Source organism: Salmo trutta, chromosome 4, assembly GCF_901001165.1.
Source record: "Salmo trutta chromosome 4, fSalTru1.1, whole genome shotgun sequence".
NCBI classification, from domain to species: Eukaryota; Metazoa; Chordata; class Actinopteri; order Salmoniformes; family Salmonidae; genus Salmo; species Salmo trutta.
Genome location: NC_042960.1, coordinates 72,027,903 through 72,316,260, shown reverse-complemented (window position 1 = coordinate 72,316,260; position 288,358 = coordinate 72,027,903). Strand labels below are relative to the sequence as shown.

At 44.6% G+C, this 288,358-nt stretch overlaps 4 protein-coding genes, 3 long non-coding RNA genes and 1 other non-coding gene across 24 annotated transcripts in view; 7 read left to right on the top strand and 1 right to left on the bottom strand.

Moving 5' to 3' along the window:
- LOC115193090 (uncharacterized) overlaps positions 1 to 31,571 on the top strand; it is a 61,339-nt gene extending 29,768 nt beyond the window's left edge. The window contains 8 exon segments of the mRNA XM_075074279.1: positions 2,992 to 3,171; positions 5,019 to 5,146; positions 5,148 to 5,162; positions 23,252 to 23,347; positions 24,165 to 24,228; positions 26,313 to 26,470; positions 26,980 to 27,106; positions 30,631 to 31,571. Of these exon segments, the coding sequence (XP_074930380.1) occupies positions 2,992 to 3,171; positions 5,019 to 5,146; positions 5,148 to 5,162; positions 23,252 to 23,347; positions 24,165 to 24,228; positions 26,313 to 26,470; positions 26,980 to 27,106; positions 30,631 to 31,571 (1,709 nt within the window).
- A 42,658-nt stretch (positions 31,572 to 74,229) lies between these two features.
- man2c1 (mannosidase, alpha, class 2C, member 1) lies at positions 74,230 to 140,120 on the top strand. 2 transcript variants are annotated; one of them, XM_029751987.1, is made up of 26 exons: positions 74,230 to 74,444; positions 74,939 to 75,064; positions 75,724 to 75,847; positions 78,119 to 78,189; positions 78,601 to 78,778; positions 79,953 to 80,142; positions 80,953 to 81,059; positions 94,594 to 94,704; positions 98,707 to 98,799; positions 98,942 to 99,058; positions 99,837 to 99,932; positions 101,049 to 101,194; positions 107,053 to 107,176; positions 107,380 to 107,501; positions 108,043 to 108,128; positions 109,458 to 109,649; positions 110,070 to 110,158; positions 110,296 to 110,390; positions 113,039 to 113,143; positions 113,606 to 113,762; positions 114,558 to 114,701; positions 129,673 to 129,782; positions 129,989 to 130,068; positions 139,020 to 139,168; positions 139,495 to 139,598; positions 139,774 to 140,120. In XM_029751987.1, the coding sequence occupies exons 1-26, from the start codon at positions 74,344 to 74,346 to the stop codon at positions 139,886 to 139,888; spliced, it is 3,132 nt and encodes a 1,043-aa protein (XP_029607847.1). In that variant the 5' UTR covers positions 74,230 to 74,343; the 3' UTR covers positions 139,889 to 140,120. The 2 variants fall into 2 exon arrangements, with proteins under 2 accessions (XP_029607847.1, XP_029607846.1); XM_029751986.1 differs by having other exon boundaries at positions 129,959 to 130,068.
- LOC115192987 (uncharacterized) lies at positions 108,135 to 109,072 on the top strand. Its single transcript, XR_003878050.1, has 2 exons — positions 108,135 to 108,324; positions 108,964 to 109,072. It is a non-coding gene; the product is annotated as an uncharacterized LOC115192987 (long non-coding RNA).
- Positions 109,076 to 109,315, top strand: LOC115192988 (uncharacterized). Its single transcript, XR_003878051.1, has 2 exons — positions 109,076 to 109,176; positions 109,284 to 109,315. It is a non-coding gene; the product is annotated as an uncharacterized LOC115192988 (long non-coding RNA).
- Positions 109,809 to 109,883, top strand: trnaa-ugc (transfer RNA alanine (anticodon UGC)). Its single transcript has one exon. It is a non-coding gene; the product is annotated as a tRNA-Ala (tRNA).
- Positions 140,121 to 145,360: 5,240 nt separating the features above from the next.
- neil1 (nei-like DNA glycosylase 1) lies at positions 145,361 to 155,378 on the bottom strand. 16 transcript variants are annotated; one of them, XM_029751985.1, is made up of 10 exons: positions 155,267 to 155,373; positions 153,671 to 153,906; positions 153,274 to 153,522; positions 149,388 to 149,507; positions 148,930 to 149,104; positions 148,208 to 148,301; positions 146,190 to 146,311; positions 146,089 to 146,116; positions 145,892 to 145,962; positions 145,361 to 145,815 (listed from the first exon to the last, which is right to left on the bottom strand). In XM_029751985.1, exons 1-10 carry the CDS (start codon positions 155,303 to 155,305, stop codon positions 145,714 to 145,716), a joined length of 1,236 nt encoding a protein of 411 aa, XP_029607845.1. In that variant the 5' UTR covers positions 155,306 to 155,373; the 3' UTR covers positions 145,361 to 145,713. The 16 variants fall into 16 exon arrangements, 10 of the variants coding, with proteins under 10 accessions (XP_029607845.1, XP_029607838.1, XP_029607841.1 ...); XR_003878045.1 differs by lacking the exons at positions 145,361 to 145,815; positions 145,892 to 145,962; positions 146,089 to 146,116; positions 146,190 to 146,311; positions 148,208 to 148,301 and adding exons at positions 149,668 to 149,802; positions 150,489 to 150,627; positions 150,702 to 152,287 and having other exon boundaries at positions 148,982 to 149,104; positions 149,388 to 149,586; positions 155,267 to 155,374; XR_003878046.1 differs by lacking the exons at positions 145,361 to 145,815; positions 145,892 to 145,962; positions 146,089 to 146,116; positions 146,190 to 146,311; positions 148,208 to 148,301 and adding exons at positions 149,695 to 149,802; positions 150,489 to 150,627; positions 150,702 to 152,287 and having other exon boundaries at positions 148,982 to 149,104; positions 149,388 to 149,586; positions 155,267 to 155,374.
- Positions 155,379 to 156,475: 1,097 nt separating this feature from the next.
- On the top strand, positions 156,476 to 247,744 carry sema7a (semaphorin 7A (JohnMiltonHagen blood group)). The gene is made up of 14 exons (XM_029751974.1): positions 156,476 to 157,733; positions 166,596 to 166,735; positions 169,629 to 169,670; positions 181,539 to 181,634; positions 183,078 to 183,180; positions 187,416 to 187,526; positions 190,187 to 190,329; positions 200,226 to 200,404; positions 215,122 to 215,230; positions 220,718 to 220,913; positions 237,912 to 238,027; positions 245,274 to 245,419; positions 246,983 to 247,056; positions 247,233 to 247,744. The coding sequence occupies exons 1-14, from the start codon at positions 157,649 to 157,651 to the stop codon at positions 247,715 to 247,717; spliced, it is 2,025 nt and encodes a 674-aa protein (XP_029607834.1). The 5' UTR covers positions 156,476 to 157,648; the 3' UTR covers positions 247,718 to 247,744.
- Positions 247,745 to 256,351: 8,607 nt separating this feature from the next.
- LOC115191566 (uncharacterized) lies at positions 256,352 to 256,975 on the top strand. The gene is made up of 2 exons (XR_003877739.1): positions 256,352 to 256,472; positions 256,845 to 256,975. It is a non-coding gene; the product is annotated as an uncharacterized LOC115191566 (long non-coding RNA).
- The last annotated feature ends 31,383 nt before the right edge of the window (positions 256,976 to 288,358 follow it).

Genomic DNA, 288,358 nt, shown 5'->3' with positions numbered 1-288,358 from the left:
CCCTGTAGAGGCCCTAACAGCTTTATGTAGTGGCCCTAACAGCTTTATGGCCCTAACAGCTTTATGTAGAGGCCCTAACAGCTTTATGTAGAGGCCCTAACAGCTTTATGTAGAGGCTCTAACAGCTTTATGTAGAGGCCCTAACAGCTTTATGTAGAGGCCCTAACAGCTTTATGTAGAGGCCCTAACAGCTTTATGTGGAGGCCCTAACAGCTTTATGTAGAGGCCCTGTAGAGGCCCTAACAGCTTTATGTAGAGGCCCTAACAGCTTTATGTAGAGGCCCTAACAGCTTTATGTAGAGGCTCTAACAGCTTTATGTAGAGGCTCTAACAGCTTTATGTAGAGGCCCTAACAGCTTTATGTAGAGGCTCTAACAGCTTTATGTAGAGGCCCTGTAGAGGCCCTAACAGCTTTATGTAGAGGCCCTAACAGCTTTATGTAGAGGCCCTGTAGAGGCCCTAACAGCTTATGTAGAGGCCCTAACAGCTTTATGTGGAGGCCCTAACAGCTTTATGTAGAGGCCCTGTAGAGGCCCTAACAGCTTTATGTAGAGGCCCTGTAGAGGCCCTAACAGCTTTATGTAGAGGCCCTAACAGCTTTAGTGGAGGCCCTAACAGCTTTATGTAGAGGCCCTGTAGAGGCCCTAACAGCTTTATGTAGAGGCCCTAAAAGCTTTATGTAGAGGCCCTAACAGCTTTATGTAGAGGCCCTAACAGCTTTATGTAGAGGCCCTAACAGCTTTATGTGGAGGCCCTAACAGTTTGTGGGCACCGTTTGTTAACGTTATAGTCCAATGAATGTATTGTTTAGTGTTGCATTGGGTAGTGGCTTTGCTGGCATGCATCCACCCCCCAAAAAATGTTTTTGTTTGTTTGGCTGCTTCTTTTTAGTGATTAAATAGCCTTCCATAGCATAGCTGGATCGCTACGAGGGTCAGACATGGAATTAATGAAATGGTTAGACTTAGCCCTTTTTATCGAAGTAGTACATTTGTTTCTAATTTGTCTGAAGGTGAGTCAGTCAGCAGAACTACCAGTCTGTCTGACTTCAAATCAAGCTTTCGTTCCTTAGCTGAAATATCTCAGGAAGTTCAGTCGGGGACCATGGGTTGGCTCTGTCTTTCATTCGTCATCTCTTCATTGGAGCTTGTTTATCAGGTTTATTTGTCAGTATGAGATAAAGCCGAGTTGATTTAGCAGGATTCTTTACGTTCAAACGAGTGGCCTCAGAAATCAGTTGGACAAAGTTCAGAGCAATGCATGCTGATTAAGACAATCAGATGAGGGTGTCAGGCGTGTGCGTACTGGTGGTGAAGTCAGGTGCAGGAGAGCAGAGAATTGTGGTTAGGTGTCAGGCGTGTGCGTACTGGTGGTGAAGTCAGGTGCAGGAGAGCAGAGAATTGTGGTTAGGTATCAGGCGTGTGCGTACTCGTGGTGAAGTCAGGTGCAGGAGGGCAGAGAATTGTGGTTAGGTATCAGGCGTGTGCGTACTCGTGGTGAAGTCAGGTGCAGGAGAGCAGAGAATTGTGGTTAGGTGTCAGGCGTGTGCGTACTCGCGGTGAAGTCAGGTGCAGAAGAGCAGAGAATTGTGGTTAGGTATCAGGCGTGTGCGTACTCGTGGTGAAGTCAGGTGCAAGAGAGCAGAGAATTGTGGTTAGGTATCAGGCGTGTGCGTACTCGTGGTGAAGTCAGGTGCAGGAGAGCAGAGAATTGTGGTTAGGTATCAGGCGTGTGCGTACTCGTGGTGAAGTCAGGTGCAGAAGAGCAGAGAATTGTGGTTAGGTGTCAGGCGTGTGCGTACTGGTGGTGAAGTCAGGCGCAGGAGAGCAGAGAATTGTGAACAGGCGCACTCTTTATTTTGGCAGGAGAGAGATTACAGACGGACGCAGCCGTGTCAAAAAAAAATCCACCCAACAAGGCAAAGTGTAAAGCGCGCAAAAACAGTCACAAAACATCAAATGTATAACAATACCAACAGGCTTCATGAAATAACACGGAAAAAACGTGCGTACAAAACACGTAACACACAAACAATTTCACACAAAGACGTGATGGGGAACAGAGGAATAAATACATGCAGTGTGATTGGGGGAATGAAAACCAGGTGTGCATGGAACAAGACAAAATAAATGGAAACATAAAAATGGAGCGGCGATGGCTAGAAAGCCGGTGACGTCGACCGCCGAACGAACAAGGGGAGGAGCCGACTTCCTGGCGGAGGTCGTGACAGAGGGAGTAAACCAATGGAGATTCAGATCCTCCAGAATCACGAGTTGATGTTATGAGTGGAGCTAAGTAGATCAGAGGACAGTATTGATTTCTCCTGATGTGGTGGAGGGAGGGAGATCCTGCAACATAGAAATTAACATTCTGGGAAATCACATTTATAACTACTAGTAGCTCAATTGCTTGGGAAGTGAGACATTGAGAGATTGGGCCGCCTTTAAAGTTGTTTTTCACATAAATATCTACACCACATTCTTTGGCCTATCAACATATGTAAACATTGTAATCATGAAGTGCAATGGAATTATCGTCAACAGAGCTTTTAACCATGTTTCAGAGCACACTGAAATGTTGGGATTAGAATCACGGATCCAAATGTCCAACATGCCCATCTTGGGCCCCTGTCCCAGGCCCGTCCCCAGAGATACCTCCTGGGCTGTGATGTCACCTGAGATACCTCCTGGGCTGTGATGTCACCTGAGATACCTCCTGGGCTGTGATGTCACCTGAGATACCTCCTGGGCTGTGATGTCACCTGATGAAACAGTTTGCATCATGTAGGGAGGGAATTGCCTTATTAAGGGACAAATAAAGTTGTATTGATTTAAATTGGTCAAATTTAAATTGATTAAACTATTCTCTTCTCTAGGACGAGATGGAGAGCACCACTGGTCCAAGCACTACCCATTCTGAGGTGTTCTGTTTTATACTGCTTCACTGTGTTATATTGTATTATATACTGTAATATTGTTCTATGTTATTTAGGTCCCGACGGTGAGCATCATTGGTCCAAGCACTACCCATTCTGTGGCGGAACATTCCAGTCACCCATAGACATCCAGACCCAGCTGATGAGGTTTGACCCCACGCTACGGCCAATCGAGCTCCAGAACTACAACCCTCTCAGCCAATGAGCAGCTGACCCTCGGGACAATGGACACTCGAGTGAGTAAAGCAATCCCTTCAGGGTGGTAGGATGCTGTCTTCTTTAGATGGCTTTAGATGGCTTGCATGTTGTGGGTCCTGCTGCGAGCCGAGAGGCTGATCCTGGTGCCAGAACCATGTCGTTATGTGTGCCGTACCCCGATGGTGCACACGTATGACATCGGTAGTGTACTTAAACGCTCTCTTCTTCTTAGTGACCTAATTTCTGGGTCGGTTTGAGGAAAATTACGGATTGTCCTCTGACTGGATCGACCACAGCCATCTTCCATAATCACATTATCACGAAACAATCCCAGTGTTATTTTTTTTTAAATCTTTGTAAACCATCCTCTTCGATAGAATAACTCTTAAACAACCTTCTGAAAATATACACAACGCTTCCACCACACGGATAAAATTCTTCATTTTACAGATGCAACTTGCGCTGTCCTGTATGTTCGTTTAAATCCAACGGCTGTTTAGCGATGACGTAGACACCTGCCACTGTCAGGACCTGTATCATTATGGGATGTAGGGACGGTGAGAGCAGTGTCAAGACAAGTCTCAAACATACTGACCACTCACACTGACTACGCGTTTAGCCAACAGCATAGAAACCCCTTTTAGACATGCTAACATAATCCCCCTCTCTGGTCCGGGCACCTTCTGGTCGTATGATAGGTGTGAAACAGTGGCCTAAGGCTGGTCCGGCGTTCTGCAGCCGAATGATGATGAGTGCAGAATAGAGCTGTATCTTAATGACACCCTATCTCCTACATAGTGCAGTTCCATACCTACTAGTGCCGTTCCATGCCCTACATAGTGCCGTTACATGCATACATAGTGCCGTTCCATGCCTTACATAGTGCCGTTCCATGCCTACATAGTGCCGTTCCCATGCCTACATAGTTGCCGTTCCCATGCCTACATAGTGCCGTTCCATGCCTACATAGTGCCGTTCCATGCCTACATAGTGGCCGTTCCAGCCTACATAGTGCCGTCCATGCACTACATAGTGCCGTTCCATGCCTACATAGTGCCGTTTCCATGCCTACATAGTGCCGTTACATGCCTACATAGTGCCGTTCCATACCTACAGTAGTGCCGTTCCATGCCTACATAGTGCCGTTTCCATGCCTACATAGTGCCGTTACATGCCTACATAGTGCCGTTCCATGCCTACATAGTGCCGTTTCCATACCTACATAGTGCCGTTCCATGCCTACATAGTGCCGTTAATGCCTACATAGTGCCGTTCCGTGCCTACATAGTGCCGTTCCGTGCCTAAATAGTGCCGTTACGTGCCTACATAGTGCCGTTCCGTGCCTACATAGTGCCGTTCCATGCCTACATAGTGCCGTTCCATGCCTACATAGTTCCGTTACATGCCTACATAGTGCCGTTACATGCCTACATAGTGTCGTTCCATGCCTACATAGTGCCGTTACATGCCTACATAGTGCCGTTCTCCATGCCCCTACATAGTGCCGTTCCATGCCTACATAGTGCCGTTACATGCCTACATAGTGCCGTTACCTGCCTACATAGTGCCGTTACATGCCTACATAGTGCCGTTCCATGCCTACATATTGCCGTTCCATGCTACATAGTAGGTCTCTACTAAAGTGACCAACACAGGCAAGCACAGCCGGAGACATTGTCATCATCATCATCATCCTCATCATCCTCCTCCTCCTTCCACCAGGTAATTATCAGAAGAACGTTTGACAGCAGAGATCAGTTTGCTCTGGTTCTCAAAAGCTCCCTGTAAAAGGAAAAAAAAGGTTTGGATTGAATGGTCTAAAGGCATGTATTGATAGCTGAGTACATCTCTCTAAAGACGGTTCATTTCTATTCTCTCTCTCCAGTTCAGCTGTCCCTGCCCAGGAGGATGTATGTCTCCAGCCTGACTCATCGATACACTGCTGCTCAGCTCCACTTCCACTGGGGCTCAGAACACCTGCCCGTCGGCTCAGAACACACCATCAATGGAAGGACAGTTCGCTGCCGAGGTAACCTAACACACTGTTACACCCTGTTACACCCTGTTACACCCTGTTACACCCTAACACACTGTTACACACTGTTACACACTGTTACACCCTGTTACACCCTAACACACCTGTTACACCCTGTTACACCCTGTTACACACTGTTACACCCTAACACACCCTGTTACACCCTGGTTACACCCTGTTACACACTGTTACACACTGTTTACACACTGTTACACCCTAACACACTGTTACACACTGTTACAACCCTAACACACTGTTACACACTGTTACACACTGTTACACCCTAACACCCTGTTACACACTGTTACACACTGTTACACCCTAACACACTGTTGCACACTAACACACTGTTACACACTAACACACTGTTACACCCTACACCCTGTTACAACACTGTTACACACTGTTACAACCTAACACACTGTTACACCCTAACCACACTGTTACACACTAACACACTGTTACACCCTACACACTGTTACACACTGTTACACACTGTTACACACTAACACAACTGTTACACACTAACACACTGTCTACACCCTAACACATGTTATACCCTAAACACCTGTTACACACTGTTACACCCTAACACACTGTTACACACGTTACACACTGTTATACCCTGTTACACACTAACCACTGTTACACAGAGACCTACAGCTGGGGGTAGTGACCTACAGCTGGTTAGAGACCTACAGCTGGGGATAGAGACCTACAGCTGGGGTAGAGACCTACAGCTGGGGTAGTGACCTACAGCTGGGGTAGAGACCTACAGCTGGGGTAGAGACCTACAGCTGGGGGTAGAGACCTACAGCTGGGGTAGTGACCTACAGCTGGGGTAGAGACCTACAGCTGGGGTAGTGACCTACAGCTGGGGTAGTGACCTACAGCTGGGGTAGAGACCTACAGCTCAGCTGGGTAGAGACCACAGCTGGGGTAGAGACCTACAGCTGGTGTAGTGACCTACAGCTTGGTAGAGACCTACAGCTGGGGTAGAGACCTACAGCTGGGGTAGTGACCTACAGCTGGGGTAGAGACCTACAGCTGGGGTAGAGACCTACAGCTGGGGTAGAGACCTACAGCTGGGGTAGTGACCTACAGCTGGGACAGACCTACAGCTGGGGTAGAGACCTACAGCTGGGGGTAGAGACCTACAGCTGGGGTAGAGACCTACAGCTGGGGTAGAGACCTACAGCTGGGGTAGAGACCTACAGCTGGGACAGACCTACAGCTGGGGTAGTGACCTACAGCTGGGGTAGGGATAGAGACCTACAGCTGGGACAGACCTACAGCTGGGGTAGAGACCTACAGCTGGGGTAGAGACCTACAGCTGGGTAGAGACCTACAGCTGGGGTAGACACCTACAGCTGGGGTAGTGACCTACAGCTGTGGTAGGACACCTACAGCTGGGGTAGAGAACCTACAGCGGGGTAGGAGGACCTACAGCTGGGGTAGAGACCTACAGCTGGGGTAGAGACCTACAGCTGGGGTAGAGACCTACAGCTGGGGTACAGACCTACAGCTGGGGTAGATGACCTACAGCTGGGGTAGACACCTACAGCTGGGGTAGTGGACCTACAGCTGGGGGTAGAGACCTACAGCTGGGGTAGACCTACAGCTGGGGTAGTGACCTACAGCTGGGGTAGTGGACCTACAGCTGGGGTAGTGACCTACAGCTGGGGTAGAGACCTACAGCTGGGGTAGAGACCTACAGCTGGGGGTAGTGACCCTACAGCTGGGGTAGGAGACCTACAGCTGGGGTAGAGACCTACAGCTGGGGTAGAGACCTACAGCTGGGGGGTAGTGACCTACAGCTGGGGTAGAGACCTACAGCTGGGGTAGTGACCTACAGCTGGGGTAGTGACCTACAGCTGGAGTAGAGACCTACAGCTGGGGTAGAAACACGGACACACACACACACACACACACACACCACACACACACACACACACACACACACACACACACACACACACACACACACACACACCACACACAACCCTGGTCGGCCCTTTGAAGTCTTCCCATAATATACTTAACACAGGGGTCAACACACACACACACACACACACACACACACACACACACACACACACACACACACACACACACACACACACACACACACACACACACACACACACGCTCACACACACACACACACACACACACACACACACACACACACACACACACACACACACACACACACACACACACACCACACACACACACACACACGCTCACACTGGTCTTCTGTCCAGACTACAGCCGAGGGAGTTCCAGAGAGCTGACTGCCTGTCTGCATATCTCTGTCCTATTTCTCTCAACATCAAGTGGCCCAAGTGGTAGTCAGCTGTGCATTTTGAGGAACACACCCTTTTCCCAGCTTATTGTGCATCTTCTGTTTTATAGTATAATTGAACACTCAGTTAGAGTCTGGTCTGTGTGGTTTGGATGACGTCATCGCTATCTATATCTCGATTCCAGTGAAGGAATCTATGTTCCATTGTGGTTTTTAGACTCAAATCAAATCAAATCAGATTTATTTATATAGCCCTTCTTACATAAGCTGATATCTCAAAGTGCTGTACAGAAACCCAGCCTAAAACCCCAAACAGCAAGCAATGCAGGTGTAGAAGCACGGTGGCTAGGAAAAACTCCCTAGAAAGGCCAAAACCTAGGAAAAACCTAGAGAGGAACCAGGCTATGAGGGGTGGCCAGTCCTCTTCTGGCTGTGCCGGGTGGAGATTATAACAGAACACGGCCAAGATGTTCAAATGTTCATAAATGATCAGCAGGGTCAAATAATAATAATCACAGTAGTTGTCGAGGGTGCAACAGGTCAGCACCTCAGGAGTAAATGTCAGTTGGCTTTTCATAGCCGATCATTCAGAGTATCTCTACCGCTCCTGCTGTCTCTAGAGAGTTGAAAACAGCAGGTCTGGGACAGGTAGCACGTCCAGTGAACAGGTCAGGGTTCCATAGCCGCAGACAGAACAGTTGAAAACTGGAGCAGCAGCACGGCCAGGTGGACTGGAGACAGCAAGGAGTCATCATGTCAGGTAGTCCTGAGGCATGTTCCTAGGGCTCAGGTCCTCTGAGAGAGAGAAAGAAAGAGAGAAAGGGAGAGAAAGAGAGAATTAGAGAGAGCATACTTAAATTCACACAGGACACTGGAGAAATACTCCAGATATAACAGACTGACCCTAGCCCCCTGACACATAAACTACTGCAGCATAAGTACTGGAGGCTGAGACAGGAGGGGTCAAGAGAACTGTGGCCCCATCCGATGATACCCCCGGACAGGGCCAAAACAGGCAGGATATAACCCCATCCACTTTGTCAACGCCACAGCCCCCACACCACTAGAGGGATATCTTCCACCAACTTACCATCCTGAGACAAGGCCGAGTATAGCCCACAAAGATCTCCGCCACGGCACAACCCAAGGGGGGCGCCAACCCAGACAGGAAGACCACGTCAGTGCTCAACCCACTCAAGTGACGCACCCCTCCTAGGGACGGCATGGAAGAACACCAGTAAGCCAGTGACTCAGCCCCTGTATAGGGTCAGAGGCAGAGAATCCCAGTGTTGAGAGGAGGAACGGCCAGGCAGAGACAGCAAGGGTGGTTCGTTGCTCCAGTGCCTTTCCGTTCACCTTCACAGTCCTGGGCCAGACTACACTCAATCATAGGACCTACTGAAGAGATGAGTCTTCAATAAAGACATAAAGGTTGAGACCGAGTCTGCGTCTCTCTCACATGGATAGGCAGACATTCCATAAAAATGGATACTCTATAGGAGAAAGCCCTGCCTCCAGCTGTTTGCTTAGAAATTCTAGGGACAGTAAGGAGGCCTGCGTCTTGTGACCGTGTCGTACGTGTAGGTATGTACGGCAGGACCAAATCGGAAAGATAGGTAGGAGCAAGCCCATGTAATGCTTTGTAGGTTAGCAGTAAAACCTTGAAATCAGCCCTTGCCTTAACAGGAAGCCAGTGTAGAGAGGCTAGCACTGGAGTAATATGATCACATTTTCTGGTCTAGTCAAGATTCTAGCAGCCGTGTTTGGCACTAACTGAAGTTTATTAGTGCTTTATCCAGGGTAGCCAGAAAGTAGGGCATTGCAGTAGTCTAACCTAGAAGTAACAAAAGCATGGATTCATTTTTCTGCATCAATTTTTGGACAGAAATTTCTGATCTTTGCAATGTTATGCAGATGGAAAAAAGCTGTCCTTGAAACCAATCTTGATATGTTCGTCAAAAGAGAGATCAGGGTCCAGAGTAACGCTGAGGTCCTTCACAGTTTTATTGAGACGACTGTACAACCATCAAGATTAATTGTCAGATTCAACAGAAGATCTCTTGTTTCTTGGGACCTAGAACAAGCATCTCTGTTTTGTCTGAGTTTTTAAAGTAGAAAGTATGCAGCCATCCACTTCCTTATGTCTAAGACACAGGCTTCTAGTGAGGGCAATTTTTGGGGCTTCACCATGTTTCATTGAAATGTACAGCTGTGCGTCATCCGCATAGCAGTTGAAAGTTAACATTATGTTTCCGAATGACATCACCAAGAGGTAAAATATATAGTGAAAAACAATAGTGGTCCTAAAACGGAACCTTGAGGAACACCGAAATTTACAGTTGATTTGTCAGAGGACAAACCATTCACAGAGACAAGAGAGAACTTGTCCGTGTAGACCAATTTGGGTTTACCAATCTCTCCAAAAGAATGTGGTGATCGATGGTATCAAAAGCAGCACTAAGGTCTAGGAGCACGAGGACAGATGCAGAGCCCTCGGTCTGATGCCATTAAAAGGTAATTTACACACCTTCACAAGTGCAGTCTCAGTGCTATGATGGGGTCTAAAACCAGACCTGAAGCATTTCGTATACATTGTTTGTCTCAGGAAGGCAGTGAGTTGCTGCGCATCAGATTTTTCAATTTTTTTGAGAGGATTTGGAGATTCGATATAGGCCGATAGTTTTTTATATTTTCTGGGTCAAGGTTTGGCTTTTTTCAAGAGAGGCTTTATTACTGCCACTTTTAGTGAGCTTGGTACACATCCGGTGGATAGAGAGCCGTTTATTATGTTCAACATAGGAGGGTCAAGCACAGGAAGCAGCTCTTTCAGTAGTTTAGTTGGAATAGGGTCCAGTATGCAGCTTGAAGGTTTAGAGGCCATGATTATTTTCATAATTGTGTCAAGAGATATAGTACTAAAACACTTGAGTGTCTCCCTTGATCCTAGGTCCTGGCAGAGTTGTGCAGACTCAGGACAACTGAGCTTTGGAGGAATACCCAGATTTAAAGAGGAGTCCATAATTTGCCTTCTAATGATCATGATCTTTTCCTCAAAGAAGTTCATAAATGTATTACTGCTGAGTGAAAGCCATCCTCTCTTGGGGAATGCTGCTTTTTAGTTAGCTTTGAGACAGTATCAAAAATAAATTTCGGATTGTTCTTATTTTCCTCAATTAGGTTGGAAAAATAGGATGATCGAGCAGCAGTGAGGGCTCTTCGATACTGCACGGTACTGTCTTTCCAAGCTAGTCGGAAGACTTCCAGTTTGGTGTGGCGCCATTTCCGTTCCAATTTTCTGGAAGCATGCCTCAGTGCTTGGGTATTTTCTGTACACCAGGGAGCTAGTTTCTTATGACAAAATGTTTTTCATTTTTAGGGTGTGCAACTGCATCTAGGGTATTGCGCAAGGTTAAATTGAGTTCCTCAGTTAGGTGGTTAACAGATTTTTGTCCTCTGATGTCCTTGGGTAGGCAGAGGGAGTCTGGAAGGGCATCAATGAATCTTGGGTTGTCTGAGAATTTATAGCACGACTTTTGATGCTCCTTGGTTGGGGGTCTGAGCAGATTATTTGTTGCGATTGCAAACGTAATAAAATGGTGGTCTGATAGTCCAAGATTATGAGGAACAACATTAAGATCCACAACATTTATTCCATGGGACAAAACTAGGTCTAGAGTATGACTGTGGCAGTGAGTAGGTCCAGAGACATGTTGGACAAACCCACTGAGTCGCTGATGGCTCCGAAAGCCTTTTGGGTGGGTCTGTGGACTTTTCCATGTGAATATTAAAGTCACCAAAAAATTTGAAATTATCTGCGATGTGACTACAAGGTCTGATAGGAAATCAGTTAACTCAGTGGAGGAACGCTGTATATGGCCCAGGAGGCCTGTAAACAGTAGCTATAAAAAGTGAGATGAGTGGGCTGCATAGATTTCATGACTAGAAGCTCAAAAGACGAAAACGTCATTGTTTTTTTTTTTTTTTGTAAATTTAAATTTCGTGTCATTAGATGTCGGTAACACCTCCGCCTTTGCGGGATGCGCGGGGGATATGGTCACTAGTGTAACCAGGAGGTGATGGCCTCATTTAACACAGTAAATTCATCAGGCTTAAAGCCATGTTTCAGTCAGGCCACTCACATCAAGATTATGATCAGTGATTAGTTAATTGACTATTAACTGCCTTGGAAGTGAGAGATTAAGTAGACCTATTTTGAGATGTGAGGTATCACAATCTCTTTCAGTAATGGCCAGGAATGGAGGAGGTCTTTACTCCAGTGAGATTGCTAAAGCGAACACCACCATGTTTAGTTTTGCCCAACCTAGATCGAGGCACAGACACGGTCTCAATGGGGAAAGCTGAGCTGACTACACTGACTGTGCTAATGGCAGACTCCACTAAGCTGGCAGGCTGGCCAACAGCCTGCTGCTTGGCCTGCCACCCCTATTTCATTGTGGAGCTAGAGAGTTAGAGCCCTGTCTATGTTCATAGATGAGATGAGAGCACCCCTCCAGCTAGGATGGAGTCTGTCACTCCTCAACAGGCCAGGCTTGGTCCTGTTTATGGGTGAGTCCCAGAAAGAGGGCCAATTATCTACAAATTCTATCTTTTGGGAGGGGCAGAAAACCGTTTTCAACCAGCGATTGAGTTGTGAGCCTCTGCTGTAGAGCTCATCACTCCCCCCTAACTGGGAGGGGGCCAGAGACTCTCTGCTGTAGAGCTCATCACTCCCCCTAACTGGGAGGGGGCCAGAGACCTCTCTGCTGTAGAGCTCATCACTACCCCTAACTGGGAGGGGGCCAGAGACTCTCTGCTGTAGAGCTCATCACTCCCCCTAACTGGGAGGGGACCAGAGACTCTGCTGTAGAGCTCATCACTCCCCCTAACTGGGAGGGGGCCAGAGACTCTCTGCTGTAGAGCTCATCACTCCCCCTAACTGGGAGGGGGCCAGAGACTCTCTGCTGTAGAGCTCATCACTCCCCCTAACTGGGAGGGGGCCAGAGACTCTCTGCTGTAGAGCTCATCACTCCCCCTAACTGGGAGGGGGGCCAGAGACTCTCTGCTGTAGAGCTCATCACTCCCCCTAACTGGGAGGGGGCCAGAGACTCTCTGCTGTAGAGCTCATCACTCCCCCTAACTGGGAGGGGGCCAGAGACAATTACTCGATGCCCACACATCTTTCTAGCTGATTTAAACGCTGAAGCTTTGTGTGGCTCAGTTGGTTAGAGCATGGTGTTTGCAACGCCAGGGTTGTGGGTTCGATTCCCACGGGGGCCAGCACGGAAAAAAATAAAAATAAAGAAATAAAAAATGTATGAAATGTATGCATTCACTACTGTAAGTCGCTCTGGATAAGAGAGGTCTGCTAAATGACTAAATTTTAAATGTAAATGACTGTTTCATCCTAAACATCGTTGGTGCCGACGTGGATAAACAATATCCCCAGACCATTACAATTTAAATAAACAGTAAACAGGAAGATACACTATGCACCAGAAGATGTATCGTCTAGCTCAGTGGTTCAAGGCAAAGAACCTTCATCAAGACTTTCATTGAAAGTGGCGACAGAATGTCTGAAGATGAGAACCATGAATGACCAGAATGTCTGTAGATGAGAACCATGAATGTCTGAGATGAGAACCATGAATAGAATGTCTGTAGATGAGAACCATGAATGACAGAATGACAGATGTCTGTAGATGAGAACCATGAATGACAGAATGTCTGTAGATGAGAACCATGAATGACAGAATGTCTGTAGATGAGAACCATGAATGACAGAATGTCTGAAGATGAGAACCATGAATGACAGAATGTCTGAAGATGAGAACCATGAATGACAGAATGTCTGTAGATGAGAACCATGAATGACAGAATGTCTGAAGATGAGAACCATGAACGACAGAATGTCTGTAGATGAGAACCATGAACGACAGAATGTCTGTAGATGAGAACCATGAACGACAGAATGTCTGTAGATGAGAACCATGAACGACAGAATGTCTGTAGATGAGAACCATGAACGACAGAATGTCTGAAGATAAGAACCATGAACGACAGAATGTCTGTAGATGAGAACCATGAATGACAGAATGTCTGTAGATGAGAACCATGAATGACAGAATGTCTGAAGATGAGAACCATGAATGACAGAATGTCTGAAGGTGAGAACCATGAATGACAGAATGTCTGTAGATGAGAACCATGAAAGACAGAATGTCTGAAGATGAGAACCATGAATGACAGAATGTCTGAAAGATGAGAACATGAATGACAGAATGTCTGAAGATGAGAACCATGAATGACAGAATGTCTGAAGATGAGAACCATGAATGACCGAATGTCTGAAGATGAGAACCATGAACAACAGAATGTCTGTAGATGAGAACCATGAATGACAGAATGTCTATAGATGAGAACCATGAATGACAGAATGTCTGAAGATGAGAACCATGAATGACAGAATGTCTGAAGGTGAGAACCATGAATGACAGAATGTCTGTAGATGAGAACCATGAATGACAGAATGTCTGAAGATGAGAAACCATGAATGACGAATGTCTGTAGATGAGAACCATGAATGACAGAATGTCTAGATGAGAACCATGAATGACAGAATGTCTGAAGATGAGAACCATGAATGACAGAAGTCTGTAGATGAGAACCATGAATGACAGAATGTCTGTAGATGAGAACCATGAATGACAGAATGTCTGAAGATGAGAACCATGAATGACAGAATGTCTGTAGATGAGAACCATGAATGACAGAATGTCTGTAGATGAGAACCATGCATGACAGAATGTCTGAAGATGAAAACCATGAATGACAGAATGTCTGTAGATGAGAACCATGAATGACAGAATGTCTGTAGATGAGAACCATGAATGACAGAATGTCTGTAGATGAGAACCATGAATGACAGAATGTCTGTAGATGAGAACCATGAATGACCAGAATGTTCTGAAGATGAGAACCATGAATGACAGAATGTCTGTAGATGAGAACATGAATGACAGAATGTCTGTAGATGAGAACCATGAATGACAGAATGTCTGTAGATGAGAACCATGAATGACAGAATGTCTGTAGATGAGAACCATGAATGACAGAATGTCTGTAGATGAGAACCATGAATGACAGAATGTCTGTAGATGAGAACCATGAATCTTAGAATGTCTGTAGATGGAACCATGAATGACAGAATGTCTGTAGATGAGAACCATGAATGACAGAATGTCTGTAGATGAGAACCTATGAATGACAGAATGTCTGTAGATGAGAACCATGAATGACAGAATGTCTGTAGATGAGAACATGAATGACAGAATGTCTGTAGATGAGACCATGAATGACAGAATGTCTGTAGATGAGAACCATGAATGACAGAATGTCTGTAGATGAGAACCATGAATGATAGAATGTCTGTAGATGAGAACCATGAATGATAGAATGTCTGTAGATGAGAACCATGAACGACAGAATGTCTGTAGATGAGAACCATGAACGACAGAATGTCTGAAGATGAGAACCATGAACGACAGAATGTCTGAAGATGAGAACCATGAACGACAGAATGTCTGTAGATGAGAACCATGAACGACAGAATGTCTGAAGATGAGAACCATGAAACGACAGAATGTCTGTAGATGAGAACCATGAATGACAGAATGTCTGTAGATGAGAACCAATGAATGACAGAATTGTCTGTAGATGAGAACCATGAATGACAGAATGTCTGTAGATGAGAACCATGAATGACAGAATGTCTGTAGATGAGAACCATGAATGACAGAATGTCTGTAGAATGAGAACCATGAATGACAGATGTCTGTAGATGAGAACCATGAATGACAGAATGTCTGTAGATGAGAACCATGAATGACAGAATGTCTGTAGATGAGAACCAAAAAGGGCAGAATGTCTGTAGATGAGAACCATGAATGACAGAATGTCTGTAGATGAGAACCATGAATGACAGAATGTCTGTAGATGAGAACCATGAATGACAGAATGTCTGTAGATGAGAACCATGAATGATAGAATGTTCTGAAGATGAGAACCATGAATGACAGAATGTCTGTAGATGAGAACCATGAATGACAGAATGTCTGTAGATGAGAACCATGAATGATAGAATGTCTGTAGATGAGAACCATGAATGACAGACTGTCTGTAGATGAGAACCATGAATGACAGAATGTCTGTAGATGAGAACCATGAATGACAGAATGTCTGAAGATGAGAACCATGAATGACAGAATGTCTGTAGATGAGAACCATGAATGACAGAAGATGTCTGTAGATGAGAACCATGAATGACCAGAATGTCTGTAGATGAGAACCATGAATGACAGACTGGTTGTAGATGAGAACCATGAATGACAGAATGTCTGTAGATGAGAACCATGAATGACAGAATGTCTGAAGATGAGAACCATGAACGACAGAATGTCTGTAGATGAGAACCATGAATGACAGAATGTCTGAAGATGAGAACCATGAATGACAGAATGTCTGTAGATGAGAACCATGAATGACAGAATGTCTGTAGATGAGAACCATGAATGACAGAATGTCTGTAGATGAGAACCATGAATGACAGAATGTCTGAAGATGAGAACCATGAATGACAGAATGTCTGTAGATGAGAACCATGAATGACAGAATGTCTGTAGATGAGAACCATGAATGACAGAATGTCTGTAGATGAGAACCATGAATGACAGAATGTCTGTAGATGAGAACCATGAATGACAGAATGTCTGTAGATGAGAACCATGAATGACAGAATGTCTGTAGATGAGAACCATGAATGACAGAATGTCTGAAGATGAGAACCATGAACGACAGAATGTCTGTAGATGAGAACCATGAACGACAGAATGTCTGAAGATGAGAACCATGAACGACAGAATGTCTGTAGATGAGAACCATGAATGACAGAATGTCTGTAGATGAGAACCATGAATGACAGAATGTCTGTAGATGAGAACCATGAATGAAAGAATGTCTGTAGATGAGAACCATGAATGACAGAATGTCTGTAGATGAGAACCCATGAATGACAGAATGTCTGTAGATGAGAACCATGAATGACAGAATGTCTGTAGATGAGAACCATGAATGACAGAATGTCTGTAGATGAGAACCATGAATGACAGAATGTCTGTAGATGAGTCTGTAGATGAGACCATGAATGACAGAATGTCTGTAGATGAGAACCATGAATGACAGAATGTCTGTAGATGAGAACCATGAATGACAGAATGTCTGTAGATGAGAACCATGAATGACAGAATGTCTGTAGATGAGAACCATGAATGACAGAATGTCTGTAGATGAGAACCATGAATGATAGAATGTCTGAAGATGAGAACCATGAATGACAGAATGTCTGTAGATGAGAACCATGAATGACAGAATGTCTGTAGATGAGAACCATGAATGATAGAATGTCTGTAGATGAGAACCATGAATGACAGAATGTCTGTAGATGAGAACCAATGAATGACAGAATGTCTGTAGATGAGAACCATGAATGACAGAATGTCTGAAGATGAGAACCATGAATGACAGAATGTCTGTAGATGAGAACCATGAATGACAGAATGTCTGTAGATGAGAACCCATGAATGACAGAATGTCTGTAGATGAGAACCATGAATGACAGAATGTCTGTAGATGAGAACCATGAATGACAGAATGTCTGTAGATGAGAACCATGAATGACAGAATGTCTGAAGATGAGAACCATGAACGACAGAATGTCTGTAGATGAGAACCATGAATGACAGAATGTCTGAAGATGAGAACCATGAATGACAGAATGTCTGTAGATGAGAACCATGAATGACAGAATGTCTGTAGATGAGAACCATGAATGACAGAATGTCTGTAGATGAGAACCATGAATGACAGAATGTCTGAAGATGAGAACCATGAATGACAGAATGTCTGTAGATGAGAACCATGAATGACAGAATGTCTGTAGATGAGAACCATGAATGACAGAATGTCTGTAGATGAGAACCATGAATGACAGAATGTCTGTAGATGAGAACCATGAATGATAGAATGTCTGTAGATGAGAACCATGAATGACAGAATGTCTGTAGATGAGAACCATGAATGACAGAATGTCTGTAGATGAGAACCATGAATGAACAGAATGGTCTGAAGCATGAGAACCATGAATGACAGAATGTCTGTAGATGTGAACCATGAACGACAGAATGTCGTAGATGAGAACCCATGAAAGACCAGAATGTCTGAAGATGAGAACAATGAATGACAGAATGTCTGTAGATGAGAACCATGAATGACAGAATGTCTGTAGATGAGAACCATGAATGACAGAATGTCTGTAGATGAGAACCATGAATGACAGAATGTCTGTAGATGAGAACCATGAATGATAGAATGTCTGTAGATGAGAACCCTATGAATGACAGAATGTCTGTAGATGAGAACCATGAATGACAGATGTCTGTAGATGAGAACCATGAATGACAGAATGTCTGTAGATGAGAACCATGAATGACAGATGTCTGTAGATGAGAACCATGACTGACAGAATGTCTGTAGATGAGAAACCATGAATGACAGAATGTCTGTAGATGAGAACCATGAATGACAGAATGTCTGTAGATGAGAACCCATGAACGACAGAATGTCTGTAGATGAGAACCATGAATGACAGAATGTCTGTAGATGAGAACCATGAATGACAGAATGTCTGTAGATGAGAACCATGAACGACAGAATGTCTGTAGATGAGAACCATGAATGACAGAATGTCTGTAGATGAGAACCATGAATGATAGAATGTCTGTAGATGAGAACCATGAATGATAGAATGTCTGTAGATGAGAACCATGAATGACAGAATGTCTGTAGATGAGAACCATGAATGACAGAATGTCTGTAGATGAGAACCATGAATGACAGAATGTCTGTAGATGAGAACCATGAATGACAGAATGTCTGTAGATGAGAACCATGAATGATAGAATGTCTGTAGATGAGAACCATGAATGACAGAATGTCTGTAGATGAGAACCATGAATGACAGAATGTCTGGAGATGAGAACCATGAATGACAGAATGTCTGTAGATGAGAACCATGAATGACAGAATGTCTGAAGGCGAGAACCATGAACGACAGAATGTCTGTAGATGAGAACCATGAATGACAGAATGTCTGTAGATGAGAACCATGAATGACAGAATGTCTGAAGATGAGAACCATGAATGACAGAATGTCTGTAGATGAGAACCTCTGAATGACAGAATGTCTGTAGATGAGAACCATGCATGACAGAATGTCTGTAGATGAGAACCATGAATGACAGAATGTCTGTAGATGAGAACCATGAATGACAGAATGTCTGTAGATGAGAACCATGAATGACAGAATGTCTGTAGATGAGAACCATGAATGACAGAATGTCTGTAGATGAGAACCATGAATGACAGAATGTCTGTAGATGAGAACCATGAATGACAGAATGTCTGTAGATGAGAACCATGAATCTTAGAATGTCTGTAGATGAGAACCATGAATGACAGAATGTCTGTAGATGAGAACCATGAATGACAGAATGTCTGTAGATGAGAACCATGAATGACAGAATGTCTGTAGATGAGAACCATGAAATGTCTGAATGAACCATGAATGTCTGTAGATGAGAACCATGAATGACAGAATGTCTGTAGATGAGAACCATGAATGACAGAATGTCTGTAGATGAGAACCATGAATGACAGAATGTCTGTAGATGAGAACCATGAATGACAGAATGTCTGTAGATGAGAACCATGAATGACAGAATGTCTGTAGATGAGAACCATGAATGACAGAATGTCTGAAGATGAGAACCATGAATGACAGAATGTCTGTAGATGAGAACCATGAATGACAGAATGTCTGTAGATGAGAACCATGAATGACAGAATGTCTGTAGATGAGAACCATGAATGACAGAATGTCTGTAGATGAGAAACAGGAATGACCAGAATGTCTGTAGATGAGAACCATGAATGACAGAATGTCTGTAGATGAGAACCCATGAATGACAGAATGTCTGTAGATGAGAACCATGAATGACAGAATGTCTGACGGTGAGAACCATGAATGACAGAATGTCTGTAGATGAGAACCATATGAATGACATAGAGAGAACCTGCATGACAGAATGTCTGTAGATGAGAACCATGCATGACAGAATGTCTGTAGATGAGAACCATGAATGACAGAATGTCTGTAGATGAGAACCCATGAATGACAGAATGTCTGTAGATGAGAACCATGAATGACAGAATGTCTGTAGATGAGAACCATGAATGACAGAATGTCTGTAGATGAGAACCATGATTGACAGAATGTCTGTAGATGAGAACCATGAATGACAGAATGTCTGTAGATGAGAACCATGAATCTTAGAATGTCTGTAGATGAGAACCATGAATGACAGAATGTCTGTAGATGAGAACCATGAATGACAGAATGTCTGTAGATGAGAACCATGAATGACAGAATGTCTGTAGATGAGAACCATGAATGACAGAATGTCTGTAGATGAGAACCATGAATGACAGAATGTCTGTAGATGAGAACCATGAATGACAGAATGTCTGTAGATGAGAACCATGAATGACAGAATGTCTGTAGATGAGAACCATGAATGACTAGAATGTCTGTAGATGAGAACCATGAATGACTAGAATGTCTGTAGATGAGAACCATGAATGACTAGAATGTCTGTAGATGAGAACCATGAATGACAGAATGTCTGTAGATGAGAACCTATGAACGACAGAATGTCTGAGATGAGAACCATGAACGACAGAATGTCTGAAGATGAGAACCATGAACGACAGAATGTCTGAAGATGAGAACCATGAACGACAGAATGTCTGTAGATGAGAACCATGAATGACAGAATGTCTGTAGATGAGAACCATGAATGACAGAATGTCTGTAGATGAGAACCATGAATGACAGAATGTCTGTAGATGAGAACCATAATGACAGAATGTCTGTAGATGAGAAACCATGAATGATAGAATGTCTGTAGATGAGAACCATGATGAACATGTAATGAACCAGGAATGTCTGTAGTGAGAACCATGAATGACATGAATGACAGAATGTCTGTAGATGAGAACCATGAATGACAGAATGTCTGTAAGATGAGAACCATGAATGACAGAATGTCTGTAGATGAGAACCATGAATGACAGAATGTCTGTAGATGAGAACATGAATGACAGAATGTCTGTAGATGAGAACCATGAATGACAGAATGTCTGTAGATGAGAACCTATGAATGACAGACTGTCTGTAGATGAGAACCATGAATGACAGAATGTCTGTAAGATGAGAACCATGAACTGACAGAATGTCTGTAGATGAGAACCATGAATGACAGAATGTCTGTAAGATGAGAACCATGAATGACAGAATGTCTGTAGATGAGAACCATGAATGACAGAATGTCTGTAGATGAGAACCATGAATGACAGAAGTCTGTAGTATGAGAACCATGAAAGACAGAATGTCTGAAGATGAGAACCATGAGACAGAATGTCTGTAGCTGAGAACCATGAATGACAGAATGTCTGTAGATGAGAACCATTGAATGACCAGAATGTCTGTAGATGAGAACCATGAATGACAGAATGTCTGTAGATGAGAACCATGAATGACAGAATGTCTGTAGATGAGAACCATGAATGACAGAATGTCTGTAGATGAGAACCATGAATGACAGAATGTCTGTAGATGAGAACCATGAATGACAGAATGTCTGAAGATGAGAACCATGAATGACAGAATGTCTGTAGATGAGAACCATGAACGACAGAATGTCTGTAGATGAGAACCATGAATGACAGAATGTCTGTAGATGAGAACCATGAATGACAGAATGTCTGTAGATGAGAACATGAATGACAGAATGTCTGTAGATGAGAACCATGAATGACAGAATGTCTGTAGAGAGAACCATGAATGACAGAATGTCTGTAGATGAGAACCATGAATGACAGAATGTCTGTAGATGAGAACATGAATGACAGAATGTCTGTAGATGAGAACCATGAATGACAGAATGTCTGTAGATGAGAAACCATGAACGACAGAATGTCTGTAGATGAGAACCATGAATGACAGAATGTCTGTAGATGAGAACCATGAACGACAGAATGTCTGTAGATGAGAACCATGAATGACAGAATGTCTGTAGATGAGAACCATGAATGACAGAATGTCTGTAGATGAGAACCATGAACGACAGAATGTCTGTAGATGAGAACCATGAATGACAGAATGTCTGTAGATGAGAACCATGAATGATAGAATGTCTGTAGATGAGAACCATGAATGAAGAATGTCTGTAGATGAGAACCAATGAATGACCAGAATGTCTGTAGATGAGAACCATGAATGACAGAATGTCTGTAGATGAGAACCATGAATGACAGAATGTCTGTAGATGAGAACCATGAATGACAGAATGTCTGTAGATGAGAACCATGAATGATAGAATGTCTGTAGATGAGAACCATGACTGACAGAATGTCTGTAGATGAGAACCATGAATGACAGAATGTCTGTAGATGAGAACCATGAATGACAGAATGTCTGTAGATGAGAACCATGAATGACAGAATGTCTGAAGGTGAGAACCATGAATGACAGAATGTCTGTAGATGAGAACCATGAATGACAGAATGTCTGTAGATGAGAACCATGAATGACAGAATGTCTGTAGATGAGAACCATGAATGACAGAATGTCTGAAGATGAGAACCATGAATGACAGAATGTCTGTAGATGAGAACCATGAATGACAGAATGTCTGTAGATGAGAACCATGCATGACAGAATGTCTGTAGATGAGAACCATGAATGACAGAATGTCTGTAGATGAGAACCATGAATGACAGAATGTCTGTAGATGAGAACCATGAATGACAGAATGTCTGTAGATGAGAACCATGAATGACAGAATGTCTGTAGATGAGAACCATGAATGACAGAATGTCTGTAGATGAGAACCATGAATGACAGAATGTCTGTAGATGAGAACCATGAATGACAGAATGTCTGTAGATGAGAACCATGAATGACAGAATGTCTGTAGATGAGAACCATGAATCTTAGAATGTAGAACTCTTTTATGATTCTGTTAATCTTTGGTGGAAAATGAGAGACTGCAATGGGCGGGTTCACTGTGAAGTATTTTTAAAATGTTTGCTTTTCATTGTCATGTCTAAATGCAATGTAATTAGGAATAAGGGAATGGAGGTAAGGCCTCCACATGTGAATCAGATGGGTAACGATCTGGTGGCTTCTCATGACATCTCGTTAACTTCTGTTCATCAACTTAGTGGATGTAAACTTCTGACCCACTGGAATTGTGATACAGTGAATTATAAGTGAAATAATCTGTCTGTAAAACAATTGTTGAAAAAATGACTTGTGTCATGCACAAAGTAGATGTCCTTACCGACTTGCCAAAACTATAGTTTGTTAACAAGAAATTTGTGGAGTGGTTGAAAAACTAGTTTTAATTGACTCCAACCTAAGTGTATGTAAACGTCCAACTTCAACTGTAGTTAGGGTTATATACCTACTGACATTACCCTGATAAACTAGACAATATATAGTTTGGGTTATATATTATTACATTAACCTGTGACTGATGGTAACATGAGTGTTTGTAGCTACAGGGGATCCTGACTTATCTCTCCCAATGTCTCTCCTCAGATGCATATGGTGCTCTTCAACTCAGACAAGTACCCCAACATCTCCGTGGCAGCAGACAAGTCAGACGGCCTGGCTGTCCTGGGAGTTCTGATAGAGGTGAGGAGGGTAGGGGTTGAGGTAGGGGCATCAAGGACAGGGGAGGTTAAGTAGAGGAGAGGAGGGACGAGAGGAGAAGAGGTGGGGAGGGAAGAAGAGAGGAGATGGTGAGGAGATGGAGAGGAGAGGATAGGAGAGGAGAGGAGAGGAGAGGAGAGGGGAGGAGAGGAGAGGAGAGGAGAGGAGATGGAGAGGAGATGGAGAGGGGAGGGGAGGGGAGGGGAGGGGAGGGGAGGAGAGGAGAGGAGATGGAGAGGAGAGGAGAGGAGAGGAGATGAGAGGAGAGGAGATGAGATGGAGATGAGATGGAGAGGGGAGGGGAGGGGAGGGGAGGGGAGGGGAGGAGAGGAGATGGAGAGGAGATGGAGAGGAGATGAGATGGAGATGAGATGGAGAGGGGAGGGGAGGGGAGGGGAGGGGAGGGGAGGGGAGGGGAGGGAGGGGAGGGGAGGAGAGGAGATGGAGAGGAGAGGAGAGGAGAGGAGAGGAGAGGAGAGGAGATGAGAGGAGAGGAGAGGAGAGGAGATGGAGAGGAGAGGAGAGGAGAGGAGATGGAGATGAGATGGAGATGAGATGGAGAGGGGAGGGGAGGGGAGGGGAGGGGAGGGGAGGGGAGGAGAGGAGAGGAGAGGAGATACTCACTACAGACTTTCAGAAAGTCCCAAAATTGCTCCTTACCGTTTCCCCTCTGTCATCTTGGATTCTTACACCTTACAAATCTGCAAACATCAAAGGGATAGTGCCAGGTGGAGGGATAGGGAGTGATTTGGGACTGTCTGTCAGTGAGCATCACTAACTAACTGTGCCTCTGCTGCAGGTCGGGGAATTCAACCCAGCGTTCAATCAGTTCCTCAAGTACATCAATGGTATTAAATACAGAGGTGCGTTTTAGGCTACATTGGTTTATATGGTAATGGTTAGTGAAAACAACTGTTGTGTGTTTGACTGGTAGATCAGAGGGTGATGATTATTCCATTCCATTCCATTCTATTCTATTCCATTAATTCCATTCTATTCCATCCTATTCCATTCCATTCTATCCTATTCCATTCCATTAATTCTATACTGTTCTATTCCATTCTATTCCATTCCATTCATTATTTTCCATTCTATTCCATTAATTCCATTCTATTCCATCCTGTTCCATTCTATTCCATTCCATTCTATTCCATTCTATCCTATTCTATTCCATTAATTCTATACTATTCTATTCCATTCCATTCTATTCTATTCCATTAATTCTATACTATTCTGTTCCATTCTATTCCATTCCATTCATTCTATTCCATTCTATTCCATTAATTCCATTCTATTCCATTCTATTCCATTCCATTCTATTCCATTCCATTCATTCTATTCCATTCTATTCCATTAATTCCATTCTATTCCATTCTATTCCATTCATTCTATTCCATTTACCTTTCCTTCCATTCCTTTCTATTCCATTCATTCTATTCCATTCCATTAATTCTATACTATTCCATTCATTCTATTCCATCCTATTCCATTTTATTCCATCCTATTCCATTCTATTCCATTCCATTCATTCTATCCCATTCCATTCTATTCCATTCCATTAATTCTATAATATTCCATTAATTCTATTCCATCCTATTCCATTCTATTCCATTCTATTCTATTCCATTATATTCTATTCCATTCTGTTCTATTCCATTCAATTATATTAAATTCCATCTTTTCCATTCCATTCTATTGCATTCCATTATATTCTATTCCATCCCATTCCATTCTATTCAATTCCATTAATTCTATACTATTCCATTCCATTCTATTCCATTCCATTCATTCTATTCCATTCTATTCCATTCCATTCATTCTATTCCATTCTATTCCATTCCATTCTATTCCATTCTATTCCATTCTATTCCATTCCATTCTATTCCATTCTATTCCATTCTATTCCATTCCATTCATTCTATTCCATTCTATTCCATTCTATTCCATTCCATTCTATTCCATTCTATTCCATTCTATTCCATTCCATTCATTCTATTCCATTCTATTCCATTCCATTCTATTCCATTCTATTCCATTCCATTCTATTCTATTCTATTCCATTATATTCTATTCCATTCTATTCCATTCTATTCCATTCCATTCAATTACATTATATTCCATATTTTCCATTCCATTCTATTCCATTCTATTCCATTCTATTCCATTCCATTCATTCTATTCCATTCTATTCCATTCTATTCTATTCCATTCTATTCCATTCTATTCCATTCTATTCCATTCCATTCTATTCCATTCTATTCCATTCTATTCCATTCCATTCATTCTATTCCATTCTATTCCATTCCATTCTATTCCATTCTATTCCATTCCATTCTATTCTATTCTATTCCATTATATTCTATTCCATTCTATTCCATTCTATTCCATTCCATTCAATTACATTATATTCCATATTTTCCATTCCATTCTATTCTATTCTATTCCATTATATTCTATTCCATTCTGTTCTATTCCATTCAATTACATTATATTCCATATTTTCCATTCCATTCTATTGCATTCCATTCCATCCTATTCCATTCCATTCTATTGCATTCCATTCCATTCTATTCTATTCCATTCTATTCTATTCCATCCTTTTCCATTCCATTCCATTCTATTCTATTCCATCCTAATCCATTCCATTATATTCCATTCTATTATATTCCATTCTATTCCATTCCATTATATTCATTCCATCCTATTCAATTCTATTCCATCCTATTCCATTCCATTATATTCTATTCCATCCTATTCAATTCTATTCCATCCTATTCCATTCCATTATATTCTATTCTATTCCATCCTAATCCATTCCATTATATTCTATTCCATCCTAATCCATTCCATTATATTCTATTCCATCCTAATCCATTCTATTCTATTATATTCCATCCTATTCCATTCCATTCTATTCCATTTAATTATATTCTATTGGAACATGTAGATCAGAGGGTGCAGGTCCCAGCCTTCAACATCCGCAATCTGCTGCCTGTTCTCCTGGATGAGTACTACCGTTATGATGGCTCGCTGACCACTCCCCCCTGCTATCCCAGCGTACTTTGGACTGTGTTCAAAAACCCTGTCACCATCTCACTCAAACAGGTTAGTCCATCTCACTCAAACAGGTTAGTCCATCTCACTCAGACAGGTTAGTCCATCTCACTCAAACAGGTTAGTCCATCTCACTCAGACAGGTTAGTCCATCTCACTCAGACAGGTTAGTCCATCTCACTCAGATAGGTTAGTCCATCTCACTCAGACAGGTTAGTCCATCTCAATCAAACAGGTTAGTCCATCTCACTCAAACAGGTTAGTCCATCTCACTCAAACAGGTTTAGTTTCACGCTGGAGCAGGCCTATCTAGTCTCCTCCAATGAGGGTTTTAACATCAGGGTCAGAATTACGTCACATGCAGTTTAATGGTGAAGACGTCTGCCAGTGAGGCCCTTGGTTTGATGTCAGTCACGCTCGTCCGTTTTATAGACATCCCTGCAACATAAAACATTTACATATATGGATTTATAAGTGTATCTGAAACCACACTAAACCAAAGGTCTCTGTGTGAAACATCGCTGTGTGACTGAGATGTTTTGTTTTTGTTCTACCCTTAGTTTCTGGCCCTAGCAACGGCCATCTACTCCTCCCACCAACAGGAGTCGGCCCCGGTGGCCATGAACAGCAACTACAGGAAACCACAGTTCACGGACAACAGAGTTGTTCTCTGCTCTTTCCAGGGGGGTGAGTATGGTGCTACCCTCCTACCACATTACTACCACAGTACTACTACAGTACTACTACAGTACTACCACAGTACTACTACAGTACTACCACAGTACTACCACAGTACTACCACAGTACTACTACAGTACTACCCCACAGTACTACTACAGTACTACTACAGTACTACTACAGTACTACCACAGTACTACCCCACAGTACTACCACAGTACTACCACAGCACTACCACAGTACTAATACAGTACTAGAACAGTACTACTACAGTACTACCACATTACTACCACATTACTAGTACAGTACTACCACAGTACTACCACAGTACTACCACAGTACTGCTACAGTGCTAGAACAGTACTACCACAGTACTGCTACAGCACTAGAATATTACTACTACAGTACTACCACAGTCCTACCACAGTACTACTACCGTACTACCACAGTACTACTAAAGTACTACCACAGTGATACTATAGTACTACCACATTACCACCACAGTACTACCACAGTACTACCACAGTACTACCACAGTACTACTACAGTACTAGAACAGTACTACCACAGTACTGCTACAGCACTAGAATATTACTACTACAGTTCTACCACAGTACTAGTACCGTACTACTACAGTACTACCACAGTACTACCACAGTACTACCACAGTGATACTATAGTACTACCACATTACCACTACAGTACTATCACAGTACTACCACAGTGATACTATAGTACTACCACATTACCACTACAGTACTACTACAGTACTACCGCAGTACTATTAATAATCTATGGGCTGGTTTCCAGGACACAGATTAAGCCTAGTCCTGGACTAAAAACCATTCTCAATGGACTAGAGAATCTCTATCGAAAAGGCTTTTTGGTCCAGGGCTTGGCTTAATCTGTGTCCGAGAAACTGGCCCAATGGGTTAGATCTGTTATTGGAGCATGATGATTAAGGTCAGCCTGAATGATGAATGGCAAAGCTTTTTACTTTTTCTACAGCACTTTAAAATGCAGCTTTAAATGGGTTGGCTGGGGTCGACTGGGGTGGGCCCTGTGGCTGGGGGGCTTGAGATTGGGGTGGGCCCTGTGGCTGGGGTCGACTGGGGTGGGCCCTGTGGCTGGGGGGCTTGAGATTGGGGTGGGCCCTGTGGCTGGGGGGCTTGAGATTGGGGTGGGCCCTGTGGCTGGGGTCGACTGGGGTGGGCCCTGTGGCTGGGGGGGCTTGAGATTGGGGTGGGCCCTGTGGCTGGGGGGCTTGAGATTGGGGTGGGCCCTGTGGCTGGGGTCGACTGGGGTGGGCCCTTTGGCTGGGGGGGCTTGAGATTGGGGTGGGCCCTGTGGCTGGGGGGCTTGAGATTGGGGTGGGCCCTGTGGCTGGGGGGCTTGAGACTGGGGTGGGGCCTGTGGCTGGGGGGCTTGAGATTGGGGTGGGGCCTGTGTCTGGGGGGCTTGAGATTGGGGTGGGCCCTGTGGCTGGGGGATGATTTCTGTGGGGTCGAGGACTGCCAAGGTCATCTGGTATCAACTGCTTATTGTTTTTGCTTTAATGGATGAACTGGGGTTGGTGTTGGATTAGGGTGGGATTAACTGGGGTTGGTGCTGGATTAGGGTGGGATTAACTGGGGTTGGTGCTGGATTAGGGTGGGATGACCTGGGGTTAGTGCTGGATTAGGGTGGGATTAACTGGGGTTTGTGCTGGATTAGGGTGGGATGAACTGGGGTTAGTGCTGGATTAGGGTGGGATTAACTGGGGTTTGTGCTGGATTAGGGTGGGATGAACTGGGGTTAGTGTTGGATTAGGGTGGGATGAACTGGGGTTAGTGTTGGATTAGGGTGGGGTGAACTGGGGTTAGTGCTGGATTAGGGTGGGATGAACTGGGGTTGGTGCTGGATTAGGGTGGGATGAACTGGGGTTGGTGTTGGATTAGGGTGGGATGAACTGGGGTTGGTGTTGGATTAGGGATGGATGAACTGGGGTTAGTGTTGGATTAGGGTGGGATAAACTGGGGTTAGTGCTGGATTAGGGTGGGATGAACTGGGGTTAGTGCTGGATTAGGGTAGGATGAACTGGGGTTGGTGCTGGATTAGGGTGGGGTGAACTGGGGTTAGTGCTGGATTAGGGTGGGATGAACTGGGGTTGGTGCTGGATTAGGGTGGGATGAACTGGGGTTGGTGTTGGATTAGGGTGGGATGAACTGGGGTTAGTGTTGGATTAGGGTGGGATGAACTGGGGTTGGTGCTGGATTAGGGTGGGATGAACTGGGGTTGGTGTTGGATTAGGGTGGGATGATCTGGGGTTGGTGCTGGATTAGGGTGGGATGAACTGGGATTAGGGTGGGATGACCTGGGGTTAGTGTTGGATTAGGGTGGGATGAACTGGGGTTGGTGCTGGATTAGGGTGGGCTGAACTGGGGTTAGTGCTGGATTAGGGTGGGATGAACTGGGGTTAGTGTTGGATTAGGGTGGGATGAACTGGGGTTAGTGTTGGATTAGGGTGGGATGAACTGGGGTTAGTGTTGAATTAGGGTGGGTTGGTTTTGGATTAGGGATGGATGAACTGGGGTTAGTGTTGGATTAGGGTGGGATGAACTGGGGTTGGTGTTGGATTAGGGTGGGATGAACTGGGGTTGGTGCTGGATTAGGGTGGGATGAACTGGGGTTGGTGTTGGATTAGGGTGGGATGAACTGGGGTTAGTGTTGGATTAGGGTGGGATGAACTGGGGTTGGTGTTGGATTAGGGTGGGATGAACTGGGGTTGGTGCTGAATTAGGGTGGGATGAACTGGGGTTAGTGTTGGATTAGGGTCGGTGTGGGTGGATGGGATCTGTGGGGGTGAGACCAGGGCTGTCAAACTGTCTGAGGCTCGTCTGCTGTCTGCTGGTTATGGTGCCTCCTTAGCGCTTTCCGTAACTGCGCTTCTCTGTCCTCTTTTGATGCTTTTCCCGATACCTTCTCTTTTCAAATTCATGTTTTCTTATTCTCCACTTTATTCCCGACTTTCTCTCTGCCTCGACCGACGGGGTCGTGCTTCATGTCTCTAGAAATTAAACGTTACCGCTTCAGAATGGGATGAAATGAGATGCTCTCCCTTTGCTCATGATTGTGACTTGCCAGCCCTCTCTTCAGTGGCGGTTCACCACACACTATAGATCCACATACCATAATACAGTCTGTATGACATACCATGCTCTGCTCTGTGGTCTGTGACAGTATGACAGGAATCTGCATGTCGTTCTCATCTCCTCAAATTCACTTTCCATTTCCGAGGGCTGTACGCTTCTTTATAATAGCAGGACTCTCTGAGTATGGCTCTTCTTTGGCATGGCAGTGCTGTAATCTCCTCTTCGTCTAGCTTGCCTGCGGGGGGACCCGTCTACCTTCAGAATGGGAATCTGAATCTTACTTTCAATGTCTCCCAATTGGCCGTGACGCTGCATGCACCAGGCCAACGCCACACCATATAGGACATGTCCCTTGCCTCTGGGACTTAAACTCTATTGTACTTGGCTCTGTATCTGATTCAGGCAGAGGACTGCAGGGTGCTACTCAGACAGTCACCTCTCCGTTTCTGAGGAGGCAGGTCATCAACCAGCTGTTAGATGGAGACCTGGCAGACCTGGCAGATCAGGATGGGCTCAACCAGCTGTTAGATGGAGACCTGGCAGACCTGGCAGACCAGGATGGGCTCAACCAGCTGTTAGATGGAGACCTGGCAGACCTGGCAGACCAGGATGGGCTCAACCAGCTGTTAGATGGAGACCTGGCAGACCTGGCAGACCAGGATGAGCTCAACAAGCTGCTGCCCAAGAAGCCCAGAGCACCGGGAAAGAAGTGGAATGACCTCAAAAACCACCAGAAAGGCTGGACCCAGAGCCATATTGGGTCCAAGCACCACCAGAACACCTGGTCTCAGATCCAGAACAGCCTCAAGCAGCAGTGGCTGAAGTCCAATAAGGTGCCATCTGTGGGGGTAGGAGCTGCCAGACTAGTCCCCTCTTCCTGGAAGAACCAGCAGAACAGGCAACCTGTGTGGAAGTCAGGTCTGAGCGAGGACATGCTGTGTTACATCTCCTTGGAGCAGAATGTGTCTCGCCGGCTGAGCAGAGGGAGATCACCTCCCCATACAGACACCCAGCTGGTCCAGGCTCTCAGAGAAACTCTGTTCCCAGAGCTCAACCTGCGCAGCTACCTGGGCTGTAAATCTGACCTGGCTCCGCTCACCATCAGACAGCTCCTCCGTGGGAGATCAGCCACAGATGAGGCCCTGGAGCTGGACCAGGCCATTGTCAAGGCCTTAGGGGGGAGGACAGGGCAGACCATAGTGGGACAGAGAGGGTCAACAAAGAAGCAACAGACCAACACCTTCTCCATGCACCGAACAGGCTTCGCTTCTGCCCCTGCTGCCGTGCCTAGGAAACCCAATCAGCCGATCCCATGGCTCCAGCCTATGGAGTGGGAGGACTAGAGTCCAACCAGGCAAGACGTATAACCTTTAGACCCTAAATCTATAACCAGTGCAACCACCATCAGCCTCACCCTCAGCTCAATCTACAGTCGCGAGTGAAAATGTACACAAAAGTTTGTGCTGTCTTCACATTTTGCTGCCTTAAAATGATATCTAAAATGGGATTCAAGTGATTCCCCCCCCCCCCGTCGATCTACACAACCTACTCCACATTTTCAAAGTCAAATAAAAATGATTAAAAAAATGTTCAGAAATAACAAAGAAATACAAAATGAGGATGTATTGATTGTGTATGTCTTCACACACCATACTTGGTGGAAACACATTTGGCAGAAATCACAGCGGTGAATCATTTTGAATATGATTATACCAACCTTGCCAAACTGTTTGGACAGAATATATCCATTTATATCCATTGTTTTTGGTCAAACCTTCAGAAAATATTCACACCCTTTAGTTTTTCCACATTTTGTTGTTGTGTTACAGCCTGAATTTTAAAATGTTGAGATTTTGTTTTACTGATCTACACACAACACCACATAACGTCAAAGTGGAATTTTGTTTGTAATTATCATTTTTGGATCCCCCCCAAAAAAGCTGCAATGTCTTCGAGTGAATAAGTATTCAACCCTTTTGTTATGGCCTAAATCAGTTCAGGAGTCTTAGATGTGCTTAACAAATTGCATAATTTACAGCAACGACCTGGGGAATAGTTACAGGGATAAATGAGCCAATTGTATGCTGGGGATGATTAGGTGACCATGATGGTCAGATTGGGAATTTAGCCAGGACACCAGGGTTAGCACCCCTACTCTTACAATAAGTGCCATGGGATCTTTAGTGAACTCAGAGAGTCAGGATACCTGTTTAACATCCCATCTGAAAGACAGCACCCTACACAGGGCAATGTCCCTAATCACTACCCTGGGTAATTAGGATATTTATTTAGACCAGAGGAAAGAGTGCCTCCTACTGGCCCTCCAACACCACTTCCAGCAGCATCTGGTCTCCCATCCAGAGACTGACCAACCCTGCTTAGCTTCAGAAGCAAGCCAGCAGTGGGATGCAGGGTGGTATGCTGCTGGCAAGTGATTGGGATATAAGTTGCATGGACTCACTCTGTGTTCAATAATAGTGTTTAACATGATTTATGAATGACTACCTCATCTCTGTATCCCCACACATACAATTTTCTGTAAGGTCCCTCAATCGAGTAGAGAATTTCAAGAAAAGATTCAACTACAAAGACCAGGGAGGTTTTTCAATTCCTCACAAAGAAGGGCACCAATTGGTAGATGTGAAGGGAAAAAAAGCCGTTGTTTTCTTTGCAGCAATTTGACCATTGAGGCCTTATTCACGCAGTCTCCTCTGAACAGTTGATGTTGCAATGTGTCTGTTACTTGAACACTGTGAAGCATTTATTTGGGCTGCAATCTGAGGTGCAGTTAACTCTAAGGAACTTATCCTCTGCAGAAAAGGTAACTCTCTTGAAGAAACTTTCAAAGTTCTTGAAATGTTCCTTATTGACTGACCTTCATGTCTTAAAGTAATGATGGACTGTTGTTTCTCTTTGCTTATTTGAGCTGTTCTTGCCATAATATGGACTTGGTCTTTTACCAAATAGGGCTATCTTCTGTATACCTTCCCTACCTTGTCACAACACAACTGATTGGCTCGAACGCATTAAGAAGGAAAGAAGTTCCACAATTTAACTTTTACAAGGAACACCAGTTAATTGAAATGCATTCCAGGTGACTACCTCATGAAGCTGGTTGAGAGGATGCCAAGAGTGTGCAAAGCTGTCAACAAGACAAAGGGTGGCTACTTTGAAGAATCTAAAATTATTCTTTGTGTTATTTCATAGTTTTGTTGTCTTCACTATTATTCTACAATGTAGAAAATGTTTAAAAAAAAGAAAAACCCTTGAATGAGTAGGTGTGTCTAAACTTTTGACTGGTACTGTATATATTAGCCATAGTCACTTTGCCCCTACCTATATGTACAATTTACCTCGACTAACCTCGCACACTGACTTGGTACCGTTATCCCCTCGTTATTTTATTTTATTGTGTTACTTTTAATTTTTTTTTAACTTTAGTTTATTTAGTAAATATTTTCTTAACTCTATTTCTTTAACTGCATTGTTGGTTAAGAGCTTGTAATTAAGCATTTCACTGTAATGTCTACACCTGTTGTGTTTGGCGCATGTGACAAATAAAGATTTAATTTAACTCAGTTGCCGGAGCTGAAGTAAACTGCTCAGGGACTTCACAATGAGACCAATGTTGATTTTAAAACAGGTATGCAGTTTAATGGCAGTGATAGGAGAAAACAGAGGATGGATCAACAACATTGTAGTTACTCCATAATACTAACCTAAATGACAAGGTGAAAAGAAGGAAGCCTGTACAGAATAAAAATATTCCAAGACATGCATCCTGTTTCAATTCAAATCAAATGTTATTAGTCATATGCGCCGAATACAACAGGTGTGAACCTTACAGTGAAATGCTGAAAACAACAGGTGTAGTAGACCTCACAGTGAAATGCTTACTTACAAGCCCTTAACCAACAATGCTTTAAGAAGTTTTAAGATGAAAAAAGTGTTAAGTAAAAAATAGAAAATAAAAGTAACAAATAATTAAACAGCAGCAGTAAAATAACAATAGCGAGGCTATATGCAGGGGGTACTGGTACAGAGTCAATGTGCGGGGGTACCGGTTAGTTGAGGTAATTGAGGTAATATGTACATGGAGGTAGAGTTACTATGCAACAAGGCACTTAAGTAATACAGCTAAAAATGTGACAAAGAAATTCGCTTTTTGTCCTGAATACAACGCGTTATGTTTGGGGCAAATCCAGCACATTACTGAGTACCACTCTTCATCTTTTCAAGATGGTGGTGGCTGCATCATGTTATGGGTATGCTTGTCATCAGCAAGGACTAGAGCTTTTCTTAGGATACAAATAAATGGAATACAGCTATAAGCACAGGCAAAATCCTAGAGGAAAACCTGGTTCAGTCTGCTTTCCAACAGACACGGAGATAAATTCACCTTTCAGCAGGACAATTACCTAAAACACAAGGCAAAATCTACACTGGTTGCTTACCAAGAAAACATTGAATGTTCCTGAGTGACCTAGTTACAGTTTTGATTTAAATCGGCTTGAAAATCTATGGCAAGACTTGAAAATGGTTGTCAAGCGATGATCAACAATCAACTTGACAGAGCTTGAAGAATTTTTAAAAGAATAATGGACAAATATTGTACAATCCAGGTGTGCAAAGCTCTTAGAGACTTACCCAGAAAGACTCACTGCTGTAATCACTCTTAGAGACTTACCCAGAAAGACTCACTGCTGTAATCACTCTTAGAGACTTACCCAGAAAGACTCACTGCTGTAATCACTCTTGGAGACTTACCCAGAAAGACTCACTGCTGTAATCCTCTTGGAGACTTACCCAGAAAGACTCACAGCTGTAATCACTCTTAGAGACTTACCCAGAAAGACTCACAGCTGTAATCACTCTTAGAGACTTACCCAGGAAGACTCACAGCTGTAATCACTCTTAGAGACTTACCCAGAAAGACTCACAGCTGTAATCACTCTTAGAGACTTACCCAGAAAGACTCACTGCTGTAATCACTCTTAGAGACTTACCCAGAAAGACTCACAGCTGTAATCACTCTTAGAGACTTACCCAGAAAGACTCACAGCTGTAATCACTCTTGGAGACTTACCCAGAAAGACTCACAGCTGTAATCACTCTTAGAGACTTACCCAGAAAGACTCACAGCTGTAATCACTCTTAGAGACTTACCCAGAAAGACTCACTGCTGTAATCACTCTTGGAGACTTACCCAGAAAGACTCACAGCTGTAATCACTCTTGGAGACTTACCCAGAAAGACTCACAGCTGTTAATCACTCTTAGAGACTTACCCAGAAAGCCTCACTGCTGTAATCACTCTTAGAGACTTACCCAGAAAGACTCACAGCTGTAATCACTCTTAGAGACTTACCCAGAAAGACTCACAGCTGTAATCACTCTTAGAGACTTACCCAGAAAGACTCACTGCTGTAATCACTCTTGGAGACTTACCCAGAAAGACTCACAGCTGTAATCACCACTAAAGGTGCTTCTACAAAGTATTGACTCAGTGGTGTGAGTACTTATGTAAATTAGATATTTCTGTATTTCATTTTCAATCAATTTGAGAGCAAAAAATCTATATAATACGTTTTGAATTCAGGCTGTAACACAACAACATGTGGAATAATTCAAGGGGTGTGAGTACTCTCTGAAGGCTCTGTATGTTTCCTTGAGCTGTGCAAAGTTGGTAGAATATTATTCCAAATGATTCCCGGTACAAAAAATAAATAAAAATAAAAATAAAATGAATGAAATAAAATGTATGCATTCACTACTGTAAGTCGCTCTGGATAAGAGCGTCTGCTAAATGACTCAAATGTAAAATGTAAATGTAAAAAATTCCCATCTGTAATGGCTGCCAATGCTTATACCACGTATTAACTCTGGATGTGAAGACATATGCAATCAAGACATTTAATTTATTATTTTATTTTTTAATTTGGAAAATGTTCTAGAACTTTCTTTCACTTTGAAAATATGGAGAAGGTTGTGTAGATTTGTAGGGGGGGGAAATCAAATGTAATCCGTTTTTAGATGTCATTTTAAGGCAGCAAAATGTGAACATAAGAGAACCTTAAAGGGTTCTTTGGCCGTCCCTGTAGGAAAACAGAGGGTTCTACATGGAACTCAAAAGAGTTCTATGTGGAACCGAAAACGGTTCTACCTGGAACCGAAAACAGTTCTACATGGAACTCAAAAGAGTTCTATCTGGAACCAAAAACGGTTCTACCTGGAACCAAAAACTGTTCTACCTGGAACCAAAAACGGTTCTACCTGGAACCAAAAACGGTTCTACCTGAAACCAAAAACGGTTTTCCTTAGGAGACAGTCGAAGAACCCTTTTGGAACCCTTTTTTCTGAGAGTGCTGATAGCTAACCTCGGATACCAGACTTAGAGGCTATACAGAAGCAACAGAGTGGAATCTCAACGCAATAAACCAGAGACATTTCCTGAGGTTTAGGGTTCTTTGAGTGGCGCAGCGGTCTAAGGCACAGCATTACAGTGCTAGAGGCGTCACTACAGACCTGAGTTCAATCCTGGGAGGTATCACAACTGGCCATGATCAGGAATCCCACAGGACGGTGCACAATTGGTTTGGCCGGGGTAGGTTGGCATCGTAAATAAGAATTTGTTCTTAACTGACTTGCCTAGTTACTAAATAAAGGTTAAATAAAATACAAATATTTTCAGAGTTTAATTTTTATTATGACGATGACACTGTTCTATGAGGGGGGAAGTTATGATTGGTTGGAGATCTTGTCACATCTCTCTTTAGGGGAAGTTAATGGAGTACACAGTAAGTTTTGAAGAAGTTGTAAGGATGAGTTTTAAGTCAACGAGGGTCAGTGGTAAGGATACGTTTTAAGTCAACGAGGGTCAGTGGTAAGGATAAGTTTTAAGTCAATGAGGGTCAGTGGTAAGGACTGTTTGGGGGATGCAACTTTAGACAAGCCAGTTGTAGGAATTAGAAATATAAAGAATTAGAAATACTAGAACAGAAAATCCTTGATGTAGAAAGAAAACACAGTTTAGATAGAAATGTTGACACCCTGACTGGCAACCTAACCCAGCAGAGATTGCTGCCATGAAATCCAAACAACAATATATTGAGCAGGGTTAAGGAGCAGTGAAAACGCTTGCTTAGAAAGAGGAAGAGGAACATACCATACACAATATTAAAACGCCAGATGGTAGCATGACAATGGAAATTCACTCAATCTTTAAATCAATTTATCACAAACTGTATAAATCCGAAAACAACAATTCAAAGGAGGATATAGACAATTTACATAATCAATTGTTGGAGTCCGTCAATAATCTACAAATTGGGAAATCTCCTGGTAATGATGGATTCCCAGTGGAATGTTCTAGACCAATGGTTCCCCAACTTGTTATAGTCCCGTACCCCTTCAAACATTCAACCTCCAGCCGTACCCCTTCAAACATTCAACCTCCAGACGTACCCCTTCAAACATTCAACCTCCAGCCGTACCCCTTCAAACATTCACCCTCCAGCTGTACCCCCTCTAGCACCAGGGTCAGCACACCCCCTCTAGCACCAGGGTCAGCACACCCCCTCTAGCACCAGGGTCATTGTACCCCCTCTAGCACCAGGGTCAGCGTACCCCCTCTAGCACCAGGGTCAGCGTACCCCCTCTAGCACCAGGGTCAGCATACCCCCTCTAGCACCAGGGTCAGCGTACCCCCTCTAGCACCAGGGTCAGCGTACCCCCTCTAGCACCAGGGTCAGCATACCCCCTCTAGCACCAGGGTCAGCGTACCCCCTCTAGCACCAGGGCCAGCATACCACCTCTAGCACCAGGGTCAGCATACCCCCTCTAGCACCAGGGTCAGCGTACCCCCTCTAGCACCAGGGTCAGCGTACCCCCCTTAGCACCAGGGTCAGCGGAACCCCTCTAGCACCAGGGCCAGCATACCCCCTCTAGCACCAGGGCCAGCATACCCCCTCTAGCACCAGGGTCAGCATACCCCCTCTAGCACCAGGGTCAGCATACCCCCTCTAGCACCAGGGCCAGCATACCCCCTCTAGCACCAGGGTCAGCATACCCCCTCTAGCACCAGGGTCAGCATACCCCCTCTAGCACCAGGGTCAGCGTACCCCCTCTAGCACCAGGGTCAGCATACCCCCTCTAGCACCAGGGTCAGCATACCCCCTCTAGCACCAGGGTCAGCATATCCCCTCTGTACCAGGGCCAGCATACCCCCTCTAGCACCAGGGTCAGCGTACCCCCTCTAGCACCAGGGTCAGCATACCCCCTCTAGCACCAGGGTCAGCATACCCCCTCTGTACCAGGGCCAGCATACCCCCTCTAGCACCAGGGTCAGCATACCCCCTCTAGCACCAGGGTCAGCATACCCCCTCTAGCACCAGGGTCAGCATACCCCCTCTAGCACCAGGGTCAGCATACCCCCTCTAGCACCAGGGTCAGCATACCCCCCTCTAGCACCAGGGTCAGCATACCCCCTCTAGCACCAGGGTCAGCATACCCCCTCTGTACCAGGGCCAGCATACCCCCTCTAGCACCAGGGTCAGCATACCCCCTCTAGCACCAGGGTCAGCGTACCCCCTCTAGCACCAGGGTCAGCATACCCCCTCTGTACCAGGGTCAGCATACCCCCTCTTGCACCAGGGTCAGCATACCCCCTCTAGCACCAGGGTCAGCGTACCCCCTCTAGCACCAGGGTCAGCATACCCCCTCTAGCACCAGGGTCAGCATACCCCCTCTAGCACCAGGGTCAGCATACCCCCTCTAGCACCAGGGTCAGCATACCCCCTCTAGCACCAGGGTTAGCATACCCCCTCTGTACCAGGGCCAGCATACCCCCTCTAGCACCAGGGTCAGCATACCCCCTCTAGCACCAGGGTCAGCATACCCCCTCTGTACCAGGGCCAGCATACCCCCTCTAGCACCAGGGTCAGCGTACCCCCTCTAGCAACAGGGTCAGCATACCCCCTCTAGCACCAGGGTCAGCGTACCCCCTCTATTTGTTCATCGAAAATTGTGAATAACTCACCACAGGTTAATGGGAAGTTTGGCTACAGTCACTCTACTTCAAAAAGAAAGACAAGGATCCTTCCTCCCAATATCACTGTTGAATGTGGATTACAAAATCATTGCTAAGGTATTGGCTTTTCACATAGAAACAGTAATACAAAAGTTGATCCATTCAGATCAAACAGGGTTTATACGTAACAGGATGTCTTCAGACAATCTCCGCCGATTGTTTTTAAATAATCCATCATACCAGGAACTGGAACATTCCAAAAGTGGCAGTATCATTAGATATTGAAAACGTTTTCCATATGGTGGAATGGGCATATTTGGTGGCTGTTTTAAAAAGGTTTGGTTTTGGTCTTGTATTTATTTCCTGGATTGAGCTATTGTATAAATCCCCCAAAGTGGCTATAAAACCAAATGAACAAATCTGATCTATTTAGTTTAACAGGAGGGACCAGACATGGATGCCCTCTGTCCAGTTATTTATTTGCTTTAGAACCCCTAGTATCAATAATCAGAATTCATGGCTCAATCTGGGGAATAGAGATTGGTGGAGAACAACATGTGGTATTGTATTCAGAACCACTAGCGTCAATAATCATTTATCTGAACCAAAACATTCTCTGTCATTTATTTTGCAACTGTTAGACACATATGGTGCTATATCAGGATTCACAGTGAATTAGGAGAATGGAATTTTCAAGCTTGGATAGCAGATTTCAGTGGAAATGGACAAAGACATATGAAATACCTGGGTATATTGATACCATGCGATTTGGTGAGGGCCTATAAAATCAACTACTCTCCTGTAATAGATAGGAATTAATCTGATGTTCAGAGACAGAAAACTCTCCCTATTTCAATGTTAGGTAGGGTCAACGTGATCAAAATTAATATATTACCAAGGTTGATGTATTTACTGTATACCAAGCCAGTTTCAATTACATTCAACCTTTTTATCAAATAAATGGCCTCCAACTTTATTTGGAATGGAAAGACCTCAGGAGTCAAATTGACTGTTTTCCACTTCCCCTATAAAGCTGACTGTTTTCCACTTCCCCTATAAAGCTGACTGTTTTCCACTTCCCCTATAAAGCTGACTGTTTTCCACTTCCCCTATAAAGCTGAGTGTTTTCCACTTCCCCTATAAAGCTGACTGTTATCCACTTCCCCTATAAAGCTGACTGTTTTCCACTTCCCCTATAAAGCTGACTGTTTTCCACTTCCCCTATAAAGCTGACTGTTTTCCACTTCCCCTATAAAGCTGGAGGTCTTGGACTACCTCATATGAAAATGTAATACTGAGCTGCACAAATGCATTCACTTAAACAATGGACAGTAGACTATCCTTTTGCGTGGAGGAGTATTGAAACCATAAATGTAATACCCTAGGATTTAAAATATATTCACTACTTCGGGTCCAAGGCATTGAAGAAAAAAAACAGACAATCCAATGACTTTCTATTATATTTGTATTTGGGAAAATGTACATAAATTCATGAAATGGAAGAAACCCATATCGCCAGACACCCCTATTTAGAACAACCCCAATTTACCTCCAGTGTTTAATGACATCACCTTTAAGTCTTGGTTCCAACGTGGCATCACGAATGTTCAGCACATACATTATGATGGCTCACTACTGTTATCCAATACCAATTTCTTTACATTCTAAGAAATCTTATTAAATCGCTTCAACAGAATCTGGATGAACCTAAAGCATCTAGTACTGAAAAAATACTGAAAGTAGCTGCAATGCCAAATAAGTTGATTGCTAAATTATATCAAGGGTTAATTTAAACTCGGGTGGCAGCGTAGCCTAGTGGTTAGAGTGTTGGACTAGTAACCGAAAGGTTGCAAGATCAAATCCCTGAGCCGACAAGGTACAAATCTGTCGTTCTGCCCCTGAACAAGGCAGTTAACCCACTGTGGCCATCATTTAAAATAAGAATTTGTTCTTAACTGACTTGCCTAGTAAATTTAAAAACTCAACTTGATAGTTCCTAGAAGGAAAGATAGTTCCAATAAGGAAAAATGGCAAACAAATCTAAAGGAAGAAATTGAGGAGAACCACTGTAGACATGTTCATACCTGCTCCTATAACTTTAAACATAAACTACTGCAATTCAAAAATAATCCATAGGATTTGCTACAGTCCTGCCAGAATGTATGTAATACAGTCAGATATGTGTCATCTCTGTTTGAGATACAAAAAAAATGCAAAGGAACCCTATTACATATGCGGTGGTCATGTGACAAACTGACACCATGTTGGGATAATAGCAGACGCAATGTTGTTTCATTGTGTCTAGGAATTTATATCCATCCATCTCCACGATTATGTCTGAGTCTTCTTGGGTATGACGACGCTACAAGCTTGGCACACCTGTATTTGGGGAGTTTATCCCATTCTTCTCTGCAGATCCTCTCAAGCTCTGTCAGCTTGGATGGGGAGCGTCGCTGCACAGCTATTTTCAGGTCTCTCCAGAGATATTAGATTGATTTCAAGTCCGGGCTCTGGCTGGGCCACTCAAGGACATTCAGAGACTTGTCCTGAAGCCACTCCTGCGTTGTCTTGGCTGTGTGCTTAGGGTTGTTGTCTTGTTGGAAGGTGAACCTTCACCCCAGTCTGAGGTTCTGAGCGCTCTGGAGCAGGTTCAGGTTTTCATCAAGTTTTTCATCAAGGATTTCTCCCAGTCCCTACCACTGAAAAACATCCCCACAGCATGATGCTGCCACCCCCATGCTTCACAGTAGGGACGGTGCCAGGTTTCCTCCAGACGTGACACTTGGCATTCAGGCCAAAGGGTTCAATCTTGGTTTCATCAGACCAGAGAATCTTGTTTCTCATTGTCTAAGAGTCTAAGAGGTGCCTTTTGGCAAACTCCAAGCGGGCTGCCATGTGCCTTTTACTGAGGAGTGGCTTCCGTCTGGAGTGCTGCAGAGATGGTTCCTATCTACACAGAGGAACTCTGGAGCTCTGTCAGAGTGATCATCGGGTTCTTGGTCACCTCCCTGACCAAGGCCCTTCTCCCCCGATTGCTCTGTTTGGCCAGGCGGCCAGCTCTAGGAAGAGTCTTGGTGGTTCAAAACTTCTTCCATTTAAGAATGATGGAGGCCTTCAATGCTGCAGGCGGCATCCCTACCTATAGGTACAGTGCATTCGGAAAGTTTTCAGACCCCTTTACTTTTTCCAGATTTTGTTACGTAACAGATTTTTAGACACTTTTGCAAATTGATGAAAAATATAAAATTTAAATATAACATTTACATAAGTATTCAGACACTTTACTCAGTACTTTGTTGAAGCACTTTTGGCTGCGATTACAGCCTTGAGTCTTCTTGGGTATGACGCTACAAGCTTGGCACATCTGTATTTGGGGAGTTTCTCCCATTCTTTTCTGCAGATCCTCTCAAGCTCTGTCAGGATGAATGGGGAGTGTCGCTGCACAGCTATTTTCAGTTCTCTCCAGAGATAGTTGATCAATTTCAAGTCCTGGGTCTGTCTGGGCCACTCAAGGACATTCAAAGATTTGTCCTGAAGCCACTCCTGCATTGTCTTGGATGTGTGCTTAGGGTCATTGTCCTGTCGGAAGGTGAACCTTCGCCCCAGTCTGAGGTCCTGAGCGCTCTGGAACAGGTTTTCATCAAGGATCTCTCTGTACTTTGCTCCGTTCAGCTTTCTCTTGATCCTGACTAGCCTCCCAGTCCCTGCCACTACAAAACATCCCCACAGCATGATGCTGCCACCACCATGCTTCACCGTAGGGATGGTGCCAGGTTTCCTCCAGATGTGACGCTTGGCATTCAGACAGGCCAAAGAGCTAAATCTTGGTTTCATCGGACCAAAGAATCTTGTTTCTCATGGTCTGAGAGTCCTTTAGGTGACTTTGGCCTGATTGGTGGAGTGCTGAAGAGATGGTTGTCCTTCTGGAAGGTTCTCCTATCTCCACAGTGGAACTCTGAAGCTCTGTCAGAGTGACCATCGGGTTCTTGGTCACCTCCCTGACCAATGCCCTTCTCTCCCGATTGCTCAGTTTTGCCGGGCGGCCAGCTCTAGGAAGAGTCTTAGTGGTTCCAAACTTCTTCCATTTAAGAACGATGCAAGCCACTGTGTTCTTGGTGACCTTCAATGCTGCAGAAATGTTTTGGTGCCCTTCCCCAGATTCGTGCCTCAACACAATCCTGTCTCGGAGCTCTACAGACAATTCCTTCGACCTCATGGCTTGGTTTTTACTCTGACATGGACTGTCAACTGTGGACCTTATATAGACAGGTTCTTTCTGCCTGTTTTCAATCTGTTCTTCTAAGTCTAAAAGTTCTTTCTGCCTGTTTTCAATCTGTTCTTCTGAGTCTAAAGGTTCTTTCTGCCTGTTTTCAATCTGTTCTTTTGAGTCTAAAGGTTATTTCTGCCTGTTTTCAATCTGTTCTGAGTCTAAAGGTTCTTTCTGCCTGTTTTCAATCTGTTCTGAGTCTAAAGGTTCTTTCTGCCTGTTTTCAATCTGTTCTTTTGAGTCTAAAGGTTCTTTCTGCCTGTTTTCAATCTGTTCTTTTGAGTCTAAAGGTTCTTTCTGCCTGTTTTCAATCTGTTCTTCTGGGTCTAAAGGTTCTTTCTGCCTGTTTTCAATCTGTTCTTCTGAGTCTAAAGGTTCTTTCTGCCTGTTTTCAATCTGTTCTTCTGAGTCTAAAGGTTCTTTCTGCCTGTTTTCAATCTGTTCTTTTGAGTCTAAAGGTTCTTTCTGCCTGTTTTCAATCTGTTCTGAGTCTAAAGGTTCTTTCTGCCTGTTTTCAATCTGTTCTTCTGAGTCTAAAGGTTCTTTCTGCCTGTTTTCAATCTGTTCTGAGTCTAAAGGTTCTTTCTGCCTGTTTTCAATCTGTTCTGAGTCTAAAGGTTCTTTCTGCCTGTTTTCAATCTGTTCTTTTGAGTCTAAAGGTTCTTTCTGCCTGTTTTCAATCTGTTCTTTTGAGTCTAAAGGTTCTTTCTGCCTGTTTTCAATCTGTTCTGAGTCTAAAGGTTCTTTCTGCCTGTTTTCAATCTGTTCTTTTGAGTCTAAAGGTTCTTTCTGCCTGTTTTCAATCTGTTCTTTTGAGTCTAAAGGTTCTTTCTGCCTGTTTTCAATCTGTTCTGAGTCTAAAAGTTCTTTCTGTTCTTCTCTTTATTTCTCCACCATTACCTGGAAGATGACCTCGCTTGGATGAGCCTCGGTATGTTATTTGTGTGTGTGTGTGTGTGTGTGTGTGCATGAGTGAGTGTGTATGTTTCTCTCTATTGTGTGTTTTCTCACGCTGACATCTGACGTTCTCATTCTAACTAATGAGTAACTGACACATAGATGATGCATGAGAGAGGCCCGTCTCTCAGGCCAAGTCACGATGTCATTAAGACATAGCCTGGTCCCAGATCTGTATGACTTGACAATGACCATAGGAGTTGACAAAACAGCACAAACAGATCTGGAACTAGGCTACGTTAAACAACATCGTGTTGTGTTTTATGTGATGAAAGCTCTGTACTCAGAGATGTCATTATTTTGGCACAAGCTAAATTAAAATATATATATTTCTCCTTTATTTAACCAGGTAGACCAGTTGAGAACAAGTTCTCATTTACAACTGCGACCTGGCCAAGATAAATTAAAGCAGTTCGACACATACAACAACACAGAGTTACACATGGAGTAAAACAAATATACAGTCAATAATACAGTAGAAAAATAAGTATATATACAGTGAGTGCAAATGAGGGAAGATTAGGGAGGTAAGGCAATAAATAGGCCGTAGTGGCGAAGTAATTACAATATAGCAATTAAACACTGGAATGGTAGATGTGCAGAAGATGAATGTGCTAATAGAGATACTGGGGCGCAAAAGAGCAAGATAAATAAATAAATAACAGTATGGGGATGAGGTAGTTAGATGGGCTGTTTACAGATGGGCTATGTACAGGTACAGTGATCTGTGAGCTGTAATGATGTAATGATGTCATCATCAACCATAATGATACATTCTACATGCCATACATCTATGTATTATCTATGAATTTCTATATTTCTTAAATCCCGTTTTTTTTACTTTTAGATGTGTGTGTATTGTTGTGTATTGTTAGATATTACTGCACTGTTGATGCTAGGAACACAAGCATTTCACTACCACAGCAATAACATCCGCTAAACATGCGACCAATAACATTTGCTAAACATGCGACCAATAACATCTGCTAAACATGCGACCAATAACATCTGCTAAACATGCGACCAATGACATCTGCTAAACATGCGACCAATAACATCTGCTAAACATGCGACCAATAACATCTGCTAAACATGCGACCAATAGCATCTGCTAAACATGTGACCAATAACATCTGCTAACCATGTGTACGGACCAATAACATCTGCTAAACATGCGACCAATAACATCTGCTAAACATGCGACCAATAACATCTGCTAAACATGCGACCAATAACATCTGCTAAACATGCGACCAATAACATCTGCTAAACATGCAACCAATAACATCTGCTAAACATGTGACCAATAACATCTGCTAAACATGCGACCAATAACATTTGATTTGATTTAATATGATATTCTATTATCTATATGAACCCTCATTGAGCATTTTCACCACATTGCTCTCAGTTAAGAATGAATGGGCACACACACACAGACACAGACACACACACACACACACACAGACACACACACACACACAGACACACACACACACACACACACACACACACACACAGACACACACACACACACACAGACACAGACACAGACACACACACACACACAGACACACACACACAGACACACAGACACACACACACAGACACACACACACAGACACACACACACAGACACACACACACACACAGAGAGGAGTGAGTTATGAGTTCACATCGTTAGTTGTTATCATGAAGTAGAGCAGAAAGTTTTCTATTTTAGCAGGTTTTCTTCATACTCTATATGACATCACTTTAATCAAAACTAAAACTGACACATTTGTTATTTCTGATGGAACAAAGTTATTTTCCACAGATATTTTTAAAACCATTTTTTTTAAGTATCCATTGCCATATGCTTCTGTTTAGCTAACTGGTGTGTTGTCAAGCACCCTCTCTCCAATGTAATGGTGTGTGTGTTGTAGTGTAGCGGTGCTGGTGTTTTCTCCCTGCAGGTGTGCTGCTGTCCATCCTGGCAGCGTCAGCACTGGGGCTGCTTGCCATCCTGTCTCTGTTCTGCTGTCTGTTGTTAAGATGTAAAAGGTGAGTTGAGGAAATAGACATAACATTTAAAAATTGTTTTATTTCATTTCCTACTGACTTTACTGATAATCCTCTTTATTGAGGAGGACGAATCTTCTTACTATATAACTGTGATATGTGGTTGTCTCACCTACTATTTTAAAGAGGCAGTCTGGGATCTTAAGCACAATAAATTTGTAACATATTAGACGAATTGCATTCATAACATATCATACAAAATGGATGGCTTAGTACACAATCTGATGGCTTAGTACACTATCAGATGGCTTAGTACACTATCAGATGGCTTAGTACACTATCAGATGGCTTAGTACACAATCAGATGGCTTAGTACACTATCAGATGGCTTAGTACACTATCAGATGGCTTAGTACACTATCAGATGGCTTAGTACACTATCAGATGGCTTAGTACACTATCGGGTGGCTTAGTACACTATCAGATGGCTTAGTACACTATCAGATGGCTTAGCACACTATCAGATGGCTTAGTACACTATCGGGTGGCTTAGTACACTATCAGATGGCTTAGTACACTATCAGATGGATTCTGAGCACCACTTTCAAAACTGACATTTCACAACAGTTCCAGAGTATCACTATCAGATTGGTGCACTAAGTCGCTTTGGATAAGAGCATCTTACTAAACGACTAAAATATACATGTAAAATGTAGGCTAATTATGTATGTTACTAATTAGTAATTGAAGGAAAAGGTGAGTTGAGGAAGATGGCTAAGTGGTTATTTGTTATTGTGGTACACAATGGGGTTGGACACCCCTAGTCTACACAATGGGGTTAGACACCCCCATCATACACAATGGGGTTAGACACCCCCATCATACACAATGGGGTTAGACACCCCTAGTCTACACAATGGGGTTAGACACCCCCATCATACACAATGGGGTTAGACACCCCCATCATACACAATGGGGTTGGACACCCCTAGTCTACACAATGGGGTTAGACACCCCTAGTCTACACAATGGGGTTAGACACCCCTAGTCTACACAATGGGGTTAGACACCCCTAGTCTACACAATGGGGTTAGACACCCCTAGTCTACACAATGGGGTTAGACACCCCCATCATACACAATGGGGTTAGACACCCCTAGTCTACACAATGGGGTTGGACACCCCTATCATACACAATGGGGTTAGACACCCCTAGTCTACACAATGGGGTTAGACACCCCTAGTCTACACAATGGGGTTAGACACCCCCATTATACACAATGGGGTTAGACACCCCTAGTCTACACAATGGGGTTAGACACCCCTAACCTACACAATGGGGTTAGACACCCCTAGTCTACACAATGGGGTTAGACACCCCTAGTCTACACAATGGGGTTAGACACCCCCATCATACACAATGGGGTTAGACACCCCTAGTCTACACAATGGGGTTAGACCCCCCCTAGTCTACACAATGGGGTTAGACACCCCTAGTCTACACAATGGGGTGGACACCCCCATCATACACAATGGGGTTAGACACCCCTAGTCTACACAATGGGGTTGGACACCCCCATCATACACAATGGGGTTAGACACCCCTAGTCTACACAATGGGGTTGGACACCCCCATCATACACAATGGGGTTAGACAACCCTAGTCTACACAATGGGGTTAGACACCCCTAGTCTACACAATGGGGTTAGACACCCCTCGTCTACACAATGGGGTTAGACACCCCTAGTCTACACAATGGGGTTAGACACCCCCATCATACACAATGGGGTTAGACACCCCTAGTCTACACAATGGGGTTAGACACACCTAGTCTACACAATGGGGTTAGACACCCCTAGTCTACACAATGGGGTTAGACACCCCCATCATACACAATGGGGTTAGACACCCCTAGTCTACACAATGGGGTTAGACACCTCCATCATACACAATGGGGTTAGACACCCCTAGTCTACACAATGGGGTTAGACACCCCTAGTCTACACAATGGGGTTAGACTCCCCTAGTCTACACAATGGGGTTAGACTCCCCTAGTCTGCACAATGGGGTTAGACACCCCCATCATACACAATGGGGTTAGACACCCCCAGTCTACACAATGGGGTTAGACACCCCTAGTCTACACAATGGGGTTAGACACCCCTAGTCTACACAATGGGGTTAGACTCCCCTAGTCTACACAATGGGGTTAGACACCCCCATCATACACAATGGGGTTAGACTCCCCTAGTCTACACAATGGGGTTAGACTCCCCTAGTCTATACAATGGGGTTAGACACCCCCATAATACACAATGGGGTTAAACACCAATAGTCTACACAATGGGGCTAGACACCCCATCATACACAATGGGGTTAGACACCCCCATCATACACATTGGGGTTAGACACCCCTAGTCTACACAATGGGGTTAGACACCCCTAGTCTACACAATGGGGTTAGACACCCCCATCATACACATTGGGGTTAGACACCCCTAGTCTACACAATGGGGTTAGACACCCCTAGTCTACACAATGGGGTTAGACTCCCCTAGTCTACACAATGGGGTTAGACACCCCTAGTCTACACAATGGGGTTAGACTCCCCTAGTCTACACAATGGGGTTAGACTCCCCTAGTCTACACAATGGGGTTAGACACCCCCATCATACACAATGAGGTTAGACACCCCTAGTCTACACAATGGGGTTAGACACCCCTAGTCTACACAATGGGGTTAGACACCCCTAGTCTACACAATGGGGTTAGACACCCCTAGTCTACACAATGGGGTTGGCAGACCCTTGTCAGCTTTTGAAACTTCCCTGGTGGCGTGTTCCGGGTTCCCTCTAAGGCCCAGCGGTACAAAAGTTAATCTCACTGAGATTCACAACAACGGACAACCCCACCAAAAGTCCAAACTAGAAGGGCTCTCCGCTTCCGGCACACTAGAGTTCAGTGACTCATTTTAGGATGGTTATGTAACAAGGACATCTTCTGTTCTTTAGTGGACTAGATTATTGGATACAATCGTATTGGGCAGTGTTGTTAAACTAGATAAATATTTTAATTGTTATCACCACCCACTGATGCATCTCTAAATACCCCTCTGGGATTAAAACAATTTTATTGAATTGAATTGAAAAAATATATATTTTTAACAAAACCAGAATCACTAATACAGTAAATATAGTATTCTGACTTTTGAAGCACGAAAGGGGATATAGAGATGGCTTCCTTAGTTTGTGGTGCTCAGTTATGCTGCTGTAAACTGGGAGCTGTAAACTGGGAGCTTTAGTTTGTGGTGCTCAGTTATGCTGCTGTAAACTGGGAGCTTTAGTTTGTGATGCTCAGTTATGCTGCTGTAAACTGGGAGCTTTAGTTTGTGATGCTCAGTTATGCTGCTGTAAACTGGGAGCTTTAGTTTGTGGTGCTCAGTTACGCTGCTGTAAACTGGGAGCTGTAAACTGGGAGCTTTAGTTTGTGGTGCTCAGTTATGCTGCTGTAAACTGGGAGCTTTAGTTTGTGATGCTCAGTTACGCTGCTGTAAACTGGGAGCTGTAAACTGGGAGCTTTAGTTTGTGGTGCTCAGTTATGCTGCTGTAAACTGGGAGCTTTAGTTTGTGATGCTCAGTTACGCTGCTGTAAACTGGGAGCTTTAGTTTGTGATGCTCAGTTATGCTGCTGTAAACTGGGAGCTGTAAACTGGGAGCTTTAGTTTGTGGTGCTCAGTTATGCTGCTGTAAACTGGGAGCTGTAAACTGGGAGCTTTAGTTTGTGGTGCTCAGTTATGCTGCTGTAAACTGGGAGCTGTAAACTGGGAGCTTTAGTTTGTGATGGTCAGTTATGCTGCTGTAAACTGGGAGCTTTAGTTTGTGATGCTCAGTTATGCTGCTGTAAACTGAGAGCTGTAAACTGGGAGCTTTAGTTTGTGGTGCTCAGTTACGCTGCTGTAAACTGGGAGCTTTAGTGTGTGGTGCTCAGTTATGCTGCTGTAAACTGGGAGCTGTAAACTGGGAGCTTTAGTTTGTGGTGCTCAGTTATGCTGCTGTAAACTGGGAGCTTTAGTGTGCGATGCTCAGTTATGCTGCTGTAAACTGGGAGCTGTAAACTGGGAGCTTTAGTTTGTGATGCTCAGTTACGCTGCTGTAAACTGGGAGCTGTAAACTGGGAGCTTTAGTGTGTGATGCTCAGTTATGCTGCTGTAAACTGGGAGCTGTAAACTGGGAGCTTTAGTTTATGATGCTCAGTTACGCTGCTGTAAACTGAGAGCTTTATTTAGGGCTTGGTGATGTCTAACTAGAGTGTGTGGTGAGACTGTATTGCCAGGAGCAGATGTCATATTAAAAGAGGTTCACAGAAACAGTAATTACTCCAGAACAGATTGCAGTCATCCTGGGGTTTGGATTAGTCTAGTTTGACCTGTAGCAATGCTGTGTTTACTGAGGAACAGTTGAAGCACACTCAGGTCAGTGATATCATACAGGATACCTTTAGGACACTGACTACCCAAACCCCTACCCAAACCACTACCCAAACCACTACCCAAACCACTACCCAAACCCCTACCCAAACACTACCCAAACCACTACCCAAACCACTACCCAAACCACTACCCAAACCCCTACCCAAACACTACCCAAACACTACCCAAACCACTACCCAAACCACTACCCAAACACTGCCCAAACACTACCCAACCACTACCCAAACCACTACCCAAACCACTACCCAAACCACTACCCAACCTTACCAAACCACTACCCAAACCCTACCCAAACCACTACCCAAACACTACCCAAACCACTACCCAAACCACTACCCAAACCACTGCCCAAACACTACCCAACCACTACCCAAACCACTACCCAAACCACTACCCAAACCACTACCCAAACCTTACCAAACCACTACCCAAACGACTACCCAAACCACTACCCAAACCACTACCCAAACATTACCCAAACACTACCAAACCACTACCCAAACCACTACCCAAACACTACCCAAACACTACCCAAACCACTACCCAAACACTACCCAAACACTACCCAAACACTACCCAAACCACTACCCAAACCACTACCCAAACCACTACCCAACCACTACCCAAACCACTACCCAAACACTACCCAAACACTACCCAAACCACTGCCCAAACACTACCCAAACACTACCCAAACACTATCCAAACCACTACCCAAACACTACTCAAACCACTGCCTAAACACTACCCAAACACTACCCAAACACTACCCAAACCACTACCCAAACCACTACCCAAACCACTGCCCAAACACTACCCAAACACTACCCAAACACTGCCCAAACACTACCCAAACACTACCCAAACAACTACCCAAACCACTACCCAAACACTACCCAAACACTACCCAAACCACTACCAAACCACTACCCAAACCACTACCCAACCACTACCCAAACCACTACCCAAACACTACCCAAACACTACCCAAACCACTACCAAACCACTACCCAAACCACTACCCAACCACTACCCAAACACTACCCAAACACTACCCAAACACTACCCAAACCACTACCAAACCACTACCCAAACACTACCCAAACCACTACCAAACCACTACCCAACCACTACCCAAACACTACCCAAACACTACCCAAACACTACCCAAACACTACCCAAACACTGCCCAAACACTACCCAAACCACGACCAAACTACTACCCAAACACTACCCAAACCACTACCCAAACACTACCCAAACCCCTACCCAAACCCCTACCCAAACACTACCCAAACCACTACCCAAACACTACCCAAACCACTACCCAACCACTACCCAAACCACTACCCAAACACTACCCAAACCCCTACCCAAACCCCTACCCAAACACTACCCAAACACTACCCAAACCACTACCCAACCACTACCCAAACACTACCCAAACACTACCCAAACACTACCCAAACCACTACCCAACCACTACCCAACCACTACCCAAACCACTACCCAAACACTACCCAACCCTACCCAAACACTACCCAAACACTACCCAAACCACTACCCAAACACTACCCAAACACTACCCAAACCCTACCCAAACACTACCCAAACACTACCCAACTACTACCCAAACACTACCCAAACACTACCCAAACACTACCCAAACCACTACCCCAACCACTACCCAAACACTACCCAACACTACCCAAACCACTACCCAAACCACTACCCAAACACTACCCAAACACTACCCAAACCACTACCCAAACACTAACCCAAACCACTACCCAAACACTACCCAAAACCACTACCCAAACACTAGCCCAAACCACAACCCAAACCACTACCCAAACACTACCCAAACCACTACCCAAACACCTACCCAAACACTACCCAAACACTACCCAAACACTACCCCAACACTACCCAAACCACTACCCCAAACACTACCCAACACTACCCAAACCCTACCCAAACACTACCCAAACCACTACCCAAACCACTACCCAAACACTACCCAAACCACTACCCAAACCACTACCCAAACACTACCCAAACACTACCCAAACCACTACCCAAACCACTACCCAAACACTACCCAAACCACTACCCAAACCACTACCCAAACACTACCCAAACCACTACCCAAACCACTACCCAAACACTACCCAAACCACTACCCAAACCCCTACCCAAACACTACCCAAACACTACCCAAACCACTACCCAAACCACTACCCAAACACTACCCAAACACTACCCAAACACTACCCAAACCACTACCCAAACCACTACCCAACCACTACCCAAACCACTACCCAAACACTACCCAAACACTACCCAAACCCTACCCAAACACTACCCAAACACTACCCAACCACTACCCAACACTACCCAAACACTACCCAAACCCTACCCAAACACTACCCAAACACTAACCAAACCACTACCCAAACACTACCCAAACCACTACCCAAACCACTACCCAAACCACTACCCAAACACTACCCAAACCACTACCCAAACCACTACCCAAAAACTACCCAAACACTACCAAACACTACCCAAACCACTACCCAAACACTACCCAAACCATTACCCAAACACTACCCAAACCACTACCCAAACACTACCCAAACACTATTCAAACACTGCCCAAACCACAACCCAAACCACTACCCAACCACTACCCAAACCACTACCCAAACACTACCCAAACACTACCCATACCCTACCCAAACCCTACCCAAACACTACCCAAACACTACCCAAACACCCACACTACCCAACCACTACCCAACACTACCCAACACTACCCAAACACGACCCAAACCTACCCAAACCACTACCCCCAAACACTACCCAAACACTACCCAAACACTACCCAAACCACTACCCAACTACCCAAACACTACCCAAACACTACCCAAACCACTACCCAAACACTACCCAAACCCTACCCAAACACTACCCAAACACTACCCAAACCACTACCCAAACACTACCCAAACACTACCCAAACCCTACCCAAACCCTACCCAAACACTACCCAAACACTACCCAAACACTACCCAAACCACTACCCAAACCACTACCCAAACCACTACCCAAACCACTACCCAAACCACTACCCAAACCACTACCCAAACCACTACCCAAACCACTACCCAAACACTACCAACACTACCCCAACCACTACCCAAACCACTACCCAAACACTACCCAAACCACTACCCAAACACTACCCAAACCACTACCCAAACACTACCCAAACACTACCCAAACCACTGCCCAAACCACAACCCAAACCACTACCCAACCACTACCCAAACCACTACCCAAACACTACCCAAACACTACCCAAACACTACCCAAACCACTACCCAAACCTACCCAAACACTACCCAAACCACTACCCAAACACTACCCAAACACTACCCAAACCACTACCCAAACACTACCCAAACCACTACCCAAACCACTACCCAACCACTACCCAAACCACTACCCAAACCACTACCCAACCACTACCAAACCACTACCCAAACACTACCCAAACCACTACCCAAACCACTACCCAAACACTACCCAAACACTACCCAAACACTACCCAAACACTACCCAAACACCTACCCAAACACTACCCAAACACTACCCAAACCACTACCCAAACCACTACCCAAACACTACCCAAACCACTACCCAAACACTACCCAAACCCTACCCAAACCACTACCCAAACACTACCCAAACACTACCCAAACCACTACCCAAACCACTACCCAAACACTACCCAAACCACTACCCAAACACTACCCAAACCACTACCCAAACCACTACCCAAACACTACCCAAACCACTACCCAAACCACTACCCAAACACTACCCAAACCACTACCCAAACCACTACCCAAACCACTACCCAAAACACTACCCAAACCACTACCCCCAACCACTACCCAAACACTACCCAACCACTACCCCAAACCACTACCCAAACCACTACCCAAACACTACCCAAACACTACCCAAACCACTACCCAAACCACTACCCAAACCCTACCCAAACCACTACCCAAACACTACCCAAACCACTACCCAAACCACTACCCAAACCACTACCCAAACACTACCCAAACCACTACCCAAACCACTACCCAAACCACTACCCAAACACTACCCAAACCACTACCAAACCCTACCCAAACACTACCCAAACACTACCCAAACCACTACCAAACACTACCCAAACACTACCCAAACCACTACCCAACCACTACCCAACACTACCCAACCACTACCCAAACCACTACCAAACCACTACCCAAACCACTACCCAACCACTACCCAAACACTACCCAAACCACTACCCAAACCACTACCCAAACCACTACCCAAACACTACCCAAACACTACCCAAACACTACCCAAACCACTACCCAAACCACTACCCAAACCACTACCCAAACACTACCCAAACACTACCCAAACCACTACCCAAACCACTACCCAACCACTACCCAAACCACTACCCAAACCACTACCCAAACCACTACCCAAACCACTACCCAAACCACTACCCAAACCACTACCCAAACCACTACCAAACCACTACCCAAACCACTCCCCAAACACTACCCAAACCACTACCCAACCCACTACCCAACCACTACCCAACCACTACCCAAACCACTACCCAAACACTACCCAAACACTACCCAAACACTAACCCCAAACCACTACCCCAAACCACTACCCAAACCACTACCCAACCACTACCCAAACCACTACCCAAACACTACCCAAACACTACCCAAACACTACCCAAACCACTACCCAAACCACTACCCAACTACCCCAAACACTACCCAAACACTACCCAAACCACTACCCAAACCACTACCCAAACCACTACCCAACCACTACCCAAACACTACCCAAACCACTACCCAAACCACTACCCAAACACTACCCAAACCACTACCCAAACCTCTACCCAAACACTACCCAAACCACTACCCAAACCACTACCCAAACACTACCCAAACCACTACCCAAACACTACCCAACCACTACCCAAACCACTACCCAAACACTACCCAAACCACTACCCAAACACTACCCAAACACTACCCAAACCACTACCCAAACCACTACCCAAACACTACCCAAACACTACCCAAACACTACCCAAACCACTACCCAAACCACTACCCAAACCACTACCCAAACCACTACCCAAACCACTACCCAAACACTACCCAAACCCTACCCAAACCACTACCCAAACACTACCCAAACCACTACCCAAACCACTACCCAACCACTACCCAAACCATTTGAAGTCAGTGGGAAAGCAGAGAAAGGCTGGCTGATCTTCACAGCTCTGGCTCTTTCCCAGATCTCTTAGTTTGTACATTATAACATTTGCGAGAACAGCATAACTATAAATGGTAGGTGTACATTATAACATTTTGCCATTTGTCTTCAGATCTGGATCGGACCAGGACAAGAGGAACGAAGCTGCTGTGTACAACTATGGAGAGAAAGAGGGTCAAAAAGTGTCCAGAGTATAGCTGATGCTCATCATACCACATCGTACAGACCTGCTGTCCTCACATCGTACAGACCTGCTGTCCTCACATCGTACAGACCTGCTGTCCTCACATCGTACAGACCTGCTGTCCTCACATCGTACAGACCTGCTGTCCTCACATCGACCGTCCTCAGACCTGCTGTCCTCACATCGTACAGACCTGCTGTCCTCACGTCGTACAGACCTGCTGTCCTCACATCGTACAGACCTGCTGTCCTCACATCGTACAGACCTGCTGTCCTCACATCGTACAGACCGTCCTCACATCGACCGTCCTCAGACCTGCTGTCCTCACATCGTACAGACCTGCTGTCCTCACATCGTACAGACCTGCTGTCCTCACATCGTACAGACCGTCCTCACATCGACCGTCCTCAGACCTGCTGTCCTCAACATGTGAAGAAACCTGAGGAACCAGCACACACATTCACAGTGTAAATCATTCACTTCCTGGTTTTGACCCTCTGACATATAATATATTACTGGTTGTGTGAAAGGGAACATTATAAACACATTGCATGATGGGTATATTTAGATCAGAGGATGAAGAAGTGTGTGTCTCAAATAGCACCCCGTTCCCTATATAGTGCACTTATTTTAACCAGGGCCCATAGGAGATAGGGTGTCATTTGGGATGTCGAGAAGGGCGCATGCAGCAGCTGTCACGCTTTGGACATCCGCCTTCAGTATTTCTCTCCGGCCAGTTAAACTTCCTTTTTCATTTGTTGTTGACAGACCAAGGCTGACAGAACTTCGGAACTTGAGAATCCTTTGAGTTATGAGTTCTGAGTTCTGAGGGGACAGGAAAGGCATGGGGTGTTTTATTACACTGGCCAGGCAGAGAGGGTACAGCTGTCCTTGAAAGTCCCCATCATAGTTCACCACCAGGACACATGGCATGTTTAAGATTCTGAGACAGTGACAGTGCCATGTGAAAATGTCTAGTTCTAGGGCTACAGGTTCTCAGCAGACAGAGGCCAAGCTAGGCTAGCTGTGGAGGCCAGGGTGTTGAGCTGAGAGCTGAGATTCTAAGGTCAACTAACCAGACCATGGCTCTGAGATTCTCTCACACAGTAACAATGCCATGTGAAGCTTATTGGCAGCCAGTGCTTCCTATAAAACAATAGGGGAGAGTGGGGTAAGTTGAGCCAAAGGGGTAAGTTGAACCAAAGGGGTAGTTGAACCAATGGGTTAAGTTGAGCCAAAGGGGCAAGTTGAGCCAAAGGGGTAAGTTGAGCCAAAGGGGTAAGTTGAGCCAAAGGGGTAAGTTGAACCAAAGGGGCCAGTTGAGCCAAAGGGGTAAGTTGAGCCAAAGGGGTAAGTTGAACCAAAGGGGCCAGTTGAGCCAAAGGGGTAAGTTGAGCCAAAGGGGTAGTTGAGCCAAAGGGGCAAGTTGAGCCACCCTTGTTTGTATGATATCATACACAAAATGTATAATTTGAATATTTAGGAAGATGTCATCATTTCATGGAGTCTGTGAAGGAAGAAACCACATGGAGTCTGTGAAGGAAGAAACCACATGGAGTCTGTGAAGGAAGAAACCACATGGAGTCTGTGAAGGAAGAAACCACATGGAGTCTGTGAAGGAAGAAACCACATGGAGTCTGTGAAGGAAGAAACCACATGGAGTCTGTGAAGGAAGAAACCACATGGAGTCTGGGAAGGAAGAAACCGCATGGAGTCTGTGAAGGAAGAAACCACATGGAGTCTGTGAAGGAAGAAACCACATGGAGTCTGTGAAGGAAGAAACCGCATGGACTCTGTGAAGGAAGAAACCACATGGAGTCTGGGAAGGAAGAAACCACATGGAGTCTGTGAAGGAAGAAACCACATGGAGTCTGTGAAGGAAGAAACCACATGGAGTCTGTGAAGGAAGAAACCACATGGAGTCTGTGAAGGAAGAAACCACATGGAGTCTGGGAAGGAAGAAACCACATGGAGTCTGTGAAGGAAGAAACCACATGGAGTCTGTGAAGGATGAAAGCACATGGAGTCTGGGAAGGAAGAAACCACATGGAGTCTGTGAAGGAAGAAACCACATGGAAGAAGTGGTGAGCAACTTAGGTCCCCAAAAAACACTACATGACCAAAAGTATGTGGACAACTCCTCGTCGAACATCTCATTCCAAAATCATGGGCATTAAATTGGAGTTGGTCCCCCCTTTCAATCAAATCTATTTATATAGCCCTTCTTACATCAGCTGATATCTCAAAGTGCTGTACAGAAACCCAACCTAAAACCCCCAAACAGCAAGCAATGCAGGTGTAGAAAGGCCAAAACAATAGGAAGAAACCTAGAGAGGAACCAGGCTATGAGGGGTGGCCAGTCCTCTTCTGGCTGTGCCGGGTGGAGATTATAACAGAACATGGCCTAGATGTTCAAACGTATGTGGACACCTGCTCGTCAAACATCTCATTCCAATTCAAAATCATGGGCATTAATATGGAGTTGGTCCCCCCTTTGCTGTTATAACAGCCTCCACTCTTCTGGGAAGGCTTTCCACTAGATGTTGGAACATTGCTGCTATAACAGCCTCCACTCTTCTGGGAAGGCTTTCCACTAGATGTTGGATCATTGCTGCTATAACAGCCTCCACTCTTCTGGGAAGGCTTTCCACTAGATGTTGGAACATTGCTGCTATAACAGCCTCCTCTCTTCTGGGAAGGCTTTCCACTAGATGTTGGAACATTGCTGCTATAACAGCCTCCACTCTTCTGGGAAGGCTTTCCACTAGATGTTGGAACATTACTGCTATAACAGCCTCCACTCTTCTGGGAAGGCTTTCCACTAGATGTTGGAACATTGCTGCAGGGACTTGCTTCCATTCAGCCACAGAGCATTAGTGACGTTGGGCACAGATGTTGGGCGATTAGGCCTGGCTTGCAGTCGGCGTACAAATTAATCCCAAAGGTGTTCGATGGGGTTGAGGTCAGGGCTCTGTGCAGGCCAGTCAAGTTCTTCCACACCGATCTCGACAAACCATTTCTGTATGGACCTCGCTTTGTGCACGGGGGCATTGTCATGCCGAAAAAGGAAAGGGCCTTCCCCAAACTGTTGCCACAAATTGGTAAGTACAGAATTATCTAGAATGTCATTATATGCTGTAGATTTTCCTTCACTGGAACTAAAGGACCTGAACCATGAAAAACAGCCCCAGACCATTATTCCTCCACCAAACTTTACAGTTTGCACTATACGTTGGGGCAGGTAGCGTTCTCCTGATATCCGCCAAACCCAGATTAGTTCGTCGGACTGCCAGATGGTGAAGTGTGATTCATCACTCCAGAGAACGCGTTTCCACTGCTCCAGAGTCCAATGGCGGCGAGCTTTACACCACTCCAGCCGACGCTTGGCATTGCACATTGTGGTCTTAGGCTTGTGTGTGCCGTTGCTCAGAAATGGAAACCCATTTCATGAAGCTCCTAACAAACAGTTCTTGTGCTGACGTTGCATCCAGAAGCAGTTTGGAACTTGGTAGTGAGTGCTGTATTTTTACACCCTCTGCGCTTCAGCACTCGGCGGTCCCGTTCTGTGAGCTTGTGTGGCCTACCTCTTCACGGCGGAGCTGTTGTTGCTCCTAGACGTTTCCACTTCACAATAACAGCACTTACAGTTGACCAGGGCAGCTCTAGCAAGGCAAACCGACTTGTTGGAAAGGTGGCATTCCTATGACGGTGCCATGTTGAAAGTCACTGAGCTCTTCAGTAAGGCCATTCTACTGCCAATGTTTGATCTATGGAGATTGCATGGCGGTGTGCTCGATTGTATACACCTGTCAGCAATGGGTGTGGCTGAAATAGCCTAATCCACGAATTTGAAGGGGTGTCCACATACTTTTGTATATATAGTATATATTTTCACCAAGTCAAATGAATTGATTGTGTTCAAATCTAATTGTATTGGCCACATACACATATTTAGCAGATGTTATTACGAGTGTAGCGAAATGCTTGTTAGAGGTTTCATGATGCTTGTATCTAAACCAAAGTAGACACTTTTAAGATTGTTCTACACACCAGTTAGGGACTCCATAAGCTTCACTATGAGGTCCTAAATCAGTTAGGGACTCCATAAGCTTCACTATGAGGTCCTAAACCAGTTAGGGTCTCCATAAGCTTCACTATGAGGTCCTAAACCAGTTAGGGTCTTCATAAGCTTCACTATGAGGTCCTAAAGCAGTTAGGGACTCCATAAGCTTCACTATGAGGTCCTAAACCAGTTAGGGTCTCCATAAGCTTCACTATGAGGTCCTAAACCTAGCATGAAAGTTCATCCTTGTAGCTGTGTGGGCTAATATCATCAAAATGTGATCTAATATAGTCGAAACGTTCAGAAAATGGCCATGGGGTATGTTGGGCCAACAGTTGCGCCAATGGCAAGTTGAGCAAATTGAAAGGCCTTATCTCTAGGAGATGAGGTAACAACAGAGCCTGGCCTATGTTAAAAATGTTTTAAAAAGTGTTTGTTAAGACTGTGTTAATAGATCCTTATAATAATTAAAAGAAAGACAAAAAGCTGTTATGATTGTGTTTGCAAAATAAAGAAAGATAGTTGGTTTTAGAAAGATAGTGGTAATATTTCATTCAGTACAGAAATGTGTAGGTGGGTTAACTTACCCTGTCCTGTGGCTCAACATACTCCATATCCTTACCCTGTACTCCATATCCTTACCCTGTACTCCATATCCTTACCCTGTACTCCATATCCTTACCCTGTCCTCCATATCCTTACCCTGTCCTCCATATCCTTACCCTGTCCTCCATATCCTTACCCTGTCCTCCATATCCTTACCCTGTCCTCCATATCCTTACCCTGTCCTCCATATCCTTACCCTGTACTCCATATCTATACCCTGTACTCCATATCCTTACCCTGTCCTCCATATCCTTACCCTGTACTCCATATCCTTACCCTGTACTCCATATCTATACCCCGTACTCCATATCCTTACCCTGTCCTCCATATCCTTACCCTGTACTCCATATCCTTACTCAGGGATACACAACATCCTGAAATATATGTAGATATCTTTGTTAGAAAGAAAACTGTATTTCCCTTTGATGGAGTGATGCTGAATAAATAAAATGTCTCAACTTACCCCACTCTCCCCTAATATTAAATAGTAACGTAAATGCATCTCTATGACTCAGCATGCCTAGCAGGCTGAGAAGGCAGGCTGAGAAGGAGCTGAGAGCCGTGATGGACAGATTCTCAGGTCAGATCAGACCAGTGACCATGACATCTGTTTTGTCCCCTTTGGCTGTCCCTCTAACCAGTTTGGCTGTTTCTCTGGTCACAGTCCTTTCCCTCATCCATCCCTCTTAATGATGGTGTCCAGGCTAAGAACGTTATAATTGTGTTCTCTCTGACCATCCACTCCAGACCAAATCTGTTCTCTTTGACCGACCGTTCCAGCCATCCACTCCAGACGTTGGTGGAAAGAAAAAAAAACACAGTCCAAACAATAGGGTGATCAAGAGCGGGCACAGGGCTGAGAACTAGGGGTCAGGATCGGGCTGAGGGCCACTGATGTCCGGGTGGCCTACTGTAGGGAAGTCTGCTGGTCTGGAGAGAGAATGGCATCACCGCATCATAGCCACCCTGTACTTACAGCTGGGCCATAGAGCTCTTAATAAGAGGCTGAGCAGTTGCAGACAGACGGACAGATAGACAGAGCAGCACAGTAACAGTCACTTCCCGTCCCTGTGAATAATAGTTTCCAGGATGAGGACGGCATAACAGTGTCCCTGTCCAGACTGAGAACGATATAGTACTATCCAGACTGAGAACTATATACTACTGTCCTGTCCAGACTGAGAACTATATACTACTGTCCAGACTGAGAACTATATAGTACTGTCCAGACTGAGAACAATATAGTACTGTCCAGACTGAGAACGATATAGTACTGTCCAGACAGAGAACTATATAGTACTGTCCAGACTGAGAACGATATAGTACTGTCCAGACTGAGAAATATATACTACTGTCCTGTCCAGACTGAGAACTATATACTACTGTCCTGTCCAGACTGAGAACGATATAGTACTGTCCAGACTGAGAACTATATACTACTGTCCAGACAGAGAACTATATACTACTGTCCAGCCTGAGAACTATATACTACTGTCCAGACTGAGATCTATATACTACTGTCCAGACTGAGAACTATATAGTACTGTCCAGACTGAGAACTATATAGTACTGTCCAGACTGAGAACTATATAATACTGTCCAGACTGAGAACTATATAGTACTGTCCAGACTGAGATCTATATACTACTGTCCAGACTGAGAACTATATAGTACTGTCCAGACTGAGAACTATATAGTACTGTCCAGACTGAGAACTATATACTATTGTCCAGACTGAGAACTATATAGTACTGTCCAGACTGAGATCTATATAGTACTGTCCAGACTGAGAACTATATAATACTGTCCAGACTGAGAACTATATAGTACTGTCCAGACTGAGATCTATATACTACTGTCCAGACTGAGAACTATATAGTACTGTCCAGACTGAGAACTATATAGTACTGTCCAGACTGAGAACTATATACTACTGTCCAGACTGAGAACTATATAGTACTGTCCAGACTGAGATCTATATACTACTGTCCAGACTGAGAACTATATAGTACTGTCCAGACTGAGATCTATATACTACTGTCCAGACTGAGAACTATATAGTACTGTCCAGACTGAGAACTATATAGTACTGTCCAGACTGAGAACTATATAATACTGTCCAGACTGAGAACTATATAGTACTGTCCAGACTGAGAAATATATAGTACTGTCCAGACTGAAAACGATATAGTACTGTCCAGACAGAGAACTATATAGTACTGTCCAGACTGAGAACTATATACTACTGTCCAGACTGAGAACTATATAGTACTGTCCAGACTGAGAAAAGGCCTTTGTTCCCCAGCATGATGCCGTATGTGGGCTGACCTCTCCCTGATTGTCTCGCTTGGTCATGAGACCCTGGTCAACACCCTCCTTCCCCAGCCTTACTGGAACCTTCTGTCAGACAGACTGTACCTGGTCTACTGTAGACTACTGTACCACTGTAGTCTGCTGTAGCACTGTAATCTACTGTAGTCTGCTGTACCACTGTAATCTACTGTACCACTGTAGTCTACTGTAGCACTGTAATCTACTATAGTCTACTGTACCACTGTAATCTACTGTACCACTGTAATCTACTGTACCACTGTAGTCTACTGTAGCACTGTAGTCTACTGTAGCACTGTAATCTACTGTAATCTACTGTAGTCTACTGTACCACTGACTTCTACTGTAGCACTGAAGTCTTCTGTAGTCTATTGTACCACTGTAATCTACTGTAATCTACTGTAGCACTGTAATCTACTGTAATCTACTGTACCACTGTAATCTACTGTAATCTACTGTAGCACTGAAGTCTATTGTACCACTGTAATCTACTGTACCACTGTAATCTACTGTAATCTACTATACCACTGAAGTCTACTGTAATCTACTTTAGCACTGAAGTCTATTGTACCACTGTAATCTACTGTAGTCTACTGTACCACCGTAATCTACTGTATCACTGTAGTCTACTGTAATCTACTGTACCACTGTAGTCTATTGTACCACTGTAGTCTACTGTAGTCTATTGTACCACTGTAGATTACTGTAGTCTACTGTAGTCTACTGTACCAATGTAGTCTACTGTAGTCTACTGTAGTCTACTGTACCAATGTAGTCTACTGTAGTCTACTGTAGCACTGTAAACTACTGTACCACTGTAAACTACTGTACCACTGTAATCTACTGTAGTCTACTGTACCACTGTAATCTACTGTACCACTGTAATCTACTGTACCACTGTAATCTACTATAATCTACTGTACCACTGTAATCTACTATACCACTATAATCTACTGTAGTCTACTGTACCACTGATCTACTGTACCACTGTAGTCTACTGTAGTCTACTGTACCACTGTAATCTACTGTAGTCTACTGTACCACTATAATCTACTGTAGTCTACTGTACCACTGTAGTCTACTGTACCACTGTAGTCTACTGTACCACTGATCTACTGTACCACTGTAGTCTACTGTAGTCTACTGTACCACTGTAATCTACTGTACCACTGTAATCTACTGTAGTCTACTGTACCACTGTAATCTACTGTACCACTGTAGTCTACTGTAATCTACTGTACCACTGTAGTCTACTGTACCACTGTAATCTACTGTACCACTGTAATCTACTGTACCACTGTAGTCTACTGTAGTCTACTGTACCACTATAATCTACTGTACCACTGTAGTCTACTGTAGTCTACTGTACCACTGTAACCTACTGTACCACTGTAGTCTACTGTAGTCTACTGTACCACTGTAATCTACTGTACCACTGTAGTCTACTGTAATCTACTGTACCACTGTAATCTACTGTACCACTATAGTCTACTGTAGTCTACTGTACCAATGTCATCTACTGTACCACTGTAGTCTACTGTAGTCTACTGTACCACTGTAATCTACTGTACCACTGTAGTCTACTGTACCACTGTAATCTACTGTACCACTGTAGTCTACTGTACCACTGTAAACTACTGTACCACTGTAGTCTACTGTACCACTGTAGTCTACTGTACCACTGTAATCTACTGTAAACTACTGTACCACTGATCTACTGTACCACTGTAATCTACTGTAGTCTACTGTACCAATGTAGTTTACCGTACCACTGTAGTCTACTGTAGTCTACTGTACCACTGTAATCTACTGTACCACTGATCTACTGTAGTCTACTGTACCACTGTAATCTACTGTACCACTGTAATCTACTGTACCACTGTAGTCTACTGTACCACTGTAAACTACTGTACCACTGTAATCTACTGTACCACTGTAAACTACTGTACCACTGTAATCTGCTGTAGTCTACTGTACCACTGTAATCTACTGTACCACTGTAGTCTACTGTAATCTACTGTACCACTATAGTCTACTGTACCACTGTAAACTACTGTACCACTGTAATCTACTGTACCACTGTAGTCTACTGTAGTCTACTGTACCACTGTAATCTACTGTACCACTGATCTACTGTAGTCTACTGTACCACTGTAATCTACTGTACCACTGTAATCTACTGTAGTCTACTGTACCACTGTAAACTACTTTACCACTGTAGTCTACTGTACCACTGTAAACTACTGTACCACTGTAATCTACTGTACCACTGTAAACTACTGTACCACTGTAATCTGCTGTAGTCTACTGTACCACTGTAATCTGCTGTAGTCTACTGTACCACTGTAAACTACTGTACCACTGTAATCTACTGTACCACTGTAAACTACTGTACCACTGATCTACTGTACCACTGTAATCTACTGTACCACTGTAGTCTGCTGTAGTCTACTGTACCACTGTAATCTGCTGTAGTCTACTGTACCACTGTAATCTGCTGTAGTCTACTGTACCACTGTAATCTACTGTAGTCTACTGTACCACTGTAGTCTATTGTACCACTGTAGTCTGCTGTAGTCTACTGTACCACTATAGTCTACTGTATCATAGCAACACTGCGGCAGGTAGCCTAGTGGTTAGAGCGTTGGATTAGTAACTGAAAGGTTGCTAGATCGAATCCCCGAGCTGACAAGGTAAATATCTGTCGTTCTGCCCCTGAACAAGGCAGTTAACCCACTGTTCCCTGGTAGGCGGTCATTATAAATAAGAATTTGTTCTTAACTGACTTTCCTAGTTAAATAAAAACTAAATTATACGCATTCTGTAGGATGGTGAGATGGACTGATGGTCGGCGTTGCTCAGGTCATGGAACCTCCCCTTACTTACTGTGACCTCATGTGACCTAACTGAGGCACCACCGTAGGATGCTATAAATCACTGGGGCACCACTGTAGGATGCTATAAATCACTGGGACACCACTGTAGGATGCTATAAATCACTGGGACACCACTGTAGGATGCTATAAATCACTGAGACACCACTGTAGGATGCTATAAATCACTGAGACACCACTGTAGGATGCTATAAATCACTGGGACACCACTGTAGGATGCTATACATCACTGAGACACCACTGTAGGATGCTATAAATCACTGAGACACCACTGTAGAATGCTATACACTGAGACACCACTGTAGGATGCTATACACTGAGACACCACTGTAGGATACTATACACTGAGACACCACTGTAGGATGCTATAAATCACTGAGACACCACTGTAGGATGCTATACACTGGGACACCACTGTAGGATGCTGTAAATCACTGAGACACCACTGTAGGATGCTATAAATCACTGGGACACCACTGTAGGATGCTATAAATCACTGGGACACCACTGTAGGATGCTATAAATCACTGGGACACCACTGTAGGATGCTATACACTGGGACACCACTGTAGGATGCTATAAATCACTGGGACACCACTGTAGGATGCTATAAATCACTGGGACACCACTGTAGGATGCTATAAATCACTGAGACACCACTGTAGGATGCTATAAATCACTGGGACACCACTGTTGGATGCTATAAATCACTGGGACACCACTGTAGGATGCTATAAATCACTGAGACACCACTGTAGGATGCTATAAATCACTGGGACACCACTGTAGGATGCTATAAATCACTGAGGCACCACTGTAGGATGATATAAATCACTGGGACACCACTGTAGGACGCTATAAATCACTGAGACACCACTGTAGGACACTATAAATCACTGGGACACGACTGTAGGATGCTATAAATCACTGAGACACCACTGTAGGATGATATAAATCACTGAGACACCACTGTAGGATGATATAAATCACTGGGACACCAGTCTACTGTTCCACTGTAGTCTACTGTAGTCTACTGTAATCTATTGTGCCACTGTAGTCCACTGTAGTCTACTGTACTACTGTAGCACTGTAGTCTACTGTAATCTACTGTACCACTGTAGTCTACTGTAATCTACTCTACCACTGTAATCTACTGTACCACTGTAATCTACTGTACTACTGTAATCAACTGTAGTCTACTGTACCACTGTAATCTACTGTACCACTGTAATCAACTGTAGTCTACTGTAGTCTTCTGTAGTCTACTGTACCACTGTATTCTACTGTAATCTACTGTACCACTGTAATCTACTGTACCACTGTAATCAACTGTAGTCTACTGTAGTCTTCTGTAGTCTACTGTACCACTGTATTCTACTGTAATCTACTGTACCACTGTAATCAACTGTAGTCTACTGTAGTCTTCTGTAGTCTACTGTACCACTGTATTCTACTGTAATCTACTGTACCACTGTAATCAACTGTAGTCTACTGTAGTCTTCTGTAGTCTACTGTACCACTGTAGTCTACTGTAATCTACTGTACCACTGTATTCTACTGTAATCTACTGTACCACTGTAATCTACTGTACCACTGTAATCAACTGTAGTCTACTGTAGTCTTCTGTAGTCTACTGTACCACTGTATTCTACTGTAATCTACTGTACCACTGTAATCAACTGTAGTCTACTGTAGTCTTCTGTAGTCTACTGTACCACTGTAGTCTACTGTAATCTACTGTACCACTGTATTCTACTATAATCTACTGTACCACTGTAGTTTGCTTTAGCACTGAAGTATCCTGTACCTGTACTGTACCAGAAAATAAAGTGTCTTTATTCTGGACCCAGTCAGGTCTTTAACTATCCATACCACATGGTGCTGGGTCCAGTCAGGTCTTTAACTATCCATACCACATGGTGCTGGACCCAGTCAGGTCTTTAACTACCCATACCACATGGTGCTGGGTCCAGTCAGGTCTTTAACTATCCATACCACATGGTGCTGGGTCCAGTCAGGTCTTTAACTACCCATACCACATGGTGCTGGGTCCAGTCAGGTCTTTAACTATCCATACCACATGGTGCTGGGTCCAGTCAGGTCTTTAACTATCCATACCACATGGTGCTGGGTCCAGTCAGGTCTTTAACTACCCATACCACATGGTGCTGGGTCCAGTCAGGTCTTTAACTATCCATACCACATGGTGCTGGACCCAGTCAGGTCTGTAACTACCCATACCACATGGTGCTGGGTCCAGTCAGGTCTTTAACTATCCATACCACATGGTGCTGGGTCCAGTCAGGTCTTTAACTACCCATACCACATGGTGCTGGGTCCAGTCAGGTCTTTAACTATCCATACCACATGGTGCTGGGTCCAGTCAGGTCTTTAACTATCCATACCACATGGTGCTGGGTCCAGTCAGGTCTTTAACTATCCATACCACATGGTGCTGGGTCCAGTCAGGTCTTTAACTACCCATACCACATGGTGCTGGGCCCAGTCAGGTCTTTAACTATCCATACCACATGGTGCTGGACCCAGTCAGATCTTTAACACATCCACTCCCTGCTGAAAGATCAGTCACTAAATGTTGGCACCATTGTAACAGGATGTAATCAAGCCCTGGTCTCCATGGGAACACACAAACACACACACACAAGCAAGATTTGCAGGTCCATCAACCCATGTAAATACCTCTCTTCAGTAACCTGTGGATCATCAGAGAACCTTCATAAATCAGCAGAACGTTAATAACCTATTCATTATATCTGGCTCACTAACTTTAAGCATCAGGTGTCAGAGCAGCTTACCGATCATTGCAGCTGTACATAGCCCATCTGTAAATAGCCCACCCAACTACCTCATCCCCATATTGTTATTTATTTTCTCCTTTGCACCCCAGTATCTCTACCTACAGATTCATCTTCTGCACATCTATCACTCCAGTGTTTAATTGCTAAATTATAATTATTTAGCCTCTATGGCCTATTTATTACCTTTCCTCCCTAATCTGACTTCATTTGCACACACTGTATATACTTTTTTTATTGTGTTATTAACTGTACGTTTGTTTATTCCATGTGTAACTTTGTGTTGTTTGTGTCGCACTGCTTTGCTTTATCTTGGCCAGGTCGCAGTTGTAAATGAGAACTTGTTCTCAACTGGCCTACCTGGTTAAATAAAGGTGAAATAAATACAAATAAATTGCCCATACCATAATCACACCGCCACCATGGGGCAGTCTGTTCACAACGTCAACATCTAACCACTTGCCCACGTGATGAAATACACGTGGTCTACGATTGTGAGGCCGGTTGAATGTACTGCCAAATTCTCTAAAACAACATTGGAGGCGGCTTATGGTAGAGAATTTAACATTCAATTATCTGGCAGCAGCTCTGGTTGACATTCCTGCAGTCAGCATGCTAATTACACCCTCCCTCAAAACTTGAGACATCTGTGGCATTGTGTTGTGAGACAAAACTGCACATTGTAGAGTGGCCTTTTATTATCCCCAGCACAAGGTGCACCTGTGTATTGATCATGCTGTTTAATCAGCTTCTTGATATGCCACACCTGTCAGGTGGATGGATTGTCTTGTCAAAGGAGAAATGCTCACTAACAGGGATATAAACAAATTTGTGTACAAGATTTTAGAGAAATAACTTTTCTGTGCCTATGGAACAATTCCGGGATCATTTATTTCAGCTCATGAAAAATGGGACCAACACTTTACATCAGTGGTCACCATCGTGATCACCTGGTCAATCTCCAAGGCATTCCCAGTCGATCACCAAACATTTCTGGAAAAAAAAATTAACTATAAATCCTTTTGTTCCTTTTTTTAAATTCGTTTCGTGCTGTTGGCGAAATGTGCACTTGATTCAGCAGCCCTAACTTCCATTTGAACCATTTCCTGTGTCTGAAGGTTAAACTCCGCCTACACCGCAGGCCCAGAGGGAAAATCAAGTGCAGCTATAGGCCCACTGCTGGCCAATCAGATAATTCAGATCATCATTTTCTCATGCCGTAGAAAGAAGCCTCCAACGCACAGGAATATTTCACTTTCTCTGGTCATAGGAGTAACAACATGAATTGGTGCATGAGGCAGAAATAATGCAGTGTGACTTGAGTTTCGCCATCAGCTTGAAGACCGTGTCCCCTTTTCTCAGCGGAGGGAAGGAGGGAGGGCGAATCGAGTGAGAGGCAGCCTGACCGCTGCTCCCTCCCTCTTTCCCCTCAGACTGACCATCAGACGCAGGCCATCAGTCCAGTAAAACAAATATAAAAAAAAAAATAATGAATTGTTATGCTCACTTAGCTGTGCTTCACAAGTAATACAACAAAATATCTATTATCCGTGTGATCATATAGCAAATGTCTTTAAATATAATTTAAAAATGGTCTGAGAAGAACAACATTGGCAGGCAATTCAAGCGTAGCTAATATGCAGTGATAATGTATTGGGCCTAGAGCCTACTGCACAAACCTCATCGCTACAGAACTCGATTTAATTGGTTAATGTTGTATAGGTTTACATTTTTTAAATTATGTTATTTTTTTAAAATCTGAGCTGTAGATCTCGACTTGCATTTTGACTCAGAAAGTGATCTGGACTCATGGTGAGTTTATGTTTTGTTAAGTGTATGTTGTTCTTTAAAACATCAACTACAGATTATAACATGTACCAGCTACAGATTATAACATGTACCAACTACAGATTATAACATGTACCAACAAGAGATTATAACATGTACCAACTACAGATTATAACATGTACCAACTACAGATTATAACATGTACCAGCTACAGATTATAACATGTACCAACTACAGATTATAACATGTACCAACTACAGATTATAACATGTACCAGCTACAGATTATAACATGTAACAGCTACAGATTATAACATGTACCAGCTACATATTATAACATGTACCAACTACAGATTATAACATGTACCAGCTATAGATTATAACATGTACCAGCTACAGATTATAACATGTACCAACTACAGATTATAACATGTACCAGCTACAGATTATAACATGTACCAGCTACAGATTATAACATGTACCAACTACAGATTATAACATGTACCAACTACAGATTATAACATGTACCAGCTACAGATTATAACATGTACCAACTACAGATTATAACATGTACCAACTACAGATTATAACATGTACCAACTACAGATTATAACATGTACCAACTACAGATTATAACATGTACCAACTACAGATTATAACATGTACCAACTACAGATTATAACATGTACCAACTACAGATTATAACATGTACCAACTACAGATTATAACATGTACCAACTACAGATTATAACATGTACCAGCTACAGATTATAACATGTACCAACTACAGATTATAACATGTACCAACTACAGATTATAACATGTACCAGCTACAGATTATAACATGTAACAGCTACAGATTATAACATGTACCAGCTACATATTATAACATGTACCAACTACAGATTATAACATGTACCAGCTATAGATTATAACATGTACCAGCTACAGATTATAACATGTACCAACTACAGATTATAACATGTACCAGCTACAGATTATAACATGTACCAGCTACAGATTATAACATGTAACAGCTACAGATTATAACATGTACCAGCTACAGATTATAACAGGTACCAACTACAGATTATAACATGTAACAGCTACAGATTATAACATGTACCAACTACAGATTATAACATGTACCAGCTACAGATATAACATGTACCAGCTACAGATTATAACATGTACCAGCTACAGATTATAACATGTACCAACTACAGATTATAACATGTACCAACTACAGATTATAACATGTACCAGCTACAGATTATAACAATTACCAGCTACAGATTATAACATGTACCAGCTACAGATTATAACATGTACCAACTACAGATTATAACATGTACCAACTACAGATTATAACATGTACCAACTACAGATTATAACATGTACCAACTACAGATTATAACATGTACCAACTACAGATTATAACATGTACCAACTACAGATTATAACATGTACCAACTACAGATTATAACATGTACCAACTACAGATTATAACATGTACCAGCTACAGATTATAACATGTACCAACTACAGATTATAACATGTACCAACTACAGATTATAACAGGTACCAGCTACATATTATAACATGTACCAACTATAGATTATAACATGTACCAGCTACAGATTATAACATGTACCAGCTACAGATTATAACATGTACCAGCTACAGATTATAACATGTACCAGCTACAGATTATAACATGTACCAACTACAGATTATAACATGTACCAGCTACAGATTATAACATGTACCAACTACAGATTATAACATGTACCAACTACAGATTATAACATGTACCAGCTATAGATTATAACATGTACCAGCTACAGATTATAACATGTACCAACTACAGATTATAACATGTACCAGCTACAGATTATAACATGTACCAGCTACAGATTATAACATGTAACAGCTACAGATTATAACATGTACCAGCTACAGATTATAACAGGTACCAACTACAGATTATAACATGTAACAGCTACAGATTATAACATGTACCAACTACAGATTATAACATGTACCAGCTACAGATATAACATGTACCAGCTACAGATTATAACATGTACCAGCTACAGATTATAACATGTACCAACTACAGATTATAACATGTACCAACTACAGATTATAACATGTACCAGCTACAGATTATAACAATTACCAGCTACAGATTATAACATGTACCAGCTACAGATTATAACATGTACCAACTACAGATTATAACATGTACCAACTACAGATTATAACATGTACCAACTACAGATTATAACATGTACCAACTACAGATTATAACATGTACCAACTACAGATTATAACATGTACCAACTACAGATTATAACATGTACCAGCTACAGATTATAACATGTACCAACTACAGATTATAACATGTACCAGCTACAGATTATAACATGTACCAACTACAGATTATAACATGTACCAACTACAGATTATAACAGGTACCAGCTACATATTATAACATGTACCAACTATAGATTATAACATGTACCAGCTACAGATTATAACATGTACCAGCTACAGATTATAACATGTACCAGCTACAGATTATAACATGTACCAGCTACAGATTATAACATGTACCAACTACAGATTATAACATGTACCAGCTACAGATTATAACATGTACCAACTACAGATTATAACATGTACCAGCTACAGATTATAACATGTACCAACTACAGATTATAACATGTACCAGCTACAGATTATAACATGTAACAGCTACAGATTATAACATGTACCAACTACAGATTATAACATGTACCAGTTACAGATTATAACATGTACCAGCTACAGATTATAACATGTACCAGCTACAGATTATAACATGTACCAGCTACAGATTATAACATGTACCAGCTACAGATTATAACATGTACCAACTACATGGGCACTTTCATTTTGGAAGGACCATACATGTCATGGAAAATGGTGTATTCAGCATTTCGGTGCTAGTTGTCACATTTTACATTAAATAAATGTTGACATTTAATATTCTTTCTCATATCATACAATTATTAATGCACTATGCAGTAAGATTACTTATCCCGCTAAGTAGTATGGTAATGTATGGCTCATCATAGGGTCTTGAACGTCAGTGACATGTTACCAACAGCGACATCTAGCGACGGATCGACGTAAGGACAATAATATTTCTATTGTACTTCCGGGTCCGTAATGGTTCCTTCCTTGTTGTTTCTCTAAACTTCACGAAACAGTGGATAATTAAATTGATTCTTCAAACATTGACCAGAGAGATATTTTATTAGCGATGTATCATCAACCGGTACTGAAGAACCGACGGACTCTTCTGGAACGAGCTGAGAAATTCATATCTGAGATTTATTTCACCGACTGCAACCTTAGAGGAAGGTAAATGGCATTTTCTTAGCTAGCGGTCAAATGCAGCAAAATGCATGCCCATTACCCACTCAATTAGCCCGCTAAGTAACTATGTTTTGTCGGGTAGATAGAAGTTCTGTTTATTGTGTAAAATATATGAATGCACCAAGACAAAGAGAGCAACAGCTCTGCTCCTTGAAATAGCTATTGTTTACTGGGTCATGAATCCCCCTTCTGGATCTAGTTATGATCTGATCTGATCTGATCTGGTTAATGAATCCCCTTCTGGATCTAGTTATGATCTGATCTGATCTGGGTCATGAATCCCCTTCTGGATCTAGTTATGATCTGATCTGATCTGTGTCATGAATCCCCCTTCTGGATCTAGTTATGATCTGATCTGATCTGGGTCATGAATCCCCTTCTGGATCTAGTTATGATCTGATCTGGGTAATGAATCCCCTTCTGGATCTAGTTATGATCTGATCTGATCTGGGTCATGTAATAACATATCTTCTTTCCAGACTATATGGAGACACATGTCCCCTGGAGTCCATCTCTTCCTCTCTGTCACAGCAAAGGATCCCCTTCCTGGAGGCTGTCAAACAGAACTTTGAGCCATATCAAGTTGGCGATACCTTCGGACCTACGTAAGTACTGGAGTATTTTGGTAGCCCTCTTCAAACATCATGTTTTGTTTAAACACCATGAATGAATGAGTGAGTGAGTGAGTGAGTGAGTGAGTGAGTGAGTGAGTGAGTCGGTGAATCAGTGAGTGAGTGAGTGAGTGAGTCGGTGAATCAGTGAGTGAGTGAGTGAGTGAGTGAGTGAGTGAGTGAGTGAGTCGGTGAATCAGTGAGTGAGTGAGTGAGTGAGTGAGTGAGTGAGTCGGTGAATCAGTGAGTGAGTGAGTGAGTGAATGTGTGAGTGAGTGAGTGAGTGAGTCGGTGAATCAGTGAGTGAGTGAGTGAGTGAGTGAGTGAGTGAGTGAGTGAGTCGGTGAATCAGTGAGTGAGTGAGTGAGTGAGTCGGTGAATCAGTGAGTGAGTGAGTGAGTGAGTGAGTGAGTGAGTGAGTGAGTGAGTCGGTGAATCAGTGAGTGAGTGAGTGAGTGAGTTGGTGAGTGAGTCGGTGAATCAGTGAGTTGGTGAGTGAGTCGGTGAATCAGTGAGTTGGTGAGTGAGTGAGTGAGCGAGTTGGTGAGTGAGTGAGTGAGTGAGTGAGTGAGTGAGTGAATCAGTGAATGAGCATGCAAAAGAACGAACAAACCAGTGAACCGACATGAGTAATGAGTAATGTTTTATTACAGATGGTGGACATGCTGGTTTAAAGTATCTCTGAGGATACCAGACTCCTGGAGAGGGAAGCAGGTCCATCTGAGATGGGAGAGTGACGGAGAGGCCATGGTCTGGAGGGATGAGCAACCTGTACAGGTTCGACCTCAACCCCCATAACGCTACCTCAACCCCCATAACACTACCTCAACCCCCATAACACTACAGTACCTCAACCCCCATAACACTACCTCAACCCCCATAACACTACCTCAACCCCCATAACACTACCTCAACCCCCATAACACTACCTCAACCCCATAACACTACCTCAACCCCATAACACTACCTCAACCCCCATAACACTACCTCAACCCCCATAACACTACAGTACCTCAACCCCCATAACACTACAGTACCTCAACCCCCATAACACTACCTCAACCCCCATAACACTACCTCAACCCCCATAACACTACCTCAACCCCATAACACTACCTCAACCCCCATAACACTACCTCAACCCCCATAACACTACAGTACCTCAACCCCCATAACACTACACTACCTCAACCCCCATAACACTACCTCAACCCCCATAACACTACAGTACCTCAACCCCCATAACACTACAGTACCTCAACCCCCATAACGCTACAGTACCTCAACCCCCATAACACTACAGTACCTCAACCCCCATAACACTACCTCAACCCCCATAACACTACAGTACCTCAACCCCCATAACGCTACAGTACCTCAACCCCCATAACACTACAGTACCTCAACCCCCATAACGCTACAGTACCTCAACCCGATAACGCTACAGTACCTCAATCCCCATAACACTACCTCAACCCCCATAACGCTACAGTACCTCAACCCCATAACGCTACAGTACCTCAACCCCCATAACACTACAGTACCTCAACCCCCATAACACTACAGTACCTCAACCCCCATAACGCTACCTCAACCCCATAACGCTACACTACCTCAACCCCCATAACACTACTTCAACCCCCATAACGCTACAGTACCTCAACCCCCATAACACTACCTCAACCCCCATAACACTACAGTACCTCAACCCCCATAACGCTACAGTACCTCAACCCTCATAACGCTACAGTACCTCAACCCCCATAACACTACCTCAACCCCATAACGCTACAGTACCTCAACCCCCATAACGCTACAGTACCTCAACCCCCATAACACTACAGGACCTCAACCCCCATAACACTACCTCAACCCCCATAACGCTACAGTACCTCAACCCCCATAACACTACCTCAACCCCCATAACGCTACAGTACCTCAACCCCCATAACGCTACAGTACCTCAACCCCCATAACGCTACAGTACCTCAACCCCCATAACGCTACAGTACCTCAACCCCATAACACTACAGTACCTCAACCCCCATAACACTACCTCAACCCCCATAACGCTACAGTACCTCAACCCCCATAACGCTACAGTACCTCAACCCCCATAACACTACAGTACCTCAACCCCCATAACGCTACAGTACCTCAACCCCCATAACGCTACAGTACCTCAACCCCATAACACTACCTCAACCCCCATAACGCTACAGTACCTCAACCCCCATAACACTACACTACCTCAATCCCCATAACACTACACTACCTCAACCCCCATAACGCTACACTACCTCAACCCCCATAACACTACAGTACCTCAACCCCCATAACACTACAGTACCTCAACCCCCATAACGTTTGACCTTGATATTGGTATTTGGTTGACCTTGATGTTGTTATTTGGTTGACCTTGATGTTGTTATTTGGTTGACCTTGACGTTGTTATTTGGTTGACAGGGGTTGACCTTGACGTTGTTATTTGGTTGACCTTGATGGTGTTATTTGGTTGACCTTGATGGTGTTATTTGGTTGAACTTGATGTTGTTATTTGGTTGACCTTGATGTTGTTATTTGGTTGACCTTGATGTTGTTATTTGGTTGACCTTGATGTTGTTATTTGGTTGACCTTGACGTTGTTATTTGGTTGACCTTGATGTTGTTATTTGGTTGACCTTGACGTTGTTATTTGGTTGACAGGGGTTGACCTTGACGTTGTTATTTGGTTGACCTTGATGTTGTTATTTGGTTGACCTTGATGTTGTTGTTTTGTTGACAGGGGTTGACCTTGATGGTGTTATTTGGTTGACCTTGATGGTGTTATTTGGTTGACCTTGATGTTGTTATTTGGTTGACCTTGATGTTGTTATTTGGTTGACCTTGATGTTGTTATTTGGTTGACCTTGATGTTGTTATTTGGTTGACCTTGATGTTGTTATTTGGTTGACCTTGACGTTGTTATTTGGTTGACCTTGACGTTGTTATTTGGTTGACCTTGACGTTTTTATTTGGTTGATCTTGATGTTGTTGTTTTGTTGACAGGGGTTGACCAAAGAAGGGGAGAAGACCAGCTACGTCTTGACTGAGTGTCTGGAGGATGAGGAACCACACAGGTTAGTGTGTTCAATTCATTTTACATTTGACGTTTTAGTCATTTATTAACAGACGCTCTTCAGGGATTTTTCTGCCATTGAAATCCTTGTGTGGTCTGCAATGGGTGGCTATTTTTTTTAACAATCTCAAATATAAAATATATCTCAGTGAATATAGTTGATTTGATTAAAACACATAGGATGTGTCAAGATATGGAAAAAAATATATACGTTTAAACATTTCAACCAATCGATTGGTTGAAAGAAAAGGCGACTCTCGGTCGACTAAAGATTTGTTTTAGTCGGAGGGGGACGTCCCTGCTCTACATTGAGTCGGCGCGTAACGGGCTGTTTGCAGCGAGTCAGGAATCTATGATGTGTTCTCGTTCTGGGTTGTAAACTGTAGTCTCTCCTGTCTTCTGTCTCTTTTAGCATCTCCCTGTATGTAGAGTTGGCTTGTAACGGTCTTTTCGGAGCGGGACAGGGATCCATGATTGCGACACCTGACCCAGACAGGAAGTACTCTGTCCAGAAAGCTGAGCTTGTGGTTTTTAAACAGGAAGTCAGAGAGCTGCTGACTGACTTGGAGATGCTGGTTGACGTGGTCAAGGTACCTTGGGATATCAGTATTCTATCATGTGAAGGTACTACCTAACAGGATGTGAAGTAGGTCAAGAGGTCATGTCTGGAGTAAGGTGGGGTCAATTCCAGAAGTAGTAGGTCAAGAGGTCATGTCTGGAGCAGGGCGGGGTCAATTCCAGGAGTAGTAAGTCAAGAGGTCATGTCTGGAGTAAGGTGGGGTCAATTCCAGGAGTAGTAGGTCAAGAGGTCATGTCTGGAGGAGGGCGGGGTCAATTCCAGGAGTAGTAGGTCAAGAGGTCATGTCTGGAGGAGGGCGGGGTCAATTCCAGGAGTAGTAGGTCAAGAGGTCATGTCTGGAGTAAGGTGGGGTCAATTCCAGGAGTAGTAGGTCAAGAGGTCATGTCTGGAGGAGGGCGGGGTCAATTCCAGGAGTAGTAGGTCAAGAGGTCATGTCTGGAGCAAGGCGGGGTCAATTCCAGGAGTAGTAGGTCAAGAGGTCATGTCTGGAGTAAGGCGGGGTCAATTCCAGGAGTAGTAGGTCAAGAGGTCATGTCTGGAGCAAGGTGGGGTCAATTCCAGGAGTAGTAGGTCAAGAGGTCATGTCTGGAGCAAGGTGGGGTCAATTCCAGGAGTAGTAGGTCAAGAGGTCATGTCTGGAGTAAGGTGGGGTCAATTCCAGGAGTAGTAGGTCAAGAGGTCATGTCTGGAGCAGGGCGGGGTCAATTCCAGGAGTAGTAGGTCAAGAGGTCATGTCTGGAGCAGGGCGGGGTCAATTCCAGGAGTAGTAGGTCAAGAGGTCATGTCTGGAGCAAGGCGGGGTCAATTCCAGGAGTAGTAGGTCAAGAGGTCATGTCTGGAGTAAGGTGGGGTCAATTTCAGGAGTAATAAACTGAATTGAAATGGAATTGACTCCAAACCCTAACCTGAAGATGGAATAGTGACATTTAACACTGAGTGAAGTGTAACTGTGAATGAAGTGTAACTGTGAGTGAAGTGTAACTGAGTGAAGTGTAACTGTGACTGAGTGAAGTGTAACTGTGACTGAATGAAGTGTAACTGAATGAAGTGTAACTGTGAATGAAGTGTAACTGTGAATGAAGTGTAACTGTGAATGAAGTGTAACTGTGAATTTTTGTCAGTGTGTTTTCTGCTGTTCTCTTCCTGCTTTCTCATTGGCCTGTTGATCTTCTGCCTCCTCTCAGTTGCTGGGCGAGGGGGAACAGCGCGGCTACCAGGCTCTGTTCACAGCCAATGAGATGGTGAACCTGTGTGAGCCGACCAATCCCAGCTCATTTCCTGCGGCCCGGAGTCTGGCTCAGAAGTTCTTCAGCCAGAGGAACGGAGAGAGCCAGCACACTGTCCACGCTATGGGACACTGCCACATTGACTCAGGTGAACATCTCTTACTTTCAAGTTGACTGCTTTTGTTTAGTCTATGTCCATGTACTGAGTTCTCCTGTACTGCTGCTCCACTGTGTACTGCTGCTCCACTGTGTACTGCTGCTCCACTGTGTACTGCTGCTCCACTGTGTACTGCTGCTCCACTGTGTACTGCTGCTCCACTGTGTATTGCTGCTCCGCTGTGTACTGCTGCTCCGCTGTCTTCTGCTGCTCCACTGTGTACTGCTGTGTGTACTGCTGCTCCACTGTGTACTGCTGCTCCACTGTGTACTGCTGCTCCACTGTGTACTGCTGCTCCACTGTCTACTGCTGCTCCACTGTCTTCTGCTGCTCCACTGTGTACTGCTGCTCCACTGTCTACTGCTGCTCCACTGTGTACTGCTGCCCCACTGTGTACTGCTGCCCCACTGTGTACTGCTGTGTGTACTGCTGCTCCACTGTGTACTGCTGCTCCACTGTGTACTGCTGCTCCACTGTCTACTGCTGCTCCGCTGTCTTCTGCTGCCCCGCTGTGTACTGCTGCTCCGCTGTGTACTGCTGCTCCACTGTGTACTGCTGCCCCACTGTGTACTGCTGCCCCACTGTGTACTGCTGCCCCACTGTGTACTGCTGCTCCACTGTGTACATGCTGCTCCACTGTGTACATGCTGCTCCACTGTGTACATGCTGCTCCACTGTGTACTGCTGCTCCACTGTGTACTGCTGCTCCACTGTGTACTGCTGCCCCACTGTGTACTACTGCCCCACTGTGTACTGTTGCTCCTCTGTCTAATACCCTGCGCTGTCCCTGTCTCTATCTAGCCTGGCTGTGGCCCTATGAGGAGACCATCAGGAAGTGTGCCAGGAGCTGGGTGACTGTGATCAGACTGATGGAGAAGAACCCTCACATGGTCTTCACCTGTTCACAGGTACTGCACCTTTTAATACACACTCACCTGTTCACAGGTACTGCACCTTTTAATACACACTCACCTGTTCACAGGTACTGCACCTTTAATACAAACTCACCTGTTCACATGTACTGTACCTTTAATACACACTCACCTGTTCACAGGTACTGCACCTTTAATACACACTCACCTGTTCACATGTACTGTACCTTTAATACACACTCACCTGTTCACAGGTACTGCCCCTTTAATACACACTCACCTGTTCACAGGTACTGTACCTTTAATACACACTCACCTGTTCACAGGTACTGCACCTTTTAATACACACTCACCTGTTCACAGGTACTGCCCCTTTAATACACACTCACCTGTTCACAGGTACTGTACCTTTAATACACACTCACCTGTTCACAGGTACTGTACCTTTAATACACATTCACCTGTTCACAGGTACTGCCCCTTTAATACACACTCACCTGTTCACAGGTACTGCACCTTTAATACAAACTCACCTGTTCACATGTACTGTACCTTTAATACACACTCACCTGTTCACAGGTACTGCCCCTTTAATACACACTCACCTGTTCACAGGTACTGCCCCTTTAATACACACTCACCTGTTCACAGGTACTGTACCTTTAATACACACTCACCTGTTCACAGGTACTGTACCTTTAATACACACTCACCTGTTCACAGGTACTGCACCTTTTAATACACACTCACCTGTTCACAGGTACTGCACCTTTAATACACACTCACCTGTTCACAGGTACTGCACCTTTAATACACACTCACCTGTTCACAGGTACTGCCCCTTTAATACACACTCACCTGTTCACAGGTACTGTACCTTTAATACACACTCACCTGTTCACAGGTACTGCACCTTTAATACAAACTCACCTGTTCACATGTACTGTACCTTTAATACACACTCACCTGTTCACAGGTACTGCACCTTTAATACACACTCACCTGTTCACAGGTACTGCCCCTTTAATACACACTCACCTGTTCACAGGTACTGTACCTTTAATACACACTCACCTGTTCACAGGTACTGTACCTTTAATACACACTCACCTGTTCACAGGTACTGTCCCTTTAATACACACTCACCTGTTCACAGGTACTGTACCTTTAATACACACTCACCTGTTCACAGGTACTGCACCTTTAATACACACTCGCCTGTTCACAGGTACTGCCCCTTTAATACACACTCACCTGTTCACAGGTACTGTACCTTTAATACACACTCACATGTTCACAGGTACTGTACCTTTTAATACACACTCACCTGTTCACAGGTACTGTACCTTTTAATACACACTCACCTGTTCACAGGTACTGTACCTTTAATACACACTCACCTGTTCACAGGTACTGTACCTTTAATACACACTCACCTGTTCACAGGTACTGTACCTTTAATACACACTCACCTGTTCACAGGTACTGTACCTTTAATACACACTCACCTGTTCACAGGTACTGTACCTTTTAATACACACTCACCTGTTCACAGGTACTGTACCTTTAATACACACTCACCTGTTCACAGGTACTGTACCTTTAATACACACTCACCTGTTCACAGGTACTGCACCTTTTAATACACACTCACCTGTTCACAGGTACTGCACCTTTTAATACACACTCACCTGTTCACAGGTACTGCACCTTTAATACACACTCACCTGTTCACAGGTACTGTACCTTTAATACACACTCACCTGTTCACAGGTACTGCACCTTTTAATACACACTCACCTGTTCACAGGTACTGCACCTTTTAATACACACTCACCTGTTCACAGGTACTGTACCTTTAATACACACTCACCTGTTCACAGGTACTGCACCTTTAATACACACTCACCTGTTCACAGGTACTGTACCTTTAATACACACTCACCTGTTCACAGGTACTGTACCTTTAATACACACTCACCTGTTCACAGGTACTGTACCTTTTAATACACACTCACCTGTTCACAGGTACTGTACCTTTAATACACACTCACCTGTTCACAGGTACTGCACCTTTAATACACACTCACCTGTTCACAGGTACTGTACCTTTAATACACACTCACCTGTTCACAGGTACTGTACCTTTTAATACACACTCACCTGTTCACAGGTTGTAGTGGCTTCCTTTCCTCTTTACCATAGCCACTGCCCAAGCCTGAAGCAGGGGTTGTTTGGTACGCATACAGTCCACACTCAAGGTTTCCAAAAAGCCAAACATTCAATTTGATCCAGGGATATGGTGCAAAAAAAATGTTTATTCTTCTTATATCTAACAGGAAAATGAATATCCAATCAACTTAAAACATAGGTTACTTGATATGGAAAATACACAATATGACCTGTCTGTATGTATGTCTGTATGGTCAAAAAACTATACCGCTCCCGCGTCTAGCAAGGACTCCTCCCCCCAAAGGCCCAACTTCAAGTTACAAACTAAGTTACACTAACAACAAATGAATACATCTCAATCAGGTAAATATAAATCATAAAGGTACGTACCTAATATTTCATCATATACATTCATATTTACACAAATATACATGGAGCTCTATATGTTCTGTCTTTTATACAAATATGTCCAAATCGGCTCTAACATACCGGCCCCTAATTGTTGACTGCACTGAATGGACAACAATTACTTAATATTCAAACGTAGAGCCAATATACAAAACATTCTATACCAGAGCACCATTACAGTTCATAGCTATATACAAATTTACAAGGTGCCATATAGGAAAATAGTCCGTAGATCTCAGTCTGAGTTGAAGTGTTCAGTTGTTCAACTTCCAAAAATGTCAAGAGTATGACGTCCAAAAAATGTATGACTACGACATCAAAGAATGTAAGAGTACAACATCAACGAATCAGAGGTGCACGTGATTCAAAGATGGAGCACTGTGTATGTGTGTGTGTGTGTGTGTGTGTGTGTGTGTCTCTCTCCGCCGCCTCCAGGAGCAGGCAGAGTTTATTGATAGGTCTCTGTAAGATATTGGTCTTGGTCTTAACCATGACGCTCCGGACAAGACCTTTGGCCCCTGGCAAAGCCTCCACCACATGCCCCATTATCCAAGAGTTCCTAGGGGCGGTGTCGTCGACGATGACCACAAGGTCACCAGGACTGAAGTTTCTCTTAGTTTTGTTCCACTTGTTCCGCTCCTGCATAAGTGGAAGATACTCCCTGATCCATCTCTTCCAGAAGAGGTCAGTAATATATTGTACTTGCTTCCATCTCCTTCGTGAGTATAGGTCGCTTCTCTGGAATAGTCCTGGTGGCAGGACTGGCTTTGCTTTCAGATGAAGCAGATGGTTCGGAGTCAGGGGTTCTAGATCATTAGGGTCATTTGTTACAGTTGTGATTGGTCTGTCGTTCATGATCGCCTCAACTTCACACAAGGCTGTCTGCAAAGCCTCATCATCCAGTACTTGCTCTTTAAGGACTGAATAGAGGATCTTTTTCACTAGTCGGATCAACCTCTCCCATACCCCCCCATGGTGGGCTCCAGAAGGAGGATTGAATGACCATGTCACTCCTTCCTTCAGTAATTCATTTTGAATCTTGTTGTGATCCAGCTCTTTCAGAGCTTCTCCTAGCTCTCTGTGTGTTCCAACAAAGTTGGTGCCATTGTCTGTTCTGATACTTGTGACTGGGCCCCTTCGACAGATGAACCTGCGCAGGGCATTGATGCAGGAATCAGTATCCAGATAACTAGCAACTTCTAGATGGACAGCTCGACTCACAAGGCAAGTAAAGATCACACCATACCGCTTCACATGAACGCGGCCTCGCTTCACCTCTATGGGGCCGAAGTAATCTATGCCCACATGGGTGAAAGGCGGCAAATCAGGCGACACTCGATCTTGTGGAAGGTCGGCCATCTTCTGTTCTCCAGCTCTAGCTTGCATCCGCCTGCAGAAGACACAGCTCTTAAGGATCTTCCTTGCTAAGGAGTTGGCACAGGGTATCCAATATCGCTGGCGAAGTCTAGAAAGCATGTGACCTCTCCCAGAGTGGCCAACCTGCTCATGGATGTGGAGTAAGATCAGTCTGGAGATGTAGGAGTCTTTGGGTAGGATCATAGGATTCTTTAGTTCTGTAGGCATAGCAGCTTTGCTTAACCTTCCTCCCACTCTCAGAATGCCATTGTCAACAATTGGATCAAGCTTACAGATTGAGCCATTTCTCTTGGCACATTGTTTTCCTTTCACAACTAGTGCAATTTCTTGTTTAAAGTGCTGTTGTTGCTCAAATCGAATGATGGCCTTTTCTGCTTCATCTAGGTCATCCACAGACAGACTTTCTTTTCCAAATGTCAGTTTGAACTTGTCAATTTGTTCCTTCAGTGAGTTTGTCAGACTCTGATCTGAACCTGGATCAGTTTGTGTGAGAACTTTCCTTTTCTGGCTTAACTGTAGAAGAAGTCTCTTCAGTTTCAGCATCCAGGCAACTGCTTTCTTCAAGCTGTTCCATGTTGAATAGTACTCAATCAGTTTGCTGGTCGGACTTTTTTCTTCCACACATGTACTGTTTACGATGACGTCTTTTCTCACCTCTGGATCATCTGAAGGGATGGGGCCAAGCTCCTCGGGGACTTTTGGCCATTGTGTTTCTGTTTTCTCCAGGAATTCTGGTCCTTTGCGCCATCTCTTTGAGTTCAGGAAAATTTCAACATGTAATCCTCTTGAAGCATCATCGGCTGGGTTGTGTTTGGAGTTCAAATACCTCCACTGTTTTGCTTTCGATAGGTCATGGATCATAGTAACCCTATTAGCCACAAAGGTATGGAATCTCTTGGTATCGTTGCGGATGTATTTTAGCACAGACTGGCTGTCTGTCCAGAAAGTTGACTCCTCAAGTTCAATCTGGAGCTCCAACCTTAACATCCTGTCCACTCTCACTGCCAATGTTGCTGCAGCAAGTTCCAGTCTGGGGATCGTCATCTGCTTGAGTGGAGTGACCCTTGATTTCCCCAGTATGAATGCAATGTGGACCTTTCCCATACCGTTTGTGAACCTAAGGTAGCTTGCCGTGCCATAACCTTGCTCACTTGCGTCACCGAAGTGATGCAGCTGTGCGGTCTTGACTTGACCAAAGTTCTCAGGCATCATACACCGGTCTATCTGGAATCTGGAAAGCTGGTCTAGCTCTGAGAGCCATCTCTTCCATGAAATAGAGTGTTCTTCGGGGATGACTTCGTCCCATCCACACTTTAGCTTGCAGAGCACTTGAAGAATTTGCTTTGCCTTTAATACGAATGGGGCGAGGAAACCTAATGGATCATAAACAGAGCTGACAGTAGAGAGAATACCTCTTCTTGTAAGGGGTCTGTTCTTGACAATGACTCGGAAGGTAAACGCATCTCTTTCAATGTTCCATCGGATTCCAAGTGCTCTTTCAACAGGCAGCTTTTCTCTGTCCAGGTCCAGTTCTTTTATCTGCTTGGCTTTGTGTTCATCAGGGATAGAAGCCAGCACAGCACGGCTGTTGCCGACCCACTTGGTCAATTTGAACCCACCCTGAGAGCACACATCCATGAGGTTTTTTGTGAGAGCTATGGCTTGTTCTTCTGTGGCCACTGACTTGAGGCAGTCATCAACGTAGAAGTTGGACTTGACTGTTTGAATCACTTCTTCATTGTACCTCTCACAGTTGTCTTCTGCAGTCTTTCGTAGTGCAAAATTTGCACAACTTGGAGAGGATATAGCACCGAAAAGATGAACTGTCATTCTGTACTCCTCCAATCTTTTGTTAGTGTCACCATCCGGCCACCATAGGAATCGCAGGAAGTCTAAGTCATCTTCATGGACACGTACTTGATGGAACATTCCTTCGATATCTGCCATCATGGCAATGTGCTCTTGCCGAAATCTTAGCAAGACTCCTATAAGCGTGTTTGCCAGGTCAGGGCCTTGAAGGAGTTCACTGTTAAGAGATGTACCTTTATAGGATGATGAACAGTCAAACACCACTCGTATTGTTCCTTTGCGCTTATGGTGAACGCCATGGTGTGGTATGTACCATACCTTGCCTTTCTCTCTGAGAAGCTGTTCTTGTGGTACCTTCTCGGCATAACCTTTTGTTATCATCTCTTCCATGAAGCCTTTGTACTCTGCAGCATAACCTTCATCCTTCTTAAACTTCCTGATGATATTTAGAGCCCGCTGCTTTGCCATGTCACGATTGTTCGGCAGGACTACCTGTTTGTTGCGAAAGGGCAACGGTAAGTAGTAGTGACGGTCTTTGAGGGTTATGGAGCTTGATACTATCTCCATAAACTTACGATCCTCAGCTGACATCTCACTTTTCTCTTCATACTCTCTCTCAGGGAAGTCATGGTTGTATTGATTTACAAGAAGAACCCCCAGGTCGGCCATTGAGATACGATTGGCCATCACCGTAGGACATCCAGATTCTTCTGCCATGGTACAATTGTTAAGAGGACCGTTCATCACCCATCCAAAGATGGTTTTCACTGCATACGGTCCGTTGCCTTGGCTATTTATGATTTGCCAGGGTTCCATTGCCTTTGGAGCATTTACGCCAATCAGGAGTTCGACGTCGGCATCAATTTCCTTCAACTGAACCTCTTTCAGGTATGGCCACCTTTTGAGATCTTTCTGAGTGGGAATGTTCTCTCTTGTCACTGGGATCTTATTTTGGGTGTAGACCTTTGGTAATGCAAGAAATGTGTTGCCTTCCACGTTGCCAATCTCTAATCCAGATATCTCAAAGCTCTTGGTAGGACTCTCCTGCCCCATTGTGCGTAGCAGAATTTCAGTCTCACTGCATTTAGCATTCAGCTGCCTCATGAGTCTCTCCGTACAAAATGTTGCCGAGCTACCAGAATCAAGAAACGCATAGGTTAACACAGACTTGCTTCCATTTGCCACCTTTACTTGAACTGGCACAATTGCAAGTGCACAATCTGTACCGGCCCCGGTATCTTCACCAGCTTCCAGTGAAACAAGAGCACTGCTGACAGTCTCCTCCCGCTTTACTGCTACACCACTCATATCTGCCTTTTGAGATCTAAATCTCTCTCTTCCTTCAATGTGCAGGATAGTGGGGTGCTTTCTTTGACAGCTCTGACAGGTCATCCTTCTTTTACATTCTTTGCTTAAGTGTCCTCTCATCAAACAGCCAAAACAAAGGCCTTTTGATCTCAGAAACTCAACCTTGGATTCGTGTGGCTGTGCCTTCACCTGTTGGCAGTCGACCAATAAATGCTCTCCAGCACAAAATACGCATGAGGTACTGGGAGCGTCAGAAGGGTAGGTGCCTGGTCTCTTTACTTTTAATGTTTTTTCTTTTAGAGGTTTTTCAGAGTCACAATCTGCCACTACAGCTACTGCAGTGGCAAAGCTGCTTCCCCTACTCTTGGACTTGAACTGCTGTTTAAAGTCAGCTTCTGTTCTGGTTTTTAAAAACTTTTTGTTAGACAGGGGATCTTGAATATCTCCATACAACGGATCCTGCAGTATTTTGGCCTGTTTTTCCATGAACGTCACAAGGTCACTGAACTGGGCCCTCAGGTGTCTTCTCTCTAAAATATCACATGCCGTAGACCTCCATTTTTCCCTTAGTTTGTAGGGAAGTTTTGACATGATCAACTTTATGTTGGAGGGAAGATTAAGCTCTTCCATGTTCTGTAGGTCTTGCATGGCATTACAGCAACCTCTAAGATAGAGTGCATAGCCACCCAGTCCCTTTCCATCATCTGGTTTGATGTTTGTCCAGTTCCAAGCTTTTTCCATGTAAGCAGTGGTGACTTTGATTTCATTGCCAAAGTGTTCCTTTAACAACCTCTTAGCCTCTGCATAGCCTCTTCTGGCTTCCATATGCAGACAACTACGTACCAGATCCTTGGGCTGACCAGTGGTGTACTGTTCCAGGTAATAGAGCCTATCCTGGTGACTGCTCATCTTATCTTCTATACCATGTTCAAATGCACGCATGAATGGCCTAAAGTTCAGAGGATCACCGTCAAACATAGGTATCTCCCTAACAGGGAGTGTGGCCTGTTTGTGCTGTAGTACAAGGAGGTCGGCAATTTCATTCTGCCTTTGCATGACAGTAGAGAGGTTATCATGGCTGGTATTATCGCTGATACCCGCAGTGTTGATTCTGTGTTGATTGCTAGACCTTGCTGTTGGCTGCTGAAGGGTGTGGTTCATGACTGTCCTCTGAATAGGTTTTGATGGCTTTGTTGTCGGTTGTTGTAAAACCCTTTGTAGTGGGGTCTTTGGAACTGCACCTAATGCAGCAAACTCAACAGGTGATGGTTCAGGTTCCACATAGACCTCGGGTTCCTGGTTCTCAAAATAAGAGTTCATTCCATCTTCTTGGCTTAGTAAATGGGCTGCCACAGCATGGGATTGAGAAGTTGACTCAACACTCTCCAGGACCTTCAGTTTGGCATTATATGCTGCTATGTCCGTTTCCAGTGCCATTTTCTCCATCCTAACATTCAGTTGAGCTCTCTGTTGTTCCAGTTGAGCTTTCTGTTGTTCCAGTTGAGCTTTCTGTTGTTCCAGTTGAGCTTTCTCCAGTTCCAGTGCATGCTTGTCCTGTAATGATGCTTGGCGAGCTAGTAGAGCTGCTCGTTCTGCCTCAGCTTTTAGGCGTGCAGAGGACACTGAGGAAGCCGTCTTAGAACACTTTGTTTTACTTGATGTTTTTGACACATTGGAAATGCTGTCATGTGGTTCAATGAGCGTTTGTGGCTCAACTTCAGCTTTTTTCCATATTTCCACCTCTTTCAGGAAATGTTCATAAGTTCTCATTCTTGGTTGATAATAGTTCATGCTCTCCTGTTCCTGTTCCTCCTCTGTGACCAGCTCTAGCACAGATTCATGAGCATTCTTAAAGTCATTGAGAACAGCATCAAACGCTTCAAGACTCTCATTCGCAGTTTCAATGTTTCCTCCATCAACAAGAAGGACTTTTATTTCATTCATTTTGCGTGTACACACTCCAAGTTTGCCTCTCCGGGCTGCATAAAGTGAATTTAGATGCTCCTCTGCCCTCTCCAGTGGAGTCTTATTTGGGATTTCATCCTCCATCATTCACTTTTAGTTCACTAAATTTACGATGACACAGTTGTTGGTTTGATTGTTAAACATAATGCCCCTTTAGACCTCCTTTAATGCTTTAAAACACAGTCATCCATTTCAGCATATTGACCCATTTTGAATTGAACATGTGCAAGTTCGGCATTTTAGTTGCGTTTTAAACATTTCATCCATTTATACGTTTTGTCCCTTTAATGAAGTTTGAACACGCAGTATCATTCGTTGCGTGGATGCATTGCATTTCCACTTTAGGCCAAATATTAGACATATGATTAGGTTACATTGTGCATAGGATCTCAGTGTTACCCAAACTTAAACTTCTTAATTGTTTTCACAGCGCTGTGTTTTGAATTCCATTCCCAAGTTTATCAAACATTCCATTTATAAGCACATTTGCGCTTCCATAATATGCATGATCAATCGAACGCATTGAACAGGGCAGCTCATTCATTCGCAGTGGTTACTCACGGCTGGCGAATTCTAGGAGTTCAAGTCCTTCCAAGCGAGCTGTCCTTATGGTATGAATGCAATTACAAATAGAACAATATCCAGCGTGTGTCCAAAACCGGAGATTTCCTTCCGATAGCAATCCTTCACGGAGTTTTTTGACTTGAATGTAGTGGCTTCCTTTCCTCTTTACCATAGCCACTGCCCAAGCCTGAAGCGGGGTTGTTTGGTACGCATACAGTCCACACTCAAGGTTTCCAAAAAGCCAAACATTCAATGTGATCCAGGGATATGGTGCAAAAAAAATGTTTATTCTTCTTATATCTAACAGGAAAATGAATATCCAATCAACTTAAAACATAGGTTACTTGATATGGAAAATACACAATATGACCTGTCTGTATGTCTGTATGTCTGTATGTCTGTATGGTCAAAAAACTATACCGCTCCCGCGTCTAGCAAGGACTCCTCCCCCCAAAGGCCCAACTTCAAGTTACAAACTAAGTTACACTAACAACAAATGAATACATCTCAATCAGGTAAATATAAATCATAAAGGTACGTACCTAATATTTCATCATATACATTCATATTTACACAAATATACATGGAGCTCTATATGTTCTGTCTTTTATACAAATATGTCCAAATCGGCTCTAACACAGGTACTGTACCTTTAATACACACTCACCTGTTCACAGGTACTGCCCCTTTTTAATACACACTCACCTGTTCACAGGTACTGTACCTTTAATACACACTCACCTGTTCACAGGTACTGCACCTTTTAATACACACTCACCTGTTCACAGGTACTGCACCTTTAATACACACTCACCTGTTCACAGGTACTGTACCTTTAATACACACTCACCTGTTCACAGGTACTGCCCCTTTAATACACACTCACCTGTTCACAGGTACTGTACCTTTAATACACACTCACCTGTTCACAGGTACTGTACCTTTAATACACACTCACCTGTTCACAGGTACTGTACCTTTAATACACACTCACCTGTTCACAGGTACTGCCCCTTTAATACACACTCACCTGTTCACAGGTACTGTACCTTTAATACACACTCACCTGTTCACATGTACTGTACCTTTAATACACACTCACCTGTTCACAGGTACTGCCCCTTTAATACACACTCACCTGTTCACAGGTACTGCCCCTTTAATACACACTCACCTGTTCACAGGTACTGCCCCTTTAATACACACTCACCTGTTCACAGGTACTGTACCTTTAATACACACTCACCTGTTCACAGGTACTGTACCTTTAATACACACTCACCTGTTCACAGGTACTGCCCCTTTAATACACACTCACCTGTTCACAGGTACTGCCCCTTTAATACACACTCACCTGTTCACAGGTACTGCCCCTTTAATACACACTCACCTGTTCACAGGTACTGTACCTTTAATACACACTCACCTGTTCTTAGGTACTGCACCTTTAATACACACTCACCTGTTCACAGGTACTGCACCTTTAATACACACTCACCTGTTCACAGGTACTGCACCTTTAATACACACTCACCTGTTCACAGGTACTGTACCTTTAATACACACTCACCTGTTCACAGGTACTGTACCTTTAATACACACTCCCCTGTTCACAGGTACTGCCCCTTTAATACACACTCACCTGTTCACATGTACTGTACCTTTAATACACACTCACCTGTTCACAGGTACTGTACCTTTAATACACACTCACCTGTTCACAGGTACTGCCCCTTTAATACACACTCACCTGTTCACAGGTACTGTACCTTTAATACACACTCACCTGTTCACAGGTACTGCCCCTTTAATACACACTCACTTGTTCACAGGTACTGTACCTTTAATACACACTCACCTGTTCACAGGTACTGTACCTTTAATACACATTCACCTGTTCACAGGTACTGTACCTTTAATACACACTCACCTGTTCACAGGTACTGTACCTTTTAATACACACTCACCTGTTCACAGGTACTGTACCTTTAATACACACTCACCTGTTCACAGGTACTGTACCTTTAATACACACTCACCTGTTCACAGGTACTGTACCTTTAATACACACTCACCTGTTCACAGGTACTGCCCCTTTAATACACACTCACCTGTTCACAGGTACTGTACCTTTAATACACACTCACCTGTTCACAGGTACTGTACCTTTAATACACACTCACCTGTTCACAGGTACTGCACCTTTAATACACACTCACCTGTTCACAGGTACTGTACCTTTAATACACACTCACCTGTTCACAGGTACTGTACCTTTAATACACACTCACCTGTTCACAGGTACTGTACCTTTAATACACACTCACCTGTTCACAGGTACTGTACCTTTAATACACACTCACCTGTTCACAGGTACTGTCCCTTTAATACACACTCACCTGTTCACAGGTACTGTACCTTTAATACACACTCACCTGTTCACAGGTACTGTACCTTTAATACACACTCACCTGTTCACAGGTACTGCCCCTTTAATACACACTCACCTGTTCACAGGTACTGTACCTTTAATACACACTCACCTGTTCACAGGTACTGCCCCTTTAATACACACTCACCTGTTCACAGGTACTGTACCTTTAATACACACTCACCTGTTCACAGGTACTGCCCCTTTTTAATACACACTCACCTGTTCACAGGTACTGTACCTTTAATACACACTCACCTGTTCACAGGTACTGCACCTTTTAATACACACTCACCTGTTCACAGGTACTGCACCTTTAATACACACTCACCTGTTCACAGGTACTGTACCTTTAATACACACTCACCTGTTCACAGGTACTGTCCCTTTAATACACACTCACCTGTTCACAGGTACTGCACCTTTAATACACACTCACCTGTTCACAGGTACTGCCCCTTTAATACACACTCACCTGTTCACAGGTACTGTACCTTTTAATACACACTCACCTGTTCACAGGTACTGTCCCTTTAATACACACTCACCTGTTCACAGGTACTGTCCCTTTAATACACACTCACCTGTTCACAGGTACTGTCCCTTTAATACACACTCACCTGTTCACAGGTACTGTCCCTTTAATACACACTCACCTGTTCACAGGTACTGTCCCTTTAATACACACTCACCTGTTCACAGGTACTGTCCCTTTAATACACACTCACCTGTTCACAGGTACTGTCCCTTTAACACACACTCACCTGTTCATTAACTGGGTTAATAGTGGTCTCTCCTCTCTCCAGGCCCAGCAGTTTGACTGGGTTAATAGTGGTCTCTCCTCTCTCCAGGCCCAGCAGTTTGACTGGGTTAATAGTGGTCTCTCCTCTCCTCTCTCCAGGCCCAGCAGTTTGACTGGGTTAATAGTGGTCTCTCCTCTCCTCTCTCCAGGCCCAGCAGTTTGACTGGGTTAATAGTAGTCTCTCCTCTCTCCAGGCCCAGCAGTTTGACTGGGTTAATAGTGGTATCTCCTGTCCTCTCTCCAGGCCCAACAGTTTGACTGGGTTAATAGTGGTCTCTCCTCTCCTCTCTCCAGGCCCAGCAGTTTGACTGGGTTAATAGTGGTCTCTCCTCTCCTCTCTCCAGGCCCAGCAGTTTGACTGGGTTAATAGTGGTCTCTCCTCTCTCCAGGCCCAGCAGTTTGACTGGGTTAATAGTGGTCTCTCCTCTCCTCTCTCCAGGCCCAGCAGTTTGACTGGGTTAATAGTAGTCTCTCCTCTCTCCAGGCCCAGCAGTTTGACTGGGTTAATAGTGGTATCTCCTCTCCTCTCTCCAGGCCCAGCAGTTTGACTGGGTTAATAGTGGTCTCTCCTCTCCTCTCTCCAGGCCCAACAGTTTGACTGGGTTAATAGTGGTATCTCCTCTCCTCTCTCCAGGCCCAGCAGTTTGACTGGGTTAATAGTGGTCTCTCCTCTCCTCTCTCCAGGCTCAGCAGTTTGACTGGTTTAATAGTGGTCTCTCCTCTCCTCTCTTCAGGCCCAGCAGTTTGAATGGGTGAAGAGCTGGTATCCAGGCCTGTTCTCTCAGATCCAACACTTTGTTGAAAAGGGACAGTTCATCCCTGTAGGAGGCACCTGGGTGGAGATGGTAAGACCTGCAGCCATCCATAGAAATCTGAGATATAGTCCTTATTAAAGTCTAGGGCTGTCAAACGATTAAAATAATTAATTTTGATTAATCACATTCAATTCTGTAGTTAATCGATGTTTCAATTTAAAAAAGCAATGTTGAGTTATAGGCATGAATCGACTGAAACATCAAAAATATTCTGTTTCAGAATGTTTTTAATGTCATATTCATCATAAACAAATTAATCAATACTAAAGTCCTGTAACTTACTAATACTAAGTAGACCTACTAATGCTGCCTCATAAATTCTCTCTCACACACACTATAAGAAAAACAAAGAACCAGCTCTATGGATACAAAGAGCATAAACATGTCCAATAATGTCATGAATTCCACAGAGCTCTCGAGGGTAACTCGTTCAATCCTCTCCGAATGATATCCCTAAAGCCTTCTTCCTCCACAATGTGGACTGGCCTGCAAGCAGTAGTTATCCAGTTGGCTATAGCTTTGTGTTAGCTTGCTGCTCGTCGACTTGTCCATCCCTCTCACTCTTCCAGCATACTGAAGATGTCCTCCGTCGTTACGAGTAATGGTGTGTTTCGCTTGTAAATGATAACGAAGACTCGATGTACTTCGGTGAAGATTCAGCCTTGCAGTAGATGCAAATAACTTTGGTTTTATCCAGAGAGCCATCTGGGAGGGATTTTAAAATTGAATTTACCATTTAAAAGCACCTTACTGGTGTTCATCATTCAGTCATACAAGTAGCAAGCTAGTAAAGTGGTTTCATCATTCAGTCATACAACTACAGTGGCTTGCAAAAGTATTCACCCCCCTTGGCGTTTTTTCCTATTTTGTTGCATTACAACCTGTAATTTAAATTGATTTCAAACTTCAAACTCAGTGCCTCTTTGCTTGACATAATAGGAAAATCAAACGAAATCATCCAAGACCTCAGAAAAAACATTGTAGACCTCCACAAGTCTGCTTCATCCTTGGGAGCAGTTTCCAAATGCCTGAAGGTACAACGTTCATCTGTACAAACAATTGTACGCAAGTATAAACACCATGGGACCACACAGCCGTCATACCGCTCAGGAAGGAGACGCGTTCTGTCTCCTAGAGATGAACGTACTTTGGTGTGAAAAGTGCAAATCAATCCCAGAACAACAGCAAAGGACCTTGTGAAGATGCTGGAGGAAACAGGTATAAAAGTATCTATATCCACAGTAAAACGAGTCCTATATCGACATAACCTGAAAGGCCGCTCAGCAAGGAAGAAGCCACTACTCCAAAACTGCCATAAAAAAGCCAGACTACGGTTTGCAACTGCACATGGGGACAAAGATTGTACTTTTTGGAGGAATGTCCTCTGGTCTGATGAACAAAAATAGAACAATTTGGCCATAGTGACCATCATTATGTTTGGAGGAAAAAGGGGGAGACTTGCAAGCCGAAGAACACCATCCCAACCGTGAAGTACGGGGGTGGCAGCATCATGTTGTGGGGGTGCTTTGCTGCAGGAGGGACTGGTGTACTTCACAAAATAGATGGCATCATGAGGGAGGAAAATTATGTGGCTAAATTGAATCAACATCTCAAGACATCAGTCAGGAAGTTAAAGCTTAGTCGCAAATGGGTCTTCCAAATGGACAATGACCCCAAGCATACTTCCAAAGTTGTGGCAAATGGCTTAAGGACAACAAAGTCAAGGTATTGGAGTGGCCACCACAAAGCCCTGACCTCAATTCTATAGAAAATGTGTGGGCAGAACTGAAAAAGCATGTACGAGCAAGGAGGCCTACAAACCTGACTCAGTTACACCAGCTCTGTCAGGAGGAATGGGTCAAAATTCACCCAACTTATTGTGGGAAGCTTGTGGAGGGCTACCCAAAACTTTTGACCCAAGTTAAACAATTTAAAGGCAATGCTACAAAATACCTATTGTGTGTATGTAAACTTCTGACCCACTGGGAATGTGATGATAGAAGTAAAAGCTAAAATAAATCATTCTCTCTACTATTATTCTGACGTTTCACATTCTTAAAATAAAGTGGTGATCCTAACTGACCTAAAACAGGGAATTTCTACTAGGATTAAATGTCAGGAATTGTGAAAAACTGAGTTTAAATGTATTTGGCTAAGGTGTATGTAAACGTCTGACTTCAACTGTATGTATTCACCCCATTTGCTTTGAATCGCCTAAATAAGATCTGGTGCAACCAATTACCTTCAGAAGTAACATAATTAGTTAAATAAAGTCCACCTGTGTGCAATCTAAGTGTCACATGATTTGTCACACATATATATATATACACCTAAACCTACACCTGTTCTGTAAGGCCCCAGAGTCTGCAACACCACTAAGCAAGGGGCACCATAAAGACCAAGGAGCTCTCCATGTGGAGAAGTACAGACCAGGGTTGGGTTATAAAAACATATCAGAAACTTTGAACATCCCACAGAAAAACAGCAGCGTGAGGAATTGACTCTGTTACAAGCCGTGTTTCGTTAAAGCCTATTTATTTTTGTTACAAGCCGTGTTTCGTTAAAGCCTATTTATTTTTGTTACAAGCCGTGTTTCGTTAAAGCCTATTTATTTTTGTTACAAGCCGTGTTTCGTTAAAGCCTGTGTAAAGTTAATTTGTTTCAATGTACCGGTAGGCACCTGCGGCTTATAGACATGTGCGGCTTATTTATGTTCAAAATTTAAAAAAAAAAGTATTCAGTGGGTGCGGTTTATATTCAGGTGCGCTTAATAGTCCGGAAATTACAGTAAATCCATTATTAAAACATGGAAAGAAATGGCACCACAACAAACCTGCCAAGAGAGGGCCGCCCACCAAAACTCACAGACCAGGCAAGGAGGGCATTAATCAGAGAGGCAACAAAGAGACCAAAGATAACCCTGAAGGAGCTGCAAAGCTCCACAGCGGAGATTGGAGTATCTGTCCATAGGACCACTTTTCAGCCATACACTCCACAGAGCTGGGCTTTACAGAAGAGTGGCCAGAAAAAAAGCCATTGCTTAAAGAAAAAAGTAAGCAAACACGTTTGGTGTTCGCCAAAAGGCATGTGGGAGACTCCCCAAACATATGGAAGAAGGTACTCTGGTCAGATGAGACTGAAATTGAGCTTTTTGGCTATCAAGGAAAACGCTATATCTGGCGCAAACCCAACACCTCTCATCACCCCGAGAATAGCATCCCCACAGTTTTTCATCAGCAGGGACTGGGAAACTGGTCAGAATTGAAGGAATGATGGATGGCGCTAAATACAGGGAAATTCTTGAGGGATCCCTGTTTCAGTCTTCGAGAGATTTGAGACTGGGACGGAGGTTCACCTTCCAGCAGGACAATGACCCTAAGCATACTGCTAAAGAAACACTCAAGTGGTTTAAGGGGAAACATTTAAATGTCTTGGAATGGCCTCATCAAAGCCCAGACCTCAATCCAATTGAGAATCTGTGTTATGACTTAAAGATTGCTGTACACCAGCAGGAACCCATCCAACTTGAAGGAGCTGGAGCAGTTTTGGGCAAAAATCCCAGTGGCTAGATGTGCCAAGCTTATAGAGACATGCCCCAAGAGACTTTCAGATGTAATTGCTGCAAAAGGTGGCTCTACAAAGTATTGACTTTGGGGGGATGAATAGTTATGCACGCTCAAGTTTTCAGTTTTTTTTGTCTTATTTCTTGTTTGTTTCACATTCAAAAATATTTTGCATCTTCAAAGTGGTTGGCATGTTGTGTAAATCAAATGATACAAACCCCCCCAAAACATCGATTTTAATTCCAGGTTGTAAGGCAACAAAATGGGGAAAATGCCAAGGGGGGTGAATACTTTTGCAAGCCAATGTAGCTAGCTAGTAAAGTGTTCGTCAAACTAGCGCATCGGCTGCTGAATTTGAACTATGGCTGGTTCAGAGGGTCAAACTAAGAAAATGCGTTTAATGGCATAAAATAAATGAACAGCGTCATATTAAGATTTTAAAGTCATTATCTCCGTCTCTCTGTATCAGGATGGAAACCTGCCGTCAGGTGAGTCCATGGTCAGACAGTTCCTGGAGGGACAGCGATTCTTCAAGCAAGAGTTTGGAAACTACTGCAAAGAGGTAGAACATTAACGCCAGTCATGTATTATCTACATGTTTACCTCTCCATCCATACATCACATGTTCCTATCAGGTGGCTTCAGTATGTATGGCATATCAGATAAAGTGTCTCTAAGGTGGCCTGTTTTTTTTTACCGTCTAGTTCTGGTTGCCTGATACGTTCGGCTACTCAGCCCAGCTCCCTCAATTGATGCAGTGTTCAGGCATCACACGATTCCTGACTCAGAAACTCAGCTGGAACCTCGTTAACACCTTCCCTGTGAGTTCTCTCTTTCTCTCTCTCTCTCTCTCTCTCTCTCTCTCTCTCTCTTTCTCCCTCTGTCTCTCTCTCTCTCTGCCTCTCTCTCTTTCTTCCTCTCCTCTCTCTCTCTCCTCTCTCTCTCTCTCTCTCTCTCCTCTCTCTCTCTCTCTCTCTCTCTCTCTCCCTCTCTGCCTCTCTGCCTCTCTCTGCTTCTCTCTATTTCTCCCTCCTCTCTCTCTCCCTCTCTGCCTCTCTCTCTCTGCCTCTCTCTCTCTGCCTCTCTCTCTGCCTCTCTCTGCCTCTCTCTCTCTCTCCCTGTGAGTTCTCTCTCTCTCTGAATCTCTCTCTCTCTGCCTCTCTCTCTCTCTCTCTCTCTCTCTGCCTCTCTCTCTCTGCCTCTCTCTCTCTGCCTCTCTCTCTCTCTCTCTGCCTCTCTCTCTCTCTGCCTCTCTCTCTGCCTCGCATGTCTGCTCGCTCTCCCTCTCTCTCTGCCTCTCTCTCTGCCTCTCTCTGCCTCTCTCTCTCTCTCCCTGTGAGTTTCTCTCTCTCTGCCTCTCTCTCTGCTTCTCTCTCTTTCTCCCTCTCCTCCTCTCTCTCTCCTTCCTCTCTCTCTCACTCTGTCTCCCTCTCCTCCTCTCCCTCTCCTCCTCTCTCTCTCCTTCCTCTCTCTCTCACTCTGTCTCCCTCTCCTCCTCTCCCTCTCCTCCTCTCCTCTTCTCTCTCTCTCTCTCGCTCTCCCTGCGAGTGTAACCATTAGGTAACTCTGCGTTAAATGAATCCTTCTCTCTCTCTGCAGCACAACACGTTCTTCTGGGAGGGTCTGGATGGGTCTCAGGTTCTGACCCACTTTCCCCCAGGGAACTCTTATGAGATGAAGGGGAAGGTGGAGGATGTGAGTATCAACCCCCTAATCCATAATCCCCTACCCCATATCCCCCTATCCCCCCTAACCCCTACCCCCCCTAACCCCCAACCCCCCTATCCCCCTAATCCCCCTAACCCCTACCCCCCCTAACCCCTACCCCCCTAACCCCTACCCCCCCCTAACCCCTACCCCCCCTAACCCCCAAATCCCCTACCCCCCAACCCCCCTAACCCCTACCCCCCTAACCCCTACCCCCCTAACCCCCAAATCCCCTACCCCCCTAACCCCCTACCCCCCTAACCGGGAGCACTAGGTCTGGTAAACGGACCCTTACAGGAGCACTAGGTCTGGTAAACGGACCCTTACAGGAGCACTAGGTCTGGTAAACGGACCCTTACAGGAGTACTAGGTCTGGTAAACGGACCCTTACAGGAGTACTAGGTCTGGTAAACGGATCCTTACAGGAAGTACTAGGTCTGGTAAACGGACCCTTACAGAAGCACTAGGTCTGGTACAGGAGTACTAGGTCTGGTACAGGGGCACTAGGTCTGGTAAACGGACCCTTACAGGAGCACTAGGTCTGGTAAACGGACCCTTACAGGAGCACTAGGTCTGGTAAACGGACCCTTACAGGAGTACTAGGTCTGGTAAACGGACCCTTACAGGAAGTACTAGGTCTGGTAAACGGACCCTTACAGGAAGTACTAGGTCTGGTACAGGAGCACTAGGTCTGGTAAACAGACCCTTACAGGAGCACTAGGTCTGGTAAACGGACCCTTACAGGAAGTACTAGGTCTGGTACAGGAGCACTAGGTCTGGTAAACGGACCCTTACAGGAGCACTAGGTCTGGTAAACGGATCCTTACAGGAAGTACTAGGTCTGGTAAACGGACCCTTACAGGAGTACTAGGTCTGGTAAACGGACCCTTACAGGAGCACTAGGTCTGGTAAACGGACCCTTACAGGAAGTACTAGGTCTGGTACACGGACCCTTACAGGAGCACTAGGTCTGGTAAACGGATCCTTACAGGAAGTACTAGGTCTGGTAAACGGACCCTTACAGGAGCACTAGGTCTGGTAAACGGACCCTTACAGGAAGTACTAGGTCTGGGTACTGAAGCCCCTTTCCTCATTCCTCCTCAGCTGGTCAACACTGTGAAGAACAACAAGGACAAAGGACGAGCCAATCACAGTGCAGCACTGTTTGGTTTTGGAGACGGAGGAGGAGGGCCCACCCAGCTGATGTTGGACCGGTTGGACAGGGTCCAGGACACAGACGGACTTCCTCGGTCAGGACCACTCGCATCGTAACACACACACACACACACACACACACACACACACACACACACACACACACACACACACACACTCACACACACACCGTACATGGTAGACACACCCAGCGTGACTTAACAGCCACCAATAAAATAGAGCCAGCTGCCCTCTGGTCTAGACATCAGACAGTGAAGTACAGTCATAAAGTCATAAAGGGTGCATTGTATTTATGTTCCCGCTCAGAGGGATTTCTCTCTGATGTGGGTTCAAATGAAATCTAATTTTATTAGTCACATGCGCCGAATACAACAGTGAAATGCTTACTTACCAGCCCTTAACCAACAATGCAGTTTAAAAAATAAATATATATATATATATATATAGTCTCTCAATTGTTATTTTACTGCTGCTCTTTAATTACTTGTTACTTTTATTTGAAATAAATAATTAAAGAGCAGCAGTAAATAACAATAGCGAGACTATAAACAGGAGGTACCGGTACAGAGTCAATGTGGAGGCTATATACAGGGGGTACCGGTACAGAGTCAATGTGGAGGCTATATACAGGGGGTACCGGTACAGAGTCAATGTGGAGGCTATATACAGGGGGTACCGGTACAGAGTCAATGTGGAGGCTATATACAGGGGGTACCGGTACAGAGTCAATGTGGAGGCTATATACAGGGGGGTACCGATACAGAGTCAATGTGGAGGCTATATACAGGGGGTACCGGTACAGAGTCAATGTGGAGGCTATATACAGGGGGTACCGGTACAGAGTCAATGTGGAGGCTATATACAGGGGGTACCGGTACAGAGTCAATGTGGAGGCTATATACAGGGGGGTACCAGTACAGAGTCAATGTGGAGGATATATACAGGGGGTACCGGTACAGAGTCAATATGGAGGCTATATACAGGGGGTACCGGTACAGAGTCAATGTGGAGGATATATACAGGGGGGTACCGGTACAGAGTCAATGTGGAGGCTATATACAGGGGGTACCGGTACAGAGTCAATGTGGAGGATATATACAGGGGGTACCGGTACAGAGTCAATGTGGAGGCTATATACAGGGGGTACCGGTACAGAGTCAATGTGGAGGCTATATACAGGGGGTACCGGTACAGAGTCAATGTGGAGGCTATATACAGGGGGTACCGGTACAGAGTCAATGTGGAGGCTATATACAGGGGGTACCGGTACAGAGTCAATGTGGAGGCTATATACAGGGGTACCGGTACAGAGTCAATGTGGAGGCTATATACAGGGGGTACCGGTACAGAGTCAATGTGGAGGCTATATACAGGGGGTACCGGTACAGAGTCAATGTGGAGGCTATATACAGGGGGTACCGGTACAGAGTCAATGTGGAGGCTATATACAGGGTATTACGGTACAGAGTCAATGTGGAGGCTATATACAGGGGGTACCGGTACAGAGTCAATGTGGAGGCTATATACAGGGGGTACCGGTACAGAGTCAATGTGGAGGCTATATACAGGGGGTACCGGTACAGAGTCAATGTGGAGGCTATATACAGGGGGTACCGGCACAGAGTCAATGTGAAGGCTATATACAGGGAGTACCGGTACAGAGTCAATGTGGAGGCTATATACAGGGGGGTACCGGTACAGAGTCAATGTGGAGGCTATATACAGGGGGTACCGGTACAGAGTCAATGTGGAGACTATATACAGGGGGTACCGGTACAGAGTCAATGTGGAGGCTATATACAGGGGGTACCGGTACAGAGTCAATGTGGAGGCTATATACAGGGGGGTACCGGTACAGAGTCAATGTGGAGGCTATATACAGGGGGGTACCGGTACAGAGTCAATGTGTGGGGGCACCGGTTAGTTGAGGTAATATGTACATGTAGGTAGAGTCATTAAAGTGACTATACATAGATGATAACAACAGAGAGTAGCAGCAGTGTAAAAGAGGGGGGGGGCAATGCAAATAGTCTGGGTAGCCATTTGATTATATATATTTTTTTATTTAACCTTTATTTAACTAGGCAAGTCAGTTAAGATAAAAATGTTATTTACAATGACGGCCTACCGGGGAACAGTGGGTTAACTGCCTTGTTCAGGGGCAGAACCACAGATTTTTACCTTGTCAGCTCAGGGATTCGATCTAGCAACCTTTCGATTACTGGCCCAACACTCTAACCACTAGGCTACGTGCCGCCCCACCACTCTAACCACTAGGCTACCTGCCGCCCCTCCACTCTAACCACTAGGCTACCTCCCGCCCCTCCACTCTAACCACTAGGCTACCTGCCGCCCCACCACTCTAACCACTAGGCTACCTGCCGCCCCTCCACTCTAACCACTAGGCTACCTGCCGCCCCTCCACTCTAACCACTAGGCTACCTGCCGCCCCACCACTCTAACCACTAGGCTACCTGCCGCCCCACCACTCTAACCACTAGGCTACCTGCCGCCCCTCCACTCTAACCACTAGGCTACCTGCCGCCCCTCCACTCTAACCACCAGGCTACCTGCCGCCCCATATGTTCAGCAGTCTTATGGCTTGGGGGTAGAAGCTGTTTAGAAGCCTCTTGGACCTAGACTTGGTGCTCCGGTATCACTTGCCGTGTGGTAGCAGAGAGAACAGTCTATGACTAGGGTGGCTGGAATCTTTGACCATTTTTAGGGCCTTCCTCTGACACCGCCTGGTATAGAGGTCCTGGATGGCAGGAAGCTTGGCCCCAGTGATGTACCGGGCCGAACGCACTACCCTCTGTAGTGCCTTGTGATCGGAGGCCGAGCAGTTGCCATACCAGGCTGTGATGCGACCAGTCAGGATGCTCTCGATGGTGCAGCTGTAGAACCTTTTGAGGATCTGAGGACTCATGCCAAATCCTTTCAGTCTCCTGAGGGGGAATAGGTTTTGTCGTGCCCTCTTCATGACTGTCTTGGTGTGCTTGGACCATGTTAGTTTGTTGGTGATGTGGACACCAAGGAACTTGAAGCTCTCAACCTGCTCCACTGCAGCCCCGTCGATGAGAATGGGGGCGTGCTCGGTCCTCCTTTTCCTGTAGTCCACAATCTCCTTTGTCTTGATCACGTTGAGGGAGAGGTTGTTGTCCTGGCACCACACGGCCAGGTCTCTGACTTCCTCCCTGTAGGCTGTCTCGTCGTTGTTGGTGATCAGGCCTACCACTGTTGTGTCATCGGCAAACTTAATGATGGTGTTGGATTCGTGCCTGGCCGTGCAGTCATGAGTGAACAGGGAGTACAGGAGGGGACTGAGCACACACCCCTGAGGGGCCCATGTGTTGGGGATCAGCGTGGCGTTTGTGTTGTTACCTACCCTCACCACCTGGGGGTGGCCCGTCAGGAAGTCCAGGATCCAGTTGCAGAGGGAGGTGTTTTGTCCCAGGGTCCTTAGCTTAGCTTCTTGGGCACTATAGTGTTGAACGCTGAGCTGTAGTCAATGAATAGCATTCTCACATAGGTGTTCCTTATGTCCAGGTGGGAAAGGGCAGTGTGGAGTGCAATAGAGATTGCATCATCTGTGGATCTGTTGGCGCGGTATGCAAATTGGAGTGGGTCTAGGGTTTCTGGGATGATGTTGTTGATTTGAGCCATGACCAGCCTTTCAAAGCACTTCATGACTGCAGACGTGAGTGCTACGTGTCGGTAGTCATTTTGGCAGGTTACCTTAGTGTTCTTGGGCACAGGGACTATGGTGGTCTGCTTGAAACATGTTGGTATTACAGACTCGGACAGGGAGAGGTTACAAATGTCAGTGAAGTTGCCAGTTGGTCAACACACGCTCACAGCACACGTCCTGGTAATCTGCCCAGCGGCCTTGTGAATGTTGACCTGTTTAAAGGTCTTACTCACATCAGCTGCGGAGAGCGTGATCACACAGTCTTCCAGAACAGCTGGTGCTCTCATGCATGTTTCAGTGTTATTTTCCTCGAAGCAACCATGTAAGTAGTTTAGCTCGTCTGGTAGGCTTGTGTCACTGGGCAGTTCTCGGCTGTGCTTTTCTCTGTAGTCTAATGGTTTTCATGCCCTGCCACATCCAATGAGCATCAGAGCCGGTGTTGTACGACTTGATATTAGTCCTGTGTTGACGCTTTGCCCGTTTGATGGTTCATCAATTTCAATTTCTGTTTGATGTCGGATTTCTTATAAACTTCCGGGTTGGAGTCCCGCTCCTTGAAAGCGGCAGCTCTAGCCTTTAGCTCAGTGCGGATGTTGCCTGTAATCCATGGCTTCTGGTTGGGGTATGTACGTACAGTCACTGTGGGGACGACGTCCTCGATGCACTTATTGATGAAGCCAATGACAGATGTGGTGTACTCCTCAATGCCATCGGAGGAATCCCAGAACATATTCCAGTCTGTGCTAGCAAAACAGTCCTGTAGTTTAGCATCTGCTTCATCTGACCACTTTTTTATTGATCTAGTCACTGGTGCCTCCTGCTTTAATTTTTGCTTGTAAGCAGGAATCAGGAGGATAGAATTATGGTCAGATTTGCCACATGGAGGACGAGGGAGTGCTTTGTACGCGTCTCTGTGTGTGGAGTAAAGGAGGTCTAGATTTTTTTCACTCTGGTTGCACATTTAACATGCTGATAAAAATGAGGTAAAACAGATTCAAGTTTCCCTGCATTAAAGTCCCCGGCCACTAGGAGCGCCACTTCTGGGTGAGCATTTTCCTGTTCGCTTATGGCCTTATACAGCTCATTGAGTGCGTTCTTAGTGCCAGCATCGGTCTGTGGTGGTATGTAGACAGCTATGAAAAATACAGATGAAAACTCTCTAGGTAGATGGTTTGGTCTACAGCTTATCATGAGATACTCTACCTCAGGCAACCAAAACCTCGAGACTTCCTTAGATATCGTGCACCAGCAAGTTACAAACAACTCAAAATCCATTTGATCCACTGTATTTGTAGATTAGTAATAGAGTCATAGTAATTCATGAAGTCCAGTTACAGATGATATATTCCAATTATATAGTAAATATATAATACTAATAATATAACCAGCCAGGTGCACAGGTGAAATGATTTGCTGTACTATTGGAGGACCAAAAAAAGCCGATACCGATTAATCGGCCGTTTTTTATATATATTATTTGTAATAATGACAATTATGCCGATTACCGATTATTCTGAAAACTTGAAATCGGCCCTAATTAATTGGCTATGCCGATTAATCGTCCGACCTCTAGTACCAATGTCCTAGAGCACATTGTCTTAGAAGGTTAAGTCAGGAATAGGTGTGAAAAAAATGATTTTCTGTTCGTGATTTCAAAATTGTGACAAATGAGCACTGTAAAATACAAACATTTAGGAAAAGTCAGGGAAGGAGCAGGACTTTACTTTTTGGCAGATTATTTTTATTTACAAAATCAAATGTCAGTGGCCGTTGGCTTAAAGTGGTTCTATTGTTCAATAGATAGTTTTTTCTTCGCCCATCTACACACAATACCCCATAATGACATCACAATACCCCATAATGACATCACAATACCCCATAATGACAAGGTGAAAACATGGTTTTAGACATTTTTTGCGAATGTATTGAATATTAAATACAGAAATATCTAATTTACATATGTATTCACATCACTGAGTCAATATTTTGCCTGTGCTTATTTATAGCTGTATTCTGTTTATTTTTTATCCCCAAAAACTCCATAGTCCTTTAATGATGACAAGCATACCCATAACATGATGCAGCCACCCCCATGCTTGAAAATATGAAGAGTGGTACTCAGTGATGTGTTGGATTTGCCCCAAACATAACACTTTGTATTCAGGACATAACTTGTTACACTGTAACCATGCATAGATACACGTGTTTATATACATCATTGACTAACGTGTTTTTAACCCCTAGGGTCCAGATGTCCAGTCCTGACCGGCTCTTCTCTGAACTTGAGGCGGACTCCTCTCTTCTGTGTACCTGGACTGGAGAACTATTTCTAGAACTACACAATGGCACCTACACCACACAGGCACAGGTGGGGCCTAATTTGGGCTTCTCAAAGCCTCTCTAGAGCTGTTTGTGCCGTATTGCCAACTCTATGGTAACGTTCATGTCAAACATCTGAGACCAGGATAGGATCTCCGACTCTACGTTGACTTTATTAGTTACTAACTGTTTTTTTACTGGGTTTTTAATGACAAGAGTTTGCCACTTTTTCCAACCCACGTGTGTCTCCAGATCAAGCTAGGGAATCGGCAGTGTGAGACCTTGCTCCATGACGTCGAGGTGGCCAGCAGCTTGGCTCTGTGTCTGGATAAGACTTTCCAGTACCCTTCCCAACAGCTACAAATCCTCTGGAGGTAAAGGCCACAGCACATAAAGATATAGACATTTAGCCTCTGGGGTTGCTTTTGAAGTCAGGTTCTCTAAATGGACAGACACATATTATACAAAAAAAATAGATAAACAATTAGCATCTAGAGTTCGATAGCGTTGAATTAGGTGAAGGAATGACATATGGTTTCAGTATTTAGCTAACGGAGCTCTTTATTGTTCTGCACAGACATCACACTGTGACTAGTTTCCTCTAAAATCCCCGCGTGTGGGCGCATACACACACACACACACACACACACACACACACGAACAATGGCATTCATTATTTCACACATTCCTTAACCTGGTATTACATGTCCCTAGGCCCTCAACACTCTACTAAAACGTTGACATGTCCCTAGGCCCTCAATACTACTAAAACGTTGACATGTCCCTAGGCCCTCAACACTACTAAAACGTTGACATGTCCCTAGGCCCTCAACACTCTACTAAAACGTTGACATGTCCCTAGGCCCTCAACACTACTAAACGACAACAACTCTACAATTGTGTTTTGTTTTTCAGGCAGCTCCTCTTGAACCAGTTCCATGATGTGATTCCTGGCACCTGTATAGAGATGGTGGTAGAGGACGCACTGAGATATTATCAAGGTATATAACAGCACTGAGATATTATCAAGGTATATAACAGCACTGAGATTATCAAGGTATATAACAGCACTGAGATATTATCAAGGTATATAACAGCACTGAGATATTATCAAGGTATATAACAGCACTGAGATATTATCAAGGTATATAACAGCTGTATATTATCAAGGTATATAACAGCACTGAGATTATCAAGGTATATAACAGCACTGAGATATTATCAAGGTATATAACAGCACTGAGATATTATCAAGGTATATAACAGCTGTATATTATCAAGGTATATAACAGCACTGAGATTATCAAGGTATATAACAGCACTGAGATTATCAAGGTATATAACAGCACTGAGATATTATCAAGGTATATAACAGCAGTATATTATCAAGGTATATAACAGCACTGAGATTATCAAGGTATATAACAGCACTGAGATATTATCAAGGTATATAACAGCACTGAGATTATCAAGGTATATAACAGCACTGAGATATTATCAAGGTATATAACAGCACTGAGATATTATCAAGGTATATAACAGCTGTATATTATCAAGGTATATAACAGCACTGAGATTATCAAGGTATATAACAGCACTGAGATTATCAAGGTATATAACAGCACTACGATATTATCAAGGTATATAACAGCACTGAGATTATCAAGGTATATAACAGCACTGAGATATTATCAAGGTATATAACAGCACTGAGATATTATCAAGGTATATAACAGCACTGAGATATTATCAAGGTATATAACAGCACTGAGATATTATCAAGGTATATAACAGCACTGAGATTATCAAGGTATATAACAGCTGTATATTATCAAGGTATATAACAGCTGTATATTATCAAGGTATATAACAGCACTGAGATTATCAAGGTATATAACAGCACTGAGATTATCAAGGTATATAACAGCTGTATATTATCAAGGTATATAACAGCACTGAGATTATCAAGGTATATAACAGCTGTAGATTATCAAGGTATATAACAGCACTGAGATTATCAAGGTATATAACAGCACTGAGATTATCAAGGTATATAACAGCTGTATATTATCAAGGTATATAACAGCACTGAGATTATCAAGGTATATAACAGCACTGAGATTATCAAGGTATATAACAGCACTGAGATTATCAAGGTAAATAACAGCTGTATATTATCAAGGTAAAGGAAAAAAGACCATAATGACAATAGCAGAGAGTTTCTTTGTTTTTTTAGAAAAGATCACAAACTTAAAACCATTCCATGTGGAGTGCGAACCCCAATTCCTGTGTACGTGCCCCCCCCACCCCCCTCCCTCCGTGTCTCTCAGACATCCGCACCACGGGGACCAGACTGCTGCGTGTCTCCTGCGAGGCCCTGGTGTCTAAAGGGGCTACGACCCAGACAGGAAACACTGACAGTACAGACACTTCCGTTGCTGTCCTCAACACTCTGCCCTGGGAACGCACCGAGGTCCTCCCGCTGGCAGGGGGCGCTCCTGAACACCAACAACCATGCCTCGGTAGGGTTACTGACTATTATAGTGTGAATTCTCACAGATCATTGGCACAGTGCAGTTATTCAAAACACAATACAATGGTTTTGTTCTTTCACATTTCAACTCGTAAGTTATTTAGAGGCGATGCGTAGTTGAACTGTTAGTGATGCATAGTTGAACTGAGCCCCCGTGTGGCTCAGTTGGTAGAGCATGGTGTTTGCAACGCCAGGGTTGTGGGTTCGATTCCCACGGGGGGCCAGTACGGGGAAAAAAAAAAAATGTAAGTATGAAATGTATGCATTCACTACTGTAAGTCGTTCTGGATAAGAGCGTCTGCTAAATGACTAAAAATGTAAAATGTTAGACCTGTTTCATGTCCCTGCATGTCCGTATCTCTCCGTCTGCCGTTGTGAAAATAAGTGTTATTCCTGTGTTATTCTGTAGCCCTGGTGACAGTCCCCAGTGTCGCTGTAGTTTCTGTCTGTGATGCCACTGCTACCAAACCTGCCCCTCTGGTCTCTGTCAAGGTTCAGGTAATATACACTACATAGCTAGGACATTTCATTTTGATTCATGGGAATAGTTCTTTATTTCCATTGTTTGATAAAAATGTCACTTTTATTTGACGCTTTCAGTTGATAATCTTAGTTTGAATGTTGTTCTATCGTAGGATGATGGTACTGTCCTCATGGAAAATGGGATTTTACATGCTGTTGTTAATAAGGATGGAGGGCTGGCTTCCTTGTACCTGGTCAAGACTAACAGGTAAAATCCCATCCTCAGAAGGCGCCTTCACACTGCACTTTAGCCCTGTGGCTAAGAGGCTCCTCAGCCCTGTGGCTAAGAGCCTCCTCAGCCCTGTGGCTAAGAACCTCCTCAGCCCTGTGGCTAAGAACCTCCTCAGCCCTGTGGCTAAGAACCTCCTCAGCCCTGTGGCTAAGAGCCTCCTCAGCCCTGTGGCTAAGAGCCTCCTCAGCCCTGTGGCTAAGAACCTCCTCAGCCCTGTGGCTAAGAACCTCCTCAGCCCTGTGGCTAAGAACCTCCTCAGCCCTGTGGCTAAGAGCCTCCTCAGCCCTGTGGCTAAGAGCCTCCTCAGCCCTGTGGCTAAGAGCCTCCTCAGCCCTGTGGCTAAGAGCCTCCTCAGCCCTGTGGCTAAGAACCTCCTCAGCCCTGTGGCTAAGAACCTCCTCAGCCCTGTGGCTAAGAACCTCCTCAGCCCTGTGGCTAAGAGCCTCCTCAGCCCTGTGGCTAAGAGCCTCCTCAGCCCTGTGGCTAAGAGCCTCCTCAGCCCTGTGGCTAAGAACCTCCTCAGCCCTGTGGCTAAGAGCCTCCTCAGCCCTGTGGCTAAGAGCCTCCTCAGCCCTGTGGCTAAGAGCCTCCTCAGCCCTGTGGCTAAGAACCTCCTCAGCCCTGTGGCTAAGAACCTCCTCAGCCCTGTGGCTAAGAGCCTCCTCAGCCCTGTGGCTAAGAGCCTCCTCAGCCCTGTGGCTAAGAACCTCCTCAGCCCTGTGGCTAAGAACCTCCTCAGCCCTGTGGCTAAGAGCCTCCTCAGCCCTGTGGCTAAGAGCCTCCTCAGCCCTGTGGCTAAGAACCTCCTCAGCCCTGTGGCTAAGAACCTCCTCAGCCCTGTGGCTAAGAACCTCCTCAGCCCTGTGGCTAAGAGCCTCCTCAGCCCTGTGGCTAAGAGCCTCCTCAGCCCTGTGGCTAAGAGCCTCCTCAGCCCTGTGGCTAAGAGCCTCCTCAGCCCTGTGGCTAAGAACCTCCTCAGCCCTGTGGCTAAGAACCTCCTCAGCCCTGTGGCTAAGAACCTCCTCAGCCCTGTGGCTAAGAACCTCCTCAGCCCTGTGGCTAAGAGCCTCCTCAGCCCTGTGGCTAAGAGCCTCCTCAGCCCTGTGGCTAAGAGCCTCCTCAGCTAGCGCCCAATTGTCTCCCATTCACTCCTTGAAGGAGAGCTCTCCTTGTCCCAAAATCTCCCAGAATGCTGCATAGCAACCTAGCGGTGCCAAAAGCCCTGGTCTGCTACTGCATAGCAACCTAGCGGTGCCAAAAGCCCTGGTCTGCTACTGCATAGCAACCTAGCGGTGCCAAAAACCCTGGTCTGCCCTGGAAAATCCTATGTAAATGACGATCTGCAGAACGGCCAAACCCCCCTGAAATTTGAAGGCTGCTTTGTGCTCTAAAATGTGTTTACTATGGTCAAGTTCGATCCCCACGTGAATTATTTTAAAGTTCGCTACAAATGTAGATATTTATTTAAAAGTGATCCAGTCTGACCACTACACAGCAGGCAACAAGTAGGCTCTCTCAGTCAGGATGGAAACAACTACATCGACCATGATCCTTTGCTGGTTACGGCCGCTTTCACCATGATCCTTAGCAATTTTTGGGTGCCGTTCAGCTTCAAATTCAAATACTTTCGTTTTACTTACAAAGCCCTTAACCAACAATGCAGTTCAAGAAATAGAGTTAAGAAAATATTTACTAAATAAACTAAAGTAAAACAATTCTATAAAAAGTTACACAATAAAATAACGAGGCTATATATAGGGGGTACCGGTACAGAGTCAATGTGGAGGCTATATACAGGGGGTCCCGGTACAGAGTCAATGTGTGGGGGTACAGGTTAGTCGAGGTAATTTGTACATGTAGGTAGGAGTGAAGTGACAATGCATAGATAATAAACAGCGAGTAGCAGCAGTGTACAAAAGGAATGGGGGGGGGTCAATGTAAATATTCCAGTGGCCATTTGATTAATTGTTCAGGAGTCTTATAGCTTGGGGGTAGAAGATGTTAAGGAGCCTTTTGGACCTAGACTTGGTGCTCTGGTACCGCTTGCCGTGCGGTAGCAGAGAGAACAGTCAATGACTAGGGTGACTGGAGTCTTTGACAATTTTTTTGGGGCCTTCTTCTGACACCGCCTGGTATAGAGGTCCTGGATGGCAGGAAGCTTGGCCCCAGTGATGTACTGGGCCGTACGCACTACCCTCTGTAGCGCCTTGCGGTCGGAGGCCGAGCAGTTGCCATAACAGCGGTGATGCAACCAGTCAGGATGCTCTCGATGGTGCAGCTGTAGAACTTTTTGAGGACTTGGGGACCCATGTTTTCCATAGGAATATGTGGATGACGTCAACTCTATCGCCATCTACTTGTTTTAATGGCTATGGTTTTATAACATCGGTGGCGTGACAAGAGAATGTTGGTCACATGTATGTTTGTCTGTTAGCCCAGGGCTAAAGCTTAGCACAGGGTTACCAAATGCCTGTGTGAACGCAGGCTAAGCTAGCCCACGGCCAGTTTAGCCTGAGGCTAAGAACAATACAGGGTGAAAAGATCAAGAAGGTACCTGCACACACACACACACACACACACACAGCGAGAATGAAACCATTCTCTCTCCTCTGTGTGTGTTCCAGAGAGGCGATATCTCACGGTTGCAGTGGAAACCAGTTTGTTGTGTTTGACGATGTTCCTCTGTACTGGGACGCCTGGGACGTGATGGACTACCACTTACAGACACGGTGAGAGGAGACAAACATCCTGTTTTCCTGTTCTCATCAGGCTGGCTGAATACAACAGGGCTAACTCTTATTGGACAAATTCAGATAATCCCTCCCTTTTCAGGAAGTTTGGAGCCTACTGAACTCAATCCAGTATATGTAGTTCGTTACTCTGTTAGACCAGTCATGATATCATAACTGCACTCGGTGCCAGTGTGTCCTCTATTGGAAGCCTGTGGTGGAAGTGGAGTGTCCGGCCCAGGTGTCATCTCCAGAGGGTCTAATCCTAACCTTAACCTCTGAACTCTGACCTTCCTATAGGAAGCCGGTAGTAGAGGTGGTCCGTCCTGTCCAGGTCTCATCTCCAGGGGGTCTGACCTCTGAACTCTGACCTTCCAATAGGAAGCCGGTAGTAGAGGTGGTGTCTCCTGTCCAGGTCTCATCTCCAGGGTGTCTGACCTCTGAACTCTGACCTTCCTATAGGAAGCCGGTAGTAGAGGTGGTCCGTCCTGTCCAGGTCTCATCTCCAGGAGGACTGAGAGGCAGTGTGACCTTCACTCTCAGGATCAGTGATAAGAGCACCATCACCCAGGAGATCATCCTGGACGCCATGTGTCCTTATGTCAGGTTTAATACTCAGGTACTGTAGACATCATGTGTCCTTATGTCAGGTTTAATACTCAGGTACTGTAGACGTCATGTGTCCTTATGTCAGGTTTAATACTCAGGTACTGTAGACGTCATGTGTCCTTATGTCAGGTTTAATACTCAGGTACTGTAGACGTCATGTGTCCTTATGTCAGGTTTAATACTCAGGTACTGTAGACGTCATGTGTCCTTATGTCAAGTTAAATACTCAGGTACTGTAGACGTCATGTGTCCTTATGTCAGGTTTAATACTCAGGTACTGTAGACGTCATGTGTCCTTATGTCAGGTTTAAATACTCAGGTACTGTAGACGTCATGTGTCCTTATGTCAGGTTTAAATACTCAGGTACTGTAGACGTCATGTGTCCTTATGTCAGGTTTAATACTCAGGTACTGTAGACGTCATGTGTCCTTATGTCAGGTTTAATACTCAGGTACTGTAGACGTCATGTGTCCTTATGTCAAGTTTAATACTCAGGTACTGTAGACGTCATGTGTCCTTATGTCAGGTTTAATACTCAGGTACTGTAGACGTCATGTGTCCTTATGTCAAGTTTAATACTCAGGTACTGTAGACGTCATGTGTCCTTATTCCAGGTGGAGTGGTTTCAGTCTCATACTGTTGTTTATTCCAGGTGGAGTGGTTTCAGGCTCATACTGTTGTTTATTCCAGGTGGAATGGTTTCAGTCTCATACTGTTGTTTATTCCAGGTGGAATGGTTTCAGTCCCATAATGTTGTTTATTCCAGGTGGAGTGGTTTCATTCTCATACTGTTGTTTATTCCAGGTGGAATGGTTAGAGTCCCATAAGTTCCTGAAGGTGGAGTTCCCAGTGAGGGTGAGGAGCCCCAACGCCACCTATGAGATCCAGTTTGGACACCTGCAGAGACCCACACACAGGAACACCAGCTGGGACTGGGCGCGCTTCGAGGTACCGGTAAAATGGATTTTTACCGCCCTACAGTAACCAGCCTAGTCCCCCAAAGAGCCCTACAGTAACCAGCCTAGTCCCCCAAAGAGCTTTACAGTAACCAGCCTAGTCCCCCAAAGAGCTTTACAGTAACCAGCCTAGTCCCCCAAAGAGCCCTACAGTAACCAGCCTAGTCCCCCAAAGAGCCCTACAGTAACCAGCCTAGTCCCCCAAAGAGCTTTACAGTAACCAGCCTAGTCCCCCAAAGAGCCCTACAGTAACCAGCCTAGTCCCCCAAAGAGCTTTACAGTAACCAGCCTAGTCCCCCAAGGAGCCCTAAAGTAACCAGCCTAGTCCCCCAAAGAGCTTTACAGTAACCAGCCTAGTCCCCCAAAGAGCCCTACAGTAACCAGCCTAGTCCCCCAAAGAGCTTTACAGTAACCAGCCTAGTCCCCCTAAGAGCTTTACAGTAACCAGCCTAGTCCCCCCAAAGAGCTTTACAGTAACCAGCCTAGTCCCCCTAAGAGCTTTACAGTAACCAGCCTAGTCCCCCAAAAGAGCTTTAGAGTAACCAGCCTAGTCCCCCAAAGAGCTTTACAGTAGCTAGCCTAGTCCCCCAAAAGAGCTTTACAGTAACCAGCCTAGTCCCCCAAAGAGCTTTACAGTAACCAGCCTAGTCCCCAAAATAGCTTTACAGTAACCAGCCTAGTCCCCCAAAGAGCTTTACAGTAACCAGCCTAGTCCCCCAAAGAGCTTTATGTTATACTGGCGTGGACCCCAAAGAGCTTTACAGTAACCAGCCTAGTCCCCCAAAGAGCTTTATGTTATACTGGCGTGGACCCCAAAGAGCTTTACAGTAACCAGCCTAGTCCCCCAAAGAGCTTTACAGTATACTGGCTTGGGCCCCAAAGAGCTTTACAGTAACCAGCCTAGTCCCCCAAAGAGCTCTACAGTAACCAGCCTAGTCCCCCAAAGAGCTTTACAGTAACCAGCCTAGTCCCCCAAAGAACCCTACAGTAACCAGCCTAGTCCCCCAAAGAGCCCTACAGTAACCAGCCTAGTCCCCCTAAGAGCTCTACAGTAACCAGCCTAGTCCCCCAAAGAGCTTTACAGTAACCAGCCTAGTCCCCCAAAGAGCTTTACAGTAACCAGCCTTGTCCCCCAAAGAGCTTTACAGTAACCAGCCTAGTCCCCCAAAGAGCTTTACAGTAACCAGCCTAGTCCCCCAAAGAGCTTTACAGTAACCAGCCTAGTCCACCAAAGAGCTTTACAGTAACCAGCCTAGTCCCCCAAATTGCTTTACAGTAACCAGCCTAGTCCCCCAAATAGCTTGACAGTATACTGTCTTGGACCCCAAAGAGCTTTACAGTAACCAGCCTAGTCCCCCAAAGAGCTTTACAGTAACCAGCCTAGTCCCCCAAAAGAGCTTTACAGTAACCAGCCTAGTCCCCCTAAGAGCCCTACAGTAACCAGCCTAGTCCCCCAAAGAGCCCTACAGTAACCATCCTAGTCCCCCTAGAGCCCTACAGTAACCAGCCTAGTCCCCCTAAGAGCCCTACAGTAACCAGCCTAGTCCCCAAAGAGCTTTACAGTAACCAGCCTAGCCCCCCAAAGAGCCCTACAGTAACCAGCCTAGTCCCCCAAAGAGCTCTACAGTAACCAGCCTAGTCCCCCAAAAAGCCCTAGAGTAACCAGCATTGTCCCCCAAAGAGCTTTACAGTAACCAGCCTAGTCCCCCAAAGAGCCCTACAGTAACCAGCCTAGTCCCCCAAAGAGCTTTACAGTAACCAACCTAGTCCCCCCAAAGAGCCCTACAGTAACCAGCCTAGTCCCCCAAAGAGCTTTACAGTAACCAGCCTAGTCCCCCAAAGAACCCTACAGTAACCAGCCTAGTCCCCAAAGAGCCCTACAGTAACCAGCCTAGTCCCCCAAAGAGCTCTACAGTAACCAGCCTAGTCCCCCAAAGAGCTTTACAGTAACCAGCCTAGTCCCCCAAAGAGCTTTACAGTAACCAGCCTTGTCCCCCAAAGAGCTTTACAGAACCAGCCTAGTCCCCCAAAGAGCTTTACAGTAACCAGCCTAGTCCCCCAAAGAGCTTTACAGTAACCAGCCTAGTCCCCAAAGAGCTTACAGTAACCAGCCTAGTCCCCCAAATTGCTTTACAGTAACCAGCCTAGTCCCCCAAATAGCCTTGACAGTATACTGTCTTGGACCCCAAAGAGCTTTACAGTAACCAGCCTAGTCCCCCAAAGAGCTTTACAGTAACCAGCCTAGTCCCCCAAAAGAGCTTTACGTAACCAGCCTAGTCCCCCTAAGAGCCCTACAGTAACCAGCCTAGTCCCCCAAAGAGCCCTACAGTAACCATCCTAGTCCCCCTAAGAGCCCTACAGTAACCAGCCTAGTCCCCTAAGAGCCCTACAGTAACCAGCCTAGTCCCCAAAGAGCTTTACAGTAACCAGCCTAGTCCCCCAAAGAGCCCTACAGTAACCAGCCTAGTCCCCCAAAGAGCTTTACAGTAACCAGCCTAGTCCCCCAAAGAGCCCTAGAGTAACCAGCCTAGTCCCCAAAGAGCTCTACAGTAACCAGCCTAGTCCCCCAAGGAGCCCTACAGTAACCAGCCTAGTCCCCCTAAGAGCTTTACAGTAACCAGCCTAGTCCCCCAAAGAGTTCTACAGTAACCAGCCTAGTCCCCAAAGAGCTTTACAGTAACCAGCCTAGTCCCCCAAAGAGCCCTACAGTAACCATCCTAGTCCCCCAAAGAGCTTTACAGTAACCAGCCTAGTCCCCCAAGAGCTTTACAGTAACCAGCCTAGTCCCCCAAAGAACCCTACAGTAACCGCCTAGTCCCCCAAAGAGCCCTACAGTAACCAGCCTAGTCCCCCTAAGAGCTCTACAGTAACCAGCCTAGTCCCCCAAAGAGCTTTACAGTAACCAGCCTTGTCCCCCAAAGAGCTTTGAAGTAACCAGCCTAGTCCCCCAAAGAGCTTTACAGTAACCAGCTAGGCCCCCAAAGAGCCTTACAGTAACCAGCCTAGTCCCCCAAAGAGCTTTACAGTAACCAGCCTAGTCCCCCAAATAGCTTGACAGTATACTGTCTTGGACCCCAAAGAGCTTTACAGTAACCAGCCTAGTCCCCCAAAGAGCTTTACAGTATCCAGCCTAGTCCCCCAAAGAGCTTTACAGTAACCAGCCTAGTCCCCCAAATAGCTTGACAGTATACTGTCTTGGACCCCAAAGAGCTTTACAGTAACCAGCCTAGTCCCCCAAAGAGCTTTACAGTATCCAGCCTAGTCCCCCAAAGAGCTTTACAGTAACCAGCCTAGTCCCCCAAAGAGCCCTACAGTAACCAGCCTAGTCCCCCAAAGAGCTTTACAGTAACCAACCTAGTCCCCCCAAAGAGCCCTACAGTAACCAGCCTAGTCCCCCAAAGAGCTTTACAGTAACCAGCCTAGTCCCCCTAAGAGCCCTACAGTAACCAGCCTAGTCCCCCAAAGAGCCCTACAGTAACCATCCTAGTCCCCCTAAGAGCCCTACAGTAACCAGCCTAGTCCCCCTAAGAGCCCTACAGTAACCAGCCTAGTCCCCCAAAGAGCTTTACAGTAACCAGCCTAGTCCCCCCAAAGAGCCCTACAGTAACCAGCCTAGTCCCCCAAAGAGCTCTACAGTAACCAGCCTAGTCCCCCAAAAAGCCCTAGAGTAACCAGCCTTGTCCCCCAAAGAGCTTTACAGTAACCAGCCTAGTCCCCCAAAGAGCCCTACAGTAACCAGCCTAGTCCCCCAAAGAGCTTTACAGTAACCAACCTAGTCCCCCCAAAGAGCCCTACAGTAACCAGCCTAGTCCCCCAAAGAGCTTTACAGTAACCAGCCTAGTCCCCCAAAGAACCCTACAGTAACCAGCCTAGTCCCCCAAAGAGCCCTACAGTAACCAGCCTAGTCCCCCTAAGAGCTCTACAGTAACCAGCCTAGTCCCCCAAAGAGCTTTACAGTAACCAGCCTAGTCCCCCAAAGAGCTTTACAGTAACCAGCCTGTCCCCCAAAGAGCTTTACAGTAACCAGCCTAGTCCCCCAAAGAGCTTTACAGTAACCAGCCTAGTCCCCCAAAGAGCTTTACAGTAACCAGCCTAGTCCCCCAAAGAGCTTTACAGTAACCAGCCTAGTCCCCCCAAAGAGCTTTACAGTAACCAGCCTAGTCCCCCAAATAGCTTGACAGTATACTGTCTTGGACCCCAAAGAGCTTTACAGTAACCAGCCTAGTCCCCCAAAGAGCTTTACAGTAACCAGCCTAGTCCCCCAAAAGAGCTTTACAGTAACCAGCCTAGTCCCCCTAAGAGCCCTACAGTAACCAGCCTAGTCCCCCAAAGAGCCCTACAGTAACCATCCTAGTCCCCCTAAGAGCCTACAGTAACCAGCCTAGTCCCCCTAAGAGCCCTACAGTAACCAGCCTAGTCCCCCAAAGAGCTTTACAGTAACCAGCCTAGTCCCCCAAAGAGCCCTACAGTAACCAGCCTAGTCCCCCAAAGAGCTTTACAGTAACCAGCCTAGTCCCCCAAAGAGCCCTAGAGTAACCAGCCTAGTCCCCCAAAGAGCTCTACAGTAACCAGCCTAGTCCCCCAAGGAGCCCTACAGTAACCAGCCTAGTCCCCCTAAGAGCTTTACAGTAACCAGCCTAGTCCCCCAAAGAGTTCTACAGTAACCAGCCTAGTCCCCCAAAGAGCTTTACAGTAACCAGCCTAGTCCCCCAAAGAGCCCTACAGTAACCATCCTAGTCCCCCAAAGAGCTTTACAGTAACCAGCCTAGTCCCCCAAAGAGCTTTACAGTAACCAGCCTAGTCCCCCAAAGAACCCTACAGTAACCAGCCTAGTCCCCCAAAGAGCCCTACAGTAACCAGCCTAGTCCCCCTAAGAGCTCTACAGTAACCAGCCTAGTCCCCCAAAGAGCTTTACAGGAACCAGCCTAGTCCCCCAAAGAGCTTTACAGTAACCAGCCTTGTCCCCCAAAGAGCTTTGAAGTAACCAGCCTAGTCCCCCAAAGAGCTTTACAGTAACCAGCCTAGTCCCCCAAAGAGCTTTACAGTAACCAGCCTAGTCCCCCAAAGAGCTTTACAGTAACCAGCCTAGTCCCCCAAATTGCTTTACAGTAACCAGCCTAGTCCCCCAAATAGCTTGACAGTATACTGTCTTGGACCCCAAAGAGCTTTACAGTAACCAGCCTAGTCCCCCAAAGAGCTTTACAGTAACCAGCCTAGTCCCCCAAAGAGCTTTACAGTAACCAGCCTAGTCCCCCAAAGAGCCCTACAGTAACCAGCCTAGTCCCCCAAAGAGCTTTACAGTAACCAACCTAGTCCCCCCAAAGAGCCCTACAGTAACCAGCCTAGTCCCCCAAAGAGCTTTACAGTAACCAGCCTAGTCCCCCAAAGAGCTTTACAGTAACCAGCCTAGTCCCCCAAAAGAGCTTTACAGTAACCAGCCTAGTCCCCCCAAAGAGCTTTACAGTAACCAGCCTAGTCCCCCAAAGAGCCCTACAGTAACCAGCCTAGTCCCCCAAAGAGCTTTACAGTAACCAGCCTAGTCCCCCCAAAGAGCCCTACAGTAACCAGCCTAGTCCCCCAAAGAGCTCTACAGTATCCAGCCTAGTCCCCCAAAGAGCCCTAGAGTAACCAGCCTAGTCCCCCAAAGAGCTTTACAGTAACTAGCCTAGTCCCCCAAAGAGCCCTACAGTAACCAGCCTAGTCCCCCAAAGAGCTTTACAGTAACCAGCCTAGTCCCCCAAAGAGCTTTACAGTAACCAGCCTAGTCCCCCAAAGAACCCTACAGTAACCAGCCTAGTCCCCCAAAGAGCCCTACAGTAACCAGCCTAGTCCCCCTAAGAGCTCTACAGTAACCAGCCTAGTCCCCCAAAGAGCTTTACAGTAACCAGCCTAGTCCCCCAAAGAGCTTTACAGTAACCAGCCTAGTCCCCCAAAGAGCTTTACAGTAACCAGCCTAGTCCCCCAAAGAGCTTACAGTAACCAGCCTAGTCCCCCAAAGAGCTTTACAGTAACCAGCCTAGTCCCCCAAAGAGCTTTACAGTAACCAGCCTAGTCCCCCAAATTGCTTTACAGTAACCAGCCTAGTCCCCCAAATAGCTTGACAGTATACTGTCTTGGACCCCAAAGAGCTTTACAGTAACCAGCCTAGTCCCCCAAAGAGCTTTACAGTAACCAGCCTAGTCCCCCAAAAGAGCTTTACAGTACCAGCCTAGTCCCCCTAAGAGCCCTACAGTAACCAGCCTAGTCCCCCAAAGAGCCCTACAGTAACCATCCTAGTCCCCCTAAGAGCCCTACAGTAACCAGCCTAGTCCCCCAAAGAGCTCTACAGTAACCAGCCTAGTCCCCCAAAGAGCCCTAGAGTAACCAGCCTAGTCCCCCAAAGAGCTTTACAGTAACCAGCCTAGTCCCCCAAAGAGGCCCTACAGTAACCAGCCTAGTCCCCCAAAGAGCTTTACAGTAACCAGCCTAGTCCCCCCAAAGAGCCCTACAGTAACCAGCCTAGTCCCCCAAAGAGCTCTACAGTAACCAGCCTAGTCCCCCAAAGAGCCCTAGAGTAACCAGCCTAGTCCCCAAAGAGCTTTACAGTAACCAGCCTAGTCCCCCAAAGAGCCCTACAGTAACCAGCCTAGTCCCCCAAAGAGCTTTACAGTAACCAGCCTAGTCCCCCAAAGAGCTTTACAGTAACCAGCCTAGTCCCCCAAAGAGCTTTACAGTAACCAGCCTAGTCCCCCAAAGAACCCTACAGTAACCAGCCTAGTCCCCCAAAGAGCCCTACAGTAACCAGCCTAGTCCCCCTAAGAGCTCTACAGTAACCAGCCTAGTCCCCCAAAGAGCTTTACAGTAACCAGCCTAGTCCCCCAAAGAGCTTTACAGTAACCAGCCTTGTCCCCCAAAGAGCTTTACAGTAACCAGCCTTGTCCCCCAAAGAGCTTTACAGTAACCAGCCTAGTCCCCCAAAGAGCTTTACAGTAACCAGCCTAGTCCCCCAAAGAGCTTTACAGTAACCAGCCTAGTCCCCCAAATTGCTTTACAGTAACCAGCCTAGTCCCCCAAATAGCTTGACAGTATACTGTCTTGGACCCCAAAGAGCTTTACAGTAACCAGCCTAGTCCCCCAAAAGAGCTTTACAGTAACCAGCCTAGTCCCCCTAAGAGCCCTACAGTAACCAGCCTAGTCCCCCAAAGAGCCCTACAGTAACCAGCCTAGTCCCCCTAAGAGCCCTACAGTAACCAGCCTAGTCCCCCTAAGAGCCCTACAGTAACCAGCCTAGTCCCCCAAAGAGCTTTACAGTAACCAGCCTAGTCCCCCCAAAGAGCCCTACAGTAACCAGCCTAGTCCCCCAAAGAGCTCTACAGTAACCAGCCTAGTCCCCCAAAAAGCCCTAGAGTAACCAGCCTAGTCCCCAAAGAGCTTTACAGTAACCAGCCTAGTCCCCCAAAGAGCCCTACAGTAACCAGCCTAGTCCCCCAAAGAGCTTTACAGTAACCAGCCTAGTCCCCCAAAGAGCCCTAGAGTAACCAGCCTAGTCCCCCAAAGAGCTCTACAGTAACCAGCCTAGTCCCCCAAGGAGCCCTACAGTAACCAGCCTAGTCCCCCTAAGAGCTTTACAGTAACCAGCCTAGTCCCCCAAAGAGTTCTACAGTAACCAGCCTAGTCCCCCAAAGAGCTTTACAGTAACCAGCCTAGTCCCCCAAAGAGCCCTACAGTAACCAGCCTAGTCCCCCAAAGAGCTTTACAGTAACCAGCCTAGTCCCCCAAAGAGCTTTACAGTAACCAGCCTAGTCCCCCAAAGAACCCTACAGTAACCAGCCTAGTCCCCCAAAGAGCCCTACAGTAACCAGCCTAGTCCCCCTAAGAGCTCTACAGTAACCAGCCTAGTCCCCCAAAGAGCTTTACAGGAACCAGCCTAGTCCCCCAAAGAGCTTTACAGTAACCAGCCTTGTCCCCCAAAGAGCTTTGAAGTAACCAGCCTAGTCCCCCAAAGAGCTTTACAGTAACCAGCCTAGTCCCCCAAAGAGCTTTACAGTAACCAGCCTAGTCCCCCAAAGAGCTTTACAGTAACCAGCCTAGTCCCCCAAATTGCTTTACAGTAACCAGCCTAGTCCCCCAAATAGCTTGACAGTATACTGTCTTGGACCCCAAAGAGCTTTACAGTAACCAGCCTAGTCCCCCAAAGAGCTTTACAGTAACCAGCCTAGTCCCCCAAAGAGCTTTACAGTAACCAGCCTAGTCCCCCAAAGAGCCCTACAGTAACCAGCCTAGTCCCCCAAAGAGCTTTACAGTAACCAACCTAGTCCCCCCAAAGAGCCCTACAGTAACCAGCCTAGTCCCCCAAAGAGCTTTACAGTAACCAGCCTAGTCCCCCAAAGAGCTTTACAGTAACCAGCCTAGTCCCCCAAGGAGCCCTACAGTAACCAGCCTAGTCCCCCTAAGAGCTTTACAGTAACCAGCCTAGTCCCCCAAAGAGTTCTACAGTAACCAGCCTAGTCCCCCAAAGAGCTTTACAGTAACCAGCCTAGTCCCCCAAAGAGCCCTACAGTAACCATCCTAGTCCCCCAAAGAGCTTTACAGTAACCAGCCTAGTCCCCCAAAGAGCTTTACAGTAACCAGCCTAGTCCCCCAAAGAACCCTACAGTAACCAGCCTAGTCCCCCAAAGAGCCTACAGTAACCAGCCTAGTCCCCCTAAGAGCTCTACAGTAACCAGCCTAGTCCCCCAAAGAGCTTTACAGGAACCAGCCTAGTCCCCCAAAGAGCTTTACAGTAACCAGCCTTGTCCCCCAAAGAGCTTTGAAGTAACCAGCCTAGTCCCCCAAAGAGCTTTACAGTAACCAGCCTAGTCCCCCAAAGAGCTTTACAGTAACCAGCCTAGTCCCCCAAAGAGCTTTACAGTAACCAGCCTAGTCCCCCAAATTGCTTTACAGTAACCAGCCTAGTCCCCCAAATAGCTTGACAGTATACTGTCTTGGACCCCAAAGAGCTTTACAGTAACCAGCCTAGTCCCCCAAAGAGCTTTACAGTAACCAGCCTAGTCCCCCAAAGAGCTTTACAGTAACCAGCCTAGTCCCCCAAAGAGCTTTACAGTAACCAGCCTAGTCCCCCAAAGAGCTTTACAGTAACCAACCTAGTCCCCCCAAAGAGCCCTACAGTAACCAGCCTAGTCCCCCAAAGAGCTTTACAGTAACCAGCCTAGTCCCCCAAAGAGCTTTACAGTAACCAGCCTAGTCCCCCAAAAGAGCTTTACAGTAACCAGCCTAGTCCCCCCAAAGAGCTTTACAGTAACCAGCCTAGTCCCCCAAAGAGCCCTACAGTAACCAGCCTAGTCCCCCAAAGAGCTCTACAGTAACCAGCCTAGTCCCCCAAAGAGCCCTAGAGTAACCAGCCTAGTCCCCCAAAGAGCTTTACAGTAACTAGCCTAGTCCCCCAAAGAGCCCTACAGTAACCAGCCTAGTCCCCCAAAGAGCTTTACAGTAACCAGCCTAGTCCCCCCAAAGAGCCCTACAGTAACCAGCCTAGTCCCCCAAAGAGCTTTACAGTAACCAGCCTAGTCCCCCAAAGAGCTTTACAGTAACCAGCCTAGTCCCCCAAAGAACCCTACAGTAACCAGCCTAGTCCCCCAAAGAGCCCTACAGTAACCAGCCTAGTCCCCCTAAGAGCTCTACAGTAACCAGCCTAGTCCCCCAAAGAGCTTTACAGTAACCAGCCTAGTCCCCCAAAGAGCTTTACAGTAACCAGCCTAGTCCCCCAAAGAGCTTTACAGTAACCAGCCTAGTCCCCCAAAGAGCTTTACAGTAACCAGCCTAGTCCCCCAAAGAGCTTTACAGTAACCAGCCTAGTCCCCCAAAGAGCTTTACAGTAACCAGCCTAGTCCCCCAAATTGCTTTACAGTAACCAGCCTAGTCCCCCCAAATAGCTTGACAGTATACTGTCTTGGACCCCAAAGAGCTTTACAGTAACCAGCCTAGTCCCCCAAAGAGCTTTACAGTAACCAGCCTAGTCCCCCAAAAGAGCTTTACAGTAACCAGCCTAGTCCCCCTAAGAGCCCTACAGTAACCAGCCTAGTCCCCCAAAGAGCCCTACAGTAACCATCCTAGTCCCCCTAAGAGCCCTACAGTAACCAGCCTAGTCCCCCAAAGAGCTCTACAGTAACCAGCCTAGTCCCCCAAAGAGCCCTAGAGTAACCAGCCTAGTCCCCCAAAGAGCTTTACAGTAACCAGCCTAGTCCCCCAAAGAGCCCTACAGTAACCAGCCTAGTCCCCCAAAGAGCTTTACAGTAACCAGCCTAGTCCCCCCAAAGAGCCCTACAGTAACCAGCCTAGTCCCCCAAAGAGCTCTACAGTAACCAGCCTAGTCCCCCAAAGAGCCCTAGAGTAACCAGCCTAGTCCCCCAAAGAGCTTTACAGTAACCAGCCTAGTCCCCCAAAGAGCCCTACAGTAACCAGCCTAGTCCCCCAAAGAGCTTTACAGTAACCAGCCTAGTCCCCCAAAGAGCTTTACAGTAACCAGCCTAGTCCCCCAAAGAGCTTTACAGTAACCAGCCTAGTCCCCCAAAGAACCCTACAGTAACCAGCCTAGTCCCCCAAAGAGCCCTACAGTAACCAGCCTAGTCCCCCTAAGAGCTCTACAGTAACCAGCCTAGTCCCCCAAAGAGCTTTACAGTAACCAGCCTAGTCCCCCAAAGAGCTTTACAGTAACCAGCCTTGTCCCCCAAAGAGCTTTACAGTAACCAGCCTAGTCCCCCAAAGAGCTTTACAGTAACCAGCCTAGTCCCCCAAAGAGCTTTACAGTAACCAGCCTAGTCCCCCAAATTGCTTTACAGTAACCAGCCTAGTCCCCCAAATAGCTTGACAGTATACTGTCTTGGACCCCAAAGAGCTTTACAGTAACCAGCCTAGTCCCCCAAAAGAGCTTTACAGTAACCAGCCTAGTCCCCCTAAGAGCCCTACAGTAACCAGCCTAGTCCCCCAAAGAGCCCTACAGTAACCATCCTAGTCCCCCTAAGAGCCCTACAGTAACCAGCCTAGTCCCCCTAAGAGCCCTACAGTAACCAGCCTAGTCCCCCAAAGAGCTTTACAGTAACCAGCCTAGTCCCCCCAAAGAGCCCTACAGTAACCAGCCTAGTCCCCCAAAGAGCTCTACAGTAACCAGCCTAGTCCCCCAAAAAGCCCTAGAGTAACCAGCCTAGTCCCCCAAAGAGCTTTACAGTAACCAGCCTAGTCCCCCAAAGAGCCCTACAGTAACCAGCCTAGTCCCCCAAAGAGCTTTACAGTAACCAGCCTAGTCCCCCCAAAGAGCCCTACAGTAACCAGCCTAGTCCCCCAAAGAGCTTTACAGTAACCAGCCTAGTCCGCCAAAGAGCTTTACAGTAACCAGCCTAGTCCCCCAAAAGAGCTTTACAGTAACCAGCCTAGTCCCCCCAAAGAGCTTTACAGTAACCAGCCTAGTCCCCCAAAGAGCCCTACAGTAACCAGCCTAGTCCCCCAAAGAGCTTTACAGTAACCAGCCTAGTCCCCCAAATAGCTTTACAGTTACCAGCCTAGTCCCCCAAAGAGCTTTACAGTAACCAGCCTAGTCCCCCAAAGAACCCTACAGTAACCAGCCTAGTCCCCCAAAGAGCTTTACAGTAACCAGCCTAGTCCCCCAAAGAGCCCTAGAGTAACCAGCCTAGTCCCCCAAAGAGCTCTACAGTAACCAGCCTAGTCCCCCAAGGAGCCCTACAGTAACCAGCCTAGTCCCCCTAAGAGCTTTACATTAACCAGCCTAGTCCCCCAAAGAGTTCTACAGTAACCAGCCTAGTCCCCCAAAGAGCTTTACAGTAACCAGCCTAGTCCCCCAAAGAGCCCTACAGTAACCATCCTAGTCCCCCAAAAAGCTTTACAGTAACCAGCCTAGTCCCCCAAAGAGCTTTACAGTAACCAGCCTAGTCCCCCAAAGAACCCTACAGTAACCAGCCTAGTCCCCCAAAGAGCCCTACAGTAACCAGCCTAGTCCCCCTAAGAGCTCTACAGTAACCAGCCTAGTCCCCCAAAGAGCTTTACAGTAACCAGCCTAGTCCCCCAAAGAGCTTTACAGTAACCAGCCTTGTCCCCCAAAGAGCTTTGAAGTAACCAGCCTAGTCCCCCAAAGAGCTTTACAGTAACCAGCCTAGTCCCCCAAAGAGCTATACAGTAACCAGCCTAGTCCCCCAAAGAGCTTTACAGTAACCAGCCTAGTCCCCCAAATTGCTTTACAGTAACCAGCCTAGTCCCCCAAATGGCTTGACAGTATACTGTCTTGGACCCCAAAGAGCTTTACAGTAACCAGCCTAGTCCCCCAAAGAGCTTTACAGTAACCAGCCTAGTCCCCCAAAAGAGCTTTACAGTAACCAGCCTAGTCCCCCTAAGAGCCCTACAGTAACCAGCCTAGTCCCCCAAAGAGCCCTACAGTAACCATCCTAGTCCCCCTAAGAGCCCTACAGTAACCAGCCTAGTCCCCCTAAGAGCCCTACAGTAACCAGCCTAGTCCCCCAAAGAGCTTTACAGTAACCAGCCTAGTCCCCCCAAAGAGCCCTACAGTAACCAGCCTAGTCCCCCAAAGAGCTCTACAGTAACCAGCCTAGTCCCCCAAAGAGCCCTAGAGTAACCAGCCTAGTCCCCCAAAGAGCTTTACAGTAACCAGCCTAGTCCCCCAAAGAGCCCTACAGTAACCAGCCTAGTCCCCCAAAGAGCTTTACAGTAACCAGCCTAGTCCCCCCAAAGAGCCCTACAGTAACCAGCCTAGTCCCCCAAAGAGCTTTACAGTAACCAGCCTAGTCCCCCAAAGAGCTTTACAGTAACCAGCCTAGTCCCCCAAAAGAGCTTTACAGTAACCAGCCTAGTCCCCCCAAAGAGCTTTACAGTAACCAGCCTAGTCCCCCAAAGAGCCCTACAGTAACCAGCCTAGTCCCCCAAAGAGCCCTACAGTAACCAGCCTAGTCCCCCAAAGAGCTTTACAGTAACCAGCCTAGTCCCCCAAAGAGCCCTAGAGTAACCAGCCTAGTCCCCCAAAGAGCTCTACAGTAACCAGCCTAGTCCCCCAAAGAGCTTTACAGTAACCAGCCTAGTCCCCCAAAGAGCCCTACAGTAACCAGCCTAGTCCCCCAAAGAGCTCTACAGTAACCAGCCTAGTCCCCCAAAGAGCTTTACAGTAACCAGCCTAGTCCCCGAAGGATCCCTACAGTAACCAGCCTAGTCCCCCAAAGAGCTCTACAGTAACCAGCCTAGTCCCCCAAGGAGCCCTACAGTAACCAGCCTAGTCCCCCTAAGAGCTCTACAGTAACCAGCCTAGTCCCCCAAAGAGCTTTACAGTAACCAGCCTAGTCCCCCAAAGAGCTTTACAGTAACCAGCCTAGTCCCCCAAAGAGCTTTACAGTAACCAGCCTAGTCCCCCAAAGAGCCCTACAGTAACCAGCCTAGTCCCCCAAAGAGCTTTACAGTAACCAGCCTAGTCCCCCAAAGAGCCCTACAGTAACCAGCCTAGTCCCCCAAAGAGCTCTACAGTAACCAGCCTAGTCCCCCCAAAGAGCTCTACAGTAACCAGCCTAGTCCCCCAAAGAGCCCTACAGTAACCAGCCTAGTCCCCCAAAGAGCCCTACAGTAACCAGCCTAGTCCCCCAAAGAGCCCTACAGTAACCAGCCTAGTCCCCCAAAGAGCCCTACAGTAACCAGCCTAGTCCCCCAAAGAGCCCTACAGTAACCAGCTTAGTCCCCCAAAGAGCCCTATAGTAACCAGCCTAGTCCCCCAAAGAGCTCTACAGTAACCAGCCTAGTCCCCCCCAAAGAGCTCTACAGTAACCAGCCTAGTCCCCCAAAGAGCCCTACAGTAACCAGCCTAGTCCCCCAAAGAGCCCTACAGTAACCAGCCTAGTCCCCCAAAGAGCTTTACAGTAACCAGCCTAGTCCCCCCAAATAGCTTTACAGTTACCAGCCTAGTCCCCCAAAGAGCTTAACAGTAACCAGCCTAGTCCCCCAAAGAGCCCTAAATTAACCAGCCTAGTCCCCCAAATAGCTTTACAGTAACCAGCCTAGTCCCCCAAGGAGCCCTACAGTAACCAGCCTAGTCCCCCAAAGAGCTCTACAGTAACCAGCCTAGTCCCCCAAGGAGCCCTACAGTAACCAGCCTAGTCCCCCTAAGAGCTTTACAGTAACCAGCCTAGTCCCCCAAAGAGCTCTACAGTAACCAGCCTAGTCCCCCAAAGAGCTTTACAGTAACCAGCCTAGTCCCCCAAACAGCCCTACAGTAACCATCCTAGTCCCCCAAAGAGCTTTACAGTAACCAGCCTAGTCCGCCAAAGAGCTTTACAGTAACCAGCCTAGTCCCCCAAAGAGCCCTACAGTAACCAGCCTAGTCCCCCCAAAGAGCTCTACAGTAACCAGCCTAGTCCCCCCAAAGAGCTCTACAGTAACCAGCCTAGTCCCCCAAAGAGCCCTACAGTAACCAGCCTAGTCCCCCAAAGAGCCCTACAGTAACCAGCCTAGTCCCCCAAAGAGCCCTACAGTAACCAGCCTAGTCCCCCAAAGAGCCCTACAGTAACCAGCCTAGTCCCCCAAAGAGCCCTATAGTAACCAGCCTAGTCCCCCAAAGAGCTCTACAGTAACCAGCCTAGTCCCCCCAAAGAGCTCTACAGTAACCAGCCTAGTCCCCCAAAGAGCTTTACAGTAACCAGCCTAGTCCCCCAAAGAGCCCTACAGTAACCAGCCTAGTCCCCCAAAGAGCCCTACAGTATCCAGCCTAGTCCCCAAAGAGCTCTACAGTAACCAGCTTAGTCCCCCAAAGAGCTTTACAGTAACCAGCCTAGTCCCCCAAAGAGCAAGCAGAAGCAGTGACAAGAGACAATCCCTTACTGCTACTGACTGACTTAACACTGCCACGAATAACCCATCTATTAACTCCCCTCAGCATTGTTGTTTTGCTGGTCCTTTAACAGTATAATAATACTCCTTCCTAGGTTTGGGGCCACAAATGGGCAGACCTATCAGAGCACGGCTTTGGAGTGTCTCTGCTGAACGACAGTAAATATGGATACTCGGTTTACCAGAACACCTTAACGCTCTCTCTGTGAGTCTGACAAATATTACAGTTTAACAAATTGTAAATGGGTGGCTCAGTAGGCAGAGAATGTTGCTTTCGCCGCCAGGAAAAAGTGTTTTTACTTATTACTAACATAGTTAATGTAACAGCGTTCTTTCTTCTCCTTCCTAAGACTGTTTTTCTATTTTCTTCTCCTTCCTAAGACTGTTTTTCTATTTTCTTCTCCTTAAAAGACTGCGAGCTCCTAAGGCTCCTGATGCCAACGCTGACATGGGAAGTCATCAGTTCACCTACGCTGTCATGCCACACACAGGTGAGGTACTTTTGATCTTTATAACATTTAAAAAAAATAATAATAATAATTAAGTTTAATGTTTATTTGCCATGTGTAATGAAGACATTGTAAATCTTACTCAGCGCCAAGCTCTCATGAAACAATAAAAACACAATACAAAAATCAGCGAACAAGGAAGGAAACTGTACGGTAATTTTCCATTGAGAAAAAAATTGTGTGACTTGATTCAGCTCTTTTGAAAGTAATTTTGTTCCTGTTTGTGGGTTATTTTATGCAAATGTGTATAAAATTTGCATAAAATAAAGTTCAGAAAGTTTTCAAGAATTTGAAGTTAGGATTCCGAACGTTGGTTTGGTGTCTCGAACCATTCAAGCTAAAGAGTTACAAGTATTGTTGGTGGGTATTATATGCTAATTTATGTAGATTTAAGTAGTTATAATTTATAGTGCAGACCAGGGCTAGACAGCTACGCCCAGGGCTAGACAGCTACGCCCAGGGCTAGACAGCTACGCCCAGGGCAGGGCTAGACAGCTACGCCCAGGGCAGGGCTAGACAGCTACGCCCAGGGCAGGGCTAGACAGCTACGCCCAGGACTAGACAGCTACGCCCAGGACTAGACAGCTACGCCCAGGGCAGGGCTAGACAGCTACGCCCAGGGCAGGGCTAGACAGCTACGCCCAGGGCAGGGCTAGACAGCTACGCCCAGGGCTAGACGGCTACGCCCAGGGCTAGACAGCTACGCCCAGGACTAGACAGCTACGCCCAGGACTAGACAGCTACGCCCAGGGCAGGGCTAGACAGCTACGCCCAGGACTAGACAGCTACGCCCAGGGCAGGGCTAGACAGCTACGCCCAGGGCAGGGCTAGACAGCTACGCCCAGGGCTAGACAGCTACGCCCAGGGCTAGACAGCTACGCCCAGGACTAGACAGCTCCGCCCAGGGCAGGGCTAGACAGCTACGCCCAGGACTAGACAGCTACGCCCAGGGCAGGGCTAGACAGCTACGCCCAGGGCAGGGCTAGACAGCTACGCCCAGGGCAGGGCTAGACAGCTACGCCCAGGACTAGACAGCTACGCCCAGGACTAGACAGCTACGCCCAGGACTAGACAGCTACGCCCAGGGCAGGGCTAGACAGCTACGCCCAGGGCAGGGCTAGACAGCTACGCCCAGGGCAGGGCTAGACAGCTACGCCCAGGGCTAGACGGCTACGCCCAGGGCTAGACGGCTACGCCCAGGACTAGACAGCTACGCCCAGGACTAGACAGCTACGCCCAGGGCAGGGCTAGACAGCTACGCCCAGGACTAGACAGCTACGCCCAGGGCAGGGCTAGACAGCTACGCCCAGGGCAGGGCTAGACAGCTACGCCCAGGGCTAGACAGCTACGCCCAGGGCTAGACAGCTACGCCCAGGACTAGACAGCTACGCCCAGGGCAGGGCTAGACAGCTCCGCCCAGGACTAGACAGCTACGCCCAGGGCAGGGCTAGACAGCTACGCCCAGGGCAGGGCTAGACAGCTACGCCCAGGGCAGGGCTAGACAGCTACGCCCAGGACTAGACAGCTACGCCCAGGACTAGACAGCTACGCCCAGGGCAGGGCTAGACAGCTACGCCCAGGGCAGGGCTAGACAGCTACGCCCAGGGCAGGGCTAGACAGCTACGCCCAGGGCAGGGCTAGACAGCTACGCCCAGGGCTAGACGGCTACGCCCAGGGCTAGACAGCTACGCCCAGGACTAGACAGCTACGCCCAGGACTAGACAGCTACGCCCAGGGCAGGGCTAGACAGCTACGCCCAGGACTAGACAGCTACGCCCAGGGCAGGGCTAGACAGCTACGCCCAGGGCAGGGCTAGACAGCTACGCCCAGGGCTAGACAGCTACGCCCAGGGCTAGACAGCTACGCCCAGGACTAGACAGCTACGCCCAGGGCAGGGCTAGACAGCTACGCCCAGGACTAGACAGCTACGCCCAGGGCAGGGCTAGACAGCTACGCCCAGGGCAGGGCTAGACAGCTACGCCCAGGGCTAGACAGCTACGCCCAGGGCTAGACAGCTACGCCCAGGGCTAGACAGCTACGCCCAGGGCAGGGCTAGACAGCTACGCCCAGGGCAGGGCTAGACAGCTACGCCCAGGGCAGGGCTAGACAGCTACGCCCAGGACTAGACAGCTACGCCCAGTACTAGACAGCTACGCCCAGGGCAGGGCTAGACAGCTACGCCCAGGGCTAGACAGCTACGCCCAGGGCAGGGCTAGACAGCTACGCCCAGGGCTAGACAGCTACGCCCAGGGCTAGACAGCTACGCCCAGGGCTAGACAGCTACGCCCAGGGCTAGACAGCTACGCCCAGGGCAGGGCTAGACAGCTACGCCCAGGGCTAGACAGCTACGCCCAGGGCTAGACAGCTACGCCCAGGGCAGGGCTAGACAGCTACGCCCAGGGCTAGACAGCTACGCCCAGGGCTAGACAGCTACGCCCAGGGCAGGGCTAGACAGCTACGCCCAGGGCTAGACGGCTACGCCCAGGGCTAGACAGCTACGCCCAGGACTAGACAGCTACGCCCAGGACTAGACAGCTACGCCCAGGGCAGGGCTAGACAGCTACGCCCAGGACTAGACAGCTACGCCCAGGGCAGGGCTAGACAGCTACGCCCAGGGCAGGGCTAGACAGCTACGCCCAGGGCAGGGCTAGACAGCTACGCCCAGGGCTAGACAGCTACGCCCAGGGCTAGACAGCTACGCCCAGGGCTAGACACCTACGCCCAGGGCAGGGCTAGACAGCTACGCCCAGGGCAGGGCTAGACAGCTACGCCCAGGGCAGGGCTAGACAGCTACGCCCAGGACTAGACAGCTACGCCCAGTACTAGACAGCTACGCCCAGGGCAGGGCTAGACAGCTACGCCCAGGGCTAGACAGCTACGCCCAGGGCAGGGCTAGACAGCTACGCCCAGGGCTAGACAGCTACGCCCAGGGCTAGACAGCTACGCCCAGGGCAGGGCTAGACAGCTACGCCCAGGGCAGGGCTAGACAGCTACGCCCAGGGCTAGACAGCTACGCCCAGGACTAGACAGCTACGCCCAGGACTAGACAGCTACGCCCAGGGCAGGGCTAGACAGCTACGCCCAGGACTAGACAGCTACGCCCAGGGCAGGGCTAGACAGCTACGCCCAGGGCTAGACAGCTACGCCCAGGGCTAGACGGCTACGCCCAGGGCAGGGCTAGACAGCTACGCCCAGGGCTAGACAGCTACGCCCAGGGCTAGACAGCTACGCCCAGGGCTAGACAGCTACGCCCAGTGCTAGACGGCTACGCCCAGGGCAGGGCTAGACAGCTACGCCCAGGACTAGAGTTGGACCAGAGCAGTAGATGTGTTCAGTAGTTGTGTTGTTTCGTTATGGTCAAGAGTTATGTCTCTAGTTATGTTGTTGTTGTTGTTGTCGGTAATTGCACTCTGCTAAGTCGTTGACTATGGCATTCATATCCATGGTACAGACCCTGGTGTTTTCAATGGACAGAACGCCCAACCCACTCAGTCTCTCCTGTCCCATGCTGCTCCTCAGGTAGATTTCATTATCTTCAGTTTGGCAAAAGAGGCGCTGGCTCCCTTTACAGGGCAGAGTCATGAAAACGAGCATCGCTGTAACTGCTTCCCCAAATATAGCAGTGACTGAATTGTAATCCACAATGAGCATCTTGGCTAGATCTCTCACTGTAGTGTGCTTTGCTATTTCCTTCTTAAAACAGGCCCTGAAAGAGAGGTAATTGGCCAGGGAAGCTTGCTGATTATGTCTTTGCTGTAATGTTCAGCCAGCCGACCTGGCGGTCTCATAGAGCGCACCATCATCTGCGTTGGCCAGGGTAGTGGGATGGATGGATGGATGGAGTCAAAACAGACTCGATGTTGCCCGTAGACTTTTAAATCCGTTTGACAGCTGGTGGATAACGATGTCAAGGCTTGCGTTAAAGACGTTAACTCTAAAACTACTCTCCCCATCAGACAGTCGCTCGTCTTCGCGTAGCTCATCGAAAATGACGCCTCGCCTTCCTTCTCCGAGTGTCTTCAAATGCGTTCTGAGCTCCTCGTTTTGTCGGCAAGGGTCTTTGGAGTAACTCTGACCTTCTCAAAATCCTGTGGGAATCCGGACAGGACCTCTATACATTTTAGTCATTTAGCAGACGCTCTTATCCAGAGCGACTTACAGTAGTGAATGCATACATTTCATACATTTTTTTTTTTTCTTCCGTACTGGTCCCCCGTGGGAATCGAACCCACAACCCTAGCGTTTGCAAACACCATGCTCTACCAACTGAGCCACACGGGACTGCCCTGAGTAGACTGACTGCCCTGTGCAGGTCTGCGTCTTTGGCCTGTAGCATTTTGGAGACAATGTTCACATTTTCTAAAACTTTAGTCTGTAGAACGACTTAAAAACATATATATATTTTTTTAAACAACATTTTTCAATTTTCTTTTTCAGTGCCGCTGTATCATACCTCATCTTTCTTATCACTTAAACGTACAATCTTGGTGAGGGCCTTCATTACGTCCACATATCTGTATCTCAGGACGGCAAAGGGACTCCTATCTAGATGACCAGTGGGACACCAGTGGTTTTAGAGTTACAGTTGTATTTTTCTGTTGTAAAATCAAATATACCACTCAACATTGACCATGTTTTTATGCCCGAAGAAGGAGTATAACAGGTCAACACGGTATCATGAAACTGTTTAGTCTCTGGCACATGTTTGACAGAGTCGTTGAGAGCCAGGTTTAAGATTGTGCGCTGCGCAATGCACATAAGTGTTCTTTTTGCGGATATTCTGGCCTGCACACCCGACTAGACCCCGCTCATCATGTTAGCTGCTCCATCATACCCCAGGACATTTAGAAATATCCAGCCCATTATCCTCTATGCTGCCCAGGATTTTATGTTGAAGTTCAGCTGCTGTCTCAGCAGTCTCCTGAAATCCCCAAAACGACTCTGTGATGGTCAGATCTGTGGCGACATTATTTTGCATCCCTTATCGTTCTCACATAGCGATAAACTTGGCTTAACTGGTCTACTTTGGATACATCCTGTGTGGTGTCCATAATAATAGGGAGAGATGTAGGAAGCACCATTTTTTTTTCTGAATGTCACATTTCACTCGCTCGGTTAAAATATAAATCAGCTCGTTTTGGATTTGAGGACTGAGATAGTTAACGGATCCTGCGGGTCGTTCTAAAAGTTCTTTCAGAACTTGGGTCCTAAAATGACAGCAGTTCAGTTATACTGAGAAAATTCCCACTGTTGGCCTGCCTCAGCTTTTCACGGTGTCCCCGCTTTTCACGGTGTCCCAGCTTTTCACCAGCTTTTCACGGTGTCCCAGCTTTTCACAGTGTCCCAGCTTTTCACGGTGTCCCAGCTTTTCACCAGCTTTTCACGGTGTCCCAGCTTTTCACAGTGTCCCAGCTTTTCACGGTGTCCCAGCTTTTCACGGTGTCCCAGCTTTTCACGGTGTCCCAGCTTTTCACCAGCTTTTCACGGTGTCCCAGCTTTTCACGGTGTCCCAGCTTTTCACGGTGTCCCAGCTTTTCACCAGCTTTTCACGGTGTCCCAGCTTTTCACGGTGTCCCAGCTTTTCACGGTGTCCCAGCTTTTCACGGTGTCCCAGCTTTTCACCAGCTTTTCACGGTGTCCCAGCTTTTCACGGTGTCCCAGCTTTTCACGGTGTCCCAGCTTTTCACCAGCTTTTCACGGTTGTCCCAGCTTTTCACGGTGTCCCAGCTTTTCACGGTGTCCCAGCTTTTCACGGTGTCCCAGCTTTTCACGGTGTCCCAGCTTTTCACGGTGTCCCAGCTTTTCACGGTGTCCCAGCTTTTCACGGTGTCCCAGCTTTTCACGGTGTCCCAGCTTTTCACGGTGTCCCAGCTTTTCACGGTGCCCCAGCTTTTCACCAGCTTTTCACGGTGTCCCAGCTTTTCACGGTGTCCCAGCTTTTCATGGTGTCCCAGCTTTTCACGGTGTCCCAGCTTTTCACCAGCTTTTCATGGTGTCCCAGCTTTTCACGGTGTCCCAGCTTTTCACCAGCTTTTCACGGTGTCCCAGCTTTTCACGGTGCCCCAGCTTTTCACCAGCTTTTCACGGTGTCCCAGCTTTTCACGGTGTCCCAGCTTTTCACGGTGTCCCAGCTTTTCACAGTGCCCCAGCTTTTCACGGTGTCCCAGCTTTTCACCAGCTTTTCACAGTGTCCCAGCTTTTCACCAGCTTTTCACGGTGTCCCAGCTTTTCACGGTGTCCCAGCTTTTCACGGTGTCCCAGCTTTTCACGGTGTCCCAGCTTTTCACGGTGTCCCAGCTTTTCACGGTGTCCCAGCTTTTCACGGTGTCCCAGCTTTTCACCAGCTTTTCACGGTGTCCCAGCTTTTCACGGTGTCCCAGCTTTTCATGGTGTCCCAGCTTTTCACGGTGTCCCAGCTTTTCACCAGCTTTTCATGGTGTCCCAGCTTTTCACGGTGTCCCAGCTTTTCACCAGCTTTTCACGGTGCCCCAGCTTTTCACCAGCTTTTCACAGTGTCCCAGCTTTTCACGGTGTCCCAGCTTTTCACGGTGTCCTCTGAACGCCAAATTACATGATGCAAGTGTGAGAGTTACATTAACTATGCGCTCCAACACCTGTCGCCAGGAATGTGCTGCGTTACGCACGCCTCTCTCCATCTCTGCGTCAATAGTGCCACTGAGCTTCCATTTGCTCATATACCAAACAGGCACCCATGTGAATCTGGGATGTCTCATGACATGCTATTTTGGATATTAGATGGTGCCAATCTCTCACCCAATTTCACCCACTCATCAGAGAAGAAAGGATCACTCCGATCTCCGAAACAGCCAGTATGTCACGACTCCCACCGAAGGTGGCTCCCCTTCCTGCTCGGGTGGCGCTTTGTGGTCGTCGTCACCGGCCTACTAGCTGCCACTGATTCCTTATTGTTTTCCTCCCTTTCTGTTATTGTTTGCACCTGTCCGTAGTTGGGTTGATTAGCGGGGCTATATGAGCTAGCTGGCCCGCCTGCTCTTTGTGCGGGATTGTTTCCTCTGTGTGTTGCTTGGGTAAGCGTTGTCTGTATTTTGTCCCCCTGTGTTTGGGGAACTTTCATTTTGTGTACGCTTAAGTTCGCATGTTGGGTTGGCAGGTGTTTTGCTTTTCGAGCATTAAAAGCTATAACCCTTCTCGCTGCTTCCTGCGTCTGTTTCCTCCTCCACTACGCCCCGAGCCTTACGCTCACAATACGCACAATCTAGCATGGCTGAATAACATAGCCATGTACGTGGTCATTTGATTCCAGCCTTGGTTGTAGTGGTATAATATGACTTGGGGGAAAAACACAGCCCTTCGTCATCTCTTGTGAATGGGACAGTGGGCTAACACGAGTCTAATGCAATAACATGCCGTTTAACTTCTGCATCCACTGCCCCCTGTCAGATGGATAGGTAAAAAGGCCATCTGTTCCACTTCCACCTGTTTCCTCAGCCGTCATGATTCTAGCCCCGCCCTGCTCCTCTTCCTCCCCGCCCGGCCCTGGGATAGCTTTTCCGGCCTGGCTTGTGCTCAGGGTCGTATCCGCCGATATCTGACAACCTGTATTCTCCTCTGTCAAAGTTGCTTCTTCTGGTACGATGGAACAGCTCGGCTTTGGCTCACTTGACCCGCTAAATGCTGCTGCTGGCGATGATAAACCTACAATCCTCTTCTGGTCCTGCTACATTGCTTGTTTTAGCAATGGCTGCACTTGGAACTACATTTGAAAAAGGGAATCTAATTTAACTCGTTTTGATAACTCCTTTGCTTTCTCATTTTTGGCCTTGCTCTTTTGGGCTCCACTTTTGTGTTGTTACATTTCTGATTTTTAAATCCGTAATTTTCTATTCTCGACTTTCTCTCTATTTATTTTTTGTCCGTTGTTGCAAGCCACATAATAAACAATATGTCTCACACTGGATAGGTGCAGTGTAATGTGTTGTTGTACAGGGTCAGCCATAGTAGTATGATAGGTGTTGTTGTACAGGGTCAGCCATAGTAGTATGATAGGTGGTGTTGTTTTACAGGGTCAGCCATAGTAGTATGATAGGTATTGTTGTACAGGGTCAGCCATAGTAGTATGATAGGTGTTGTTGTACAGGGTCAGCCATAGTAGTATGATAGGTGTTGTTTTTACAGGGTCAGCCATAGTAGTATGATAGGTGTTGTACAGGGTCAGCCATAGTAGTATGATAGGTGTTGTTGTACAGGGTCAGCCATAGTAGTATGATAGGTGTTGTACAGGGTCAGCCATAGTAGTATGATAGGTGTTGTACAGGGTCAGCCATAGTAGTATGATAGGTGTTGTACAGGGTCAGCCATAGTAGTATGATAGGTGGTGTTGTTTTACAGGGTCAGCCATAGTAGTATGATAGGTATTGTTGTACAGGGTCAGCCATAGTAGTATGATAGGTGTTGTTGTACAGGGTCAGCCATAGTAGTATGATAGGTGTTGTTTTTACAGGGTCAGCCATAGTAGTATGATAGGTGTTGTACAGGGTCAGCCATAGTAGTATGATAGGTGTTGTTGTACAGGGTCAGCCATAGTAGTATGATAGGTGTTGTACAGGGTCAGCCATAGTAGTATGATAGGTGTTGTACAGGGTCAGCCATAGTAGTATGATAGGTGTTGTACAGGGTCAGCCATAGTAGTATGATAGGTGTTGTTTCACAGGGTCAGCCATAGTAGTATGATAGGTGTTGTTGTACAGGGTCAGCCATAGTAGTATGATAGGTGGTGTTGTTGTACAGGGTCAGCCATAGTAGTACAGCACGCTGGAACAAATTAGCATTAAGTGCCTTGCTCAAGGGCGCAGACAGATTGTTCACCTTGTCGGCTTTGGGTATTCAAACCAGCGACCTTTCGGTTACTGGCTTAACTCTCTAACCGCTAGGCTAACTGATACCCCCTACAGGAACCTTCCAGGAAGCGTCAGTCATCCAGTGGGCCTACAACCTCAACAACCCTCTGAGGCTGATCGACCACGCCCCCGGCTTCCATACCGCATCCCGGAGCGCCTTCTCTGTCAGCGCTGCAGCCGTCATCCTAGAGACCATCAAACAGGTGGGCATCCTGCTCAGGAAGTCATCCGGTCTGGTTCTCCACGCCGCCTGTTTCATATATTCTGTGGTGTATCATAGCAGGTGGGGTGAGGTTAGACTAGGGGCCATTTCCTGGGAGGGTATCAACACTGGCTAGCTGACGGCTGAACGGCTGATGATGACAGAATGGGGCACTGCTTTACTGTAATACTTGATGCAACTTTTTTTTGGATTGAATTGCTTGTTCCATTGCTGATTCTTGGATTTCCTGACTATTTCTATCGTGACATTTCCGATGTATTTTAATTCGAAATAAACTCCCAACGGTCCTTTTTCTCTCACCGACAGGCGGAGGACAGGAAGGATGCTCTGGTACTACGTCTGTATGAGTCACATGGCAGCAGTGTCACTGCGTACCTCACTTCCTGCTTCCCCATCACAGAGGCTTGGCAGTGAGTACGACAGTTACCTTCATTCAGTTAGGGGCTTTAGACAGTTGTACTAAACCTCCCCTCTCCGTCACTGAGGCGTCTTCATGTTTGTGTAACTTTAAGTAGCTAAGTCTCTACAACCTGCTGTTGTTTTCAACCACTCAAACCCCCATCTTCTCATTCGTCCTCTCCTCAGCTGTGATCTACTGGAGCGAGTGGATCCCTCTCGCCCTGCACCAATCACAGCTTCCGGAATCTCTATCAGCTTCAATCCCTTCCAGATTGTGTCCCTTCTACTGTACCTGAAGTAAAATGGTTTGGGTGCTGGTCTGAACGTAATTTGTCCCTGTAAATTACGTTCGGCTTATAAAGGCTTCACGATGCCTTCATAAGCACTGCATAAATGTGTTACATAGTTATAGATGCTATGTCATGCTTTATAAATGTGGCATAACTGAAAATCAGCAATGTCAAATGTGTCATCGCCCACTGTGGAATATGATAAAAACGTGCTTTATAAAGGCTGACGTGTTGTTCTCTAAAGTGACGTTATGAGTCTGGTTTTAGCCATAATTACTTTTTGACTGTTAGTAGTGATGATTACAAATACTTTACTCAGTAAGGTCTCTTCCCACTAAGACTAACTCTGATTGGTTGATATCCCAGGCTTATATATGTGATGTGTGTTCAATAGCCTGGAGACGACGTGACACCAAGAAACACCTTGAGGAAAGCCCCCCAACCTAAAGAAACACCTTGAGGAAAGCCCCCCAACCTAAAGAAACACCTTGAGGAAAGCCCCCCAACCTAAAGAAACACCTTGAGGAAAGCCCCCCAACCTAAAGAAACACCTTGATGAAAGCCCCTAACCTACAGAAACACTGACCTTGATGAAAGCCCCTAACCTACGGAAATACTAACCTTGATGAAAGCCCCCCAACCTAAAGAAACACCTTGATGAAAGCCCCCAACCTATAGAAACACTGACCTTGATGAAAGCCCCTCAACCTAAAGAAACACCTTGATGAAAGCCCCCAACCTATAGAAACACTAACCTTGATGAAAGCCCCCCAACCTATAGAAACACTAACCTTGATGAAAGCCCCCCAACCTATAGAAACACTAACCTTGATGAAAGCCCCCCAACCTACAGAAACACTGACCTTGATGAAAGCCCCCAACCTACAGAAACACCTTGATGAAAGCCCCCAACCTACAGAAACACTAACCTTGATGAAAGCCCCCACCCTACAGAAACACCAACCTTGATGAAAGCCCCCAACCTATAGAAACACTGACCTTGATGAAAGCCCCCAACCTAAAGAAACACTAAATTGATGAAAGCCCCCAACCTATAGAAACACTGACCTTGATGAAAGCCCCCCAACCTATAGAAACACTAACCTTGATGAAAGCCCCCCAACCTATAGAAACACTAACCTTGATGAAAGCCCCTAACCTACAGAAACACTAACCTTGATGAAAGCCCCCTAACCTATAGAAACACTAACCTTGATGAAAGCCCCTAACCTACAGAAACACTAACCTTGATGAAAGCCCCTAACCTACAGAAACACTAACCTTGATGAAAGCTCCTAACCTTGATGAAAGCTCCTAACCTTGATGAAAGCCCCTAACCTTGATGAAAGCTCCTAACCTTGATGAAAGCTCCTAACCTTGATGAAAGCCCCTAACCTTGATGAAAGCCCCTAACCTTGATGAAAGCCCCTAACCTTGATGAAAGCCCCTAACCTTGATGAAAGCCCCTAACCTTGATGAAAGCCCCTAACCTTGATGAAAGCCCCTAACCTTGATGAAAGCCCCTAACCTTGATGAAAGCTCCTAACCTTGATGAAAGCTCCTAACCTTGATGAAAGCCCCTAACCTTGATGAAAGCCCCTAACCTTGATGAAAGCCCCTAACCTTGATGAAAGCTCCTAACCTTGATGAAAGCCCCTAACCTTGATGAAAGCTCCTAACCTTGATGAAAGCCCCTAACCTTGATGAAAGCCCCTAACCTTGATGAAAGCCCCTAACCTTGATGAAAGCCCCTAACCTTGATGAAAGCCCCTAACCTTGATGAAAGCCCCTAACCTTGATGAAAGCTCCTAACCTTGATGAAAGCCCCTAACCTTGATGAAAGCCCCTAACCTTGATGAAAGCCCCTAACCTTGATGAAAGCCCCTAACCTTGATGAAAGCTCCTAACCTTGATGAAAGCCCCTAACCTTGATGAAAGCCCCTAACCTTGATGAAAGCCCCTAACCTTGATGAAAGCCCCTAACCTTGATGAAAGCCCCTAACCTTGATGAAAGCTCCTAACCTTGATGAAAGCCCCTAACCTTGATGAAAGCCCCTAACCTTGATGAAAGCCCCTAACCTTGATGAAAGCCCCTAACCTTGATGAAAGCCCCTAACCTTGATGAAAGCCCCTAACCTTGATGAAAGCCCCTAACCTTGATGAAAGCTCCTAACCTTGATGAAAGCCCCTAACCTTGATGAAAGCCCCTAACCTTGATGAAAGCCCCTAACCTTGATGAAAGCCCCTAACCTTGATGAAAGCCCCTAACCTTGATGAAAGCCCCTAACCTTGATGAAAGCCCCTAACCTTAAAACTTCTCTACGTGGGACACTACCGTCCCGTCCCCGGTACACATTATTCAACAGCCAGTGAAAAATCAGAGCGCCAAATTCGAAAACAACAAAATGTCATAATTCAAATTTCTCAAACATACAACTATTTTACACCATTTTAAAGATAAACATCTCATTATTCCAACCACATTGTCCGATTTCAAAAAGGCTTTACGGCGAAAGCATAAAGTTAGATTATGTTAGGACAGCACATAGACAAAAAATTACACATAGCCATTTTCAATGCAAGAACAGGCGTCACCAAAAGCAGAAAACCAGCTAAAATTATGCATTAACCTTTGACAATCTTCATCAGATGACACTCCTAGGACATTATGTTAGACAATACATGCATTTTTTTGTTCTATCAAGTTCATATTTATATCCAAAACCCCCATTTTACATTGGCGCATGACGTTCAGAAAATGTATTTCCCCCAAAACCTGCCGGTGAAAGGGCACATCAATTTACAAAAATACTCATTATAAACGTTGATAAAATATTAAACTGTTATTCAAAGAATTATAGATTAACATCTCCTGAATGCAACCGCTTTGACAGATTTCAAAATAACTTCACGAGGAAAGCACACTGCAATAATCTGAGTACTGCGCTCAGAAAAATACATCAGGCAATTACAGATACCTGCCATTTTGGAGTCATCTAAATGCATAAATAGCATTAGAAATATTCACTTACCTTTGATAATCTTCATCAGAAGGCACTTCCAGGGATCCCAGGTCCACAATAAATGTTGTTTTGTTCGATAAAGTCCATAATTTATGTCGAAATATCTCCTTGTTGTTTGCGCGTTCAGTTAGCTACTCCAAGTGTAGGAAGCGCACGGAAAATGTCACGATGAAAAGTTTAAAAAAAGTTATATTTACGTTCATTCAAACATGTCAAACGTTGTATAGCATCAATCTTTAGGGCCTTTTTCAATTAGAACTTCAATAATATTCCAACCGGACGATTGCAATGTCTTGAAAAACGTTTTGGAATACAGCTACCTCCTCACGTGAACGAGCGTCAGATACCCATGTAATTTTCTGAGTCACCTACTTCCATGTCCTCTTGTTCGCTCTGTGTTCACCGCAAATGCCTCAAACAACTTTCTAAAGACTGTGAACATCTAGTGGAAGCCTTAGGAAGTGCAAAATGAGAGATTCCTTCGGTCATTCATAAGACATCTATAAAGACTATCGCATGATGCTATACATAATTTAAAGTCAGACCTCTTTGGTCATTCATAACACATTCATAAAGGCTTAATGATGTAAACTATCACTAACAGTTAAAACAAATAAACATTTAAAGACATGTTTAAACCATACATTTCCTTTTATTTGTATATTTTTAACATTACAAATACATTAAGTTTCATATAGTCCAGCAATGTAATTACATTGAACATTAGACTGTTCTGTGAATAATAGTGTAGCTTGTCCCTGAGCTGGTGGACCAATGGTTCTTGCCTCTCTTCCTGCTGGAGGCACTGCATGTTGGTTCCAACCTTAAAAGTAACAACAAAGAAAGTTAACAGGTCTGTTAGAAAATGCCTTTGTCCCACCATCTCGATAAGGTCTGTGCTGCACCAGGAACTCTAAATGGGGAGAAGGGAAACTCCTTTCAATTCATATTATTATACTCCTCTTTCGTTTACAAATCTCATGACGTGACTATGAGACGTGGCTGTATCTAGGTGGATGTGTATTTAACTGAGCCTGCTAGCTAGCAATTGTTGTGAAATTACAGACATTGGTTGAGGTAGCTACAGTATGTAATCTAACAAACAAACAAATCTAAATTACAATAAAGGTTAACTTACTTGTTTTTCGCGGTCCAGTGGGCATTTGATTTGTAAACCTATCACATGATCAGCGTCTTTTCAGCAACACTAAAAAAAAGTACTTCCAAAGTCTAAACATTTACATTTGTTCATATTTCAGTGACATTTGCATTAACCTCTACTGGATCGACGGTTAAGCTAACATAGGCTAATTTGATTAGCATGAGGTTATAAGTAACAAGAACATTTCCCAGGACATAGACATATCTGATATTGGCAGAAAGCTTAAATTCTTGTTAATCTAATTGCACTGTCCAATTTACAGTAGCTATTACAGTGAAAGAATACCATGTTATTGTTTGAGGAGAGTGCACAGTTATGAACTTGAAAATGTATTAATAAACCAATTAGGGACATTTGGGCAGTCTTGATACAACATTTAACAGAAATGCAATGGTTCATTGGATCAGTCTTAAACTTTGCACATTCAATGCTGCCATCTAGTGGCCAAAATGAAAATTGCACCTAATTACCACCTATTTGCCTCTAGCATTTCAAAGATGGGAAAAAAAGCATGATTTTTTCTTTGTATTATATTCTCCTACATTAATTTCACATTTCCACAAACTTCAAAGTGTTTCCTTTCAAATGCTATCAAGAATATTCATATCCTTACTTCAGGTCCTGAGCTACAGGCAGTTAGATTTGGGTATGTCATTTTAGGAGAACGTGTGTGATCCTTGAGGGTTTTAATATTTATTTCCTAGGTCATATAAATGCCCCCAATGCAAATCAATGTATATGGAATACATGTCCAAAGAAAACAGAATTTGTGGAAAAAACAGCATTTGTTCAAAATTTAAATCACATTTTAAAAAAAGGCCTACCAATATGTTCTGCACTTTAGTGTCAACCTGAAGCACAGCATTGTGGGGGAAGTTCAGGTCAGGTACAAATTGGCCGTACACCAAAGAGGTTGGGCTTTTCTAGAAACGTTTCAGCTTTTATCCAAAGCGACTTAAGTCATGCATGAATAAAATGTTTACGCATGGGTGGTCCCGGGAATCGATCCCAATATCCTGGTGTTGCAATGCTGTACCAAAATGCATGAACGGCTATAAATCCTTTATGAAGGTTTGTCAGTTATGTCACATTTAAGAACCCTTTATAAAGCATGACAGTTACAGCTGATTTGTAACACGTTTAATGTAGTGTTTAAGCTGCATGTAATTTAAAGCAGGACCCCATGCATTTTTTTTTCTTCATATTTCAAAAGGAAGGACTTTTTTTGGAATGTTGAAATAAGTAAATAAATGATTTATATTCCTTTGCATCACAAAGCACTCAAAGCAAGCAGCCCAAAATTATATCAAACGTTTATTACATGGTACAAAAAAGGGGATTTCTTTTGCATAGGACAGTTTGTTTTTAAAAAAATGGCCCCGTTCAGTAATAGCTCTATGCCTACAGGTACTTTGCTTGTTCTACTTGGCAGCTTCTGAATTGAAAGCAAAGAAAATACACAATATTCTGTCTGGCTCGGTTCCTGGTCCCACTCCACGTTTGTGGGGCTGGAACACGGAGGGATTCATAATCATTACAAAATCACACGATGCAGGCAATGTTGAAGGACAAATTATCAAAAAGCTTTACAGCTTATCAACTCCAGCACTGGTCTCTGTGCTGGTGCTCTTCTGCTGAGGCGTGTTTACTTTCACTTCCTCCTTCCTGCCCGTCTCTGAGGGACTTCCTTTTTCTGCACCGTTTCCTTTCTGTATTTTGGCTTCATCGTGCTCTCCGAGCGGGCCTTCTTTACCTGATGAGGGATGAGATGGGAGGCGTGCTCATGTTTTTTTACCGTACAGTTAAAGTAGCAAACAATCCCAACTCACCTTTTTTCCCCCTGTATAATCACGGTCATCCTCTTTCTTCACGGTCATCTTTGCTTTGGGAGATTTGGCATCTAGAGGATGAGAAGAGGCCATCAACCCAATGAATTTGACTGGTATTACTAATGCATTCTATACCGTGAGACTGTTGGGATTGTGGAAGGGCTTCTCTTCTGTTTTAGGCTCTGCTACTGCCTCACCTTTAGGAGCCATGGGACCTGGGTCTCCCTGAAACCAGACAAAACAATCATTACATGAGCTGTCTAAAAGGCGGACAGTGTGTGTGTGTGTGTGCGCTCACCTTGAACCACATAGTCCTGCCATTGTGATCTCTTATGGACTTCATCCCGTCCACACAGTAACACTGGAGCCACGATTTAAAGCCAGTGTAGTCCATTTTCTCTGGGTCGTAACCTTTACCACCTGATCACAATACATGAATAAAATATAGCCTTATTCTCTCTGGGCCGTAACCATGAATAAAATATAGCCTTATTCTCTCTGGGCCGTAACCGTGAATAAAATATAGCCTTATTCTCTGGGTCGTAACTGTGAATAAAATATAGCCTTATTCTCTGGGTCGTAACCGTTACCACCTAAAACCAGTCATACAGGGAAGGGATCCTAGAAATAGAAGAATAGCCTGAACGGAACAGTTCTATTCAAAAAGACAGGAAATGAGTAAGGCTCTGAAACATTGTATTCTATAGAAAAGAGTTTGTGGTTTATACGCACATCCTTAAAACAAATAGGTGCTAATGAAGAATACTAGTATAGAACAATAAGGCCCCCTGATGTCTGGTGAGGAAGCCCTCAGTCCAGCCTCTCTCAGCCTATTGTACCGATCCTGTGCAGGCCCCCTGATGTCTGGTGAGGACCTGCCTTACAACAGGCCTACAAGCCCTCAGTCAGGCTTCAGGCGTCACCCCCCTCTCAGCCTATTGCGGACAGTCTGAGCACTGATGGAGGGATTGTGTGTTCCTGGTGTAACTCGGCCAGTTGTTGTTGCCATCCTGTACCTGTCCCGCAGGTGTGATGTTCGGATGTACCGATCCTGTGCAGGTGTTGTTACACGTGGTCTGCCACTGCGAGGACGATCAGCTGTCCGTCCTGTCTTGCTGTCTTAGGCGTCTCACAGTACAGACATTGCAATTTATTGCCCTGGCTACATCTGCAGTCCTCATGCCTCCTTGCAGCATGCCTAAGGCACGTTCACGCAGATGACCAGGGACCCTGGGCATCTTTATTTTGGTGTTTTTTCAGAGTCAGTAGAAAGGCCTCTTTAGTGTCCTAAGTTCATCACTGTGACCTTAATTGCCTATCGTCTGTAAGCTGTTAGTTCCACAGGTGTATGTTCATTAATTGTTTATGGTTCATTGAACAAGCATGGGGAAACAGTGTTTAAACCCTTTACAATGAAAATCTGTGAAGTTATTTGGATTTTTACAAATTATCTTTAAAAGACAGGGTCCTGAAAAAGGGACGTTTCTTTTTTTGCTGAGTTTATATATATGCCCATCTCATTGATATCGCCATCCACCATGCGTCATGTGCGTAATGGTCATGTGAGGTGGGATGTGAACACTCGGTGTGTTTGACCTGACGAAGATCCATTTCTGATTAAAACGTTGTCAATAAAGCAGTGAATTGGGAGGCTTCTTGTTCTTTAACTGTATATCACAAACCAACATTAAACAACCTACAAAAACAGCGAGGAAGCGTAAGCTTTACCACCTAATAAAAGTCGTCATACAGAGGGAACGCCAGTCTTTCCTCTGGGATTGTTATTTGCCGTGGCGGTCAGCACTGGTGATTTCTTAAAAGGACATTAAAAACAGCAAACTGTCTGTGAATAACATGACAAACTATAAAACCGCAACAACAACAAAAAAGATCCGGCGGCTGAATTTAGTTGATAATCCCTGCTGTGGGAAGGAAGCATGGAGCTGAAACAATAGATGTCAGAACAGGAAATAAAAACGAAATTACAGTAAACTTGAGGTCACTATGACTTCTACATTACCAATCTCTTTCCTTTGTCCAAGAGCTGTTGATTCATAATGTTACTGGGTTGGTGGTCACGTAAAATGTCTAGTGTGTGTGTCTGTCAGGAAATTGAGACTTGTAAATAGGTGGGTTTAACAAGCCAGTTAAGGTAATTTTTATGAGAGATTATTCCAGTTCAGTTATAACACAGCCAGCAGTGATATTGCACTCAACAGCAAAATTATAATGGAGAAAACAGCAGAGAGCCATAATACAGCGGAGCGATACTGTACACAACTCGATAGTTAAATGGAAAACTGTATATTACTGTACCTAACTTGATGACCTCAAGAGGTACTGTGTGACAGAGACTGAGCAGGTCAATAGTCTCACTCTCATCCTCCTTCACAGCAGCTCTGTCTGAGATCTAATCAACACAGGAAACAGTAGTTAGTTGAATATGAATAACAGAAAGACTACCGCGGAGCAGCGTGCCATCGGCTATACCGCTATCAGCTATACCGCTATCAGCTATACCGCTATCAGCTATACCGCGTAGCAGCGCGCCATCAGCTATACCGCTATCAGCTATACCGCGGAGCAGCATGCTATCAGCTATACCGCCACCGGCTATACCGCGGAGCAGCGCGCCACCGGCCTGTGTGTAGTAGCATGTTATCAGCTATACGTAGCATGTTATCAGCTATACGTAGCATGCTATCAGCTATACGTAGCATGCTATCAGCTATACGTAGCATGCTATCAGCTATACGTAGCCTGCTATCAGCTATACGTAGCCTGCTATCAGCTATACGTAGCATGCTATCAGCTATACGTAGCCTGCTATCAGCTATACGTAGCCTGCTATCAGCTATACGTAGCCTGCTATCAGCTATACGTAGCATGCTATCAGCTAGACTGTGTAGTAAAGGGTTCTTTGCCTTGGGATCTTCTCCTTCAATGAAAAGCGAGGGAAGTATAGAAGACACAATGAATTGGGAAAGAGCCAGGGAGTGAAACATGCAATGGTCAGTGAGCCTGGCCTGCCCTCTCACTTCTCTGTCTGTGACCTCCTCTTTGACCTCCTCTTTGACCTTGTCTGTGACCTTGTCTGTGACCTCAGTGTCTGTGACCTCCACTTTAACAACTGACTTCCGGTCCTCGTCAGACAGATGTGTTTGAAGTCCTTCCAGAACCGTCCGAGCCTTCACAAAGGGAGCGATGTTTAATCTAAAAGAACGAAAGAAAGAGTAAACTCAATTAACGCTCATATCAAAAGAAGGTCTGTTTCTCACAAGACAAGGACGAAGAATTCTAGGGAATTTTCAATTCATCTGAGAAGGAAAGAAATGTCCTAGCTGGAAAATGTGCTTGTATACAACAATGGTGTTGTTAGATTTGTTTTTGACTCACAATAGCTGACAACACATGGTTCTAATAGTAAAACGATATCATAGTCTAAATCCCGTGTTAATAACATAGACGTTGGGGTAGTGTGATTGATGTGGGTCACCTGAAGAGGATCTCTGCTCTCAGGTAGTTGCCAACGCCGTTAAAGTACTTCTGGTTCAAAAGAGCCTCACAGATGGGCCGGTCGAACGCTCTGTCGGACATGTGGGACAGGACATTCTCCCTGGAACAGAAACGATGTACAGCAAACAGTGGTCATATAGTCACATCCTCTACGAAGTGTACCACCTGAACCCTGAAACCTCGGGTCGCCATCTGAACCCTGAAACCTCGGGTCGCCATCTGAACCCTGAAACCTCGGGTCGCCACCTGAACCCTGAAACCTCGGGTCGCCATCTGAACCCTGAAACCTCGGGTCGCCATCTGAACCCTGAAACCTTGGGTCGCCATCTGAACCCTGAAACCTCGGGTCGCCACCTGAACCCTGAAACCTCGGGTCGCCACCTGAACCCTGAAACCTCGGGTCGCCATCTGAACCCTGAAACCTCGGGTCGCCATCTGAACCCTGAAACCTCGGGTCGCCACCTGAACCCTGAAACCTCGGGTCGCCACCTGAACCCTGAAACCTCGGGTCGCCACCTGAACCCTGAAACCTCGGGTCGCCACCTGAACCCTGAAACCTCGGGTCGCCACCTGAACCCTGAGACCTCGGGTCGCCACCTGAACCCTGAGACCTCGGGTCGCCACCTGAACCCTGAGACCTCGGGTCGCCACCTGAACCCTGAGACCTCGGGTCGCCACCTGAACCCTGAGACCTCGGGTCGCCACCTGAACCCTGAAACCTCGGGTCGCCACCTGAACCCTGAAACCTCGGGTCGCCACCTGAACCCTGAAACCTCGGGTCGCCACCTGAACCCTGAAACCTCGGGTCGCCACCTGAACCCTGAAACCTTGGGTCGCCATCTGGTTTCCACCTGAACCCTGAAACCTCGGGTCGCCATCTGAACCCTGAAACCTCGGGTCGCCATCTGAACCCTGAAACCTCGGGTCGCCACCTGAACCCTGAAACCTCGGGTCGCCACCTGAACCCTGAAACCTCGGGTCGCCACCTGAACCCTGAAACCTCGGGTCGCCACCTGAACCCTGAAACCTCGGGTCGCCACCTGAACCCTGAAACCTCGGGTCGCCACCTGAACCCTGAAACCTTGGGTCGCCATCTGGTTTCCACCTGAACCCTGAAACCTTGGGTCGCCATCCGAACCCTGAAATCTCGGGTCGCCATCTGAACCCTGAAACCTCGGGTCGCCATCTGAACCCTGAAACCTCGGGTCGCCACCTGAACCCTGAAATCTCGGGTCGCCACCTGAACCCTGAAACCTCGGGTCGCCACCTGAACCCTGAAACCTCGGGTCGCCACCTGAAACCTCGGGTCGCCACCTGAACCCTGAAACCTCGGGTCGCCACCTGAACCCTGAAACCTCGGGTCGCCACCTGAACCCTGAAACCTCGGGTCGCCACCTGAACCCTGAAACCTCGGGTCGCCACCTGAACCCTGAGACCTCGGGTCGCCACCTGAACCCTGAGACCTCGGGTCGCCACCTGAACCCTGAGACCTCGGGTCGCCACCTGAACCCTGAAACCTCGGGTCGCCACCTGAACCCTGAAACCTCGGGTCGCCACCTGAACCCTGAAACCTCGGGTCGCCACCTGAACCCTGAAACCTCGGGTCGCCACCTGAACCCTGAGACCTTGGGTCGCCATCTGGTTTCCACCTGAACCCTGAAACCTCGGGTCGCCACCTGAACCCTGAAACCTTGGGTCGCCATCTGGTTTCCACCTGAACCCTGAAACCTTGGGTCGCCATCCGAACCCTGAAACCTCGGGTCGCCATCTGAACCCTGAAACCTCGGGTCGCCACCTGAACCCTGAAACCTCGGGTCGCCACCTGAACCCTGAAACCTTGGGTCGCCATCTGGTTTCCACCTGAACCCTGAAACCTCGGGTCGCCATCTGAACCCTGAAACCTCGGGTCGCCATCTGAACCCTGAAACCTCGGGTCGCCATCTGAACCCTGAAACCTCGGGTCGCCACCTGAACCCTGAAACCTCGGGTCGCCACCTGAACCCTGAAACCTCGGGTCGCCACCTGAACCCTGAAACCTCGGGTCGCCACCTGAACCCTGAAACCTTGGGTCGCCATCTGGTTTCCACCTGAACCCTGAAACCTTGGGTCGCCATCCGAACCCTGAAATCTCGGGTCGCCATCTGAACCCTGAAACCTCGGGTCGCCACCTGAACCCTGAAACCTCGGGTCGCCACCTGAACCCTGAAACCTCGGGTCGCCACCTGAAACCTCGGGTCGCCACCTGAACCCTGAAACCTCGGGTCGCCATCTGGTTTCCACCTGAACCCTGAAACCTTGGGTCGCCATCTGGTTTCCACCTGAACCCTGAAACCTTGGGTCGCCATCTGAACCCTGAAACCTCGGGTCGCCATCTCCATCTGAACCCTGAAACCTCGGGTCGCCATCTGAACCCTGAAACCTCGGGTCGCCATCTGAACCCTGAAACCTCGGGTCGCCATCTGAACCCTGAAACCTCGGGTCGCCATCTGAACCCTGAAACCTCGGGTCGCCATCTGAACCCTGAAACCTCGGGTCGCCATCTGGTTTCCACCTGAACCCTGAAACCTCGGGTCGCCATCTGAACCCTGAAACCTCGGGTCGCCATCTGAACCCTGAAACCTCGGGTCGCCATCTGAACCCTGAAACCTCGGGTCGCCGTCTGAACCCTGAAACCTCGGGTCGCCGTCTGAACCCTGAAACCTCGGGTCGCCGTCTGAACCCTGAAACCTCGGGTCGCCGTCTGAACCCTGAAACCTCGGGTCGCCGTCTGAACCCTGAAACCTTGGGTCGCCCTCTGAACCCTGAAACCTCGGGTCGCCGTCTGAACCCTGAAACCTCGGGTCGCCATCTGAACCCTGAAACCTTGGGTCGCCATCTGAACTGATGGTGGGAGGATTAAACAAGAACGGGTGATTTAGAGAAGACGGTTTAATGTTGATGTTTGGCACTATACCCCTGTTATTCTAACATTATCTAATCCCAAGGGATCTGTAGCCACTAGACCCCTGTTGTTATTCTAATATCTAATCCCAAGGGATCTGTAGCCACTAGACCCCTGTTGTTGTTCTAATATCTAATCCCAAGGGATCTGTAGCCACTAGACCCCTGTTGTTATTCTAATATTTAATTCCAAGGGATCTGTAGCCACTAGACCCCTGTTGTTATTCTAATATCTAATCCCAAGGGATCTGTAGCCACGACACCTCTGTTGTTATTCTAATATCTAATCCCAAGGGATCTGTAGCCACTAGACCCCTGTTGTTATTCTAATAGTATCTAATCCCAAGGGATCTGTAGCCACTAGACCCCTGTTGTTATTCTAATAGCATCTAATCCCAAGGGATCTGTAGCCACTAGACCCCTGTTGTTGTTCTAATAGCATCTAATCCCAAGGGATCTGTAGCCACTAGACCCCTGTTGTTATTCTAATAGCATCTAATCCTAAGGGATCTGTAGCCACTAGACCCCCGTAGTTATTCTAATATCTAATCCCAAGGGATCTGTAGCCACTAGACCCCTGTTGTTGTTCTAATATTATCTAATCACAAAGGATCTGTAGCCACTAGACCCCTGTTGTTATTCTAATAGCATCTAATCCCAAGGGATCTGTAGCTACTAGACCCCTGTTGTTATTCTAATATCTAATCCCAAGGGATCTGTAGCCACTAGACCCCTGTTGTTATTCTAATATCTAATCCCAAGGGATCTGTAGCCACTAGACCCCTGTTGTTATTCTAATATCTAATCCCAAGGGATCTGTAGCCACTAGACCCCTGTTGTTATTCTAATATCTAATCCCAAGGGATCTGTAGCCACTAGACCCCTGTTGTTATTCTAATATCTAATCCCAAAGGATCTGTAGCCACCTGAAGCTCAGGTACTCAAACATGATACAGGGCCCTCGGTTGGGTTGCCAGGTCCCGTTGGGTTGCCAGCTGCCAAAACGGCGTGTGTCCACAAAGCTCAGTACCCTACGGGGCTTCTCATTGGTGTAGAACCGCAGGTGGGAATGTTTAGGAAGCTCCGCCTCCGTGGTGAAACGGAAGAATCCAGACATCCCGAAACGGAAGACGATGTCCATGGTCCCGATCTGGATGGTCTGACCTGCCTTCACCCTGACAATATAATACAATTGTACTTAAATTGTCCATCTTTCAAAGTAACTTTGTATTTTTGATCCACCACCACCACCACAAAAAAACAGTAACCTTGAACCAGTAACCTTGTGGCGATTATTCCGCCTCTAACTTCTAGGTTACCTACCGCCTGCATCTCCCCAGGGAAGAGTCACTCTTCTGGGGGGTTAGAGTGAGGCGGACCTCCTTGCCTCTGGAGGTGGCGACGATGGTGTAAGCCGGGCAGGAGAAGGAGACCTCTGGGTTCTTACTGACCTCAGATTTTTTTACTGGGCCGGTGAAGACCACCCCCTCACACATCCTGTTGACAAACAGACTGGCCAAGTGTAACTCTGGACCCTCAGGCATGGCGGTGATGTGGTTCTGAAGAAGGGATAGACAGATGGAGAGGGACAGGGGATAGAGGGGGACAGGGGTAGGAGAGGGAAAGGAGACACAGCGGGACAAAGAGAGACAGGGGCAGAGACAGAAACGGGACAAATCGAGAGGGAAAGGGGGGGATAGAGAGGGGGACATAGGGCCAGATAGAGAAGGACAAGGGGGCCAGATAGAGAAGGACAAGGGGGCCAGATAGAGAAGGACAAGGGGGCCAGATAGAGAAGGACAAGGGGGCCAGATAGAGAAGGACAAGGGGACCAGATAGAGAAGGACAAGGGGGCCAGATAGAGAAGGACAAGGGGGCCAGATAGAGAAGGACAAGGGGACCAGATAGAGAAGGACAAGGGGGCCAGATAGAGAAGGACAAGGGGGCCAGATAGAGAAGGACAAGGGGACCAGATAGAGAAGGACAAGGGGGGGGGGGGGCAGATAGAGAAACACAAGGGGGCCAGATAGAGAAGGACAAGGGGGCCAGATAGAGAAGGACAAGGGGGGGGGGGGGCAGATAGAGAAACACAAGGGGGCCAGATAGAGAAGGACAAGGGGGCCAGATAGAGAAGGACAAGGGGGCCAGATAGAGAAGGACAAGGGGGGGGGCAGATAGAGAACAACAAGGGGACCAGATAGAGAAGGACAAGGGGGGGCCAGATAGAGAAGGACAAGGGGGCCAGATAGAGAAGGACAAGGGGGGGCCAGATAGAGAAGGACAAGGGGGCCAGATAGAGAAGGACAAGGGGGGGCCAGATAGAGAAGGACAAGGGGGCCAGATAGAGAAGGACAAGGGGGGGCCAGATAGAGAAGGACAAGGGGGCCAGATAGAGAAGGACAAGGGGGCCAGATAGAGAAGGACAAGGGGGGGCCAGATAGAGAAGGACAAGGGGACCAGATAGAGAAGGACAAGGGGACCAGATAGAGAACATGAATCAGTCTCTACACGCACTATGGGCGGATCAACTATGTAACCAAAGTCGATGTATCTGTGATGTAACGTTAGTTAGTTAACTAGGTAGCTAACTTTCACAGTTTTTTCAATTAACAGTGTTGACATGTCTTGCAATTTGTAACAGGCGAGAACTAATTTACGGGTAACTTGCATGCAAAGCTATATACAAAAGTTACTGCTAACATGCATGAATGGACATGAGCTAACAGGCACATGGATGTTACCAAACAACAAGTTATATAACGTCGTAGTGCGGTCACTAAATTACATAGCGAGGTACGGTATTTGAAGAACACCACTAACTTACACACGTTGGTGTTGGACATGCTATACAATTATAAAATGATGTTTCCCAGTTTATTATCAATGAACAATGTTTCTAAGGAATATTTCTTGTTTTACCTGTGTGCTGCTCCCAGGAACAGCGAGGGGAATTGACATCAACACACCAACAGAGTGAACATGCTTAGTCGACCAGCAGCAGAATTACATAGCGAGCCCAATGGCACATGGGACTTGTAGTTCTACATCACAACCTTATTAATCAAATTAGGGTCAATTGTAAACGTTTTAGAAAGACATGTTTAAATATACAAAAACATTAGTTCATTTCAAAAATTGTAATTATTTTTTCAAGGAAAAACATAAAACAGATGTAGACATGAGAAATACATGATCATATTATTAACAATCATCCACGTAAAAGCAGCCAAGCCGTAGAGGTACTGAACTAGCAGACCTGGACCCTGTCTCACTGAACGAGGAGCCAAGACGTAGTGGTACTGAACAAGCAGACCTGGACCCTGTCTCACTGAACCAGCAGACCTGGACCCTGTCTCACTGAACCAGCCAAGACCTCCAACAATTGTTTATTTACGGCCTGAATTTCCCCACGACATGGACATTTTGTCTGAGATGGCAAAATCGTGGCATATTAGTGCATTCAACACAACTGGGAACTCAGAAAAATACGTGGTCAAATCATGATCTCTGCAACTGGAAACACTTATCTCCCTCACTAGCTTTAAGCACCAGCTGTCAGAGCAGCTCACAGATCACTGCACCTGTATATAGTCCATCTATAATTTAGCCCAAACAACTACCTCTTCCCCTACTGTATTTAGTTATGTTGCTCCTTTGCACCTCATTATTTCTATTTCTACGTTGCACTTTCTTCCACTACAAATCTACCATTCCAGTGTTTTACTTGCTATATTGTATTTACTTTGCCACGATGGCCTTTTTTGCCTTTACCTCCCTTATCTCACCTCATTTGCTCACATTGTACATAGACTTATTTTTCTACTGTATTATTGACTGTATATGTGTTTTACTCCATGTGTAACTCTGTGTTTTTGTATGTTGTCGAACTGCTTTACTTTATCTTGGCCAGGTAGCAATTGTAAATGAGAACTTGTTCTCAACTTGCCTACCTGGTTAAATAAAGGACTTGTTCTCAACTTGCCTACCTGGTTAAATAAAGGACTTGTTCTCAACTAGCCTACCTGGTTAAATAAAGGTGAAATAAATAAATAAAATGACATCAGTGATCTTCAGGTCGGAAAGTCTGAGCTCTAGAAAGATGCCAGAGTTCCCGAGTTGGAATTCTGAGTTGTTTGACAGTTCAAAATGATTTCCCCAGTCTGAGCTAGTTTTTTACTGAGTTCCCAGTTGTCTTGAACGCACCGAAGTCCGAGATTTCCGAGTTCCCAGTTGTTTTGAACGCGGCATAAGATGGTTAAAATCATACAGTCTATGCATCGTCTCCTCTTGCCCAGATTCTGGTTCAATGTGTAGCTAGTTAGCTAAACCTTACTCTTTTTAGCCAAAGTGCTGTTTTCGGAAAGAACACTTTAATTCAAAGATGGTGGATAAATAAAATGGTTTACTCAGGCCGTTTACCAATGAACAAAAATGTTCAAGGTTCCTGTCTGTATGGGTGGGCATTTCCTCTCTCATGTGAGCATGCTTTCTGTTCCTCCATGATATCTGGCTTCCAGCTGGCTCTGGTCTATTTATACGCTCAGTTATTGGGGCGAAGCTCCCTTCACAAATCAAACAGTAATTCATCTAAGAACTCGTTTTCATTGGGAATGCAGATAAAGCGTTTTTTTTAATCAAAATCAATCAGCCATCTATAGCGTTTCATTTCTTGATTTAAGTCTTATCCAGACGGATCTATCAAACACTCTGCTGTATAGCTAACTAGTAATGGCAGGCAACAACATATGGCTCACCTTGTCGAAATAAAACCAAGATAGAAATATACGTTTTTTTTAATATATTTTAGTAGTAACGTTTAGATTTGTAAAGTGATGGTAGTTATTTTAGAAGTATATATATATTTTTTAAATGTATTTTAGCAGTAACGTTAAGATTTGTAAAGTACTGGTAGTTATTTTAAAAGTGTTTTTATTTTTTATTAGCATTAACGTTTAGATTTGTAAAGTGATGGTAGTTATTTTAGAAGTGTATATATATATTTTTAAATATATTTTAGCAGTAACGTTTAGATTTGTAAAGTGATCGTAGTCGGGACAAAAACGTTGAACCCGGAGTGAAGAGAGGCGGATTACAAGCACCACACACGGAGTTGTGTACACCGTCAGCGCTGAATCCGTTATTTCCCCCCAGTGTATGCGACAAACGCAGAGGAGACCGGACCGGACGGACGGCAACGGATTTTCAAATATCCACGTTCATCAAACGCAGTGAGACGACACCGTCGTCATGGCGACACCGATGAATTGTTCAGAGTAATTTGACCAGCGACTCAAAGCGAACATGAAATTGCTTGTTTTTCTTGCTTTGATCCATTTTCCATTTAGCCGAGGTGTGAGGGATATACCGAGACTCGTCTTGAGACAAGGTAAAAATACATGTATTACTGTGACCTGCTGTACACTGCACTTGCTCTTTAACTGTAACCATTTTTGCGACGAAGGCTACCCAAGTCTGATTCAAAGTGTCAGTAATATAATAATAATAATATTGTATTACCGTTGTAAAGCGATTTTCATTATACAATAAATATCTCTAAGTGCACAAAAAAATCTAAACATTTTTAATTAAAAAAAATATATATATATATCGAACCATATAATAAAAGCAACAATCAAAGTCTAGGAGGAAGGGTAGAAAGATCAAGATGAGTCCTAAGCCAATGTGTCTAACCCCTTTTAAACAATGTGTTTGAGCTACTAAACTTAATTGGGGCTGAGCTCGAGCTTTTATTTGTGAGACAAGAGCAGATCCCTAACTGGCCCAGGTCTTAAATAAAACAAATAAAAAAAAACATCTTTAGATTCAAACTATTACAAGTTATCTATGGAAAGCTGAGACTCACAAACACTTAATATGTTCTGATCTATGACGCGCAGAAAGTCCACACGAGTCTTTAGAAAGTAAGCGGTCCATCTACATAGAAGATCCCAGGAGATAGTGTCTATAATACTGTAAGGGGTCCATTTACATAGAAGACCACAGGAGATAGTGTCTATAATACTGTAAGGGGTCCATCTATATAGAAGACCACAGGAGATCACAGGAGATAGTGTCTATAATACTGTAAGGGGTCCATCTACATAGAAGACCACAGGAGATAGTGTCTATAATACTGTAAGGGGTCCATCTATATAGAAGACCACAGGAGATCACAGGAGATAGTGTCTATAATACTGTAAGGGGTCCATCTACATAGAAGACCACAGGAGATAGTGTCTATAATACTGTAAGGGGTCCATCTACATAGAAGACCACAGGAGATAGTGTCTATAATACTGTAAGGGGTCCATCTACATAGAAGACCACAGGAGATAGTGTCTATAATACTGTAAGGGGTCCATCTATATAGAAGACCACAGGAGATCACAGGAGATAGTGTCTATAATACTGTAAAGGGTTCTTCTACATAGAAGACCATAGGAGATCCCAGGACATAGTGTCTATATTACTGTAATAAGCTCGCATAGTTGCTGTCCCAAACTCCACACAGTTTTCACTGACTAGTTGGATATTATTTTCCCACTGGGAAAACAATTTCTGTACTTACAGTATTCATATACATTAATTTTTATCCGGTTTTTACTCTGGCTGACCTTATTTTTTAACTATTGATATTTGTCAATAAAACTCATGAATGCAACTGTTTATGTCAAATCGTTTTGTGGTCTACATATAGCCCTGGTTATCCTGAAAGAAACTGGTAAAACACTTCATTGTGAGGCGAAATATAAGGGCTGAACAATGCAGATAAATGAAAGTAAGATAAATGAAAAGCAGATTTTTTGCTGGGGTCTTGGGACTGATAGGGTTAAGGTCTACTTTAACCCTCTAGAGTTGATGTCCGCACCACTCCGGAAAATCTAATTAGCATAATAAAAACACCCCATTAAAAATCTGTCATGTTAAGCTAGAGAGAGAGATATCTATCCAGCACATCCGCCGATGTCGCACTTCCTGACAGAGCTAGAGGTGTGTTTGTCAGACCGTGAGACATCCGAAAAATCGGTCTTCTCACAAAATTGTCTGTAGCGTCCGAACGGCTCACACAATATTATGAGGGAGGGGAGGGAGAGAATTAGTGTCACGTCTGTCGTGGAAGAGAGAATGGGACCAAGGCGCAGCGTGCTCAACATATTTATTATAACAATGAGAACACCACGGAAAAACAATAAACAAACTAACGACAGGAAGAGAGCCGCAGGCTCAACAAAAGCAGTGCTCACAAACAACATCCCACAAGTGGCAAACAAAACACACACCTATTTATAGGACTCCCAATCAGAGGCAACTAGAAACACCTGCCTCCAATTGAGAGTCCAGCACCCAACCTACACATAGATAACTATCCTAGAACATACACATAGAAATACAAACATAGACCAGTGACCAAAAAACCCCGTAATACATAAATAAACTACCCCCTGCCACGTCCTGACCAAACTACAATTACAAAATATCCTCTATACTGGTCAGGACGAGACAATTAGAGGGAGAATACTTAAATTCACACAGGACACCGGATAAGACAAGATAAATACTCCAGAAATAACAGACTGACCCTAGCCCCCCAACACATAAACTACTGCAGCATAAATACTGAAGGCTGAGACAGGAGGGTTTGGGAGACACTGTGGCCCTGTCCGACAATACCAGGGCTAACCAGTCAGGATATAACCCCACCCACTTTGCCAAAGTACAGCCCCCACACCACTAGAGGGATATCTTCAAACCACCAATTTACTACCCTGAGACAAGGCTGAGTATAGCCCATGAAGATCTTCCCAACCACAAAAGCGAGAGGGGCACCGACCCAGACCGGAAGATCACATCAGTGACTCAACCCACTCAAGTGACGCACCCCTCCTAGGGACGGCATGGAAGAACACCAGTAAGCCAGTGACTCAGCCCCCGTAATAGGGTCAGAGGCAGAGAATCCCAGTGTTGAGAGGGGAACCGGCTAGGCAGAGACAGCAAGGGTGGTTCGTTGCTCCAGTGCCTTTCCGTTCACCTTCACAGTCCTGGGCCAGACTACACTCAATCATAGGACCTACTGAAGAGATAAGTCTTCAGTAAAGACTTAAAGGTTGAGACTGAGTCTGCGTCTCTCACATGGGTAGGCAGACCATTCCATAAAAATGGAACTCTATAGGAGAAAGCCCTGCCTCCAGCTGTTTGCTTAGAAACTCTAGGGACAATAAGGAGGCCTGCGTCTTGTGACTGTAGCGTACGTGTAGGTATGTACGGCAGGACCAAATCGGAAAGATAGGTAGGAGCAAGCCCATGTAATGCTTTGTAGGTTAGCAGTAAAACCTTGAAATCAGCCCTTGCCTTAACAGGAAGCCAGTGTAGAGAGGCTAGCACTGGAGTAATATGATCACATTTTGGGGATCTAGTCAGGATTCTAGCAGCCGTATTTAGCACTAACTGAAGTTTATTTAGTGCTTTATCTGGGTAGCCGGAAAGTAGAGCATTGCAGTAGTCTAACCTGGAAGTTACAAAAGCATGGATAGATTTTTCAGCATAATTTTTTGGACAGAAAGTTTCAGATTTTTGCAATGTTCCGCAGATGGAAAAAAGCTGTCCTTAAAATATTCTTGATATGTTCGTCAAAAGAGAGATCAGGGTCCAGAGTAACGCCGAGGTCCTTCACAGTTTTATTTGAGACGACTGTACAACCATCAAGATGAATTGTCAGATCCAACAGAAGATCTCTTTGTTTCTTGGGACCTAGAACAAGCATCTCTGTTTTATCCGAGTTTAAAAGTAAAACATTTGCCGCCATCCACTTCCTTATGTCTGAAAACACAGGCTTCCATGGAGGGCAATTTTGGAGCTTCACCATGTTTCATCAAAATGTACAGCTGTGTATCGTCCACATAGCAGTGAAAGTTAACATGTTTCCGATTGACATCACCAAGAAGTAAAATATATACTGAAAACAAAAAAAAAAACGGAACCTTGAGGAACACCAAAACTTACAGCTGATTTGTCAGAGGACAAACCATCCACAGAGACAAACTGATATCTTTCCGACAGATAAGATCTAAACCAGGCCAGAACTTGTCCCTGTAGACCAATTTGGGTTTCTAATCTCTCCAAAAGAATGTGGTGATCGATGGTATCAAAAGCAGCACTACAGCACTACTGTAAAGGTGCCATTCAGAGATTGAATGGGCAAGACAAAAGATTTAAGTTCCTTTAAACAGGGTATGGTAGTAGTTGCTAGGCGAACCGGGTTTGAGTGTTTCAAGAACTGCAATGCTGCTGGGTTTTTCACACTCAACAGTCTCCCATGGGCCCGCATCCCTGTGGAACGCTTTCAACACCTTGTATAGTTCATGACCTGACAAATTGAGGCTGTTCTGAGGACTAAAGGTGTTCCTATTGTTTGGTGCACTCAGTGTAAATATGTAGCCTGTATTTTAAGGAGTTTTTCTAACCGTATCACATAACAGTCAGTGAAGTCTGAAGAGTCTAGTCTGTGTGCTGGTGATACTCAATGAAGAGAGACAGCATTAGAACTACCACCCAGAGAGACAGCATTAGAACTACCACCCCGAGAGACAGCATTAGAACTACCACCCAGAGAGACAGCATTAGAACTACCACCCAGAGAGACAGCATTAGACCTACCTCCTAGAGAGACAGCATTAGAACTACCACCCCGAGAGACAGCATTAGAACTACCACCCTCAGAGAGACAGCATTAGAACTACCACCCAGAGAGACAGCATTAGAACTACCACCCAGAGAGACAGCATTAGAACTACCACCCTCAGAGAGACAGCATTAGACCTACCACCCAGAGAGACAGCATTAGACCTACCACCCAGAGAGACAGCATTAGAACTACCACCCAGAGAGACAGCATTAGAACTACCACCCAGAGAGACAGCATTAGAACTACCACCCAGATAGACAGCATTAGAACTACCACCCAGAGAGACAGCATTAGAACTACCACCCAGAGAGACAGCATTAGAACTACCACCCAGAGAAACAGCATTAGAACTACCACCCTCAGAGAGACAGCATTATAACTACCACCCTCAGAGAGACAGCATTAGACCTACCACCCTCAGAGAGCCGGCATTAGACCTACCACCCTCAGAGAGACAGCATTAGACCTACCACCCAGAGAGACAGCATTAGAACTACCACCCTCAGAGAGACAGCATTAGAACTACCACCCAGAGAGACAGCATTAGAACTACCACCCAGAGAGACAGCATTAGACCTACCACCCTCAGAGAGACAGCATTAGAACTACCACCCAGAGAGACAGCATTAGAACTACCACCCTCAGAGAGACAGCATTAGAACTACCACCCAGAGAGACAGCATTAGAACTACCACCCAGAGAGACAGCATTAGAACTACCACCCTCAGAGAGACAGCATTAGACCTACCACCCTCAGAGAGACAGCATTAGACCTACCACCCAGAGAGACAGCATTAGACCTACCAACCTCAGAGAGACAGCATTAGACCTACCACCCAGAGAGACAGCATTAGAACTACCACCCAGAGAGACAGCATTAGAACTACCACCCTCAGAGAGACAGCATTAGAACTACCACCCTCAGAGAGACAGCATTAGAACTACCACCCAGAGAGACAGCATTAGACCTACCACCCTCAGAGAGACAGCATTAGAACTACCACCCAGAGAGACAGCATTAGAACTACCACCCAGAGAGACAGCATTAGAACTACCACCCAGAGAGACAGCATTAGAACTACCACCCAGAGAGACAGCATTAGAACTACCACCCAGAGAGACAGCATTAGAACTACCACCCTCAGAGAGACAGCATTAGAACTACCACCCTCAGAGAGACAGCATTAGACCTACCACCCTCAGAGAGACAGCATTAGACCTACCACCCTCAGAGAGACAGCATTAGACCTACCACCCAGAGAGACAGCATTAGAACTACCACCCTCAGAGAGACAGCATTAGAACTACCACCCAGAGAGACAGCATTAGAACTACCACCCAGAGAAACAGCATTAGACCTACCACCCTCAGAGAGACAGCATTAGAACTACCACCCAGAGAGACAGCATTAGAACTACCACCCAGAGAGACAGCATTAGAACTACCACCCTCAGAGAGACAGCATTAGACCTACCACCCTCAGAGAGACAGCATTAGACCTACCACCCAGAGAGACAGCATTAGACCTACCACCCTCAGAGAGACAGCATTAGACCTACCACCCAGAGAGACAGCATTAGAACTACCACCCAGAGAGACAGCATTAGAACTACCACCCTCAGAGACAGCATTAGAACTACCACCCTCAGAGAGACAGCATTAGACCTACCACCCTCAGAGAGACAGCATTAGACCTACCACCCAGAGAGACAGCATTAGACCTACCACCCTCAGAGAGACAGCATTAGACCTACCACCCAGAGAGACAGCATTAGAACTACCACCCAGAGAGACAGCATTAGAACTACCACCCTCAGAGAAACAGCATTAGAACTACCACCCAGAGAGACAGCATTAGACCTACCACCCTCAGAGAGACAGCATTAGAACTACCACCCAGAGAGACAGCATTAGAACTACCACCCAGAATGACAGCATTAGAACTACCACCCAGAGAGACAGCATTAGAACTACCACCCAGAGAGACAGCATTAGAACTACCACCCAGAGAGACAGCATTAGAACTACCACCCAGAGAGACAGCATTAGAACTACCACCCAGAGAGACATCATTAGAACTACCTCTCAGAGAGACAGGATTAGAACTACCACCCTCAGAGAGACAGCATTAGAACTACCACCCTCAGAGAGACAGCATTAGAACTACCACCCAGAGAGACAGCATTAGAACTACCACCCAGAGAGACAGCATTAGAACTACCACCCAGAGAGACAGCATTAGACCTACCACCCAGAGAGACAGCATTAGACCTGCCACCCAGAGAGACAGCATTAGAACTACCACCCAGAGAGACAGCATTAGACCTACCACCCTCAGAGAGACAGCATTAGAACTACCACCCAGAGAGACAGCATTAGAACTACCACCCAGAGAGACAGCATTAGACCTACCACTCTCAGAGAGACAGCATTAGAACTACCACCCTCAGAGAGACAGCATTAGAACTACCACCCAGAGAGACAGCATTAGAACTACCACCCAGAGAGACAGCATTAGAACTACCACCCTCAGAGAGACAGCATTAGACCTACCACCCAGAGAGACAGCATTAGACCTACCACCCAGAGAGACAGCATTAGAACTACCACCCAGAGAGACAGCATTAGAACTACCACCCAGAGAGACAGCATTAGAACTACCACCCAGAGAGACAGCATTAGAACTACCACCCAGAGAGACAGCATTAGAACTACCACCCTCAGAGAGACAGCATTAGAACTACCACCCAGAGAGACAGCATTAGAACTACCACCCTCAGAGAGACAGCATTAGAACTACCACCCAGAGAGACAGCATTAGAACTACCACCCAGAGAGACATCATTAGAACTACCACCCAGAGAGACAGCATTAGACCTACCACCCAGAGAGACAGCATTAGAACTACCACCCAGAGAGACAGCATTAGAACTACCACCCAGAGAGACAGCATTAGACCTACCACCCAGAGAGACAGCATTAGAACTACCACCCTCAGAGAGACAGCATTAGAACTACCACCCAGAGAGACAGCATTAGAACTACCACCCTCAGAGAGACAGCATTAGACCTACCACCCAGAGAGACAGCATTAGAACTACCACCCAGAGAGACAGCATTAGAACTACCACCCTCAGAGAGACAGCATTAGAACTACCACCCAGAGAGACAGCATTAGAACTACCACCCAGAGAGACAGCATTAGACCTACCACCCTCAGAGAGACAGCATTAGAACTACCACCCAGAGAGACAGCATTAGAACTACCACCCAGAGAGACAGCATTAGACCTACCACCCAGAGAGACAGCATTAGAACTACCACCCAGAGAGACAGCATTAGAACTACCACCCAGAGAGACAGCATTAGACCTACCACCCAGAGAGACAGCATTAGAACTACCACCCAGAGAGACAGCATTAGAACTACCACCCTCAGAGAGACAGCATTAGAACTACCACCCAGAGAGACAGCATTAGAACTACCACCCAGAGAGACAGCATTAGAACTACCACCCTCAGAGAGACAGCATTAGAACTACCACCCAGAGAGACAGCATTAGAACTACCACCCAGAGAGACAGCATTAGAACTACCACCCTCAGAGAGACAGCATTAGAACTACCACCCAGAGAGACAGCATTAGAACTACCACCCAGAGAGACAGCATTAGAACTACCACCCTCAGAGAGACAGCATTAGAACTACCACCCAGAGAGACAGCATTAGAACTACCACCCAGAGAGACAGCATTAGAACTACCACCCTCAGAGAGACAGCATTAGAACTACCACCCAGAGAGGCTACAGTATGATGACAGAGGACACAGGCTACGGAATGATATAGCCCATGGTAACAGAATGATATAGCCCATGGTAACAGAATGATATAGCCCAGGGATACTTTATTCTACTTGGTGACATGAAATTACAAGAACTCCGCATGAGGACTTTAATCTTACTTCATTCTATGTCCCGTTTCATTCAAATAAAGAATTAGCCCTTTTCTAAATGGAAAGAATTAGCCTAACCCTAAATGGAAAGAATTAGCCCTTCTCTAAATGGAGAGAATTAGCCTAACCCTAAATGGAAAGAATTAGCCTAACCCTAAATGGAAAGAATTAGCCCTTCTCTAAATGGAGAGAATTAGTCTAACCCTAAATGGAGAAAATTAGCCTAACCCTAAATGGAGAGAATTAGCCTAACCCTAAATGGAAATAATTTGCCTAAAGCTAATAAAATATTCAACTGAGTTTCACACTGCATGTAATGACTGAGTAAGGTCTACGTGATGACTTCAATAGTACGCGTGTGAAATGAATAGTGTCGAACTGACGTAGAAACAGTATTACAGTTGTGTGTGTAACGCTACTGTATAAACATCTACCCACAAATATTATGAAAAAAAACTCATCTTCTTTTTCATTTCTTCAAATGTACATTCTTGCTTTGTCACCATTTTGTTTTTCTTGAAGCCTTCTTACTGTACCCAGAGAAATATAATGACTAATTCTATGACTGTACCACCATTCAGCTCCATAAAGCTTCTATTCTATTCCTCCCTCCAGACGGAATAGAAGACAGGCTGGAATATAACATTACTCAGAACCACACAGTCGTCTTCCAGTCAGAGGATGGTGATGAGCTGTACGTTGGAGGCACAGACTTTGTCTTTCAGATTGATGTGGAGTACAGTCGAATCATAGAGGTTGGTAATCTGATCCCTTTCCTTCCTTCCCAAGATCACAATTAGTCCTCACTCCCCCCCCCCCCCCATCTGAGATATCTACTGCAGCCCTCATCCTCCACATACAACACCCGTTCACTCCCCCCTATCTGAGATATCTACTGCAGCCCTCATCCTCCACATACAACACCCGTTCACTCCCCCCTATCTGAGATATCTACTGCAGCCCTCATCCTCCCCAGACAACACCCGTTCACTCCCCCCTATCTGAGATATCTACTGCAGCCCTCATCCTCCCCAGACAACACCCGTTCACTCCCCCCTATCTGAGATATCTACTGCAGCCCTCATCCTCCACATACAACACCCGTTCACTCCCCCCTATCTGAGATATCTACTACAGCCCTCATCCTCCACATACCACACCCATTCACTCCCCCCTATCTGAGATATCTACTGCAGCCCTCATCCTCCACATACCACACCCATTCACTCCCCCCTATCTGAGATATCTACTACAGCCCTCATCCTCCACATACCACACCCATTCACTCCCCCCTATCTGAGATATCTACTGCAGCCCTCATCCTCCACATACAACACCCATTCACTCCCCCCTATCTGAGATATCTACTACAGCCCTCATCCTCCACATACAACACCCGTTCACTCCCCCCTATCTGAGATATCTACTGCAGCCCTCATCCTCCACATACAACACCCGTTCTGCCAGTCACATTCTGTTAAAGGTCCCCAAAGCGCACACATCCCTGGGTCGCTCCTCTTTTTAATTTTTTTAATTTCACCTTTATTTAACCAGGTAGGCCAGATGAGAACAAGTTCTCATTTACAACTGCGACCTGGTCAAGATAAAGCAAAGCAGTTCGACACAAACAACAACACAGAGTTAAACATAAACAAACGTACAGTCAATAATGCAATAGAAAAAATCAATGAACAGTGTGTTCAAATGTAGAAGAGTAGGGAGGTAGTTTTTTTTCTATTGTGTTATTGACTGTACGTTTGTTTATGTTTAACTCTGTGTTGTTGTTTGTGTCGAACTGCTGTCCTTTATCTTGGTCAGGTCGCAGTTGTAAATGAGAACTTGTTCTCAACTGACCTACCTGGTTAAATAAAGGTGAAATAAATAAATAAAATAATGATCTGTTTAATCATAGAAAAATCCCATTTCACTAGTTCTTTTGCTTCACATGTTCTATGCAGTGTTCTTCTTGTAATGCTCATTTTCTATGCAGTGCCCTTCTTGTAATGCTCATTTTCTATGCAGTGTTCTTCTTGTAATGCTCATTTTCTATGCAGTGTTCTTCTTGTAATGCTCATTTTCTATGCAGTGTTCTTCTTGTAATGCTCATTTTCTATGCAGTGTTCTTCTTGTAATGCTCATTTTCTATGCAGTGCCCTTCTTGTAATGCTCATTTTCTATGCAGTGTTCTTCTTGTAATGCTCATTTTCTATGCAGTGTTCTTCTTGTAATGCTCATTTTCTATGCAGTGTTCTTCTTGTAATGCTCATTTTCTATGCAGTGTTCTTCTTGTAATGCTCATTTTCTATGCAGTGTCCTTCTTGTAATGCTCATTTTCTATGCAGTGTTCTTCTTGTAATGCTCATTTTCTATGCAGTGTTCTTCTTGTAATAATTTGTATCATACAGTATGTTGAATGCCATATTCTCCTTTCTAGAACATGTTACTTGTTTGTTGGGTTAATCTCACAGGGCTAGACGTTCTTGTAACGCCCTGGCCATAGAGAGGGGTTTTTGTTCTTTATTTTGGTTAGGCCAGGGTGTTACATTGGGTGGGCGTTCTATGTTCATTTTCTATGTTGGTTTGTTTCATTGATTTTGGCCGTGTGGCTTCCAATCAGGCACAGCTGTAGAGTGTTGTTGCTGATTGGGAGTCACACATAAGGAGCATGTTTTTCCGTTGGGGTTTTGTGGGTAATTGTTTCGTTTCGCACCTGACAGGACTGTTTTGGCTGTCGGTTTCCTTGGTTTTTGTATCGTGTTCTTACGTTAATTAAATAACTATGATGAACACTAACTCCGCTGCGTATTGGTCCACTTTCTCAGACGATGACTTCTCTGTTTCGTCTGACGACGAAGACAGCCGTTACAGTTCTTTGACCCTACACTGTTTTGTAACGACGCTTGGCCCTTTGAGATATATCATAGCCATTGGGTTTGCTACAAAAGCCAGACATTAAAGTATAACGTCAATGCCAACAGCAGGCTACATATCAACAGTAGACATCTCAAAGCTATTAATATCTAAAGGGCGTGGCATTTGGACAATAGGCATGTCGGGCCTCAATGTCAGCACCTGCTGATTAAACAATTCAGTGGACAAAAGACAGAACAGTCAACTCAACATGAATTCAAACAACAAGCTCATAATGTAGTCTATTAAACAGAACACTGTCAGGATAAGCCTATCATCAAATAGGCGGGTTTCAGTTTCAATCCAATTTCACTCAAACGTTATTTTATAAAGCCCTTTTTTTTTTACATCTGCAGTTGTAAGTGCTTTACGAATACCCACTCTACAACTCCAACGAGTAATCCATGCAGAGACATAAGCGCATTTAGTTATATTAACAGTGGTAGGAGGAATGTTTACTTTCAAGCTGAAAAATACTGTGTGTTTTGTGGTATTTAGGGAATAAATGCTGGTATCTCAAATATTTACGCCAGTGGCCAAGTTAGTTTGCGTTCTTAAAATCTGGATGCTGATATGAAAGTCATGCATTCCTCTTGAGTTAAGCAATAACCTGGATATATATGTTGGTTTACAGTATGAAAACCTCCTGATTCAGCCCAATGCAGAGCCATTTACAGCTCTGAGGCAGAGAAGGTAAAACTGGGGAATGTTTACTCAATCATGTCTTTTCTTCTGCAGTTGTTCCCACTCGGCACGACAGGTGGACAGACCTGTGGAGAGGTGAGTAAATCCACATACAGCGCCTTTCGGAAAGTATTCATACCTCTTGACTTATTCCATATATTCTTCTCACCCATATACACACTATACCCCATATTGACAAAGCAAACATTTGTTGAAAATGAAATACAGAAATATCACATTTTTATAAGTATTCACATCCCTGAGTCAGTACTTTGGAGAAGCACCTTTTGGCAGCGATTACAACTGTGAGTCTTTCTGGGGAAGTCTCTAAGAGCTTTGCACACCTGGATTGTACAATATTTGCCCATTTATTCTTTTGAAAATTCTTCAAGCTCTGTCAAATTTGTTGTTGATCATCGCTAGACAACACTTTTCAGGTCTTGCCATAGATTTTCAAGTAGATTTAAGTCAAACTGGAACTCGCCCACTCAGGAACATTCACTGTCTTCTTGGTAAGCAACTCCAGTGTAGATTTGGCCTTGTGTTTTAGGTTGTTGTTCTGCTGAAAGGTGAATTCATCTCCCAGTGTCTGGTGGAAATCAGACTGAACCAGGTTTTCCTCTAGGATTTTGCCTGTGTTTAGCTCCATTCCGTCTCTTTTTTATCCTGAAAAACTCCCCAGTCCTTAACGACTACAAGCATACCCATAACATGATGCAGCCACAGCTATGTTTGAAAATATGGAGTGTGGTACTCAGTAATGTGTTGTATGGATTTGCCCAAAACATAACACTTTGTATTCAGGACATAAAAGTGAATTGCTTTGCCACATTTTTTTCAGTATTAACTTGAGTGCGTTGTTGCAAACCCGAATGCATGTTTTGGAATATTTGTATTATTCTGTATAAACTGACAGGTTATAATCAACATTATAAATCGTATATAAAACTATATTAACTGACAGATTATAATCAACAATTTAAATTGTATATAAAACTGACAGGTTTATATTGAAAGTTGACAACACCCTGATTCATATTAGTGTCTACTAGGAATTTTTAGAGACTTCCTCAGGGTCAGAGGATCACCACTAAGCAGAGAATGGAAATATACACACATAACTCATTTTAATCAGACTGAGAATAGATATGGTTCCATTTCCCCCGGCTGTCTGAATAATATTTAACCTTTGATCTAATTTACCCTTCAACGTTACTAGCCCTGGAACTGAGTGCAAAGCGTGTCGGTGCAATGCAGCTGACTGTTTGTCACAAGCGTCGTTGTAGGTAGACCAAAACGCAGCGGGTATATTTATCATCTTCTTTTATTGAAGGGAAAAATAAAACACTTACACAAAACAAACGACTAAAACAGTCCCGTAAAGTGCTCAGACTAAACAGGAAACAACCACCCACAAACACAAGAGAAAACTAACCCACTTAAATATAGCCTCCAATTAGAGAAAAACGACAACCAGCTGCCTCTAATTGGAGGTCGTTCCAAAATCCCAACAAAGAAATAGAAAAACTAGATAAACACATAGAAATAGAAAACATAGAACATCAACCAAAAACCCCGAAACACACTAAACAAACACCCCCTGCTACGCCCTGACCAAACTACAATAACAAACACCCCCTGCCACGCCCTGACCAAACTACAATAACAAACACCCCCTGCCACGCCCTGACCAAACTACAATAACAAACACCCCCTGCCACGCCCTGACCAAACTACAATAACAAACACCCCCTGCCACGCCCTGACCAAACTACAATAACAAACACCCCCTGCCACGCCCTGACCAAACTACAATAACAAACACCCCCTTTTAGTGGTCACTACGTGACACTGTTGTGTATTTGTAATATGGTAATGTTTGAATTGTATCTGTCCATATTAATATGATTGATTGATTGATTTTATTATAATGTCATGCGCCTGCATGATGCCCAGCCCACATGGGCTTATACGACATTGTGGGTGAGTTGCACCAACATGGATTAACTCTTAAAACTGGTTTAAATCAAGATTTATCTATTAATCTTGTTGCATCAAATTTTAAACCTAGTTTTAAATTAATCCTAGTTCAATTAAATCCTTCCTCTAATCTAAATTTAGTTTTCACTTTAAACCTAGATTAATTTTAAGCCTGTTGCTCAATAAAACATGTTTTAAATATAAACTTAGATTGGAGATTAATTCTAAACTGCCACTTGAGGTGGTTTAACAGATAAAATGGCAGCGTATCTACTGTGGAGAGACCAAAACGACCGAGTCCCTCAGAGAATCATTAGAGACCGGTTGAATCCTGTTGAGTTTTATGATAATCGTGAGTTTTCAAGGAGATACCGCTTCTCCAAGGACTCTGTAATGCAACTGGAAAGAAAGGTTGGACCAAGCATTTACATTTACGTCATTTAGCAGACGCTCTTATCCAGAGCGACTTACAAATTGGTGCATTCACCTTATGATATCCAGTGGAACAACCACTTTACAATAGTACATCTATATCTTTTTGGGGGGGGGGTTAGAAGGATTACTATATCCTATCCCAGGTATTCCTTAAAGTGGTGGGGTTTCCGGTGTCTCCGGAAGGTGGTGATTGACTCCGCTGTCCTGGCGTCGTGAGGGAGCTTGTTCCACCATTGGGGTGCCAGAGCAGCGAACAGTTTTGACTGGGCTGAGCGGGAACTGTGCTTCCGCAGAGGTAAGGGGGCCAGCAGGCCAGAGGTGGATGAACACAGTGCCCTTCTTTGGGTGTAGGGACTGATCAGAGCCTGAAGGTACGGAGGTGCCGTTCCCCCCTCACAGCTCCGTAGGCGAGCACCATGGTCTTGTAGCCAAGCGTGGGAGTGAAAGGATCTCAGCTGTACCCCCACTTCTTCAACTCCCGGTGGTTCTACGGTTCTACGTAACTGGATGGACCCAGATGGTGGATGTGGACCTTTCTGGACTCCACAAGTCAACCCGTCTGCAGGATTGTAGTCAGAGTTTCCAGTGCTATTGCCGGTCTGAAGAATCAGTACATCAGGTTCAGTCCTACAGAGGAAACAGCAGATGGATTTTACAGGAGAGCTAGATTCCCAGGTGTACTATGGGCAATAGACTGTATACACATTCCTATTCCCAACCCTGGTGGTGAGAATGGAGAACTATTCCGTAATCGGAAAGGTTACTGCTTCATTAACGTGTAGGCTGTCTGTGATGTCAAAGGTCAACTCACCAACATCCTACTGCTTCATCAACGTGTAGGCTGTCTGTGATGTCAAAGGTCAACTCACCAACATCCTAGCTAGACGGCCAGGATCCAGCCATGACAGCAGTATCTTTGACAATAGTCGTCTGTGTGCAATGCTGGAAAGGGGGGCATATGAAGGCCCCCTACTAGGTGACAGTGGATATGCCTGTCGTGGGTACCTTATGACTCCCCTTTTAAACCCCCAGACACCTGAAGAGAAAGAGTACAACACCTCTCATATCCTGGCAGGAGGTCTCATAGAGAGAGAATACAACACCTCATATCCTGGCAGGAGGTCTCATAGAGAGAGAATACAACACCTCTCATATCCTGGCAGGAGGTCTCATAGAGAGAGAGTACAACACCTCTCATATCCTGGCAGGAGGTCTCATAGAGAGAGAATACAACACCTCTCATATCCTGGCAGGAGGTCTCATAGAGAGAGAATACAACACCTCTCATATCCTGGCAGGAGGTCTCATAGAGAGAGAATACAACACCTCTCATATCCTGGCAGGAGGTCTCATAGAGAGAGAATACAACACCTCTCATATCCTGGCAGGAGGTCTCATAGAGAGAGAATACAACACCTCTCATATCCTGGCAGGAGGTCTCATAGAGAGAGTTTTTGGAGTGTGGAACAAAAGATCCCCCTGCCTAAAGGAGGGGTTCTGCACGAAGATGGACGCTACACTGACAATCATTATTGCAGTTGCGGTTCTGTATAACTTTGGCAAGAGACAAGGAGACGATCTACCTGAGGAGGACCTACCTGAAGAGGACCTACCTGAAGAGGACCTACCTGAGGAGGCTGAGGAGGATCTACCTGAAGAGGACCTACCTGAGGAGGACCTACCTGAAGAGGACCTACCTGAGGAGGACCTACCTGAGACTGAGGAGGACCTACCTGAGACTGAGGAGGACCTACCTGAGACTGAGGAGGACCTACCTGAAGAGGACCTACCTGAGGAGGACCTACCTGAGACTGAGGAGGACCTACCTGAGACTGAGGAGGACCTACCTGAGACTGAGGAGGACCTACCTGAAGAGGACCTACCTGAGGAGGACCTACCTGAGACTGAGGAGGACCTACCTGAGGAGACTGAGGAGGACCTACCTGAGGAGACTGAGGATGACCTACCTGAGGAGGACCTACCTGAGGAGGACCTACCTGAGGAGGACCTACCTGAGGAGACTGAGGAGGACCTACCTGAGGAGGACCTACCTGAGGAGACTGAGGAGGACCTACCTGAGACTGAGGAGGACCTACCTGAGGAGGACCTACCTGAGGAGGACCTACCTGAGGAGACTGAGGAGGACCTACCTGAGACTGAGGAGGACCTACCTGAGGAGGACCTACCTGAGGAGACTGAGAAGATGGCCAGGTGCAACATGCTGCTGATGCCAATGGGAATGCTGTGAGGAGAACCTTGATTGAGAACCATTTTGCAGCCTAAGGTGTGTATAATGTAACATTGGTATCATGTAAAAAGCTATATTATATTTTGATCGACACGTACAATTCCTAATTAGGCTATCTATATTCAAATATATTTATCTCAGTACCATACAGGGTGGAACTGGAAGCACCACAACACAAGAGTGGGGACAAGACTGGAGGACACCAAACTGCTTGGGAAAGCTGTTGTTTCTGAATTTGTTTTAATAAATAATTGTTTTAATAAATAAAAAGATCAGTATTCATTACACAGTGGGCATTTGTTTCCCTGAAGGAGTTTCTGTTTCTGAATTTGCTGTAGCTCTTTTTGTAAAATTCAGGACCTCAATCTGCAGTAGATTTTTCTCTCTCCCTAGCTCCCAAACATCAATCTGAGCTTGGTTCATGTCAGTTCTGGGCCGTTTGCTTGGCCCGTCTGCTGTTTTTTCTGCTGGTTCAAGGTCCTGGCACTGCTGTTTCTCCACAGAACAGGGTGTCAGCTCAACTAAAAGAAAGGAAAGGAAATTAACTCATTATTAGTAGGCTCTTTACGTGCCCATTTTTGTACAACAATTTAATTGGGGTTTATAATATGCTCTGCCTCGTTACGAATGATGATGCTATGCAACATGCTGTAACAGACCTGATAACGGTAACACCTGATTACGGTAACACCTGATAACGGTAATACCTGATTACGGTAACACCTGATAATGGTAAAACCTGATTACGGTAACACCTGATTACGGTAACACCTGATAACGGTAACACCTGATAACGGTAACACCTGATAATGGTAACACCTGATTATGGTAACACCTGATTATGGTAACACCTGATTACGGTAACACCTGATAACGGTAACACTTGATTACGGTAACACCTGATTACGGTAACACCTGATAACGGTAACGCCTGATAACGGTAACGCCTGATAACGGTAACGCCTGATTACGGTAACACCTGATAACGGTAACACCTGATAACGGTAACACCTGATAACGGTAACACCTGATTACGGTAACACCTGATAACGGTAACTCCTGATAACGGTAACGCCTGATAACGGTAACGCCTGATTACGGTAACACCTGATAACGGTAACACCTGATAACGGTAACACCTGATAACGGTAACGCCTGATAACGCTAACATTGTAGTGATGTAGCATTAACGTTAGTTTTAACGTGCGTTATAGTCGTTGATATTTACCAGTTATTTATGCTTACTAAATATTGGTGGGTCGAGTTGTCCGTCGTCATCATTGGGGTTAAGGAGAGGGGCAAACTGCTGGGGATCAGTTCCCTTGGACGGAGGCCCCCCTCCGGTCTGAAATAGCCCCCGCCTCTCCTCTGCCACATCCTTTTTGGCTTTGGCTTTTAACTTTTTCCAGCACGCCTTCATCAGATTTGGGTCGCTGCACTTCATTCTCCATGTCCCCTAAATAAAAAGTGCACTTCGTTCGTCATGTCCCCTAAATAAAAAGTGCACTTCATTCTCCATGTCCCCTAAATAAAAAGTGCACTTCATTCTCCATGTCCCCTAAATAAAAAGTCCACTTCTATTGCCAGTCAGTATCCTGGTTCTCAACTGGGCACACAAGGATCTTTGATTTCCTGTTAGGTGACATGTGACATGTTTCTGGATCATATGTGTTTTTGATCTGCTTTCAAGTTTTGAGTTTTAGTCATATATCACTCAACCAATTGTCTTTGTATCTTAGGGTTGTGTTTGATCATATAGACATTGTAACTTGTTTTGAAATACATGTAGGTCAGCTTCCTTAAACGTGTCACTGAGTTTCAGTTTGTCTAGGGGTAGTTGTGTGTTTTGTCCCAGTTGAAACATGCCATTGACTAACAGTATATATATATAATGTCTATAAACACTGGCTTTCCTAAAGCCATTCTGTTCATCAGCAAGCTGACCACTGTTCTAGATAGTGGCCTGTTATATAGAACTCAGGAATACAATTTACGTGTATATACCGTGCTAATGAGACTAATCCCCCTCTATAGTTCACTGGGATATTAGGAGACTAATCCCTCTAGTTCACTGGGATATCAGGAGACTAATCCCTCTAGTTCACTGGGATATTAGGAGACTAATCCCTCTAGTTCACTGGGATGTTAGGAGACTAATCCCTCTAGTTCACTGGGATATCAGGAGACTAATCCCCCTCTATAGTTCACTGGGATATTAGGAGACTAATCCCTCTATAGTTCACTGGGATGTTAGGAGACTAATCCCTCTAGTTCACTGGGATATTAGGAGACTAATCCCTCTAGTTCACTGGGATATTAGGAGACTAATCCCTCTAGTTCACTGGGATATTAGGAGACTAATCCCTCTAGTTCACTGGGATATTAGGAGACTAATCCCTCTAGTTCACTGGGATGTTAGGAGACTAATCCCTCTATAGTTCACTGGGATGTTAGGAGACTAATCCCTCTAATTCACTGGGATATTAGGAGACTAATCCCTCTATAGTTCACTGGGATATTAGGAGACTAATCCCTCTAGTTCACTGGGATATTAGGAGACTAATCCCTCTAGTTCACTGGGATATTAGGAGACTAATCCCTCTATAGTTCACTGGGATGTTAGGAGACTAATCCCTCTAGTTCACTGGGATGTTAGGAGACTAATCCCTCTATAGTTCACTGGGATGTTAGGAGACTAATCCCTCTAGTTCACTGGGATGTTAGGAGACTAATCCCTCTATAGCTCACTGGGATGTTAGGAGACTAATCCCTCTATAGTTCACTGGGATGTTAGGAGACTAATCCCTCTATAGTTCACTGGGATATTAGGAGACTAATCCCTCTAGTTCACTGGGATATTAGGAGACTAATCCCCGTAGTTCACTGGGATGTTAGGAGACTAATCCCCCTCTAGTTCACTGGGATATTAGGAGACTAATCCCTCTATAGTTCACTGGGATATTAGGAGACTAATCCCTCTAGTTCACTGGGATGTTAGGAGACTAATCCCTCTATAGTTCACTGGGATATTAGGAGACTAATCCCTCTATATTTCACTGGGATATTAGGAGACTAATCCCTCTATAGATCACTGGGATGTTAGGAGACTAATCCCTCTATAGTTCACTGGGATGTTAGGAGACTAATCCCTCTAGTTCACTGGGATATTAGGAGACTAATCCCCCTCTAGTTCACTGGGATATTAGGAGACAAATCCCTCTAGTTCACTGGGATGTTAGGAGACTAATCCCTCTAGTTCACTGGGATATTAAGAGACTAATCCCTCTAGTTCACTGGGATGTTAGGAGACTAATCCCCCTTTAGTTCACTGGGATATTAGGAGACTAATCCTTCTATAGTTCACTGGGATATTAGGAGACTAATCCCCCTCTAGTTCACTGGGATATTAGGGGACTAATCCCTCTATAGTTCACTGGGATATTAGGAGACTAATCCCCCTCTAGTTCACTGGGATATTAGGAGACTAATCCCTCTATAGTTCACTGGGATATTAGGAGACTAATCCCTCTAGTTCACTGGGATATTAGGAGACTAATCCCTCTATAGTTCACTGGGATATTAGGAGACTAATCCCTCTAGTTCACTGGGATATTAGGAGACTAATCCCCCTCTATAGTTCACTGGGATGTTAGGAGACTAATCCCCCTCTAGTTCACTGGGATATTAGGAGACTAATCCCTCTATAGTTCACTGGGATATTAGGAGACTAATCCCTCTATAGTTCACTGGGATATTAGGAGACTAATCCCTCTAGTTCACTGGGATGTTAGGAGACTAATCCCTCTATAGTTCACTGGGATGTTAGGAGACTAATCCCTCTATAGTTCACTGGGATGTTAGGAGACTAATCCCTCTAGTTCACTGGGATATTAGGAGACTAATCCCTCTATAGTTCACTGGGATGTTAGGAGACTAATCCCTCTATGGTTCACTGGGATGTTAGGAGACTAATCCCTCTATAGTTCACTGGGATATTAGGAGACTAATCCCTCTAGTTCACTGGGATATTAGGAGACTAATCCCTCTAGTTCACTGGGATGTTAGGAGACTAATCCCTCTAGTTCACTGGGATATCAGGAGACTAATCCCCCTCTATAGTTCACTGGGATATTAGGAGACTAATCCCTCTATAGTTCACTGGGATGTTAGGAGACTAATCCCTCTAGTTCACTGGGATATTAGGAGACTAATCCCTCTAGTTCACTGGGATATTAGGAGACTAATCCCTCTAGTTCACTGGGATATTAGGAGACTAATCCCCGTAGTTCACTGGGATGTTAGGAGACTAATCCCCCTCTAGTTCACTGGGATATTAGGAGACTAATCCCTCTATAGTTCACTGGGATATTAGGAGACTAATCCCTCTAGTTCACTGGGATGTTAGGAGACTAATCCCTCTATAGTTCACTGGGATATTAGGAGACTAATCCCTCTATATTTCACTGGGATATTAGGAGACTAATCCCTCTATAGATCACTGGGATGTTAGGAGACTAATCCCTCTATAGTTCACTGGGATGTTAGGAGACTAATCCCTCTAGTTCACTGGGATATTAGGAGACTAATCCCCCTCTAGTTCACTGGGATATTAGGAGACAAATCCCTCTAGTTCACTGGGATGTTAGGAGACTAATCCCTCTAGTTCACTGGGATATTAAGAGACTAATCCCTCTAGTTCACTGGGATGTTAGGAGACTAATCCCCCTTTAGTACACTGGGATATTAGGAGACTAATCCTTCTATAGTTCACTGGGATATTAGGAGACTAATCCCCCTCTAGTTCACTGGGATATTAGGGGACTAATCCCTCTATAGTTCACTGGGATATTAGGAGACTAATCCCCCTCTAGTTCACTGGGATATTAGGAGACTAATCCCTCTAGTTCACTGGGATATTAGGAGACTAATCCCTCTATAGTTCACTGGGATATTAGGAGACTAATCCCTCTATAGTTCACTGGGATATTAGGAGACTAATCCCTCTAGTTCACTGGGATGTTAGGAGACTAATCCCTCTATAGTTCACTGGGATGTTAGGAGACTAATCCCTCTATAGTTCACTGGGATGTTAGGAGACTAATCCCTCTAGTTCACTGGGATATTAGGAGACTAATCCCTCTATAGTTCACTGGGATGTTAGGAGACTAATCCCTCTATGGTTCACTGGGATGTTAGGAGACTAATCCCTCTATAGTTCACTGGGATATTAGGAGACTAATCCCTCTATAGTTCACTGGGATATTAGGAGACTAATCCCTCTAGTTCACTAGGATGTTAGGAGACTAATCCCTCTAGTTCACTGGGATGTTAGGAGACTAATCCCTCTATAGTTCACTGGGATGTTAGGAGACTAATCCCTCTAGTTCACTGGGATATTAGGAGACTAATCCCTCTATAGTTCACTGGGATATTAGGAGACTAATCCCTCATCTGAGTCCATAATGCATGTAGTTCCATTAGTCCAGAAGGGTTTGTTCTGGATGTATTTACAGGTTTCCCCGCAACACATATAACATATTATATAACACATGACAGAATCTGTCATACCAGAGGTCAATCCCATCTAGAGTGTTGTTGTCGGAAGGAGCGGACCAAAGTGCAGCGTGTGTGTAGTTCCACATATTTATTTAGACTGTGAAACGGATGCAATACATAAATACACTGAAAGACAAAACAACAAACCGTGACGCAGAGGAGAAACAAACACTACTCAAAAATAAACACCCACAAAACCCAGGAAGAAAAACCCCTACTTAAGTATGATCTCCAATTAAAGACAACGAGGACCAGCTGCCTTTAATCGGAGATCATCTCAAACAAACCAACATAGAAATACAAAAACTAGAACCTAAGAACATAGAAATAGAACACATAGAATAACCCCCCCCGTCACGCCCTGACCTACTCTACCATAGAAAATAACCTCTTACTATGGTCAGGATGTGACAGTTCTGGTGTATTTCAGGTTGATCAATCTGCTCCACTAGAGCATTACAGTGATCAGCGAGGTTTCTGACTGTTTGATGCATTCCTTAGACTGGCCTTCAGGCATATGAATCCAGACATTCTGACGAGATTGAACCCCGGCCTGAAACGTCAGACTCAACACAGAGTGGTCAGGTATTCTAGAATACAGCATTTAGAATCCTTTAGGAATCCCAGGAATGTTTCGCCATGCTCGTTTAACACAATGTCTAAATTGGACCTAGATAGAACATTTATCAGCGTTATTAATACAGTCTTCCAAACCAGAAATATGACTGATTTATTTAATTCTACACAGAGGTGAATAGCAGCAACCTCAGGTCAAAGTAGCCATTCGAGCCAATAGGTGGCTAAGGAAAGAAAGAGAATCATGTCCCCGTGTAGAGACTTCATGAGGAAGTAACAGGAGAAAATAACACAATAATATTCTGATGCTCAAATCACTGTCCCATTATGCCATCTACACTCCTAGAACCTGAAAGTGTTCTTCGCCTGTCCTCATAGGAGAACCCTTTGAAGAACCCTCATTGGTTCCAGGTAGAACCCCTTTGGGTGTCATTTAGAACCCTTTACAAAGATGGTTCTGATGGACACTTCAGGGTCGTATTTAGTGGATGGGTTTGGGTTTGCGCTGGTCGTTTTGGCTTCCATATTGTCTATTCTCGCTGCTAGGTGCGCTATATCCAAGTCTAAGTTATCTTGGATTTCTTTTGCTTTTCTTTCTTTCTGTCTTAGACTGGTCTCTGTTTACACAGATTGGTTTTTCTAGGGTCACTTACAGCCTACCAACTTCACTGTTCAGCTGTTTCTCAAAGCTTAAAGTCCTACTTACTATTTAGTTGTTAATCAGGTTGAACTCATGCAGTAAGAGAGTCGACTTTCCCTCTGGTGCTCCTTGTGCCTTTCTCACTGGTGTTGTTAACGATGTTGACCTTCAACGGTTGTTTTAGTTGAGTTTTTTGTTGTTGTAGCGATATACTGTCGTTACAAACTTTTTTTGGTTTAATGTTTGACACGATACACAACACACGCTTTTATAAACAATTAGTTCTGATTCTAACGTTCTGATTCTAACGTTCTGATTCTAATGTTCTGATTCTAACGTTCTGATTCTAACGTTCTGATTCTAGCGTTCTGATTCTAACGTTCTGATTCTAACGTTCTGATTCTAACGCTCTGATTCTAACGTTCTGATTCTAACGTTCTGATTCTAACGTTCTGATTCTAACGTTCTGATTCTAACGCTCTGATTCTAACGTTCTGATTCTAACGTTCTGATTCTAACCCTTTCCCAGGGTCCGTGTAAGAATGTCATCACTGTTATCCAGAAGTTTCAGGACAGTCTGTTTGTCTGTGGGACCAACGGGAACAAGCCCCAGTGCTGGAAGCTGGTGAGGATTTGTTTATTTCATGCTTTATTAGACAGTTGTAGAAACTGAGTAGTAGGAAGGTTGGAGACAGGGATTGAACTATATATGGAGACATATACACTATGTGCTGACAGCCGAGAGTGTTAAGGAAAGTGGCAAAGCCGTCCCACCCAGCAGGGCTTTCTCACTATAGTTCATAGGTCCCCCACCCAGCAGGGCTTTCTCACTATAGTTCATAGGTCGTCCTCCCAGCAGGGCTTTCTCACTATAGTTCATAGGTCGTCCTCCAAGCAGGGCTTTCTCACTATAGTTCATAGGTCGTCCTCCAAGCAGGGCTTTCTCACTATAGGTCATAGGTCGTCCTCCAAGCAGGGCTTTCTCACTATAGTTCATAGGTCGTCCACCCAGCAGGGCTTTCTCACTATAGTTCATAGGTCGTCCACCCAGCAGGGCTTTCTCACTATAGTTCATAGGTCGTCCACCCAGCAGGGCTTTCTCACTATAGTTCATAGGTCGTCCTCCAAGCAGGGCTTTCTCACTATAGTTCATAGGTCCCCCACCCAGCAGGGCTTTCTCACTATAGTTCATAGGTCGTCCACCCAGCAGGGCTTTCTCACTATAGTTCATAGGTCGTCCTCCAAGCAGGGCTTTCTCACTATAGTTCATAGGTCGTCCTCCAAGCAGGGCTTTCTCACTATAGTTCATAGGTTGTCCACCCAGCAGGGCTTTCTCACTATAGTTCATAGGTCGTCCTCCAAGCAGGGCTTTCTCACTATAGTTCATAGGTCGTCCACCAAGCAGGGCTTTCTCACTATAGTTCATAGGTCGTCCACCAAGCAGGGCTTTCTCACTATAGTTCATAGGTCGTCCACCCAGCGTGGCGATGATTGATTGCTATGTCGTTTATGATAATTTGTTTTACCTTAGCCTACTTGGTAAATATTTTCTTAACTCTTCTTGAACTGCACTGTTGGTTAAGGCCTTGTAAGTAAGCATTTCACATGTTGTATTCAGCATTTCACGGTAAAGTTTACACTTGCTGTATTCGGCGCATGTGACAAAGTTTGATTTGATATCTTCTATCACATATGTTTTCATGGCATGTGTCCCAAATGGCCCCCTATTCCCTATGGGCCCTGGTTAAAATTATAAAAAATAAAAATAAACAATTTAAATGTAACCTTTATTTAACTAGGCAAGTCAGTGAAGAACAAATTCTTATTTATAATGACGGCCTACCGGGGAACAGTGGGTTAACTGCCTTGTTCAGGGGAAGAACGACAGATTTGTACCTTGTCAGCTCGGGGATTCGATCCAGCAACCTTTCGGTTACTGGCCCAAAGCTCTAACCAAAAGCGGCATGTGGCGGTGTACTACATAGGGAATAGGGTGCTATTTGTAAGTTGCCCATTGTGATCTTTGTTTCCTGTCTTTGATGAGTGTTTTCCTGTGTTTATGCCACAGTATTCTCAGATGCCCAATCACACACTTGAGATAGTCGAGAGTTACGAAGGCACTGGACTCTCTCCTTACGTTTACTCCCAGAATGCACTCTCCCTCACTGTAGGTATGTGGAACACATAGCTGTCGACTGTTGTCTTCACTAGAATACAAACTTAACATTCAGTGGTTCAGTGGCAGAGATACACTATATATACAAAAGTATGTGGAAACCCCTTCAAATGAGTGCATTTAGCTATTTCAGCCACACCCGTTGTTGACAGGTTTATAAAATCAAGCACACCGCCATGCAATTTCCATTGACAAACAATTGGCAGTAGAATGGCCCGTACTGAAGAGCTCAGTGACTTTCAACGTGGCACCGTCATAGGATGCCACTTTTCCAACAAGTCATTTCGTCACATTTCTGCCCTGCTGGAGCTGCCCCAGGTCAACTGTAAGTGCTGTTATTGTGAAGTGAAAACATCTAGGAGCAACAACGGCTCAGCTGCGAAGTGGTAGGCAACACAAGCTCACAGAACGGGACCCATGAGTGCTGAACCGCGTAGCGTGTAAAAATTGTCTGTCCTCGGTTGCAACACTCACTACCGATTTCCAAACTGCCTCTGGAAGAAACGTCAGCACAATAACTATTCGTCTGGAGCTTCATGAAATGGGTTTCCATGGCCGAGCAGCTGCACACAAGCATAAGATCACCATTGGCAATGCCAAGCGTTGGCTGGAGTGGTGTAAAGCTCGCTGCCATTGGACTCTGGAGCAGTGGAAACGTGTTGTCTGGAGTGATGAATCACACTTCATCATCTGGCAGTCCGACGGACTAATCTGGGTTTGGCGGATGCCAGGAGAATGCTACCTGCCCCAATGCATAGTGCCAACTGTAAAGTTTGGTGGAGGAGGAATAATGGTCTGGGGCTGTTTTTCATGGTTCAGGCCCCTTAGTTCCAATGAAGGGAAATCTACAGCATATAATGACATTCTAGATAATTCTGTACTTCCGACTTTGTGGCACAGTTTGGGGAAGGCCCTTTCCTGTTTCAGCAAGACAATGCCCCCGTGCACAAAGCAAGGTCCATACAGAAATAGTTTGTCGAGATCAGTGTAGATGAACTTGACTGGCCTGCACAGAGCCCTGACCTCAACCCCATTGAACACCTTTGGGATGAATTGGAACGCAGACTGCGAGCCAGGCCTAATCGCCCAACATCAGTGCCCCGACCTCACTAATGCTCTTGTGGCTGAATGGAAGCAAGTCCCCACAGCAATGTTCCAACATCTAGTGGAAAGCCTTCCCAGAAGAGAGGAGGCTGTTATAGCAGCAATGTTCCAACATCTAGTGGAAAGCCTTCCCAGAAGAGTGGAGGCTGTTATAACAGCAATGTTCCAACATCTAGTGGAAAGCCTTCCCAGAAGAGAGGAGGCTGTTATAGCAGCAATGTACCAACATCTAGTGGAAAGCCTTCCCAGAAGAGAGGAGGCTGTTATAGCAGCAAAGGGGGGACCAACTCCATATTAATGCCCATGATTTTGGAATGAGATATTGGACGAGCAGGTGTCCACATACTTTTGGTCATGTAGTGTATAACTACCCAATCAGATCCCTTGGCGTAGAATACGTACGTTTTCACTAAAATGCAATGAATTATTGAATGTCTGTGTGTCTCTGTGTGTCTCTGTGTGTCTCTGTGTGTCTCTGTGTGTCTCTGTGTGTGTCTCTGTGTGTCTCTGTGTGTCTGTGTGTCTCTCTGTGTGTCTCTGTGTGTGTCTCTGTGTGTCTCTGTGTGTGTCTCTGTGTGTGTCTGTGTGTCTCTCTGTGTGTCTCTGTGTGTGTCTCTCTGTGTGTGTCTCTGTGTGTCTCTGTGTGTGTCTCTGTGTGTGTCTGTGTGTGCCTGTGTGTGTCTCTGTGTGTCTCTTTGTGTCTCTGTGTCTCTCTGTGTGTCTCTGTGTGTCTCTGTGTGTCTCTGTGTGTCTCTGTGTGTCTCTGTGTGTCTGTGTGTGTCTCTCTGTGTGTGTCTCTGTGTGTCTCTGTGTGTGTCTCTGTGTGTGTCTGTGTGTCTCTCTGTGTGTCTCTGTGTGTGTCTCTCTGTGTGTGTCTCTGTGTGTCTCTGTGTGTGTCTCTGTGTGTGTCTGTGTGTGTCTCTGTGTGTCTCTTTGTGTCTCTGTGTGTCTCTGTGTCTCTCTGTGTGTCTCTGTGTGTCTCTGTGTGTCTCTGTGTGTCTCTGTGTGTCTCTGTGTGTCTGTGTGTGTCTCTCTGTGTGTGTCTCTGTGTGTCTCTGTGTGTGTCTGTGTGTGTCTCTCTGTGTGTGTCTCTGTGTGTCTCTGTGTGTGTCTGTGTGTGTCTGTGTGTGTCTCTGTGTGTCTCTTTGTGTCTCTGTGTGTCTCTGTGTCTCTCTGTGTGTCTCTGTGTGTCTCTGTGTGTCTCTGTGTGTCTCTGTGTGTCTCTGTGTGTCTCTGTGTGTCTCTCTGTGTGTGTCTGTGTGTCTCTCTGTGTGTCTCTGTGTGTGTCTCTGTGTGTGTCTGTGTGTCTCTCTGTGTGTCTCTGTGTGTCTCTGTGTCTCTGTGTGTCTCTGTGTGTCTCTGTGTGTCTGTGTGTGTCTCTGTGTGTCTCTGTGTGTCTCTGTGTGTGTCTGTGTGTGTCTCTCTGTGTGTGTCTGTGTGTGTCTCTCTGTGTGTCTCTGTGTGTCTCTGTGTGTGTCTGTGTGTGTCTCTGTGTGTGTCTGTGTGTGTCTCTGTGTGTGTCTCTGTGTGTGTCTGTGTGTGTCTCTGTGTGTGTCTGTGTGTGTCTCTGTGTGTCTGTGTATGTCTCTGTGTGTCTCTGTGTGTCTGTGTGTGTCTCTGTGTGTCTGTGTGTGTCTCTGTGTGTCTCTGTGTGTCTCTGTGTGTGTCTGTGTGTGTCTCTCTGTGTGTGTCTGTGTGTGTCTCTCTGTGTGTCTCTGTGTGTCTCTGTGTGTGTCTCTGTGTGTGTCTGTGTGTGTCTCTGTGTGTCTCTGTGTGTGTCTCTGTGTGTGTCTCTGTGTGTGTCTCTGTGTGTGTCTGTGTGTGTCTCTGTGTGTGTCTCTGTGTGTGTCTCTGTGTGTCTGTGTGTGTCTGTGTGTGTCTGTGTGTGTCTGTGTGTGTCTCTGTGTGTCTCTGTGTGTCTGTGTGTGTCTCTCTGTGTGTGTCTCTGTGTGTCTCTGTGTGTGTCTCTGTGTGTGTCTGTGTGTCTCTCTGTGTGTCTCTGTGTGTGTCTCTCTGTGTGTGTCTCTGTGTGTCTGTGTGTGTCTCTTTGTGTCTCTGTGTCTCTCTGTGTGTCTCTGTGTGTCTCTGTGTGTCTCTGTGTGTCTCTCTGTGTGTGTCTGTGTGTCTCTCTGTGTGTCTCTGTGTGTGTCTCTGTGTGTGTCTGTGTGTCTCTCTGTGTGTCTCTGTGTGTCTCTGTGTCTCTGTGTGTCTCTGTGTGTCTCTGTGTGTCTGTGTGTGTCTCTGTGTGTCTCTGTGTGTCTCTGTGTGTGTCTGTGTGTGTCTCTCTGTGTGTGTCTGTGTGTGTCTCTCTGTGTGTCTCTGTGTGTCTGTGTGTGTCTGTGTGTGTCTCTGTGTGTGTCTCTGTGTGTGTCTGTGTGTGTCTGTGTCTCTGTGTGTCTGTGTGTGTCTCTGTGTGTCTCTGTGTGTCTGTGTGTGTCTCTGTGTGTCTGTGTGTGTCTCTGTGTGTCTCTGTGTGTCTCTGTGTGTGTCTGTGTGTGTCTCTCTGTGTGTGTCTGTGTGTGTCTCTCTGTGTGTCTCTGTGTGTCTCTGTGTGTGTCTCTGTGTGTGTCTGTGTGTGTGTCTGTGTGTGTCTCTGTGTGTGTCTGTGTGTGTCTCTGTGTGTGTCTCTGTGTGTGTCTGTGTGTGTCTCTGTGTGTGTCTGTGTGTGTCTGTGTGTGTCTCTGTGTGTCTCTGTGTGTCTGTGTGTGTCTCTGTGTGTCTGTGTGTGTCTCTGTGTGTCTCTGTGTGTCTCTGTGTGTGTCTGTGTGTGTCTCTCTGTGTGTGTCTGTGTGTGTCTCTCTGTGTGTCTCTGTGTGTCTCTGTGTGTGTCTCTGTGTGCGTCTCTGTGTGTGTCTCTGTGTGTGTCTCTGTGTGTGTCTCTGTGTGTCTCTGTGTGTCTCTGTGTGTCTCTGTGTGTGTCTGTGTGTGTCTGTGTGTGTGTCTCTGTGTGTGTCTGTGTGTGTCTCTCTGTGTGTGTCTGTGTGTGTCTGTGTGTCTCTGTGTGTGACATGAGATCATACTATATAACCACCTAATCAAATCCAGTAGTAATACCTTATAACATGTATATTTTATTGAATATCTTTGTTTCCTTGTTGTAACGTGAATCTGTTATGTATCTTTTAGAGGGAGACCTGTACTCTGCTGCTCCTTTATACAGCGATGGGAGCTCACTGCAGTTCAGAAGGAAAGCTGGCAGCAGAACCAACGTATGGATGTATGACAAGTGGGTGACCGGTATGTAAAGAGAGATCATTTATTTTTTATTTTTTATCGTTATTTCACCAGGTGAGTTGACTGAGAACACAGTCTCATTTACAGCAACGACCTGGGGAATAGTTACAGGGGAGAGGAGGGGGGATGAATGAGCCAATTGGAAGCTGGGGATAATTAGATGACCTAGAGAGTAACCAGGCTCTGAGGGGTGGGCCAGTCCTCTTCTGGCTGTGCCGGGTGGAGATTATAACAGAACATGGCCATTAAGGCCAGATCGTTCTTCAAGTTGTTCAAACGTTCATAGATGACCAGCAGGGTCAAATAATAATAATCCCAGTGGTTGTCGAGGGTGCAACAGGTCAGCACCTCAGGAGTAAATGTCAGTTGGCTTTTCATAGCCGATCATTGAGAGTATCTCTACCGCTCCTGCTGTCTCTAGAGAGTTGAAAACAGCAGGTCTGGGACAGGTAGCACGTCCGGTGAACAGGTCAGCACCTCAGGAGTAAATGTCAGTTGGCTTTTCATAGCCGAGCAAATGGCACCTTATTCTCAACATGGTTCACTTTTTTTAGACTAGAGCCCAATGGTCCCTGGTCAAAAGTAGTGCGCTGTGTAGGGGAAAAGGTGCCTTTTTGGGACGCTGTCTCATTCTCAGTCTGGCATCAGCGATCACAGTACAGCTTCATTAGTGAAATCCTTATCTTACCGTCTCCTCTTCAGCGTATCAGCATAGCTGCCAAGCCAAGGCTTACTAGCTACGTCATGATTTAAGGTGGCAGACTTGGCTCTGTGGCTGTTAATCATGGAAGAGGGGGGTCACTGTAGTTTGAATGGAACTCTCTCAGGGTTCTTCTGTGGTAGTACTTTGTGTTGTTACACTGATACTCCCATGTGTTCTGTTGATACTCCCATGTGTTCTGTTGATACTCCCATGTGTTCTGTTGATACTCCCATGTGTTCTGTTGATACTCCCATGTGTTCTGTTGTTACACTGATACTCCCATGTGTTCTGTTGATACTCCCATGTGTTCTGTTGATACACTGATACTCCCATGTGTTCTGTTGATACACTGATACTCCCATGTGTTCTGTTGATACTCCCATGTGTTCTGTTGATACTCCCATGTGTTCTGTTGATACACTGATACTCCCATGTGTTCTGTTGATACTCCCATGTGTTCTGTTGATACTCCCATGTGTTCTGTTGTTACACTGATACTCCCATGTGTTCTGTTGATACTCCCATGTGTTCTGTTGATACACTGATACTCCCATGTGTTCTGTTGTTACTCCCATGTGTTCTGTTGATACACTGATACTCCCATGTGTTCTGTTGATACACTGATACTCCCATGTGTTCTGTTGATACTCCCATGTGTTCTGTTGATACTCCCATGTGTTCTGTTGATACACTGATACTCCCATGTGTTCTGTTGTTACTCCCATGTGTTCTGTTGATACACTGATACTCCCATGTGTTCTGTTGATACACTGATACTCCCATGTGTTCTGTTGTTACACTGATACTCCCATGTGTTCTGTTGATACTCCCATGTGTTCTGTTGATACACTGATACTCCCATGTGTTCTGTTGTTACTCCCATGTGTTATGTTGCTACACCCATGTGTTCTGTTGATACTCCCATGTGTTCTGTTGATACTCCCATGTGTTCTGTTGATACTCCCATGTGTTCTGTTGATACTCCCATGTGTTCTGTTGTTACACTGATACACCCATGTGTTCTGTTGATACTCCCATGTGTTCTGTTTATACACCCATGTGTTCTGTTGTTACTCACATGTGTTCTGTTGATACTCCCATGTGTTCTGTTGTTACACTGATACTCCCATGTGTTCTGTTGTTACTCCCATGTGTTCTGTTGTTACTCCCATGTGTTCTGTTGATACACTGATACTCCCATGTGTTCTGTTGATACTCCCATGTGTTCTGTTGTTACACTGATACTCCCATGTGTTCTGTTGTTACTCCCATGTGTTCTGTTGATACACTGATACTCCCATGTGTTCTGTTGATACACCCATGTGTTCTGTTGATACTCCCATGTGTTCTGTTGATACTCCCATGTGTTCTGTTGATACTCCCATGTGTTCTGTTGATACACTGATACTCCCATGTGTTCTGTTGATACTCCCATGTGTTCTGTTGATACACTGATACTCCCATGTGTTCTGTTGATACTCCCATGTGTTCTGTTGATACTCCCATGTGTTCTGTTGATACACTGATACTCCCATGTGTTCTGTTGATACTCCCATGTGTTCTGTTGATACTCCCATGTGTTCTGTTGATACACTGATACTCCCATGTGTTCTGTTGATACTCCCATGTGTTCTGTTGTTACACTGATACTCCCATGTGTTCTGTTGATACTCCCATGTGTTCTGTTGATACACCCATGTGTTCTGTTGATACACCCATGTGTTCTGTTGATACACTGATACTCCCATGTGTTCTGTTGTTACACCCATGTGTTCTGTTATCTTTCTGAAACTTTCTTCAGAGAATACTGTGATGAGATGCCTACAGGTTTTCTTTCTCGTTATTTTTGTTGGCAGAAACGATTGCGTAATCGTTAGATAGGTAGTGGAACACTATAAATGATAACTGGAGCGTTTTATAGAGGAATGGGTTAATTGATTGATATTTCCTGTCCTTCCAGAGCCCACATTTATCTCTGCCTGCTGGGTGAGACGTAAGGAGGAGCCAGACAACGAGAAGATATATGTCTTCTTCAGGGAGAAGAACTCTGACAGCAACCCAGAAGCTGATCACTGGATCTCTAGAGTGGCACAAGTCTGTAAGGTAAGATGGTGGGATAGAGACAGTCTGTTAGATGGTGGGATGGAGACAGTCTGTTAGATGGTGGGATAGAGACAGTCTGTTAGATGGTGGGATGGAGACAGTCTGTTAGATGGTGGGATAGAGACAGTCTGTTAGATGGTGGGATAGAGACAGTCTGTTAGATGGTGGGATAGAGACAGTCTGTTAGATGGTGGGATAGAGACAGTCTGTTAGATGGTGGGATAGAGACAGTCTGTTAGATGGTGGGATAGAGACAGTCTGTTAGATGGTGGGATAGAGACAGTCTGTTAGATGGTGGGATAGAGACAGTCTGTTACATGGTGGGATGGAGACAGTCTGTTAGATGGTGGGATAGAGACAGTCTGTTAGATGGTGGGATGGAGACAGTCTGTTAGATGGTGGGATAGAGACAGTCTGTTAGATGGTGGGATGGAGACAGTCTGTTAGATGGTGGGATAGAGACAGTCTGTTAGATGGTGGGATAGAGACAGTCTGTTAGATGGTGGGATAGAGACAGTCTGTTAGATGGTGGGATAGAGACAGTCTGTTAGATGGTGGGATAGAGACAGTCTGTTAGATGGTGGGATAGAGACAGTCTGTTAGATGGTGGGATAGAGACAGTCTGTTAGATGGTGGGATAGAGACAGTCTGTTAGATGGTGGGATAGAGACAGTCTGTTAGATGGTGGGATAGAGACAGTCTGTTAGATGGTGGGATAGAGACAGTCTGTTAGATGGTGGGATAGAGACAGTCTGTTAGATGGTGGGATAGAGACAGTCTGTTAGATGGTGGGATAGAGACAGTCTGTTAGATGGTGGGATAGAGACAGTCTGTTAGATGGTGGGATAGGAGACAGTCTGTTAGATGGTGGGATAGAGACAGTCTGTTAGATGGTGGGATAGAGACAGTCTGTTAGATGGTGGGATAGAGACAGTCTGTTAGATGGTGGGATAGAGACAGTCTGTTAGATGGTGGGATAGAGACAGTCTGTTAGATGGTGGGATAGAGACAGTCTGTTAGATGGTGGGATGGAGACAGTCTGTTAGATGGTGGGATAGAGACAGTCTGTTAGATGGTGGGATAGAGACAGTCTGTTAGATGGTGGGATAGAGACAGTCTGTTAGATGGTGGGATGGAGACAGTCTGTTAGATGGTGGGATAGGAGACAGTCTGTTAGATGGTGGGATAGAGACAGTCTGTTAGATGGTGGGATAGAGACAGTCTGTTAGATGGTGGGATAGAGACAGTCTGTTAGATGGTGGGATAGGAGACAGTCTGTTAGATGGTGGGATAGAGACAGTCTGTTAGATGGTGGGATAGAGACAGTCTGTTAGATGGTGGGATAGAGACAGTCTGTTAGATGGTGGGATAGAGACAGTCTGTTAGATGGTGGGATGGAGACAGTCTGTTAGATGGTGGGATGGAGACAGTCTGTTAGATGGTGGGATAGAGACAGTCTGTTAGATGGTGGGATAGAGACAGTCTGTTAGATGGTGGGATAGAGACAGTCTGTTAGATGGTGGGATAGAGACAGTCTGTTAGATGGTGGATAGAGACAGTCTGTTAGATGGTGGGATAGAGACAGTCTGTTAGATGGTGGGATAGAGACAGTCTGTTAGATGGTGGGATAGGAGACAGTCTGTTAGATGGTGGGATGGAGACAGTCTGTTAGATGGTGGGATAGAGACAGTCTGTTAGATGGTGGGATAGAGACAGTCTGTTAGATGGTGGGATAGAGACAGTCTGTTAGATGGTGGGATAGAGACAGTCTGTTAGATGGTGGGATAGAGACAGTCTGTTAGATGGTGGGATGGAGACAGTCTGTTAGATGGTGGGATAGAGACAGTCTGTTAGATGGTGGGATAGAGACAGTCTGTTAGATGGTGGGATAGAGACAGTCTGTTAGATGGTGGGATAGAGACAGTCTGTTAGATGGTGGGATAGAGACAGTCTGTTAGATGGTGGGATAGAGACAGTCTGTTAGATGGTGGGATAGAGACAGTCTGTTAGATGGTGGGATAGAGACAGTCTGTTAGATGGTGGGATAGAGACAGTCTGTTAGATGGTGGGATGGAGACAGTCTGTTAGATGGTGGGATAGAGACAGTGTGTTAGATGGTGGGATGGAGACAGTCTGTTAGATGGTGGGATAGAGACAGTCTGTTAGATGGTGGGATAGAGACAGTCTGTAAGGTAAGATGGTGGGATAGAGACAGTCTGAATATATTACAAAAACATTCACAACACATTAAGTGTGTGTCCTCAGGCCCCTAATCTACTACCACATTTTGACAGTTCAAAATCCATGTGTGTGTGTGTGTGTGTGTGTGTCTATGTTTGTGTTGCTTCCCAGTCCATGCTGTTCCATAAGGTGTATTTTTTTTTAATCTGTTTTTTAAATCTAAATTTTACTGCTTCATCAGTTACTTGATGTGGAATAAAGTTCCATGTAGTCATGGCTCTATGTAGTCCTGTGGCTCCTCCCATCGTCTGTTCTGGACTTGTGGACGGTGACGAGACAAAGCGTTGGCAGCTGTTTCCTCATCAGATCAAAACTCCTCTACCCTGCCAAGAGGTCTAGTCTCTACCCCGTTGCTAAGAGATACTTTGCCTTAGAAGGTCAGCTGAAGATACGCTGGGAGAAAACAATACCGTTCCAGACTCAAATACTCTTCTCTGTTACAAATAGGCTAATAAAGTTATTCAATTATTGACAGAAGAAATTGAAAACCTGAAGGCAAAGCTTGCCCTATCATGTCGTCATCAGGGCTGTGCTGTATGAGATAGGTAAACAGTAGCCTTGGTTTCCAGTCTTTGCACACCTGGTTCCTCAATATCGTGAGATTTGGCAAACCGTGTTTTTCTGTTGTTAGTCAACAACAGGGTAGCTGCTGTATGAGATGAGCAAACAGCAATCAGTGACTGGCGTCCACAACCAAATACGGGTCCCCCTTTAAATCACGTTCAGTTTATAAAGGCTTCATAATGCCTTCATAAGCACTACATACATTTTGTTACAAAGCATCTATAAACCGTATGTCATGCTTTTTTAATAAAGGGTTCATAAATGAAGGCATAACTGTGTGACATAATCACTAATGTCAAATGCGTCAACTCACTATGTCGTTATATGATGTAAACATGTGCTTTATAAAGGGTGACGTGTTGCGCTGGTCTCCATGGGAACAGAACAGGAACACCTGGAGCGGCAATCTCATGTTGAACTACTCCACACACACACACACACACACACACACACACACACACACACACACACACACACACACACACACACACACACACACACCCACACACACACACACACACACACACACACACACACACACACACACCCACACACACACACACACATACACAAGATATGCAGGTCCATCAACCCATGTAAATACCTCTCTTCAGTAACCTGTGGATCATCAGAGAACCTTCATAAATCAGCAGAACGTTAATAACCTATTCATTGTCGTGTCCTGTAACACTTAGTTTGAAGAGAGACTCCTTCGGTCATTCATAAAGACATCTATAAAGACTATCACATGGCGATCTACATCATTTAAAGTCAGACACCTTTGGTCATTCATAAAGGCTTAATGATGTAAACACAAATGTATTAACACTAGGGAAATTCTCACTAACAGCCAGGGTTGGGTAAGTTACCTTCTAAATGTAATCCGTTAGTTACTAGTTACCTGCCCAAACCTGTAATCAGTAATGTAACTGTTGGATTACCCCAAACTCAGTAACGTAATCTGATTACATTCAGTTACTTTTAGATGACTTTCCCCTTAAGAGGCATTGGAAGAAGATAAAAATGTATGTTACCAATTGAACAACATCTATTGCAGGATAAATCAATGTTAAAGTTTACATAGCTGGCCATATATGGATGTTAAATTTTACTTTATGGGTTGGTTATGTAGGCTTCTACTAACCCATCGCTTTCTACTACATATAATAATACGATTAAATGATCTTCAAGAATAGGACTTGGAAATATAGAAGTATATATTAGCCAAATTGTTTTTACCTGAGCATGACCCCCAAAACTAAGGACTTATTAGCCAGCCCTACTCTGTTGTTTATGATTGTGTTGTCACGGACGACTGATTGGCCTCATTGATTAGAGTTGAAAAATAAATGCTGCGCTCGTGGAATGGCTTTGAGCACTACTGAAAAGTGCTATTTACATGGGAAGAATAAATGCCATATGCTGCATTTGCTAGTCTATTGTTTACCTTTTTATTGCTGACACTTTGAGAATATCCATCTGTTTAAAGGACAAATCCACAGATGAAACAATAACAAAAACCGTCACCTCGCCTCTGTTTTGGTTAAAAAGTTGAGGAGATGTGCCTGGAGAAGTGTAACCACTCTCAGATTAATAGACAGAGCTATGGATGATATAAAAATTATTGTTTTAACCATGTTATGAGGCTATACTGTTGTCATGACGTGGTCCTTTTCTGGGTGTAGATCCTGGCTTCCCCCTCTCTCACACTTTCCTACACCCAGGTTCTGTTATCTCAGGTCGTAAACTTCTGGCGGGGACTCTCTCCCCCTGGCCATGCAGTAAGGAGAGAATTTACACAGTAGAACAAAGGAACTTCTACTACATCACAGAATTTGAGAACTGAACAATGTCCATATTTTGCAGAATGTGTAAACGGTCTCTATTGCCACTCCACACTGCCCTTTCCCACCTGGACAAAAGGAACACTTATGTGAGAATGCTATTCATTGACTACAGCTCAGCGTTCAACACCATAGTACCCACGAAGCTCATCACTAAGCTAAGGACCCTGGGACTAAACACCTCCCTCTGCAACTGGATCCTGGACCTCCTGACGGGCCGCCCCCCAGGTGGTAAGGGTAGGTAACAACACATCTGCCACGCTGATCCTCAACACTGGAGCCCCTCAGGGGTGCTCAGTCCCCTCCTCTACTCCCTGTTCACCCACGACTGTACGGCCAGGCACGACTCCAACACCATCATTACGTTTGCTGATGACATAACAGTGGTAGGCCTGATCACCGACAACAATGAGACAGCCTATAGGGAGGAGGTCAGAGAACTGGCAGTGTGGTGCCAGGACAACAACCTCTCCCTCAGTGTGAGCAAGACTAAGGAGCTGATTGTGGACTACAGGAAAAGGTGGGCCGAACAAGCCCCCATTAACATCAACGGGGCTGTAGTGGAGCGGGTTGAGAGTTAAGTTCCTTGGTGTCCACATCACCAACAAACTATCATGGTCCAAACACACCAAGACAGTCGTGAAGGGGGCACGACAAAACCTTTTCCCCCTCAGGAGACTGAAAAGATTTGGCATGGGTCCTCAGATCCTCAAAAGATTCTACAGCTGCACCATCGAGAGCATCCTGACTGGTTGCATCACCACCTGGTATGGCAACTGCTCTGCCTCCTACCGCAAGGCACTACAGAGGGTAGTGCGAAAGGCCCAGTACATCACTGGGGCTAAGCTTCCTGCCATCCAGGATCAAAAGGCTCCTCAACTGCTTCTACACCCAAGCCATTAGACTTGGTACCGGTGCCCCCTGTATTTAGCCTCGTTATTCTTATTGTGTTACTTTTTATTATTACTTTTTATTTTAGTCTACTTGCTAAATATTTTCTTCTTCTTGAACTGCACTGTTGGTTAAGGGCTTGTAAGTAAGCATTTCACAGTAAAGTTTACACTTGTTGTGTTCGGCGCATGTGGCAAATAAAGTTTGATGTTGAGATGTGTCTGTTACTTGAACTCTGTGAAGCGTTTATTTAGGCTGCAATTTCTGAGGCTGGTAACTCTAATGAACTTATCCGCTGCAGCAGAGGTAACTCTGGGTCTTCCTTTCCTGTGGCGGTCCTCATGAGAGACAGTTTCATCATAGCTCTGAAATATGAAAACATTTAATTATAATAATAGAATTTGGGGAGAAAAAAACTGAAGTAGACAAAAAATTCAAACGGATTTTAAAATGCCCTACCAACGTTTTTTGTTGTCTATGACCACTTTAGAGTCCTGCAGCACAGCATTTTGGGTGAAGTCAGGTCCAATGTTGACTATGCAAAGAGGGGAAGAAGCTGGACCATCCTATAAATGTTTATATAATATATACAATTTACAGGAACCAATTTAGCAGACACTTTGAGCCAAAGCGACTTACAGTCATGCGTGAATACATTTTTTATGTATGGGTGGTCCTTTGGAATTGAACACCTTATCATGGTGTTGAAATGCTCGACCAAGATGCATGACAGGGTTATGAATGCTTTGTGAAGACTCAATTTAATTTGATTTATAAAGCCTTTATTAAGCCGTGCTTATGCCACCCTTTATAAAGCACAGGTTTATGTCATTTTTTTTTTTTTACATAGTTGTTTATGTCACATTTCACATTGGTGGTTATATCACACAGTTATGCCACATTTATGAACCCTTTATAGAGCATGCCATACAGTTATAGATGATTTGTAACACGTTTATGAAGGCTTTATGAAGCCTTTATAACCTGCATGCCATTTTAAAGTGGGACCCAAATATTGCGTGCACGCTGCTACTGGCCAACTACTTGATGTATTACATTGATGTCAGAAGGTGAACAGTGGTTTTCTCACGGTGCATAATGTTTCCTGTGATCTTGTAATAAATAAAACTAGTGTAGGTGAAGGAAGTTGAACTCACAGAGTTGAGTTAGTCTGAGAACGACGCCTATATTGTTTTCAGTTTGATATTTCCTCCATCCATCTATGGCACGTATTGTTGTTTCTACCTTCTAGATATATCGTGTGACTAGTACACAGTAAGACATCTATTATTGTCTCTGAAATGGGGAAGGAGAGGAGATGGAAAATGTTTACCAGGGCCATTGATACTCACAGGTTATGAGAACCTGAGACCTGGCTAGTGGTTAGTGCTGCCTTCCGTCTCCTATAACACGACGCCGACCGTAAGAGACCATGAGGTGTTTTTCCATCCAGCTCAGATGCAGTTCAGTGGTTGCTGATCTAGACCTACTGGGCAAAAAAAAAAATGGTTGAATCAACATTGTTTCATTTCAACCCCAAAAATTCAATGGGATGATGTTGAATCGTTGTGGAAACTGATTTTGGAATTAAATTTTAGTTTTTGTTGATTTCACGTTGGATTAGATGGATATTAGCAGTGTTTTCCATTCAGTTCAGACCCAGTTCAGACCCAGTTCAGACCCAGTTCAGACCCAGTTCAGATCCAGTTCAGAACCAGTTCAGACCCAGTTCAGAACCAGTTCAGACCCAGTTTAGACCCAGTTTAGACCCAGTTCAGACCCAGTTTAGACCCAGTTTAGACCCAGTTCAGAACCAGTTCAGAACCAGTTCAGACCCAGTTCAGACCCAGTTCAGACCCAGTTCAGAACCAGTTCAAACCCAGTTCAGACCCAGTTCAGAAACCGTTCAGACCCAGTTTAGACCCAGTTCAGACCCAGTTTAGACCCAGTTCAGACCCAGTTCAGACCCAGTTCAGCAGTTTAGTGGTTACTGAACTACAGTGGGTTGATCTTTAACACCTCGGATCCCAGATCTATCTGTAGCCAACTCCTATGATCTTGGGATTGGATAGTTCAGACCCAGTTCAAACCCAGTCCAGACCCAGTTCAGAACCAGTTCAGACCCAGTTTAGACCCAGTTCAGACCCAGTTCAGACCCAGTTTAGTGGTAACTGAGCTACAGTGTGTTTGACCTACCTATCCTGGCTTAACGCCTCCACTAGTCATGACATAAAGAGACCATACCTATTGTACACTACATATTCAGAAGTATGTGGACACCCCTTCAAATGACAAGTTGGATGGAAAATTACTGAGGATAATAGCGGATGATATTGCCACTCCTATTTCTCATATCTTCAATTTAAGCCTACTAGATACGCTGTGTGTTCCCTCAGGCCTGGAGGGAAGCTAAAGTCATTCCGCTACCTAAGAATATTAAAGCCCCCGTAACTGGCTCAAATAGCCGACCAATCAGCCTGTTACCAACCCTTAGTAAACTTTTGTTAAAAATTGTGTTTGACCAGATACAATGCTATTTTACAGTAAACAAATTGACAACAGACTTTCAGCACGCTTATAGAGAAGGACATTCAACAAGCACAGCACTTACACAAATGACTGATGATTGGCTGAGAGAAAATGATTTAAAAAAAGATTGTGGGGGGCTGATTTATTACAGGCTGACTACACCGCTCACGTCGCGTGCGCGAGCGTTGCAAAATTAATTTAGACATACATGTTATTCAATAATTGCACCCACACTGTTCGCGCGCGCCAACGAGCATCTGCGTTGCCAAGGGCTAAAATAGAAGTCAGTTCTATTTGTGACGCAGATCGAGCTGCATGTCCTGCTTCTCCCATCTCCTCATTGGTTTATAGAAGCAGGTACCCACGTGCCATCTCCTCATTGGTTATACCCACGTGGGTGACTGAAAGACGAACGAGGTCATGAAACCTAATTTATGAAAGTTGCCAATCGCAATATAAAGTCAAGAGAAGAAAAAGCCTGGAAGGAGGAGAGATGACTAGAAACGATTCTGTTGACCGTTTTATGTGTGGATTAATTGGCGGAGTAGAGGACCTTGTGCATTTCAGGTAAAATAACAACTCAATGTTTATATCCCAGTACAAATTAGCTAACAACAGCAAGCTAGCTAAATTGGACAAATTAGCTAGCTAAATTGCCATAAATGTTTAATGTTTTTTAACCTGTCCCCAAATTAATATAATTGGTTCATAGTTTGTTTTGATATTTCAACCTGCGTGTCGTGATTGCGTTTAGTGTAGGGGGACAAAATACATTTATGCACGATGGCGCATGATGGTGCACGCACGCAAACGGTTTGGGTTCCGTGTTAGACTTCAGTGGGGCTTTTGACATTATCGATCGTAGTCTGTTGCTGGGAAAAAGGTATAATTTTAGTGATTTTACTGATCTGACTCCAGGATAGATTACAAGCTCTGTTTCATCAAGCTCTGTTTCATCAAGCTCTGTTTCATCAAGCTCTGTTTCATCAAGCTCTGAACCATAGTTCTACCTAGTTCTGTCTGGTTATATCCGCACCAACACTCCCCGTTATCCCACAGATTCCAGTCATTCCTGAGAACAGCTGTAACAGCACCTTGTCTGTTTATTCTACTGCAGTACAAGGCCCTCCCGTCTAGCAGCCCAGCTATTTGTTGGAGAAGACTGTATATACTGTAATGTAGGCTAACCATACCACCAGGGGAATCTTCAAGGCCACTAACATTCTAGCTACTGTATTTTTTTTATTTTTTTGTATGTGAAGAGATTGGATTACTAGGAACAGAACCATCTGTGTAGATAAACACTACATGGCCTTCAAAAGACTAAACTTCCCCTGTGAGACATCTATCTCGGTTCCCATGTTTGTTACTGGTCCGATTTTTAAAGGGGTCACAGTTGTGGAAACATTGAAATGAAGGCCTTTGTTTGGCTTGGTTCTTCTTCAGTGTCTTTGTTCTGATGATGTCATCGTTGTGCAGCGCCATAATGAGGATGGTGATGATGATGGTGGTGGTGAGGATGATGGGGATAATAATGGTGATGAGGATGAGGATGATGGGATAATGTTGGTGATGAGGATGGTGATGAGGATGATGTTTGGTAGAGCATGGTGTTTGCAACGCCAGGGTTGTGGGTTCGATTCCCACGGGGGGCCAGCACAGAAAAAAAATGTATGAAATGTATGAAATGAAATGTATGCATTCACTACTGTAAGTCGCTCTGGATAAGAGCGTCTGCTAAATGACTAAAATGTAAAATGTAAAAAATGTGATGAGGATGATGGTGATGATGATAATGTTGATTATGGTGGCGATGTCATTCTACAGGTGGATGAAGGCGGTTCTAAGCGGTTCTTGCAGAACATGTGGACGTCGTTCCTGAAGGCTCGGCTGGTGTGTGGGATTCCCAACGAGTCGCTCTACTTTAACCGTCTCCAAGACGTCTACGTGCTCCACGCGGAGGAATGGAGGGACTCGCGAGTCTATGCTCTGTTCACTAGCAGCTGGTGAGAAAATGACCCTGTCTCTGTTATCTCCCAGCAGCTACTGTACATATGAGTTCTCCCAATGCCCCAAATTCTAAACTACAATGTCACTGAAGTGGTATTCTGACTTGAGATCTGCACGTTTACCTCAGATTTTCGAGCAGGTCTCCCATTGACATCAATAAATGCTATTTTAACAGAACATAAAGATAACAGTGTTCTGTTTAAACAAAGGTTCTTCCTGATGTGATCGGTGTTGATCGTCTCTGTGTTCTGTTTTGATCCGAGAACAGATGACCAGAGGATCTGGGTTGGTCTGACTAGGTTTTTATTTTCTGATCGTGACAGGAAACAATTCCAGAAACAAATGCTGTGCTGCCTTTTTATACGGCAACTCTGCAAAGAAAAATAAACGACGAAAGGGGACATGAATAGCCATGCTAGCTCAATGACGCCGTGTACAGAGAAAAGTACTGTAACTAGCTAGCGGTCAACATATAAAAGTAAATAAATTACTGAAATCTATACATATCCCAAAATCATGATGGGAGACCATAATCAAACACTGTCAGTGACCCTATTCACTCATTATAAGGATTTTAACATATATAGGTTTGATGATGATTTTCATAATCTTCCTCTTCCACATGGATAGAGTAGACAGGGTAGAGGGAAGGAGGCAGGGGATGTTTATGAGGGGGAATACAGAAGGAGAAGGAAGGAGGACCAGGGGATGTTTATGAGGGGGAATACAGAAGGAGAAGGAAGGAGGACCAGGGGATGTTTATGAGGGGGAATACAGAAGGAGAAGGAAGGAGGGACCAGGGGATGTTTATGAGGGGGAATACAGAAGGAGAAGGAAGGAGGACCAGGGGATGTTTATGAGGGGGAATACAGAAGAAGGAAGGAGGACCAGGGGATGTTTATGAGGGGGAATACAGAAGAAGAAGGAAGGAGGACCAGGGGATGTTTATGAGGGGGAATACAGAAGAAGGAAGGAGGACCAGGGGATGTTTATGAGGGGGAATACAGAAGGAGAAGGAAGGAGGACCAGGGGATGTTTATTAGGGGGAATACAGAAGGAGAAGGAAGGAGGACCAGGGGATGTTTATGAGGGGGAATACAGAAGGAGAGGGAAGGAGGACCAGGGGATGTTTATTAGGGGGAATACAGAAGGAGAAGGAAGGAGGACCAGGGGATGTTTATGAGGGGGAATACAGAAGGAGAAGGAGGAGGACCAGGGGATGTTTATGAGGGGGAATACAGAAGGAGAAGGAAGGAGGACCAGGGGATGTTTATGAGGGGGAATACAGAAGAAGGAAGGAGGACCAGGGGATGTTTATGAGGGGGAATACAGAAGGAGAAGGAAGGAGGACCAGGGGATGTTTATGAGGGGGAATACAGAAGGAGAACGAAGGAGGACCAGAGGATGTTTATGAGGGGGAATACAGAAGGAGAAGGAAGGAGGACCAGGGGATGTTTATGAGGGGGAATACAGAAGGAGAGGGAAGGAGGCAGGGGATGTTTATGAGGGGGAATACAGAAGGAGAAGGAAGGAGGACCAGGGGATGTTTATGAGGGGGGATGCAGAAGGAGAAGGAAGTGTGCAACATTTTAAAAGGCTCTTACAGCAACAAAAGGGAAGTACACTAATATCAAGCATGGGAACTATTACATTTATTTTTTTATAATAGTTATACAACATGAAATTCAACACTTGTTACACCGAGGAAGATAACAGTGTTCTGTTAAACAACCCAGCTAGCAATGAGGAAGATAACCGTGTTCTGTTAAACAACCTAGCTAGCAATGAGGAAGATAACCGTGTTCTGTTAAACAACCCAGCTAGCAATGAGGAAGATAACCGTGTTCTGTTAAACAACCCAGCTAGCAATGAGGAATCGGCCCGGAAACGGCCCTCTTCCGGTGGGCCGGAACTGATTTGAATCGGTCCGGAATCAAAATGAATGACTGCCCAGAATCGGGCCAAGTACATCGGGCCGTTTCCTTCTACTGGAATTCATCCGACTTTGTCGGCATCTTATCAGAATCCCCCCCAGAAGCGACCCAATGCAAATTTAAATAAATGTATACCAAATTACCCGATTTAGTCATTTTAAATATTACTATTATACATACAAATTATACAGTGTCAGAGTGCATGCGTCTTGCCCGCCACAGGAGACACTACAGCATGATGGGACAAGGACATCCTGGCCAGCCAATCCCTCCCCTAACTCGGACGACCCTGGGCCAATTGTCCATCGTCTCATAGATCTCCCGGTCGCAGCCGGCACGTGTCTCAAACCAGCATCTGTAGAAACGCAGTTTGCATTGTGATGTAGTGTCTTAGACCGCTGCGCCACTCGGGAGGTTCCATCTACAAAGTTTTTAATGCATATATCAAATGCCTTGCACAAAGTATCAAAATACTCAAATACTACACAGAACTCTTAAAGAATTTCATTTAAATGTTAATTGTATTTTTTGATCACAGAAACAATGAGGAAAATATGGCAAAATAAATAAATAATGAAATGTTAATTATATAAAGCAGCCTGTGTAATCATCTGCCAGAGAGTCGCCCCAATCGGCCCGAGCCCCAAGTAATACATTTGGGCCAGATATATATATATATATATATATATATATATATATATATATATATATATATATATATATAGCCTCCACATTGACTCTGTACCAGTACCCCCTGTATATAGCCTCCACATTGACTCTGTACCGGTACCCCCCTGAATATTGCCTCCACATTGACTCTGTACCGGTACCCCCTGTATATAGCCTCCACATTGACTCTGTACCGGTACCCCCTGTATATAGCCTCCACATTGACTCTGTACCAGTACCCCTTGTATATAGCCTCCACATTGACTCTGTACCGGTACCCCCTGTATATAGCCTCCATATTGACTCTGTACCGGTACCCCCTGTATATAGCCTCCACATTGACTCTGTACCGGTACCCCCTGTATATAGCCTCCACATTGACTCTGTACCGGTACCCCCTGTATATAGCCTCCACATTGACTCTGTACCGGTACCCCCTGTATATATCCTCCACATTGACTCTGTACCGGTACCCCCTGTATATAGCCTCCACATTGACTCTGTACCGGTACCCCCTGTATATAGCCTCCACATTGACTCTGTACCGGTACCCCCTGTATATAGTCTCCACATTGACTCTGTACCGGTACCCCCCTGTATATAGCCTCCACATTGACTCTGTACCGGTACCCCCTGTATATAGCCTCCACATTGACTCTGTACCGGTACCCCCTGTATATAGCCTCCACATTGACTCTGTACCGGTACCCCCTGTATATAGCCTCCACATTGACTCTGTACCGGTACCCCCTGTATATAGCCTCCACATTGACTCTTACCGGTACCCCCTGTATATAGCCTCCACATTGACTCTGTACCGGTACCCCCTGTATATAGCCTCCACATTGACTCTGTACCGGTACCCCCCTGTATATAGCCTCCACATTGACTCTGTACCGGTACCCCCCTGTATATAGCCTCCACATTGACTCTGCACCGGTACCCCCTGTATATAGCCTCCACATTGACTCTGTACCGGTACCCCCTGTATATAACCTCCACATTGACTCTGTACCGGTACCCCCTGTATATAGCCTCCACATTGACTCTGTACCGGTACCCCCTGTATATAGCCTCCACATTGACTCTGTACCGGTACCCCCTGTATTTAGCCTCCACATTGACTCTGTACCGTAATACCCTGTATATAGCCTCCACAATGACTCTGTACCGTAACACCCTGTATATAGCCTCCACATTGACTCTGTACCGGTACCCCCTGTATATAGCCTCCACATTGACTCTGTACCGGTACCCCCTGTATATAGCCTCCACATTGACTCTGTACCGTAATACCCTGTATATAGCCTCCACATTGACTCTGTACCGGTACCCCCTGTATATAGCCTCCACATTGACTCTGTACCGGTACCCCCCTGTATATAGCCTCCACATTGACTCTGTACCGGTACCCCCTGTATATAGCCTCCACATTGACTCTGTACCGGTACCCCCTGTATATAGCCTCCACATTGACTCTGTACCGGTACCCCCTGTATATAGCCTCCACATTGACTCTGTACCGTAATACCCTGTATATAGCCTCCACATTGACTCTGTACCGGTACCCCCTGTATATAGCCTCCACATTGACTCTGTACCGGTACACCCTGTATATAGCCTCCACATTGACTCTGTACCGTAATACCCTGTATATAGCCTCCACATTGACTCTGTACCGTAATACCCTGTATATAGCCTCCACATTGACTCTGTACCGTAATACCCTGTATAGCCTCCACATTGACTCTGTACCGGTACCCCCCTGTATATAGCCTCCATATTGACTCTGTACCGGTATCCCCTGTATGTAGCCTCCACATTGACTCTGTACCGGTACCCCCTGTATATAGCCTCCAAATTGACTCTGTACCGGTACCCCCTGTATATAGCCTCCACATTGACTCTGTACCGGTACCCCCTGTATATAGCCTCCACATTGACTCTGTACCGGTACCCCCTGTATATAGCCTCCACATTGACTCTGTACCGGTACCCCCTGTATATAGCCTCCACATTGACTCTGTACCGTAATACCCTGTATATAGCCTCCACATTGACTCTGTACCGGTACCCCCTGTATATAGCCTCCACATTGACTCTGTACCGGTACCCCCCTGTATATAGCCTCCACATTGACTCTGCACCGGTACCCCCTGTATATAGCCTCCACATTGACTCTGTACCGGTACCCCCTGTATATAGCCTCCACATTGACTCTGTACCGGTACCCCCTGTATATAGCCTCCACATTGACTCTGTACCGGTACCCCCTGTATATAGCCTCCACATTGACTCTGTACCGGTACCCCCTGTGTATAGCCTCCACATTGACTCTGTACCGTAATACCCTGTATATAGCCTCCACAATGACTCTGTACCGTAACACCCTGTATATAGCCTCCACATTGACTCTGTACCGGTACCCCCTGTATATAGCCTCCACATTGACTCTGTACCGGTACCCCCTGTATATAGCCTCCACATTGACTCTGTACCGTAATACCCTGTATATAGCCTCCACATTGACTCTGTACCGGTACCCCCTGTATATAGCCTCCACATTGACTCTGTACCGGTACCCCCTGCATATAGCCTCCACATTGACTCTGTACCGGTACCCCCTGTATATAGCCTCCACATTGACTCTGTACCGGTACCCCCTGTATATAGCCTCCACATTGACTCTGTACCGGTACCCCCCTGTATATAGCCTCCACATTGACTCTGTACCGGTACCCCCTGTATATAGCCTCCACATTGACTCTGTACCGGTACCCCCTGTATATAGCCTCCACATTGACTCAGTACCGGTACCCCCTGTATATAGCCTCCACATTGACTCAGTACCGGTACCCCCTGTATATAGCCTCCACATTGACTCTGTACCGGTACCCCCTGTATATAGCCTCCACATTGACTCTGTACCGGTACCCCCCTGTATATAGCCTCCACATTGACTCTGTACCGGTACCCCCTGTATATAGCCTCCACATTGACTCTGTACCGGTACCCCCCTGTATATAGCCTCCACATTGACTCTGTACCGGTACACCCTGTATATAGCCTCCACATTGACTCTGTACCGGTACCCCCTGTATATAGCCTCCACATTGACTCTGTACCGGTACCCCCTGTATATAGCCTCCACATTGACTCTGCACCGTAATACCCTGTATATAGCCTCCACATTGACTCTGTACCGGTACCCCCTGTATATAGCCTCCACATTGACTCTGTACCGGTACACCCTGTATATAGCCTCCACATTGACTCTGTACCGTAATACCCTGTATATAGCCTCCACATTGACTCTGTACCGTAATACCCTGTATATAGCCTCCACATTGACTCTGCACCGTAATACCCTGTATATAGCCTCCACATTGACTCTGTACCGTAATACCCTGTATATAGCCTCCACATTGACTCTGTACCGTAATACCCTGTATATAGCCTCCACATTGACTCTGTACCGGTACCCCCCTGTATATAGCCTCCATATTGACTCTGTACCGGTATCCCCTGTATGTAGCCTCCACATTGACTCTGTACCGGTACCCCCTGTATATAGCCTCCAAATTGACTCTGTACCGGTACCCCCTGTATATAGCCTCCACATTGACTCTGTACCGGTACCCCCTGTATATAGCCTCCACATTGACTCTGTACCGGTACCCCCTGTATATAGCCTCCACATTGACTCTGTACCGGTACCCCCCTGTATATAGCCTCCACATTGACTCTGTACCGTAATACCCTGTATATAGCCTCCACATTGACTCTGTACCGGTACCCCCTGTATATAGCCTCCACATTGACTCTGTACCGGTACCCCCCTGTATATAGCCTCCACATTGACTCTGCACCGGTACCCCCTGTATATAGCCTCCACATTGACTCTGTACCGGTACCCCCTGTATATAGCCTCCACATTGACTCTGTACCGGTACCCCCTGTATATAGCCTCCACATTGACTCTGTACCGGTACCCCCTGTATATAGCCTCCACATTGACTCTGTACCGGTACCCCCTGTGTATAGCCTCCACATTGACTCTGTACCGTAATACCCTGTATATAGCCTCCACAATGACTCTGTACCGTAACACCCTGTATATAGCCTCCACATTGACTCTGTACCGGTACCCCCTGTATATAGCCTCCACATTGACTCTGTACCGGTACCCCCTGTATATAGCCTCCACATTGACTCTGTACCGTAATACCCTGTATATAGCCTCCACATTGACTCTGTACCGGTACCCCCTGTATATAGCCTCCACATTGACTCTGTACCGGTACCCCCTGCATATAGCCTCCACATTGACTCTGTACCGGTACCCCCTGTATATAGCCTCCACATTGACTCTGTACCGGTACCCCCTGTATATAGCCTCCACATTGACTCTGTACCGGTACCCCCCTGTATATAGCCTCCACATTGACTCTGTACCGGTACCCCCTGTATATAGCCTCCACATTGACTCTGTACCGGTACCCCCTGTATATAGCCTCCACATTGACTCAGTACCGGTACCCCCTGTATATAGCCTCCACATTGACTCTGTACCGGTACCCCCTGTATATAGCCTCCACATTGACTCTGTACCGGTACCCCCTGTATATAGCCTCCACATTGACTCTGTACCGGTACCCCCTGTATATAGCCTCCACATTGACTCTGTACCGGTACCCCCTGTATATAGCCTCCACATTGACTCTGTACCGGTACCCCCCTGTATATAGCCTCCACATTGACTCAGTACCGGTTCCCCCTGTATATAGCCTCCACATTGACTCTGTACCGGTACCCCCTGTATATAGCCTCCACATTGACTCTGTACCGGTACCCCCTGTATATAGCCTCCACATTGACTCTGTACCGGTACCCCCCTGTATATAGCCTCCACATTGACTCTGTACCGGTACCCCCCTGTATATAGCCTCCACATTGACTCTGTACCGGTACACCCTGTATATAGCCTCCACATTGACTCTGTACCGGTACCCCCTGTATATAGCCTCCACATTGACTCTGTACCGGTACCCCCTGTATATAGCCTCCACATTGACTCTGCACCGTAATACCCTGTATATAGCCTCCACATTGACTCTGTACCGGTACACCCTGTATATAGCCTCCACATTGACTCTGTACCGTAATACCCTGTATATAGCCTCCACATTGACTCTGTACCGTAATACCCTGTATATAGCCTCCACATTGACTCTGTACCGGTACCCCCTGTATATAGCCTCCACATTGACTCTGTACCGGTACCCCCCTGTATATAGCCTCCATATTGACTCTGTACCGGTATCCCCTGTATATAGCCTCCACATTGACTCTGTACCGGTACCCCCTGTATATAGCCTCCACATTGACTCTGTACCGGTACCCCCTGTATATAGCCTCCACATTGACTCTGTACCGGTACCCCCTGTATATAGCCTCCACATTGACTCTGTACCGGTACCCCCTGTATATAGCCTCCACATTGACTCTGTACCGTAATACCCTGTATATAGCCTCCACAATGACTCTGTACCGTAACACCCTGTATATAGCCTCCACATTGACTCTGTACCGGTACCCCCTGTATATAGCCTCCACATTGACTCTGTACCGGTACCCCCTGTATATAGCCTCCACATTGACTCTGTACCGTAATACCCTGTATATAGCCTCCACATTGACTCTGTACCGGTACCCCCTGTATATAGCCTCCACATTGACTCTGTACCGGTACCCCCTGTATATAGCCTCCACATTGACTCAGTACTGGTACCCCCTGTATATAGCCTCCACATTGACTCTGTACCGGTACCCCCTGTATATAGCCTCCACATTGACTCTGTACCGGTACCCCCTGTATATAGCATCCACATTGACTCTGTACCGGTACCCCCTGTATATAGCCTCCACATTGACTCTGTACCGTAATACCCTGTATATAGCCTCCACATTGACTCTGTACCGGTACCCCCTGTATATAGCCTCCACATTGACTCTGTACCGGTACCCCCTGTATATAGCCTCCACATTGACTCTGTACCGGTACCCCCTGTATATAGCCTCCACATTGACTCTGTACCGGTACCCCCTGTATATAGCCTCCACATTGACTCAGTACCGGTAACCCCTGTATATAGCCTCCACATTGACTCTGTACCGGTACCCCCTGTATATAGCCTCCACATTGACTCTGTACCGGTACCCCCTGTATATAGCATCCACATTGACTCTGTACCGGTACCCCCTGTATATAGCCTCCACATTGACTCTGTACCGTAATACCCTGTATATAGCCTCCACATTGACTCTGTACCGTAACACCCTGTATATAGCCTCCACATTGACTCTGTACCGGTACTCCCTGTATATAGCCTCCACATTGACTCTGTACCGGTACCCCCTGTATATAGCCTCCACATTGACTCTGTACCGTAATACCCTGTATATAGCCTCCACATTGACTCTGTACCGGTACCCCCTGTATATAGGCTCCACATTGACTCTGTACCGGTACACCCTGTATATAGCCTCCACATTGACTCTGTACCGTAATACCCTGTATATAGCCTCCACATTGACTCTGTACCGTAATACCCTGTATATAGCCTCCACATTGACTCTGTACCGGTACCCCCTGTATATAGCCTCCACATTGACTCTGTACCGGTACCCCCCTGTATATAGCCTCCATATTGACTCTGTACCGGTACCCCCTGTATATAGCCTCCACATTGACTCTGTACCGGTACCCCCTGTATATAGCCTCCACATTGACTCTGTACCGGTACCCCCTGTATATAGCCTCCACATTGACTCTGTACCGGTACCCCCTGTATATAGCCTCCACATTGACTCTGTACCGGTACCCCCTGTATATAGCCTCCACATTGACTCTGTACCGGTACCCCCTGTATATAGCCTCCACATTGACTCAGTACCGGTACCCCCTGTATATAGCCTCCACATTGACTCTGTACCGGTACCCCCTGTATATAGCCTCCACATTGACTCTGTACCGGTACCCCCTGTATATAGCCTCCACATTGACTCTGTACCGTAATACCCTGTATATAGCCTCCACATTGACTCTGTACCGTAATACCCTGTATATAGCCTCCACATTGACTCTGTACCGTAATACCCTGTATATAGCCTCCACATTGACTCTGTACCGGTACCCCCTGTATATAGCCTCCACATTGACTCTGTACCGTAACACCCTGTATATAGCCTCCACATTGACTGTACCGTAACACCCTGTATATAGCCTCCACATTGACTCTGTACCGGTACCCCCTGTATATAGCCTCCACATTGACTCTGTACCGGTACCCCCTGTATATAGCCTCCACATTGACTCTGTACCGGTACCCCCTGTATATAGCCTCCACATTGACTCTGTACCGGTACCCCCTGTGTATATCCTCCACATTGACTCTGTACCGGTACCCCCCTGTATATAGCCTCCACATTGACTCTGTACCGTAATACCCTGTATATAGCCTCCACATTGACTCTGTACCGGTACCCCCTGTATATAGCCTCCACATTGACTCTGTACCGGTACCCCCTGTATATAGCCTCCACATTGACTCTGTACCGGTACCCCCTGTATATAGCCTCCACATTGACTCTGTACCGGTACCCCCTGTATATAGCCTCCACATTGACTCTGTACCGGTACCCCCTGTATATATCCTCCACATTGACTCTGTACCGGTACCCCCTGTATATAGCCTCCACATTGACTCTGTACCGTAATACCCTGTATAAAGCCTCCACATTGACTCTGTACCGGTACCCCCTGTATATAGCCTCCACATTGACTCTGTACCGGTACCCCCTGTATATAGCCTCCATATTGACTCTGTACCGGTAACCCCTGTATATAGCCTCCACATTGACTCTGTACCGGTACCCCCTGTATATAGCCTCCACATTGACTCTGTACCGGTACCCCCTGTATATAGCCTCCACATTGACTCTGTACCATAATACCCTGTATATAGTCTCCATATTGACTCTGTACCGGTACCCCCTGTATATAGCCTCCACATTGACTCTGTACCGGTACCCCTGTATATAGCCTCCACATTGACTCTGTACCGGTACCCCCTGTATATAGCCTCCACAATGACTCTGTACCGGTACCCCCCTGTATATAGCCTCCACATTGACTCTGTACCGGTACCCCCTGTATATAGCCTCCACATTGACTCTGTACCGGTACCCCCTGTATATAGCCTCCATTTTGACTCTGTACCGGTACCCCCTGTATATAGCCTCCACATTGACTCTGTACCGGTACCCCCTGTATATAGCCTCCACATTGACTCTGTACCGGTACCCCCTGTATATAGCCTCCACATTGACTCTGTACCGGTACCCCCTGTATATAGCCTCCACATTGACTCTGTACCGTAATACCCTGTATATAGCCTCCACATTGACTCTGTACCGGTACCCCCTGTATATAGCCTCCACATTGACTCTGTACCGGTACCCCCTGTATATAGCCTCCACATTGACTCTGTACCGGTACCCCCTGTATATAGCCTCCACATTGACTCAGTACCGGTACCCCCTGTATATAGCCTCCACATTGACTCTGTACCGGTACCCCCTGTATATAGCCTCCACATTGACTCTGTACCATAATACCCTGTATATAGTCTCCATATTGACTCTGTACCGGTACTCCCTGTATATAGCCTCCACATTGACTCTGTACCGGTACCCCCTGTATATAGCCTCCACATTGACTCTGTACCGGTACCCCCTGTATATAGCCTCCACATTGACTCTGTACCGTAATACCCTGTATATAGCCTCCACATTGACTCTGTACCAGTCCCCCTGTATATAGCCTCCACATTGACTCTGTACCGGTACCCCCTGTATATAGCCTCCACATTGACTCTGTACCGGTACCCCCTGTATATAGCCTCCACATTGACTCTGTACCGGTACCCCCTGTATATAGCCTCCACATTGACTCTGTACCGGTACCCCCTGTATATAGCCTCCACATTGACTCTGTGCCGGTACCCCCTGTATATAGCCTCCACATTGACTCTGTACCGGTACCCCCTGTATATAGCCTCCACATTGACTCTGTACCGGTACCCCCTGTATATAGCCTCCACATTGACTCTGTACCGGTACCCCCTGTATATAGCCTCCACATTGACTCTGTACCGGTACCCCCTGTATATAGCCTACACATTGACTCTGTACCGTAATACCCTGTATATAGCCTCCACATTGACTCTGTACCAGTCCCCCTGTATATAGCCTCCACATTGACTCTGTACCGGTACCCCCTGTATATAGCCTCCACATTGACTCTGTACCGGTACCCCCTGTATATAGCCTCCACATTGGCTCTGTACCGGTACCCCCTGTATATAGCCTCCACATTGACTCTGTACCGGTACCCCCTGTATATAGCCTCCACATTGACTCTGTGCCGGTACCCCCTGTATATAGCCTCCACATTGACTCTGTACCGGTACCCCCTGTATATAGCCTCCACATTGACTCTGTACCGGTACCCCCTGTATATAGCCTCCACATTGACTCTGTACCGGTACCCCCTGTATATAGTCTCCACATTGACTCTGTACCGGTACCCCCTGTATATAGTCTCCACATTGACTCTGTACCGGTACCCCCTGTATATAGCCTCCACATTGACTCTGTACCGGTACCCCCTGTATATAGCCTCCACATTGACTCTGTACCGGTACCCCCTGTATATAGTCTCCACATTGACTCTGTACCGGTACCCCCTGTATATAGCCTCCACATTGACTCTGTACCGGTTCCCCCTGTATATAGCCTCCACATTGACTCTGTACCGGTACCACCTGTATATAGCCTCCACATTGACTCTGTACCGGTACCCCCTGTATATAGCCTCCATATTGACTCTGTACCGGTACCCCCTGTATATAGCCTCCACATTGACTCTGTACCGGTACCACCTGTATATAGCCTCCACATTGTTATTTTACTTGTTACTTTTATCTCTGATTCTTATCTGTATTTTTTTTAAACTGCATTGTTGGTTAGGGGCTCATAAGTAAACAACACACACACACACACCTACCTTTTTTTCCCGCACTATTGGTTAGAGCCTGTAAGTATGCATTTCACTGTGAGGTCTACTACACCTGTTGTATTCAGCATTTCACTGTGAGGTCTACTACACCTGTTGTATTCAGCATTTCACTGTGAGGTCTACTACACCTGTTGTATTCAGCATTTCACTGTAAGGTCTACTACACCTGTTGTATTCAGCATTTCACTGTGAGATCTACTACACCTGTTGTTTTCAGCATTTCACTGTGAGGTCTACTACACCTGTTGTATTCAGCATTTCACTGTGAGGTCTACTACACCTGTTGTATTCAGCATTTCACTGTGAGGTCTACACCTGTTGTATTCAGCATTTCACTGTGAGGTCTACCTACACCTGTTGTATTCAGCATTTCACTGTAAGGTCTACTACACCTGTTGTATTCAGCATTTCACTGTGAGGTCTACTACACCTGTTGTATTCAGCATTTCACTGTGAGGTCTACTACACCTGTTGTATTCAGCATTTTACTGTAAGGTCTACTACACCTGTTGTATTCAGCATTTCACTGTGAGGTCTACTACACCTGTTGTATTCAGCATTTCACTGTAAGGTCTACCTACAGCTGTTGTATTCAGCATTTCACTGTGAGGTCTACTACACCTGTTGTATTCAGCATTTCACTGTGAGGTCTACTACACCTGTTGTATTCAGCATTTCACTGTGAGGTCTACACCTGTTGTATTCAGCATTTCACTGTGAGGTCTACCTACACCTGTTTTATTCAGCATTTCACTGTAAGGTCTACTACACCTGTTGTATTCAGCATTTCACTGTGAGGTCTACTACACCTGTTGTATTCAGCATTTCACTGTGAGGTCTACTACACCTGTTGTATTCAGCATTTCACTGTAAGGTCTACTACACCTGTTGTATTCAGCATTTCACTGTGAGGTCTACTACACCTGTTGTATTCAGCATTTCACTGTGAGGTCTACTACACCTGTTGTATTCAGCATTTCACTGTAAGGTCTACTACACCTGTTGTATTCAGCATTTCACTGTGAGGTCTACTACACCTGTTGTATTCAGCATTTCACTGTAAGGTCTACTACACCTGTTGTATTCAGCATTTCACTGTGAGGTCTACTACACCTGTTGTATTCAGCATTTCACTGTGAGGTCTACTACACCTGTTGTATTCAGCATTTCACTGTGAGGTCTACTACACCTGTTGTATTCAGCATTTCACTGTGAGGTCTACTACACCTGTTGTATTCAGCATTTCACTGTGAGGTCTACTACACCTGTTGTAAGTCAGCATTTCACTGTGAGGTCTACTACACCTGTTGTATTCAGCATTTCACTGTAAGGTCTACTACACCTGTTGTATTCAGCATTTCACTGTGAGGTCTACTACACCTGTTGTATTCAGCATTTCACTGTGAGGTCTACTACACCTGTTGTATTCAGCATTTCACTGTAAGGTCTACTACACCTGTTGTATTCAGCATTTCACTGTGAGGTCTACTACACCTGTTGTATTCAGCATTTCACTGTGAGGTCTACTACACCTGTTGTATTCAGCATTTCACTGTAAGGTCTACTACACCTGTTGTATTCAGCATTTCACTGTGAGGTCTACTACACCTGTTGTATTCAGCATTTCACTGTAAGGTCTACTACACCTGTTGTATTCAGCATTTCACTGTGAGGTCTACTACACCTGTTGTATTCAGCATTTCACTGTAAGGTCTACCTACAGCTGTTGTATTCAGCATTTCACTGTGAGGTCTACTACACCTGTTGTATTCAGCATTTCACTGTAAGGTCTACTACACCTGTTGTATTCAGCATTTCACTGTGAGGTCTACTACGCCTGTTGTATTCAGCATTTCACTGTGAGGTCTACACCTGTTGTATTCGGCACATGTGACTAATAACATTTGATTTGATCTGATTTGAACATGAACAATCTAACCTGAGTCTAACCTGTTCTCTCCACCAATAGGAATGGCACAGCTGTCTGCATCTACTCCATGGAAGAGATCGACAGGATATTTCAGGAGTCTCCCTTCAGGGGATACAATAAAGACATTCCCAACCCAAGACCTGGAACAGTAAGGAACTCTGTTTTCCTCTTCCAGGACAATAAACACGTTTTCTATTCTACATAGCTACATACATTTTACATTTTAGTCATTTAGCAGACGCTCTTATCCAGAGCGACTTACAGTAGTAAATACATACATTTCATGAGCCACAGGGAAGGCATGTCTGCTCACGTTAACAAAGAAGTCTGTTGTCTTCTTGTTATTTTAGAGAATCATATTTCAGCCAGCGTCGTGTGGACCGTAAATAACACGTGACTGACTCATTATTCCAGGGTGGATAGGAGGAAAAATGTGTCTTTGTGTACCTTTTTATAGGAACATCAGTATTCCACAGACAAAGGTTAACATGGGTTCTGTGATCCCAAATGGCACCCTATTCCCTATATAGTGCACTACTTTCCAAAGCCCTGGTCAAAAGGTAGTGCACTACATAGGGAATCTGGTGGCATTTGGGAACACAATCCTAAAAATGGATCCTCCCTGTCCTGGCCTGTACAGCTGACTAAAGCATGGAACCATGGGCCTCTTCAGCTCAGAGTTCACATCAGTTTCCACATGCCTTTCTATAGCTGTGGCTGTGGCTGTGGCTGGGGCTGCTGCATCAGTTTCCACATGCCTTTCTATAGCTGTGGCTGTGGCTGGGGCTGTGGCTGCTGCAGTCACGACACATAATATCTCCAACTGTGTGACTCATAGTTGCCTGTATGTGCTGCGCCTGTCGAGTAGATTGTGCCTGACAACAGCATTAGAGCAAACCCATATCCTGAGGCTGCATTTATTGTAGCTGGGGATTTTAACAAAGCAAATTTGAGGAAAACACTACTGAAGTTGTATCAACACATTGACTGTAGTACTCTCGCTGGTAAAACACTGGACCACTGCTACTCAACTTTCTGAAATGCCTACAAGGCAAATCAGACCACAACTCCATTTTGCTCCTCCCTTCCTATAGGCAGAAACTCAAACAGGAAGGACCCGTCCAAATGACTATCCAACACTGGTCTGACCAATCGTAATCCACGCTTCAAGATTGTTTTGATCACGCGGACTGGGATATGTTCTGGGTAGCTTCAGAGAATAATATTGATGAATACACTGATTAAGTGAGTTTATCAGGAAATGTATAGGAGATGTTGTTCCCACTGTGACTATTAAAACCTACCCTAACCAGAAACCGTGGATAGATGGTAGCATTCACACAAAACTGAAAGTGTGAACCACCACATTTAACCAGGGCAAGGTGACTGGGAATATGGCAGAATACAAACAGTGTAGTTATTCCCTCCGTAAGGCAATCAAACAGGCAAAACGTCAGTATAGAGACAAAGTGGAGTCGCAATTCAATGGCTCAGACACGAGAGGTATGTGGCAGGGTCTACAGTCAATCACGGACTACAAAAGGAAAACCAGCCCCGTCGCGGACCACGATGTCTTGCTCCCAGACAAACTAAACTTCTTTGCTCGCTTTGAGGACAACACAGTGCCACTGACACGGCCCGCTACCAAAACCTGCGGGCTCTCCTTCACTGCAGCCAACGTGAGTAAAACATTTAAACGTGTTAACCCTCAAGGCTGCCGGCCCAGACGGCATCCCCAGCCGCGTCCTCAGAGCATGCGCAGACCAGCTGCCTGGTGTGTTTACGGACATTTTCAATCTCTCCCTATCCAAGTCCGATGTCCCCACATGCTTCAAGATGCCCACCATTGTTCCTGTAGCCAAGAAGGCAAAGATGAACTAAATGACTATCACTATCACCACTCACTTCTGTCATCATGAAGTGCTTTGAGAGGCTAGTTAAGGATCATATTACCTCTACCTTACCTGACACCCTAGACCCACTTCAATTTGATTACCGCCCCAATAGATCCACAGACGATACAATCGCCGTCTCACTGATCACTGACCTATCCCATCTGGACTAGAGGAATACGTATGTAAGAATGCTGTTCATTGACTATAGCTCAGCATTCAACACCATAGTACCCTCCAAGCTCATCATTAAGCTCGAGGCCCTGGGTCTGAACCTCGCCCTGTGCAACTGGGTCCTGGACTTCCTGACGGGCCGGCCCCAGATGGTGAAGGTAGAAAACAACACCTCCACTTCGCTGATTCTCAACACTGGGGCCCCACTAGGGTGTGTGCTCAGCCCTCTCCTGTACTCCCTGTTCACCCATGACTGCGTGGCCACGTACGCCTCCAACTCAATCATCAAGTTTGCAGACGACACAAAAGTAGTAGGCTTAATTACCAACAATGACGAGACAGCCTACAGGGAGGAGGTGAGGGCTCTGGGACTGTAGTGCCAGAAAAATAACCTCTCACTTAACGTCAACAAAACAAAGGAGATGATCGTGGACTTCAGGAAACAGCAGAGGGTTCATCCCCCTATCCACATTGATGGGAACGCAGTGGAGAAGGTGGAAAGCTTCAAGTTCCTTGGCGTACACATCACTGACAAACTGAAATAGTCCACCCACACAGACAGTGTGGTGAAGAAGGTGCAACAGCGCCTGAAATTTGGCTTGACACCTTAAACCCTCACAAACTTTTACAGATGCACAATTGAGAGCATCGTATCTGGCTGCACCAGCTAGAAAATATTTACACAAGAAGCAACCTATTATCACACAGTCAAACTCTCATTTCATTTAGTAAGTTCACCATTCTGCCGTTCTCACTGTTAAACATCACAGTGTTCAACACTACGGCAACTGCACCGCCCGCAACCGCAGGGCTCTCCAGAGGGTGGTGCAGTCTGCCCAACACATCACTGGGGGCGGAATACCTGCCCTCCAGGACACATACAGTCGTGGCCAAAAGTTTTGAGAATGACACAAATATTAATTTTCACAAAGTCTGCTGCCTCAGTTTGTATGATTGTAATTTGCATATACTCCAGAATGTTATGAAGAGTGATCAGATGAATTGCAATTAATTGTAAAGTCCCTATTTGCCATGCAAATGAACTGAATCCCCCAAAAACATTTCCACTGCATTTCAGCCCTGCCACAAAAGGACCAGCTGACATCATGTCAGTGATTCTCTCGTTAACACAAGTGTGAGTGTTGACGAGGACAAGGCTGGAGATCACTGTCATGCTGATTGAGTTCGAATAACAGACTGGAAGCTTCAAAAGGAGGGTGGTGCTTGGAATCATTGTTCTTCCTCTGTCAACCATGGTTACCTGCAAGGAAACACGTGCCGTCATCATTGCTTTGCAGAAAAAGGGCTTCACAGGCAAGGATATTGCTGCCAGTAAGATTGCACCTAAATCAACCATTTATCGGATCATCAAGAACTTCAAGGAGAGCGGTTCAATTGTTGTGAAGAAGGCTTCAGGGCGCCCAAGAAAGTCCAGCAAGCGCCAGGACCGTCTCCTAAAGTTGATTCAGCTGCGGGATCGGGGCACCACCAGTACAGAGCTTGCTCAGGAATGGCAGCAGGCAGGTGTGAGTGCATCTGCACGCACAGTGAGGCGAAAACTTTTGGAGGATGGCCTGGTGTCAAGAAAGGCAGCAAAGAAGCCACTTCTCTCCAGGAAAAACATCAGGGACAGACTGATATTCTGCAAAAGGTACAGGGATTGGACTGCTGAGGACTGGGGTAAAGTCATTTTCTCTGATGAATCCCCCTTCCGATTGTTTGGGGAAAAAAGCTTGCCCGGAGAAGACAAGGTGAGCGCTACCATCAGTCCTGTGTCATGCCAACAGTAAAGTATCCTGAGACCATTCATGTGTGGGGTTGCTTCTCAGCCAAGGGAGTGGGCTCACTCACAATTTTGCCTAAGAACACAACCATGAATAAAGAATGGTACCAACACATCCTCCGAGAGCAACTTCTCCCAACCATCCAGAAACAGTTTGGTGACGAACAATGCCTTTTCCAGCATGATGGAGCACTTTGCCATAAGGCAAAAGTGGTAACTAAGTAGCTCGGGGAACAAAGCTGGGACCGAGAGACTGAAAAACAGCTTCTATCTCAAGGCCATCAGACTGTTAAGTAACCATCACTAGCCGGCTTCCACCTGGTTACCCAACCCTGCACCTTAGAGGCTGCTGCTCTATGTACAGAGACATGGAATCACTGGTCACTTTAATACTGTTTACATACTGCTTTACTCATCTCATATGTATATACTGTATTATATTCTACTGTATTTTAGTCAATGCCACTCCGACATTGCTCGTCCTAATATTTATATATTTCTTAATTCCATTATTTTACTTTTAGATGTGTGTGTGGTATTGTGAATGGTTAGATATTACTGCACTGTTGGAGCTAGGAACACAAGCATTTCACTACCACAGCAATAACATCTGCTAAATATGTGTATATGACCAATAAAATGTGATTTCTACCACTACTGAGACCCTGCAGGTTTCTGTTAGGTGGTTTTATTGTCTGAACAACTTCCTCAATCTGTTTTTTCCTCCACCCTGACCCTGATCCTGACAATACAGTCCTCATGCTCTTCCTTTTGGGAAGCGTCAATATGTTCTATTGTTTTGTCTAAGTTCCTGATGTGACTAAGACGTGTTGTATAGGCTACAACAACAAAAAAACAGTCTGACTAAGGCCTTTTGTGCTTCCTGACTCCCTTTACCAGGAAGCAAGTGACTTTTCTTCTTTTATATATGCCATTTATTTTTATATACATATATGTATATATATATATATATATATATATATATATATATATATATATATATATATTAGTATTTATTTTTTTCTCTACTGTACCATTGATTGTATGTTGTTTTACTCCATGTGTAACTCTGTGTTGTAGTTTGTGTCGAACTGCTTTGCTTTATCTTGGTCAGGTCGCAATTGTAAATGAGAACTTGTTCTCAACTTGCCTACCTGGTTAAATAAAGGTGAAATAAATAAATATAAATAAATAAATAAATAAGACATATTTACATACACGGTTTAACATATAAGAGTGTTAACGTTTATACATGTGTTTTAAGAAATGTTAAATGACTTTTAGGATTATAAACAAAAGCATGTTTTATGCCCTTATTAAGTGATTTCCTGTGACCTATTGAGAAACGTAAACACCATCACAACATGGCACGTTATACTGGAATATTTATGTCAGCAGCCCATGTCTTCGGAATCTTTGGTGGACAGACTACATAACATGCATCTGATCAAACTATCTCCTCAGTGTGTCTCTAACAGTAAAGACCTGTTCTCCTGTCTTATCTCCTCAGTGTGTGTCTAACAGTAAAGGCCTGTTCTCCTGTCTTATCTCCTCAGTGTGTGTCTAACAGTAAAGGCCTGTTCTCCTGTCTTATCTCCTCAGTGTGTCTCTAACAGTAAAGACCTGTTCTCCTGTCTTATCTCCTCAGTGTGTGTCTAACAGTAAAGGCCTGTTCTCCTGTCTTATCTCCTCAGTGTGTCTCTAACAGTAAAGACCTGTTCTCCTGTCTTATCTCCTCAGTGTGTCTCTAACAGTAAAGACCTGTTCTCCTGTCTTATCTCCTCAGTGTGTGTCTAACAGTAAAGGCCTGCCATTGGCTACGGTGAACATGATAAAGGATCACCCAGAGATGACAGACTGGATCCATCCCATCCAGCCCTACACCCCATTCTACATCTCTAACTATAACTACACCAAGATAGTTGTGGACAGAGTCCAGGCGGCAGACCACACCATGCACAACGTCCTGCTGCTAGCAACTGGTAGGGGTTTGATGTTGTTGGTTCTCTTGATGTTGTTGGTTCTCTTGATGTTGTTGGTTCTCTTGATGTTGTTGGTTCTCTTGATGTTGTTGGTTCTCTTGATGTTGTTGGTGAACTACAAATGTTGTTGGTGAACTACAAATGTTGTTGGTGAACTACAAATGTTGTTGGTACTCTTGATGTTGTTGGTGAACTACAGATGTTGTTGGTTCTCTTGATGTTGTTGCTACTCTTGATGTTGTTGGTTCTCTTGATGCTGTTGGTTCTCTTGATGCTGTTGGTATTCTTGATGTTGTTGGTATTCTTGATGTTGTTGGTATTCTTGATGTTGTTGGTATTCTTGATGTTGTTGGTGCTCTTGATGTTGTTGGTGAACTACAGATGTTAGATCTTAATTTGAGCCAGTTTCACAAAACAGGAAAATAATCCTGCAGCAACAGGAAATGTGAATTGTTGTGTGGATTATAATTAATGGACATTTTTGGTAGAGGTTGATACATTTTTTTGTATAATCTTCTGAAGTTTTAAAGTGGAAATTACAAACTTTACAAGCCTTTTAAACCTTGAATACACAACACGTTTGCATTTCCTGCCGTGCTGGAATATTCTTCTGACAACAGCATGATGAAATGAAGACACAGCGTGATCATTGTTTTTAATCATGGTTGTTATCAGTATTGTGATATCTTATCACATTCACGTGTTATTCAGAGTCTCAAGTAAACAACAACAATGTCTTTAACAGCCTGTTAGGCCCCGCGATAGACTAGCTGTCTTATGCTACAGAAACCATATGAAGAAACACTATCAAAACAAAGTTTATTGGTCACGTACACAGAATTTCAGATATTATCGCAGGTGCAGCGAAATGCTTCTACAGTAATACCAGGGCAGTAATACCAGATAATTAAAACCAGGGCAGTAATACCAGATAATTAATACCAGGGCAGTAATACCAGATAATTAATACCAGGGCAGTAATACCAGGGCAATAATACCAGATAATTAATACCAGGGCAGTAATACCAGATAATTAATACCAGGGCAGTAATACCAGATAATTAATACCAGGGCAGTAATACCAGGGCAATAATACCAGATAATTAATACCAGGGCAGTAATACCAGATAATTAATACTAGGGCAGTAACACCAGATAATTAATACCAGGGCATTAATACCAGGGCAGTAATACCAGGGCAGTAAAACCAGGGCAGTAATACCAGATAATTAATACCAGGGCAGTAATACCAGATAATTAATACCAGGGCATTAATACCAGATAATTAATACCAGGGCAGTAATACCAGATAATTAATACCAGGGCAGTAATACCAGATAATTAATACCAGGGCAGTAATACCAGATAATTAATACCAGGGCAGTAATACCAGATAATTAATACCAGGGCAGTAATACCAGATAATTAATACCAGAGCAGTAATACCAGATAATTAATACCAGGGCAGTAATACCAGATAATTAATACCAGGGCAGTAATACCAGATAATTAATACCAGGGCAGTAATACCAGAGCAGTAATACCAGGGCAGTAATACCAGGGCAGTAATACCAGATAATTAATACCAGGGCAGTAATACCAGATAATTAATACCAGGGCAATAATACCAGATAATTAATACCAGATAATTAATACCAGGGCAGTAATACAAGGGCAGTAATACCAGAGCAGTAATACCAGAGCAGTAATACCAGGGCAGTAATACCAGATAATTAATACCAGGGCAGTAATACCAGGGCAGTAATGCCAGATAATTAATACCAGAGCAGTAATACCAGGGCAGTAATACCAGGGCAGTAATACCAGATAATTAATACCAGAGCAGTAATACCATACATGAAGGGACGTCGCGTGCGCCATCCGTATGGTTAGTGAGAAAGTCCATGTTGCAAATGTACCCTCCCTTACTAGACGTCCGACCACGTCCGATAAATCCGCGGACGGCGTCGGGCCGCTCGCGGGGGCCGGATCTTCCAGGAAGTCATCGAACGGAGTCTCTCGGACCTTCGGTTTCCGTTTAATTAAATTTTCAAATTTTGGTCATTTCCTTGCAGTCCCGGATTATTCCACGAGAGGGCGTATGGAATCATATTGCAAATGTAACATATATCACCAATCGCGACACGGCTTTTTCTCCTAAACGGAAGATAATTCGAAGACGAAACTCGGTCTGCGTGGATTTGGCATAATGGGCAGTTGGCCCCGAACAGGATGGAGTCGAGGCCTCGACGCTTTTCGAGTTAAGGCTATTTTTCTGGGATTGAAAGTCAAAGAGGAAAATAGAGTGCTGATTTGACCGCTTCACATCAAACTACATGAGCCTACGGTGTCAGGAGAAAAGGAACCATGCATTTACCAATGTTCATTTCAGAGAAATTGTACAATGACACATTGGTGATATTCAACAACAAGAGGGGTTTTTTTCAAAAAAGTTACATATCCAGTTGCAGCGTGTTCAGATGAGTCCGTTAAGGCAGGTTTCGGAGCTCTGCGAGATTTCTGTGATTTTCTGTGATTTTCTGAAACAACACACACTTGTTCAACCCTCTGTAAATAAGTCAGTTCTTAACAGAAACACTTAAAACTCAATATTCTATAAGAGCCTAACGTTCAGATTCCTGTGTCAACCAGAAATGCCTTATAATGGTGTCATAGGGGCTGTTTTGAAGGGTTAAAAAGGTCAGATCTTTCCACAACTTCATATGTGTGACTAGGCAACCCTCATGAACTGTAAATCAGTCATTTATCCCATCAGATGTCAAAGAAAAGCTCTCTCAAACACACACACAGCAAGGACGGAGTGACACAGTGCGGTGCTTAAAGACACAAAGAGCCTGCAATGGCATTACCATTATCTCTAGGCTGAGACGAGTTCAATGAGACGCCCCGCTTGACCGTAGCTTGCTCGGTATGAGCGCAGTGACCGTGAGAAAACTAGGCCCAAAATGAGGCCTGCACCAATATGTCAAGGGCTTATGGGTGACAGTGAGAGAACCATTAGGGTTAGAAGCACAATTCAACCTCAGGAGCGTTCCTGAGGTCCTCCCGATCTGTGCAAGCCTAACCTTGACCCTGTGGCATTAACCCTTCACAGTGAAAAGAAGGTGTTTAGATCAAACTGTGTGCAATGACTTCTCTCCCCATAGGAATACATTGACAATTCTCCTAAATTCAACCTGAAGTCTATGTGGGTTATGAATGCCTTATGAACCTGTCTTCTATAACAATCCATCAGGCTACTGTGAGGTCTACCTGTGTCGATTCTAAGGTTCCTGGAGCAATCGGAAGTGGTTAAAAACAGCCAAGAGCTATTGTCATATGGTCAACCTGCATATAGTGAAAATCACGCAACTCAACCATCTGTTATTCAGTCAATTCTTAAGGTAGAGACTTCATATTCAGGATTATGTTTATGTCTAACCCAAAGACAACGTGTGTTGAGTAAGAGCTTCCTGTGACAACCGGAAGTTGTTAAAAACAGCCAAGAGCTATTGTCATATGGTCAACCTGCATATAGTGAAAATCACGCAACTCAACCATCTGTTATTCAGTCAATTCTTAAGGTAGAGACTTCATATTCAGGATTCTGTTTATGTCTAACCCAAAGACAACGTGTGTTGAGTAAGAGCTTCCTGTGACAACCGGAAGTGGTTAAAAACAGCCAAGAGCTATTGTCATATAACCTGCACATAGTGAAAATCAAGCAACTCAACCCTATGTCATCCAGCCAATTCTTTAGGTAGAGACTTCATATTGAGGATTCTGTATATGCCTACCCCAAAGACAACGTGTGTCTATTCTTTTTGCAAAAAAAACAAAAACACACACACACAATTTGGCCATAGGGACATAGTGTGGGGCTTAGAGTCTTATACCGCCTTCAATAGTTACTTTCGTTCAAACGATTCAAGAACCGTCAGACCTAGAGCTCCGAAATTTTAGAAACCTGTTCTAGAGCTCAAGTCGATAGTGCACAGTGATTTATGGGGCTCTAGAAGGTTCTCTGACCGAGAAACCGCCTCGTACATTTGCAATATTTTCAATTCATTTTGAATATCACGTACATGGCGTCATGTAGAAATGTCCCAGAGTCACAAGACTAGGTGCATTGAAACCGCCTCGGCCCATAGAGACGGACCCCAATGTCTCTGTCCGATAGCTCATTCAGGGACCCCGTAGTAACGCCCTGAAAAAGTGGATTTTCAGCACCAATTAAGGCCATTGCTCGAGCACCGAATGACCTATCGAGCCGAAACTTGGGATTCGGGGTCGCCTCACATAGGCCTACACATAATGTCAGAGCTAGACCCGCAGCTATAACGTAACTATGTGTTTTATGTTTTTTTATGGTTAAAATTGAAAGCACTGTGAATTATGGGCCTTCTCTGACATATGTGATAGTTGGCTTCTATACGAGTTGGAAAAAGTGGATTTGGTGTCAGATGCTATCAGTTTGGTGTCAGAATGACAACTAATTGACTGATGGACGCTGACTGCTGGGTGACGAGCAATGGAGATTAACCACAGTCACTGCCCGGCCATCCCGAGTTCATCGGGCCAGTCAATTATGCATTTCTGCAGGATTTTTGAGCATGCCTAAATTTGTAATGCTAAATGCCCATTAAATCATGTTGCAAACGTAACGCGCTATATTGCAAACGTAACGTGCGTTTGCAATATGATTCAACAGCAGAAAATATCACCAAAGTTGACATGATGAAATCAACACAATGAGCGACAGAGAGGAACCACAGTCACTGCCCGGCCATCCCGAGTTCATCAGGCCAGTCAATTATGCATTTCTGCAGGATTTTTGAGCATGCCTAAATTTGTAATGCTAAATGCCCATTAAATCATGTTGCAAACGTAACGCGCTATATTGCAAACGTAACGTGCGTTTGCAATATGATTCAACAGCAGAAAATATCACCAAAGTTGACATGATGAAATCAACACAATGAGCGACAGAGAGGAACCACAGTCACTGCCCGGCCATCCCGAGTTCATCGGGCCAGTCAATTATGCATTTCTGCAGTGGTTTTGAGCATGCCAAAGTTGTGATGCTAAATGCCCATTGAATCATATTGCAAATGCGCATCCGTGTATTTGTAATATGATTCAACAGCAAAAAATGTCACCAAATTTGACATGATGAAATCAACACAATGAGCGATAGAGAGGAACCACAGTCACTGCCCGGCCATCCCCAGTTCATCGGGACAGTCAATTTTGCATATCTTTAGTGTTTTTGAGCATGCCAAATTCGTGATGTTGAGGCCCATTGAATCATATTGCAAATGCGCATCCGTGCACATGGTGACCCGAAATGGGTTACCAGGAGTAATTTTTTAGAAGGGTTTTAAATGCCTTTAGGGTGGTGCAAGGGGTGCACGGTTGGGTAGGGAGCACCTTCCATCAGTGCCCATCCAGTATGGGGCGCCCTTAGTCATTTTGGACATTTTTCAAAAAAAAAATCGCTAAAAAACGACAATCCCACTTGTCTCATGTCACCATCAAGCCATGGAGAGGAACCACAGTCACTGCCCGGCCATCACCAGTTCATCGGGACAGTTAATTTTGCCTTTCTGCAGTGTTTTTGAGCATGCCAAATTCGTGATGTTGAGGCCCATTCAATCATATTGCAAATGCGCATCAGTGCACATGGTGACCCGAAATGGGTTACCAGGAGTAATTTTTTAGAATGGTTTTAAATGCCTTTAGGGTGGTGCAAGGGGTGCACGGTTGGGTAGGGAGCACCTTCCATCAGTGCCCATCCAGTATAAGGCGCCCCTAGTCATTTTGGACATTTTTCAAAAAATCGCTAAAAATCGACAGTCCCACTTCTCTCATGTCACCATCAAGTCATGGAGAGGAACCACAGTCACTGCCCGGCCATTCCCAGTTCATCGGGACAGTCAATTTTGCATATCTTTAGTGTTTTTGAGCATGCCAAATTCGTGATGTTGAGGCCCATTGAATCATATTGCAAATGCGCATCAGTGCACATGGTGACCCGAAATGGGTTACCAGGAGTAATTTTTTAGAATGGTTTTAAATGCCTTTAGGGTGGTGCAAGGGGTCCACGGTTGGGTAGGGAGCACCTTCCATCAGTGCCCATCCAGTATGGGGGGCACCTAGTCATTTTGGACATTTTTCAAAAAATCACTAAAAAACTCACCATCAAGCCATGGAGAGGAACCACAGTCACTGCACGGCCATCCCCAGTTCATCGGGACAGTCAATTATGCATTTCTGCAGTATTTTTGAGCATGCAAAATTTGTGATGCTAAATGCCCATTGAATCATATTGCAAACATAACACGCAATATTGCAAATGTAACGCGCATTTGCAACATGATTCAACAGCAAAAAATATCACCAAAGTTGACATGATGAAATCAACACAACGAGCGATGGAGAGGAACCACAGTCACTGCACGGCCATCCCCAGTTCATCGGGACAGTCAATTATGCATTTCTGCAGTGGTTTTGAGCATACCAAAGTTGTGATGCTAAATGCCCATTGAATCATATTGCAAATGCGCATCCGTGTATTTGTAATATGATTCAACAGCAAAAAATATCACCAAAGTTGACATGATGAAATCAACACAACGAGCGATGGAGAGGAACCACAGTCACTGCACGGCCATCCCCAGTTCATCGGGACAGTCAATTATGCATTTCTGCAGTGGTTTTGAGCATGCCAAAGTTGTGATGCTAAATGCCAATTGAATCATATTGCAAATGCGCATCCGTGTATTTGCAATATGATTCAACAGCAAAAAATGTCACCAAAGGTGACATGATGAAATCAACACAACGAGCGATGGAGAGGAACCAGGAGCGTTCCTGAGGTCCTCCCGATCTGTGCAAGCCAACCTTGACCCTGTGGCATTAACCCTTCACAGTGAAAAGAAGGTGTTTAGATCAAACTGTGTGCAATGACATCTCTCCCCATAGGAACACATAGACTATTCTCCAAAATTCAACCTGAAGCCTATGTGGGTTATGAATGCCTTATGAACCTGTCTTCTACAACAATCCATCAGGCTACTGTGAGGTCTACCTGTGTCGATTCTAAGGTTCCTGTGACAACTGGAAGTGGTTAAAAACACCCAAGAGCTATTGTCATATTACGTGCGCATAGTGAAAATCACGCAACTCAACCATCTGTTACTCAGTCAATTCTTAAGGTAGAGACTTCTTATTCAGGATTCTGTTTATGTATACCCCAAAGACAACGTGTGTGAAGCAAGAGCTTCCTGTGACAACCGGAAGTGTTTGAAATCACCCAAGAGCTATTGTCATATTACGTGCGCATAGTGAAAATCACGCAACTCAACCATCTGTTTCTCAGTCAATTCTTAAGGTAGAGACTTCTTATTCAGGATTCTGTTTATGTCTACCCCAAAGACAACGTGTGTGAAGCAAGAGCTTCCTGTGACAACCGGAAGTGGTTAAAAACACCCAAGAGCTATTGTCATATTGCCACCTGCAGATAGTGAAAATCACGCAACTCAACCATCTGTTACTCAGTCAATTTTTAAGGTAGAGACTTCTTATTCAGGATTATGTTTATGTCTACACCAAAGACAACGTGTGTGAAGCAACAGCTTCCTGTGACAACCGGAAGTGGTTAAAATCACCCAAGAGCTATTGTCATATTACGTGCGCATAGTGAAAATCACGCAACTCAACCATCTGTTTCTCAGTCAATTCTTAAGGTAGAGACTTCTTATTCAGGATTCTGTTTATGTCTACCCCAAAGACAACGTGTGTGAAGCAACAGCTTCCTGTGACAACCGGAAGTGGTTAAAAACACCCAAGAGCTATTGTCATATTGCCACCTGCAGATAGTGAAAATCACGCAACTCAACCATCTGTTACTCAGTCAATTTTTAAGGTAGAGACTTCTTATTCAGGATTATGTTTATGTCTACCCCAAAGACAACGTGTGTGAAGCAACAGCTTCCTGTGACAACCGGAAGTGGTTAAAAACACCCAAGAGCTATTGTCATATTGCCACCTGCAGATAGTGAAAATCACGCAACTCAACCATCTGTTTCTCAGTCAATTCTTAAGGTAGAGACTTCTTATTCAGGATTCTGTTTATGTCTACCCCAAAGACAACGTGTGTTGAGTAAGAACTTCCTGTGACAAAGGGAAGTGGTTAAAACAGCCTAGAGCTATTGTCATATGGACAACCTGCATATAGTGAAAATCACACAACTCAACCATCTGTTACTCAGTCAATTCTAAAGGTAGAGACTTCTTATTCAGGATTCTGTTTATGTCTACCCCAAAGACAACGTGTGTGAAGCAAGAGCTTCCTGTGACAACCGGAAGTGGTTAAAATCACCCACGAGCTATTGTCATATTACGTGCGCATAGTGAAAATCAAGCAACTCAACCATCTGTTACTCAGTCAATTCTTAAGGTAGAGACTTCTTATTCAGGATTCTGTTTATGTATACCCCAAAGACAACGTGTGTGAAGCAAGAGCTTCCTGTGACAACCGGAAGTGTTTGAAATCACCCAAGAGCTATTGTCATATTACGTGCGCATAGTGAAAATCACGCAACTCAACCATCTGTTTCTCAGTCAATTCTTAAGGTAGAGACTTCTTATTCAGGATTCTGTTTATGTCTACCCCAAAGACAACGTGTGTTGAGTAAGAACTTCCTGTGACAAAGGGAAGTGGTTAAAACAGCCTAGAGCTATTGTCATATGGTCAACCTGCATATAGTGAAAATCACGCAACTCAACCATCTGTTACTCAGTCAATTCTTAAGGTAGAGACTTCTTATTCAGGATTCTGTTTCTGTCTACCCCAAAGACAACGTGTGTGAAGCAAGAGCTTCCTGTGACAACCGGAAGTGGTTAAAAACACCCAAGAGCTATTGTCATATTGCCACCTGCAGATAGTGAAAATCACGCAACTCAACCATCTGTTTCTCAGTCAATTCTTAAGGTAGAGACTTCTTATTCAGGATTCTGTTTATGTCTACCCCAAAGACAACGTGTGTTGAGTAAGAACTTCCTGTGACAAAGGGAAGTGGTTAAAACAGCCTAGAGCTATTGTCATATGGTCAACCTGCATATAGTGAAAATCACGCAACTCAACCATCTGTTACTCAGTCAATTCTTAAGGTAGAGACTTCTTATTCAGGATTCTGTTTATGTCTACCCCAAAGACAACGTGTGTGAAGCAAGAACTTCCTGTGACAACCGGAAGTGGGTAAAATCACCCAAGAGCTATTGTCATATTAAGTGCGCATAGTGAAAATCACGCAACTCAACCATCTGTTTCTCAGTCAATTCTTAAGGTAGAGACTTCTTATTCAGGATTCTGTTTCTGTCTACCCCAAAGACAACGTGTGTGAAGCAAGAGCTTCCTGTGACAACCGGAAGTGGTTAAAAACACCCAAGAGCTATTGTCATATTGCCACCTGCAGATAGTGAAAATCACGCAACTCAACCATCTGTTACTCGGTCAATTCTTAAGGTAGAGACTTCTTATTCAGGATTCTGTTTCTGTCTACCCCAAAGACAACGTGTGTGAAGCAAGAGCTTCCTGTGACAACCGGAAGTGGTTAAAAACACCCAAGAGCTATTGTCATATTGCCACCTGCAGATAGTGAAAATCACGCAACTCAACCATCTGTTTCTCAGTCAATTCTTAAGGTAGAGACTTCTTATTCAGGATTCTGTTTCTGTCTACCCCAAAGACAACGTGTGTGAAGCAAGAGCTTCCTGTGACAACCGGAAGTGGTTAAAAACACCCAAGAGCTATTGTCATATTGCCACCTGCAGATAGTGAAAATCACGCAACTCAACCATCTGTTACTCGGTCAATTCTTAAGGTAGAGACTTCTTATTCAGGATTCTGTTTATGTCTACCCCAAAGACAACGTGTGTGAAGCAAGAGCTTCCTGTGACAACCGGAAGTGGGTAAAATCACCCAAGAGCTATTGTCATATTAAGTGCGCATAGTGAAAATCACGCAACTCAACCATCTGTTTCTCAGTCAATTCTTAAGGTAGAGACTTCTTATTCAGGATTCTGTTTATGTCTACCCCAAAGACAACGTGTGTTGAGTAAGAACTTCCTGTGACAACGGGAAGTGGTTAAAACAGCCTAGAGCTATTGTCATATGGACAACCTGCATATAGTGAAAATCACGCAACTCAACCATCTGTCATTCAGTCAATTCTTAAGGTAGAGACTTCTTATTCAGGATTCCGTTTATGTCTACCCCAAAGACAACGTGTGAGAAGCAAGAGCTTCCTGTGACAACCGGAAGTGGTTAAAAACACCCAAGAGCTATTGTCATTTGGCCACCTGCAGATAGTGAAAATCACTCAACTCAACCATCTGTTATTCAGTCAATTCTTAAGGTAGAGACTTCTTATTCAGGATTCCGTTTATGTCTACCCCAAAGACAACGTGTGTGAAGCAAGAGCTTCCTGTGACAACGGGAAGTGGTTAAAATCACCCAAGAGCTATTGTCATATTACGTGCGCATAGTGAAAATCACGCAACTCAACCATCTGTTTCTCAGTCAATTCTTAAGGTAGAGACTTCTTATTCAGGATTCCGTTTATGTCTACCCCAAAGACAACGTGTGTGAAGCAAGAGCTTCCTGTGACAACCGGAAGTGGTTAAAATCACCCAAGAGCTATTGTCATATTACGTGCGCATAGTGAAAATCACGCAACTCAACCATCTGTTTCTCAGTCAATTCTTAAGGTAGAGACTTCTTATTCAGGATTCCGTTTATGTCTACCCCAAAGACAACGTGTGTGAAGCAAGAGCTTCCTGTGACAACCGGAAGTGGTTAAAAACACCCAAGAGCTATTGTCATATTGCCACCTGCAGATAGTGAAAATCACGCAACTCAACCATCTGTTACTCAGTCAATTCTTAAGGTAGAGTTTTCATATTCAGGATTCTGTATATGCCTACCCCAAAGACAACGTGTGTCTATTCTTTTTGCAAAAAAAACAAAAACACACACACACAATTTGGCCATAGGTACATAGTGTGGGGCTTAGAGGCTTATACCGCCTTCAATAGTTACTTTCGTTCAAACGATTCAAGAACCGTCAGACCTAGAGCTCCGAAATTTTAGAAACCTGTTCTAGAGCTCAAGTCGATAGTGCACGGTGATTTATGGGGCTCTAGAAGGTTCTCTGACCGAGAAACCGCCTCGTACATTTGCAATATTTTCAATTCATTTTGAATATCACGGACATGGCGACATGTAGAAATGTCCCAGAGTCGCAAGACTAGGTGCATTGAAACCGCCTCGGCCCATAGAGACGGACCCCAATGTCTCTGTCCGATAGCTCATTCAGGGACCCCGTAGTAACGCCCTGAAAAAGTGGATTTTCAGCACCAATTAGGCCATTGCTCGGGCACCGAATGACCTATCGAGCCGAAACTTCGGATTCGGGGTCGCCTCACATAGGCCTACACATAATGTCAGAGCTGGACCCGCAGCTATAACGTAACTATGTGTTTTAGGTTTTTTATGGTTAAAATTGAAAGCACTGTGAATTATGGGCCTTCTCTGACATATGTGATAGTTGGCTTCTATACGAGTTGGAAAAAGTGGATTTGGTGTCAGATGCTATCAGTTTGGTGTCAAAATGACATCTAATTGTCTGATGGACGCTGACTGCTGGGTGACGAGCAATGGAGAGGAACCACAGTCACTGCCCGGCCATCCCGAGTTCATCGAGCCAGTCAATAATGCATTTCTGCAGTATTTTTGAGCATGCCTAAATTTGTGGTGCTAAATGCCCATTGAATCATATTGCAAACGTAACGCGCAATATTGCAAATGTAACGCGCATTTGCAAGATGATTCAACAGCAAAAAATATCACCAAAGTTGACATGATGAAATCAACACAACGAGCGATGGAGAGGAACCACAGTCACTGCACGGCCATCCCGAGATCATCGGGCCAGTCAATTATGCATTCTGAGCATGTCAAATTCGTTAAAAATGTTAAAAGCAACAGAGTCCCACTTCTCCCTCATCATACATGACAAGTAGACCATCTGCGTTGATTGATGGCTCAACATAGGGATATATATCATTTGGGCAGTATAAATGCCATTTGGACCATGGTTCACTGACTTTTGGGTTTGGAAACCAACTTCCTATGATCGTACATGGCAAACGGACAAACATACTGATTTGGCACATTCAATACTTTCATACATGTATAATTGACAAAAAAAGAATTGGACATTTCATTTGCACATTTCTAATGGCATTTGGCAAAAAATATAAATTTGTCACTTTTGACTTCCTATGAAATCATATTCCAAATGCACAAATCATATGCCTTATGCACAAGCAAATATGTCACTTTTGACTTCCTATGAAATCATATTCCAAATGCACAAAACATATGCCTTATGCACAAGCAAAAACAACCCAAAAAATTATGTCAATAAAATATGTCAAAAGTATGTCCATACAGCTCTTATACATGTGTAATTGACATAAAAATCAAAAAAAAATCGAAAAAACGGTCCAGAAACCACTTTTTAAGGGTTGAAAAGTTTTCAAAAAATATGTCATTTTTTCAAAATTTGACTCTTGGGACTTGAATTGTGTTACATTTGCAATATGAAAATTCACTGCGGAGAGCTCTAGCTATCTTTTGGATATTTGCTGTAATTTGGCACTTGCAATACTTCCAGAAGTGACAAAAAAAAGCATTGGATATGTCATTTTGCAAAAAAAATGAAAAAAAAAATGTCACTTTTTTCCTATGAAATCATATTCAAAATGCACAAATCATGTGCCTTGCGCACAAGCAAAAGCAACCCAAAAAACGACATCAATAAAAAACGTCAGAAGCATGTTCATACAGCTCTTATACATGTGTAATTGACATAACAATCGAAAAAATTTCGAAAAACGGTCCAGAAACCACTTTTTTACAAGGTGCTAAGTTTTCAAAAAAAAAATCATTTTATCAAAATCTGAGACTTGGGTAAGAATTGGGTATCATTTGCTGTATGAAAATCCAAGGTGGAGCGCGCTCGCCATCTAAAGGAAATTTGGGGTGTTACAATTGGCAATTGCCATCGGAAAATTGCCATATGATTGGCCCGGAGATGGGCCGCTTTGGGTGGTTTTTGCAATCGTGTGTATGATTCGTGCTATGCCAATATGTTGCCATGTTATTTTGTCCAAATCAGGGGGGTATTCCCTTACAGATAATTAATACCAGGGCAGTAATACCAGGGCAGTAATACCATATAATTAATACCAGGGCAGTAATACCAGGGCAGTAATACCAGATAATTAATACCAGGGCAGTAATACCAGGGCATTAATACCAGGGCAGTAATACCAGGGCAGTAAAACCAGGGCAGTAATACCAGATAATTAATACCAGGGCAGTAATACCAGATCATTAATACCAGGGCAGTAATACCAGGGCAGTAATACCAGAGCAGTAATACCAGATAATTAATACCAGGGCAGTAATACCAGGGCAGTAATACCAGATAATTAATACCAGGGCAGTAATACCAGGGCAGTAATACCAGATAATTAATACCAGGGCAGTAATATCAGGGCAGTAATACCAGGGCATTAATACCAGGGCATTAATACCAGGGCAGTAATACCAGGGCAGCAATACCAGGGCAGTAATACCAGATAATTAATACCAGGGCAGTAATACCAGGGCAGTAATACCAGGGCAGTAATACCAGATAATTAATACCAGGGCAGTAATACCAGATAATTAATACCAGGGCAGTAATACCAGATAATTAATACCAGGGCAGTAATACCAGGGAAGTAATACCAGGGCAGTAATACCAGGGCAGGAATACCAGATAATTAATACCAGGGCAGTAATACCAGATAATTAATACCAGGGCAGTAATACCAGGGCAGTAATACCAGATAATTAATACCAGGGCAGTAATACCAGAGCAGTAATACCAGGGCAGTAATACCAGATAATTAATACCAGGGCAGTAATACCAGATAATTAATACCAGAGCAGTAATACCAGGGCAGTAATACCAGAGCAGTAATACAAGGCCAGTAATACTAGATAATTAATACCAGGGCATTAATACCAGATAATTAATACCAGGGCAGTAATACCAGAGAATTAATACCAGGGCAGTAATACCAGGGCAGTAATACCAGAGCAGTAATACTAGGGCAGTAATACCAGATAATTAATACCAGGGCAGTAATACCAGAGCAGTAATACCAGGGGAGTATTACCAGGGCAGTAATACCAGGGCAGTAATACCAGGGCAGTAATACCAGATAATTAATACCAGGGCGTTAATACCAGGGCAGTAATACCAGATAATGAATACCAGGGCAGTAATACCAGATAATTAATACCAGGGCAGTAATACCAGATAATGAATACCAGGGCAGTAATACCAGATAATTAATACCAGGGCAGTAATACCAGATAATTAATACTAGGGCAGTAATACCAGATAATTAATACCAGGGCAGTAATACCAGATAATTAATACCAAGGCAGTAATACCAGGGCAGTAATACCAGAGCAGTAATACCAGGGCAGTAATACCAGGGCAGTAATACCAGGGCAGTAATACCAGATAATTAATACCAGGGCAGTAATACCAGGGCAGTAATACCAGGGCAGTAATACCAGGGCAGTAATACTAGGGCAGTAATACCAGATAATTAATACCAGGGCAGTAATACCAGATAATTAATACCAGGGCAGTAATACCAGGGCAGTAATACCAGGGCAGTAGTACCAGATAATTAATACCAGGGCAGTAATACCAGGGCAGTAATACCAGATAATTAATACCAGGGGAATAATACCAGATAATTAATACCAGGGCAGTAATACCAGATAATTAATACCAGGGCAGTAATACCAGATAATTAATACCAGGGGAGTAATACCAGATAATTAATACCAGGGCAGTAATACCAGATAATTAATACCAGGGCAGTAATACCAGATAATTAATACCAGGGCAGTAATACCAGAGCAGTAATACCAGATAATTAATACCAGGGCAGTAATACCAGGGCAGTAATACCAGGGCAGTAATACCAGATAATTAATACCAGGGCATTAATACCAGGGCAGTAATACCAGATAATTAATACCAGGGCAGTAATACCAGAGCAGTAATACCAGATAATTCATACCAGGGCAGTAATACCAGATAATTAATACCAGGGCAGTAATACCAGATAATTAATACCAGGGCAGTAATACCAGATAATTAATACCAGGGCAGTAATACCAGGGCAGTAATTCCAGATAATTAATACCAGGGCATTAATACCAGGGCAGTAATACCAGATAATTAATACCAGGGCAGTAATACCAGGGCAGTAATACCAGAGCAGTAATACCAGGGCAGTAATACCAGGGCAGTAATACCAGATAATTAATACCAGCGCAGTAATACCAGATAATTAATACCAGGGCAGTAATACCAGATAATTAATACCAGGGCAGTAATACCAGGGCAGTAATACCAGGGCAGTAATACCAGATAATTAATACCAGGGCATTAATACCAGGGCAGTAATACCAGATAATTAATACCAGGGCATCAATACCAGAGCAGTAATACCAGAGCAGTAATTTAAAAGACTAGCTAGTAACAGTAACTAAGGTTCAGGACAGGGTACTGGGCGGAGGCTGGCTAGTAACAGTAACTAAGGTTCAGGGCAGGGTACTGGGTGGAGGCTGGCTAGTAACAGTAACTAAGGTTCAGGGCAGGGTACTGGGTGGAGGCTGGCTAGTAACAGTAACTAAGGTTCAGGGCAGGGTACTGGGTGGAGGCTAGTAACAGTAACTAAGGTTCAGGGCAGGGTTCTGGGCGGAGGCTAGTAACAGTAACTAAGGTTCAGGGCAGGGTACTGGGTGGAGGCCGGCTAGTAACAGTGACTAAGGTTCAGGGCAGAGTACTGGGCGGAGGCTAGTAACAGTAACTAAGGTTCATGGCAGGGTACTGGGTGGAGGCTGGCTAGTAACAGTAACTAAGGTTCATGGCAGGGTACTGGGTGGAGGCCCAGCTAGTAACAGTAACTAAGGTTCAGGGCAGGGTACTGGGCGGAGGCTGGCTAGTAACAGTAACTAAGGTTCAGGGCAGGGTACTGGGTGGAGGCAGGCTAGTAACAGGTTTAGGGCAGGGTACTGGGTGGAGACTGTCTAGTAACAGTAACTAAGGTTCAGGGCAGGGTACTGGGTGGAGGCAGGCTAGTAACAGGTTCAGGGCAGGGTACTGGGTGGAGGCCGGCTAGTAACAGTAACTAAGGTTCAGGGCAGGGTACTGGGTGGAGGCCGGCTAGTAACAGGTTCAGGGCAGGGTACTGGGTGGAGGCCGGCTAGTAACAGTAACTAAGGTTCAGGGCAGGGTACTGGGTGGAGACTGGCTAGTAACAGTGACTAAGGTTTAGGGCAGGGTACTGGGTGGAGGCAGGCTAGTAACAGGTTTAGGGCAGGGTACTGGGTGGAGGCTGGCTAGTAACAGTAACTAAGGTTCAGGGCAGGGTACTGGGTGGAGGCTGGCTAGTAACAGGTTTTGGGCAGGGTACTGGGTGGAGGCTGTCTAGTAACAGTGACTAAGGTTCAGGGCAGGGTACTGGGTGGAGGCAGGCTAGTGACAGTCACTAAGGTTCAGGGCAGGGTACTGGGTGGAGGCCTGCTAGTAACAGTCACTAAGGTTCAGGGCAGGGTACTGGGTGGAGGCTGGCTAGTGACATTCACTAAGGTTCATTGCAGGGTACTGGGTGGAGGCTGGCTAGTGGGGACTGTTTAACAGTCTGATGGACTGGAGCTATTTCTCAGTGTCTTCCAGCTCGATCAAGCCAAAGGCTCTCTGAAGGCTTTTTACTTACTGCCAGGCCTCTGCAAACAGGACTATTTCAGCTTGTAAATGACTGTTTAACTTTCTGTATCTCCTTCCCCAGACACTGGAATGATCCACAAGATCTTAGATGATCGTTTTAAACCTTTCATCATCTCAGAGACTCATCTCTCCAACCACTCTGATGTCATCGGATCAATGAAACTGGACTCTAGAAAGGTACTGGCAGGGGTGGCTGGTAGCCTAGTCGTTAAGAGCGTTGGGCCAGTAACGAATGGTTGCTGGTTCGAATCCCAGAGAAGTGTAGGTGAAAAATGTGTCAATGTACTCATGAGCAAGGGACTTAACCTTAATTGCTCATGTAAGTCACTCTGGATAAGGGCGTCTGATAAATTACTAAAATGTACTGTTATTTTGGATATGACTAGAAGGCTGGTATTCAGAAGAGTGGTGTTCAATATAGATATACACTGAGTGTACAGGTTATATGAGATATGACCTAGGCTGTATGTGATCAGGTTACAGTGCGTTCTGAAAGTATTCAGACCCCTTCACTTTTTACGTTTTTCCTCGTCAATCTACACACAATACCTCCTAGTGACAAAGCAAAACATTTTTTTTTAGAAATGTTTGAACATGTATTAAAAATAAAAAATGTAAATATCATATTTACATAAGTATTCAGACCCATTTACTCAGTATATTGTTGAAGCACTTTTGGCAGCAATTACAGCCTCAAGTCTTCTTGGGTATGACGCTACAAGCTTGGCACACCTATATTTGGGGAGTTTCTCTTATTCTTCTCTGCAGATCCTCTCAAGCTCTGTCAGGTTGGATGGGGAGCATCGCTGCACAGCTATTTTTAGGTCTCTCCAGAGACCTAAAAATAAGCACACAGCCAGGTCTGGGCTCTGGCAGGGCTATTCAAGGACATTTAGTGACTTGTCCTGAAGCCACTCCTGCATTGTCTTGGCTGTTTGCTTAGGGTCATGTCCTGTTGGAAGGTGAACTTGAATTCAGGCCAAAGAGTTCACTCTTGGTTTCATCAGACCAGAGAATCTTGCTTCTCATTGTCTGAGAGTCTTTAAGTGCCTTTTAGCAAACTCCAAGTGGGCTGTCATGTGCCTTTTACTGAGGAGTGGCTTCCGTCTGGCCACTCTACCATAAAGGCCTGATTCGTGGAGTGCTGCAGAGATGGTTGTCCTTCTTGAAGGTTCTTCCATCTCCACAGAGGAACTCTGGAGCTCTGTCATAGTGACCATCGGGTTCTTAGTCACCTCCCTGACCAAGGCCCTTCTCCCCTGATTGCTCAGTTTGGCCGGGCGGCCAGCTCTAGGAAGAGTCTTGGTGGTTCCAAACTTTTTCCATTTAAGAATGATGGAGGCCACTGTGTTCTTGGGGACCTTCAATGCTGCAGAAATGTTTTGGTACCCTTCCCCAGATCTGTGTCTCGACACAATCCTGTCTCGGAGCTCTACGGACAATTCCTTTGACCTCATGGCTTGGGACCTCAACTGTGGGACCTTATATAGACAGATCTGTGCCTTTCCAAATCTGTTCAATCATTTGAATTTAACCACAGGAGGACTCCAATCAAGTTGTAGAAACATCTGAAGGATGATCAATGGAAACAGGATGCACCTGAGTGCAATTTTGAGTCACATCGCAAAGGCTCTGTATACTTATGTAAATAAGGTATTTCTGTTTTAAATGTTCAATACATTTGCATAAATGTCGCTTTGTCATTATGGGGTATTGTATGTAGATTTTTTTTTTAATGTTGTAATCGAATTCATTTTAGAATAATAACATAACAAAATGTGGAAAAAGTGAAGGAGTCTGAATACTTTCTGTATACACTGTAGATGTACAAAACATTAGGAACCCCATGACACTGACCAGGTGAATTCAGGTGAAAGCTATGATTCCTTATTGATGTCTCTTGTTAAATACACTTCAATCAGTGTAGATGAAGGGGTGGAAACAGGTCAAAGAAAGATTTTTAAGTCTTGAGACATGGATTGTGTAAATGTGCCATTCAGAGGATCAGTGGGGAAGACAAAATATTTAAGTGCCTTTGTGCTAGGGGCACCGGTTTGAGTGTGCCAAAAACTGCAACGCTGCTGGATTTTTTTTCACGCACAACAGTTTCCTGTGTGTATCAAGAATGGTCCACCACCCAAAGGACATCCAGCCAACTGGACACAACTGTGGGAAGCATTGGAGTCAACATGGGCCAACATCCCTGTGGAACACAACTCAATATTTTCACGGTGTTCCTAATGTTTTGTACACTCTGTATATATTAAAGCAATAAGGCACTTAATCAAATGGTAGCCTGTATTGTGAATAAGACATGACTAAGAGCTGTTCTTATTTTCAACATGAAACAGAGAGCCGGGTAAACTTAACGGTATGACTGTAACTACTGTTCTCTGAAGGAGGGAAACGAGGTTCAACTATGGGGAGTCGCACACTCTCGTAATCACGCCTGACCAATGAAATACACGCCGCCCTAGAAAGCCCCACCTTCCACAAGTGATGTGTGAGGCTTCGAATTCCTTCAGTTTAATACCGCTCTTCACCGAGCCCAGGAACGGACACAGATGTTGTACCTCGTTCCCCTCCTTCAGGAAACAGTAGTTATAGTCATAACGTTACGTTCCCTTTTTCAGTCAGTCAAATTCGGCACAACATACTATGGGGAAATATAGTCCCCCCCCCAAGCCGACCCCATGTACCAAGGCTTTCCTAAAGCCCGGCCCACTCTGGGTAACCAGGTCTCCGGCGAACAGTGACGTACCCTGATATCACCCATCTCTGGACCACACGCAGAACAAATAGACCCAAAAGAAAAAAAAAACGTTTTCACAACTACCGACCCAGTCATAGGTTACAAAGCGCCTCGTATTAGCCTAGCTGAGAATGGGGACAAGACAGCTCTGATAAACAGACCCCTTTCTGTGGGAGAGTCGTAATGGAATCTAATTCCCCAGGAATGAAAAGCGCCGAACTTGAGAAAGACAGCTAATTTCAGAGTTTATATTTACATTTACATGTACGTCATTTAGCAGACGCTCTTATCCAGAGCGACTTACAAATTGGTGCATTCACCTTATGATATCCAGTGGAACAACCACTTTACAATAGTGCATCTAAATCTTTTAAGGGGGGGGGTTAGAAGGATTACTTTATCCTATCCCAGGTAGTCTCTGGAAGGTGGTGATTGACTCCGCTGTCCTGGCGTCGTGAGGGAGCTTGTTCCACCATAGGGGTGCCAGAGCAGCGAACAGTGAACCAGACAGCTAATTTCAGAGTTCATATGAACCACAGGGACTGTGTGGGATAATAGCATGGTCATGTTTGCTCCCTCAACTCCACTTCCAACAACCAGTCACCTATAGAGCCCATAACCTGTATCACTAAACACCACAAACAGACTACTGAGCTACAGGCAGGAAGCAGCAATGAATCCCAGTAATGAGCCACCTTGTGGAGGTGTCATAATATCCCAGAAAACCTAGCGGTCAAACAGAGAAATGGTTCTAATCGTTATTCCAATTAATTTTTCTCAAAGGAGATTTTAGAAACACTTTAAAATAAGGGCTGTTTTTTTTGTGTGTAGGTTTACCCTGTGGCGTGACGTTTTGATAACCATGTAAATCTCTCTCGGACAAGGTGACTTTTTTAACAAAACATTCGGCTCTATTTACTCTCAGATTCTAAAATGCTAATGAGCATCAAAGTAGACATCATGCAAAACTACAAATCCCAGCATGCTCCTGCACGTCATCTCTCGCTGGAACCTTTGCTAACAGGTATTGTGTCAATTTAAAACTTGACGAGACAGTTCATTAGAATTGTCGATTTAAAGAAATCTAGCCAATTTTTCTTCTTCACTCAATTTAGCTAACATAAGACAGTTAATCCAGAGATTCTTACCTATACCGCGATTCAGCAGTCTGGTCCAGATAATCATGGTATTTGTAGTTCTTTATGATAGCCACATTAGCCGCAGCTAATTATCATGGGTAAGCCTACACGAAACACAGCCATTATTTTAACTGTTTCTAAAATCCCCTATGGGAAAAACGGATGGTGGAAAAATGATTGGAGAAGGCACAGTGATGCCGAAACGTTGGTGGTTTACCCAACAAATTACTGGGAGTTTATTTATATAGTGTGCGACTCTCTTTATGTATTTAAAAAAAAAAAAAAAAAAATGATTGGAACCATTTCCTTGTAAACCGGTGGTACCAGAGGGGCAAACCCCTAAAAGTGTAAGCCTTGGGGTTTGATAAAATATTGAATTTGGACTATGTAGCCCATAGAAACGCATTGAATACACATTCATAAATGGCTCAACAGAGTAAAAAAAATGAATCACAAGGAATAAGGTTTTGAAGTATCTAGGAAATACAAGAAAGTTCAGGATATATATATCTTTTTTGGACACATATTTAATCCCTTTTTTTTCGTTGGCACAAAACTACTTCCATACCTCCATAAAAAAATGTAACCGGTACACGGTTACCTTCAGACAAGTCCTGTGACACTTTTGGGGTCGTAGAGCAAAACAGAGAGAGACGTGAAAGTCTCATCTTTCCATCGAGCGGTCATATTAGTTTTGTAGGCCAAACCGTTCTGATGCTACAGATGTTTTCGGGAGAAAAAACAGTTTTCCGGGATGTCTCCTGGTCTGACAAACCGCTGTAGCTCTGCCACTTTCCACCACAGATGCGGAAGGACGGCATAGATGGGGTGCTGTGGATTCAGACACAGTCCATGAAAACAGTTTAAATAGTCTCCTGTAACTAGAGACAGGAGTGCACAGGAGCTGGGAGACATCCGACCAACGACCGAAGCCATCTCTGCGTCCCGCTACTCAGACGAGGTACAGGTTTCCCGGGAGAGGAAGTCACTATCGGAAATACCAAGCCCTCTAAAGAATGCTACACGATTATCAAGAGAGCCTGTGGGTGAATTAGTAAGGGAACACTGCCAGCCATACTCTAGTCCCACACACAAACTGATTCGAGTGAGGGCAGCTTGAGTCATAGAAGACAGCCAACGTGAGTATCTTTGAATTCATTGGGGCACGGTTGCGAACCTGAACCCGACTTCTTAGGTTTTGTGGTTTCGGATGCGTTCCATCGTACCCAAACCGGCCGCACGCGTGGGACATCATGCTCAAATTGATTTTGTCCCCCCCACACCAAACGCGCTCACGACATGCAAGTTGAAATATCAAAACAAACTCTGAACCAATTATATTCATTTTCGTGACAGGTCGAAAAGCATTAAACATTTATGGCAATTTAGCTAGCTTGAAGTTGCTAGCTAAATTGTCCTGGGATATAAAGGTTGAGTTGTTATTTTATCTGAAATGCACAAGGTCCTCTACTCCGACAATTAATCCACACATAAAACTGTCAACCGAATCGTTTCTAGTCATCTCTCCTCGTTCCAGGCTTTTTCTTCTTTGGACTTTATATGGCGATTGGCATCTAACTTTCATAGTTACCACGACGACCGACTGACCTCAGTTCATCTTTCAATCACCCACATGGGTATAACCAATGAGGAGATGGCACGTGGGTATCTGCTTCTATAAACCAATGAGGAGATGGGAGAAGCAGGACTTGCAGCGCGATCAACGTCACAAATAGAACTGACTTCTATTTTAGCATTTGGAAACGCAGACGCTCGTTGGTGCGCTCCCAATAATTGAGTAACGTATGTTTTACATTTATTTTGCAATGCTCATGCACGCGACGCGATTTGTGTGGTCAGCATGTTAGCCACCTTACTTATTGCTATAACTAGGCCAAGAAATTCAAAGAATAAGGAATTGTTGGTGATTAGGAAACTTATGAGAACCATACAAACGTCAGCACACAACATCCAGGGGGTGAGCAAGCTCTACCACTAAGGGACGGTTTAGTTGGCACACTATAAACCAGTCTCGTGTTCTTGTTTACACCGAGGCGAAGAGCACAACAATTAAATAAATTAATCCGAGCCTCAAACGTACCAAAACCGGCCGAGCGCAAATTGATTGTGTCCCCCCCCCCCCACCAAACTGCGATCACAACACACAGGTTGAAATATCGCGACGCGAGCAGGGTGGTCAGCGTGTCACGCTTATCACCTGTGGAAGGCGGAGCTTCCAGCGAGGCACGGATTCTCATTGGTCTTGTCTGGCGTGATTTTAGTTCTTTCAACTGAAGTCGAAAGAGTCTGATTCCCTATAGGGGGAACCGACATTAGCCATGTTGTTATTCACAATATACTGTATACCATGGGCTCGAGTGCCTTATTGCTTTTACAATATACTGTATACCATGGGCTCGAGTGCCTTATTGCTTTTACAATATACTGTATACCATGGGCTCGAGTGCCTTATTGCTTTTACAATATACTGTATACCATGGGCTCGAGTGCCTTATTGCTTTTACAATATACTGTATACCATGGGCTCGAGTGCCTTATTGCTTTTACAATATACTGTATACCATGGGCTCGAGTGCCTTATTGCTTTTACAAAACAGTAATTATTTTAACCCCCTCAGGTTGATGTCCACGTCCGCATGGAAATCAAATTAGCATAATAATAATAATATCCCCTTAACAATCTGTCATTTTATATATATTTTTTGCATTGGATGCATCTCAATCCATGACATCCACCAATATCTCAGTTCCACATCTTTTAAAATGTTTTTATTTTTTAACCTTAATCTAACTAGGCAAGTCAGTTAAGAACAAATTCTTATTTTACAATGAAGGCTTACCCCGGCCAAACCCGGTCGACGCTGGGCCAATTGTCCGCCGCCCTATGGGACTCCTGATCACTGCCCGGTTGTGATACGGCCCGGGATCGAACCAGGGTCTGTAGTGACGCCTATAGCACTGAGATGCAGTTCCTTAGACTGCTGCGCCACTCGGGAGGTGAAAAGTGACAGAACTAGAGCGCTGTTTGTCAGACCATGATACATCCCCCCCAAAAAATGGGTCTTCTCACAATATCGTCTGTAGCGTCCGAACGTTTAAGCCTACATTTACATTTGACATTTTAGTCATTTAGCAGACGCTCTTATCCAGAGCGACTTACAGTAGTGAGCCTACACACGATTATGACCCCTGGAAAGATAACACAACATCACGAACACGATGGTGTCCACCATTTTGCTTTACGACCTCCCCAAGTGTCAGGAGACTCGTCTGAAATCGTTAACGCCGATCTGCCAACTTCTGTCTGTGGCATCCAAACAGTTTGGGCTACACACTAATATGACCCCCTCTGTGGAAAGTGTTTGTTTAAGCTAATTAGCAGTAAGCCCCAAAAAAGACAGGGCTTAGATTCTGATGGTATTATTAAGATAGATATTGTTGAAATGTGATATATATATATATGTGACGGGAGGTTTTTAGTATTAACTAGCATCTTTCTGTCGATGTGCAGAGGAAGCTGATGGTGAGTTTGTCGGAGCAGATCTCCATTCTGGACCTCCAGAGGTGTCAGGACTATAACAGATCCTGTGCTGAGTGTGTTCTGGCCAGAGACCCGTACTGCGCCTGGACAGAGGCTGGGTGCAAACCCACCGTCCCGTAAGTCTAATGTTTCCTCTTTGGCTCCTACCGTCCCGTAAGTCTAATGTTTCCTCTTTGGCTCCTAACGTCCCGTTAGTATAATGTTTCCTCTTTGGCTCCTCCTCAAATGACCAAGCATGGCTGTCCCATAAAGCTGTATCTTTCAACCAAGGTTATTTATAAGCCCTTTTTACAGCAGCAGTTTTTCACAAAGTGCTTTTACAGTAAACGGCCTAGACCGCAAAGAGCCTTTTACATTCCCAGGCCAAAGAATGAATGACAAAGCATCCTTCGCTCATGCTGCCAAACATACCCTCATAAAACGATCCTACCGATCCTCGTCTTCAGTGATGTCATTTACAAAATAGCCTCCAACACTCTACTCCACAAATTGGATGCAGTCTATCACAGTGCCATCTGTTTTGTCACCAAAGCCCCATATACTACCCACCACTGCGACCTGTATGCTCTCGTTGGCTGGTCCTCGCTTCGTACTCGTCGCCAGACCCACTGGCTCCAGGTCTTCTACAAGTCTCTGCTAGGTAAAGCCCCGCCTTATCTCAGCTCACTGGTTACCATAGCAGCACCCACCCGTAGCACGCGCTCCAGCAGGTATATCTCACTGGTCATCCCCAAAGCTAATTCCTCCTTTGGTCGTCTTTCCTTCCAGTTCTCTGCTGCCAATGACTGGAACGAACTGCAAAAATCTCTGAAGCTGGAGACTCATATCTCCCTCACTAGCTTTAAGCACCAGCTGTCAGAGCAGCTCACAGATCACTGCACCTGTACATAGCCCATCTGTAAATAGTCCATCCAACTACCTCATCCCCATACTGTATTTATTTATTTATCTTGCTCCTTTGCACCCCAGTATCTCTACTTGCACATTCATCTTCTGCACATCTACCATTCCAGTGTTTAATTGCTATATTGTTATTACTTTGCCACTGTGGCCTATTTATTGCCTTACCTCCCTTATCTTACCTCATTTGCACACACTGTATATAGACTTTTTTCTACTGTATTATTGACTGTATGTTTTGTTTTACTCCATGTGTAACTCTGTGTTGTTATATGTGTCGAACTGCTTTGCTTTATCTTGGCCAGGTTGCAGTTGTAAATGAGAACTTGTTCTCAACTGGTCTACCTGGTTAAATAAAGGAGAAATACATAAATAAATAAAAATAATAATAAAAAAAGAGCCTTTTACAGTAACCGGCCTAGACCCCAAAGAGCCTTTTACAGTAACCGGCCTAGACCCCAAAGAGCCTTTTACAGTAACCGGCCTAGACCCCAAATAGCCTTTTACAGTAACCGGCCTAGACCCCAAAGAGCCTTTTACAGTAACCGGCCTAGACCCCAAAGAGCCTTTTACAGTAACCGGCCTAGACCCCAAAGAGCCTTTTACAGTAACCGGCCTAGACCCCAATGAGCCTTTTACAGTAACTGGCAGGACCACTTTTGGTTCTACTTTATATACCTAGCATTGCTGTCTACTGTATCTAAACTGATATAGCGTTAGTGATAGTCTTAGTGAACTGAATGTTGTGATTAAAATGTTGTTGTTTTTTCTTTCCATAGGGGAGGCATTCAAAATATCGATGGAGGACAAACTAATGTATGCCTTAAAACAGCAGAAGTTAAAATACCAGAAGGTATACTGTACATCGACATCTCACACACTGATAATAATATAATCAATCAATCAATCAATCAATTGAGTCAATCTGATGCCTGGACCACTGTTAGTTGATTTGGAATGTATTGAATGAATAGGCTAGATTTTCATTCCCCTACCTTGTTAAATACATTTCTCCAACTCTTTCTCCAGAACCAAAGAAGCCCACAAGCAACCGGACCAGACGTAACACCCAGCCCTTCGGGCTTTCCTCCTCGTCCCTGAACGCCCTCGGTGCATCGGTCCACTCTGTGCCCCTGGACGTCCCCTTCTACCTGTCCTGTCCCGTAGACTCCTACCACGCCCACTACAGCTGGGAACACCTGGGCAAGACACTCCCCTGTCTGAGGCTACAGGCCAGCTGTCTCCATCTCATCCCCTCCATGCAGACAGAGCACTATGGGCACTACCAGTGTGTCTCCAAGGAGAGAGACTATACCAGAGTAGTGAGGGTGGTCCGAGCTACACAGCTGCTGAGTAACCACAACCCAAGCGTAATCAGCAGGCCTGCCAGACCGGTGAGACCCGCCGGTGCTAACGTACAGGACTCTGAGAACAACGGAGCGGTTATGGTAATGCAGGCGGGATGGTTCGTGACCTTTGCAGCTTTGCACGTTGTCGTGCAACTTCTGCAATAAATCACGTCCACGTGGACTTCATCATGATATGACCCTTTTACATCTGCACTCTGTAACGTATCTACAGTGCATTCAGAAAGTATTCAGACCCTTTGACCTTTTTCCACACTTTGTTATGTTACAGCCTTATTCTAAAATGTATTAAATAAAAATAAAAATCCTCATCAATCTACACACAATACCCCATAATGACATCACAATACCCCATAATGACATCACAATACCCCATAATGACATCACAATACCCCACAATGTCAAGGCAAAAACAGGTTTCTAAAAATGTTTTGCTAATGTATTAAAAATCAGAAACACCTTATTTACATAAGTATTCACAGTCTTTGCTATGAGACTTTAAATTGAGCTCAGGTGCATCCTGTTTCCATTGATCATCCTTGAGATGTTTCTACAACTTGATTGGAGTCCACCTATGGTAAATTCAATTGATTGGACATGATTTGGAAAGGCACACACCTGTCTATATAAGGTCCCACAGTTGACAGTGCATGTCAGAGCATAAACCAAGCAAGATCTGGGGAATGGTACCAAAAAATGTCTGCAGCATTGAAGGTCCCCAAGAACACAGTGGCCTCCATCGTTCTTAAATGGAAGAAGTTTGGAACCACCAAGACTCTTCCTAGAGCTGACCGCCCAACCAACCTGAGCAATCGGGGGAGAAGGGCCTTGGTCAGGGAGGTGACCAAGAACCCCATGGTCACTCTGACAGAGCTTCACAGCTCCTCTGTGGAGATGGTAGAACCTTCCAGAAGGACAACCATCTCTCCAGCACTCCACCAATCAGGACTTTATGGTAGAGAGGCCAGACAGAAGCCACTCCTCAGTAAAAGACACATGACAGCCCGCTTGGAGTTTGCCAAAAGGCACCTAAAGGACATTCAGATCATGAGAAACAATATTGAACTTGAAACAATCACGTCTGCAGGAAACCTGGCACCATCCCTACGGTGAAGCATGGAGGTGGCAGCATCATGCTGTGGGAATGTTTTTCAGCGGCAGGGACTGGGAGACTAGTCAGGATTGAGGGAAAGATGAACGGAGCAAAGTACAGAGAGATCCTAGATGAAAACCTGCTCCAGAGCGCTCAGGACTTCAGACTGGGGTGAAGGTTCACCTTCCAACAGGACAACGACCCTAAGCAAACAGCCAAGACAACACAGGAGTGGTTTCGGGACAAGTCTCTGAATGTCATTGAGTTGCCCAGCCACAGCCTGGACTTGAACCTGATGGAGAGACCTGAAAATAGCTGTGCAGCAACGCTCCCTATCCAACCTGACAGATCTTGAGAGGATTTGCGGAGAAGAATGGGAGAAACTCCCCAAATACAGGTGTGCCAAGCTTGTAGCGTCATACCCAAGAAGACTCGAGGCTGTAATCGCAGCCAAAGGTGCTTCAACAAAGTACTGAGTAAGGTGTCTGAATACTTATGTAAATGTGATATTTCAGTTTTTTTATTTTGCAAACATTTCTAAAAGACGGTTTTTGCTTTGTCATTAAGGGGTTTTGTGTGCAGAGTAAAAAAACGATTTAATACATTGTAGAATAAGGCTGTAATGTAAAAAAAAAGGAAAAAGTCAAGGGGTCTGAATACTTTCCGAAGGCACTGTATAAGGGTTATGGGAGAAAGTTTAACCTGGGTCACGTTCATTAGGGCACACCGTAACAAAACATTTTTAAAAAACCTCCTTGTTTCAGTCAGTTTTCCTTCTTGTTTCCTTCCGTACTGATTGAACACGACCCTGTAGTGCCCACATCCTTTCTAAAGGGGATGTTAGATAGCAGGAGCCAGAGCTTTTGTTAGATAGCAGCAGGACTCTTGGTGGAAGGAAAATCCCTCCAGAAATAACCACATGATTGCTGATCCAGGGCAGAAGGATAAGAGCAGTTAGGGACAGTTAGATTGTTAGTCACTTGGGGGTAAACAGTTGGCTAAAGATGCTCTGTCGTACAGACTCCCGTCACGTTAGCATGGTCCAGCGGTACTGATTCTGTCATAGTACTGACTCTGTGTATTTGTTGAAGCCCTGGCCTTTTGTACCCACTGAGACTTGGCAATGACGATGCAACAGCTTGGCCCAAATCTGATAACAGTTGAGATATGATAAGGGGAAAGGGTGGGGTGGTTGCTAGGGCGAAAAAACTGAGAATACTTAACACTAACACTTTTCCTGAGAAATATCAAAATCAAATGTATTTATATAGCCCTTCTTGACCACACGCCTGGACAAGCTCACTGAGGGGAGTGAGCCTCCAGATCAAATCAAATCAAATGTATTTCTATAGCCCTTCTTACATTTAGCTGATATCTCAAAGTGCTGTACAGAAACCCAGCCTAAAAAAAACCCAAAACAGCAAGCAATGCAGGTGTAGAAGCAAATATTCCTAAGAGATGGACTCTTCACAACATCAACACTTCGCAGTATTCATCCTCCTCCTCCTTGTTTCATTGAGTTATGAGGCTGAACACACTCACAGAACCGTGCACACACACACACGCACACATAGACACGCAACCACCCAAGTGCTTGTGGGTAAATCATGTTTTTGGCACCACAAGGATGGAGCAGGACTGAATAAGGACAACTGGGTCTGTATCAGTGAAGGAAGGGGAGGACCATCCTCCTCAGGGACCATACAGACTTGATAGTCCAGTGAGCAACAGCATTTTTATTTATTAAAAAAAATAGATATATCTATTTCACTTTTATTTAACCAGGTAGGCCAGTTGAGAACAAGTTCTCATTTACAACTGCCACCTGGCCAAGATAAAGCAAAGCAGTGCGACACAAACAACAACACAGAGTTACACATGGAATAAACAAACGTACAGTCAATAACACAGTAGAAAAATCTATGTACAGTGTATGCAAATGAGGTAAGATTAGGGAGGTAAGGCAATAAATAGACCATAATGGAGAAGTAATTCCAATTTAGCAATTAAACACTGGAGTGATAGATGTGCAGAAGATGAATGTGCAAGTAGAGATACTGGGATGTAAAGGAGCAAAACAACAACAAAATAACAGTATGGGGATGAGGTAGTTGGATGGGCTGTTTACAGATGGGCTATGTACAGGTGCAATGATCTGTGAGCTGCTCTGACAGCTGATGCTTAAAGTTAGTGAGGTAGATATGAGTTTCCAGCTTCAGTGATTTTTGCAGTTTGTTCTAGTCATTGGCAGCAGAGAACTGGAAGGAAAGGCGGCCGAAGGAGGAATTGGCTTTGGGAGTGACCAGAGAGATGTACCTGCTGGAGCGCGTGCTACGGGTGGGTGTTGTTATGGTGACCAGTGAGCTGAGATAAGGTGGGGATTTGCCTAGCAAAGACTTATAGATGACCTGGAGCCAGTGGGTTTGGCGACGAACATGTAGCGAGGACCAGCCAACGAGAGCATACAGGTCGCAGTGGTTGGTAGTATATGAGGCTTTGGTGACAAAACGGATGGCACTGTGATAGACTGCATCCAATTTGCTGAGTAGAGTATTGGAGGCTATTTTGTAAATGACATCGCCGAAGTCGAGGATCGGTAGGATAGTCAGTTTTACGAGGGTATATTTGGCAGCATGAGTGAAGGATGCTTTGTTGTGAAATAGGAAGCCGATTCTAGATTTAATTTTGGATTGGAGATGTTTGATGTGAGTCTGGAAGGAGAGTTTACAGTCTAACCAGACACCTAGGTATTTGCAGTTAGCCTGTCATTATATCAAACAGTATATTGTTTGTTTTATTTATTTATTGGTTTATTTATTGGTTTCACCTTTAATCAACATCAATATTACGATAATGCAACATCCATGCCAAAAGCTAATTAGCACCAGGACAGGTAAGGACAATTTACACAGCCGCTGTACACATACTCACTAAAACAATACAAAATACCAATACATTACATCCAATAATATATCATATATCATTCTAACGACAACAACAAGACCATCATCAACTGTCGTCTGACATATGAGGAACCATAGATAACTCGTGTGTACAGGTTTGGATAGATTTTAGCCGTGTTTTCAATTTACATTTAAAAGTACGGTAATCAGTGCAGCTTCTCAAGTCCGTTGCATTTCCAGTATATTGTAGCTCTAATAGAGAAGGCCCTTTTGGACGATTTTACTGTGTCGAAAAGGGACAACGCAATCCCCTCTAGTTACTGCCCTTGTTATCCTGGATGTGCTTTCCTTGAGCATGATATGCCGGTTTAGGGGTGGAGGGGCAACACCATGCATGGATCTTAAAGACAAGGCTTGCATCTACATACTGCTTTAAGTTATCCAGACTAAATAAATTATGTTTGTAAATGACAATGGTGGTAACTGTTTGGTTTATTATCATAAATATTCAGTGTTTGTTTGTAGAGTGAATTCAATTGGTTTTCAGAATCGTAGCTCCTGCTTGTGACCAGCATGTGAGGTAATATCTCAGATGTGAGAAGATCACAGCGTGCAGAAAGCAGGGCCTCCAGAGGAAGAAAAGGTCCGATCAACCTAAAGTTGGATATTATGAAAAACAAAAGTACAGTTTTCAACAGAGAGTTCATCTTGTAGATTACTGTCATACAGCCTTCCCTGTAGCTCAGTTGGTAGAGCATGGTGTTTGCAACACCAGGGTTGTGGGTTCGATTCCCACGGGGGGCCAGCACAAAAAAAAATAAAATGTATGAAATTGTATGAAATGTATGCATTTACTACTGTAAGTCGCTCTGGATAAGAGCGTCTGCTAAATGACGTAAATGTAAATATTTTAATGACAGAGTAGTGTCTGATTTGGGAGCTATTATTTTCTGTGTCATTTAATCACTTGTGTCACTTTAAACCCTCCATAGTCACATTTACATTTTAGTCATTTAGCAGACACTCTTATCCAGAGTGACTTACAGTAGTGAATGCATACATTTCATACATTTTTTTCTCCGTACTGGTCTCCCGTGGGAATCGAACCCACAACCCTGGCGTTGCAAAACACCATGCTCTACCAACTGAGCCACACGGGACCACATTGTCATCCACTGGAGTCAACATGTCTCACAGGAATACAATAGGACTCATCCATGTAATCACACAGGTCACACCAACAAGGGGTCTGGATCAGACAGACTCCCTCTCTGGTCTGCTGACCTTTGGTTCCCTTTCCTTTGTTTTGAGTTTGGTTCAGTTGGTTTGTTCCTTCATTTGGTTAGCCCTTGTCCCAAGAGGATGGTCAAAGGAAAACATTTTAGAATGACTTGTACATTTTTTTGGAGGGGGGTTTCTCACCATTAGCTAAGAAATAAATGCTTGTTTCACTGAAATGTTGATGTGTCCATTTAGTATCTGAATGAAGTGTGTTGAGTTTCACTTCTGGTTGTGTGTGTGTGTGTGTGTGTGTGTGTGTGTGTGTGTGTGTGTGTGTGTGTGTGTGTGTGTGTGTGTGTGTGTGTGTGTGTGTGTGTGTGTGTGTGTGTGTGCGTGCGTGCGTGCGTATGTGTGTGTTCAGATTACCATGCTGTTATAAACGGTTTAACAATCCTTCCTTTCCCACGCAGTCTGAGATCCAGGTAGCCGCCGGTCCGTCAGTAGTCTATACAGTCTGTCCTAACCCCAGGTCACTTTAATAAAGATCATGGAATTAAGCCAGAAGCTGACAGCACAGTATCCAAGGCTTGGAATCAAAATGGCTCTGGCCAGGAGGCTACAGAATTAACCCCCCCGGGAGACAACGATAGGTTACACAACACGGTGAAGTTGGCCTAATTCTACAGCTGAGTCAGTCTGTAGCCAAGGGGGATGGAAGGGTTATGGTTGCCATGACTCCTAATTACATCACTCCTGGGGATTTCGTTAACGTTGAACTCTGCATATGTCGGTTCAATCTGAAATTACCTTCGCATGTTTCTACCTTCGCAAATCTGTAACACACATTCAGCGATCCGGATTGAAGAGAGCCTTGAGTCTCCTCTTCCTGTTCGGAGAATGACCATTGTAGTCCTCTAGTCCTGTGTAACGATTCTAGTCAAATAAACCAGCTCTGATTTGCTGATTCTAACCTCTGTTGTTAACAATACAATAATCTCGTTCATACCCTCGTTCATAGATTCTGTTCTGCAGCCACAGCAGTGTTTTCCTGTTTAATAAACCCACATTCCCCCTACAGTCAGCGTTACACACACACACACACACACACACACACACACACACACACACACACACACACGCACACGCACGCACGCACACGCACGCACGCACACACAGACACACACACACACACACACAGACACGCACACACACACACACACACGCACACACACACACACAGACACGCACACACACACACACACACACACACGACCTCTGATAGCAGCGTAGGGGATGTAAAAAGGGCTGAGACGTTATAATCAGCCCTTGAACTCCTTGGGTGTCCAGAGTTGGGTGTAAACACAAAGCCCCCAGTGTAGCAGACAGCACAGTTATATCCTGGGTGGGGCTGCTTCAGAAGGCCTCGAACCCCCTTCAAAGGGTTGGGGTGGGGCTGCTTCAGAAGGCCTCGAACCCCCTTCAGAGGGTTGGGGTGGGGCTGCTTCAGAGGGTTGGGGTGGGGCTGCTTCAGAAGGCCTCGAACCCCCTTCAAAGGGTTGGGGTGGGGCTGCTTCAGAAGGCCTCGAACCCCCTTCAAAGGGTTGGGGTGGGGCTGCTTCAGAAGGCCTCGAACCCCCTTCAAAGGGTTGGGGTGGGGCTGCTTCAGAAGGCCTCGAACCCCCTTCAAAGGGTTTAGTGGGGCTGCTTCAGAAGGCCTCGAACCCCCTTCAAAGGGTTGGGTGAAGGTAACATTGTTCCAGGGTTGTGTGAAGGTTGTTTCAGAGTGGCTGTGTTACTTTTGGCAGCATCAAATCCTTGGATCCTTTGGAGTGTCACTGTAGAGTTGATTGTTGTGGTTTTCCTGTTGTTGTTCGTTCTCTTTCAGTTGGACGACTTCTTGGTTCCTAGGGAGGACTATGGTAAGGACTGGATGATGCTCATTGAAAACCATACAATCGGTGGAAACAAACAATATCAGTATTCTTTTACAGGGACTTCAACTCCCACTTGACCAAGGACCAGGATATAAATATTACAACCACAAATGTTTTGCAGAAGTAGAAAACCGACTACCCTACCGACTATGTAATGTTTGTTTTTTTAGCTTATTTTTTTGCTTATTTTTCTTCAGGGGGTAGATTGTGGCTTCTATCAATGTTATTGTCTGCATCATTTCCCCCACATATTTATATTATAAATATATATATATATATAGATATTATAATTTTTATTTTGTATTAAATATATTTTCCCCAAACCAGACCACCCCTCCACTGATTGGAGTAAACTAATGGACAACAACTCTTAGGCTTCTACTTCCAGTTTATACAGACTATATACATGTTACAGACACAGTATATTTTACAATAGTTATCGTTTTGTTTTTGTCCCATCCTTCAACCCCTCCCATCTATCTCTGAAGACCATCCAGTTTTGATTTCTATATGCCATATATTTTTCAACTGTGTTGTGTGACAAAACTGCACATTTTTAAAGTGGCCTTTTATTGTCCCCAGCACAAGGTGCACCTGTGTAATGATCATGGTGTATAAATCAGCTTCTTGATATGCCACACCTGGCAGGTAGATGGATTATCTTGGCAAAGGTGTAAAGGGGTGTGTAACTGGTGGCAGAGAAGTCAGACGCAGGAGAGCAGAACTAGGTAAATAGCCGGAGCAGTTTAATATCAAAACCAACGGCATAAAGAATAACAAAACATGGGTACAAAACCCGTCGCGCACCAGTAAACATGTGCACAAGCACTTACAAAAAACAATACCACACAAAGACATGGGGGGGAACAGAGGGTTGAAATACACAACAATTAATGAGGGAAATTAAAACCAGGTGTTGTAGGAAAACAAGACAAAACAAATGGAAAATGAAAAGTGTATCGACGATGGATAGAAGACCGGTGACGCCGAACGCCGCCCGAACAAGGAGAGGGACCGACTTCGGTGGAAGTCGTGACAAAAGGAGAAATGAACACTTTACATGGTGCGTTGATATTATTGTTCAGTGTACATAACATACTGTTGGTTGCAAGAATTTTGTATAATAATTTTAAATTGAACATCTCTTTTGTTTTGAATCCTGCGTGATTTTGCATATCAGTTCATAAACCATGTGCCATGGATATCGGTACATCAAAAATCATTCATTACATTCTTATTGGACTCACATACACTCTTAGAGAAAAAGGTTCCCAAAGTGTCCTTCTGCTTTCCCCATAGGAGAACCATTTTTGGTTCCAGGTAGAACCCTTTGGGGAAAATGTTATACATGGAACCCAATAGGGTTCTACTTGGAACCAAAAAGGGTTCTACTTGGAACCAAAAAGGGTTCTACTTGGGACCAAAAGGGTTCTACCTGGAACCAATAGGGTTCTACTTGGAACCAAAAGGGTTCTACCAGGAACCAAAAAGGGTTCTATGGGGACAGCCGGAGAACTCTTTTAAGTAGACAGTACCACTCTTTCTAAGAGTAGAGTTGGCCTGGGCTACAGTTTAATGATATAGTCATAGACTGAATTGTACTGTTTCAAGGCATTGTTAACCCCTTCCCTCTCTCATTAACGTCAGTATTATACACACCTGGCATGGTACATCAGGTGAGCAGGACCACACCTTAACCCTTCCCTCTCTCATTAACGTCAGTATTATACACACCTGGCATGGTACATCAGGTGAGCAGGACCACACCTTAACCCTTTACCTCTCTCATTAACGTCAGTATTATACACACCTGGCATGGTACACCAGGTGTAAAGACCACACCTTAACCCTTCCCTCTCTCATTAACGTCAGTATTATACACACCTGGCATGGTACACCAGGTGTAAAGACCACACCTTAACCCTTCCCTCTCTCATTAACATCAGTATTATACACACCTGGCATGGTACACCAGGTGTAAAGACCACACCTTAACCCTTCCCTCTCTCATTAACGTCAGTATTATACACACCTGGCATGGTACACCAGGTGTAAAGACCACACCTTAACCCTTCCCTCTCTCATTAACATCAGTATTATGCACACCTGGCATGGTACATCAGGTGAGCAGGAGCACTAATTAAGGTTATACGACATACAGTTAGTATGATAACTAAGGGAAAGGGTAACCTAGGGTCCATACAAATAGTACAGTTTACCATCATGTTCACTGGCCTGACAAAATACAGGTGGGGGGGAAAGAAATACAAATTAGGAAGAGAATGTGTTTTTTACTTTCATCTTGTCTTAGATCTGCAAAGGTGTAGGGAAGAAATGAGCAGATTAAGTCTAAATGAGATATTAATAAACAACTGACTATGAAAACATTATAATTTAATAAGTATTCAAGTACAGGAAAGAACATGACAGGTATGTGTGTTGTAAAAATATATATATTTTTTTACTATTGAAAGAGGTGTGTGTGCTTGTAAATATTTTTTAAAAATGAACGTGTAGACTGTAATCTGTAAGAGAACAACAAGAGCATGTATTTTTTGGCACAACTGCAGACAGATAAAGGGACTCTACTCATAAAGCCTAGACGTAGTAGGGGAACTTTAGACATGGTTATAAAGAGAGGGCAGGGCACTGGAGATATGAGGTACAGAGAGGAGTGGAGGAGAGGTGTGTGTGTGTGTGTGTGTGTGTGTGTGTGTGTGTGTGTGTGTGTGTGTGTGTGTGTGTGTGTGTGTGTGTGTGTGTGTGTGAGAAAAAAATAAATAATATGTAACCATAACACAGCTAAACAAACAAAAGGCCCCTGGACGTCTTGGATTAGTCGATGGAACTTAACTTCACAAACAGTTTCAACACCCTGGTTTTCAAGTGGTTTTAAATGAAATAAATATATTGACCTTTGGTCTCGTAAGAGACCAATAAGAGCATCTGTGAATTCTCCGGTGTATTGAGTTTCAATTCTGTCAATTCAGAAATCTATATAACACTAATAATGAATGTTATTCTAAGACTTTATAAACAAATGACTTTATGAATTGACTGAATTTAAACGGAACGGACGTGTGTGAAAAGAAAGGTACAACGAGGGAGGTCTAAAACAACAACCAGACGACTCCTCTCCTCTTCCTGTCCTTCCTGTGAGCTGGTCGGCTAAATGGACTCCATCTCTGGAAGGGAAGAGAAAAACAACACATACAAGCTTAACATAATAGAACACCATAGAAGGTGAGATTTATGTTAACTAAATACTGCTTGTATAGTGTAGTTAGAGGCATAAATATAGGAACAGTGCGGTAAAGTTGGTATTACTTGCTGTTTACTCATGGAATTTGTATTTCAGATCAAAAGATGAATATGACAGGCAAATATTTAAACAGCAAACTGTTGTTTGGGGACATTTTCTAACCTAGAAACAACAGCTGTACATTTGCCTCATATTAATACTTTGATCTGAAATACCAATTAGCCTACATGACTATACTGTAAAAATGACCTACTTTACTTCACTGTCGCAACACTTATGACACTACCTGTGATGTGGAGAAAAACATTTTTTTTTTACCATTGAACTCAGCTTTGAAAAGCAGCTGATTGTCACATGTGTCGATGAAAGGGGGACCAAAACACAGCGGGTATAGTGCTCATCTTCTTTAATTACTTAATAAAGTGAACACTTAAACGAAAACAATGAACCGACAAACAACAGTTCTGCAAGGTACACAGACTATGCAGAAATCAACCACCCACAAAAACACAGGGAAAAACAGGCTGCCTACGTATGGCTTCCAATCAGAGACAACGAAAGACACCTGCCTCTGATTGGAAGCTATACTTGGCCACACATAGAAAAAGAAACATAGAAATAGAAAACTAGAACCAAAATCCCCTAGAACCAAAAACCCCAAAACACACAAAACAAACACCCCCCTGCCACACCCTGACCATACTACAATTACAAATGACCCTGTTACTGGCCAGGATGTGACTGAGATACATTTTAACCTTGACTGCTGCTTTTCTTTGCTGAGGCAGCCTCTTCAGGGTTGTGGCACCAGGCTCATGGCAAAGAGGGTCTCTTCATCCTCCTTCCTGTGAGCATCAGGTTGGGCTGCATCCCTCTCAACGGCTTGGAGGAGCCTCTGCTGAAATGAGTCGAGTGGCTCTAGAGGGCTGGTACCTCCGATGACGCCTGGTGTGACGACGTTCCTCTTCGTTTCTCTCTCTGTGTTTCTCTTCTCGTTTGTCTCCTTGTTCGTCTCCACGGCCACATCCTGTTCAACGAGGTCCTCAGAGGTCACTTGTGTGAGGGTTCATAATAATCTCAGGTGGTCCTAGATGCAGAGGTGCTTCCTCCATTTCATCGTCTTCCATGGCTTCACCGGTGGTGGTCATACTGGTGGATGACGTAGACGTTGTAGAGGGTCTGGCTGCACCGGTGGAGGTCATACTGGTGGATGACGTAGAGGTTGTTGAGGGTCTGGCTGCACCGGTGGAGGCGATGGTCGCACTTGTAGATGACATTGAGGGTCTTGACTCACCGGTGGCGACAACACTTGTGGATGACGTAGTAGAGGGTCTGGCTGTAAAATTGCCACTCGATTGGCACAATAAATGGATCCAGAAAAGAAAGAATGTGGCAGACGCGCCATGGCTGCTGACCCAGAACTCTTCTTCTCTCTCTCTGATACCCGTCCCTGAGTCCTCTCCACTTCCTCCTAGTCTTCTTCTACATAGACATGAACATGATAAGCCAAACCATTACCTAGCATAACTATAGTTATTAGATAGCTTATCATGAACATGTCACCTACTGTACACACAGACACACACACACACGGTTATCTGACCAAATTATTAGGGGTACAGTAGTATCTACCATTTCTATTACTATTTATCTGACATTCACACTCTTTCAAACATGATTATTTGGTAAAGTTATCAGGGGTAGGAACTAGCATAATTTATATGACTATTTATTTCACACACACACACACACCTCATTGGCTAGGTTAGCTAGCTAGCTAACGTTAACTAGCCACATCTAGCACAAGCTCACTACTAAACTGACCTGGCAATCCTATTATCGTGGACACTTGTCTCCAAGCAGCATTGTTTTGTGTTTATGTCCCTGTAGCTGTCAGCAGTTGTGTCAAAAATACACAGTTTTGAGGATACTGCGAAAATGATTCCTCCATGTGTCCAACCGCATGCGACCATCTGCAACAGATACCTGCATCAGTAGAGTTGCCTAGCTGCGCAAAATGTTATGCAGCAGTGATGCAATGACGCAGTCGGTGTGCTCGAAGCGTAAGACAGCACTACAGGGAGACAGGATGGACAGCTGATCGTCCTCGCAGTGGCAGACCAAGTGTAACAACACCTGCACAGGATCGGTACATCCGAACATCACACCTGTGGGACAGGTACAGGATGGCAACAACAACTGCCCAAGTTTCACCAGGAACGCACAATCCCTCCATCAGTGCTCAGACTGTCTGCAATAGGCTGAGAGAGGCTGGACTGAGGGCTTGTAGGCCTGTTGTAAGGCAGGTCCTCACCAGAGATCACCGGCAACAACGTCGCCTATGGGCACAAACCCACCGTCGCTGGACTGGCAAAAAGTGCTCTTCACTGACGAGTCACGATTTTGTCTCACCAGGGGTGATGGTTGGATTCGCGTTTATCGTCGAAGGAATGAGCGTTACACCGAGGCCTGTACTCTGGAGCGGGATCGATTTGGAGGTGGAGGGTCCGTCATGGTCTGGGGTGGTGTGTCACAGCATCATCGGACTGAGCTTGTTGTCATTGCAGGCAATCTCAACGCTGTGCGTTACAGGGAAGACATCCTCCTCCCTCATGTGGTACCCTTCCTGCAGGCTCATCCTTACATGACCCTCCAGCATGACAATGCCATACTGCTCGTTCTGTGTGTGATTTCCTGCAAGACAGGAATGTCAGGGTTCTGCCATGGCCAGCAAAGAGCCTGGATCTCAATCCCATTGAGCATGTCTGGGACCTGTTGGATCGGAGGGTGAGGGCTAGGGCCATTCCCCCCAGAAATGTCTGGAAACTTGCAGGTGCCTTGGTGGAAGAGTGGGGTAAGATCTCACAGCAAGAACTGGCAAATCTGGTGCAGTCCATGAGGAGGAAATGCACTGCAGTACTTAATGCAGCTGGTGGCCACACCAGATACTGACTGTTACTTTTGATTTTGACCCCCCTTTGTTCAGGGACACATTATTCCATTTCTGTTAGTCACATGTCTGTGGAACTTGTTCAGTTTTTGTCTCAGTTGTTGAATCTTAATGTTCATACAAATATTTACACATGTTAAGTTTGCTGAAAATAAACGCAGTTGACAGTGAGAGGACGTTTCTTTTCATGCTGAGTTTATAAACTCCAAATGTAAACTCCATATATATAGTCCATATATATAGTCCATATATATAAACTCCATATATATACTCCCTATACTCCGTATAAAAACTTCATATATTAACTTCATAAATATACTCCAAATATATACGCCATATATAAACTCCATATATAAACTCCATATATAAACTCCATATATAAACTCCATATATATACTCCATATAAACTCCATATATATATACTCCATATATATACTCCATATATATAAACTCCATATATATAAACTCCATATATATATACTCCATATATATACTCCATATATAAACTCCATATATATAAACTCCATATATAAACTCCATATATATACTCCATATATAAACTCCATATATAAACTCCATATATAAACTCCATATATACACACTCCATATATAAACTCCATATATACACTCCATATATATACTCCATATATAAACTCCATATATAAACTCCATATATAAACTCCATATATACACTCCATATATATACTCCATATATATATACTCCATATATATACACTCCATATATATATACTCCATATATATACCCCATATATATACTCCATATATATACTCCATATATATACCCCATATATATACCCCATATATATACTCCATATATAAACTCCATATATATACTCCATATATAAACTCCATATATAAACTCCATATATATACTCCATATATAAACTCCATATATATAGTCCATATATATAAACTCCATATATAAACTCCATATATATAGTCCATATATATAAACTCCATATATATACTCCCTATACTCCGTATAAAAACTTCATATATAAACTTCATAAATATACTCCAAATATATACTCCATATATAAACTCCATATATAAACTCCATATATAAACTCCATATATAAACTCCATATATATACTCCATATAAACTCCATATATATATACTCCATATATATACTCCATATATATAAACTCCATATATATAAACTCCATATATATAAACTCCATATATATAAACTCCATATATATACTCCATATATAAACTCCATATATATACTCCATATATAAACTCCATATATAAACTCCATATATATACTCCATATATAAACTCCATATATACACACTCCATATATAAACTCCATATATATACTCCATATATAAACTCCATATATAAACTCCATATATAAACTCCATATATACACTCCATATATATACTCCATATATATATACTCCATATATACACTCCATATATATACACTCCATATATATATACTCCATATATATAAACTCCATATATATACTCCATATATATACTCCATATATATACCCCATATATATACTCCATATATATACTCCATATATATACCCCATATATATACTCCATATATATACTCCATATATAAACTCCATATATATACTCCATATATAAACTCCATATTTAAACTCCATATTTAAACTCCATATATACACTCCATATATATATATACTCCATATATATATATACTCCATATATATACCCCATATATATACCCCATATATATACTCCATATATATACTCCATATATATACACTCCATATATATACTCCATATATATACTCCATATATAAACTCCATATATAAACTCCATATATAAACTCCATATAAACTCCATATATACACTCCATATATATACTCCATATATAAACTCCATATATATAAACTCCATATAAACTCCATATATATACTCCATATAAACTCCATATATATATACTCCATATATATAAACTCCATATATAAACTCCATATATAAACTCCATATAAACTCCATATATATATACTCCATATATAAACTCCATATACACTGCTCAGAAAAATAAAGGGAACACTTAAACAACACAATGTAACTCCAAGTCAATGACACTTCTGTGAAATCAAATTGTCCACTTAGGAAGCAACACTGATTGACAATACATTTCACATGCTGTTGTGCAAATGGAATAGACAACAGGTGGAAATTATAGGCAATTAGCAAGACACCCCCAATAAAGGAGTGGTTCTGCAGGTGGAGACCACAGACCACTTCTCAGTTCCTATGCTTCTTGGCTGATGTTTTGGTCACTTTTGAATGCTGGCGGTGCTTTCACTCTAGTGGTAGCATGAGACGGAGTCTACAACCCACACAAGTGGCTCAGGTAGTGCAGCTCATCCAGGATGGCACATCAATGCGAGCTGTGGCAAGAAGGTTTGCTGTGTCTGTCAGCGTAGTGTCCAGAGTATGGAGGCGCTACCAGGAGAGAGGCCAGTACATCAGCAGACGTGGAGGAGGCCGTAGGAGGGCAACAACCCAGCAGCAGGACCGCTACCTCCGCCTTTTTGCAAGGAGGAGCACTGCCAGAGCCCTGCAAAATGACCTCCAGCAGGCCACAAATGTGCATGTGTCTGCTCAAACGGTCAGAAACAGACTCCATGAGGGTGGTATGAGGGCCCGACGTCCACAGGTGGGGGTTGTGCTTACAGCCCAACACCGTGCAGGACGTTTGGCATTTGCCAGAGAACACCAAGATTGGCAAATTCGCCACTGGCGCCCTGTGCTCTTCACAGATGAAAGCAGGTTCACACTGAGCACGTGACAGACGTGACAGAGTCTGGAGACGCCGTGGAGAACGTTCTGCTGCCTGCAACATCCTCCAGCATGACCGGTTTAGCGGTGGGTCAGTCATGGTGTGGGGTGGCATTTCTTTGGGGGGCCGCACAGCCCTCCATGTGCTCGCCAGAGGTAGCCTGACTGCCATTAGGTACCGAGATGAGATCCTCAGACCCCTTGTGAGACCATATGCTGGTGCGGTTGGCCCTGGGTTCCTCCTAATGCAAGACAATGCTAGACCTCATGTGGCTGGAGTGTGTCAGCAGTTCCTGCAAGAGGAAGGCATTGATGCCATGGACTGGCCTGCCCGTTCCCCAGACCTGAATCCAATTGAGCACATCTGGGACATCATGTCTCGCTCCATCCACCAACACCACATTGCACCACAGACTGTCCAGGAGTTGGCGGATGCTTTAGTCCAGGTCTGGGAGGAGATCCCTCAGGAGACCATCCGCCACCTCATCAGGAGCATGCCCAGGCGTTGTAGGGAGGTCATACAGGCACGTGGAGGCCACACACACTACTGAGCCTCATTTTTCCTTGTTTTAAGGACATTACATCAAAGTTGGATCAGCCTGTAGTGTGGTTTTCCACTTTAATTTTGAGTGTGACTCCAAATCCAGACCTCCATGGGTTGATAAATTGGATTTCCATTGATTATTTTTGTGTGATTTTGTTGTCAGCACATTCAACTATGTAAAGAAAAAAGTATTTAATAAGATTATTTCTTTCATTCAGGTCTAGGACGTGTTGTTTAAGTGTTCCCTTTATTTTTTTGAGCAGTGTATATATACTCCATATATAAACTCCCTATACTCCATATATATACTCCATATATAAACTCCATATATAAACTCCATATATATACTCCATATATAAACTCCATATATAAACTCCATATATATACTCCATATATATACTCCATATATATACTCCATATATAAACTCCATATATAAACTCCATATATAAACTCCATATATATACTCCATATATATACTCCATATATAAACTCCATATATAAACTCCATATATAAACTCCATATATATACTCCATATACAAACTCCATATAAACTCCATATACATTTGTATTTAATCCTCAGGCACTTAAAATGTAATTAAACTATAATATTTAATACAGAAAGAAGCATGTTCAATAGGAATGTAAAATTAGAAGGTGTGTGTCCTCTTCGCACACAGACTGATTTACAACTCTGACTCCCTGTACTAAAACTCAAAATTCTTCCTCGTTTGGGAATAAACAAGCCTGAAACCGTGAACAAAGACTGTTGACATCTAGTGGAAGCCATAGGAATTGCAATCTGGGAGATGGAATTGCATATGACCCATAGCTTTCCATTGTAAGAGCATGGGCTCTCAAAAAAAAAGAATTCTGGTTGGTTTTTGTTTGGATTTTCTCCTACCATATCAACTGTGTTATAGTCTCATACATTATTTTAACATTTCTACAAACTTAGAAGTGTTTTCCATCCAATGGCACCAATTATATGCATATCCTGGCTTCTGGGCCTGAGTAACAGGCAGTTTACTTTAGGCACGTCAGTCAGACAGGAAGTGGAGAAAAATAGACACCTAGCCTGAAGAAGTTTTAATTTGATCTGGTTTGCCATTCCAATTAAAGTGGAATACGACTAAAGAAGTAATCTGGGTGATCTTTCCAGGTATTGTCCTTTTCATGGTAGCAATTTTCTGTTTGAATTTATTGTACTGACATAATATTTTTCTTTAGGGATATGAATACCGTGTTCGTCCACTTCACCGCCAGACCATTGTATTGGTAAACTACATGGTAATGTAAAAGTTATTTTGCGATCCGATAAAAACACATCATAATTTGGTTGTAATCCAGAGAGTTTAGAACAATTCTAGATCCAAATTTGTAGATTTAAAAGAAAACATGAATCATCAACGTACAATGACACCTTTGTTTTTTAAGCCCTGGTTTCTAGCCCCTTGAGCTAACGTGCGCTAAAGTGATGTCTTGTATGGGCAGAAAGATTAAATTCTTGTTAATTTAACTGCACTGTCCAATTTACAGTAGCTATTACAGTGAAAAAAATACCATGCTATTGTTTGAGGAGAGTGCACAACAACAACAAAAAACATATCACGGCAACTGGTTTGATACATTCACCTCTGAAGGTAAATAATGTACTTACATTCAGTAATCTTACTCTGATTTGTCATCCTGAGGGTCCCAGAGATAGAATGGAGGAACTGGGCTCTACAGTTTGAACCCACTGCTGTCTCTGGCTCCACACCCACCCCGCCCAGCCATCTAGATGTGTGAAAGTTAGTCTATAAGCTAATGATCCATCATGTATGACATTCCTGGGACTGTGTAAACTAAACATGTTTTATTACCATATCCTTTTTGTACGTTCTCTATAGTTATGTACTTGAAAATGTATCAATTGACCAATTGGGCAAACTTGATACAAAATATTGTCCAGCATGCCATGCTTCAATTGATCAATCAGAAACTTTGCACACACACTGCTGCCATCTAGTGGCCAACATCTAAATCATTATGGCCTGTCTCTTCCATTTTCAAAGCTGTATTATATTTTACCAGATCAAATGTGTTATATTTTCCTACATTTATTTCACATTTCCACAAACTTCAAAGGGTTTCCTTTCAAATGGTATCACGAACATTCATATCCTTGCTTCAGGTCCTGAGCTACAGGAAGTTAGATTTGGGTATGTCATTTTAGGAGAAAAATGGGAAAAAAAGGGTATGATCACTATACTTGTAATATTAGACTTAACCAATACATGACACCACCCTTACTAAGGAGGCCTAATGAACTAACATCACCCAGCAAATTAAAATCAGAGGAATCATTTCAACCATTAGGCTTTTGGACTGGTGTATAACAGACCACACATCCACACCCTTACTGACTGGTGATAGACACACCACCCTTACTGACTGGTCATAGACACAGCACCCTTACTGACTGGTCATAGACACAGTACTACAACACCCTTACTGACTGGTGATAGACACACCACCCTTACTGACTGGTGATAGACACACCACCCTTACTGACTGGTGATAGACACACCACCCTTACTGACAGGTGATAGACACACCACCCTTACTGACTGGTGATAGACACACCACCCTTACTGACTGGTGATAGACACACCACCCTTACTGACTGGTGATAGACACAGCACCCTTACTGACTGGTGATAGATACACCACCCTTACTGACTGGTGATAGACACAGCACCCTTACTGACTGGTGATAGAAACACCACCCTTACTGACTGGTGATAGACACAGCACCCTTACTAACTGGTGATAGAAACACCACCCTTACTGACTGGTGATAGACACACCACCCTTACTGACTGGTCATAGACACAGTACTACAACACCCTTACTGACTGGTGATAGACACACCACCCTTACTGACTGGTGATAGACACACCACCCTTACTGACTGGTGAAAGACACACCACCCTTACTGACTGGTGATAGACACAGCACTACACCACCCTTACTGACTGGTGATAGACACAGTACTACACCACCCTTACTGACTGGTGATAGACACAGTACTACACCACCCTTACTGACTGGTGATAGACACACCACCCTTACTGACTGGTAATAGACACACCACCCTTACTGACTGGTGATAGACATACCACCCTTACTGACTGGTGATAGACGCAGCACTACACCACCCTTACTGACTGGTGATAGACACAGCACCCTTACTTACTGGTGATAGACGCAGCACCACACCACCCTTACTGACTGGTGATAGACACAGCACCCTTACTGACTGGTGATAGACACAGCGCCCTTACTGACTGGTGATAGACACAGCAACCTTACTGACTGGTGATAGACACAGCACCCTTACTGACTGGTGATAGACACACCACCCTTACTGACTGGTGATAGACACACCACCCTTACTGACTGGTGATAGACACACCACCCTTACTGACTGGTGATAGACATACTACCCTTACTGACTGGTGATAGACACAGCACCCTTACTAACTGGTGATAGAAACACCACCCTTACTGACTGGTGATAGACACAGCACCCTTACTAACTGGTGATAGAAACACCACCCTTACTGACTGGTGATAGACACACCACCCTTACTGACTGGTCATAGACAAAGTACTACACCACCCTTACTGACTGGTGATAGACACAGTACTACACCACCCTTACTGACTGGTGATAGACACACCACCCTTACTGACTGGTAATAGACACACCACCCTTACTGACTGGTGATAGACATACCACCCTTACTGACTGGTGATAGACGCAGCACTACACCACCCTTACTGACTGGTGATAGACACAGCACCCTTACTGACTGGTGATAGACGCAGCACCACACCACCCTTACTGACTGGTGATAGACACAGCGCCCTTACTGACTGGTGATAGACACAGCACCCTTACTGACTGGTGATAGACACACCACCCTTACTGACTGGTGATAGACACACCAACCTTACTGACTGGTGATAGACACAGCACCCTTACTGACTGGTGATAGACACACCACCCTTACTGACTGGTGATAGACACACCACCCTTACTGACTGGTGATAGAAACACCACCCTTACTGACTGGTGATAGACACAGCACCCTCACTAACTGGTGATAGAAACACCACCCTTACTGACTGGTGATAGACACACCACCCTTACTGACTGGTCATAGACACAGTACTACAACACCCTTACTGACTGGTGATAGAAACACCACCCTTACTGACTGGTGATAGACACACCACCCTTACTGACAGGTGATAGACACACCACCCTTACTGACTGGTCATAGACACAGTACTACACCACCCTTACTGACTGGTGATAGACACACCACCCTTACTGACTGGTGATAGACACACCACCCTTACTGACTGGTGATAGACACACCACCCTTACTGACTGGTGATAGACACATCACCCTTACTGACTGGTGATAGACAGAGCACTACACCACCCTTACTGACTGGTGATAGACACAGTACTACACCACCCTTACTGACTGGTGATAGACACAGTACTACACCACCCTTACTGACTGTTGATAGACACAGTACTACACCACCCTTACTGACTGGTGATAGACACACCACCCTTACTGACTGGTGATAGACACAGTACTACACCACCCTTACTGACTGGTGATAGACACACCACCCTTACTGACTGGTGATAGACACACCACCCTTACTGACTGGTGATAGACACACTACCCTTACTGACTGGTGATAGACACACCACCCTTACTGACTGGTGATAGACACAGCACCCTTACTGACTGGTGATAGACACACCACCCTTACTGACTGGTGATAGACACAGCACTACACCACCCTTACTGACTGGTGATAGACACAGTACTACACCACACTTACTGACTGGTGATAGACACACAACCCTTACTGACTGGTGATAGAAACACCACGCTTACTGACTGGTGATAGACACACCACCCTTACTGACTGGTGATAGACACAGCACCCTTACTGACTGGTGATAGACACAGTACTACACCACCCTTACTGACTGGTGATAGACACACCACCCTTACTGACTGGTAATAGACACACCACCCTTACTGACTGGTGATAGACATACCACCCTTACTGACTGGTGATAGACGCAGCACTCTACCACCCTTACTGACTGGTGATAGACACAGCGCCCTTACTGACTGGTGATAGACACACCGCCCTTACTGACTGGTGATAGACACAGCGCCCTTACTGACTGGTGATAGACACACCAACCTTACTGACTGGTGATAGACACAGCACCCTTACTGACTGGTGATAGACACACCACCCTTACTGACTGGTGATAGACACACCACCCTTACTGACTGGTGATAGAAACACCACCCTTACTGACTGGTGATAGACACAGCACCCTCACTAACTGGTGATAGAAACACCACCCTTACTGACTGGTGATAGACACACCACCCTTACTGACTGGTCATAGACACAGTACTACAACACCCTTACTGACTGGTGATAGAAACACCACCCTTACTGACTGGTGATAGACACACCACCCTTACTGACAGGTGATAGACACACCACCCTTACTGACTGGTCATAGACACAGTACTACACCACCCTTACTGACTGGTGATAGACACACCACCCTTACTGACTGGTGATAGACACACCACCCTTACTGACTGGTGATAGACACATCACCCTTACTGACTGGTGATAGACAGAGCACTACACCACCCTTACTGACTGGTGATAGACACAGTACTACACCACCCTTACTGACTGGTGATAGACACAGTACTACACCACCCTTACTGACTGGTGATAGACACACCACCCTTACTGACTGGTGATAGACACAGTACTACACCACCCTTACTGACTGGTGATAGACACACCACCCTTACTGACTGGTGATAGACACACCACCCTTACTGACTGGTGATAGACACACTACCCTTACTGACTGGTGATAGACACACCACCCTTACTGACTGGTGATAGACACAGCACCCTTACTGACTGGTGATAGACACACCACCCTTACTGACTGGTGATAGACACAGCACTACACCACCCTTACTGACTGGTGATAGACACAGTACTACACCACACTTACTGACTGGTGATAGACACACAACCCTTACTGACTGGTGATAGAAACACCACGCTTACTGACTGGTGATAGACACACCACCCTTACTGACTGGTGATAGACACAGCACCCTTACTGACTGGTGATAGACACAGCACTACACCACCCTTACTGACTGGTGATAGACACACCACCCTTACTGACTGGTGATAGACACACCACCCTTACTGACTGGTGATAGACACAGCACTACACCACCCTTACTGACTGGTGATAGACACACCACCCTTACTGACTGGTGATAGACAAAGCACTACACCACCCTTATTGACTGGTGATAGACACAGTACTACACCACCCTTACTGACTGGTGATAGACACAATACTACACCACCCTTACTGACTGGTGATAGACACAGCACCACACCACCCTTACTGACTGGTGATAGACACAGCACCCTTACTGACTGGTGATAGACACAGCACCACACCACCCTTCCTGACTGGTGATAGACACACCACCCTTACTGACTGGTGATAGACACAGTACTACACCACCCTTACTGACTGGTGATAGACACAGCACTACACCACCCTTACTGACTGGTGATAGACACAGCACCCTTACTGACTTGTGATAGACACAGCACTACACCACCCTTACTGACTTGTGATAGACACAGCACCCTTACTGACTGGTGATAGACACACCACCCTTACTGACTGGTGATAGACACAGCACTACAGCACCCTTACTGACTGGTGATAGACACAGTACTACACCACCCTTACTGACTGGTGATAGACACACCACCCTTACTGACTGGTGATAGACACACCACCCTTAATGACTGGTGGTAGACACAGTACTACTTCACCCTTACTGACTGGTGATAGACACAGCACCACACCCACGTTACTGACTGGTGATAGACACAGTACTACACCACCCTTACTGACTGGTGATAGACACACCACCCTTACTGACTGGTGATAGACACAGCACCCTTACTGACTGGTGATAGACACAGTACCACACCACCCTTAATGACTGGTGATAGACACAGCACCCTTACTGACTGGTGATAGACACAGCACTACACCACCCTTACTGACTGTTGATAGACACAGCACCACACCACCCTTACTGACTGGTAATAGACACACCACCCTTACTGACTGGTGATAGACACAGCACCCTTACTGACTGGTGATAGACACACATCCCTTACTGACTGGTGATAGACACACCACCCTTACTGACTGGTGATAGACACACCACCCTTACTGACTGGTGATAGACACAGTACCACACCACCCTTACTGACTGGTGATAGACACACCACCCTTACTGGCTGGTGATAGACACACCACCCTTACTGACTGGTGATAGACACAGCAGTACACCACCCTTACTGACTGGTGATAGACACAGCAGTACACCACCCTTACTGACTGGTGATAGACACAGCACCACACCACTCTTACTGACTGGTGATAGACACAGTACTACACCTCCCTTACTGACTGGTGATAGACACAGTACTACACCTCCCTTACTGACTGGTGATAGACACACCACCCTTACTGACTGGTGATAGACACAGCACCCTTACTGACTGGTGATAGACACACCACCCTTACTGACTGGTGATAGACACACCACCCTTACTGACTGGTGATAGACACACCACCCTTACTGACTGGTGATAGACACAGCACCCTTACTGACTGGTGATAGACACACCACCCTTACTGACTGCTGATAGACACAGCACCCTTACTGACTGGTGATAGACACAGTACCACACCACCCTTACTGACTGGTGATTGACACAGTAATATACCACCCTTAATGACTGGTGATAGACACAGCACTACACCACCCTTACTGACTGGTGATAGACACAGTACTACACCACCCTTACCGACTGGTGATAGACACAGCACCCTTACTGACTGGTGATAGACACACCACCCTTACTGACTGGTAATAGACACACCACCCTTACTGACTGGTGATAGACACAGTACGACACCACCCTTACTGACTGGTGATAGACACAGTACTACACCACCCTTACTGACTGGTGATAGACACAGTACTACACCACCCTTACTGACTGGTGATAGACACAGCACTACGACACCCTTACTGACTGGTGATAGACACAGCACCACACCACCCTTACTGACTGGTGATAGACACAGCACCCTTACTGACTGGTGATAGACACAGCACCACACCACCCTTACTGACTGGTGATAGACACACCACCCTTACTGACTGGTGATAGACACAGTACTACACCATCCTTACTGACTGGTGATAGACACAGCACTACACCACCCTTACTGACTGGTGATAGACACAGCACCCTTACTGACTTGTGATAGACACAGCACTACACCACCCTTACTAACTTGTGATAGACACAGCACCCTTACTGACTGGTGATAGACACACCACCCTTACTGACTGGTGATAGACACAGCACTACAGCACCCTTACTGACTGGTGATAGACACAGTACTACACCACCCTTACTGACTGGTGATAGACACAGTACTACACCACCCTTACTGACTAGTGATAGACACAGTACCACACAGTGGTTGAAAAAGTTTCCAAATTTCATACTTGAGAAAGAAAATCACTCAAGTTAAAATGACATTTTATCCAGTAAAATGTTACTTAAGTCAATGTCTAAAAGTATTTGGTTTTAAATGTACTTAAGTATCAAAAGTAAAATCAGTAGTACTATATCATACACTCCCCACAGTAATACTATACAATACACTCCCCACAGTAGTACTATACAATACACTCTCCACAGTAATACTATAAAATACACTCCCCACAGTAATACTATACAATACACTCCCCACAGTAATACTATACAATACACTCCCCACAGTACTACTATACAATACACTCCCCACAGTAGTACTATAAAAAACACTCCCCACAGTAATACTATACCATACACTCCCCACAGTAATACAATACAATACACTCCCCACAGTAATACTATAAAATACACTCCCCACAGGAGTAATATTTATATGACATTGGGAGTGTATAGTACTACTGTGGGGAGTGTATTTTATAGTACTACTATGGGGAGTGTATTTTAAAGTACTACTGTGGGGAGTGTATTGTATAGTACTACTGTGGGGAGTGTATTGTATAGTATTACTGTGGGGAGTGTATGGTATAGTACTACTGTGGGGAGTGTATTGTATAGTACTACTGTGGGGAGTGTATGGTATAGTACTACTGTGGGGAGTGTATTATATAGTACTACTGTCGGGAGTGTATTTTATAGTATTACTGTGGGGAGTGTATGGTAAAATACTACTGTGGGGAGTGTATTGTATAGTACTACTGTGGGGAGTGTATGGTATAGTATTACGGTGGGAAGTGTATTGTATAGCGCTTCTGTGGGGAGTGTATTTATAGTACTACTGTGGGGAGTGTATGGTATAGTATTACTGTGGAGAGTGTATTTTATAGTACTACTGTGGGGAGTGTATTTTATAGTATTACTGTGGGGAGTGTATTTTATAGTACTACTGTGGGGAGTGTATTTTATAGTATTCCTGTAGGGAGTGTATTTTATAGTATTACTGTGGGGAGTGTATTTTATAGTACTACTGTGGGGAGTGTATTTTATAGTATTCCTGTAGGGAGTGTATTTTATAGTACTACTGTTGGGAGTGCATTTTATAGTACTACTGTAGGGAGTGTATTCTATAGTATTCCTGTGGGGAGTGTATTTTATAGTACTACTGTGGGGAGTGTATGGTATAGTATTACTGTAGGGAGTGTATTTTATAGTACTACTGTAGGGAGTGAATTTTATAGTATTCCTGTGGGGAGTGTATTTTATAGTACTACTGTGGGGAGTATATGGTATAGTATTACTGTGGGGAGTGTATTTTATAGTACTACTGTGGGGAGTGTATTGTATAGTACTACTGTGGGGAGTGTATGGTATAGTACTACTGTGGGGAGTGTATGGTATAGTATTACTGTGGGGAGTGTATTTTATAGTACTACTGTGGGGAGTGTATTTTATAGTATTACTGTGGTGAGTGTATTGTATAGTACTACTGTGGGGAGTGTATGGTATAGTACTACTGTGGGGAGTGTATGGTATAGTATTACTGTGGGGAGTGTATGGTATAGTACTACTGTGGGGATTGTATTGTATAGTACTACTGTGGGGAGTGTATTGTATAGTACTACTGTGGGGAGTGTATGGTATAGTACTACTGTGGGGAGTGTATTTTATAATACTACTGTGGGGAGTGTATTTTATAGTATTACTGTGGTGAGTGTATTGTATAGTACTACTGTGGGGAGTGTATGGTATAGTACTACTGTGGGGAGTGTATGGTATAGTATTACTGTGGGGAGTGTATGGTATAGTACTACTGTGGGGAGTGTATTGTATAGTACTACTGTGGGGAGTGTATTGTATAGTACTACTGTGGGGAGTGTATGGTATAGTACTACTGTGGGGAGTGTATGGTATAGTACTACTGTGGGGAGTGTATTTTATAGTATTACTGTGGGGAGTGTATTTTATAGTACTACTGTGGGGAGTGTATGGTATAGTACTACTGTGGGGAGTGTATTTTATAGTACTACTCTGGGGAGTGTATGGTATAGTACTACTGTGGGGAGAGTATTGTATAGTACTACTGTGGGGAGTGTATGGTATAGTACTACTGTGGGGAGTGTATTTTATAGTACTTCTGTGGGGATTGTATGGTATAGTACTACTGTGGGGAGTGTATTTTATAGTACTACTGTGGGGAGTGTATTGTATAGTATTACTGTGGGGAGTGCATGTTATAGTACTACTGTGGGGAGTGTATGGTATAGTACTACTGTGGGGAGTGTATTTTATAGTACTACTGTGCGGAGTGTATTGCTTAGTACTACTGTGGGGATTGTATTTTATAGTATTACTGTGGGGAGTGTATAGTATAGTACTACTGTGGGGAGTGTATGGTATAGTACTACTGTGGGGAGTGTATTTTATAGTATTACTGTGGGGAGTGTATGGTATAGTACTACTGTGGTGAGTGTATTGCTGAGTACTACTGTGGGGAGTGTATGGTATAGTACTACTGCGGTGAGTGTATTTTATAGGATTACTGTGGGGTGTGTATGGTATAGTACTACTGTGGGGAGTGTATGGTATAGTACTACTGTGGGGAGTGTTTTTTATAGTATTACTGTGGGGAGTGTATAGTATAGTACTACTGTGGGGAGTGTGTTGTATAGTACTACTGTTGGGAGTGTATAGTAGGGTACTACTGTGGGGAGTGTATGGTATAGTACTACTGTGGGGAGTGTATGGTATAGTATAACTGTGGGGGTTGTATTTTATAGTATTACTGTGGGGAGTGTATTTTATAGTACTACTGTGGGGAGTGTATTTTTTTGTACTACTGTGGGGAGTGTATTTTATAGTACTACTGTGGGGAGTGTATTTTATAGTATTACTGTGGGGAGTGTATTGTATAGTACTACTGTGGGGAGTGTATTGTATAGTACTACTGTGGGGAGTGTATTGTATAGTACTGCTGTGGGGAGTGTATTTTATAGTATTACTGTGGGGAGTGTATTTTATAGTACTACTGTGGGGATTGTATGGTATAGTACTACTGTGGGGAGTGTATTTTATAGTACTACTGTGGGGAGTGTATTGTATAGTATTACTGTGGGGAGTGTATGGTATAGTACTACTGTGGGGAGTGTATTTTATAGTACTACTGTGGGGAGTGTATTGATTAGTACTACTGTGGGGAGTGTATTTTATAGTATTACTGTGGGGAGTGTATGGTATAGTACTACTGTGGTGAGTGTATTGCTTAGTACTACTGTGGGGTGTGTATGGTATAGTACTACTGTGGGGAGTGTATGGTATAGTACTACTGTGGGGAGTGTTTTTTATAGTATTACTGTGGGGAGTGTATAGTATAGTACTACTGTGGGGAGTGTGTGATAAAGTACTACTGTTGGGAGTGTATGGTATAGTACTACTGTGGGGAGTGTATGGTATAGTACTACTGTGGGGACTGTATGGTATTATATTACTGTGGGGAGTGTATTTTCTAGTACTACTGTGGGGAGTGTATTTATAGTGTTACTGTGGGGAGTGTATTGTGTGCTGTGGGGAGTGTATGGTATAGTACTACTGTAGGGAGTGTATTGTATAGTATTACTGTGGGGAGTGTATGGTATAGTACTACTGTGGGGAGTGTATTGTATAGTACTACTGTGGGGAGTGTATTGTATAGTACTACTGTGGGGAGTGTATTGTATTGTACTGCTGTGGGGAGTGTATGGTATAGTACTACTGTGGGGAGTGTATTGTATAGTACTACTGTGGGGAGTGTATGGTATAGTACTACTGTGGGGAGTGTATTGTATAGTATTACTGTGGGGAGTGTATTTTATAGTACTACTGTGGGGAGTGTATTTTATAGTACTACTGTGGGGAGTGTATAGTATAGTATTCCTGTGGGGAGTGTATTTTATAGTACTACTGTGGGGAGTGTATTTTATAGTACTACTGTGGGGAGTGTATTTTATAGTATTCCTGTGGGGAGTGTATGGTATAGTACTACTGTGGGGAGTGTATTGTATAGTACTACTGTGGGGAGTGTCTGGTATAGTACTACTGTGGGAGTGTATGGTATAGTACTACTGTGGGGAGTGTATGGTATAGTACTACTGTAGGGAGTGTATTTTATAGTACTATTGTAGAGAGTGTCTGGTATAGTATTACTGTGGGGAGTGTATTGTATAGTATTCCTGTGGGGAGTGTATAGTATAGTACTACTGTGGGGAGTGTATAGTATAGTACTACTGTAGGGAGTGTATTTTATAGTATTACTGTGGGGAGTGTATTTTATAGTACTACTGTGGGGAGTGTATTGTATAGTACTACTGTAGGGAGTGTATTGTAAAGTACTACTGTGGGGAGTGTATTTTATAGTACTACTGTAGGGAGTGTATTGTATAGTACTACTGTAGGGAGTGTATTTTATAGTACTACTGTAGGGAGTGTATGGTACAGTACTACTGTGGGGAGTGTATTGTATAGTACTACTGTGGGGAGTGTATGGTATAGTACTACTGTGGGGAGTGTATTGTATAGTATTACTGTGGGGAGTGTATTTTATAGTACTACTGTGGGGAGTGTATTTTATAGTACTACTGTGGGGAGTGTATAGTATAGTATTCCTGTGGGGAGTGTATTTTATAGTACTACTGTGGGGAGTGTATTTTATAGTACTACTGTGGGGAGTGTATTTTATAGTATTACTGTGGGGAGTGTCTGGTATAGTACTACTGTGGGAGTGTATGGTATAGTACTACTGTGGGGAGTGTATGGTATAGTACTACTGTAGGGAGTGTATTTTATAGTACTATTGTAGAGAGTGTCTGGTATAGTATTACTGTGGGGAGTGTATTGTATAGTATTCCTGTGGGGAGTGTATAGTATAGTACTACTGTGGGGAGTGTATAGTATAGTACTACTGTAGGGAGTGTATTTTATAGTATTACTGTGGGGAGTGTATTTTATAGTACTACTGTGGGGAGTGTATTGTATAGTACTACTGTAGGGAGTGTATTGTAAAGTACTACTGTGGGGAGTGTATTTTATAGTACTACTGTAGGGAGTGTATTGTATAGTACTACTGTGGGGAGTGTATTTTATATTACTACTGTAGGGAGTGTATTGTATAGTACTACTGTGGGGAGTGTATTTTATAGTATTACTGTGGGGAGTGTATTTTATAGTACTACTGTGGGGAGTGCATGGTATAGTACTACTGTGGGGAGTGTATTTTATAGTACTACTCTGGGGAGTGTATGGTATAGTACTACTGTGGGGAGAGTATTGTATAGTACTACTGTGGGGAGTGTATGGTATAGTACTACTGTGGGGAGTGTATTTTATAGTACTACTGTGGGAATTGTATGGTATAGTACTACTGTGGGGAGTGTATTTTATAGTACTACTGTGGGGAGTGTATTGTATAGTATTACTGTGGGGAGTGCATGTTATAGTACTACTGTGGGGAGTGTATGGTATAGTACTACTGTGGGGAGTGTATTTTATAGTACTACTGTGCGGAGTGTATTGCTTAGTACTACTGTGGGGATTGTATTTTATAGTATTACTGTGGGGAGTGTATAGTATAGTACTACTGTGGGGAGTGTATGGTATAGTACTACTGTGGGGAGTGTATTTTATAGTATTACTGTGGGGAGTGTATGGTATAGTACTACTGTGGTGAGTGTATTGCTGAGTACTACTGTGGGGAGTGTATGGTATAGTACTACTGCGGTGAGTGTATTTTATAGGATTACTGTGGGGTGTGTATGGTATAGTACTACTGTGGGGAGTGTATGGTATAGTACTACTGTGGGGAGTGTTTTTTATAGTATTACTGTGGGGAGTGTATAGTATAGTACTACTGTGGGGAGTGTGTTGTATAGTACTACTGTTGGGAGTGTATAGTAGGGTACTACTGTGGGGAGTGTATGGTATAGTACTACTGTGGGGAGTGTATGGTATAGTATAACTGTGGGGATTGTATTTTATAGTATTACTGTGGGGAGTGTATTTTATAGTACTACTGTGGGGAGTGTATTTTTTTGTACTACTGTGGGGAGTGTATTTTATAGTACTACTGTGGGGAGTGTATTTTATAGTATTACTGTGGGGAGTGTATTGTATAGTACTACTGTGGGGAGTGTATTGTATAGTACTACTGTGGGGAGTGTATTGTATAGTACTGCTGTGGGGAGTGTATTTTATAGTATTACTGTGGGGAGTGTATTTTATAGTACTACTGTGGGGAGTGTATGGTATAGTACTACTGTGGGGAGTGTATTTTATAGTACTACTGTGGGGAGTGTATTGTATAGTATTACTGTGGGGAGTGCATGGTATAGTACTACTGTGGGGAGTGTATTTTATAGTACTACTGTGGGGAGTGTATTGATTAGTACTACTGTGGGGAGTGTATTTTATAGTATTACTGTGGGGAGTGTATGGTATAGTACTACTGTGGTGAGTGTATTGCTTAGTACTACTGTGGGGAGTGTATGGTATAGTACTACTGTGGGGAGTGTATGGTATAGTACTACTGTGGGGAGTGTTTTTTATAGTATTACTGTGGGGAGTGTATAGTATAGTACTACTGTGGGGAGTGTGTGATAAAGTACTACTGTTGGGAGTGTATGGTATAGTACTACTGTGGGGAGTGTATGGTATAGTACTACTGTGGGGACTGTATGGTATTATATTACTGTGGGGAGTGTATTTTCTAGTACTACTGTGGGGAGTGTATTTATAGTGTTACTGTGGGGAGTGTATTGTGTACTGTGGGGAGTGTATGGTATAGTACTACTGTAGGGAGTGTATTGTATAGTATTACTGTGGGGAGTGTATTGTATAGTACTACTGTGGGGAGTGTATTGTATAGTACTACTGTAGGGAGTGTATTTTATAGTACTACTGTAGGGAGTGTATGGTACAGTACTACTGTGGGGAGTGTATTGTATAGTACTACTGTGGGGAGTGTATGGTATAGTACTACTGTGGGGAGTGTATTGTATAGTATTACTGTGGGGAGTGTATTTTATAGTACTACTGTGGGGAGTGTATTTTATAGTACTACTGTGGGGAGTGTATAGTATAGTATTCCTGTGGGGAGTGTATTTTATAGTACTACTGTGAGGAGTGTATTTTATAGTACTACTGTGGGGAGTGTATTTTATAGTATTCCTGTGGGGAGTGTCTGGTATAGTACTACTGTGGGAGTGTATGGTATAGTACTACTGTGGGGAGTGTATGGTATAGTACTACTGTAGGGAGTGTATTTTATAGTACTATTGTAGAGAGTGTCTGGTATAGTATTACTGTGGGGAGTGTATTGTATAGTATTCCTGTGGGGAGTGTATAGTATAGTACTACTGTGGGGAGTGTATAGTATAGTACTACTGTAGGGAGTGTATTTTATAGTATTACTGTGGGGAGTGTATTTTATAGTACTACTGTGGGGAGTGTATTGTATAGTACTACTGTAGGGAGTGTATTGTAAAGTACTACTGTGGGGAGTGTATTTTATAGTACTACTGTGGGGAGTGTATTTTATAGTACTACTGTGGGGAGTGTATTTTATAGTATTACTGTGGTGAGTGTATTGTATAGTACTACTGTAGGGAGTGTATTTTATAGTATTACTGTGGGGAGTGTATTTTATAGTACTACTGTGGGGAGTGTATTTTATAGTATTACTGTGGTGAGTGTGTTGTATAGTACTACTGTGGGGAGTGTATGGTATAGTACTACTGTGGGGAGTGTATGGTATAGTATTACTGTGGGGAGTGTATGGTATAGTACTACTGTGGGGATTGTATTGTATAGTACTACTGTGGGGAGTGTATTGTATAGTACTACTGTGGGGAGTGTATGGTATAGTACTACTGTGGGGAGTGTATTTTATAATACTACTGTGGGGAGTGTATTTTATAGTATTACTGTGGTGAGTGTATTGTATAGTACTACTGTGGGGAGTGTATGGTATAGTACTACTGTGGGGAGTGTATGGTATAGTATTACTGTGGGGAGTGTATGGTATAGTACTACTGTGGGGAGTGTATTGTATAGTACTACTGTGGGGAGTGTATTGTATAGTACTACTGTGGGGAGTGTATGGTATAGTACTACTGTGGGGAGTGTATGGTATAGTACTACTGTGGGGAGTGTATTTTATAGTATTACTGTGGGGAGTGTATTTTATAGTACTACTGTGGGGAGTGCATGGTATAGTACTACTGTGGGGAGTGTATTTTATAGTACTACTCTGGGGAGTGTATGGTATAGTACTACTGTGGGGAGAGTATTGTATAGTACTACTGTGGGGAGTGTATGGTATAGTACTACTGTGGGGAGTGTATTTTATAGTACTTCTGTGGGGATTGTATGGTATAGTACTACTGTGGGGAGTGTATTTTATAGTACTACTGTGGGGAGTGTATTGTATAGTATTACTGTGGGGAGTGCATGTTATAGTACTACTGTGGGGAGTGTATGGTATAGTACTACTGTGGGGAGTGTATTTTATAGTATTACTGTGGGGAGTGTATGGTATTGTACTACTGTGGTGAGTGTATTGCTGAGTACTACTGTGGGGAGTGTATGGTATAGTACTACTGCGGTGAGTGTATTTTATAGGATTACTGTGGGGTGTGTATGGTATAGTACTACTGTGGGGAGTGTATGGTATAGTACTACTGTGGGGAGTGTTTTTTATAGTATTACTGTGGGGAGTGTATAGTATAGTACTACTGTGGGGAGTGTGTTGTATAGTACTACTGTTGGGAGTGTATAGTAGGGTACTACTGTGGGGAGTGTATGGTATAGTACTACTGTGGGGAGTGTATGGTATAGTATAACTGTGGGGGTTGTATTTTATAGTATTACTGTGGGGAGTGTATTTTATAGTACTACTGTGGGGAGTGTATTTTTTTGTACTACTGTGGGGAGTGTATTTTATAGTACTACTGTGGGGAGTGTATTTTATAGTATTACTGTGGGGAGTGTATTGTATAGTACTACTGTGGGGAGTGTATTGTATAGTACTACTGTGGGGAGTGTATTGTCTAGTACTGCTGTGGGGAGTGTATTTTATAGTATTACTGTGGGGAGTGTATTTTATAGTACTACTGTGGGGATTGTATGGTATAGTACTACTGTGGGGAGTGTATTTTATAGTACTACTGTGGGGAGTGTATTGTATAGTATTACTGTGGGGAGTGCATGGTATAGTACTACTGTGGGGAGTGTATTTTATAGTACTACTGTGGGGAGTGTATTGATTAGTACTACTGTGGGGAGTGTATTTTATAGTATTACTGTGGGGAGTGTATGGTATAGTACTACTGTGGTGAGTGTATTGCTTAGTACTACTGTGGGGTGTGTATGGTATAGTACTACTGTGGGGAGTGTATGGTATAGTACTACTGTGGGGAGTGTTTTTTATAGTATTACTGTGGGGAGTGTATAGTATAGTACTACTGTGGGGAGTGTGTGGTAAAGTACTACTGTTGGGAGTGTATGGTATAGTACTACTGTGGGGAGTGTATGGTATAGTACTACTGTGGGGACTGTATGGTATTATATTACTGTGGGGAGTGTATTTTCTAGTACTACTGTGGGGAGTGTATTTATAGTGTTACTGTGGGGAGTGTATTGTGTACTGTGGGGAGTGTATGGTATAGTACTACTGTAGGGAGTGTATTGTATAGTATTACTGTGGGGAGTGTATGGTATAGTACTACTGTGGGGAGTGTATTGTATAGTACTACTGTGGGGAGTGTATTGTATAGTACTACTGTGGGGAGTGTATTGTATAGTACTACTGTGGGGAGTGTATGGTATAGTACTACTGTGGGGAGTGTATTGTATAGTACTACTGTGGGGAGTGTATGGTATAGTACTACTGTGGGGAGTGTATTGTATAGTATTACTGTGGGGAGTGTATTTTATAGTACTACTGTGGGGAGTGTATTTTATAGTACTACTGTGGGGAGTGTATAGTATAGTATTCCTGTGGGGAGTGTATTTTATAGTACTACTGTGGGGAGTGTATTTTATAGTACTACTGTGGGGAGTGTATTTTATAGTATTACTGTGGGGAGTGTATGGTATAGTACTACTGTGGGGAGTGTATTGTATAGTACTACTGTGGGGAGTGTCTGGTATAGTACTACTGTGGGAGTGTATGGTATAGTACTACTGTGGGGAGTGTATGGTATAGTACTACTGTAGGGAGTGTATTTTATAGTACTATTGTAGAGAGTGTCTGGTATAGTATTACTGTGGGGAGTGTATTGTATAGTATTCCTGTGGGGAGTGTATAGTATAGTACTACTGTGGGGAGTGTATAGTATAGTACTACTGTAGGGAGTGTATTTTATAGTATTACTGTGGGGAGTGTATTTTATAGTACTACTGTGGGGAGTGTATTGTATAGTACTACTGTAGGGAGTGTATTGTAAAGTACTACTGTGGGGAGTGTATTTTATAGTACTACTGTAGGGAGTGTATTGTATAGTACTACTGTAGGGAGTGTATTTTATAGTACTACTGTAGGGAGTGTATGGTATAGTACTACTGTGGGGAGTGTATTGTATAGTACTACTGTGGGGAGTGTATGGTATAGTACTACTGTGGGGAGTGTATTGTATAGTATTACTGTGGGGAGTGTATTTTATAGTACTACTGTGGGGAGTGTATTTTATAGTACTACTGTGGGGAGTGTATAGTATAGTATTCCTGTGGGGAGTGTATTTTATAGTACTACTGTGAGGAGTGTATTTTATAGTACTACTGTGGGGAGTGTATTTTATAGTATTCCTGTGGGGAGTGTCTGGTATAGTACTACTGTGGGAGTGTATGGTATAGTACTACTGTGGGGAGTGTATGGTATAGTACTACTGTAGGGAGTGTATTTTATAGTACTATTGTAGAGAGTGTCTGGTATAGTATTACTGTGGGGAGTGTATTGTATAGTATTCCTGTGGGGAGTGTATAGTATAGTACTACTGTGGGGAGTGTATAGTATAGTACTACTGTAGGGAGTGTATTTTATAGTATTACTGTGGGGAGTGTATTTTATAGTACTACTGTGGGGAGTGTATTGTATAGTACTACTGTGGGGAGTGTATTGTATAGTACTACTGTGGGGAGTGTATTTTATAGTACTACTGTAGGGAGTGTATTGTATAGTACTACTGTGGGGAGTGTATTTTATATTACTACTGTAGGGAGTGTATTGTATAGTACTACTGTGGGGAGTGTATTTTATAGTATTACTGTGGGGAGTGTATTTTATAGTACTACTGTGGGGAGTGCATGGTATAGTACTACTGTGGGGAGTGTATTTTATAGTACTACTGTGGGGAGTGTATGGTATAGTACTACTGTGGGGAGAGTATTGTATAGTACTACTGTGGGGAGTGTATGGTATAGTACTACTGTGGGGAGTGTATTTTATAGTACTACTGTGGGAATTGTATGGTATAGTACTACTGTGGGGAGTGTATTTTATAGTACTACTGTGGGGAGTGTATTGTATAGTATTACTGTGGGCAGTGCATGTTATAGAACTACTGTGGGGAGTGTATGGTATAGTACTACTGTGGGGAGTGTATTTTATAGTACTACTGTGCGGAGTGTATTGCTTAGTACTACTGTGGGGATTGTATTTTATAGTATTACTGTGGGGAGTGTATAGTATAGTACTACTGTGGGGAGTGTATGGTATAGTACTACTGTGGGGAGTGTATTTTATAGTATTACTGTGGGGAGTGTATGGTATAGTACTACTGTGGTGAGTGTATTGCTGAGTACTACTGTGGGGAGTGTATGGTATAGTACTACTGCGGTGAGTGTATTTTATAGGATTACTGTGGGGTGTGTATGGTATAGTACTACTGTGGGGAGTGTATGGTATAGTACTACTGTGGGGAGTGTATTTTATAGTATTACTGTGGGGAGTGTATAGTATAGTACTACTGTGGGGAGTGTGTTGTATAGTACTACTGTTGGGAGTGTATAGTAGGGTACTACTGTGGGGAGTGTATGGTATAGTACTACTGTGGGGAGTGTATGGTATAGTATAACTGTGGGGATTGTATTTTATAGTATTACTGTGGGGAGTGTATTTTATAGTACTACTGTGGGGAGTGTATTTTTTTGTACTACTGTGGGGAGTGTATTTTATAGTACTACTGTGGGGAGTGTATTTTATAGTATTACTGTGGGGAGTGTATTGTATAGTACTACTGTGGGGAGTGTATTGTATAGTACTACTGTGGGGAGTGTATTGTATAGTACTACTGTGGGGAGTGTATTTTATAGTATTACTGTGGGGAGTGTATTTTATAGTACTACTGTGGGGATTGTATGGTATAGTACTACTGTGGGGAGTGTATTTTATAGTACTACTGTGGGGAGTGTATTGTATAGTATTACTGTGGGGAGTGCATGGTATAGTACTACAGTGGGGAGTGTATTTTATAGTACTACTGTGGGGAGTGTATTGATTAGTACTACTGTGGGGAGTGTATTTTATAGTATTACTGTGGGGAGTGTATGGTATAGTACTACTGTGGTGAGTGTATTGCTTAGTACTACTGTGGGGTGTGTATGGTATAGTACTACTGTGGGGAGTGTATGGTATAGTACTACTGTGGGGAGTGTTTTTTATAGTATTACTGTGGGGAGTGTATAGTATAGTACTACTGTGGGGAGTGTGTGGTAAAGTACTACTGTTGGGAGTGTATGGTATAGTACTACTGTGGGGAGTGTATGGTATAGTACTACTGTGGGGACTGTATGGTATTATATTACTGTGGGGAGTGTATTTTCTAGTACTACTGTGGGGAGTGTATTTATAGTGTTACTGTGGGGAGTGTATTGTGTACTGTGGGGAGTGTATGGTATAGTACTACTGTAGGGAGTGTATTGTATAGTATTACTGTGGGGAGTGTATTGTATAGTACTACTGTGGGGAGTGTATTGTATAGTACTACTGTGGGGAGTGTATTGTATTGTACTGCTGTGGGGAGTGTATGGTATAGTACTACTGTGGGGAGTGTATTGTATAGTACTACTGTGGGGAGTGTATGGTATAGTACTACTGTGGGGAGTGTATTGTATAGTATTACTGTGGGGAGTGTATTTTATAGTACTACTGTGGGGAGTGTATTTTATAGTACTACTGTGGGGAGTGTATAGTATAGTATTCCTGTGGGGAGTGTATTTTATAGTACTACTGTGGGGAGTGTATTTTATAGTACTACTGTGGGGAGTGTATTTTATAGTATTCCTGTGGGGAGTGTATGGTATAGTACTACTGTGGGGAGTGTATTGTAAAGTACTACTGTGGGGAGTGTCTGGTATAGTACTACTGTGGGAGTGTATGGTATAGTACTACTGTGGGGAGTGTATGGTATAGTACTACTGTAGGGAGTGTATTTTATAGTACTATTGTAGAGAGTGTCTGGTATAGTATTACTGTGGGGAGAGTATTGTATAGTATTCCTGTGGGGAGTGTATAGTATAGTACTACTGTGGGGAGTGTATAGTATAGTACTACTGTAGGGAGTGTATATTATAGTATTACTGTGGGGAGTGTATTTTATAGTACTACTGTGGGGAGTGTATTGTATAGTACTACTGTAGGGAGTGTATTGTAAAGTACTACTGTGGGGAGTGTATTTTATAGTACTACTGTAGGGAGTGTATTGTATAGTACTACTGTGGGGAGTGTATTTTATATTACTACTGTAGGGAGTGTATTGTATAGTACTACTGTGGGGAGTGTATTTTATAGTACTACTGTAGGGAGTGTACAGTATAGTATTCCTTTGGGGAGTGTATTTTATAGTATTACTGTGGGGAGTGTATTTTATAGTACTACAGTGGGGAGTGTATTGTATAGTATGACTGTGGGGAGTGCATGGTATAGTACTACTGTGGGGAGTGTATTTTATAGTACTACTGTGGGGAGTGTATTGATTAGTACTACTGTGGGGAATGTATTTTATAGTATTACTGTGGGGAGTGTATGGTATAGTACTACTGTGGTGAGTGTATTGCTTAGTACTACTGTGGGGTGTGTATGGTATAGTACTACTGTGGGGAGTGTATGGTATAGTACTACTGTGTGGAGTGTTTTTTATAGTATTACTGTGGGGAGTGTATAGTATAGTACTACTGTGGGGAGTGTGTGGTAAAGTACTACTGTTGGGAGTGTATGGTATAGTACTACTGTGGGGAGTGTATGGTATAGTACTACTGTGGGGACTGTATGGTATTATATTACTGTGGGGAGTGTATTTTATAGTACTACTGTGGGGAGTGTATTTTATAGTACTACTGTGGGGAGTGTATAGTATAGTATTCCTGTGGGGAGTGTATTTTATAGTACTACTGTGAGGAGTGTATTTTATAGTACTACTGTGGGGAGTGTATTTTATAGTATTCCTGTGGGGAGTGTCTGGTATAGTACTACTGTGGGAGTGTATGGTATAGTACTACTGTGGGGAGTGTATGGTATAGTACTACTGTAGGGAGTGTATTTTATAGTACTATTGTAGAGAGTGTCTGGTATAGTATTACTGTGGGGAGTGTATTGTATAGTATTCCTGTGGGGAGTGTATAGTATAGTACTACTGTGGGGAGTGTATAGTATAGTACTACTGTAGGGAGTGTATTTTATAGTATTACTGTGGGGAGTGTATTTTATAGTACTACTGTGGGGAGTGTATTGTATAGTACTACTGTAGGGAGTGTATTGTAAAGTACTACTGTGGGGAGTGTATTTTATAGTACTACTGTAGGGAGTGTATTGTATAGTACTACTGTGGGGAGTGTATTTTATATTACTACTGTGGGGAGTGTATTGTATAGTACTACTGTGGGGAGTGTATTTTATAGTATTACTGTGGGGAGTGTATTTTATAGTACTACTGTGGGGAGTGCATGGTATAGTACTACTGTGGGGAGTGTATTTTATAGTACTACTCTGGGGAGTGTATGGTATAGTACTACTGTGGGGAGAGTATTGTATAGTACTACTGTGGGGAGTGTATGGTATAGTACTACTGTGGGGAGTGTATTTTATAGTACTACTGTGGGAATTGTATGGTATAGTACTACTGTGGGGAGTGTATTTTATAGTACTACTGTGGGGAGTGTATTGTATAGTATTACTGTGGGGAGTGCATGTTATAGTACTACTGTGGGGAGTGTATGGTATAGTACTACTGTGGGGAGTGTATTTTATAGTACTACTGTGCGGAGTGTATTGCTTAGTACTACTGTGGGGAGTGTATTTTATAGTATTACTGTGG

Coding starts and splice junctions, on each gene's coding strand:
- man2c1 (XM_029751986.1), top strand. CDS start 74,344: ATGTATCATCAACCGGTACTGAAGAACCGACGGACTCTTCTGGAACGA. Junction 99,059..99,836: donor ACCTCGTTAACACCTTCCCT/GTGAGTTCTCTC, acceptor CTCTCTCTGCAG/CACAACACGTTCTTCTGGGA. Junction 109,650..110,069: donor ACACCAACAACCATGCCTCG/GTAGGGTTACTG, acceptor GTTATTCTGTAG/CCCTGGTGACAGTCCCCAGT.
- sema7a (XM_029751974.1), top strand. CDS start 157,649: ATGAAATTGCTTGTTTTTCTTGCTTTGATCCATTTTCCATTTAGCCGA. Junction 169,671..181,538: donor GTGGACAGACCTGTGGAGAG/GTGAGTAAATCC, acceptor ACCCTTTCCCAG/GGTCCGTGTAAGAATGTCAT. Junction 238,028..245,273: donor TGAAACTGGACTCTAGAAAG/GTACTGGCAGGG, acceptor GTCGATGTGCAG/AGGAAGCTGATGGTGAGTTT.
- neil1 (XM_029751975.1), bottom strand. CDS start 155,305: ATGTCAATTCCCCTCGCTGTTCCTGGGAGCAGCACACAG. Junction 153,907..155,266: donor TTCCTGGGAGCAGCACACAG/GTAAAACAAGAA, acceptor TCCCTTCTTCAG/AACCACATCACCGCCATGCC. Junction 150,628..150,701: donor GTGGCGACCCGAGGTTTCAG/GTGGCGACCCGA, acceptor CCGAGATTTCAG/GGTTCAGGTGGCGACCCGAG.